This window comes from Gorilla gorilla, chromosome 18, assembly GCF_029281585.2.
Source record: "Gorilla gorilla gorilla isolate KB3781 chromosome 18, NHGRI_mGorGor1-v2.1_pri, whole genome shotgun sequence".
Lineage (NCBI taxonomy): Eukaryota > Metazoa > Chordata > Mammalia > Primates > Hominidae > Gorilla > Gorilla gorilla.
In genome coordinates, this window is record NC_073242.2 from 16,362,092 (window position 1) to 16,650,449 (window position 288,358).

General features: G+C 46.7%; 1 protein-coding gene across 1 annotated transcript; it reads right to left on the reverse strand.

Moving 5' to 3' along the window:
• Positions 1–1,612: 1,612 nt before the first annotated feature.
• LOC115932992 (uncharacterized) lies at positions 1,613–181,275 on the reverse strand. The gene is given in 41 exon segments (XM_063699505.1): positions 1,613–1,742; positions 8,691–8,766; positions 16,841–16,987; positions 29,151–29,354; positions 32,609–32,701; positions 37,119–37,280; positions 39,400–39,577; positions 40,732–40,808; positions 40,810–40,963; positions 48,980–49,111; positions 52,401–52,462; positions 55,126–55,251; positions 57,119–57,256; positions 61,865–61,990; positions 63,755–63,919; positions 66,970–67,107; positions 71,719–71,844; positions 73,609–73,773; positions 76,824–76,961; positions 81,563–81,688; positions 83,453–83,617; positions 86,668–86,805; positions 91,194–91,331; positions 95,706–95,843; positions 100,225–100,362; positions 104,747–104,884; positions 109,272–109,409; positions 113,792–113,929; positions 118,314–118,451; positions 122,838–122,975; positions 127,363–127,500; positions 131,882–132,019; positions 136,409–136,546; positions 140,931–141,068; positions 145,456–145,593; positions 149,981–150,118; positions 154,502–154,639; positions 159,027–159,164; positions 163,767–163,892; positions 165,660–165,824; positions 181,062–181,275. Coding segments are annotated over 40 exon segments (5,334 nt in total). The 5' UTR covers positions 181,110–181,275; the 3' UTR covers positions 1,613–1,742; positions 8,691–8,739.
• Positions 181,276–288,358: the final 107,083 nt, after the last annotated feature.

Below are 288,358 nucleotides of genomic sequence, written 5' to 3' on the forward strand. Positions count from 1 at the left end.
TCCAAGAGGGGACACACCAGACGACCACCACGGGGTGCCAGAGCAAAGTGGCCAGGCAAGCAGCAGGGGAGGCACCCCAGGCCTGGAAGGCTCAGACCAAGGTGTGGAGGTGGGCAGGGGCTGAGGGTTGCTGTGAAGCAGCAGGAAAACCTGGGGGGATGGAGCACAGCAGGAGGGAGGGTCTGCAGTGGTGAGAGGCAGAGAATGGCCCTTTTAGAGATGACAAAATGAGCAGGTAACAACATGGACACAGGAACCATGCTCTCTGCAGCTCTGTGGCTGTGTGGCCTCAGGTAAGTCACTTGGCCTCTCTGTGCCTCCTTTTCCTCAATGATTACCTAGGTATAACAACAAATTCCACCCATGGGCTGGCTGTGAGGAAGAATTACATGTAAAATGTTTAGCATAGTTCCCGACATACAGAAAATACTCAAGTTATGGGCCAGGCGAGGTGGTTAACATCTGTAATCCCAGCATTGTGAGAGGCAGAGGTGGGCAGATCACCTGAGGCCAGGAGTTCAAGATCAGCATGGCCAACACAGCGAAATCCCATCTCTACTAAAAATACAGAAATTAGCCGTGCATGGTGGCAGGGGCCTGTAGTCCCAGCTATTCAAGAGGCTGAGGGAGGAGAATCACTTGAACTCAGGAGGCAGAGGCTGCAATGAGCCAAGAGTGTGCCACTACACTCTAGCCTGGGCGACAGAGAGAGACTCCATTTCAAAAAAAAAAAAAAAAGAACTTGGAGAGGCTGAGGCCAGCCGATCACTTGAGGTCAGGAGTTAGACACCAACCTGGCCAACATGGTGAAACCCTGCCTCGACTAAAAATACAAAAATTAGCCAAGTGTGGTGATATGCACCTGTAATTCCAGCCCCTCAGGAAGCTGAGGCAGGAGAATCACCTGAACCCGGGAGGCAGAGGTTGCAGTGAGCTGAGATCGTGCCACTGCACTCCAGCCTGGGCAAGAGAGCGAGACTCCATCTCAAAAATAAATAAATAAATAAAAAGAAAGAAAGAAAAGAAAGAGAAAATGCTCAGTAAGTGTTAGCTATTGTGCTATTTTCAGTATTATGGCTATCTTGACAGGGACCGTGAACATCTGAATCATCGACTCCCCTCCTCCCAACAGCATGCCCTCTGTCATGTGACTCTGCAGTCATGTGACCACAAAGGTAGCATACACTTCCTTCTTGGTCCCTTGCCTTTGAGCTTGGCCAAGTGACTTGCTTTGTGAGTAGAAGGAACAGTGTACTTTAAGGGACATTGCATGCTTTTTGGGGGGCCTATCTTGGGCCTCTGCTGCCACCATGAGAAGAGCCCCCCTTTGGAAAGCTGTGGACCCCTCACCCCGGTCCCCAGCAAAAGCTCTGTAAGGGAGACCTGAGCCACACCCACAGCCTGGACCCAAGTTCAGCTGGCCTGCAGAGTGCAGCAGAGCCGCCCAGCTGAGCCCTGCCGGGTCAGCTGATAGCAGCAGACTCACAGACCACTGAGACTGTGAGAGCATTTGTTACACAGCAACAGCTGACTGATTCAGGGGCCAACATCCAACCTATACTGACCTTCTCGCCAATCTCTGTCCGATCCCCGCTGGGCAGGATTTCCAGGTCTGGGAGGAGGGCACAGGCCTGTATCACGGACCTGTAATATGGTTCCTCCAGCTGACATCCAAAAAGGATGTTTTCTCGGAGAGAATCATTCTGAATCCAGGCCTGCTGTGGCACATAGGCCACGGAGCCCTAAGTTGCAAATGGAGAACGAGGTGAGACAGACACACAGACAGATCTGATCAACGAGACAACAGCTGGCCCACCCGCCTGCTAGGAGGGCCTCACTTCACAAGTCATTTTCATCACAACTATTGCTTTGGCAAGAGGGAAACTGACTCACAAAGGACAACAGATGCCAGGGCTGGGATCAGAACCCACAGCAGGTGAATCACTGACTCCAATATCAGGAGTCAAAGAGTTGATATCCTCGTTGATAAGATTACAGTTATTTACTTAGTAGCTAGCTATTAACTCAATGCCTACAGTGGTGATCAAAACCCCTGCTTCCAAAGAGTGGAAGTCCCTAACGTGACGGAAAACTACTTGATTACAGTTATGGTGGATGCGAAGATAAAAAGATATATGACATTTTCTAAGAGTCTAACTTGACTAGGCGCGGTGGCTCATACCTGTAATCCCAGCACTTTGGGAGGCCGAGGCAGGCAGACTGCTTGAGGTCAGGAGTTCAAAGCCACCCTGGGCAACATAGAGAAATCCCATCTCTAAAAAAAATAGAAAAATTAGCCAGGCATGGCGCTGTGCATCTGTAGTCCCAGCTACTTGGGAGGCTGAGGTGGGAGGATCACCTGAGCCCAGGAAATGGAGGTACCACGAGCTGAGATTGCACCGTGCCACTGCACTCCAGCCTGGACCACAGAGCAAGATCCTGTCTCAAAAAAATTAAAAGACTGACCTAGTTTGGGACATCCGGGAAGGATCTTTGAGGAAATATCCTTGCTAAAAATTGAAGCAAAGACTCCTATATCAAAGCATCCATTTCAAAGGCTTATTTTTATTTCCATATGTCAGGTATCACAAACAGCATGAGAATAAAGGCTAGAGTAAGGATATTTGTTTTGTGTATTTTGCTAATGAAAATGCTGAGGTAGTTAATTCTCTATATATTTACTATGTTTGTAGAAACAAAATCTTGCCATGTTGCTAAGCCTGGTCTCAAACTCCTGGCCTCAAGCAATCCTCTTGCCTTGGCCTCCTGAAGTGCTGGGATTATAGGCATGAGCCATCATGCTCAGCTCAAACATATGTTTAGACAAGAACCAAAAAGTGAAGAATGAGTCACTTTCATGAGGAGAAGAGGGAAGAGCATTCAAGTCCGAGGGAACAGCACATGCGAAGGCCTGGAAGTGAAAAGTACTTGGCACATTCAAGGAACGGAAAGGCCAGTGTGACAGGAACATCGATCAACCCTGTGAGGGAACAACTGGCAGAAAACACACCAGGGACAGCAAGGGGGCCTATACGTGGTGGGGAGCATGGGCTTTATCAGAAGGGCAAGGGGAACCCCTGAAGATTTTTTTTTTGACACAAAGCCTTGCTGTCGCTCAGGCTGGAATACCGTGGCAAGATCTCAGCTCACTGCAATCTCTGCCTCCGGGCTCAAGGGATTCTCCTTCCTCAGCCTCCTGAGTAGCTGGGACTAAAGGCGCACACCACCAGGCCCACTGATTTTTGTATTTTTAGTAGAGACGGGGTTTCGCTATGCTGGTCAGGCTGGTCTCAAACTCCTGACCTCAGGTGATCAACCTGCCTCAGCCTCCCAAGTGCTGGGATTACAGATGTGAGCCACCGCGCCCAGCCAGAAGATTCTTGAATAAGGGAATTCTAGAGAGGGCAAAGCTGACAGCAAGTCCCAGGTACCCTCATTCTTACTCTAAATTCTCAAATAATTAACCTGCTGACTTGAATATCCTAACTTTTAAAAAGCCAAAATGTCAACAGTGGTGCCTTACCATAGAACCCACAGAAAATTCGGACATAATATACACAAACCACACCGACTAAAACATTTGGGAAAAGATAAATATTTTATATACATTTCTAGCACTCCCCTTACCTAGGCAAAACAACCAATAATAAATAATCATCTGGCCTGAAATGCTAATAGTGCCAGGATAGCAGAAAGCTGGGGTTAAGGAAACAGAAAGCAATGTGGATCCCATCCGGATTTGGAATTTTCTTCCATTAATCTAGCTCTCATGGTTCATTCATCTTATTTTATGTCAAGAACTTGACAGTAATGATAAAACATTTCTTAAAACAACAGTTAAAGGTCATTAATTTGGACCCAATCACAATGTATACTTTCTAAAGGCATTGTATAATCAAAGAAAGGGTTTTGCTCTGAAATAAAATCAATGTCATAAACTAGACCAGGAGCGGTGGCTCACGCCTGTAATCCCAGCACTTTGGGAAGCCGAGATGGGGAGATCACCTGAGGTTAGGAGTTCTAGACTACCCAGGTCAACACGGTAAAATCCCGTCTTTACTGAAAATACAAAAATTAGCTGGATGCAGTAATGGTGGGTGCCTATAATCCCAGCTACTCAAGAGGCTAAGACAGGAGAATCGGTTGAACCCAGGAGGCAGAGGTTGCAGTGAGTCAAGATCACACGACTGCACTCCAGCCTGGGCAACAAAAAAAACTCTGTCTCAAAAAAACCCACAACAACAAACAACGTCATAAACTTGACATTCCCAAAGGCAGATTCCAAGAGACAAATGTGCAGTTGCACAGACACTAAAGAGGTGCGGACAAGTACACCTGGGACACAAAAGGTTAAACAGTTAATAGATTTTTTCTCCTTGCAGGACTTGTCAGAGCCTTTAATTTGCTAATGTTTACTGTAAGTCTCCAAGAGGGAGGGGGCTGGAGTATGCATTATTTCCCACGCTTGTTTGAGCCTGGGGTTCTTTATCGCCCAAATGTCCTGCAAGATGAGCTGCCTGCAGACCACACTCCTGGAAATGCTGGTAGCAAAACTTCCAGGGACGTATTGTTACACTAGGAAAAGGCCTTCATGGGGAGTGAACTAAATGCAAACAAAGGCTGTTGATTTCCAGTGGGGATTATTTGTAAAGGAGCCTCTTAAGCTCACTCCTGGGGAATTTCAACTTACTTCAAAGTACACTGTGTATTTAAAAGCAGTAAAACTGCAGTCTTCTTTTAGCTCCATATTAAGAATTCGACACTAAAAATTTAAACTGTTCCCTTTAAAAAATGTTCTAAGAAAATATTCCAACCGCATAAACATTTTTGTTTTGTTACATTTATAAGAATAGATACTCAGAGATCCATAAAGATAAAGAACAATCCAAAAAGACCCAAACAGACCAAGAGACACTCAGTGACAGGCAGAGACGCAAGGGAAGGAGACACAGGCTGCGTACCAGGGAGTCTTCATGTGTCTACTAAGTATTTATTAAGTGGCCAAATGAGGTGACTCACACCTGTAATCCCAGCACTTTGGGAGACAGAGGTGTGCAGATCACTTGAGGTCAGGAGTTTGAGACCAGCCTGGCCAACATGGTAAAACACCGTCTCTACTAAAAAAATATAAAAATTAGCTGGGCATGGTGGCGCATGCCTGTAATCCTAGCTATTCGGGAGGCTGAGGGAGAATCGCTTGGACCCAGGAGGCAGAGGCTGCAGTGAGCCGAGATCACGCCACTTCACTCCAGCCTGCGGGACAGAGCCTGACCCTGTCTCAAACAAAAATAATAATAATAATAATGATAATAATAATAATAAAATAACAGCTTAATAAGGAGGTAACAAAATAAATATTTATTAAGTGCCTACTATATACTGGGCACTATTTTAAGTGCTGGGAGACAGATGGAAATAAATGATACCAAAATCCTGCCTTCTAGGACAGCACGGAACAGAACAGAAAGAACGAGAGAGAAAGAGACAGTGGAAAGATACAGGAGGAAGAGGAAAAGAGACGTTGCTGCTTTCGCTTCTGGCACAGGGACAGTCAAAAGAAACACCAGCATTTCTGAGCTTTTCCTCAGACCACCAGCTTCCCCACTGCCCCTCCCCGCTGGTCCTCATCCTACCTTGATAGCCACGTGCCCCTCCACTTTGTCCATCTCAGCCAAGAGGGCTGAGAGCAGGGACGACTTTCCGCAGCCCACCTGGCCCACCACGGCCACCAAAGCACCTTCGGGGATGGAGAAGGTGATGCTGAAACGACACAACACACCTGGCTCAGCCACGCTGAATGAGGCCTGCTGGGCTAATGCCCATGGCCACCGAGCCTCAATTTACCCCAAGTAGATAGAGAGAAAGACAGACAAAAGGCAAGACTGTACTAAACACTGAAGGCCTCAACATTCCTTCCACTTCTACTGCTGAGTTCAGTTCAGTGACCTGTCTCACGGGGCCTCCAGGTGGGAGGTAGGTGACAGGTGTCCCTTAGAGAAGAGAGGCACGGAGTAACCTGAGAGATCCTGTCACAGTGGGCTTCTGGAACAGTTTTTGCCCCTCGGAGAGGCAGGAACTTCACTGGGGGCATGATGCAAGGTCTGAAAGGAGAGGACACCTCAAGACAAACTGGGGCCAGGCACGGTAGCTCATGCCAGTGCTGGTAATCCCAGCACTCTGGGAGGCCAACACAGGCGGATCACGAGGTCAGGAGCTCGAGACCAGCCTGGCCAACATGGTGAAACCCCGTTTCTACTGAAAATATAAAAATTAGCCAGGCGCGGTGGCAGGGCCTGTGGTCCCAGCTACTCAGGAGGCTGAGGCACAAGAATCACTTGAACCCAAGACGCAGAGGTTACAGTGAGCTGAGATCGTGCCACTGAACTCCGGTCTGGGCAAGAGCGTGAGACTCTGTCTCAGAAAACAAATAAACCAAAAAACTCTGACAGAAAAGCAGGCGTGTCCCACACACAGAAACATGGGGAGAGCCGGAGAAAGGTGTAAAGGGGTGAAGGCACAGGGTGTAACCAGGGATGCAATGGCACTGAGGTAGGTAGTGGCCAGACCTGGGAGCACCTTGAAATATGCCCTGGAAGGACGCTGTGCTACAACACCTGAACTCTGCCAGCCGGGAGCCACCAAAGGGTTGAAAAGGGAAACGCGTATGAATAAATCTGAGTTGAATTTCAGGAAGATGTCTCTATTGAAATCATCCTTTAACGAACAGCAGAAAGCAAAATAAAATAAGCTCAGCATTCTCCCAGCAAGACCGGCTGTCAATGGGGCAGGTCAACCCCAGGCCACTCCCACTGCTGACGGCACCTCCAGAGCAGGGTTTCCATCCTCCCAGGGAAGGGAGGGCACATCCAAACCTTTGCTGGACTCACTTATATGGAATGTGCTTTTATTTTTTATTTACCTGTATTTAGTTACTTAAGTATTTATTTATTTTTTTTGAGACAAGAGTCTCACTCTGTGGCCCAGGCTGGAGTACAGTGGCTCAATCTTGGCTCACTGAAAACTGTGCCTCCCAGGTTCAAATGATTCTTGTGCCTCAGCCTCCCAAGTAGCTGGGATTACAGGCGAGCGCCACCACATCCAGCTAACTTTTGTGTTTTTAGTACAGATGGGGTTTCCCCACGTTGGCCAGGCTGGTCTCCAACTGCTGACCTCCAGTGATCTGCCCGCCTCAGCCTCCCACAGTGCTGGGATTACAGGCATGCACCACCATGCCCAGCTAATTTTTTTATTTTTAGTAGTGACAGGGTTTCACCATGTTGGCCAGGCTGGTCTCAGACTTCGGACTTCAGGTGATGTGCCCACCTTGGCCTCCCAAAGTGCTGGGATTCTGTGCTTCTTAACTGCCACCTTTCTGATTTCAGAGTATTAGTGGAAATGCTGATAGTCGTTGCTGTCACTGATTGTTTCATTCTTATGACACTGCTGCGTGGTGACACTCATCAGGCTTTTTGTTCCTGTGCTGGGAGGGGAAAGGATTATGGGGCCTGCGTGGGCAGGAAGCCCAGTGAGACAGTACCTGCCACTGTCCACGTGAGACTGAAATATTCTTACAGGCTGATGAGAGAAAAGGGTTAGAGAAAGGTTCTGGGGGCTCATGGGGGGAAGGTAACTGAACAGGAAAACCATTGGGTCACGAAAGGGACACAGATACAGATTAGTTGTGCAGCTCAACAAGACAGAACAGCTACAATTGAAGCAGGCAGGATTTAAGTTAGACATAAGGAAGAACTTCCTAAGCATGCATTACCCCCATGAATTTTCAAGGCAGGCTTCCTACAGATTCTTTTCTCTGGAGAGTTTCTCTCCTTCATGATAAAATACAGCAGTGATTTGGCTACCCAGGCATGAGCTAAACCTCTAAAAGGGTCCCATCACCCTTGTGTTTTGCGGATTCCTTAAGGGGGCCTAAAAAGCTGTTGATCAAGGCCTCTGGTCAGAAAAAAATGAGAGGTGCTTGACAAGTTGCCTGGGGATAAGGTCAATTTCCTAGACTTCATGTGCTTTGGAAAGGTAAGGACTGTAGGGTGTGGGGTGCCAGATAGAAAGCTGGCAAGAAAGGGTGAGCTGGGCAGCTGAGGGGCACTGGAGTTCAGCAGCATCACAGCCTCTGACTGAGACTGGCCAATCAGCACACTCAGTGTCTGAAGGCATAGCGATTGCCTCACAGAGGGCACAGGACCCAATCTGTGTCAATAAGAAGCAGGCAGTTCTCCTAACAGTGGGATACACAGTGGGAGCTGTTGGGACCATTTACCATCACAAGTGGAGAGGATGCATGAGGATAAAGCAGACCAGGAGAAAGTGAAACAAAGAAAATATGAAGAAAGTTCCGATGGCAGAGTCCCTGGATCACACCGCACCTGAAAGTAGAACCTCCTCTCAGTTATGCGAGCCAAGAATCTCCTGTATTGTCTAAGTCTAGCTGTCCAAGGCTGCTGTAACTTACAATCACAGGGAACCCTCTGTGCTAGGCATCTGTGTCTGCTTCTCACGACAGCCTAAGCAGGTGTATCTGCACCCACTGTCCAGATGGGTAAGCTAAGTCTTAGAAAGGCAAAGTGAGTTGTTCAAGGTCACAGAGAGGGAACACGGTGGGAGTTCGAATCCACGTTTGACAAAAGCCCTGTGGCTCTCTCCACGCCATCACGTGTGTCCACGTCCCGGCTCACCCATTCAGTGTGGGTGGGTCGCTCCTGGCCCAGGTGAATGTGGCATTCCTCACGGTGATGCTGTTCGTGCCCCCGCCTACAAAGCACAGAGACATGTCAGGCACAGGCTGAGCTGTGGGACTCCACATCAACAGAACGCTCTCTCTCTCTGCTTGAGTGGTTCAACCCCAGACGCTTGGCACGAATGGCGCTAGGCATTATTATCTGGTGGCATCAGCCACGGGTTCTGAAAGAAGAAACTCAACCTGCAGTTTTGGAGGCAGCCCCAGACCCAGAAAGCAGAAGGAAACTGCAAGAAGCTTTGTCCTTGTAAGATGGGGTTGCGCCATCTGGACGATCATCTCGGGAGATGACTGCAGAGGCGGGGGCCGCATGAGAATTACTCAATGCTCTCGATGCCCTGGCCCTTCTCAGGCAGGTTCGGGGCAGCTCCAGCTGGGAGGGCCGAGCAGTGGCCAAGGTCAGTGGGAAACAGCTGGCGTCCACATGCAAACCTCTCTCCACTGGGGTGGCCAGCATCAGACCGCTGGGCCCTCCTTGAGGTTCAAAGGGAGGTCGTTCACCCTTCTCCCCACGTCCTCTATCTGTCTTCCTCCCCCAGCCACACCACCCTACGACACAGCACATCACAGCAGGTGGATCTTTCTAAAACATCCATCACGATAAACTCAAAAAAAGAGGATACGGAACAGGAAGTGTGGTATGAGGGCACAGGGAAGGGGAGAGTGTTGGAGACAAGACACATGTTAACTGATTCCATGTTTCTGTCTTCTTCTGAGACAGGATCTGGCTTCTGCATCCAGGCTGGAGTGCAGTGGTGCGATCTTGGCTCACTGCAACCTCCATCTCCCAGGCGCAGGCGATTCTCCCACTTCAGCCTCCTGAGCAACTGGGACTACAGGATGTGCACCATCACACCCAGCTAATTTTTTTTTTGTATTTTTTGTAGAGATGGGGTCTTGACATGTTGCTCAGCCTGGTCTCGAACTCTTGGCCTCAAGTGATCTGCTTGCCTCGGCCTTCCGAACTGCGGGGATTACAGGCATGAGACACCATGCCCGGCCAGCTCCACACTTCTAAAGCTCTTAGCACCTCTGTCTTCTTTTACTCTTCTTCCTGTTATTTTCCTTTTACTTCATGTCTCTCACTTAAAACAAAAGCAGGCCAGTCGCAGGGGCTCATGCCTGTAATCCCAACACTTTGGGAGACCGAGGCGGGCAGATCACCTGATGTCAGGAGTTCGAGACCAGCCTGGCCAACATGGTGAAACCCCGTATCTACTAAAAATACAAACATTAGCCAGGTGTGGTAGCGCATGCCTGTAGTCCCAGCTACTTGGGAGTCTGAGACAGGAGAACCGCTTGAAACCAAGGCAGAGGTCGCAGAGAGCCAAGATCGTGCCACTGCACTCCAGCCTGGGCAACAGAGTGAAACTCTGTCTCAAAAGAAAAAAAAAAAAAGAAAAAGAAAAAAACAGAAAAGCAGCTCTCTGAATTATGAGCCACCTTAAGACCATCTAGAGATAATACAGGAGTATTTTTTGTTTAAGTTGTCAAATGAAGAAATAACTTCCTCCATGCACCAAAAAAACAAAAAACCTACAGAGAGAGGAAGGTGCTGGTTAACCTAGATTAACTTTCTCCCTCAGCTCTTCTAAAAGAGTGGACATGGAATGAGGAAACTGGGAGTTGCTATTTAAGCAATTTAAGAAAAGCCACTGGAGAGAGAGAGGTTGCAGAGAACGGTTAGCTTGGGAGCTGGGAGCAGCCAAGGGGGCCCCCACTGGCTAGAGCGTGCTAAACATTCCAGGAAGTCCAACCACCTAGGAGGCCACTATTAGGGCAGGAAGGAGGGGCTGGGGTGCAGGTGGCACCCGGGGGCCTAGGGGTTTCCTGATGCTTGCATTGAGCTGTGAACAACTTCAGTGGCAAGAAACCACCCCCCGCCCACCGCCAGCCACCTCAAATTTCAGACTGTGTTTAGCAGACAAATTTGACCCCAGAGTAGATGGAATCATTGCCTTATGATGTGAGGGGATGTGGGACACTGGGACAGCAGAAACCAGATGACCACAGCCCAGGGGTGTTGGGAGGAAGAGTTCAGCATCCACTTGGGCCACAGTTCTCAACTGGAGGCAACTGTGTCCCTCAAGGCACATCTGGCAATGTCTGGAGCCATTTTTGGTTGCCAAAATTGGGGTGGACACTACTGTATCTAATGGGTAGAGTCCAGGGTTGCTGCTCAACATCCCACAGTGCACAGGACAGTCCCCAACCACAAAGAACAATGTGTCTCCAGATGTCAGTAGTGCCCAGGATAAAAAACCCCACACCAGGGGGCTGAGCTGAAGACGCTGAGACCATCTCACTCAGACCAGAGACGTGACAACTCCCAGGATCTGTTTATCATCTTCTGTGCACCAGGTGCCGTGTCAAACGTGTCAAATGTTTAGGTGCCACTAAAGATACCTGAGCGCCTGCGAGGTGCCAGACACAGCTCACGCGGTATAACCGACGTTTACACACATTTAATCTTCTGACTTTGGACTCTGGAGCCAGACTGTACGGGTTTGAATCCTGGGGCTACCACTTCGTACCTGGGTAGCCACAGGCAAGTTAGTTAACTTCTCTGTGCCTTCGTTTGTTTCTTTTTTGAGACAGGGTCTCACTCTGACACCCAGGCTGGAGTACAGTGGCATGATCATAGCTCACTATAGCCTTGAACTCCCGGGCTCAGCCAATCCTCCTGCCTCAGCCTCTCAAGTAACTAGGACTACAGGTGCACCACCATGCCTGGTGAATTTTTTAATTTTTGTAGAGATGAGGTCTCACTACATTACCCAAGGTGGTCTCAAACTCCTGGCCTCAAGCAATCCTCCAGCCTTGGCCTCCCAAAGTACTAGGATTATAGGTACGAGCCACTGCACCCAGCCTGTGCCTCACTTTTTCATCTGTAAAATACAGCTGACAATCATGCAATCAACTTCAGAGGGCTGTGGTGGGGTGTCTATGAGGCAGTGCACACAGGGCACTTCTCACAATGCTTGGCACATAGCAGGTGCTCAGTAAATCTCAGTGAGGCAACACCCTATGGCCAGGAAGAGCATGGACTCTGCCGATGGGCTGTGGGTGTGAATGCTGGTTCTTCTTTTCATCAGCTGTGCAATCTCCGGCAAGTTTCAGAGACCAGTTTCTTCATCTGGAAAATGGGGGTTTCGATCACCCTCCTCCAGGGGTACCATGGTGAGTAATGGACAAGTTGGGACATTGACATCCTTGGAACGGAATGTGCATGACAGAGGCTTTATAAGTGAACGTGTCACTGCACTTAGTGCCATTAATATTTATTATTATTATTATTATTTTTTTTTTTTGAGATGAAGTCTCACTCTTTGCCCTGGCTGGAGTGCAGTGGCGCGATCTTGGCTCACTGCAACCTCCGCCTCCTGGGTTCAAGTGATTCTCCTGCCTCAGCCTCCTGAGTAGTTGGGATTACAGGTGCCCAACACCATGTCCAGCTAATTTTTGTATTTTCAGTAGAGACGGGGTTTCACCATGTTGGCCAGGCTGATCTCAAACTCCTGACCTCAAGTGATTCACCTGCCTCAGCTCCCCAAAGTGCTGGGATTACAGGCGTGAGCCACTGTGCCCGGCCTAATATTTATTATTAAGTGCCTAGAGAGATGGTTACAAACAACATCCCTGGCTCAGGGGGATGGGCTGGGAAACGATAAATTAACAAGCTACAAAACAAACAAACCTGCCAATAAAAATGCATGGCCACGTGCAGTGGCTCACATCTGTCATCCCAGCACTTTGGGAGGCTGAGACAGAGGGATCCTTGAGCCCAGCAGTTCAAGACCAACTTGAGGAACAAAGCAAGACCTTGTCTCTCCAAATAAAAAAATTTAGTATTGAAAAAAAAAAAAAAAGGCCAGGAGAAGTGGCTCATGCCTATAAGCCCAGCACTTTGGGAGGCTAAGGCAGGTGGATTGCTTGAGCTGAGGAGTTCGAGACCGGCCTGGACAACATGGTGAAACCCTGTCTCTACAAAACATACCAAAATATTATCCAAGTATCCTGCTGTGTGTGCCTGTAGTTCCAGCTACTTGGGAGGCTAAGGTCAGAGGATCACCTGAGCCCGTGAAATCAAGGCTGCAATGACAGCTGTGACTGCGCCACTGCACTCCAGCCTGGGAAATGGAATGAGACCCTGTCTCAAAAAAAAAAAAAAAAAATCCAAATAACACTCAGCCAAAGAAAGGTACTTTTGTTTCCCTGATCTAGATAAAACTGAGGCTCAGACCTAAGTCTACACAGCTTGTGGGTGATGGAGGCTGGCCAGCCTCCAGAGTTCTCATTTAGCCCAGAATAGAATCAAGGTCAAAGCCTTGGAAAGTGACTCCCAGGGGGAAGCCTCAAGCAGCTGCTGCCCCTCAGCAAGAAAACAAAAATGCAAGTGCAAGTTCACCCTCCTGGGAAGTGTGAGACAGGACAGAAGCCCAGGAGGCCAGGCTTCCCTTCCCTTCTGCAGGCTCTGCAGAACCCTTGTCCCACGGGGTCTCGCAGACAAGCGGCTGGGCAGAGTCAAACCTGAGGGCAGCCAAGGGAAAGAAATGCAAGTAGGGAGGACCCAGTGGGAGATGGGAAGGTGGTCACTTCCAGAAGCCAGGACCGAACACACACATACCGTCTTTGACAGGCCGTCGCTCGATGCTGTCAGGTTCCAGCTCCTCATGGGAGAGAAAGATCCTCAGGCGTTTCAGGGAGACACTCGCATATATAGAGAGCAATGGCAGGGGAGAGTTATTTTTAAAAAGCATTTTTGCAAAACCAACCAAGGTTAACTTTCAAGGGTTTCCCCGGGTGTGGAGGGGCACACACCCTCCCTTATTTCTGAAGGTCCCACATTTCTTAGAACCAGTGTATACTTTAGAATTAAACAAAACAAAACAAAACAAAAAAAGAAACAGGTTTTGGTTCTGCTTTGTTTTAAAAGCCCACAAAGGGTATTTCAGAAAAAATGGGCGAATGGCTGGGCGCGGTAGCTCAAACCTGTAATCCCAGCACTTTGGGAGGCCGAGGCAGGCAGATCACTTGAGGTCAGGAGTTTGAGACCAGCCTGGCCAACACGGTGAAACCCCGCCTCAGCTAAAAAAAAAAAAAAAAAATACATAAAATTAGCCTGGTGTGGTGGCACGCATCTGCAATCCCAGCTACTCGGGAGGCTGAGGCAGAAGAATCACTTGAACCTGGGAAGGCAGAGGTCGCAGTGAGCCAAGATCATGTCACTGCACTCCAGCCTGGGCGACAGAGTGAGGCTCCATTTCAAAAAATAAATAAATAAAAATAAAAAGAAAAGAAGAAAAGGGCAGAGGCCTGGTGGAAAAGGGACTCTGGAAACGTAACAGCAAATGCAACAGAGCCAATTCAAACAGCCCAATGGGACAGGCATTTCTGAGATACTCCAGAAAACTTGGATATGGGCTGAGTATTATTGTAAAAACTTATTGTTAGTTTGCTTAGACATGATGATGGTATTACATTATGTAGGAAGAAATGCATGCTGAAATATTTGTGGGTAGAATGTAAGGGGTCTGAGATTTGCTTTAAAATTATTCGGCAAATAAAGGAAAGAATGAAGGGATAGATAGCAGAGTTTAGCATCAAAAACAAATGAAGGGAAAGAGGGACAAGGGAGGGATACTGAAAAAGAATGAGATAAATCAACTGTGGCAAAATGTTTTGGGTTTTTTTGTTTGTTTTTGAGACGGAGTCTCGCTCTGTCACCCAGGCTGGAGTGCAGCGGCGCAATCGCAGCTCACTGGAAGCTCCACCTCCCGGGTTCACAACATTCTCCTGCCTCAGCCTCCCGAGTAGCTGGGATTATAGGCGCCTGCCACCACACCTGGCTAATTTTTTTGTATTTACAGCAGAGACAGGGTTTCACCGTGTTAGCCAGGATGGTCTCAATCTCCTGACCTCGTGATCCACCCACCTCGGCCTCCCAAAGTGCTGGGATTATAGGCATGAGCCACTGTGCCCAGCCTTGGTTTCTTTATTTGAGACAGAGTCTTGCTCTGTCGCCCAGGCTGGAGTGCAGTGGTGCAAACATAACTCACTGCAGCCTCAAACTCCTAGGCTCAAGCGATCCTTCTGCCTCAGCCTCCCATGTAGTCACTGCAGGCGTGCACCCCACACCCATTTTGTTATTTTTTGTAGAGTAGGGGTCTCATTGCCCAGGCTGATTTTGAACTCCTGGGCTGAAGCAATCCTACCACCTCAGCCTCCCACAGTGCTGGGATTACAGGTGTGAGCCACTGTGCCCAGCCAAAAAATGCTGATGTTGAAGCTGAGTGATGTGTACATGGGGTTCATGTTGTATTATTTCCTTTCTTGGAGACTGAGTCTCACTCAGTCGCCCAGGCTGGAGTGCAGTGGTGCAATCTCAGCTCACTGCAACCTCGGCAACCTCCACCTCCCGGGTTCAAGCGATTCTCGTGTCTCAGCCTCCAGATTAGCTGGGATTACAGGCACCCACCAACACATCTGGCTAATTTTTGTATTTTTAGTAGAGACAGGGTTTCCCCATGTTGGCCAAGCTGGTCTCGAACTCCTGACCTCAGCTGATCTGCCCGCCTTGGTCTCCCAAAGTGCTGGGAATGCAGGTGTGAGCCATCATGCCTGGTTTTTTTTTTTCTTTTTCTTCTTTTTCTTTTTTTTAATGCCAGCTTACAAGCTTTAAGCTATTCTACTTCTGTGTACACTTGACATTTTTCATAATAAAATGGATTTTTTTGTTTTGGACAAAGCCTGCAATCAGCGTTGTACTACCAAATTTTAAGGTTGATTTGCCTATGTAGTTAAAATGGAGTTTTCAAAAGGGATGTTCGCAATGCTCGGAAAAAGAATGTGAAAATAGAGCAGAAAAGTGACAGGAGCTTCCAGTAGTGCCCAAGCGTGACATAATAGAAAGCCACCCCTCCTTATACAGTCAATGGCAGGAATTTTAGAGATTCTACAGGGTCTACATTGTTTTTAAAAAATAAAAACAAAAAACAAAAAAATACAGGGTCTTACTCCCTTCACTGAGGCTGGAGTGTAGTGGTGTGACTATGACTCACTGCAGCCTCAACTTCCCAAGATCAGCTGATCCTCCCACCCCAGCCTTCTGAGTAGCTGGGAGTACAGGGGCACACCACCATGCCTGGCTAATTTTCAAATATATATATAGATAGATATATATATATATAGATAGATATAGATAGATAGATAGATAGATAGATAGATAGATAGATTTTTTTTTTTTTTTTTACATACAGGGTTTTACCATATTGCCCAGGCTAGTCTCAAACTCCTGGGCTTAAGAGATCCACCTGCCTTGGCCTCCCAAAGTGCTGGGATTACATGCATGTGCCATCATGCCCGGCCGTAAGGTTGGGGTTTTTCTTTTTTTTTTTTTTAATTTTGAGACGGAGTTTTTGCTGTCACCCCGACTGGAATGCAATGGCACGATCTTGGCTCACTGCAACCTCTTCCTCCTGGGCTAAAGCAATTCTCCTGCCTCAGCCTTCCGAGTAGCTGGGATTACAGGGACCCGCCACCACACCTGGCTAATTTTTGTATTTTTAGTAGAGATGAGGTTGCACTATGTTGGCCAGGCTGGTCTCGAACTCTTGACCTCAGGTGATCTACCCGCCTCAGCCTCCCAAAGTGGTGGGATTACAGGCATGAGCCACCGCGCCCAGCTGTAAGGTTGGGGTTTCTCAAAGCGTGGGTGGTCAAGACCTATCAGTGGGTTGTAAAATCAATCAAGTCAGAAAACAGCTACATTTTTGAAAAAAAGGATAGGAATGGCAGAGAAATAGGCTGAAGAGAACAGAGTATTTTGGAAAGATTCTTCCAGAGCGTGGGAAAGCCCTGCTGCATTAAACTTGATTCATATACTCAAGTGCGAGTTCTCTGTCAAGAAGTCAAATGCGTTTTCTTTCTTTCAGGCATGACCAGACAAAAGCATGGCAGCCTTTGTCCGGGCCTCATGGAGCCCGACCGGGAGTGTGATCTAGAGGCTGCGCTCGGGGGCACTTCCATGCTTTTGTGGCCTAGAACCCCAAGCCCCCTCTCGGAAGTCGCCCCAGCTTCCCCCTGTACCTGCACGATGCTGCTGATGACCATGGGAAGAATGTTCAGGGGAAACCGGAGGATGCTGAACAAGGCCAAAGACACGAAGGCTGTCTGGGCATCCAGGATGTTGTTCTCGTCAATGGTCACGTAGACGGCAAACGTGCACAGGGCCACCTGCAAGCAGAACGCCCAGTGCTGACTGCTGTGCCCTGAGTGAGAGTCATCACCCTAGGAGCAGTGACAGGCCCTAGAGACGTGCTCGGGCCCTCCCCAGGTGGCCACAACTGACCAGCTGCTGGAGCTCATGGAAAAACCTGGGGCAGTATCTGGAACATAGCAGGTGCTCACTAAACACTCCGGGAATGAACTGGATAAATCAACGACCAGGAGCCGAAAGAGCCGGCCCCTCCCATCAACTTTCTCAGCGATGTACTAGAGGGGCATTCTTAGTATTCGTCAAAAGCACCAAGCACAATCCCCAAGCCAGGCCTTTGCCCCTGCCGTTTCCTCTGCCTGAAACCATCTTCCATCTAGGTGGCCACCTGACTCCTCCCTCTCACCATTCAAGGGAGCTGCCTCTCCCACTCTACCCAAATAGCCCTGCCATCTGGCCATCGGCCCATGTATTTTCAGGGTCTCAGCACTGCCATTTCATTGTCACTTCCTGGAAGGTCATACAGCTTAAAAATAAAAACCATACACTTTGCCATATTTCCGCTGTGGGACCCTGGTTGAGTTATTTCACCTCTCCAGGCGAGCCCCTATTTTCTCATCTATAAAATGGAAGTCATGATAGGCTTTTAAGGCCTCTTGGCACTTATGTAGGGTGCTTATTTGCACAGGGCCCAAGCACAGTAAAACTCAACAGATGGCAGCTGTTTTTATTTCTTCTTAGAAGATTTGGTCCAAATTCCCTAGATCATTCTTCCAAGGAATCTATTAATGTGGTCACACAAGCGAGAGCCCGGTCCCACGGGAAGCCAGAGCTGGTTCGTGTTCTGGCTCTGACATTAACAAGACAGATGATGCTGAGCCATGGCACAGAAATTTTCCAGGCTCCGATGTCAAGAGGGAGGCAAGGTGCTCGAAACGACAGGGACACATGATCCCTGGGTGCAGTGGTGCAATCATGCATGGCTCACCACAGCCTCGACCTCCCGGGCCCAAGCATTCCTCCCACCTCAGCCTCCCGAGCAGCTAGGACTACAGGCGCATACCACCATGCCCGGCTAATTTTTTTATTTTTGTAGAGACAGGGTCTCCCTATGCTTCCTAGGCTGTTCTCGAACACCTGGGCTCAGGCCATCTGCCTGCCTCGGCCACCTAAAGTACAGGGATTACAGGCATTAGCCACTGCACCCATCCTGGCTCCCATCTTCTAAGCGGTAACGCAACACTGGCATCTTACCTAAAGATACTTTTTTTTTTTTTGAGACACAGTCTCATTCTTTTGCACAAAATGGAGTGCAGTGGTGCGATCGCAGTTCACCGCAACCTCTGCCTCCCAGGGTCAAACGATTCTCATGCCTCAGTCTCCAAGTAGCTGGGATTATAGGTGCCCACCACCATGCCCAGCTAATCTTTTTGTATTTTTCTTAGTAGAGATGCGGTTTCGCCATGTTGGTCAGGCTGGCCTTGAGCTCCTGGCCTCACGTGATCCGTCTGCCTCGGCCTCCCAAAATGCTGGGATTACAGGTATGAGCCACCATGCCCAGCCCAGAGATATTCCTTACTCAAAAGGGTCTACATGTATCTACATGATAGACTTCTCAACCATAAAAAGGAGTGAAATTCTTATACATGCTAAAACATGGATAAACCTTGAAAACATCACGCTAAGAAACCAGTCAGATGGCCAGGTGGGGTGGCTCACACCTGAAATCCCAGCACTTCGGGAGGCTGAGGCGGGCGGATCACCTGAGGTCGGGAGTTCCAGACCAGCCTGACCAACGTGGAGAAACTCCATCTCTACTAAAAATACACAATTAGCCAGGAGTGGTGGTGCATGCCTATAATCCCAGCTACTCAGTAGGCTGAGGCAGGAGAATCGCTTGAACCTAGGAGGCAAACGTTGTAGTGAGGCAAGGTCATGCCATTGCGCTTCAGGTGGGCAACAAGGGAGAAACTTCGTCTCAAAAAAAAAAAGAAACAGTCAGAAAAGGACACCTGTTGTTTGATTCCATTTATATGAAATGTCCACAGTAGATAAACAGAGACAGACAGAAAGCAGATTACTGGTTGCCTGGGATGGAATGGAAGATTTGGGGAGCAAGTGGTAACAGGTACAGGGCTTCCTTTTGGGGTAATGAAAATGTCCTGGAATTAGTGGTGACTGTCGTATCATTTATACAAAAAACCCACTAGGTGACCTTCACACCACCTACACAAAAACCCACTGGGTGAGCATCACACCACCTACACAAAAGCCCACTGGATGACCTTCACACCACCTACACAAAAACCCACTGGGTGACCCTCACACCACCTACACAAAAACCCACTGGGTGAGCATCACACCACCTACACAAAAAAACCACTGAATTGCACACTTTTAAATGGTGAATTATACCTCCATTAAAAAAATAAATTTCGATCGGCATGGTAGCCCATGCCTGTAATCCAAATGCTTTGCAAGGCCGAGGAGGGAGGATCACTTGAGGCCAGAAGTTCGAGCTGAGCCAGGGCAAAAAAGCAAGGCTGTGTCTCTACAAAATTTTTAAAAAAATAAGCCAGGTGGCTGGGCTCAATGGCTCATGCCTGTAATCCCAGCATGTTGGGAGGCCAAGGCAGGTGGATCACCTGAAGTCAGGAGTTCAAGACCAGCCTGTCTGACAGGGCAAAACCCTGTCTCTACTAAAAATACAAAAATTAGCCAGGTGTGGTGGCACGTGCCTGTAGTCCCAGCTACTAGGGAGGCTGAAGTAGGAGAATCACTTTAACCCGGGAGGTGGAGGTTGCAGTGAGCCAAGATTGCACCATTGCACTCCAGCGTGTGCAACAGAGCAAGACTCCGTCTCAAAACAATAATATTAATAAATAAAGTCAAGCATAGTGGCATGCACCTGTAGTCCTAGCTACTAGGGAGGCTGAAGTAGGAGAATCACTTTAACCCGGGAGGTGGAGGTTGCAGTGAGCCAAGATTGCACCATTGCACTCCAGCGTGTGCAACAGAGCAAGACTCCGTCTCAAAACAATAATATTAATAAATAAAGTCAAGCATAGTGGCATGCACCTGTAGTCCTAGCTACTAGGGAGGCTGAGGCAGGAGAATCATTTGAGCCCTGGAGGTCGAGGCTGCAGTGAGCTATGACTGTACCCCCGCACCAGCCTGGGTAACAGTGTGAGGCCCCCATCTCTAAACAAGTAATTTTTTTAAAAGTACCTCTCCAAAGTCAACCTATTTTTCAGTGTAGAAGTCAAAGTGCTGACTCAGATCCCAAGGCCCAGCTGATTTGTAAAGTCCCTTCCCTGTACCTCATTATTTGGCCTCATCTGTCACTCTCCCCTCACTCCCACTGTTTCAGCCTCCATGGTTATCCCACCTATGAACGGGCACAGTAATGCCCCAGGGCCTTTGCACATGCTCTTGCTACTCCCTGGTTGGCCTCTTTACCTCCATCAAGTCTTTCCTCAAGCGTCACCTTCTCAGTGAGCTTGGACCACCCTACTTAAAACTGCAAGCCGCCCTTATTACAAAGATCTGACTCTTTTCTTTCTATTGCACTTAGGATAGCTTTCTCTAGCACTAGGATTTATTTATTGTGCCTATTTTTCCTTGTCTGTTTCTCTCCGTGAAAAATGAATGTTCCATGACTGGAGATTATTACCTGTAGTATTCACTGCTGTATTGTCAGAGCCTAGGACAGAGCCCAGATCATGGTGCTCAGTGAATGTCTGCTGGGTAGATGATGGATGGGTGGGAGTGGATAAATGGGTGGGGACAGGGTAGGTGAATTTGCCTGAGGGCAGAAGAGCACATCACAGGTGTCTCTTCAGCAGTGAAGCAAACCAGGCCTCAGGCATCTCACCACCAAAACGTACCAGCCCCCTTGGTGAGCCAAGTACCAATCGATGCTGGCTGCTGGCAGCACAGGGCACACACAGAGAGGAGACAGGACAACATCATGCGGCCCCTTTCAGGTCCATGGTCCTGGCTTCTCCAGAAGGAGGAGGTCATCTAGCCATCCACCCCTCGGTTATTAACTGAGCAACCATCATGCGCTGGGGACTGAGGTGGGCTTGGCAACCCTGAGACGCACCGTCTAGTGGAAGCACAAGCTTTAACAGGTTCCCTACAGGCAGTGTTTGGAAATCCGAAGAGGCTGGTAGGACGGGCACAATGACTGGGGCTCCAGGCAGCAGGAGACTGGAGTTCACCTTGTAACAGGCGAGGGTCAAGGGTGCAAAAGTCCTTCATACACAGTGAGGAGCACCTGTCCCCTAGGTGCCTTTTCTGAGAAATGTGGAAAACCAATGAACGGAACCCCTATACTCCAGCCCACCCCCTAAAAATCCTGATGCCCTGTGTGCAGTTATCTGCTCTTCCTGCCTACCTGGCATCTATCACTCTGTTTATGGCAACATGCAATTTTCTCTGGGGGAACTGAACTTCTCCCAGTGTCAACCTATGAGCTTCAGCCACAGATGAACCTCCTCCCCCGCACCCGCTACCTTGGCCCCAAGTCCTGAAAGACATGACCTAGCCCTGGCTGACCCAAGCATCCTATCTCCCTGGCATCAGTGACTGGCTCAGGAAGAAGCGTGTGATCGACCACAACCAATGAGACTCAATCTCATAGCTTTGCAGGAAATATTAGGGGAAAAGAGTAAGATTCTCTGTTCACAGGGGTTGCTGAGGTGACAGGATGATCAGGAAACTGCCAGCTAATAAAGAAACCACCATCAAGAAAGCAGAGTTGAGAGTCAGAGACGTTGTTATTCCCAACATTATCTTGGGAACTCCTAGATCCAGCCATGCCTGGAACCCCATTCATGCTTAAAAGTCTTTTTCTAGACTTTTTAGTTTTGTGACTCAAAAATCCCCCTCTTCTCTTACTCTAGTTGATTTAAGCTAGGTTTCTGTTATTTGCAAGACAGTTCCTAATTAATATGATTTATTTCAACCTCTCAGTCATTCATGTATTTATTCATTTACCTACATACACTTACAGAGCATGAACTATTTGCCAAGGTCCCTATGCTTTGCTGGTACAAGCACAAAATGACAAGGTCTGACTGGGCGTGGTAGCTCACACCTGCAATCCCAGCACTTTGGGAGGCCGAGGTGGGCGGATCACTTGAGGTCAGGAGTTTGAGACCAGCCTGGCCAACATGGTGAAACCCCATCTCTACTAAAAAGACAAAAAATTCGCCGGGTGTGGTGGCGCACACCTGCAATCCCAGCTTTTCGGGAGGCTGAGGCAGGAGAATCAGCTGAACCCGGGAGGTGGAGGTTGCAGTGAGCTGAGATTGTGCCACTGCACTCCAGCCTGGGCGGCAGAATGAGACTCCGTCTCAAAAATACAGAAATGTATAAATATATAAATAAATAAAATGACATGGTCGTGGCCGTGGCTCCATGGACCCTAGGATATGATCAGCAGAGAACTACAGGACAGATCATTACCATAGAGAATGATGAATTATTCTAACAAAGGGAGATTCGGGGTAAACAGAAGGCAAGAAGCTCACAAATCATCCAAGACAGAAAATGTTAAATATTGACGGCTGCCTGGCGATGCTATTTCAGGAAAGTGCATTAGGTGGACGTGGTAAATGCCAGGTTTGCCATTCCAGAAAAACAGTCCCATCAGTCCCTGGATGGCATCCCTGGCCTTCCCCGGCCTCTGTGTTCCATCACACCTCCCGCTGGGTAAACACCTCACCGTCTTTGAAGCACAGGAATGCACACCAGTGGAAAAAACACCCAGGCACCTTCCAGGAGAACTGAAGGCCACGTATTTTATCCTAATGTAGTCAGAGGCTTCGATGCCTCGGCCAGGACAAGGTCTCCCCAGCTGACACCCAGGCCCATCTGTTTCTTGCCAAACAGCTCAACAAACTCTGTCTCTGGAAACTCCGGGAAACTAAATGGCAAGAAAGGTCAAGAAAAGGTTAAGTAAAGCCGGTAGCCGGGTTCAGTATTTCACATCTGTAATCCCAGCTACTCCAGAGGCTGAGGCAGGAGGATCGCTTTAGCTCAGGAGTTGGAGGTTGCAGTGAGCCGTGATCACGCCACTGTACTCCAGCCTGGGCAGCAAAACAAGACCCTGTCTCTTTAAAAAAGAAAGAAAGAAAGAAAAAAGAGAAGAAAAGCCAGTCCTGCTCTTAAGCATCTTCTGCTGTGGTTTTCTAATGGGGAACAGGGCAGGAAGTGATAAGCAAAGTTTGGTGACAGCCTGGAAACTGTGGGTTTTGCCAACGAATCCAATGTGCAGAGCAAAAAGCTGTGAGAACACGCTGCCCATCCCCTCCTAAGCGGGACACAAGGCACAGACCAAACCTCATCACCAGCGCCCTCTGGCTTGTATCTTTTCCTCTAAGACAAGACCTTTCAAAATGCCATCAAGGCCAGGTGCAGTGGCTCATACCTACAATCCCAGCACTTTGGGAGACAGAGGCAGGCGGATTGCTCGAGCTCAGGAGTTTGAAAACATCCTGGGCAACAAAGTGAGACTCTGTCTCTGCAAAAATTACAGAAATTAGCTGGGCATGGTGGTGCATGCTTGTAGCCCCAGCTGCCTGGGAGGCTGAGGTTGGAGGATCACTTGAGCCTGGGAGGCAGAGGTTGCAGTGAGCCAAGATCATGTCACTGCACTCCAGCTTGGGCGGCAGTGTGAGACCCCATCTTAAAAAAAAAAAAAAAAGAAAAAAAGAAAAAAAAAGCCGTTTTGTATGGATTTATGTATGACTCTTACTATCACTTGTATAAAAGTAAAGTAAACAGAATCAAGTAACCATAACTACATGTATGACATGTATCCACCATTACAGTGATACAGACGTGGACTCTGGAAAAACACAAGAAACACGGAGAGAGGGAAGCAAGGTGACTGGTGTTAGGAGGAAGGGCTTGGGCCTTTCACTATGGACTGTGGTTCTCAACTGGCAGAATTCTGTCCCCCAAGGGGACACTTCGCAATGCCTGGAGCCATTTTCTATTGTCACCACTGGGAAGAAGAGGGAGAGGTACGACTTAGCATCTGGCAGGTAGAGGCCACAGATGCTGGGAAACATCCTGCAATGTGCAGTCCAGGCCCTACAACACAGGGACAAAGGATGACCTGTTGGCGAATGTCAGCAGGCTGAGGTGGCCACATGCGGAGAAGTCTGGCTGTATGAATACCATCTGGTGCAGCTTTAATTATGTTTCACCATATGCAAATACATTACTTCCTACTTTATAAAGTAAGACCCACCAGGCATGGCGGCTCACACCTGTAATCCCAGCACTTTAGGAGGCCGAGGTGGGTGGACCACTAGAGGCCAGGAGTTTGAGACCAGCCTGGCCAACATGGCTAAACCCCGTCTCTACTAAAAATACAAAAAATTGGCTTGGCATGGTGGCATGCGCCTGTAATCCCAGCTACTCAGACGCTGAGGCAGGAGAACTGCTTGAACCCTGGTGAAACCCCGTCTCTACTAAAAATACAAAACTTAGCTGGGCATGGTAGTAGGTGCCTGTAATCCCAGCTACTCAGGAGGCTGAGGCAGGAGAATCGCTTGAACCCAAGAGGTGGAGATTGCAGTGAGCTGAGATCGTGCCAATGCACTCCAGCCTGGCGAGAGAGCAAGATTCCTTCTCAAAAAAAAGGAGAGTCTAGGCGCGGTGGCTCACGCCTGTAATCCCAGCACGTTGGGAGGCCAAGGCAGGTAGATCACTTGAGGTCAGGAGTTCGAGACCAGCCTGGCGAACATGACAGAAACCCATCTCTACTACAAATATTAAAATTAACAAGGCATGGTGGTGCATGTTTGTAATCCCAGCTAGTCGGGGGGCTGAGGCAGGAGAATTGCTTGAACTGGGAGATGAAGGTTGCAGTGAGCTGAGATGGCACCACTGCACTTCAGCCTGGGTGACAGAGCGAGACTCGGTCCCAAAAAAACAAAAAAAGAGAGAGTTCATCAATGCACCCTGGTAAAGTCAAGGTACTGGAGTATAAGAAGAATGCAATGTACAAGGCAGAATGCAGGGGCATTGGAGCTGGAAGTGATCTTAGGGAACATGGAGTTACAGAAGGGCAACAAGATGTCATTTCTTGCTCAACTCTAGGCCACTGGCACCAGTCACCTGGAGGGCTGCTTGAACATAACTCAGTGGGAAAGAACCCCATGAGTGACTGTGGGTGTCTGCTGTGGGCATGAGGAAGGAGGACAGGGCCCAGTATTTGACATGCTTGGAATCTAACCCCTTCATTTTCCATGTGACAAAATCTAGAGCCAGCGAGGTGAGATGACCAGCTTTGGGGTCACACTGTGAGCTGGCAGTAGAATGTGGCAGGTGTCCTGATTCTCAGAAGAACATTCCAGTCTTCTAAGCCAGGGGCTGGCCAAGGATGGCTCAGGTCCACATTTGGCCCACACCTGTTTACATACGGCCCATGAGCTCAGCATTGATTTCATTTTTTTAATTTTTTTTGAGACAGAGTCTTGTTCTGTTGCCCAGGCTTAGAGTGCAGTGGCGTGACCTCAGCTCACTGCAATCTCCGCCTCCCGGGTTCAAACGATTCCCGTACCTCAGCCTCCCAAAAAGCTTGGATGACCAGCATGCTCCACCACACCTGGCTAATTTTTTTTTGTGGGGGGCTGGGAGGGGGTGGGGGGCAGCAGCAGGAAAGGGTCTCACTCTGTTGCCCAGCCAGGAGTGTGTGGCATGATCTTGGCTCGCTGCAACTTCTGCCTCCTGGGTTGAAGCGATCCTCCTGCCTCAGCCTCCCGAGTAGCTATGACCACAGGTGCGCACCACCACTTCCAGCTAATTTTTGTATTTTTAGTATAGACGGGGTTTCACCACGTTGGCTAGGCTGGTCTCAATCTGCTAGCCTCAAGCAACCCGCCCGCCTCGGCCTCCCAAAGTGCTGAGATTACAGGCATGATCCCCTGCACCCAGCCAGATTTCATATTTTTTAAAAGTTAAAAAAATCAAAAGAATATTACATGACACATGCAAATTCTATAAAATTCAAATTTTGGTGTCTCTAAATACTTTTTTATAGGAACACAGCCACACCCATCGATTTCCATGTTATCTAAGGCTGTTTTTGCACTACGCTGGAAGAGACTGGTATTTGTGACAGAGACTGTATGGCCCGGAATTCCGAAAGTATTTACAGAAAAAGTTTCTTTACTCCTACTTTCTGCCAGTCTCTCTCGAAATTTAATGTGCATACATACCACCTAGAGGACTAGTTACAAGTCAGATTCCGTTTCAGTGGATCTGGGCTGAGGCCTGAAATTCTGCACCGTTAACAAGCACCAGGTGATGCCACGGCTGCTGGTCCATGGACCATACTTTAGGTAGTGAGGATCCACTCCAGTGTCTCTACATGTCGACCTGAACCAGAAGCAGCAGCACCTAGAGATATGTTAGGAAAGCAAATACTCAGGCCCCAACCAGACCTACTAAAACTGAAAATTTGGGTGGGGCCCCGAAAGCTGAGTTTTATAGTAACAAGCTAGCAGCCAGCACTGTGGTTCATGCCTGTAATCCCAGCACTTTGGGAGGCCAAGGCGGGCGGATCGCCTGAGGTCAGGAGTTCGAGACCAGCCTGGCCAACATGGTGAAACACCATCTCTACTAAAGATATTTTAAAAATTAGCTGAGCATGGTTGCTGCACGCCTGTAATCCCAGCTACTCGGAGGCTGAGGTGGAAGAATCGCTTGAACCCGGGAGGCAGAGATTGCAGTGAGCCAAGATCGTGCCACAGCAATCCAGCCTGGGTGACAGACTGGGACTTCATCTCAATAAATAAATAAATAATAAAATATAATAACAAGCTCTCCAGGTGATTCTGATGCAGGCTTGAATTCGAACACCATCTCTCCTGCAGTTCCAGACCCTGAGAGATGTAAGGCAAGACTAAGAAAATTCAGTGGCAGCATGAACACGCTTTCGCAAATGCTGAAACGGCTGGAGCTTCCTTAGACATTCCACCTGAAACTCAGCTAAGATGAAGCAGGCGGTAGTTTAACAGAAAAGTTCATATTCATAAACATGTTTAACTCTGCTTCACAGAAACTTGCCAGAAAAACATATAATTTGCCAACCTGACCAAGAAGGAATAGTTGTAATGAGCACAACATTACAAAAAGAATGACAGTTAATAAAAAGACAGAAAGAAAAAACAAACATGGGGCATGATCTGAAGTCATCCTTCACCATTAACTGTTTTTAACTGTGCTTAAAAAGGGAATGTCCAAAGTCCATCTCTGTATGCTCTCCTGATTTGCGGCCAACTTTGCAAGATGGTAAGTTGCACTGTTGTCTTTAAACTTTTCAAAGCCAGCTAGGAAGGGATAGACCCATTACCATACCCCAGGACAGGTACCAGAACTTTCAGTGTAGCATGGATCATAATAGCAAAAAAATAGGGAACAACCTGTTTTTGCAAGGAATGGGAGAAAGGGTAATTCCAGCAGGGCGCATCCACACGTCAGACAAGCATCCATCATGAATGCAAATGAAACAAGCTGGGAGTGGTAGCAGTGCACCTGGAGTCCCAGCTACTTAGGAAACTAAAGCAGGAGGATTGCTTGGGCCCAGGAGTTCAAGGCTGCAGTGAGCTATGATCGCACCACAGTACTCCAGCCTGGGGGACAGAGCGAGACCCCATTTCAAAACAAAACAAAACCCCCCAAAAAACTAAAATGAAGTAGACCAGAATGAATGAACCAAGACTATATATTGTTAACCAAAGAAAAGAGAACACTACGTACAGTATCATTCCATTTAAATCTGTCAAAGTATTTTTAAATACCTATATGCTTGTCCATTTTTCTCTAAAAGCATACACGAAACTGTCACTTTGGAAGAGAGGAACTGATGGAAGAGAGGACAATATACTTTTCATTTTATATCTTTCTGTTTTTTGTTTTTTTTTTACAATGGATGACAAATATTTGTTCAGCACCTGCTATGCACTGTTTTATATACTGAGGATACAGCAGTCAACAGAAAAGACAAAAATGCCCATCTGGAGCTGACATCCTAGTGGGGGAAAAGCAGACAATAAAATATTTTATTTTACTTGTTTTTTTTTACTTTTTTGAGACAGGGTCTTGCTCTGTTGCCCAGGCTGGAGTGCCATGGCTCGATCTCGGCTCACTGCAACCTCAGCCTCCCAGGTTCAAGGGATTCTCATGTCTCGGCCTCCTGAGTAGCTGGGAATATAGGCATGCACCACCATGCCCAGCTAATTTTTTTCTTTTTCTTTTTTTTTTTTTAGCAGAAACAGGGCTTCACCAGGTTGGCCAGGCTGGTCTCGAGCTCCTGGCCTCAAGCGATCTACCCACCTTGGACTCCCAAAGGGCTGGGATTACAGGCACAAGCCACCGCACCCAGCCCAAAATAAGTAAATTTTAGAGAGTGTGTTTAGACCATGCCACTTGACATGTGGCCCATGAGACACTGACAATCCACACTTTGTGACCAGTTGGTGAGAAAATAAGGAGGCAGCACCATAATGTAGATCAACTATGGCACCAAGCGTGCCGTTCGACTCAGCTCACACTTTTTGTCTTGCAAGGCTATCTTAATGCAGGAAGCAGGGGGCACTGGTTTACATTCTGGCACAAGCTCCTTATATCACAGTAAATAGATAACGAACGGTTCCTACACAGGTTGGCTAGAAGCTGCTAAGTGTGAATAAAATAAAGGAGACTGGAGAAGATGGCAGATGTTTAAACCAACTGTTCAGGGAAGGCCTTGCTGACATAGTGACTTTTTTGTTTGTTTGTTTGTTTTTGAGACAAGGTCTTGCTCTGTCGCCCAGGCTGGAGTGCACTGGCGTGATCTTGGCCCACTCCAACCGTCGCCTCCCAGGTTGAAGTAATTCTCTTGCCTCAGCCTCCCGAGTAGCTGGGACTACAGGCATGCGCCACCACACCCGGCTTATTTTTTTGTATTTTCAGTAGAGACTGGGTTTCACCATGTTGGCCAGGCTGGTCTTGAACTCCTGACCTCAGGTGATCCACCTGCTTTGGCCTCCCAGAGTACTGGGATTACCAAACATGAGCCACTGCACCTGGGCAACATAGTGACCTTTTAAAAATATTCAGGTACGCAGACAAAAGAAAACATCAAACAATGAGGGCCAGGAAAAATGTGGCTTCACTCACCAGGAAGGGCGTGCAGACCCAGGTGAAGGTGCCCACGGCTGACAGGTAGGCAGACTTCTTCAGCACCTTCAGCTCCTCCTGCCTGATGGCCAGCACCTTGTCCTTGAATGCCAGCTCCCAGGCATAAAGCTTTAGCACTTTGATCCCATTGAGAATTTCGTTCATCAGCTTGATCCGATTGTCTTTGCTCTTCATGTGGGCCACCTTGGAAGAGAAGGGCAGTCAACACATCTGGGGCGACCCTGGGATCAGCCCATCACTCAACATCACCAGCTATTTTTTTCATAAACTTTATTATATACTTTGACATGTAAATGTTTTTTATATTGATTTTTTTTCTCTTTTCAATAGAGATGGGGTTTCACCATGCTGCCCAGGCTGGTCTCAAACTCCTGTGCTGGGATTATAGGTGTGAGCCACCGCACTGGGTCTCAACTTCACCGTCTATTAAAAATGGGCCTCCTGAGGGTGGGAGAGCTGACCCTGTAATCCCTACTAGCCCTACTCTTGAGCCCCAAGACCACACCAAAGGACCCCGCTATCAAGAAAAAAAAAAACCCTTCAAATCATGTTAGGTTAGACATTGGAGAAACATACTCAATTTAGAATCCAGGAACAGAGGCAAGAAAAACCCTTCAGGTGTACAGAAAAGAAGGGATTCAGTCCCTACTCTGCTGACCCAAACACAGAAGACATGGTGGTGGTGTTTTTCTTCTCTGTTTTCTTATTTTTTCTTTTTTTTTTTTTTTTTTTTTGTGACAGAGTCTTGCTCTGTTGCCCAGGCTGGAGTGCAGTAGCACGATCTCGGCTCACTGCAACCTCTGCCTCCCAGGTTAAAGAGATTCTCCTACCTCAGCCTCCTGAGTAGCTGGGACTATAAACGCCTGCCAACACGCCTGGCTAATTTTTCTGTTTTTAGTAGAGACGGGGCTTCACCACGTTGGCCAGGCTGGTTTCGAACTCCTGACTTAAAGTGATCCACCGACCTCGGCCTACCAGAGTGCTGGGATTACAGGCGTGAGCCACCGCACCCAGCCTGTGTTCTTATTTCTTGTCAGCCCAGTTTTCTTTTTCTTTTGGAAACATCATCTCACTCTGGCATCCAGGCTGGAGTGCAGTGGCATGATCATAGCTCACTACAGCCTTGAATTCCTGGGCTCCAGCGATCCTCCCACCTCAGCCTCCTTAGTATCTGGGACCACAGGCACATGCCACCACACCCAGTTCATTTTTGTATTTTTTGTAGAGATGGCACCTTGCTATGTTGCTCAGGCTGGTCTTGCACTCCTGGCCACAAGCCATCCTCCTGCCTCAGCCTCCCAAAGAGCTGGGATTACAGACATGAGCCCCTGTGCCTGGCCCATGGTTGTTAAAATAGTGAAATGTTTCTGTACTGGCTAGCACTGGTTCCCAATAGTGGACACTTGTGCAGTGCAGTTGTGAAATACTTTTACTACCACCCAGGATTTTGTGTATAGCAGCAACTTTTCTAAGCATTTTACATGTATTTAGACACTTAACAATCACAAGAACCCTATCGTTTAGTGCTACAGTCATCCTCGGGTCACAGATGGGAAGAATGTAAGCTACATGATCTGGAGGCCAGGGAGTGAAATGGGTTGAGTCGGGCCACTCAGGGCATCCTACACATCAAGAGACTGAAGGGTGACTCAATCCTAAAGCCCCTGCCTCACCCATCCCACCCAACCCTACCCCGTGAGGCCTCTCCTTCCAACAGGCCCATGTCCTGAAACTCATCTCCCTGTGGTACCGTCAGTGCAGCCAAGTACTCCCATTTGAAATTCCACAGCACACCATAAATATCCATCAACAGAAGAGCAGAGAAATAAACCGCACCATCTCCGTTATAGACCAAAAGGCACCGGGTCGGGAGAATGAATTGAAGCTATACGGCACAGCACAGAGAGGTCCCCAAAGCAGGGCGCTAAAAGACAAAAATCATGCTGCCACGTGGGCCCATTTAGGTAAAAACAGATATGGTAATAATATCACATACACAAAACATATATAATGGCCAGGCATGGTAGCTCATGCCTGTAATCCCAGCAATTTGGGAGGCCGAGGCGGGTGGATCATCTGAGGTCAGGAGTTCAAGACCGGCGTGGCCAATGTGGTGAAGCCTCATCTCTACTAAAAATACAAAAAATAGCTGGGTGTGGTGGTGGGCACCTGTAATCCCAGCTGCTCGGGAGGCTGAGGCAGGAGAACTGCTTGAACCCAGGAGGCAGAGGTTGCAGTGAGCCAAGATCGTACCACTGCACTCTAGCCTGGGCAACAAAGTGAGACTCCATCTCAACAAACAAAAAACCCACATATATAAAAACAAACCAAACTATACCATTAATCAGGTCTGTATATACATACATAGAAAGTTGTAGAAGGATTTGCTTCTATATATTTGCAGTGGTTGAGAGCGTAGGGAAGGGGGTATCCCCTTTTAATTTACGTACTTTTGTACGATTTAAACTTTTTTTTTTTTGAGACAGGGTCTCACTCTGTTGTGCAGTGGCACAATCATGGCTCACTACAGCTTCGACCTCCTGGGTTCAGGTGATCCTCATGCTTCAGCCTCCCAAGTAGCTGGGACTACAGGCACGCATCACCACACGCAGCTAACTTTTCCATTTTTGGTAGAGACAGGTTTCACCATGTTTCCCAGGCTGGTCTTGAACTCCTAAGCTCAGGCCATCCACCCACCTTGGCCTCCCAAAATGCTGAAATTACAGGGGTGAGCCCGGCTTGATTTGAACTTTTTTATAATAAGAAACCTCACTCTATTACTTGGGTATTCAAACTTTTTAAAATACAAAATATCTCCAAAAATAAAAAGCTGAAAGCCAGACATGGTGGCTCACACCTGTAATCCCAACACTTTGAGAGGCTGAGGCAACAGGATCACTTAAGCCCAGGAGTTTGAGACCAGCCTGGGCAACCCAGCAAGGCCCCATTTTAGAAATTAATTATTTTAATTTAAATAAAGAGATTAACAGCATGTATCCTATAAGGTAAGAGTTAATAAGGGGGAAAAAAGTAGGGGGTAATTTGTATTCAACTCTTGAAAGCTGAGTCACACATACACATAACAAACAAGACTCTGGGAAACAAGGACTTTCTCGGAGGCTCACAGACCTTCTGATTCCAGTCACCGGCCTACAAGGTCTAACCATGTGTCAGGAGCTCTCAATCTTGGCTGCCCAATACAATGACCTGGGAGGCTTTAAAACATCTTGATGTCCAGACCCCACCCACAGTAAGTGAATCAGAATCCCAGATATGCGGCCGGGGCATCAGCATTTGTTAAGGCTCCCCAAGTGACTCCAACTGGCAGGCAAGGCTGAGAACCCCAGGGACAGAGCAGAAGGAACTGGACTAGAATCCTCATGGAGAGGCCCCTGCCTAGGGCCCGGCTTGGGGGCCCGCAGAGACACATGCCTTACCTGATACGTCTTGGTCTTCATCGCCATCACAGCATTGACGGGCACCATGAGGACCATCACCGCCACTCCAGCCAGGACGGAGGGGCCCAGGTTCTAAGGAAGGAAAGGAGACTCTTCATCACTCACCAGACAGAAGAAAACAGGGCCCGTAACAGCTTCCCCGGCTGATCCATCCCACGTGGATGCTGCTGACCAAGTTCAGGGCAAGGTGTGTTACTTTTACCCCACAATAGGGTGTTAAGAGCCTGTGGTTTCATTCCTGAGCATGTCTCCAGGTCCTCCCAATCCCTTGAAGAATAAGCAGGTCCATGCTCCTTTCTCTCAAGCCCTTGGGGCCACATGAGGTTTGCAAATTGCAACTTCAGGCTTCTAATTTTTTTTTTTTTCAGAGATGAGGTCTCGCTATGTTGCCCAGGCTGCAGTACAGTGGCTATTTGCATCAGTGATCCTCCTACTTCAGCCTCCAAAGTAGCTGGGACTACAGGTAAGCATTAGGTCTTGCTACATTGCCCAGGCTGGTCTCCAACTCCCGGGCTCCAGCGATCCTCCCAATTCAGCCTCCCAAGTAGCTGTGACTAGTCACATCACCATGCCCAGCTAATTTTTTTGGTTTTTTGTAAGGACAAGGTCTCACTATGTTACTCAAACTGGTCTCGATCTCCTGGGCTCAAGTGATCCTCCCAACTCAGCCTCCCAAGTAGCTGTGACTACAGTCACACCACCATGCTGAGCTATTTTTTTGATTTTTTGTAGAGACAAGGTCTCACTATGTTGCCTAAGCTGGTCTCAAACTCACGGGCTCAAGCGACCTTCCCACCTCTGCCTCCCAAGTAGCTGGGATTACAGGCGCGAGCCATCACACCCAGCTTAGATTTTTAGAAAGGTAATAAGGTAGTAAGCAGAAAAGTGTGAACATGACCACCTGACTGCTTTTCCTGCTTGAAGGCTGCTTACAAGTTTAGCCCTTGGCTAGTGTCTGCATACTTACAGGGTTTCCACCATTAACAGAATTGGGTAGAGTAGCTCAGTGTGCCTCAACTGTTTGTACAAACAATATGGTTTATGCTGAACACCGCTTTCCCTCTGGGAGTCTAGACTTTTGGTATGTGCCAAGCAAAGGCTGCTTATGTGACCTGCCCCTAATATAAACCCAGGAACTGGGCTCCTACCAAGCTTCCCTGGTTGGCAACATTTCACACACATAATCATCATGGTTGCCAGAGAATTAGTGAACCTGTGACTCTGCTGGGGACTCACAGAAGCCTGCACCTGGCTTCTCTTGAACACCGCCCCATGTGTGCCTTAATTCCTTGCTAATTTTGCTGTTATTAACTTATAGCTTTGTGTACAGGTGCAGTGACTGACACCTGTAATCCCATCACTTTGGGAGGCCAAAGTGGTAAGATAGCTTGAGGGTAGAAGTTCAAGACCAGCCTGGGCAACACAGCAAGACCCCCATTTCTACAAAAAAATAAATAACTTAGCCAGGCATGGTGGCGTGCACCTGTAGTCCCCAGCTAGATGAGATGAAAAAGTGGGAAGACTGCTTGAGGCCAGGAATTTAAGGCTGCAGTGAGCTATGATCGCACCACTGCACTCCAGCCTGGGCAATAGAGCAAGATTCTGTCCCTTAAAAAAACAAAAAAAACAATAACAAGAACAAAAAAACAAGACAGCCCCCACAACAAAGAACTGTCTGGCCCCAAGTGTCAACAGTGCTGAGCTCAAGCAACTACCATCTAAAACAAAATGTGATGTTAGACAATTTTCTTAACGGTTCATAAACCAATCCTGAAGGCAGTTCTAGAACAAATGTTCCAAAAATATTTTTCCCATAGTAGCACTTTTACAAAAGTGGACTCCCCAAGACACCTGCTTGAAAAGACAATTTATTTAGATTTTTTTTTCCTTCTAGAGATAGGGTCTTGCCTCGTCACCCAGATAGGAATGCAGTGGTGTGATCCTAGCTCACTGCAGCCTCTGCACTCCTAGGCTCAAGCAATCCTCCTGCCTCAGCCTCCACGGTAGCTGGGACCACAGGTAGGCACCACCACGCCCAGCTAATTTTTTTTTTTTTTTTTTTTTGTACAGACAGGGTCTCACTATGTTGCCCAGGCTGGTCTCAAACTCCTGGCTTCAAGCAATCCTTCCACCTCAGCCTCCCAAAGTGCAGGGATTACAAGCGCATGCCACCTATATCTGTACCCAGCCTATTAGATAATTGAATTCTGGTGTTTTTTCTGAGTTTTATTATTAGAAACACTTTACTCACCTTCTGCTCTACAAATGTACAAAAAAAAAACCAAACTACAGCCAAATAAACCAGTAATTTTTTCTTCTTCCTTTTTCTTTTTTTTTTGAGACAGAGTCTCTCTCTGTTGCCCAAGCTGGTATGCAGTGGTGCAAACTCAGCTCAATGCAACCTCCGCCTCCCGGATTCAGGCCATTCTCCTGCCTCAGCCACCCAAGTAGTTGAGATTATAGGCATACACCACCATGCCCGACTAATGTTTATATTTTTAGTAGAGACGGGGTTTTGCCATGTTGGCCAGGCTGCTCTCCTGGCCTCAGATGATCCACCCACCTTGGCCTCCCAAAGTGTTCAGATCACAGGCATGAGCCATTTCGTCCAGCCCTTCTCTTTCAATAACAGATAATAATTTGAGCTGCGCCCATTATGCATCAGGCCCTGCTGGGGTTGTACCCACGGAAGACACAAAAGTCAGCTGCTATATGTCTGCAAGTAGCTAACATGTTACCCTTCCAAGAGGAGGCAGTACACTCAGCATGCAAAAAAAAAAAAAAAACTATTTCAGGGAGTGGGCTGGGCACGGTGGCTCACGCCTGTAATTCCAACACTTTGGGAGACCACAGAGGGTAGATCACCTGAGGCCAGGAGTTCAAGATCAGCCTAGCCAACATGGTCAAACACTGTCTCTACTGAAAATACAAAAAAAAAAAAACATTTAGTGGGCGTGGTGGCGTAAGCCTGTAGTCCCAGCTACTCGGGAGACTGAGGTAGGAGAACTGCTTGAAACTGGGCGGCAGAGGTTGCAGCGAGCCAAGATGGCACACCGCACTCCAGCCTGGGCAACAGAGCGCGACTCCATGTCAAAACAAAAACAAAACAAAAAAAACTATTTATGAAAGTATTATTAGATGAGTTCCTATACTAAAGTTATTGGGATTCAAAATTCAAAAGAAGTCCATCTAATTGAGAGGGGAGGGTAAATCAATGGAAGTAGTGTTTGTTACAGCCTTGGGGGATGAGCAGGCTTTCATCAATTAGGAAGAAGGAAGGAAAGGTACGTGGCAAAGATCCAGAGGTAGCAAAGCACAAGGCATGTGTTGTGCTATGAGCCTCTTTGCTTATCATTTTATTTTGGGAACTCTCCCTCTCCACATGGAAGGGCTGTCAATCACATCTCTTCTGCCATGGGAGAGGACATGTGACCCAGGCTGGCCAATGAGAACTCTGCCTCCTGGGCCACAGTGATTGGTTCACGGGTGTGAATACGACCAAGCCAGGCCAATCAGAGCACACTCTGAGACTGACTCTGGCTATGCAGAGAAATGCTGCCTTGTCTTTTCTCTGGCACCTTTATCTGTCAGGATGTTATCAGCCCAAAGCTACGGAGCCATGTAGGGAAGTACCATTGAGAATGATGTTAACTCAGAGGACAACAGGGCAGTGGGTGAAACTGAGTACTGACAACATTGCTTGATCTCCTGGATCAATCCACACCTGAAGCTAGTCCCCAGATTTCTGAGATACATGCAGCCCCAAAGTTCCCTTTATTTACTTAAGCTACTTTTTTTTATTTTTATTTTTTTGAATTGGAGTTTCACTCTTGTTGCCCAGGCTGGAGTGCAATGGCCCAATCTCGGCTCACCGCAACCTCCGCCTTCCAGGTTCAAGCAGTTCTCCTGTCTCAGCCTCCCAGGTAGCTGGCATTACAGGCATGCACCACCACGCCCAGCTCATTTTGTATTTTTAGTAGAGACAGGGTTTCTCCACGTTGAGGCTGGTCTCGAACTCCTGATCTCAGGTGATCTGCCCGCCTTGGCCTCCAAAAGTGCTGGGATTACAGGCGTGAGCCTCCGCAACCAGCCACTTAGGCTACTTTAAGATAGATTTATATCCCTTGCAATTGAGAGAATTTTGACCACCATAATTAGGGACAAGTGAATAAGTGAGTCTGGTTAGCGTTTGGGAGGATTCAATGGGAGAAATATGATGTGTCCATTGTAGGGTAGTTAATTACTGACACTGTCAAGGAAAAGAGATAATGAAAACGCCATGCCACCAAGGAGAACATCAACCTGACAATTCAGGAAAGGAACAAAATACTGAGGAATTGGTTAACAGGCTGGAAAATAAAATATGAACGACAGCCGGAACTGCCGGGAGCTCTGCATGCCATTACCATCAACACCCACTCCCTCAGCCCACTGCCCACACGTAGAAGTCCCTCCCTGCATGCAAAGGGAAACGGCGTCAAACACACACCAGCCACAGGAGGTAGAGAGCAAGGATGACTTGCAGGGGGGCTGACCAGATCATGTTAATGTATGTGGCCAAGTCCACGAACCTCTGAGCGTCCACAGACATGAGGTTGACAATCTCCCCGACCGTGGAGGATTTTCTGGCTGAATTGGTGATCACCAGGGCCTGTGGGACAAAGGAGAGGGAAGGGGGGTGAGTGTGGCAGGTGAAGAGGCCTGACTCTCCCTCCAGACCCACCGAGAGGAAGGAGACTCTCAGGGGCAGAAATGCCGCAGATCTCTGCTCCTCCCCTCCCGACCTATCTGTCTTCCCAGGACGCCTGTGTCATCTCAAAGCCCACATTCTCATCCACGGTGCTCAATGCCTCCCAACCTTGAACTCATCAGTTGGCAAGGGACCCTCGGTGTCCTCGAAACCAGGGCTTCGCATGCTTTAATGTGCACACATGCAGCCGGGTTTTTTGGGGGGAGTGGTGGGGGGTGGGGGGAGTTGTTTCGGATTCTGCAAGTCTGGGCTGTGGCCTGGGATTCTGCATTTCTACGCTTCCAGGCTGTGCCAATGCTACTGGTCCCAGGTCCCACTGAAGGACTGAGGGTCTGGGCCAGGGTCTCTAATCCTTGGCATTCTTGACATCTGGAGCCAGATAATTCTTTGGGGGGCTGTCTTGCGCGCTGTAGGAGTTTTAGCAGCAATCCCTGGCTTCGACCCACTACATGCCCTCACCCCCCGTTGGGACAACTAAAAATGCCCCCAGATATTGCCAAACATGCCCTAGTGGGGAAAATCTCCCTAGCCCTCAAACATGATTGCACACTATCACCTGGTGAGTTTTAAAAACACTAAGACATTAGCAGGCGTGGTGATGCATGCCTCTGGGCCCAGCTACGTGGTGGGCTGAGGTGGCAGGATCATTTGAGCCCAGGAGGTGGAGGCTGCAGTGAGCCAAGATCATGCCACTGCACTCTAGCCTGGGTGACAGAGCGAGACCCTATCTCAAAAAATAAAAATAAATAAAAAATAAAAACAGTGACACCTGGGTGCAACCACAGCAATCGCAATTTCACTGGTCTGGTGCAACCTAGGTGTCAGGAAGTTTTTTTGCTTTTTGAGACAGGGTCTCATTCTGTCACACAGGCCGGAATGCAGGGATGCTATCAGGACTCACTGCAGCCTCCAACTCCGGGGCTGAAGTGATTCTTTTAACTCAATGTCCTGAGTAGACGGGACTACAGGTACGCACCACCATACCTGGCTAATTTTTTAAAATTTTCTGCAGAGCCAGGGTCTTGCTATATTGACCAGGCTGGTATTGAACTTCCAGCCTCCAGTGATTCCCCCACCTTGGTCTCCCAAACTGCTGGGATTACAGGCATGAGCTACAGTGCCTGGCCTGCATCAGTTTAAGCTCTCCAGATGAGTCTAATTCACAGACAGGCCTGAGAATCACTCCTCTAGTTCATCAAGTACCTGCAAGACTGTCTCTTCCTAACCTAGAAGCCAAGCAGTTTCCTTGACCTCGAGACAAAAAAAAAATTTATAGAGATCAAGAAGGTAATTTAGGTCCTTTGAAATTGGATGTACACAAATGCCTGCTACATACTCTTATCATGCAAGGAATGTGCCACCTGCTCAGTTCAAATTAAGAGTGACAACAGGCTGGGCGTGGTGGCTCATGCCTGTAATCCCAGCACTTTGGGAGGCTGAGGCAGGCGGATCACCTGAGGTCAGCAGTTCAAGATCAGCCTGGCCAACATGGCAAAACCCTGTCTCTACTAAAAATACAAAAATTAGCCGGTCGTGGTGGCAGGCGCCTGTAGTCCCAGCTACTCAGGAGGCTCAGGCAGAAGAATCGCTTGAACTCAGGAGGTGGAAGTTGCAGTGAGCCAAGATCACGCCACTGCACTCCACTCTAGGGGAGAGAGTGAGACCTGGTCTCAAAAAAATGAAAAAAAAGACTGACAACAAGCTGAAACACAGAATGTTAACAGCAGAATGAGGATCCAAACTTCGATTTCCCCACATCAAGGGCCACTGATCCATCTAAGAAACTCAATTACTCACAGCTGATACACAAAAACATCTACACGCCAACCCCTGAAATCAGCTTTCCTAACGTACAACGCCTGATGCGTACTGTCCCTGCCACCTAAGGTCACGGAAGCTACCCTCATCCTACTGCTCCAGAAGCTGGGCTGGAAATCCCCACGCTGGCCCCAGAGTAACCCAGGGCTGCAGGAGGGGATGTGGAAGTCGGGCCACATGCCAATGGCACAGCGCCCCCTACCTTCCGATAGACAGCCCCAATGACAGCGGTCTTGATCCTCATGCCACTGACAAAGCAGATGTGGAAGTACTGGTGCAGTACGAGGGTCTGCAGGCAGGCAGTGACAAACAGCAGCACGGTGTAGAAGTAGCCCTGCCAGTCTGGGGCCTTCGTGTCGTTCACGAACTTGATGAGCAACCTGCAAAGGAGCAAAGAGAGGGCCTGGAATGACTTGTGACACGTGGGGGCAGGGAAAAGAGCTTCAGTGTTGGCACTGCAACTTTCTCCTGAGCCAGATGAGCTAGACACTATCACTTCAATTTCATAGACGGAAAAACAAGTCCACAGTGGTGATCTGGCTGTGCAGGTGGCCCAAACTGCTCATAAAAGAGGCCTCTGCCTTGGGGTTGTGCACTAATTGCTCTAGCTATATCTCATCACCAGCAAGTCACCCAAAGGAATTGCATAGGGAACAGGTAAAGAGGTAGGGAGGAAAAGCGAAGGGATATGTAGCCCCTGAGTCACAGAGCAGCAGAGAGCCAGGTAGGAGAGAGGCAACTTCCTTTCTGACTCCCCGGTTCCTGGTTGCAGTTTTTGTTATTGTTTGTTTTTTTTATTCTTTGCTTTTTTTTTTTTGAGACAAAGTCTTGCTCTGTCGCCAAGGCTTGAGTTCAGTGATGCAATCAGCTTGCTGTAACCTCTGCCTCCTGGGTTCAAGCAATTTTTATGCCTCAGACTCCTGAGTAGCTGGGATTACAGGCATGCACCACCACGCCCAGCTAATTTTTGGATTTTCAGCAGATGGTTTTACCATGCTGGCCAGGCTGGTCTTGACCTCCTGACCTCAGGTTGATCTTCCCACCTCAGCCTCTCAAAGTGCTGGGATTATAGGCATGAGCCACTGCGCCCAACCCTGGTTGCAGTTTTTTCATGAGATCTGCTGGCATTTCCTTGCTCTTGGTTTCCCAAGACAATGCCATATCCTCCCCATTTGGGTTTCAGGGGAGCCTAGTGGGTTTCTGTTACTTGCAAACGATGTGGTCTTCACTAATATGGTAATTAAGTGAAGCATAAAGTAAAGCTAGGCAGTGACCATGGCTCACATCTGCAATCCCAGCACTTTGGGAGGCCGAGGCAGGAGGATCGCTTGAAGTCAGGAGCTCGAGACCAGCCTGACCAACAAAGCAAGACCCTGTCTCTATTTTTTTCAAAAAAGCTAAAGTAAAAATGGAGACATCTGGCTATGAGCCCACTTCAGGACACAGCATGACCCCAGGGTTATGACTGATGCAACTGAAAGATCAAATCCAAGGAGGGAAAATGGAGCCCACCTGGGAGGGAAGGGGGTCTTACTTTAAGATCTGCGGCCCGGAAAACATCATCAGGTCATGGATGGCCTTAAAGAAGAAGCTCATGAGGAAGTAAGGGCCCAAAGGTCTTGTATAACACCTTAAACAGAGAGGGGTTCCACTCCTTCTGTGGGGACTTGACAATCAAAGCCTCCACCTCCTCATTCGCATCCACCTTGGAACTCTCTTTCGGCTGGGCAGGATCCTTGGAGGAGTACACGACCTTCACCGGCTGCCTGGAACACAAGGAGGTGAAGCCGTCGTGGGGTCTGCCAGAGACAGAGCCCCCTACCACAAGGACATGGCCAGGGAATGTCACCCTTCAGGGAAGGCAGAGTCAAAGACAACAAGCCCAGGGAGAGAGGCAGCTCAGCACAGTGGTTACAAACAAGGGCTCCAGAGCCACCGGCTCAAGGTCTGGCTTGGCCACTGGCCAGCTGCGTGACTTCAGGCAAGGTCCTTAAGCTCTCTGGGCCTCAGTTTCCTCCTCTGTGAAATGAGGATAAAAGTAGGACCTACCTCCAAGGTAGGTAAGATTAAACGAGTTGAATAAGTTAAAGACTTAGAAAACTGACGGCTCCAAACTGATCTAGAGTCAAGGCAATCTCCATCAAAAGCCCAGCTGGCTGCCAGGTAGAAATTATGAGCTAACTCTAAAATTCACATGGAAACTCAAAGATCCAGAACAGTCAAAACAATCATGAAAAATAAGAATCAAGTTGGAGGATTCACACTTCCTGATTTCAAAACAATACAAAATAACAATCATGGCCAGGAGTGGTGGTTCACACCTGTAATCCCAGCACTTTGGGAGGCCAAGGTGGCTGGATCACTTGGGGTCAGGAGTTTGAGACCAGCCTGACCAACATAGTGAAACCCCATCTCTACTAAAAATACAAAAATTAGCCGGGCATGGTGACAGGTGCCTGTAATCCCAGCTACTTGGGAGGCTGAGGCAGGAGAATTACTTGAACCTGGGAGGTGGAGGTTGCTGTGAGTGGAGATCACTCCAGCCTGGGTGACAGAGCAAAACTCCATCTCAAAAAGAAAGAACAACAATAGGCTGGGCGCAGTGGCTCACGCCTGTAATCCCAGCACTATGGGAGGCCGAGGTGGGCAGATCACCTGAGGTCGGCAGGTTCAAGACCAGCCTGACCAAACATGGAGAAACCTCATCTCTACTAAAAATACAAAATCAGCCCGGCATGGTGGCGCATACCTATAATCCCAGCTACTTGGGAGGCTGAGGCAGGAGAATCGCTTGAACCCGGGAGGCAGAGGTTGTGGTGAGCTGAGACCACACCGTTGCACTCCAGCCTGGGCAAAAAGACTCAGTCTTAAAAACAAAAAAACAAAACAAAAAAAAGAACAACAATCATCAAGACAGGTAAAGGGATAGGCATATATAGATCAATGCAAAAAAAAAAAAAAAAAAACAGTCCAGCCAGCCACAGCAACATAGCAAGACCCTATTTCTAAAAAAAAATTTTTTTTTTGACTGGGTGCAGTGGTTCATGCCTGTAATGCCAGCACTTCGGGAGGTCGAGGCGGGTGGATCACCTGAGGTCAGGAGTTTGAGAACAGCCTGACCAACATGGCAAAACCTTGTCTCTACTAAAAATATAAAAAATTAGCCAGGCATGATGGCGGTTGCCTGTAATCCCAGCTACTTGGGAGGGTGAGAAAGGAGAATCACTTGAACTCAGGAGGAGGAGGGGTTTGCAATGAGCCGAGGTTGTGCCACTGCACTCCAGCCTCAGTGCCACAGCAAGACTCTGTCTTAAAAAGCAAATAAATAAAATTGACTGTGATGATGACTGCACAACTCTGTGAACACACTAAAAATCAGTGAATTGTATGTTCTGCATACGTGAATTGTGCGGTGTATCAATATCTCAATAAAGCTGTCACCAAAAAGTAGTCTTTATCTTATAAGGATTTTTGTTTGTTTGTTTGAGATGGAGTCTTGCTCTATCACACAGGCTGGAGTGCAATGGTGCAATCCGGACTCACTGCAACCTCCACCTCCTGGGTTCAAGCGATTCTCCTGCCTCAGCCTCCCGAGTAGCTGGGATTACAGGTGTGCGCCACCACACCCGGCTAATTTTTATGTTTTTAGTACAGACAGGGTTTCACCATGTTAGCCAAGCTGGTCTCGAACTCCTGACCTCAAGTGATCTGCCTGCCTTGGGCCCGCAAAGTGCTGAGATTATGGGCATGAGCCACTGTGCCCGGCTAATAGTTCGTTCTTCTACATCACTTAGTATTCAGTTGTGCAGATGTACATAACTGGTGCATCTGTCTGTTCACTTGCTAATAGATGTCTGGCTTACCGCCAGTTTGGGTTATCACAAAGTAGCTAAGAACATTCCTGTACCAGCCTTTTATGAACATATGTTCTCAGCTCTGTTGGCTGGATGCCTGGGAAGGGGGTGACTGGTGGTATGTTCACTCTGTCTAACTTAAAAAAAAAAAAAAAAAAAAAAAAACTGCCAAACTCTTCCAGAGTCACAGAAGCATTTCACATTCATGCCAGCAGAAACCACAGTCCAAAATGGCCCTAAGCTCTGAGTGGCCATACACAAAAGAGAACATAAAACCACTACACACAAACCAATGAAGCACTGGGTTTTTCAATCCAAACAATTCAAGCAATTCTCATGCTTCAGCCCCCCTGTAGCTGGCTTACAGGTGAGCGCCACCACATCCGGCTAATTTTTGTATTTTTAGCAGAGACAGGGATTCACCATGTTGGCCAGGCTGGTCTCGAACTCATGAACTCAGGTGAGCCTCCCGCCTCAGCCTCCCAAAGTACTACAATTACAGGCATGAGCCACCATGCCCAGCCACACCTGACTTTTGAGAAGGAGTCACTCAGGGGTGAAGAGAGGTGGTAAAAGGATCCCGGAAGCCATGCAGACCCCCCAGCCCTGGCGTCCATCACCTGATCCCCGAGCCTAGGACACCCAGCAGCCCAGAGCTGCACGGGCTGCATTCCTTTCTCTGGTTAACAAAAGGGATCTGAGTGTAAGGGGCCACACCAGGAAATTCCAGCCTAGGACAGGGTTTTCCTTCTCACCCTCTCCAGGTTCACAGGGGTTACAGGTGCCAGATCTGGCTTACGTCTCTGGGAATAAAGCAAGCGATCCGTCTACCAATGTCCCAAGTAAATGATCCCCTGGCTCCACGCTGAGATCTCTAAACACCAAGGTACTCACAGAGCCAGACCCTTCTCAGGTGGCCCGCTTTCAAGCCCCAAGACCCAGCTCTCACCACATCCTCCCTGGCAAGATCAAAGTGTACAGATGAATAAATAAAACTTGTACAATTAAAACCTGCCCAGCATGTACTCAGGGCTAGGGCACAGCTTATCATGACACATATCTCACTGAATTCTCAGAAAATGCTCTGGGTGAAAAATGGAGGCTCCAGTCAGGCACAGTGGCTCATGCCTGTAATCCCAGCACTTTGGGAGGCCAAGGTAGGTGGACTGCTTGAGCTCAGGAGCTTGAGAACAGCCTGGGCAACATGGCGAGATATCATCTCTACAAAAAAAATATACATATATTAGCCAGGTGTGGTGGCACGTGCCTGTAGTCCCAGCTACTAGGGAGGCTGAGGTGGGAGGATCACTCCAGCCTAGGAGATGGAGGTTGCAGTGAGCCGAGATCGTGCCACTGCACTCCAGCCTGGACAAAAGAGTGACACCCTGTCTCAAAAAATAAATAAATAAATAAAATGGAGGCTCCCGGTGAGGCATGAAGGGACTTCATGGACAGCCCTTGAGGTTCCCACCCTGGTCTCCCTGCCTTCACTCTTGTCCCTAAATATCCACCTTCCCCAGGGCAGCCTGGGTTGTTATGAACCAGAACTCAGCTGGGTGTGGTGGCTCACACCTGTAATCCCAGCTATTTGGGAGGCTGAGGCAGGAGGACTGCTTGAAGCCAAGAGTTGGAGACCAGCCTGGGCAACACAGTGAGACCTGTCTCTATACATATGTAACTAACCTGCACATGGTGCACATGTACCCTAAAACTTAAAGTATAATAATAATAAAATAAAATAAATTTTAAAAGGCCAGGCGCAGTGGCTCACACCTGTAATCCCAGCTCTTTGGGAGGCTGAGGCAGGAGGACTGCTTGAAGCCAAGAGTTGGAGACCAGCCTGGGCAACACAGTGAGACCTGTCTCTATACATATGTAACTAACCTGCACATGGTGCACATGTACCCTAAAACTTAAAGTATAATAATAATAAAATAAAATAAATTTTAAAAGGCCAGGCGCAGTGGCTCACACCTGTAATCCCAGCACTTTGGGAGGCCGAGGCAGGCAGATCACCTGAGGTCAGGAGTTTGACACTAGACTGACCAACATGGAGAAACCCCATCTCTACTAAAAATACACAATTAGCCGGGCGTGGTGGTACATTCCTGTAATCCCAGCTACTCGGGAGGCTGAGGCAGGAAAATCGCTTGAACCCGGGGGGCGGAGGCTGCAGTGAGCCAAGACAGCACCACTGCACTCCAGCCTAAGCAACAAGAGCAAAATTCCATCTCAAAAAAATAAATATAAAATATAAAATTAATTAATTAATTAATCAGCCAGGCATGGTGGTGTGCACCTGTAATCCCAGCTACTCCGGAGGATGAGGTGGGAGGACTGCTTGAGCCCGGAATTTCCAGGCTGCAATGAGCTGTGATCATGCCACTGCCATCCAGCCTGGGCAACAGAGCAAGACCCTGTCTCTAAAATACATACATACATACATACATACATACAAACAAACAAACAAACAACAGAACTCACGTCACACCACTGCCCTGCAGAAAACCTGCCCCCCTGTGTTCTCACTGCACCTAGAATCCCACCCTAACTCTGAGGAGACCCCTGCAAATCCTTCTCCTGCTTCATCTCCTCCCTTTCTCCCCCTCGCTCACTTTCCTCAAGCCACACGAGCCCCCTGATGCACCACGAGCGTCCTCAGAGCCTTTGCACTGGCTGCTCCCTCTACCTGGAAAGCCCTTCCTTCCCCAGATACACACAAGGCTCACTCCCTCCGATGCAGGTCTCTGCTCAAATGTGACCTTCTCAAAACAATCATACATGGTCAGCTGGGCATGTTGAACAAAAACACTTCAAAAAGCAGTAACACTCAGGATGCCAGAGGCTCGGAAACAGCCAGAGATAGACTTAGGGAGGGACGGGCACATGCTCACCAAGGGTCATGGCCGCACTGGGTAGAACTTTGACCACTGTATCTAAAACACCTCCCTCAGCTGGACACAGTAGCTCATGCCTGTAATCCCAGCACTTTGGGAGGCCAAGGCAGGAGGATCACTTGAGATTAGAAGTTTAAGACCAGCCTGGCCAACACGGTGAAACCCCGTCTCTACTAAAAATACAAAAATTAGTCAGGCGTGGTGGCATGCACCTGTAATCCCAGCACTTTGGGAGACCGGGGCAGAAGAATTGCTTGAACCCGAGAGGCAGAGGTTGCAGTGAGCCGAGATCACACTACTGTATTCCACGCTGGGTAACAGAGTGAGACTCCATCTCAAAAAAAAAAAAAAAGAAAAAGAAAACACACACACACACACACACACACACACACAAGCTTCCTCGGTTACTCTCACCCTCATTTCCTCATTTTTATCTCACCCCAACACTATCATTCTCCAAAGCTTCTTGTCAATGCATGTTTCACAACCAGCGTCCTGTCTCCCATATAGAATGCCGATGGCACCCAACTAGAGTGTGTCTCTTTTGTTCCACTCCCTGAACCCTCAGGGACTAAACATCGCTAAGCACAAAAGCAGCAGTCAGTTTCATCTGCTCAGTGGATTAAGGGCCAGGCCAGTGGAGGAGCTTCTGGATTCAAACTCTGTCCTCCTCCTAAGGCTGTGATATTGGCCTCTCCCACGGTGTCTCCAGCAACCTGCTCCCCTGACAAGCTCCAGGGGACACAAAGGTGGGCATCCGTCTTCCATGAGAGGAAGCCGAGCCAGGTGATCAGCAGAGGCGTGGATGATGAGGAATGCTGAAGCCCACACTACAAATGTGGCCTGCTTAGCCGGGGGGGGGTGGGGGGGGGGATGCTGCAGGTGAGGCTGAAGGAATCCAGATGAGATGGGTGATGTTAGGGGTCAAGTTGACTGGGTTAAGGGATACCCAGATTGCTTGCTGTTAAAGTGTTATTTCTGGGTGTGTCTGTGAGGGTGTTTCCAGACGAGACTGGCATTTGAATGAGTGGACTGACTAAGGAAGATCCATCCTCGCCCCATGTGGGTGGCACCGCCCCAATCAGCAGAGGGTCCGGACACAACAAAAAGTCAGAGTAATGGCAAGTGCAGGCGCTCTCTCTTCTGCAGCCGGGATGTCATCCTCTCCCACCCTTGAACATCAGAACTCCAGGATTTCTGGCCTCTGGACTCTGGGACTTACCCAATGACTCCAGGTTCTCAGGCCTTTGACTATGGACTGAGAATTCCACCATCACCTTCCCTGGGTCTGAGACTTTTGGACTTGGCCTGAGCCACGCTACCAGCTTCCTGGGTTCTCCAGGTTGCAGATGACCTAGGGTGGGACTTCTCAGCCTCCATAATCACATGATCCAGTTTCCCTAGTAGATCCCCCTCACCCTCCATCCATCCATCCATCCATCATCTATCAATCATCCATCCATCTATCATCTATCCATCTACCTACCATGTATACATCCACCAACTATCTATCCGTCTATCATCTACCTATCATCTATCATCTATCAATCTATCATCCATCTATCTATCATCCATCCATCCATCCATCCTACTAGTTCTGTCTCCATGAAGAACTGTAATAAACAGGGACCCCACCTTTGCCTGCCAAAAACCTTCAACTGGGTCACGGACATGGGCCATTTCCTTACAATGCTCAGTCACAGAGGCCCAAGCTCTATCTGCCTCCCACGAGACAATTTCTCCCATCACCTGGACCACCCAAACAGCCTCCGACCGGAGTCACGAGGTCCACTGCTGATGTCCTAGTGGCTGGCACATGGATGTCCAGATTCCCACCCATCATCTGGGTCTGACTGAAGGCCTGTATCCTGGGCATCCCCAGAACAGAATGAGGAACAGAACCCCAGTCTGGGGTTTTCCCCTGTAAGGCCAATGGGTCTGTGGGGAATCCAATGCACCACACTGGCCCCATCACAGTTTATCGTAATAAACTTACCCCAGAAGAGGCAACAGGAACAAAAACAGCCATTCTACTACCCCCATGGCCGCAATCCACTGCCCCCATGTCACCCGCAATTTCATGTTCCAGCTCGTCCAGGCTCGAGACAAGTCTTATGTCCTTGTTTAATTGGCAGCTGCTTTTCTTTCTTACTGTTACATAGAATAATAACGCATCGTGCAACTAATGGCGTCTCAGATTTGATGAGTTAAGGTATGTGCAGGGGAGGCCCTGGCCTGATTCCCGAAAGAATGACAGAGGTGGTGCAGTGGGGCACGCCTTACATAGGGGGTAGAGCCTAAAATCCAGTACAGCCAAAATCACCCTCAAATGGGGCTTCTTTGGCTAAACAGACTTACATGGTCAGCTGGGCATGTTGCACAGAACATTCAAACAGCAAGAACATGCAGGATGCCAGATGCTCAGAAAGAGACAGAAAAAAGTGAGACTGACTCAAGGAGGGATAGTCACGCGCCATGGCAAACAGCATCAACTGCCTGTTTGGACAACATTTCTCTTCTTTTTTTTTTTTGAGACGGAGTCTCACTCTGTCTCCCAGGCTAGTATGCAGTGGCGCAATCTCAGCTCACTGCAACCTCAGCCTCCTGGGTTCAAGTGATTCTCCTGCCTCAGCCTCCCGAGTAGCTAGGATTACAGGCACCTGCCACCATGCCTAGCTAATTTTTGTATTTTTAGTAGAGACAGGGTTTCGCCATGTTGGCCAGGCTGGTCTCAAACTCCCGACCAAGTGATCCGCCTGCCTTGGCCTCCCAAAGTGCTAGGATTAGACATGAGAGCCACCACACCCAGCTTCTTTCTTCTTTTCTCTGCCCAGTTGCTTTAATGACATGTGAGATCCTACCCCATTTGGCAGAAAAGCAAACTGAGGCCAGGAGGAGAAGTGAGGCATCTTGCCGAGAACCACAAAGCTAGTAACAGGCAGCACTGCCAGGGCCCCATCCTGGATTCAGGCCACAGTAGTGGAAAGGAGGTGACCGGGGCATCCTGGAGGACAAGGAAACTCACACTTACTTCCTAGTCTTGGCGCATTCCTTCTTCCAGTTCTTTACCAAAACAGGCACGACTTGTTCCGACGTGTCCTCCTTGTTTAAGGACCAGAGGTCACTGTCCTCCAGAGGCTGGCGGTAGCCCCGGACAATCAACCTGGGGCCAAGACACAACGGGGTTAGGCAATGAGAGTCAATGAGAGGAGGAGGAGGAGGACGGGGCTCACTCATTCCACACGCCTGCTGATGCTGCTCCCCTCTGCAGCACAGCTGCCTGCTGCAAATGAAGGCAGCCATGCAGCTTGGGAAGTCAGAATGCGGATGGACATTTGCATATATTACAAGCTAATTACAGCTCATTCTGTTGGGTCATGCAGGAAAAATGGCTTTTTTTTTTTAGTGGTGCACACAAAAGACTTAGGAAAAAAAGATGATTTAGGAGCGAAGTATCAGGACAGCTCTTTTTTATTTTTTATTATTCATTCATTCATTTATTTATTTGGAGAGAGGGTCTCGCTGTGTCACCCGGGATGGAGTACAGTGGTGCGATCGCAGCTCCCTGCAGCCTCCAGCTCCCGGTCTAGAGTGGTTCTCCCATCTCAGCCTCCCGAGTAGCTGGGACTTTGGGTGTAAGCCATTATGACTGGGTAATTTTTTTTTTATTTTTTATTTTTGTAGAGACAAGAGTCTCCCTATGTTGCCCAAGGTGGTCTTGAACCTCCGGGCTCAAGCAACCCTCCCACCTTGGCCTCCCAAAGTCTTGGAATTATAGGCATAAGCCACCGTGCCCCGCCAGCTTTTTAAAATTTTAAATTAAAAAGGCTGATATGGGCCTGGCACGGTAGCTCATGTCTATAATCCTAGCACTCTGGGAGGCTGAAGTGGGAGGATTTTGTGAGCCCTGGAGTTCAAGACCAGCCTGGGCAACACAGGGAGACTATCTCTACGAAAAGTAAAAATAAAAAAACTAGCCAGTCGTGATGGCTCGCACCTGTAGTCCCAGCTACTCGGGAGGCTGAGGTGGCAGGATTGCTCAAGGCCAGGAGGTGGAGGCTGCAAAGAGCCGTCATTGTGCCACTGCACTCCAGCCTGGGCAACAGAGTCAGACCCTATAAAAAGAAAAAAAAAAAATAGGCTGAAGGAAAAAATTAAAAAATAAGAAGGCTGACATGACAAAGCATTAGTAAGCATGAAATCTGGGTGATGAGATTATTGAGTTTTATTATATTAATCTTTCTATGTGACTCCATCCAGGCTGGAGTGTAATGGCGCCATCTCAGCGCACTGCAACCTCTGCCTCCTGTATTCTAGCAATTCTCCTGCCTCACCCTCCCAAGTAGCTGGGATTACAGGCGTGTGCTGCCCGGCTAATTTTTGTATTGTTAGTGGAGACAGGGTTTCACCATGTAGGCCAGGCTGGTCTCGAACTCCTGACCTCAGGTGATCCACCCACCTTGGCCTCTGAAAGTGCTAACTAACATTACAGGCATGAGCCACCGTGACCAGCAGACTAAACACTTTTATAATAAAAGGTAAAATACTTTCATCTTTTGTTCTAAAATAATTTCAAACTTATAGAAAAATTACTCAAATCATACTAAGAATTCACTCAACTCACCATTGTTAACACGTTGCCACGTTTGCAGTTATCATTCTGTCTGTATCCATTGACATGCACACACAAACACACACACACATGCAAACACATCATCTTTTTCTGAACCATTTAAACAGTTAAAGGCCTGGCATGGTGGCTCACACCTGTAATCTCAGCACCTTGGGAGGCTGACGTCGGTGGATCACCTGAAGTCAGGAGTTTGAGACCAGCCTGGACAACATAGTGAAACTCCATCTCTTCTAAAAATACAAAAATTAGCTGGATGTGGTGGCAGGTCCCTGTAATCCCAGCTACTCAGGAGGCTGAGACAGGAGAATCTCTTGAACCCAGGAGGCAGAGGTTGCGGAGAGCTGAGATCCTGCCACTGCACTCCACCCTGGACGACAGAGCAAGACTCCATCTCAAAAAAAAAAAAAAAAAAAAAAGTTAACATATACCCTCTACATGCTTTTACCCCAAAAAAACTGGAGGTATTCCCTTCCAATCCAGGACATGCTCTTATGTAACTAGAGCACAATTTTCCAAAACAAGAATGAATGTTATTAGCATGCATCCGGTGTCCTGTAGTCATGAACAAATCATATCAACTGTCCCAGTGATGCTTTTTAATAGGAACTTCAAGAAATTATTTAAAACATCTAATTTTTTAAAACGATGTTTGTCATTAAGACAAGGATGAGACCGGGCATGGTGGTTCACGCCTGTAATCCCAGCACTCTGGAGGCTGAGGCGGGAGAATCACTTGAGCTCAAAAGCTGGAGACCAGCCTGGGCAACATGATGAAACCCCATCTCTACAGAAAGTACAAAAATCTGCTGGGCGTGGGGGAGTGTGCCTGTAGCCCCAGCTACTCAGGAGGCTGAGGCAGGAGCATCACCTAAGCCCAGTAGATTGGGACTGCAGTGAGCTACAAGTGCGCCACTGCACTCCAGCCTCAGCGACAGAGCGAAAGCCTGTCTCAAAAAAAAAAAAAAAAAAAAAGATGATGCTTATTAGGGGCAAAAAAAGATTCTTCAAACAATCCCCACTAAGATGTTAACAATGGGCAGAAAAAGATATACAAAAAGAGGACCAGAAGGTAGCTGGGCATGGTGGCTCACACCTGTAATCCCAGCACTGTGGGAAGTCGATGCGGGTGGATCACCTGAGGTCAGGAGTTTCAAGACAAGCCTGGCCAACATGGCAAAACTCTGTCTCTACTAAAAATACAAAAAGTAGCCGAGCATGGTGGCACAAGCCTGTAATCCCAGCTACCTGGGAGGCTGAGGCAGGAGAATCGCTTGAACCTGGGAGGCGGAGACTTGTAGTGAGCTGAGACTGACAGAGTAAGACTCTGTCTCAAAAAAAAGAAAGACGACCAGAAGAAGGCATACTAAAACGGTGACACTGGTCACCTCTAGATGTCTCCTGCACTGCTGATCCGCACATGTGGTTTTTTAACCCACACTTCCTGTGGTGAGACAGTATTATTTTTCTAAGGCGTGGGGGACAGGAGGGGCACAATGTCAGTAATAACTATACCTAATATTTTAAAAACCCAAATCTGAAGCTAAAGCAAGAGCAGTCCAGCATATGGCTGTCCCAGGCAAAGCCTTCTGCAGAGGTGTCAGCTGCTCACGGCTCATGTGTTTATCACATTCAAGTTCACGGAACTGCCGGACAGAGTTGGTGTCTCTGAGACCACATGGCCAGCACAGGCAGATTCAAGACAACTCTGCAGAAGGGCAAAGGAGGGAGAAGTTGGGGAGGGGGAGCTGAGCATGTTCATTCATTCATTCATTCATTCACTCCCCACCACCTCCCTGAGGTCTGGGGGGCCTGGCCTTACTCTGTGATCCACCAGAAGGTGATCCTCGACAGGAAGGAAGCGCTGGACTCTGGGCAGCGATTCTAGTGGAAAGAAAGCACAGGTTTGGGAGGAAGAGGGAAAGGAACGATTTGACTTTTCATCCAGGTCAGAGCTTAGCAAGTAGTCAGCTGCTCACTCTTCCTTCCAGAGGACTAGCGTCAGCTCCACACCATTCTGCACCCCAAAAGACCCTCTCCTAATCCACAGGAGAAAGAAACTCATGGCAGCTCTTCCAGTTTCAATCAACGGAGTGTCTACCATTTGCAACCACAATACAACATGCTATAGACCTGCCTTGTCTTCTATCCCCGCAACAACCCTAGGAGCTGGTGTTAACATCATCCCTACTTCACTCATTCATTCAACAAATATTTTCTGAGCACCTACTATGTGCTAGGCATTCTACAAGGTACTACAGGGTTGCCTTATATCCCCACGACAACCTCATGAGCGGGTATTACTTTGTCCCCACTTTACTCATTCAGTCACTGAATATTTATTGACCACCTACTATGTGCTAGACACTCTACCAAGAGCTTATATACTTGCATTATTTTATATCCTCATGGAATTCTATAAACATGGTATTACTATTATCTCCACTTCATTCATTCGTTCATCCAACAAGTATTTCCTGAGCACAACCCTTGTGCCAAGCACCCTGCATACAAATCTAAACAAACAGAAATGACCCCTGCCTGTATGGAGCTTGTGGTCTACTGCAGTAATCGTCAGTAATACCTGCCAAGATTCTCTACTATTAGTAGCTAGCTCTTTTCTAAGTGCTTTACACAAACTACCTTATTTAATCTTCATCCTCACCTCACAAGATAAATAAAAAGTATTATATCATCCCTGTTTTGCAGTTAAAAGAAACTGGGCCTGTAATCCCAGCACTTTCGGAGGCCGAGGCAGGCAGATCATGAGGTCAAGAGATCGAGACCATCCTAGCCAACATGGTGAAACCCTGTCTCTCCTAAAAATACAAAAATTAGTTGGATGTGATGGCGGGCGCCTGTAGTTCCAGCTACTTGGGAGGCTGAGGCAAGAGAATCGCTTGAACCCGGGAGGCGGAGGTTGCAGTGAGCCATGATCGAACGACTGCACTACAGCCTGGCAACAGAGCAAGACTGTCTCAAAATAAAAATAAAATAAAATTTAATTTAATTTAAAAACTGGGGACCAGAGATGAAAAGATTTGTTCAAGGTCCCACAGCTAAAAGCGGTGGAGTCAGGATGTGAGCCCCAAAGAGTCAGGCTCCAGAGAGAGATGTGCATCAAATGATCACATGAACAAATGCAAAACTACAACTTCTGGGCCTTGATGTGTGTCCTGAAGGGAGAGAAATATTACCAATGAGACAAAGTAAGTGCATGGGGGCTGATCTGGTGCACGAAGGTCAGAGAAGGCTCCCCCAAGGAAGGCAGTCAAGCTGGCACCTGAAGGGTGAGTAGAGGAGAACTAAGTAACAAGGAAAGGCAACGCATTCCCAACAGACAGCAGTGTGTGCAAAGGCCCGGTGGTAGAAGAAAGCATGGTAGACTCCAGGAACCAAGAAGGGGCCTGAGCAGTCTACACTGGAGGCTGTGCACAGTCTACACTGCAGGCCACACATTTTGGTCTTCATTCTAAGGGCAATGGGAAGTACTGAGAGATTCTAAGCAAGCTATCAAAGAACTTATTTCCCAGAGAAATGAAGATGAGCCTCAAGTCAACAACATGCAGGCAAGGAAAGGGACCGACACAGAGCTCCTGGGATGACAGACAAAGCCTGGCTTTCAACATGGATGCATCCAGGTCTAAATTCTGAAACACAAGCTTTAGCAGCAGAGGGAAGAGAGGTCACCATGCAGTAATGAAAGCTTTGCACATCCTGTACCTATACCCTGGAACTTAAAATAAAAGTTGAAGAAAGAAAAAAAATTAGCCAGGCATGGTGGTGAGTGCCTGTAATTCCAGCTACTCAGAAAGCTGAGGTAGGAAGATTGCTTGAGCCCAGGAGGTCAAGACTACAGTGAGCCGAGATCACACCACTGCACTCCAGCCTAGGCAACAGAGCAAAACCCTGTCTCAAAAAAAAGAAGAAAAGAATTAAGGGAAATTAATAACGTGTTCCCTTTTGTTCTACTAGCAGAAACGGTGGCCATCTCTACACTCCTCACTGATAAGTTTCCATATTTACAGAATTTCTCTGAAACTGACAAAACAGACCAAGGGTCTCAAACTCAAATCCCTCAGGGGCCAGGCATTTGCCACAAGTGAGGAAAGCATGCCAGTATAATACAATAGGGAGTGCCGGGGACTCCAGCAACTCCTCAGCTCTGCCCTGTAGGATTATAGGCCTAATCTGTCAGAACTTTACTTTTCCAGAACATCTGGACAGCTAGAATTCATAAAAAATACCTGATTTGTAATTATCTGCTCACATTTTCCAAAATCACCATGCCAAGTGAGAAACCTACAGGCCTGCAAGATAGCAGTTCATCAACGACAAAGCAGATTCTCTCCTTCAGCTCCCCCAGCCACATCTAAGCCTCAGTTTTTCCATCTGTAAAGTAGGTGGGATGATATTCCCTGTATCAGGGGTTGAGGGAGGCTGGAACGAAATCCTGGATGGATCTAAGAAATGTTAGGGGGTACTGTGTCACGCATCTCTCTCTCACACACACACACACACACACACTTGTCTGTGGTCACACTTACAGGGTCGTGGATGGTTTCCGAGAACAGGGGTGAGCGATCTGAGAAACAGGACAAGACGAGCTGAATGAGTAAGAGGGAAAAGTAGACGTAGAAAGTGATGTCACGAAACAGGTCCACCTGGGCATCCTGCATGGTGGGGAAGGAAGGAAGAAAAAGATCACATTCTGGGGCTGGGTGTGGTGGCTCACGCCTGTAATCCTAGCACTTTTGGAGGCCGAGACAGACGGAACACCTGAGGTCAAGAGTTGCAGACCATCCTGGTCAACATGGTGAAACCCCGTCTTTACTAAAAATACAAAAATTGGCCAGACGTGGTGGCGGGCAACTGTAATCCCAGCTACTCGGGAGGCTGAGACAGGAGAATCACTTGAACCCAGGAGGCGGAGGCTGCAGTGAGCCGAGATCACGCCACTGCATTCCAGCCTGTGTGACAGAGCAAAACTCCATCTCAAAAAAAAAAAAAAACAAAAAACCAAGGTCACATTCTGAGAGCAGGTGGCAGAAACCCACTCAGCCACAGGGACATCGCAGGCTCCCCAGGGGCTGCCAGCTCCCCCCGGGACATAATGGCAGAAAGCCGGCTCCATCACGGGTAGTCTCACTGCTCACCGCTGCCTGATGGGAGGAAGACAGGGCTTGGGAGTGAAACAGAGCTGTATCAAGGCCTGGCTCTCTCACACTGGCTGTGGGATCTTGTCAACTTATTTAACCTTTCTGTGCCTCAGATTCCCCACCTATAAACCACCGGTGGTTCTTAACCAGGGGTGATTCTGCCTCCCAGGAAACATCTGGCAGTGTCTGGGGACATCTTCTTTGTCGTAACTTGGGAGTCTTATGGCACCCAGTCAGGGGAAGCCAGGGACGCCCCTAAATGTCTACAAAGCACAGGACAGCCCCTACAACCAAAGAGTCTCCAATCCAAAATGTCGATTAGTGCTGAGGCTGAGAAATTCTGTCCAAGTCACTGCAAGAGGTCAGGCAGATTATTCGTGACACATACACAGTCCCCTGCGAGGCACTTTGAAAACATGAACTCAATCAGCATCAGCTGCTATCACTCATGATAATACGTAGGCACTCAATAGTCAAATGTTCAGCTTCTTTTCCTTCCTTTGCCTCATGCCAGTCTCTAATTAGCTCCAAGATGGCAGGAACAGCAGGTTATTCCAAAAGCACACACTCCAGGTCAGGCGTGGTGGCTCACGCCTGTAATCCCAACACTTTGGGAGGCCAAGGCGGGTGGATCACGAGGTCAAGTGATCCAGACCATCCTGGCCAACATGGTGAAACCCCGTCTCTACTAAAAATACAAAAATCAGCTGGGCATCGTGGCGCGTGCCTGTGGTCCCAGCTACTCGGGAGGCTGAGGCAGGAGAATCGCTTGAACACAGGAGGTAGAAGTTACAGTGAGCCTAGATCGTGCCACTGCACTCCAGCCTGGCGACAGAGCGAGACTCCGCCTCAACAACAGCCAAAAAAAAAAAAAAAAAGTGCACACTCCTCAAAATTCCTAGGAGCAGCACATGGCAGCCAATGTAAACAACTTCCCCAGCCAGAGCAGCAACTGATGGGACAAAGGTAACGTGAGGACAAGCCTAGGGTCCCCCAGGGGAACAGTCACTCTGCAAACACTGTTCCCGGCTCGGCTCCATCCCAGCCTGGCAAAATTTGGAGCCGCCTCTCTTGCTGTTTCCTGCTGATGGGGCCAGCCTGGCATCGGCCCACAGCTCCTGCCCTTGGAGGTCCCATGGGAGCCCCTTGGAGCAACACAGACAAATCAGGCCCTGGGGAAAGGAGGTGCTAGAAAAAAGGCTGAGGCTGACTTAGTGAGGATTTGGTGGGGTAGGAAAGTCACCGAGGGAGAAGCTAGCTGCATGTGGTACCCATCCCCTGGTTCCCATGGCAATGCATGACTTCTACACAAGCCAGAGAGACCCAGCATCTCTCCCCTAGGGTCCACTGAAGGAAGATGAGGAAGGAGACTGCCACTTACCTCTTTTAATGCTGTCATAATTTTGGATCTCAGGATGGCGAGGGCACACACTAGGGCTACCAGCCAGAAAGTGAGCATGATCCCTGAAGACTGAACTCCCTTCCTCCTCTCCAGATGAATTAAAAAGGTAGCAAGCAGCTGAGGAGAGAAGCACAAGACAGGAGTTGTTGGGTTTTTTTTGAGATAGAGTTTCACTCTTGTCGCCCAGGCTGGAGCGCAGTGGCACAATCTCAGCTCACTTGCAACCTCCGCCTCCCAGGTTCAAGTGATTCTCCTGCCTCAGCTTCCCAAGTAGCTGGGACTACAGGTGTCCGCCACCATGCCTAGCTAATTTTTGTATTTTTAGTAAAGACGGGGTTTCACCACGTTGGCCAGGCTGGTCTCAAACTCCTGACCTCAGGTGATCCCCTTGCCTTGGCCTCCCAAGGTGCTGGGATTACAGGTGTGAGCCACTGCTCCCAGCCACACTATTTCTTAATGGACCACGTAATAAATATTTTGGACTTCATGGGCCATAGACTACATCAAAACTACTCCGCTTTGCCACTGCAGTGTGAAAGTGGCCATAGACAAGATGTAAATGAATGGACATGCCTTCATGCCAATAAAACTTTATTTAAAAGAACAGGCAGAGTACCCAGTACAGAAAACAAAACCCACTTGCCCTGATGCTCAACGTTCCCGGGGTCAGCCTCTGCCCCATCGCCCCTGCTCTCCGCCTCGGCCATCTCTGCTCCAGCCACACACAACTCTCAAGTTTTCCCTGTGACCCCCAGGACTTTACATGTGCTTTTCTCCCCAGCTGGGCCTCTGCCCTCAGCCCCTTCAGCTTTTTAACAACTTGCTCATTCTCAGGCTTCAGCTGCACCATCCCTCCCTCAGAGAAGCCTGGCTATGCCCCAGACCAAACCAAGCTCCCCTACCTTCACCCTCACACAGCACTCTGCAGACGTTTAAACACTTTGTGCCTTTTGAGGAATCATTTGTATAACGTCTGTTTGCACAGCTAGACTATATGGTTGTGTCTCCAATGCTTGATACAGAGTAGGGATAAAAAAAAAATCAGCCGAGCGCAGTGGCTCATGCCTGTAATGCCAGCACTTTGGGAGGCCAAGGCGGGCAGGTCAGGAGTTTGAGACCAGCCTGGCCAACATGCTGAAACCCTATCTCTACTAAAAATACAAAAATTAGCCAGGCGTAGTGGCGTGCGCCTTTAGTCTCAGCTAGCTGGGAAGCTGAGGCAGGAGAATCACTTGAACCTGGGAGGCGGAGGCTACATTGAGCTGAGATCACGCCACTGCATTCCAGCCTGGTCGACAGAGTGAGACGCTATCTCAAAGAAAAAAAAAAAAAAACATGTGCTGGCTGCATCCTGTCCCATATTCCCAGTGCCTGCATATCCTGGTTCCCTGGGATATAGTCAGAATGTTTCTGACGCCATTCACAGCTGAGCTGGCCCTCCATTCCATCCCAGAGATCTCAGGTGGATAAAGAGAGGCTGAGGATCTCATAGGCGGGTTCACCTCTTGGCCAGCCCAGCTCAGAGTCCCCTGAGGAGTCAAAAGCCCCAACCCTCAGACTATCACGCCCGTTTCCCCCAGGGTGACAGAGGCATAAATGAACGATCAAAAGACCAGGAACGGCCAGGCACAGTGGCTCACGCCTGTAATACCAGCACTTTGGGAGGCCGAGGCACGTGGATCACCTGAGGTCAGGAGTTTGAGACCAGCCTGGCCAACATGGTGAAACCCCGTCTCTACTAAAAATACAAAAATTAGCCAGGTGTGGTGGCGCGTGCCTGTAATCCCAGTTATTGGGGAAGCTGAGGCAGGAGAATCACTTGAACCCGGGAGGCAGAGGTTGCAGTGAGCCAAGATCACGCCATTGAGCCTGGGAAAAAAGAGCGAAACTCTGCCTCAAAGGAAAAAAAAAAAAAGACCAGGAACAAGGAATGTTAAGGGAGGATGACCTACTCAAGTCAAAAACAGCTGACCACCTATGGTGGCTCATGCCTGTAATCCCACCACTTTAGGAGGCCAAGGCAGGGGGATCACCTGGGCTCGGGAGTTTAAGACTAGCCTGGGCAACATGGAAAGACCCTGTCTCTATTATAGTGAAATTGAGGGGAAAAAAAAAAAAATCCACTCTAATACCCCACTGCCAGAACGCAGAGCCCAAGACCCGAATTCAGGACAAAGCAAAGCCCTTTACTCTCTCATTCCCTCCATGCATTTATGGAACGCTTACTGCATGCCAGGCACAGGGCCAGGCTCTGAGGACACAAAGGGGAATCAAACCCAGCAGGAGAGCCAGGCATAAAGCAGGTGCCAGGCTACACGCTGGGGCCTAGACTGGAAGCTGGCCCTACCACTTACTGACCAGGTGACCTTGGGCCAGTCCTTCTTCTCTCTGTACCACAGTTTGCTTATCTTATTTACAACGTAAAAGGGTTAATAAGTAAAGGGATTAGGACAGTTCTTGGCAGAGAGTGGACAGCACATATGTGTGCTATATAGAACCATGGTCTGGGCAGGGCATGGTGGCTCACACCTATAATCCTAGCACTTTAGGAGGCCCAGGCAGGAGGATCACTTGAGACAAGGAGTTTGAGGCCAGCCTGGGCAACATAGGGAGACCCTGTCTCTACAAAAATAACAAACTGGCCGGGGGTGGTGGCTCATGCCTGTAATCCCAGCACTTTGGGGGGCCTAGGTGGGTGGATCACCTGAGGTCCGGAGTTCGAGACCAGCCTGGCCAACATGGTGAAATCCCATCTCTACTAAAAATACAAAATCAGCCGGGCGTGGTGGCGCATGCCTGTAATCCCAGCTTCTCGGGAGGCTGAGGCAGGAGAATCGCTTGAATCCAGGAGGCGGAGGTTGCGGCAACTCAAGATCACGCCATTACATTTCAGCCTGGGCAACAAAGCGAAACTCCATCTCGGGGGGGGGGGAAATAAATAAATAAATAAATAAATAAATAAATAAATAAATAATAAATTTAGATGGGCATGTTGGTGCATGTCTACACTCCCAGCTACTTGGGAGGCTGAGGCAGAAGGATCATTTGAGCCCAGGAGTTCAAGCCTGCAGTGAGCTGTGATCTCACGCCAGTGAAGTCCAGCCTGGGCAACAGAGTATGACTCTGACTCTAAAATTTAAAAAATGAAAAATTAATTTAGAAAAATAAAGATTCATGGTCCTTGGCAACCTGGCTCCGCGTTGTCTTTCCTGACCCCTCTGTCACATCCACTCTATCCCCCCAACCTTCACACCGTGTTCCTTCACCGAACACCTCGTCCTCCCTGCCTGCATCCTCCCCTTAACCTTCCACCCCTCCCTGGACACACTGTTCACCCTGCTCAGAATGTCCTGCCTTAAACTTGTTCTCTCCTTTTTTTTTTTTTTTCTTTTTTGAGATGAGGTCTCGCTCTGTCCCCCAGACTGGAGCACAGTGGTGCGATCTCGGCTTACTGCAGCCTCCACTTCCCGGGTTCAAGCAATTCTCCTGCCTCAGCCTCTTGAGTAGCTAGGACTACAGGCGTGTGCCACCACGCCGGCTAATTTTTTTATTTTTAGTAGAGACGGGGTTTTGCCATGTTGGCTACGCTGGTCTCAAATTCCCGACCTCAAGTGATTCTCCCGCCTCAGCCTCCCAAAGTGCTGGGATTACAGGCATGAGCCACGATGCCCAGCCTCCCTCCTCTTTTTACAATACTCAAGGGCTACACTCTCCGAGAACTCTCTGATCAGGGCTCAGAAGCTGCAGCTTGCAGGGGCTAAAAGCATGGCATCTGGGGTCCCACCCCTGACTCAGCTGCACATTAGTGGTGTGATCTTGAGCAGGACACTTAACCTCTCTGTGCCTTGTTTCCTCACCTGTAAGATGGGAACAAAGCAGGACCCATCTCACAGGGTTGTTGTGAAAATTCAATGAATTTCAAGACACGTGAAACACCAAGAATACTGCCAGGTACATACATAGTAAGTGCTCAATACACATCAGCTGTAATTAATAAAGTTGTTTCCTTGTCTCTGTCACTCACTAAGTTGTGTATCCCCCGGGACAGAGCAGTTTCCTATTTAGCTTAGCAACCCACCCCCTATGCCAGATAGTGAAAACTCAAGGCCATTAGACCCCAGGCAGTTAGTATATAAGTGACCAAAGTAGCCAATGCAAGAGCAAAGTCTGGCAAACGCAACAAAAGGGGGCATCTGCCACTCAGAATCAGTGGCAGGGAAGACAATAGGGCATGGCGGGGACTGTGGCAAACTGGACAACACATGCCCCATCCAAAGACTGCAGCTGGGGCTGGGAACAGTGGCTCATGCTTATAATGCCAGTGCTCTGGAAGGATCACTTGAGGCCAGGAGTTTAAGACCAGCCTAGACAACACAGTGAGATCCCATTTCTACAGAAAATTTTAAAATTAGCCAAAAATAAGCTGGGCGTGGTGACACACACCTGTAGTCCCAACTACTCAGAAGTCTGAGGTAGGAGGATTGCTTGAGGCCAGAAGTTTGAGGCTGCAGTGAACTATGATGGTACCACAGCACTCCAGCCTGGATGAAAGCGAGATCTCATCTCTTAAAAAAAAAAAAAAAAAAAAAAAAAAGGCTACATTTATATCCCAGCTCCAGCTGATCATTGCCTTAAAAAACTAGGATTCTAGTCTTACGGGTTATTACTTTTGGTCTCCACTGAGCCCAGCAGATGGCCCAGGGGTCACAGCCAGCTCCTACTTACCATGGTGATGCCCAAGAGAGTTGGGCTGACCAGAAACACTGGGGCCAGGAATATGCCCCGACTTCTTTCCCAGAAAGAGTAGAAGAGGCCTGCCCAGCACACGATCCACAGCAAAAACCCCAAGGCCTGGAAGAGAAGCACATACATATCCTACAACAGACAGCCCTGGAACCTCCCCCAGGGCCTGCACAAAGAGCTCAGCCCCAGGGATAGGGGAACCAGCCAGCCTTCAAATGATCAGCCACAGTCCTAGGACATGGCACATATCCTCTGGAATAAGGACAAGTCCTCGGTAGGGTGAGCTGGCATCCAGGCCGGCACGTGATGCTCTGTAACCAGCTTGCTACGCCCCACTACCTCCAACAGGACTGTTTGTCTGGTCACCATGCTCCCCAGTGCCTGAACGCTCAAGAGCTCAGCTCACAGCTCATCTCTAGCTGCAACTCCAGCGCACTGCACAAGAAAGCCCTCCACGACAACCATTCATTCAACCAGTATTTACTGAGGGCCCTCTACAGGTGGGATATGTTTCAAGGTGCATCCATTCTCAAATGATTCAGAAAAAATAAATTATAGCATGCATACAGAGAGAGAGAGAACAAAAGCTCATGATAAAACAAATGTAGCAAAAGATTAAAAAATCAGTGAATACGGGCCAGATTCATGCCTGTAATACCAGCACTTTGGGAGGCCGAGGCAGGAGGATCACTGGAAGCCAGGAGTTTAAAAACAGCCTGGGCAACAAGGCGAGACCCTGTCTCTACAAAAAATTGTTTTAAATTAGCCAGGCATGGTGGTGTATGCCTGCAGTCCCAGCTACCAGCTACTCAAAAAGCTGAGGCAGGAGGATGGCTTGAGCCAGGAGTTCAAGGTTGCAGTATGCTGTGATCATACCACTGCACTCCAGCCTGGGCAAAAGAGCAAGACCTTGTGTCAAAAAAAAAAAAAACAAAAAAACAGGAAACAGTGACTATGAGTGATGGATAGAGAAAATCAGGCAGCAGTTCCTGGTATCATTATCGCAACTTTTTTTTTTTTTTTTGAGAAGGAGTCTCGCTGTTGCACAGGCTAGAGTGCAGTGGCACGATCTCAGTTCGCTGCAACCTCTGCCTCCTGGGTTCAAGGGATCCTCCCACCTCAGCCTCCCAAGTAGCTAAGATTACAGGCACATGCCACCACACCCAGCTCATTTTTGTATTTTTAGTAGAGACAGGTTCACCATGTTGGTCAGGCTGGTCTCAAACTCCTGACCTGCCTGCCTTGGCCTCCCAAAGTGCTGGGATTACAGGCGTGAAACACCACACCTGGCCCATTATTGCAATTTTCCTGTAGCTTTAAATTATTTCAAAATAAAAGCCAACTTAAAAAAAAAATTAGGGGCCAGGCATGGTGGTTCACACTGAGCATCCCAGTACTTTGGGAGACCAAGGCAGGAGGACTGCTTGAGGCCAGGTGTTCAAGACCAGCCTGGGCAACACAGCAAGTCCCCCCTCTCTACAAAAAATAAATTAAAAATTGGCCAGAAAAAATCTATATAAATATATTTAATTAAATACAAAGGAGATCGCCTCAGTAAGAGGGGAAGAGCTGATAATCTCCCAGTAATGCCTTGAGAACAAGCCTATCATTCCTATTGCATAAACAGGGAAACTGAGGCTTGGGGAGGTTAAAAAATTTGCTCGAGGCCAAATACTAAGCGGCAGAGCAAAGATTTGTACCCATGCTTGTCTCCAGAGATCCAGTTTTCACCTCCCACATTATTCTTCTGCCTTCTAGAAGAAGGAACTTAGGGTCAACTAAGTAGAAGACAAATGTCAGTTATCACCAACCACCACTCCCCATCCAGGTGCACCTTCCCACCCCCCACAACGAAACCCCCCGGTGACTTACAGTTTTGGTTTTGTTGAGAGGTGTCATCTGAATGTAGCCTCCGTCATGTCGGGAGAGATAGAGGAAGTAGAAGGGGAAACAGGCCCAGAGGTAAAAACAAGGCACCCACACGAGGAAGCACTTGGTGAAGTCCGGGTTGCTGGTATTCCACGTGACATTCCAGTCCTGCGAACACAAACACAGGCGAGGGGTCAGCAGGACACACCCCAGAGGACAGGAGCTCGCCTGGAGCATGAAACCAGCTGCCATGGGGTTTGAAGAAACAGACAAGGCTCCTATATATCCAAGGACCTCTCAGGATGAACACGCAAACTCAAAAGATCAGTAGCCAGAAAGACTGAGAAATGAGGAATAAGGGATAAAGGTACGTGGTGTCTTCTGCACTCCCACCTGAGCAACAGAGACCCTGTCTCAAAATAAATAAATAAAAATAAAGCTGTCTTAACAGGAGCATACAGGTCAGGTGCAGTGGCTCATGCCTGTAATCCCAGCACTTTGGGAGGCCAAGTGGGCAGACCACTTTAGGCCAGGAGTTCGAGACCAGCCTAGGCAAGATAGTGAGATGTTGCCTCTATGAAAAACACCAAAAATGGCTGAGCATGGAGCGTGCCTGTATTCCCAGCCACTCAGGAGGCTGAAGTGGGAGGACTGCCTGAGCCTGGAAGGCAGAAGTTGCAACGAGCTGAGATCATGCCACTGTACTACACCCTGGGCAACACAGCGAGACCCTCTCTCTCTCTCTCTCTCTCACACACACACACACACACACACACACACACACACACACACACCAGTGCATACACACAAAAAAACCCACCAACAACAAAAAGGTATGTAGCATCTCATCTCACATTAACAGTCCCCAGAACCTGTGGCATGTCCCACTGTAGTATAAAAGATGGAGAGAGCCATTTAAAGGAACCCTGAAGGATATTCTCTTATAACCAAAGAACCCTGTGTCATCTAGATCACTCTGACCTTGTGAACTGAGGACTTTCTAACCATCTTCATTCATCATCATCACCTTCCCCACTATGACCATCACCACCACCAATATCACTGCCAACACCATCACCGCCATCACCATCACCACCATCATCATCACCATCGCCACCATCACCGCCACCATCACCGCCGCCGCCACCACCACCACCACCACCACCACCACCACCACCACCACCACCACCACCACCACCACCACCACGGATAACAACCAAACTGCAGTTCTGTGTGCCAGGCTTTATTCTAAGTACCTCATGTGTATTATCTCCTTTCATTCTGTAATTATTTTTATCATCTCCTTTTTCAGATGTGAAACTCAGGCACAGAAGGGTTAAATACTGTGTCCAGTATCACACAGCTGGTAAGCTCTGGAGCTGAATTCAAACTCAGGCAATGTTGTTCAAGTCTGCATTTTGCCACTGAGCTGTCCAGCCTTGGAAACAAATTTTGTTTCAATTACTTTTACTTAAAAAAAAAAAAAAAGCCTGTATTTTGTTAAAGAGCCATGCCAAATAGACAAATTCATAGATACATACATAAATAGATCAGACGTACCTGCCCAAGAATAAACCTCCACCATCAGCTGTTCTGTAATGAAGAATTTAAATTTTTTTTTTTTCTTTTTTTGAAATGAGGTCTTGCTCTGTTGCCCAGGCTGAAGTGTGGTGGTAAGATCACAGCTTCCTGTGCCTTGAACTTTGGGGCTCAAGCAGTCCTCCCACCTCTGCCTCCCAAGCAGCTATACTACAGGTGTGCACCACCATGCCCAGCTGAAGAATTTAAATTTAATTCAAGCCATAATCTGGCAACTGACTAAACAACTTTGGGAAGACTTACTACTCTTTTTGGGGTCTCAATTTCCTATCTCCACCACAATTCAATCGGATAAAATAAGAAGTACAAAATAGGTTTCCCCACCCACAGCTTGGCCCATAGATGGCTGCTTGTTATTGCTGTTGTTTTAGGCATACTTTTTGTTTTTAAAAAAATTAGATTAGATCCCAACATTTAAAATTTGATTTCCAGCTTTTTATTTTTATTTATTTTTTTTTCTTGACAGAGTCTTGCTTTGTCACCCAGACTGGAATGCAGTGGCATGATCTCAGCTCACTGCAATCTCTGCTTCTCGGGTTCAAGCGATTTCGGCTCACTGCAATCTCTGCTTCCCGGGTTCAAGTGATTCTCCTGCCTCAACCTCCTAAGTAGCTGGGACTGCGGTCACCCCGCCTAGCTAATTTTTTTGAATTTTTAGTAGAGACAAGGTTTTACCATATTGGCCAGTCTAGTCTCAAAGTCCTAAACCTCAGGTGATCTGCCAACCTCAGTCTCCCAAAGTGTTGGAATTACAGGCGTGAGCCACCACACCCGGTCTCTGGCATAACTTAAAAATCAGAAAATCTTCTGGGCGCAGTGGCTCACGCCTGTCATCCCAGCACTTTGGGAGGCCGAGGCAGGAGGATCACGAGGTCAGGAGATCAAGACCATCCTGGCCAACATGGTAAAACCTCATCTCTACTAAAGTACAAAAAACTAGCCAGGCATGGTGGCGCATGCCTGTGGTCTCAGCTACTCGGGAGGCTGAGGCAGGTGAATCGCTTGAACATAGGAGGTAGAAGTTACAGTGAGCCTAGATCGTGCCACTGCACTCCAGCCTAGTGACAGAGCGAGACTCCGCCTCAACAACAGCAAAAAAAAAAAAAAAAAAAGAAAGTGCACACTCCCCAAAATTCCTAGGAGCAGCACATGGCAGCCAATGTAAACAACTTCCCCAGCCAGAGCAGCAACTGATGGGACAAAGGTAACGTGAGGACAAGCCTAGGGTCCCCCAGGGGAACAGTCACTCTGCAAACACCGTTCCCGGCTCGGCTCCATCCCAGCCTGGCAAAATTTGGAGCCGCCTCTCTTGCTGTTTCCTGCTGATGGGGCCAGCCTGGCATCGGCCCACAGCTCCTGCCCTTGGAGGTCCCATGGGAGCCCCTTGGAGCAACACAGACAAATCAGGCCCTGGGGAAAGGAGGTGCTAGAAAAAAGGCTGAGGCTGACTTAGTGAGGATTTGGTGGGGTAGGAAAGTCACCAAGGGAGAAGCTAGGTGCATGTGGTACCCATCCCCTGGTTCCCATGGCAACGCAGGACTTCTACACAAGCCAGAGGGAGCCAGCATCTCTCCCTCTGGGTCCACTGAAGGAAGATGAGGAAGGAGACTGCCACTTACCTCTTTTAAGGCTGTCATAATTTTGGATCTCAGGATGGCTAGGGCACACACTAGGGCTACCAGCCAGAAAGTGAGCATGATCCCTGAAGACTGAACTCCCTTCCTCCTCTCCAGCTGAATTAAAAAGGTAGCAAGCAGCTGAGGAGAGAAGCACAAGACAGGAGTTGTTGGGTTTTTTCTGAGACAGAGTTTCACTCTTGTTGCCCAGGATGGAGCACAGCGGCGCAATCTCAGCTCACTTGCAACCTCTGCCTCCCAGCTTCAAATGATTCTCCTGCCTCAGCTTCCCAAGTAGCTGGGACTACAGGTGCCCGCCACCATGCCTAGCTAATTTTTGTATTTTTAGTAAAGACGGGGTTTCACCACGTTGGCCAGGCTGGTTTCAAACTCCTGACCTCAGGTGATCCCCTTGCCTTGGCCTCCCAAGGTGCTGGGATTACAGGTGTGAGCCACTGCTCCCAGCCACACTATTTCTTAATGGACCACGTAATAAATATTTTGGACTTCATGGGCCATAGACTACATCAAAACTACTCCGCTTTGCCACTGCAGTGTGAAAGTGGCCATAGACAAGATGTAAATGAATGGACATGCCTTCATGCCAATAAAACTTTATTTAAAAGAACAGGCAGAGTACCCAGTACAGAAAACAAAACCCACTTGCCCTGATGCTCAACGTTCCCGGGGTCAGCCTCTGCCCCATCGCCCCTGCTCTCCGCCTCGGCCATCTCTGCTCCAGCCACACACAACTCTCAAGTTTTCCCTGTGACCCCCAGGACTTTACATGTGCTTTTCTCCCCAGCTGGGCCTCTGCCCTCAGCCCCTTCAGCTTTTTAACAACTTGCTCATTCTCAGGCTTCAGCTGCACCATCCCTCCCTCAGAGAAGCCTGGCTATGCCCCAGACCAAACCAAGCTCCCCTACCTTCACCCTCACACAGCACTCTGCAGACGTTTAAACACTTTGTGCCTTTTGAGGAATCATTTGTATAACGTCTGTTTGCACAGCTAGACTATATGGTTGTGTCTCCAATGCTTGATACAGAGTAGGGATAAAAAAAAAATCAGCCGGGCGCAGTGGCTCATGCCTGTAATGCCAGCACTTTGGGAGGCCAAGGCGGGCAGGTCAGGAGTTTGAGACCAGCCTGGCCGACATGGTGAAACCCTATCTCTACTAAAAATACAAAAATTAGCCAGGCGTAGTGGCGTGCGCCTTTAGTCACAGCTAGCTGGGAAGCTGAGGCAGGAGAATCACTTGAACCTGGGAGGCGGAGGCTACATTGAGCTGAGATCACGCCACAGCATTCCAGCCTGGGCGACAGAGTGAGACGCCATCTCAAAGAAAAAAAAAAAAAAAAAACATGTGCTGGCTGCATCCTGTCCCATATTCCCAGTGCCTGCATATCCTGGTTCCCTGGGATATAGTCAGAATGTTTCTGACGCCATTCACAGCTGAGCTGGTCCTCCATTCCATCCCAGAAATCTCAGGTGGATAAAGAGAGGCTGAGGATCTCATAGGCCAGTTCACCTCTTGGCCAGCCCAGCTCAGAGTCCCCTGAGGAGTCAAAAGCCCCAACCCTCAGACTATCACCCCCGTTTCCCCCAGGGTGACAGAGGCATAAATGAACGATCATAAGACCAGGAACGGCCAGGCACAGTGGCTCACGCCTGTAATACCAGCACTTTGGGAGGCCGAGGCACGTGGATCACCTGAGGTCAGGAGTTTGAGACCAGCCTGGCCAACATGGTGAAACCCCGTCTCTACTAAAAATACAAAAATTAGCCAGGTGTGGTGGCGCGTGCCTGTAATCCCAGTTATTGGGGAAGCTGAGGCAGGAGAATCACTTGAACCCGGGAGGCAGAGGTTGCAGTGAGCCAAGATCACGCCATTGAGCCTGGGAAAAAAGAGCGAAACTCTGCCTCAAAGGAAAAAAAAAAAAAGACCAGGAACAAGGAATGTTAAGGGAGGATGACCTACTCAAGTCAAAAACAGCTGACCACCTATGGTGGCTCATGCCTGTAATCCCACCACTTTAGGAGGCCAAGGCAGGGGGATCACCTGGGCTCGGGAGTTTAAGACTAGCCTGGGCAACATGGAAAGACCCTGTCTCTATTATAGTGAAATTGAGGGGAAAAAAAAAAAAATCCACTCTAATACCCCACTGCCAGAACGCAGAGCCCAAGACCCGAATTCAGGACAAAGCAAAGCCCTTTACTCTCTCATTCCCTCCATGCATTTATGGAACGCTTACTGCATGCCAGGCACAGGGCCAGGCTCTGAGGACACAAAGGGGAATCAAACCCAGCAGGAGAGCCAGGCATAAAGCAGGTGCCAGGCTACACGCTGGGGCCTAGACTGGAAGCTGGCCCTACCACTTACTGACCAGGTGACCTTGGGCCAGTCCTTCTTCTCTCTGTACCACAGTTTGCTTATCTTATTTACAACGTAAAAGGGTTAATAAGTAAAGGGATTAGGACAGTTCTTGGCAGAGAGTGGACAGCACATATGTGTGCTATATAGAACCATGGTCTGGGCAGGGCATGGTGGCTCACACCTATAATCCTAGCACTTTAGGAGGCCCAGGCAGGAGGATCACTTGAGACAAGGAGTTTGAGGCCAGCCTGGGCAACATAGGGAGACCCTGTCTCTACAAAAATAACAAACTGGCCGGGGGTGGTGGCTCATGCCTGTAATCCCAGCACTTTGGGGGGCCTAGGTGGGTGGATCACCTGAGGTCCGGAGTTCGAGACCAGCCTGGCCAACATGGTGAAATCCCATCTCTACTAAAAATACAAAATCAGCCGGGCGTGGTGGCGCATGCCTGTAATCCCAGCTTCTCGGGAGGCTGAGGCAGGAGAATCGCTTGAATCCAGGAGGCGGAGGTTGCGGCAACTCAAGATCACGCCATTACATTTCAGCCTGGGCAACAAAGCGAAACTCCATCTCGGGGGGGGGGGAAATAAATAAATAAATAAATAAATAAATAAATAAATAAATAATAAATTTAGATGGGCATGTTGGTGCATGTCTACACTCCCAGCTACTTGGGAGGCTGAGGCAGAAGGATCATTTGAGCCCAGGAGTTCAAGCCTGCAGTGAGCTGTGATCTCACGCCAGTGAAGTCCAGCCTGGGCAACAGAGTATGACTCTGACTCTAAAATTTAAAAAATGAAAAATTAATTTAGAAAAATAAAGATTCATGGTCCTTGGCAACCTGGCTCCGCGTTGTCTTTCCTGACCCCTCTGTCACATCCACTCTATCCCCCCAACCTTCACACCGTGTTCCTTCACCGAACACCTCGTCCTCCCTGCCTGCATCCTCCCCTTAACCTTCCACCCCTCCCTGGACACACTGTTCACCCTGCTCAGAATGTCCTGCCTTAAACTTGTTCTCTCCTTTTTTTTTTTTTTTCTTTTTTGAGATGAGGTCTCGCTCTGTCCCCCAGACTGGAGCACAGTGGTGCGATCTCGGCTTACTGCAGCCTCCACTTCCCGGGTTCAAGCAATTCTCCTGCCTCAGCCTCTTGAGTAGCTAGGACTACAGGCGTGTGCCACCACGCCGGCTAATTTTTTTATTTTTAGTAGAGACGGGGTTTTGCCATGTTGGCTACGCTGGTCTCAAATTCCCGACCTCAAGTGATTCTCCCGCCTCAGCCTCCCAAAGTGCTGGGATTACAGGCATGAGCCACGATGCCCAGCCTCCCTCCTCTTTTTACAATACTCAAGGGCTACACTCTCCGAGAACTCTCTGATCAGGGCTCAGAAGCTGCAGCTTGCAGGGGCTAAAAGCATGGCATCTGGGGTCCCACCCCTGACTCAGCTGCACATTAGTGGTGTGATCTTGAGCAGGACACTTAACCTCTCTGTGCCTTGTTTCCTCACCTGTAAGATGGGAACAAAGCAGGACCCATCTCACAGGGTTGTTGTGAAAATTCAATGAATTTCAAGACACGTGAAACACCAAGAATACTGCCAGGTACATACATAGTAAGTGCTCAATACACATCAGCTGTAATTAATAAAGTTGTTTCCTTGTCTCTGTCACTCACTAAGTTGTGTATCCCCCGGGACAGAGCAGTTTCCTATTTAGCTTAGCAACCCACCCCCTATGCCAGATAGTGAAAACTCAAGGCCATTAGACCCCAGGCAGTTAGTATATAAGTGACCAAAGTAGCCAATGCAAGAGCAAAGTCTGGCAAACGCAACAAAAGGGGGCATCTGCCACTCAGAATCAGTGGCAGGGAAGACAATAGGGCATGGCGGGGACTGTGGCAAACTGGACAACACATGCCCCATCCAAAGACTGCAGCTGGGGCTGGGAACAGTGGCTCATGCTTATAATGCCAGTGCTCTGGAAGGATCACTTGAGGCCAGGAGTTTAAGACCAGCCTAGACAACACAGTGAGATCCCATTTCTACAGAAAATTTTAAAATTAGCCAAAAATAAGCTGGGCGTGGTGACACACACCTGTAGTCCCAACTACTCAGAAGTCTGAGGTAGGAGGATTGCTTGAGGCCAGAAGTTTGAGGCTGCAGTGAACTATGATGGTACCACAGCACTCCAGCCTGGATGAAAGCGAGATCTCATCTCTTAAAAAAAAAAAAAAAAAAAAAAAAAAGGCTACATTTATATCCCAGCTCCAGCTGATCATTGCCTTAAAAAACTAGGATTCTAGTCTTACGGGTTATTACTTTTGGTCTCCACTGAGCCCAGCAGATGGCCCAGGGGTCACAGCCAGCTCCTACTTACCATGGTGATGCCCAAGAGAGTTGGGCTGACCAGAAACACTGGGGCCAGGAATATGCCCCGACTTCTTTCCCAGAAAGAGTAGAAGAGGCCTGCCCAGCACACGATCCACAGCAAAAACCCCAAGGCCTGGAAGAGAAGCACATACATATCCTACAACAGACAGCCCTGGAACCTCCCCCAGGGCCTGCACAAAGAGCTCAGCCCCAGGGATAGGGGAACCAGCCAGCCTTCAAATGATCAGCCACAGTCCTAGGACATGGCACATATCCTCTGGAATAAGGACAAGTCCTCGGTAGGGTGAGCTGGCATCCAGGCCGGCACGTGATGCTCTGTAACCAGCTTGCTACGCCCCACTACCTCCAACAGGACTGTTTGTCTGGTCACCATGCTCCCCAGTGCCTGAACGCTCAAGAGCTCAGCTCACAGCTCATCTCTAGCTGCAACTCCAGCGCACTGCACAAGAAAGCCCTCCACGACAACCATTCATTCAACCAGTATTTACTGAGGGCCCTCTACAGGTGGGATATGTTTCAAGGTGCATCCATTCTCAAATGATTCAGAAAAAATAAATTATAGCATGCATACAGAGAGAGAGAGAACAAAAGCTCATGATAAAACAAATGTAGCAAAAGATTAAAAAATCAGTGAATACGGGCCAGATTCATGCCTGTAATACCAGCACTTTGGGAGGCCGAGGCAGGAGGATCACTGGAAGCCAGGAGTTTAAAAACAGCCTGGGCAACAAGGCGAGACCCTGTCTCTACAAAAAATTGTTTTAAATTAGCCAGGCATGGTGGTGTATGCCTGCAGTCCCAGCTACCAGCTACTCAAAAAGCTGAGGCAGGAGGATGGCTTGAGCCAGGAGTTCAAGGTTGCAGTATGCTGTGATCATACCACTGCACTCCAGCCTGGGCAAAAGAGCAAGACCTTGTGTCAAAAAAAAAAAAAACAAAAAAACAGGAAACAGTGACTATGAGTGATGGATAGAGAAAATCAGGCAGCAGTTCCTGGTATCATTATCGCAACTTTTTTTTTTTTTTTTGAGAAGGAGTCTCGCTGTTGCACAGGCTAGAGTGCAGTGGCACGATCTCAGTTCGCTGCAACCTCTGCCTCCTGGGTTCAAGGGATCCTCCCACCTCAGCCTCCCAAGTAGCTAAGATTACAGGCACATGCCACCACACCCAGCTCATTTTTGTATTTTTAGTAGAGACAGGTTCACCATGTTGGTCAGGCTGGTCTCAAACTCCTGACCTGCCTGCCTTGGCCTCCCAAAGTGCTGGGATTACAGGCGTGAAACACCACACCTGGCCCATTATTGCAATTTTCCTGTAGCTTTAAATTATTTCAAAATAAAAGCCAACTTAAAAAAAAAATTAGGGGCCAGGCATGGTGGTTCACACTGAGCATCCCAGTACTTTGGGAGACCAAGGCAGGAGGACTGCTTGAGGCCAGGTGTTCAAGACCAGCCTGGGCAACACAGCAAGTCCCCCCTCTCTACAAAAAATAAATTAAAAATTGGCCAGAAAAAATCTATATAAATATATTTAATTAAATACAAAGGAGATCGCCTCAGTAAGAGGGGAAGAGCTGATAATCTCCCAGTAATGCCTTGAGAACAAGCCTATCATTCCTATTGCATAAACAGGGAAACTGAGGCTTGGGGAGGTTAAAAAATTTGCTCGAGGCCAAATACTAAGCGGCAGAGCAAAGATTTGTACCCATGCTTGTCTCCAGAGATCCAGTTTTCACCTCCCACATTATTCTTCTGCCTTCTAGAAGAAGGAACTTAGGGTCAACTAAGTAGAAGACAAATGTCAGTTATCACCAACCACCACTCCCCATCCAGGTGCACCTTCCCACCCCCCACAACGAAACCCCCCGGTGACTTACAGTTTTGGTTTTGTTGAGAGGTGTCATCTGAATGTAGCCTCCGTCATGTCGGGAGAGATAGAGGAAGTAGAAGGGGAAACAGGCCCAGAGGTAAAAACAAGGCACCCACACGAGGAAGCACTTGGTGAAGTCCGGGTTGCTGGTATTCCACGTGACATTCCAGTCCTGCGAACACAAACACAGGCGAGGGGTCAGCAGGACACACCCCAGAGGACAGGAGCTCGCCTGGAGCATGAAACCAGCTGCCATGGGGTTTGAAGAAACAGACAAGGCTCCTATATATCCAAGGACCTCTCAGGATGAACACGCAAACTCAAAAGATCAGTAGCCAGAAAGACTGAGAAATGAGGAATAAGGGATAAAGGTACGTGGTGTCTTCTGCACTCCCACCTGAGCAACAGAGACCCTGTCTCAAAATAAATAAATAAAAATAAAGCTGTCTTAACAGGAGCATACAGGTCAGGTGCAGTGGCTCATGCCTGTAATCCCAGCACTTTGGGAGGCCAAGTGGGCAGACCACTTTAGGCCAGGAGTTCGAGACCAGCCTAGGCAAGATAGTGAGATGTTGCCTCTATGAAAAACACCAAAAATGGCTGAGCATGGAGCGTGCCTGTATTCCCAGCCACTCAGGAGGCTGAAGTGGGAGGACTGCCTGAGCCTGGAAGGCAGAAGTTGCAACGAGCTGAGATCATGCCACTGTACTACACCCTGGGCAACACAGCGAGACCCTCTCTCTCTCTCTCTCTCTCACACACACACACACACACACACACACACACACACACACACACCAGTGCATACACACAAAAAAACCCACCAACAACAAAAAGGTATGTAGCATCTCATCTCACATTAACAGTCCCCAGAACCTGTGGCATGTCCCACTGTAGTATAAAAGATGGAGAGAGCCATTTAAAGGAACCCTGAAGGATATTCTCTTATAACCAAAGAACCCTGTGTCATCTAGATCACTCTGACCTTGTGAACTGAGGACTTTCTAACCATCTTCATTCATCATCATCACCTTCCCCACTATGACCATCACCACCACCAATATCACTGCCAACACCATCACCGCCATCACCATCACCACCATCATCATCACCATCGCCACCATCACCGCCACCATCACCGCCGCCGCCACCACCACCACCACCACCACCACCACCACCACCACCACCACCACCACCACCACCACCACCACGGATAACAACCAAACTGCAGTTCTGTGTGCCAGGCTTTATTCTAAGTACCTCATGTGTATTATCTCCTTTCATTCTGTAATTATTTTTATCATCTCCTTTTTCAGATGTGAAACTCAGGCACAGAAGGGTTAAATACTGTGTCCAGTATCACACAGCTGGTAAGCTCTGGAGCTGAATTCAAACTCAGGCAATGTTGTTCAAGTCTGCATTTTGCCACTGAGCTGTCCAGCCTTGGAAACAAATTTTGTTTCAATTACTTTTACTTAAAAAAAAAAAAAAAGCCTGTATTTTGTTAAAGAGCCATGCCAAATAGACAAATTCATAGATACATACATAAATAGATCAGACGTACCTGCCCAAGAATAAACCTCCACCATCAGCTGTTCTGTAATGAAGAATTTAAATTTTTTTTTTTTCTTTTTTTGAAATGAGGTCTTGCTCTGTTGCCCAGGCTGAAGTGTGGTGGTAAGATCACAGCTTCCTGTGCCTTGAACTTTGGGGCTCAAGCAGTCCTCCCACCTCTGCCTCCCAAGCAGCTATACTACAGGTGTGCACCACCATGCCCAGCTGAAGAATTTAAATTTAATTCAAGCCATAATCTGGCAACTGACTAAACAACTTTGGGAAGACTTACTACTCTTTTTGGGGTCTCAATTTCCTATCTCCACCACAATTCAATCGGATAAAATAAGAAGTACAAAATAGGTTTCCCCACCCACAGCTTGGCCCATAGATGGCTGCTTGTTATTGCTGTTGTTTTAGGCATACTTTTTGTTTTTAAAAAAATTAGATTAGATCCCAACATTTAAAATTTGATTTCCAGCTTTTTATTTTTATTTATTTTTTTTTCTTGACAGAGTCTTGCTTTGTCACCCAGACTGGAATGCAGTGGCATGATCTCAGCTCACTGCAATCTCTGCTTCTCGGGTTCAAGCGATTTCGGCTCACTGCAATCTCTGCTTCCCGGGTTCAAGTGATTCTCCTGCCTCAACCTCCTAAGTAGCTGGGACTGCGGTCACCCCGCCTAGCTAATTTTTTTGAATTTTTAGTAGAGACAAGGTTTTACCATATTGGCCAGTCTAGTCTCAAAGTCCTAAACCTCAGGTGATCTGCCAACCTCAGTCTCCCAAAGTGTTGGAATTACAGGCGTGAGCCACCACACCCGGTCTCTGGCATAACTTAAAAATCAGAAAATCTTCTGGGCGCAGTGGCTCACGCCTGTCATCCCAGCACTTTGGGAGGCCGAGGCAGGAGGATCACGAGGTCAGGAGATCAAGACCATCCTGGCCAACATGGTAAAACCTCATCTCTACTAAAGTACAAAAAACTAGCCAGGCATGGTGGCGCATGCCTGTGGTCTCAGCTACTCGGGAGGCTGAGGCAGGTGAATCGCTTGAACATAGGAGGTAGAAGTTACAGTGAGCCTAGATCGTGCCACTGCACTCCAGCCTAGTGACAGAGCGAGACTCCGCCTCAACAACAGCAAAAAAAAAAAAAAAAAAAGAAAGTGCACACTCCCCAAAATTCCTAGGAGCAGCACATGGCAGCCAATGTAAACAACTTCCCCAGCCAGAGCAGCAACTGATGGGACAAAGGTAACGTGAGGACAAGCCTAGGGTCCCCCAGGGGAACAGTCACTCTGCAAACACCGTTCCCGGCTCGGCTCCATCCCAGCCTGGCAAAATTTGGAGCCGCCTCTCTTGCTGTTTCCTGCTGATGGGGCCAGCCTGGCATCGGCCCACAGCTCCTGCCCTTGGAGGTCCCATGGGAGCCCCTTGGAGCAACACAGACAAATCAGGCCCTGGGGAAAGGAGGTGCTAGAAAAAAGGCTGAGGCTGACTTAGTGAGGATTTGGTGGGGTAGGAAAGTCACCAAGGGAGAAGCTAGGTGCATGTGGTACCCATCCCCTGGTTCCCATGGCAACGCAGGACTTCTACACAAGCCAGAGGGAGCCAGCATCTCTCCCTCTGGGTCCACTGAAGGAAGATGAGGAAGGAGACTGCCACTTACCTCTTTTAAGGCTGTCATAATTTTGGATCTCAGGATGGCTAGGGCACACACTAGGGCTACCAGCCAGAAAGTGAGCATGATCCCTGAAGACTGAACTCCCTTCCTCCTCTCCAGCTGAATTAAAAAGGTAGCAAGCAGCTGAGGAGAGAAGCACAAGACAGGAGTTGTTGGGTTTTTTCTGAGACAGAGTTTCACTCTTGTTGCCCAGGATGGAGCACAGCGGCGCAATCTCAGCTCACTTGCAACCTCTGCCTCCCAGCTTCAAATGATTCTCCTGCCTCAGCTTCCCAAGTAGCTGGGACTACAGGTGCCCGCCACCATGCCTAGCTAATTTTTGTATTTTTAGTAAAGACGGGGTTTCACCACGTTGGCCAGGCTGGTTTCAAACTCCTGACCTCAGGTGATCCCCTTGCCTTGGCCTCCCAAGGTGCTGGGATTACAGGTGTGAGCCACTGCTCCCAGCCACACTATTTCTTAATGGACCACGTAATAAATATTTTGGACTTCATGGGCCATAGACTACATCAAAACTACTCCGCTTTGCCACTGCAGTGTGAAAGTGGCCATAGACAAGATGTAAATGAATGGACATGCCTTCATGCCAATAAAACTTTATTTAAAAGAACAGGCAGAGTACCCAGTACAGAAAACAAAACCCACTTGCCCTGATGCTCAACGTTCCCGGGGTCAGCCTCTGCCCCATCGCCCCTGCTCTCCGCCTCGGCCATCTCTGCTCCAGCCACACACAACTCTCAAGTTTTCCCTGTGACCCCCAGGACTTTACATGTGCTTTTCTCCCCAGCTGGGCCTCTGCCCTCAGCCCCTTCAGCTTTTTAACAACTTGCTCATTCTCAGGCTTCAGCTGCACCATCCCTCCCTCAGAGAAGCCTGGCTATGCCCCAGACCAAACCAAGCTCCCCTACCTTCACCCTCACACAGCACTCTGCAGACGTTTAAACACTTTGTGCCTTTTGAGGAATCATTTGTATAACGTCTGTTTGCACAGCTAGACTATATGGTTGTGTCTCCAATGCTTGATACAGAGTAGGGATAAAAAAAAAATCAGCCGGGCGCAGTGGCTCATGCCTGTAATGCCAGCACTTTGGGAGGCCAAGGCGGGCAGGTCAGGAGTTTGAGACCAGCCTGGCCGACATGGTGAAACCCTATCTCTACTAAAAATACAAAAATTAGCCAGGCGTAGTGGCGTGCGCCTTTAGTCACAGCTAGCTGGGAAGCTGAGGCAGGAGAATCACTTGAACCTGGGAGGCGGAGGCTACATTGAGCTGAGATCACGCCACAGCATTCCAGCCTGGGCGACAGAGTGAGACGCCATCTCAAAGAAAAAAAAAAAAAAAAAACATGTGCTGGCTGCATCCTGTCCCATATTCCCAGTGCCTGCATATCCTGGTTCCCTGGGATATAGTCAGAATGTTTCTGACGCCATTCACAGCTGAGCTGGTCCTCCATTCCATCCCAGAAATCTCAGGTGGATAAAGAGAGGCTGAGGATCTCATAGGCCAGTTCACCTCTTGGCCAGCCCAGCTCAGAGTCCCCTGAGGAGTCAAAAGCCCCAACCCTCAGACTATCACCCCCGTTTCCCCCAGGGTGACAGAGGCATAAATGAACGATCATAAGACCAGGAACGGCCAGGCACAGTGGCTCACGCCTGTAATACCAGCACTTTGGGAGGCCGAGGCACGTGGATCACCTGAGGTCAGGAGTTTGAGACCAGCCTGGCCAACATGGTGAAACCCCGTCTCTACTAAAAATACAAAAATTAGCCAGGTGTGGTGGCGCGTGCCTGTAATCCCAGTTATTGGGGAAGCTGAGGCAGGAGAATCACTTGAACCCGGGAGGCAGAGGTTGCAGTGAGCCAAGATCACGCCATTGAGCCTGGGAAAAAAGAGCGAAACTCTGCCTCAAAGGAAAAAAAAAAAAAGACCAGGAACAAGGAATGTTAAGGGAGGATGACCTACTCAAGTCAAAAACAGCTGACCACCTATGGTGGCTCATGCCTGTAATCCCACCACTTTAGGAGGCCAAGGCAGGGGGATCACCTGGGCTCGGGAGTTTAAGACTAGCCTGGGCAACATGGAAAGACCCTGTCTCTATTATAGTGAAATTGAGGGGGAAAAAAAAAAAATCCACTCTAATACCCCACTGCCAGAACGCAGAGCCCAAGACCCGAATTCAGGACAAAGCAAAGCCCTTTACTCTCTCATTCCCTCCATGCATTTATGGAACGCTTACTGCATGCCAGGCACAGGGCCAGGCTCTGAGGACACAAAGGGGAATCAAACCCAGCAGGAGAGCCAGGCATAAAGCAGGTGCCAGGCTACACGCTGGGGCCTAGACTGGAAGCTGGCCCTACCACTTACTGACCAGGTGACCTTGGGCCAGTCCTTCTTCTCTCTGTACCACAGTTTGCTTATCTTATTTACAACGTAAAAGGGTTAATAAGTAAAGGGATTAGGACAGTTCTTGGCAGAGAGTGGACAGCACATATGTGTGCTATATAGAACCATGGTCTGGGCAGGGCATGGTGGCTCACACCTATAATCCTAGCACTTTAGGAGGCCCAGGCAGGAGGATCACTTGAGACAAGGAGTTTGAGGCCAGCCTGGGCAACATAGGGAGACCCTGTCTCTACAAAAATAACAAACTGGCCGGGGGTGGTGGCTCATGCCTGTAATCCCAGCACTTTGGGGGGCCTAGGTGGGTGGATCACCTGAGGTCCGGAGTTCGAGACCAGCCTGGCCAACATGGTGAAATCCCATCTCTACTAAAAATACAAAATCAGCCGGGCGTGGTGGCGCATGCCTGTAATCCCAGCTTCTCGGGAGGCTGAGGCAGGAGAATCGCTTGAATCCAGGAGGCGGAGGTTGCGGCAACTCAAGATCACGCCATTACATTTCAGCCTGGGCAACAAAGCGAAACTCCATCTCGGGGGGGAAAATAAATAAATAAATAAATAAATAAATAAATAAATAAATAATAAATTTAGATGGGCATGTTGGTGCATGTCTACACTCCCAGCTACTTGGGAGGCTGAGGCAGAAGGATCATTTGAGCCCAGGAGTTCAAGCCTGCAGTGAGCTGTGATCTCACGCCAGTGAAGTCCAGCCTGGGCAACAGAGTATGACTCTGACTCTAAAATTTAAAAAATGAAAAATTAATTTAGAAAAATAAAGATTCATGGTCCTTGGCAACCTGGCTCCGCGTTGTCTTTCCTGACCCCTCTGTCACATCCACTCTATCCCCCCAACCTTCACACCGTGTTCCTTCACCGAACACCTTGTCCTCCCTGCCTGCATCCTCCCCTTAACACCTTCCACCCCTCCCTGGACACACTGTTCACCCTGCTCAGAATGTCCTGCCTTAAACTTGTTCTCTCCTTTTTTTTTTTTTGAGATGAGGTCTCGCTCTGTCCCCCAGACTGGAGCACAGTGGTGCGATCTCGGCTTACTGCAGCCTCCACTTCCCGGGTTCAAGCAATTCTCCTGCCTCAGCCTCTTGAGTAGCTAGGACTACAGGCGTGTGCCACCACGCCGGCTAATTTTTTTATTTTTAGTAGAGACGGGGTTTTGCCATGTTGGCTACGCTGGTCTCAAATTCCCGACCTCAAGTGATTCTCCCGCCTCAGCCTCCCAAAGTGCTGGGATTACAGGCATGAGCCACGATGCCCAGCCTCCCTCCTCTTTTTACAATACTCAAGGGCTACACTCTCCGAGAACTCTCTGATCAGGGCTCAGAAGCTGCAGGTTGCAGGGGCTAAAAGCATGGCATCTGGGGTCCCACCCCTGACTCAGCTGCACATTAGTGGTGTGATCTTGAGCAGGACACTTAACCTCTCTGTGCCTTGTTTCCTCACCTGTAAGATGGGAACAAAGCAGGACCCATCTCACAGGGTTGTTGTGAAAATTCAATGAATTTCAAGACACGTGAAACACCAAGAATACTGCCAGGTACATACATAGTAAGTGCTCAATACACATCAGCTGTAATTAATAAAGTTGTTTCCTTGTCTCTGTCACTCACTAAGTTGTGTATCCCCCGGGACAGAGCAGTTTCCTATTTAGCTTAGCAACCCACCCCCTATGCCAGATAGTGAAAACTCAAGGCCATTAGACCCCAGGCAGTTAGTATATAAGTGACCAAAGTAGCCAATGCAAGAGCAAAGTCTGGCAAACGCAACAAAAGGGGGCATCTGCCACTCAGAGTCAGTGGCAGGGAAGACAATAGGGCATGGCGGGGACTGTGGCAAACTGGACAACACATGCCCCATCCAAAGACTGCAGCTGGGGCTGGGAACAGTGGCTCATGCTTATAATGCCAGTGCTCTGGAAGGATCACTTGAGGCCAGGAGTTTAAGACCAGCCTAGACAACACAGTGAGATCCCATTTCTACAGAAAATTTTAAAATTAGCCAAAAATAAGCTGGGCGTGGTGACACACACCTGTAGTCCCAACTACTCAGAAGTCTGAGGTAGGAGGATTGCTTGAGGCCAGAAGTTTGAGGCTGCAGTGAACTATGATGGTACCACAGCACTCCAGCCTGGATGAAAGCGAGATCTCATCTCTTAAAAAAAAAAAAAAAAAAAAAAAAAAGGCTACATTTATATCCCAGCTCCAGCTGATCATTGCCTTAAAAAACTAGGATTCTAGTCTTACGGGTTATTACTTTTGGTCTCCACTGAGCCCAGCAGATGGCCCAGGGGTCACAGCCAGCTCCTACTTACCATGGTGATGCCCAAGAGAGTTGGGCTGACCAGAAACACTGGGGCCAGGAATATGCCCCGACTTCTTTCCCAGAAAGAGTAGAAGAGGCCTGCCCAGCACACGATCCACAGCAAAAACCCCAAGGCCTGGAAGAGAAGCACATACATATCCTACAACAGACAGCCCTGGAACCTCCCCCAGGGCCTGCACAAAGAGCTCAGCCCCAGGGATAGGGGAACCAGCCAGCCTTCAAATGATCAGCCACAGTCCTAGGACATGGCACATATCCTCTGGAATAAGGACAAGTCCTCGGTAGGGTGAGCTGGCATCCAGGCCGGCACGTGATGCTCTGTAACCAGCTTGCTACGCCCCACTACCTCCAACAGGACTGTTTGTCTGGTCACCATGCTCCCCAGTGCCTGAACGCTCAAGAGCTCAGCTCACAGCTCATCTCTAGCTGCAACTCCAGCGCACTGCACAAGAAAGCCCTCCACGACAACCATTCATTCAACCAGTATTTACTGAGGGCCCTCTACAGGTGGGATATGTTTCAAGGTGCATCCATTCTCAAATGATTCAGAAAAAATAAATTATAGCATGCATACAGAGAGAGAGAGAACAAAAGCTCATGATAAAACAAATGTAGCAAAAGATTAAAAAATCAGTGAATACGGGCCAGATTCATGCCTGTAATACCAGCACTTTGGGAGGCCGAGGCAGGAGGATCACTGGAAGCCAGGAGTTTAAAAACAGCCTGGGCAACAAGGCGAGACCCTGTCTCTACAAAAAATTGTTTTAAATTAGCCAGGCATGGTGGTGTATGCCTGCAGTCCCAGCTACCAGCTACTCAAAAAGCTGAGGCAGGAGGATGGCTTGAGCCAGGAGTTCAAGGTTGCAGTATGCTGTGATCATACCACTGCACTCCAGCCTGGGCAAAAGAGCAAGACCTTGTGTCAAAAAAAAAAAAAACAAAAAAACAGGAAACAGTGACTATGAGTGATGGATAGAGAAAATCAGGCAGCAGTTCCTGGTATCATTATCGCAACTTTTTTTTTTTTTTTTGAGAAGGAGTCTCGCTGTTGCACAGGCTAGAGTGCAGTGGCACGATCTCAGTTCGCTGCAACCTCTGCCTCCTGGGTTCAAGGGATCCTCCCACCTCAGCCTCCCAAGTAGCTAAGATTACAGGCACATGCCACCACACCCAGCTCATTTTTGTATTTTTAGTAGAGACAGGTTCACCATGTTGGTCAGGCTGGTCTCAAACTCCTGACCTGCCTGCCTTGGCCTCCCAAAGTGCTGGGATTACAGGCGTGAAACACCACACCTGGCCCATTATTGCAATTTTCCTGTAGCTTTAAATTATTTCAAAATAAAAGCCAACTTAAAAAAAAAATTAGGGGCCAGGCATGGTGGTTCACACTGAGCATCCCAGTACTTTGGGAGACCAAGGCAGGAGGACTGCTTGAGGCCAGGTGTTCAAGACCAGCCTGGGCAACACAGCAAGTCCCCCCTCTCTACAAAAAATAAATTAAAAATTGGCCAGAAAAAATCTATATAAATATATTTAATTAAATACAAAGGAGATCGCCTCAGTAAGAGGGGAAGAGCTGATAATCTCCCAGTAATGCCTTGAGAACAAGCCTATCATTCCTATTGCATAAACAGGGAAACTGAGGCTTGGGGAGGTTAAAAAATTTGCTCGAGGCCAAATACTAAGCGGCAGAGCAAAGATTTGTACCCATGCTTGTCTCCAGAGATCCAGTTTTCACCTCCCACATTATTCTTCTGCCTTCTAGAAGAAGGAACTTAGGGTCAACTAAGTAGAAGACAAATGTCAGTTATCACCAACCACCACTCCCCATCCAGGTGCACCTTCCCACCCCCCACAACGAAACCCCCCGGTGACTTACAGTTTTGGTTTTGTTGAGAGGTGTCATCTGAATGTAGCCTCCGTCATGTCGGGAGAGATAGAGGAAGTAGAAGGGGAAACAGGCCCAGAGGTAAAAACAAGGCACCCACACGAGGAAGCACTTGGTGAAGTCCGGGTTGCTGGTATTCCACGTGACATTCCAGTCCTGCGAACACAAACACAGGCGAGGGGTCAGCAGGACACACCCCAGAGGACAGGAGCTCGCCTGGAGCATGAAACCAGCTGCCATGGGGTTTGAAGAAACAGACAAGGCTCCTATATATCCAAGGACCTCTCAGGATGAACACGCAAACTCAAAAGATCAGTAGCCAGAAAGACTGAGAAATGAGGAATAAGGGATAAAGGTACGTGGTGTCTTCTGCACTCCCACCTGAGCAACAGAGACCCTGTCTCAAAATAAATAAATAAAAATAAAGCTGTCTTAACAGGAGCATACAGGTCAGGTGCAGTGGCTCATGCCTGTAATCCCAGCACTTTGGGAGGCCAAGTGGGCAGACCACTTTAGGCCAGGAGTTCGAGACCAGCCTAGGCAAGATAGTGAGATGTTGCCTCTATGAAAAACACCAAAAATGGCTGAGCATGGAGCGTGCCTGTATTCCCAGCCACTCAGGAGGCTGAAGTGGGAGGACTGCCTGAGCCTGGAAGGCAGAAGTTGCAACGAGCTGAGATCATGCCACTGTACTACACCCTGGGCAACACAGCGAGACCCTCTCTCTCTCTCTCTCTCTCACACACACACACACACACACACACACACACACACACACACACCAGTGCATACACACAAAAAAACCCACCAACAACAAAAAGGTATGTAGCATCTCATCTCACATTAACAGTCCCCAGAACCTGTGGCATGTCCCACTGTAGTATAAAAGATGGAGAGAGCCATTTAAAGGAACCCTGAAGGATATTCTCTTATAACCAAAGAACCCTGTGTCATCTAGATCACTCTGACCTTGTGAACTGAGGACTTTCTAACCATCTTCATTCATCATCATCACCTTCCCCACTATGACCATCACCACCACCAATATCACTGCCAACACCATCACCGCCATCACCATCACCACCATCATCATCACCATCGCCACCATCACCGCCACCATCACCGCCGCCGCCACCACCACCACCACCACCACCACCACCACCACCACCACCACCACCACCACCACCACCACCACGGATAACAACCAAACTGCAGTTCTGTGTGCCAGGCTTTATTCTAAGTACCTCATGTGTATTATCTCCTTTCATTCTGTAATTATTTTTATCATCTCCTTTTTCAGATGTGAAACTCAGGCACAGAAGGGTTAAATACTGTGTCCAGTATCACACAGCTGGTAAGCTCTGGAGCTGAATTCAAACTCAGGCAATGTTGTTCAAGTCTGCATTTTGCCACTGAGCTGTCCAGCCTTGGAAACAAATTTTGTTTCAATTACTTTTACTTAAAAAAAAAAAAAAAGCCTGTATTTTGTTAAAGAGCCATGCCAAATAGACAAATTCATAGATACATACATAAATAGATCAGACGTACCTGCCCAAGAATAAACCTCCACCATCAGCTGTTCTGTAATGAAGAATTTAAATTTTTTTTTTTTCTTTTTTTGAAATGAGGTCTTGCTCTGTTGCCCAGGCTGAAGTGTGGTGGTAAGATCACAGCTTCCTGTGCCTTGAACTTTGGGGCTCAAGCAGTCCTCCCACCTCTGCCTCCCAAGCAGCTATACTACAGGTGTGCACCACCATGCCCAGCTGAAGAATTTAAATTTAATTCAAGCCATAATCTGGCAACTGACTAAACAACTTTGGGAAGACTTACTACTCTTTTTGGGGTCTCAATTTCCTATCTCCACCACAATTCAATCGGATAAAATAAGAAGTACAAAATAGGTTTCCCCACCCACAGCTTGGCCCATAGATGGCTGCTTGTTATTGCTGTTGTTTTAGGCATACTTTTTGTTTTTAAAAAAATTAGATTAGATCCCAACATTTAAAATTTGATTTCCAGCTTTTTATTTTTATTTATTTTTTTTTCTTGACAGAGTCTTGCTTTGTCACCCAGACTGGAATGCAGTGGCATGATCTCAGCTCACTGCAATCTCTGCTTCTCGGGTTCAAGCGATTTCGGCTCACTGCAATCTCTGCTTCCCGGGTTCAAGTGATTCTCCTGCCTCAACCTCCTAAGTAGCTGGGACTGCGGTCACCCCGCCTAGCTAATTTTTTTGAATTTTTAGTAGAGACAAGGTTTTACCATATTGGCCAGTCTAGTCTCAAAGTCCTAAACCTCAGGTGATCTGCCAACCTCAGTCTCCCAAAGTGTTGGAATTACAGGCGTGAGCCACCACACCCGGTCTCTGGCATAACTTAAAAATCAGAAAATCTTCTGGGCGCAGTGGCTCACGCCTGTCATCCCAGCACTTTGGGAGGCCGAGGCAGGAGGATCACGAGGTCAGGAGATCAAGACCATCCTGGCCAACATGGTAAAACCTCATCTCTACTAAAGTACAAAAAACTAGCCAGGCATGGTGGCGCATGCCTGTGGTCTCAGCTACTCGGGAGGCTGAGGCAGGTGAATCGCTTGAACATAGGAGGTAGAAGTTACAGTGAGCCTAGATCGTGCCACTGCACTCCAGCCTAGTGACAGAGCGAGACTCCGCCTCAACAACAGCAAAAAAAAAAAAAAAAAAAGAAAGTGCACACTCCCCAAAATTCCTAGGAGCAGCACATGGCAGCCAATGTAAACAACTTCCCCAGCCAGAGCAGCAACTGATGGGACAAAGGTAACGTGAGGACAAGCCTAGGGTCCCCCAGGGGAACAGTCACTCTGCAAACACCGTTCCCGGCTCGGCTCCATCCCAGCCTGGCAAAATTTGGAGCCGCCTCTCTTGCTGTTTCCTGCTGATGGGGCCAGCCTGGCATCGGCCCACAGCTCCTGCCCTTGGAGGTCCCATGGGAGCCCCTTGGAGCAACACAGACAAATCAGGCCCTGGGGAAAGGAGGTGCTAGAAAAAAGGCTGAGGCTGACTTAGTGAGGATTTGGTGGGGTAGGAAAGTCACCAAGGGAGAAGCTAGGTGCATGTGGTACCCATCCCCTGGTTCCCATGGCAACGCAGGACTTCTACACAAGCCAGAGGGAGCCAGCATCTCTCCCTCTGGGTCCACTGAAGGAAGATGAGGAAGGAGACTGCCACTTACCTCTTTTAAGGCTGTCATAATTTTGGATCTCAGGATGGCTAGGGCACACACTAGGGCTACCAGCCAGAAAGTGAGCATGATCCCTGAAGACTGAACTCCCTTCCTCCTCTCCAGCTGAATTAAAAAGGTAGCAAGCAGCTGAGGAGAGAAGCACAAGACAGGAGTTGTTGGGTTTTTTCTGAGACAGAGTTTCACTCTTGTTGCCCAGGATGGAGCACAGCGGCGCAATCTCAGCTCACTTGCAACCTCTGCCTCCCAGCTTCAAATGATTCTCCTGCCTCAGCTTCCCAAGTAGCTGGGACTACAGGTGCCCGCCACCATGCCTAGCTAATTTTTGTATTTTTAGTAAAGACGGGGTTTCACCACGTTGGCCAGGCTGGTTTCAAACTCCTGACCTCAGGTGATCCCCTTGCCTTGGCCTCCCAAGGTGCTGGGATTACAGGTGTGAGCCACTGCTCCCAGCCACACTATTTCTTAATGGACCACGTAATAAATATTTTGGACTTCATGGGCCATAGACTACATCAAAACTACTCCGCTTTGCCACTGCAGTGTGAAAGTGGCCATAGACAAGATGTAAATGAATGGACATGCCTTCATGCCAATAAAACTTTATTTAAAAGAACAGGCAGAGTACCCAGTACAGAAAACAAAACCCACTTGCCCTGATGCTCAACGTTCCCGGGGTCAGCCTCTGCCCCATCGCCCCTGCTCTCCGCCTCGGCCATCTCTGCTCCAGCCACACACAACTCTCAAGTTTTCCCTGTGACCCCCAGGACTTTACATGTGCTTTTCTCCCCAGCTGGGCCTCTGCCCTCAGCCCCTTCAGCTTTTTAACAACTTGCTCATTCTCAGGCTTCAGCTGCACCATCCCTCCCTCAGAGAAGCCTGGCTATGCCCCAGACCAAACCAAGCTCCCCTACCTTCACCCTCACACAGCACTCTGCAGACGTTTAAACACTTTGTGCCTTTTGAGGAATCATTTGTATAACGTCTGTTTGCACAGCTAGACTATATGGTTGTGTCTCCAATGCTTGATACAGAGTAGGGATAAAAAAAAAATCAGCCGGGCGCAGTGGCTCATGCCTGTAATGCCAGCACTTTGGGAGGCCAAGGCGGGCAGGTCAGGAGTTTGAGACCAGCCTGGCCGACATGGTGAAACCCTATCTCTACTAAAAATACAAAAATTAGCCAGGCGTAGTGGCGTGCGCCTTTAGTCACAGCTAGCTGGGAAGCTGAGGCAGGAGAATCACTTGAACCTGGGAGGCGGAGGCTACATTGAGCTGAGATCACGCCACAGCATTCCAGCCTGGGCGACAGAGTGAGACGCCATCTCAAAGAAAAAAAAAAAAAAAAAACATGTGCTGGCTGCATCCTGTCCCATATTCCCAGTGCCTGCATATCCTGGTTCCCTGGGATATAGTCAGAATGTTTCTGACGCCATTCACAGCTGAGCTGGTCCTCCATTCCATCCCAGAAATCTCAGGTGGATAAAGAGAGGCTGAGGATCTCATAGGCCAGTTCACCTCTTGGCCAGCCCAGCTCAGAGTCCCCTGAGGAGTCAAAAGCCCCAACCCTCAGACTATCACCCCCGTTTCCCCCAGGGTGACAGAGGCATAAATGAACGATCATAAGACCAGGAACGGCCAGGCACAGTGGCTCACGCCTGTAATACCAGCACTTTGGGAGGCCGAGGCACGTGGATCACCTGAGGTCAGGAGTTTGAGACCAGCCTGGCCAACATGGTGAAACCCCGTCTCTACTAAAAATACAAAAATTAGCCAGGTGTGGTGGCGCGTGCCTGTAATCCCAGTTATTGGGGAAGCTGAGGCAGGAGAATCACTTGAACCCGGGAGGCAGAGGTTGCAGTGAGCCAAGATCACGCCATTGAGCCTGGGAAAAAAGAGCGAAACTCTGCCTCAAAGGAAAAAAAAAAAAAGACCAGGAACAAGGAATGTTAAGGGAGGATGACCTACTCAAGTCAAAAACAGCTGACCACCTATGGTGGCTCATGCCTGTAATCCCACCACTTTAGGAGGCCAAGGCAGGGGGATCACCTGGGCTCGGGAGTTTAAGACTAGCCTGGGCAACATGGAAAGACCCTGTCTCTATTATAGTGAAATTGAGGGGGAAAAAAAAAAAATCCACTCTAATACCCCACTGCCAGAACGCAGAGCCCAAGACCCGAATTCAGGACAAAGCAAAGCCCTTTACTCTCTCATTCCCTCCATGCATTTATGGAACGCTTACTGCATGCCAGGCACAGGGCCAGGCTCTGAGGACACAAAGGGGAATCAAACCCAGCAGGAGAGCCAGGCATAAAGCAGGTGCCAGGCTACACGCTGGGGCCTAGACTGGAAGCTGGCCCTACCACTTACTGACCAGGTGACCTTGGGCCAGTCCTTCTTCTCTCTGTACCACAGTTTGCTTATCTTATTTACAACGTAAAAGGGTTAATAAGTAAAGGGATTAGGACAGTTCTTGGCAGAGAGTGGACAGCACATATGTGTGCTATATAGAACCATGGTCTGGGCAGGGCATGGTGGCTCACACCTATAATCCTAGCACTTTAGGAGGCCCAGGCAGGAGGATCACTTGAGACAAGGAGTTTGAGGCCAGCCTGGGCAACATAGGGAGACCCTGTCTCTACAAAAATAACAAACTGGCCGGGGGTGGTGGCTCATGCCTGTAATCCCAGCACTTTGGGGGGCCTAGGTGGGTGGATCACCTGAGGTCCGGAGTTCGAGACCAGCCTGGCCAACATGGTGAAATCCCATCTCTACTAAAAATACAAAATCAGCCGGGCGTGGTGGCGCATGCCTGTAATCCCAGCTTCTCGGGAGGCTGAGGCAGGAGAATCGCTTGAATCCAGGAGGCGGAGGTTGCGGCAACTCAAGATCACGCCATTACATTTCAGCCTGGGCAACAAAGCGAAACTCCATCTCGGGGGGGAAAATAAATAAATAAATAAATAAATAAATAAATAAATAAATAAATAATAAATTTAGATGGGCATGTTGGTGCATGTCTACACTCCCAGCTACTTGGGAGGCTGAGGCAGAAGGATCATTTGAGCCCAGGAGTTCAAGCCTGCAGTGAGCTGTGATCTCACGCCAGTGAAGTCCAGCCTGGGCAACAGAGTATGACTCTGACTCTAAAATTTAAAAAATGAAAAATTAATTTAGAAAAATAAAGATTCATGGTCCTTGGCAACCTGGCTCCGCGTTGTCTTTCCTGACCCCTCTGTCACATCCACTCTATCCCCCCAACCTTCACACCGTGTTCCTTCACCGAACACCTTGTCCTCCCTGCCTGCATCCTCCCCTTAACACCTTCCACCCCTCCCTGGACACACTGTTCACCCTGCTCAGAATGTCCTGCCTTAAACTTGTTCTCTCCTTTTTTTTTTTTTGAGATGAGGTCTCGCTCTGTCCCCCAGACTGGAGCACAGTGGTGCGATCTCGGCTTACTGCAGCCTCCACTTCCCGGGTTCAAGCAATTCTCCTGCCTCAGCCTCTTGAGTAGCTAGGACTACAGGCGTGTGCCACCACGCCGGCTAATTTTTTTATTTTTAGTAGAGACGGGGTTTTGCCATGTTGGCTACGCTGGTCTCAAATTCCCGACCTCAAGTGATTCTCCCGCCTCAGCCTCCCAAAGTGCTGGGATTACAGGCATGAGCCACGATGCCCAGCCTCCCTCCTCTTTTTACAATACTCAAGGGCTACACTCTCCGAGAACTCTCTGATCAGGGCTCAGAAGCTGCAGGTTGCAGGGGCTAAAAGCATGGCATCTGGGGTCCCACCCCTGACTCAGCTGCACATTAGTGGTGTGATCTTGAGCAGGACACTTAACCTCTCTGTGCCTTGTTTCCTCACCTGTAAGATGGGAACAAAGCAGGACCCATCTCACAGGGTTGTTGTGAAAATTCAATGAATTTCAAGACACGTGAAACACCAAGAATACTGCCAGGTACATACATAGTAAGTGCTCAATACACATCAGCTGTAATTAATAAAGTTGTTTCCTTGTCTCTGTCACTCACTAAGTTGTGTATCCCCCGGGACAGAGCAGTTTCCTATTTAGCTTAGCAACCCACCCCCTATGCCAGATAGTGAAAACTCAAGGCCATTAGACCCCAGGCAGTTAGTATATAAGTGACCAAAGTAGCCAATGCAAGAGCAAAGTCTGGCAAACGCAACAAAAGGGGGCATCTGCCACTCAGAGTCAGTGGCAGGGAAGACAATAGGGCATGGCGGGGACTGTGGCAAACTGGACAACACATGCCCCATCCAAAGACTGCAGCTGGGGCTGGGAACAGTGGCTCATGCTTATAATGCCAGTGCTCTGGAAGGATCACTTGAGGCCAGGAGTTTAAGACCAGCCTAGACAACACAGTGAGATCCCATTTCTACAGAAAATTTTAAAATTAGCCAAACATAAGCTGGACTTCTACACAAGCCAGAGGGAGCCAGCATCTCTCCCTCTGGGTCCACTGAAGGAAGATGAGGAAGGAGACTGCCACTTACCTGTTTTAAGGCTGTCATAATTTTGGATCTCAGGATGGCGAGGGCACACACTAGGGCTACCAGCCAGAAAGTGAGCATGATCCCTGAAGACTGAACTCCCTTCTTCCTCTCCAGCTGAATTAAAAAGGTAGCAAGCAGCTGAGGAGAGAAGCACAAGACAGGAGTTGTTGGGTTTTTTCTGAGACAGAGTTTCACTCTTGTCGCCCAGGATGGAGCACAGCGGCGCAATCTCAGCTCACTTGCAACCTCTGCCTCCCAGCTTCAAATGATTCTCCTGCCTCAGCTTCCCAAGTAGCTGGGACTACAGGTGCCCGCCACCATGCCTAGCTAATTTTTGTATTTTTAGTAAAGACGGGGTTTCACCACGTTGGCCAGGCTGGTTTCAAACTCCTGACCTCAGGTGATCCCCTTGCCTTGGCCTCCCAAGGTGCTGGGATTACAGGTGTGAGCCACTGCTCCCAGCCACACTATTTCTTAATGGACCACGTAATAAATATTTTGGACTTCATGGGCCATAGACTACATCAAAACTACTCCGCTTTGCCACCGCAGTGTGAAAGTGGCCATAGACAAGATGTAAATGAATGGACATGCCTTCATGCCAATAAAACTTTATTTAAAAGAACAGGCAGAGTACCCAGTACAGAAAACAAAACCCACTTGCCCTGATGCTCAACGTTCCCGGGGTCAGCCTCTGCCCCATCGCCCCTGCTCTCCGCCTCGGCCATCTCTGCTCCAGCCACACACAACTCTCAAGTTTTCCCTGTGACCCCCAGGACTTTACATGTGCTTTTCTCCCCAGCTGGTCCTCTGCCCTCAGCCCCTTCAGCTTTTTAACAACTTGGTCATTCTCAGGCTTCAGCTGCACCATCCCTCCCTCAGAGAAGCCTGGCTATGCCCCAGACCAAACCAAGCTCCCCTACCTTCACCCTCACACAGCACTCTGCAGACGTTTAAACACTTTGTGCCTTTTGAGGAATCATTTGTATAACGTCTGTTTGCACAGCTAGACTATATGGTTGTGTCTCCAATGCTTGATACAGAGTAGGGATAAAAAAAAAATCAGCCGGGCGCAGTGGCTCATGCCTGTAATCCCAGCACTTTGGGAGGCCAAGGCGGGCAGGTCAGGAGTTTGAGACCAGCCTGGCCGACATGCTGAAACCCTATCTCTACTAAAAATACAAAAATTAGCCAGGCGTAGTGGCGTGCGCCTTTAGTCACAGCTAGCTGGGAAGCTGAGGCAGGAGAATCACTTGAACCTGGGAGGCGGAGGCTACATTGAGCTGAGATCACGCCACAGCATTCCAGCCTGGGCGACAGAGTGAGACGCCATCTCAAAGAAAAAAAAAAAAAAAAAACATGTGCTGGCTGCATCCTGTCCCATATTCCCAGTGCCTGCATATCCTGGTTCCCTGGGATATAGTCAGAATGTTTCTGACGCCATTCACAGCTGAGCTGGTCCTCCATTCCATCCCAGAGATCTCAGGTGGATAAAGAGAGGCTGAGGATCTCATAGGCCAGTTCACCTCTTGGCCAGCCCAGCTCAGAGTCCCCTGAGGAGTCAAAAGCCCCAACCCTCAGACTATCACCCCCGTTTCCCCCAGGGTGACAGAGGCATAAATGAACGATCATAAGACCAGGAACGGCCAGGCACAGTGGCTCACGCCTGTAATACCAGCACTTTGGGAGGCCGAGGCACGTGGATCACCTGAGGTCAGGAGTTTGAGACCAGCCTGGCCAACATGGTGAAACCCCGTCTCTACTAAAAATACAAAAATTAGCCAGGTGTGGTGGCGCGTGCCTGTAATCCCAGTTATTGGGGAAGCTGAGGCAGGAGAATCACTTGAACCCGGGAGGCAGAGGTTGCAGTGAGCCAAGATCACGCCATTGAGCCTGGGAAAAAAGAGCGAAACTCTGCCTCAAAGGAAAAAAAAAAAAAGACCAGGAACAAGGAATGTTAAGGGAGGATGACCTACTCAAGTCAAAAACAGCTGACCACCTATGGTGGCTCATGCCTGTAATCCCACCACTTCAGGAGGCCAAGGCAGGGGGATCACCTGGGCTCGGGAGTTTAAGACTAGCCTGGGCAACATGGAAAGACCCTGTCTCTATTATAGTGAAATTGAGGGGAAAAAAAAAAAAATCCACTCTTAATACCCCACTGCCAGAACGCAGAGCCCAAGACCCGAATTCAGGACAAAGCAAAGCCCTTTACTCTCTCATTCCCTCCATGCATTTATGGAACGCTTACTGCATGCCAGGCACAGGGCCAGGCTCTGAGGACACAAAGGGGGATCAAACCCAGCAGGAGAGCCAGGCATAAAGCAGGTGCCAGGCTACACGCTGGGGCCTAGACTGGAAGCTGGCCCTACCACTTACTGACCAGGTGACCTTGGGCCAGTCCTTCTCCTCTCTGTACCACAGTTTGCTTATCTTATTTACAACGTAAAAGGGTTAATAAGTAAAGGGATTAGGACGGTTCTTGGCAGAGAGTGGACAGCACATATGTGTGCTATATAGAACCACGGTCTGGGCAGGGCATGGTGGCTCACACCTATAATCCTAGCACTTTAGGAGGCCCAGGCAGGAGGATCACTTGAGACAAGGAGTTTGAGGCCAGCCTGGGCAACATAGGGAGACCCTGTCTCTACAAAAATAACAAACTGGCCGGGGGTGGTGGCTCATGCCTGTAATCCCAGCACTTTGGGGGGCCTAGGTGGGTGGATCACCTGAGGTCCGGAGTTCGAGACCAGCCTGGCCAACATGGTGAAATCCCATCTCTACTAAAAATACAAAATCAGCCGGGCGTGGTGGCGCATGCCTGTAATCCCAGCTTCTCGGGAGGCTGAGGCAGGAGAATCGCTTGAATCCAGGAGGCGGAGGTTGCGGCAACTCAAGATCACGCCATTACATTTCAGCCTGGGCAACAAAGCGAAACTCCATCTCGGGGGGGGAAAATAAATAAATAAATAATTAATTAATTAATTAATAAATTTAGATGGGCATGTTGGTGCATGTCTACACTCCCAGCTACTTGGGAGGCTGAGGCAGAAGGATCATTTGAGCCCAGGAGTTCAAGCCTGCAGTGAGCTGTGATCTCACGCCAGTGAAGTCCAGCCTGGGCAAGAGTATGACTCTGACTCTAAAATTTAAAAAATGAAAAATTAATTTAGAAAAATAAAGATTCATGGTCCTTGGCAACCTGGCTCCGCGTTGTCTTTCCTGACCCCTCTGTCACATCCACTCTATCCCCCCAACCTTCACACCGTGTTCCTTCACCGAACACCTTGTCCTCCCTGCCTGCATCCTCCCCTTAACCTTCCACCCCTCCCTGGACACACTGTTCACCCTGCTCAGAATGTCCTGCCTTAAACTTGTTCTCTCCTTTTTTTTTTTTTGAGATGAGGTCTCGCTCTGTCCCCCAGACTGGAGCACAGTGGTGCGATCTCGGCTTACTGCAGCCTCCACTTCCCGGGTTCAAGCAATTCTCCTGCCTCAGCCTCTTGAGTAGCTAGGACTACAGGCGTGTGCCACCACGCCGGCTAATTTTTTTATTTTTAGTAGAGACGGGGTTTTGCCATGTTGGCTACGCTGGTCTCAAATTCCCGACCTCAAGTGATTCTCCCGCCTCAGCCTCCCAAAGTGCTGGGATTACAGGCATGAGCCACGATGCCCAGCCTCCCTCCTCTTTTTACAATACTCAAGGGCTACACTCTCCGAGAACTCTCTGATCAGGGCTCAGAAGCTGCAGGTTGCAGGGGCTAAAAGCATGGCATCTGGGGTCCCACCCCTGACTCAGCTGCACATTAGTGGTGTGATCTTGAGCAGGACACTTAACCTCTCTGTGCCTTGTTTCCTCACCTGTAAGATGGGAACAAAGCAGGACCCATCTCACAGGGTTGTTGTGAAAATTCAATGAATTTCAAGACACGTGAAACACCAAGAATACTGCCAGGTACATACATAGTAAGTGCTCAATACACATCAGCTGTAATTAATAAAGTTGTTTCCTTGTCTCTGTCACTCACTAAGTTGTGTATCCCCCGGGACAGAGCAGTTTCCTATTTAGCTTAGCAACCCACCCCCTATGCCAGATAGTGAAAACTCAAGGCCATTAGACCCCAGGCAGTTAGTATATAAGTGACCAAAGTAGCCAATGCAAGAGCAAAGTCTGGCAAACGCAACAAAAGGGGGCATCTGCCACTCAGAGTCAGTGGCAGGGAAGACAATAGGGCATGGCGGGGACTGTGGCAAACTGGACAACACATGCCCCATCCAAAGACTGCAGCTGGGGCTGGGAACAGTGGCTCATGCTTATAATGCCAGTGCTCTGGAAGGATCACTTGAGGCCAGGAGTTTAAGACCAGCCTAGACAACACAGTGAGATCCCATTTCTACAGAAAATTTTAAAATTAGCCAAACATAAGCTGGACTTCTACACAAGCCAGAGGGAGCCAGCATCTCTCCCTCTGGGTCCACTGAAGGAAGATGAGGAAGGAGACTGCCACTTACCTGTTTTAAGGCTGTCATAATTTTGGATCTCAGGATGGCGAGGGCACACACTAGGGCTACCAGCCAGAAAGTGAGCATGATCCCTGAAGACTGAACTCCCTTCTTCCTCTCCAGCTGAATTAAAAAGGTAGCAAGCAGCTGAGGAGAGAAGCACAAGACAGGAGTTGTTGGGTTTTTTCTGAGACAGAGTTTCACTCTTGTCGCCCAGGATGGAGCACAGCGGCGCAATCTCAGCTCACTTGCAACCTCTGCCTCCCAGCTTCAAATGATTCTCCTGCCTCAGCTTCCCAAGTAGCTGGGACTACAGGTGCCCGCCACCATGCCTAGCTAATTTTTGTATTTTTAGTAAAGACGGGGTTTCACCACGTTGGCCAGGCTGGTTTCAAACTCCTGACCTCAGGTGATCCCCTTGCCTTGGCCTCCCAAGGTGCTGGGATTACAGGTGTGAGCCACTGCTCCCAGCCACACTATTTCTTAATGGACCACGTAATAAATATTTTGGACTTCATGGGCCATAGACTACATCAAAACTACTCCGCTTTGCCACCGCAGTGTGAAAGTGGCCATAGACAAGATGTAAATGAATGGACATGCCTTCATGCCAATAAAACTTTATTTAAAAGAACAGGCAGAGTACCCAGTACAGAAAACAAAACCCACTTGCCCTGATGCTCAACGTTCCCGGGGTCAGCCTCTGCCCCATCGCCCCTGCTCTCCGCCTCGGCCATCTCTGCTCCAGCCACACACAACTCTCAAGTTTTCCCTGTGACCCCCAGGACTTTACATGTGCTTTTCTCCCCAGCTGGTCCTCTGCCCTCAGCCCCTTCAGCTTTTTAACAACTTGCTCATTCTCAGGCTTCAGCTGCACCATCCCTCCCTCAGAGAAGCCTGGCTATGCCCCAGACCAAACCAAGCTCCCCTACCTTCACCCTCACACAGCACTCTGCAGACGTTTAAACACTTTGTGCCTTTTGAGGAATCATTTGTATAACGTCTGTTTGCACAGCTAGACTATATGGTTGTGTCTCCAATGCTTGATACAGAGTAGGGATAAAAAAAAAATCAGCCGGGCGCAGTGGCTCATGCCTGTAATCCCAGCACTTTGGGAGGCCAAGGCGGGCAGGTCAGGAGTTTGACACCAGCCTGGCCGACATGCTGAAACCCTATCTCTACTAAAAATACAAAAATTAGCCAGGCGTAGTGGCGTGCGCCTTTAGTCACAGCTAGCTGGGAAGCTGAGGCAGGAGAATCACTTGAACCTGGGAGGCGGAGGCTACATTGAGCTGAGATCACGCCACAGCATTCCAGCCTGGGCGACAGAGTGAGACGCCATCTCAAAGAAAAAAAAAAAAAAAAAACATGTGCTGGCTGCATCCTGTCCCATATTCCCAGTGCCTGCATATCCTGGTTCCCTGGGATATAGTCAGAATGTTTCTGACGCCATTCACAGCTGAGCTGGTCCTCCATTCCATCCCAGAGATCTCAGGTGGATAAAGAGAGGCTGAGGATCTCATAGGCCAGTTCACCTCTTGGCCAGCCCAGCTCAGAGTCCCCTGAGGAGTCAAAAGCCCCAACCCTCAGACTATCACCCCCGTTTCCCCCAGGGTGACAGAGGCATAAATGAACGATCATAAAACCAGGAACGGCCAGGCACAGTGGCTCACGCCTGTAATACCAGCACTTTGGGAGGCCGAGGCACGTGGATCACCTGAGGTCAGGAGTTTGAGACCAGCCTGGCCAACATGGTGAAACCCCGTCTCTACTAAAAATACAAAAATTAGCCAGGTGTGGTGGCGCGTGCCTGTAATCCCAGTTATTGGGGAAGCTGAGGCAGGAGAATCACTTGAACCCGGGAGGCAGAGGTTGCAGTGAGCCAAGATCACGCCATTGAGCCTGGGAAAAAAGAGCGAAACTCTGCCTCAAAGGAAAAAAAAAAAAAGACCAGGAACAAGGAATGTTAAGGGAGGATGACCTACTCAAGTCAAAAACAGCTGACCACCTATGGTGGCTCATGCCTGTAATCCCACCACTTCAGGAGGCCAAGGCAGGGGGATCACCTGGGCTCGGGAGTTTAAGACTAGCCTGGGCAACATGGAAAGACCCTGTCTCTATTATAGTGAAATTGAGGGAAAAAAAAAAAAAATCCACTCTTAATACCCCACTGCCAGAACGCAGAGCCCAAGACCCGAATTCAGGACAAAGCAAAGCCCTTTACTCTCTCATTCCCTCCATGCATTTATGGAACGCTTACTGCATGCCAGGCACAGGGCCAGGCTCTGAGGACACAAAGGGGAATCAAACCCAGCAGGAGAGCCAGGCATAAAGCAGGTGCCAGGCTACACGCTGGGGCCTAGACTGGAAGCTGGCCCTACCACTTACTGACCAGGTGACCTTGGGCCAGTCCTTCTTCTCTCTGTACCACAGTTTGCTTATCTTATTTACAACGTAAAAGGGTTAATAAGTAAAGGGATTAGGACGGTTCTTGGCAGAGAGTGGACAGCACATATGTGTGCTATATAGAACCACGGTCTGGGCAGGGCATGGTGGCTCACACCTATAATCCTAGCACTTTAGGAGGCCCAGGCAGGAGGATCACTTGAGACAAGGAGTTTGAGGCCAGCCTGGGCAACATAGGGAGACCCTGTCTCTACAAAAATAACAAACTGGCCGGGGGTGGTGGCTCATGCCTGTAATCCCAGCACTTTGGGGGGCCTAGGTGGGTGGATCACCTGAGGTCCGGAGTTCGAGACCAGCCTGGCCAACATGGTGAAATCCCATCTCTACTAAAAATACAAAATCAGCCGGGCGTGGTGGCGCATGCCTGTAATCCCAGCTTCTCGGGAGGCTGAGGCAGGAGAATCGCTTGAATCCAGGAGGCGGAGGTTGCGGCAACTCAAGATCACGCCATTACATTTCAGCCTGGGCAACAAAGCGAAACTCCATCTCGGGGGGGAAAATAAATAAATAAATAAATAAATAAATAAATAAATAATAAATTTAGATGGGCATGTTGGTGCATGTCTACACTCCCAGCTACTTGGGAGGCTGAGGCAGAAGGATCATTTGAGCCCAGGAGTTCAAGCCTGCAGTGAGCTGTGATCTCACGCCAGTGAAGTCCAGCCTGGGCAACAGAGTATGACTCTGACTCTAAAATTTAAAAAATGAAAAATTAATTTAGAAAAATAAAGATTCATGGTCCTTGGCAACCTGGCTCCGCGTTGTCTTTCCTGACCCCTCTGTCACATCCACTCTATCCCCCCAACCTTCACACCGTGTTCCTTCACCGAACACCTTGTCCTCCCTGCCTGCATCCTCCCCTTAACACCTTCCACCCCTCCCTGGACACACTGTTCACCCTGCTCAGAATGTCCTGCCTTAAACTTGTTCTCTCCTTTTTTTTTTTTTGAGATGAGGTCTCGCTCTGTCCCCCAGACTGGAGCACAGTGGTGCGATCTCGGCTTACTGCAGCCTCCACTTCCCGGGTTCAAGCAATTCTCCTGCCTCAGCCTCTTGAGTAGCTAGGACTACAGGCGTGTGCCACCACGCCGGCTAATTTTTTTATTTTTAGTAGAGACGGGGTTTTGCCATGTTGGCTACGCTGGTCTCAAATTCCCGACCTCAAGTGATTCTCCCGCCTCAGCCTCCCAAAGTGCTGGGATTACAGGCATGAGCCACGATGCCCAGCCTCCCTCCTCTTTTTACAATACTCAAGGGCTACACTCTCCGAGAACTCTCTGATCAGGGCTCAGAAGCTGCAGGTTGCAGGGGCTAAAAGCATGGCATCTGGGGTCCCACCCCTGACTCAGCTGCACATTAGTGGTGTGATCTTGAGCAGGACACTTAACCTCTCTGTGCCTTGTTTCCTCACCTGTAAGATGGGAACAAAGCAGGACCCATCTCACAGGGTTGTTGTGAAAATTCAATGAATTTCAAGACACGTGAAACACCAAGAATACTGCCAGGTACATACATAGTAAGTGCTCAATACACATCAGCTGTAATTAATAAAGTTGTTTCCTTGTCTCTGTCACTCACTAAGTTGTGTATCCCCCGGGACAGAGCAGTTTCCTATTTAGCTTAGCAACCCACCCCCTATGCCAGATAGTGAAAACTCAAGGCCATTAGACCCCAGGCAGTTAGTATATAAGTGACCAAAGTAGCCAATGCAAGAGCAAAGTCTGGCAAACGCAACAAAAGGGGGCATCTGCCACTCAGAGTCAGTGGCAGGGAAGACAATAGGGCATGGCGGGGACTGTGGCAAACTGGACAACACATGCCCCATCCAAAGACTGCAGCTGGGGCTGGGAACAGTGGCTCATGCTTATAATGCCAGTGCTCTGGAAGGATCACTTGAGGCCAGGAGTTTAAGACCAGCCTAGACAACACAGTGAGATCCCATTTCTACAGAAAATTTTAAAATTAGCCAAACATAAGCTGGACTTCTACACAAGCCAGAGGGAGCCAGCATCTCTCCCTCTGGGTCCACTGAAGGAAGATGAGGAAGGAGACTGCCACTTACCTGTTTTAAGGCTGTCATAATTTTGGATCTCAGGATGGCGAGGGCACACACTAGGGCTACCAGCCAGAAAGTGAGCATGATCCCTGAAGACTGAACTCCCTTCTTCCTCTCCAGCTGAATTAAAAAGGTAGCAAGCAGCTGAGGAGAGAAGCACAAGACAGGAGTTGTTGGGTTTTTTCTGAGACAGAGTTTCACTCTTGTCGCCCAGGATGGAGCACAGCGGCGCAATCTCAGCTCACTTGCAACCTCTGCCTCCCAGCTTCAAATGATTCTCCTGCCTCAGCTTCCCAAGTAGCTGGGACTACAGGTGCCCGCCACCATGCCTAGCTAATTTTTGTATTTTTAGTAAAGACGGGGTTTCACCACGTTGGCCAGGCTGGTTTCAAACTCCTGACCTCAGGTGATCCCCTTGCCTTGGCCTCCCAAGGTGCTGGGATTACAGGTGTGAGCCACTGCTCCCAGCCACACTATTTCTTAATGGACCACGTAATAAATATTTTGGACTTCATGGGCCATAGACTACATCAAAACTACTCCGCTTTGCCACCGCAGTGTGAAAGTGGCCATAGACAAGATGTAAATGAATGGACATGCCTTCATGCCAATAAAACTTTATTTAAAAGAACAGGCAGAGTACCCAGTACAGAAAACAAAACCCACTTGCCCTGATGCTCAACGTTCCCGGGGTCAGCCTCTGCCCCATCGCCCCTGCTCTCCGCCTCGGCCATCTCTGCTCCAGCCACACACAACTCTCAAGTTTTCCCTGTGACCCCCAGGACTTTACATGTGCTTTTCTCCCCAGCTGGTCCTCTGCCCTCAGCCCCTTCAGCTTTTTAACAACTTGGTCATTCTCAGGCTTCAGCTGCACCATCCCTCCCTCAGAGAAGCCTGGCTATGCCCCAGACCAAACCAAGCTCCCCTACCTTCACCCTCACACAGCACTCTGCAGACGTTTAAACACTTTGTGCCTTTTGAGGAATCATTTGTATAACGTCTGTTTGCACAGCTAGACTATATGGTTGTGTCTCCAATGCTTGATACAGAGTAGGGATAAAAAAAAAATCAGCCGGGCGCAGTGGCTCATGCCTGTAATCCCAGCACTTTGGGAGGCCAAGGCGGGCAGGTCAGGAGTTTGAGACCAGCCTGGCCGACATGCTGAAACCCTATCTCTACTAAAAATACAAAAATTAGCCAGGCGTAGTGGCGTGCGCCTTTAGTCACAGCTAGCTGGGAAGCTGAGGCAGGAGAATCACTTGAACCTGGGAGGCGGAGGCTACATTGAGCTGAGATCACGCCACAGCATTCCAGCCTGGGCGACAGAGTGAGACGCCATCTCAAAGAAAAAAAAAAAAAAAAAACATGTGCTGGCTGCATCCTGTCCCATATTCCCAGTGCCTGCATATCCTGGTTCCCTGGGATATAGTCAGAATGTTTCTGACGCCATTCACAGCTGAGCTGGTCCTCCATTCCATCCCAGAGATCTCAGGTGGATAAAGAGAGGCTGAGGATCTCATAGGCCAGTTCACCTCTTGGCCAGCCCAGCTCAGAGTCCCCTGAGGAGTCAAAAGCCCCAACCCTCAGACTATCACCCCCGTTTCCCCCAGGGTGACAGAGGCATAAATGAACGATCATAAGACCAGGAACGGCCAGGCACAGTGGCTCACGCCTGTAATACCAGCACTTTGGGAGGCCGAGGCACGTGGATCACCTGAGGTCAGGAGTTTGAGACCAGCCTGGCCAACATGGTGAAACCCCGTCTCTACTAAAAATACAAAAATTAGCCAGGTGTGGTGGCGCGTGCCTGTAATCCCAGTTATTGGGGAAGCTGAGGCAGGAGAATCACTTGAACCCGGGAGGCAGAGGTTGCAGTGAGCCAAGATCACGCCATTGAGCCTGGGAAAAAAGAGCGAAACTCTGCCTCAAAGGAAAAAAAAAAAAAGACCAGGAACAAGGAATGTTAAGGGAGGATGACCTACTCAAGTCAAAAACAGCTGACCACCTATGGTGGCTCATGCCTGTAATCCCACCACTTCAGGAGGCCAAGGCAGGGGGATCACCTGGGCTCGGGAGTTTAAGACTAGCCTGGGCAACATGGAAAGACCCTGTCTCTATTATAGTGAAATTGAGGGGAAAAAAAAAAAAATCCACTCTTAATACCCCACTGCCAGAACGCAGAGCCCAAGACCCGAATTCAGGACAAAGCAAAGCCCTTTACTCTCTCATTCCCTCCATGCATTTATGGAACGCTTACTGCATGCCAGGCACAGGGCCAGGCTCTGAGGACACAAAGGGGGATCAAACCCAGCAGGAGAGCCAGGCATAAAGCAGGTGCCAGGCTACACGCTGGGGCCTAGACTGGAAGCTGGCCCTACCACTTACTGACCAGGTGACCTTGGGCCAGTCCTTCTCCTCTCTGTACCACAGTTTGCTTATCTTATTTACAACGTAAAAGGGTTAATAAGTAAAGGGATTAGGACGGTTCTTGGCAGAGAGTGGACAGCACATATGTGTGCTATATAGAACCACGGTCTGGGCAGGGCATGGTGGCTCACACCTATAATCCTAGCACTTTAGGAGGCCCAGGCAGGAGGATCACTTGAGACAAGGAGTTTGAGGCCAGCCTGGGCAACATAGGGAGACCCTGTCTCTACAAAAATAACAAACTGGCCGGGGGTGGTGGCTCATGCCTGTAATCCCAGCACTTTGGGGGGCCTAGGTGGGTGGATCACCTGAGGTCCGGAGTTCGAGACCAGCCTGGCCAACATGGTGAAATCCCATCTCTACTAAAAATACAAAATCAGCCGGGCGTGGTGGCGCATGCCTGTAATCCCAGCTTCTCGGGAGGCTGAGGCAGGAGAATCGCTTGAATCCAGGAGGCGGAGGTTGCGGCAACTCAAGATCACGCCATTACATTTCAGCCTGGGCAACAAAGCGAAACTCCATCTCGGGGGGGGAAAATAAATAAATAAATAATTAATTAATTAATTAATAAATTTAGATGGGCATGTTGGTGCATGTCTACACTCCCAGCTACTTGGGAGGCTGAGGCAGAAGGATCATTTGAGCCCAGGAGTTCAAGCCTGCAGTGAGCTGTGATCTCACGCCAGTGAAGTCCAGCCTGGGCAAGAGTATGACTCTGACTCTAAAATTTAAAAAATGAAAAATTAATTTAGAAAAATAAAGATTCATGGTCCTTGGCAACCTGGCTCCGCGTTGTCTTTCCTGACCCCTCTGTCACATCCACTCTATCCCCCCAACCTTCACACCGTGTTCCTTCACCGAACACCTTGTCCTCCCTGCCTGCATCCTCCCCTTAACCTTCCACCCCTCCCTGGACACACTGTTCACCCTGCTCAGAATGTCCTGCCTTAAACTTGTTCTCTCCTTTTTTTTTTTTTTTTCTTTTTTGAGATGAGGTCTCGCTCTGTCCCCCAGACTGGAGCACAGTGGTGCGATCTCGGCTTACTGCAGCCTCCACTTCCCGGGTTCAAGCAATTCTCCTGCCTCAGCCTCTTGAGTAGCTAGGACTACAGGCGTGTGCCACCACGCCGGCTAATTTTTTTATTTTTAGTGGAGACGGGGTTTTGCCATGTTGGCTACGCTGGTCTCAAATTCCCGACCTCAAGTGATTCTCCCGCCTCAGCCTCCCAAAGTGCTGGGATTACAGGCATGAGCCACGATGCCCAGCCTCCCTCCTCTTTTTACAATACTCAAGGGCTACACTCTCCGAGAACTCTCTGATCAGGGCTCAGAAGCTGCAGGTTGCAGGGGCTAAAAGCATGGCATCTGGGGTCCCACCCCTGACTCAGCTGCACATTAGTGGTGTGATCTTGAGCAGGACACTTAACCTCTCTGTGCCTTGTTTCCTCACCTGTAAGATGGGAACAAAGCAGGACCCATCTCACAGGGTTGTTGTGAAAATTCAATGAATTTCAAGACACGTGAAACACCAAGAATACTGCCAGGTACATACATAGTAAGTGCTCAATACACATCAGCTGTAATTAATAAAGTTGTTTCCTTGTCTCTGTCACTCACTAAGTTGTGTATCCCCCGGGACAGAGCAGTTTCCTATTTAGCTTAGCAACCCACCCCCTATGCCAGATAGTGAAAACTCAAGGCCATTAGACCCCAGGCAGTTAGTATATAAGTGACCAAAGTAGCCAATGCAAGAGCAAAGTCTGGCAAACGCAACAAAAGGGGGCATCTGCCACTCAGAATCAGTGGCAGGGAAGACAATAGGGCATGGCGGGGACTGTGGCAAACTGGACAACACATGCCCCATCCAAAGACTGCAGCTGGGGCTGGGAACAGTGGCTCATGCTTATAATGCCAGTGCTCTGGAAGGATCACTTGAGGCCAGGAGTTTAAGACCAGCCTAGACAACACAGTGAGATCCCATTTCTACAGAAAATTTTAAAATTAGCCAAACATAAGCTGGACTTCTACACAAGCCAGAGGGAGCCAGCATCTCTCCCTCTGGGTCCACTGAAGGAAGATGAGGAAGGAGACTGCCACTTACCTGTTTTAAGGCTGTCATAATTTTGGATCTCAGGATGGCGAGGGCACACACTAGGGCTACCAGCCAGAAAGTGAGCATGATCCCTGAAGACTGAACTCCCTTCTTCCTCTCCAGCTGAATTAAAAAGGTAGCAAGCAGCTGAGGAGAGAAGCACAAGACAGGAGTTGTTGGGTTTTTTCTGAGACAGAGTTTCACTCTTGTCGCCCAGGATGGAGCACAGCGGCGCAATCTCAGCTCACTTGCAACCTCTGCCTCCCAGCTTCAAATGATTCTCCTGCCTCAGCTTCCCAAGTAGCTGGGACTACAGGTGCCCGCCACCATGCCTAGCTAATTTTTGTATTTTTAGTAAAGACGGGGTTTCACCACGTTGGCCAGGCTGGTTTCAAACTCCTGACCTCAGGTGATCCCCTTGCCTTGGCCTCCCAAGGTGCTGGGATTACAGGTGTGAGCCACTGCTCCCAGCCACACTATTTCTTAATGGACCACGTAATAAATATTTTGGACTTCATGGGCCATAGACTACATCAAAACTACTCCGCTTTGCCACTGCAGTGTGAAAGTGGCCATAGACAAGATGTAAATGAATGGACATGCCTTCATGCCAATAAAACTTTATTTAAAAGAACAGGCAGAGTACCCAGTACAGAAAACAAAACCCACTTGCCCTGATGCTCAACGTTCCCGGGGTCAGCCTCTGCCCCATCGCCCCTGCTCTCCGCCTCGGCCATCTCTGCTCCAGCCACACACAACTCTCAAGTTTTCCCTGTGACCCCCAGGACTTTACATGTGCTTTTCTCCCCAGCTGGTCCTCTGCCCTCAGCCCCTTCAGCTTTTTAACAACTTGCTCATTCTCAGGCTTCAGCTGCACCATCCCTCCCTCAGAGAAGCCTGGCTATGCCCCAGACCAAACCAAGCTCCCCTACCTTCACCCTCACACAGCACTCTGCAGACGTTTAAACACTTTGTGCCTTTTGAGGAATCATTTGTATAACGTCTGTTTGCACAGCTAGACTATATGGTTGTGTCTCCAATGCTTGATACAGAGTAGGGATAAAAAAAAAATCAGCCGGGCGCAGTGGCTCATGCCTGTAATCCCAGCACTTTGGGAGGCCAAGGCGGGCAGATCAGGAGTTTGAGACCAGCCTGGCCGACATGCTGAAACCCTATCTCTACTAAAAATACAAAAATTAGCCAGGCGTAGTGGCGTGCGCCTTTAGTCACAGCTAGCTGGGAAGCTGAGGCAGGAGAATCACTTGAACCTGGGAGGCGGAGGCTACACTGAGCTGAGATCACGCCACAGCATTCCAGCCTGGGCGACAGAGTGAGACGCCATCTCAAAGAAAAAAAAAAAAAAAACATGTGCTGGCTGCATCCTGTCCCATATTCCCAGTGCCTGCATATCCTGGTTCCCTGGGATATAGTCAGAATGTTTCTGACGCCATTCACAGCTGAGCTGGTCCTCCATTCCATCCCAGAGATCTCAGGTGGATAAAGAGAGGCTGAGGATCTCATAGGCCAGTTCACCTCTTGGCCAGCCCAGCTCAGAGTCCCCTGAGGAGTCAAAAGCCCCAACCCTCAGACTATCACCCCCGTTTCCCCCAGGGTGACAGAGGCATAAATGAACGATCATAAGACCAGGAACGGCCAGGCACAGTGGCTCACGCCTGTAATACCAGCACTTTGGGAGGCCGAGGCACGTGGATCACCTGAGGTCAGGAGTTTGAGACCAGCCTGGCCAACATGGTGAAACCCCGTCTCTACTAAAAATACAAAAATTAGCCAGGTGTGGTGGCGCGTGCCTGTAATCCCAGTTATTGGGGAAGCTGAGGCAGGAGAATCACTTGAACCCGGGAGGCAGAGGTTGCAGTGAGCCAAGATCACGCCATTGAGCCTGGGAAAAAAGAGCGAAACTCTGCCTCAAAGGAAAAAAAAAAAAAGACCAGGAACAAGGAATGTTAAGGGAGGATGACCTACTCAAGTCAAAAACAGCTGACCACCTATGGTGGCTCATGCCTGTAATCCCACCACTTCAGGAGGCCAAGGCAGGGGGATCACCTGGGCTCGGGAGTTTAAGACTAGCCTGGGCAACATGGAAAGACCCTGTCTCTATTATAGTGAAATTGAGGGGAAAAAAAAAAAAATCCACTCTTAATACCCCACTGCCAGAACGCAGAGCCCAAGACCCGAATTCAGGACAAAGCAAAGCCCTTTACTCTCTCATTCCCTCCATGCATTTATGGAACGCTTACTGCATGCCAGGCACAGGGCCAGGCTCTGAGGACACAAAGGGGGATCAAACCCAGCAGGAGAGCCAGGCATAAAGCAGGTGCCAGGCTACACGCTGGGGCCTAGACTGGAAGCTGGCCCTACCACTTACTGACCAGGTGACCTTGGGCCAGTCCTTCTCCTCTCTGTACCACAGTTTGCTTATCTTATTTACAACGTAAAAGGGTTAATAAGTAAAGGGATTAGGACAGTTCTTGGCAGAGAGTGGACAGCACATATGTGTGCTATATAGAACCACGGTCTGGGCAGGGCATGGTGGCTCACACCTATAATCCTAGCACTTTAGGAGGCCCAGGCAGGAGGATCACTTGAGACAAGGAGTTTGAGGCCAGCCTGGGCAACATAGGGAGACCCTGTCTCTACAAAAATAACAAACTGGCCGGGGGTGGTGGCTCATGCCTGTAATCCCAGCACTTTGGGGGGCCTAGGTGGGTGGATCACCTGAGGTCCGGAGTTCGAGACCAGCCTGGCCAACACGGTGAAATCCCATCTCTACTAAAAATACAAAATCAGCCGGGCGTGGTGGCGCATGCCTGTAATCCCAGCTTCTCGGGAGGCTGAGGCAGGAGAATCGCTTGAATCCAGGAGGCGGAGGTTGCGGCAACTCAAGATCATGCCATTACATTTCAGCCTGGGCAACAAAGCGAAACTCCATCTCGTGGGGGGAAAATAAATAAATAAATAAATAAATAATTAATTAATTAATAAATTTAGATGGGCATGTTGGTGCATGTCTACACTCCCAGCTACTTGGGAGGCTGAGGCAGAAGGATCATTTGAGCCCAGGAGTTCAAGCCTGCAGTGAGCTGTGATCTCACGCCAGTGAAGTCCAGCCTGGGCAACAGAGTATGACTCTGACTCTAAAATTTAAAAAATGAAAAATTAATTTAGAAAAATAAAGATTCATGGTCCTTGGCAACCTGGCTCCGCGTTGTCTTTCCTGACCCCTCTGTCACATCCACTCTATCCCCCCAACCTTCACACCGTGTTCCTTCACCGAACACCTTGTCCTCCCTGCCTGCATCCTCCCCTTAACCTTCCACCCCTCCCTGGACACACTGTTCACCCTGCTCAGAATGTCCTGCCTTAAACTTGTTCTCTCCTTTTTTTTTTTTTTTCTTTTTTGAGATGAGGTCTCGCTCTGTCCCCCAGACTGGAGCACAGTGGTGCGATCTCGGCTTACTGCAGCCTCCACTTCCCGGGTTCAAGCAATTCTCCTGCCTCAGCCTCTTGAGTAGCTAGGACTACAGGCGTGTGCCACCACGCCGGCTAATTTTTTTATTTTTAGTAGAGACGGGGTTTTGCCATGTTGGCTACGCTGGTCTCAAATTCCTGACCTCAAGTGATTCTCCCGCCTCAGCCTCCCAAAGTGCTGGGATTACAGGCATGAGCCACGATGCCCAGCCTCCCTCCTCTTTTTACAATACTCAAGGGCTACACTCTCCGAGAACTCTCTGATCAGGGCTCAGAAGCTGCAGGTTGCAGGGGCTAAAAGCATGGCATCTGGGGTCCCACCCCTGACTCAGCTGCACATTAGTGGTGTGATCTTGAGCAGGACACTTAACCTCTCTGTGCCTTGTTTCCTCACCTGTAAGATGGGAACAAAGCAGGACCCATCTCACAGGGTTGTTGTGAAAATTCAATGAATTTCAAGACACGTGAAACACCAAGAATACTGCCAGGTACATACATAGTAAGTGCTCAATACACATCAGCTGTAATTAATAAAGTTGTTTCCTTGTCTCTGTCACTCACTAAGTTGTGTATCCCCCGGGACAGAGCAGTTTCCTATTTAGCTTAGCAACCCACCCCCTATGCCAGATAGTGAAAACTCAAGGCCATTAGACCCCAGGCAGTTAGTATATAAGTGACCAAAGTAGCCAATGCAAGAGCAAAGTCTGGCAAACGCAACAAAAGGGGGCATCTGCCACTCAGAATCAGTGGCAGGGAAGACAATAGGGCATGGCGGGGACTGTGGCAAACTGGACAACACATGCCCCATCCAAAGACTGCAGCTGGGGCTGGGAACAGTGGCTCATGCTTATAATGCCAGTGCTCTGGAAGGATCACTTGAGGCCAGGAGTTTAAGACCAGCCTAGACAACACAGTGAGATCCCATTTCTACAGAAAATTTTAAAATTAGCCAAACATAAGCTGGACTTCTACACAAGCCAGAGGGAGCCAGCATCTCTCCCTCTGGGTCCACTGAAGGAAGATGAGGAAGGAGACTGCCACTTACCTGTTTTAAGGCTGTCATAATTTTGGATCTCAGGATGGCGAGGGCACACACTAGGGCTACCAGCCAGAAAGTGAGCATGATCCCTGAAGACTGAACTCCCTTCTTCCTCTCCAGCTGAATTAAAAAGGTAGCAAGCAGCTGAGGAGAGAAGCACAAGACAGGAGTTGTTGGGTTTTTTCTGAGACAGAGTTTCACTCTTGTCGCCCAGGATGGAGCACAGCGGCGCAATCTCAGCTCACTTGCAACCTCTGCCTCCCAGCTTCAAATGATTCTCCTGCCTCAGCTTCCCAAGTAGCTGGGACTACAGGTGCCCGCCACCATGCCTAGCTAATTTTTGTATTTTTAGTAAAGACGGGGTTTCACCACGTTGGCCAGGCTGGTTTCAAACTCCTGACCTCAGGTGATCCCCTTGCCTTGGCCTCCCAAGGTGCTGGGATTACAGGTGTGAGCCACTGCTCCCAGCCACACTATTTCTTAATGGACCACGTAATAAATATTTTGGACTTCATGGGCCATAGACTACATCAAAACTACTCCGCTTTGCCACCGCAGTGTGAAAGTGGCCATAGACAAGATGTAAATGAATGGACATGCCTTCATGCCAATAAAACTTTATTTAAAAGAACAGGCAGAGTACCCAGTACAGAAAACAAAACCCACTTGCCCTGATGCTCAACGTTCCCGGGGTCAGCCTCTGCCCCATCGCCCCTGCTCTCCGCCTCGGCCATCTCTGCTCCAGCCACACACAACTCTCAAGTTTTCCCTGTGACCCCCAGGACTTTACATGTGCTTTTCTCCCCAGCTGGTCCTCTGCCCTCAGCCCCTTCAGCTTTTTAACAACTTGCTCATTCTCAGGCTTCAGCTGCACCATCCCTCCCTCAGAGAAGCCTGGCTATGCCCCAGACCAAACCAAGCTCCCCTACCTTCACCCTCACACAGCACTCTGCAGACGTTTAAACACTTTGTGCCTTTTGAGGAATCATTTGTATAACGTCAGTTTGCACAGCTAGACTATATGGTTGTGTCTCCAATGCTTGATACAGAGTAGGGATAAAAAAAAAATCAGCCGGGCGCAGTGGCTCATGCCTGTAATCCCAGCACTTTGGGAGGCCAAGGCGGGCAGGTCAGGAGTTTGAGACCAGCCTGGCCAACATGCTGAAACCCTATCTCTACTAAAAATACAAAAATTAGCCAGGCGTGGTGGCGTGCGCCTTTAGTCTCAGCTAGCTGGGAAGCTGAGGCAGGAGAATCACTTGAACCTGGGAGGCGGAGGCTACATTGAGCTGAGATCACGCCACTGCATTCCAGCCTGGGCGACAGAGTGAGACGCCATCTCAAAGAAAAAAAAAAAAAAACATGTGCTGGCTGCATCCTGTCCCATATTCCCAGTGCCTGCATATCCTGGTTCCCTGGGATATAGTCAGAATGTTTCTGACGCCATTCACAGCTGAGCTGGCCCTCCATTCCATCCCAGAGATCTCAGGCGGATAAAGAGAGGCTGAGGATCTCATAGGCCAGTTCACCTCTTGGCCAGCCCAGCTCAGAGTCCCCTGAGGAGTCAAAAGCCCCAACCCTCAGACTATCACCCCCGTTTCCCCCAGGGTGACAGAGGCATAAATGAACGATCAAAAGACCAGGAACGGCCAGGCACAGTGGCTCACGCCTGTAATACCAGCACTTTGGGAGGCCGAGGCACGTGGATCACCTGAGGTCAGGAGTTTGAGACCAGCCTGGCCAACATGGTGAAACCCCGTCTCTACTAAAAATACAAAAATTAGCCAGGTGTGGTGGCGCGTGCCTGTAATCCCAGTTATTGGGGAAGCTGAGGCAGGAGAATCACTTGAACCCGGGAGGCAGAGGTTGCAGTGAGCCAAGATCACGCCATTGAGCCTGGGAAAAAAGAGCGAAACTCTGCCTCAAAGGAAAAAAAAAAAAAAGACCAGGAACAAGGAATGTTAAGGGAGGATGACCTACTCAAGTCAAAAACAGCTGACCACCTATGGTGGCTCATGCCTGTAATCCCACCACTTCAGGAGGCCAAGGCAGGGGGATCACCTGGGCTCGGGAGTTTAAGACTAGCCTGGGCAACATGGAAAGACCCTGTCTCTATTATAGTGAAATTGAGGGAAAAAAAAAAAAAATCCACTCTTAATACCCCACTGCCAGAACGCAGAGCCCAAGACCCGAATTCAGGACAAAGCAAAGCCCTTTACTCTCTCATTCCCTCCATGCATTTATGGAACGCTTACTGCATGCCAGGCACAGGGCCAGGCTCTGAGGACACAAAGGGGAATCAAACCCAGCAGGAGAGCCAGGCATAAAGCAGGTGCCAGGCTACACGCTGGGGCCTAGACTGGAAGCTGGCCCTACCACTTACTGACCAGGTGACCTTGGGCCAGTCCTTCTTCTCTCTGTACCACAGTTTGCTTATCTTATTTACAACGTAAAAGGGTTAATAAGTAAAGGGATTAGGACGGTTCTTGGCAGAGAGTGGACAGCACATATGTGTGCTATATAGAACCACGGTCTGGGCAGGGCATGGTGGCTCACACCTATAATCCTAGCACTTTAGGAGGCCCAGGCAGGAGGATCACTTGAGACAAGGAGTTTGAGGCCAGCCTGGGCAACATAGGGAGACCCTGTCTCTACAAAAATAACAAACTGGCCGGGGGTGGTGGCTCATGCCTGTAATCCCAGCACTTTGGGGGGCCTAGGTGGGTGGATCACCTGAGGTCCGGAGTTCGAGACCAGCCTGGCCAACATGGTGAAATCCCATCTCTACTAAAAATACAAAATCAGCCGGGCGTGGTGGCGCATGCCTGTAATCCCAGCTTCTCGGGAGGCTGAGGCAGGAGAATCGCTTGAATCCAGGAGGCGGAGGTTGCGGCAACTCAAGATCACGCCATTACATTTCAGCCTGGGCAACAAAGCGAAACTCCATCTCGGGGGGGAAAATAAATAAATAAATAAATAAATAAATAAATAATAAATTTAGATGGGCATGTTGGTGCATGTCTACACTCCCAGCTACTTGGGAGGCTGAGGCAGAAGGATCATTTGAGCCCAGGAGTTCAAGCCTGCAGTGAGCTGTGATCTCACGCCAGTGAAGTCCAGCCTGGGCAACAGAGTATGACTCTGACTCTAAAATTTAAAAAATGAAAAATTAATTTAGAAAAATAAAGATTCATGGTCCTTGGCAACCTGGCTCCGCGTTGTCTTTCCTGACCCCTCTGTCACATCCACTCTATCCCCCCAACCTTCACACCGTGTTCCTTCACCGAACACCTTGTCCTCCCTGCCTGCATCCTCCCCTTAACCTTCCACCCCTCCCTGGACACACTGTTCACCCTGCTCAGAATGTCCTGCCTTAAACTTGTTCTCTCCTTTTTTTTTTTTTTTCTTTTTTGAGATGAGGTCTCGCTCTGTCCCCCAGACTGGAGCACAGTGGTGCGATCTCGGCTTACTGCAGCCTCCACTTCCCGGGTTCAAGCAATTCTCCTGCCTCAGCCTCTTGAGTAGCTAGGACTACAGGCGTGTGCCACCACGCCGGCTAATTTTTTTATTTTTAGTAGAGACGGGGTTTTGCCATGTTGGCTACGCTGGTCTCAAATTCCCGACCTCAAGTGATTCTCCCGCCTCAGCCTCCCAAAGTGCTGGGATTACAGGCATGAGCCACGATGCCCAGCCTCCCTCCTCTTTTTACAATACTCAAGGGCTACACTCTCCGAGAACTCTCTGATCAGGGCTCAGAAGCTGCAGGTTGCAGGGGCTAAAAGCATGGCATCTGGGGTCCCACCCCTGACTCAGCTGCACATTAGTGGTGTGATCTTGAGCAGGACACTTAACCTCTCTGTGCCTTGTTTCCTCACCTGTAAGATGGGAACAAAGCAGGACCCATCTCACAGGGTTGTTGTGAAAATTCAATGAATTTCAAGACACGTGAAACACCAAGAATACTGCCAGGTACATACATAGTAAGTGCTCAATACACATCAGCTGTAATTAATAAAGTTGTTTCCTTGTCTCTGTCACTCACTAAGTTGTGTATCCCCCGGGACAGAGCAGTTTCCTATTTAGCTTAGCAACCCACCCCCTATGCCAGATAGTGAAAACTCAAGGCCATTAGACCCCAGGCAGTTAGTATATAAGTGACCAAAGTAGCCAATGCAAGAGCAAAGTCTGGCAAACGCAACAAAAGGGGGCATCTGCCACTCAGAATCAGTGGCAGGGAAGACAATAGGGCATGGCGGGGACTGTGGCAAACTGGACAACACATGCCCCATCCAAAGACTGCAGCTGGGGCTGGGAACAGTGGCTCATGCTTATAATGCCAGTGCTCTGGAAGGATCACTTGAGGCCAGGAGTTTAAGACCAGCCTAGACAACACAGTGAGATCCCATTTCTACAGAAAATTTTAAAATTAGCCAAAAATAAGCTGGACTTCTACACAAGCCAGAGGGAGCCAGCATCTCTCCCTCTGGGTCCACTGAAGGAAGATGAGGAAGGAGACTGCCACTTACCTGTTTTAAGGCTGTCATAATTTTGGATCTCAGGATGGCGAGGGCACACACTAGGGCTACCAGCCAGAAAGTGAGCATGATCCCTGAAGACTGAACTCCCTTCTTCCTCTCCAGCTGAATTAAAAAGGTAGCAAGCAGCTGAGGAGAGAAGCACAAGACAGGAGTTGTTGGGTTTTTTCTGAGACAGAGTTTCACTCTTGTCGCCCAGGATGGAGCACAGCGGCGCAATCTCAGCTCACTTGCAACCTCTGCCTCCCAGCTTCAAATGATTCTCCTGCCTCAGCTTCCCAAGTAGCTGGGACTACAGGTGCCCGCCACCATGCCTAGCTAATTTTTGTATTTTTAGTAAAGACGGGGTTTCACCACGTTGGCCAGGCTGGTTTCAAACTCCTGACCTCAGGTGATCCCCTTGCCTTGGCCTCCCAAGGTGCTGGGATTACAGGTGTGAGCCACTGCTCCCAGCCACACTATTTCTTAATGGACCACGTAATAAATATTTTGGACTTCATGGGCCATAGACTACATCAAAACTACTCCGCTTTGCCACCGCAGTGTGAAAGTGGCCATAGACAAGATGTAAATGAATGGACATGCCTTCATGCCAATAAAACTTTATTTAAAAGAACAGGCAGAGTACCCAGTACAGAAAACAAAACCCACTTGCCCTGATGCTCAACGTTCCCGGGGTCAGCCTCTGCCCCATCGCCCCTGCTCTCCGCCTCGGCCATCTCTGCTCCAGCCACACACAACTCTCAAGTTTTCCCTGTGACCCCCAGGACTTTACATGTGCTTTTCTCCCCAGCTGGTCCTCTGCCCTCAGCCCCTTCAGCTTTTTAACAACTTGCTCATTCTCAGGCTTCAGCTGCACCATCCCTCCCTCAGAGAAGCCTGGCTATGCCCCAGACCAAACCAAGCTCCCCTACCTTCACCCTCACACAGCACTCTGCAGACGTTTAAACACTTTGTGCCTTTTGAGGAATCATTTGTATAACGTCTGTTTGCACAGCTAGACTATATGGTTGTGTCTCCAATGCTTGATACAGAGTAGGGATAAAAAAAAAATCACCCGGGCGCAGTGGCTCATGCCTGTAATCCCAGCACTTTGGGAGGCCAAGGCGGGCAGGTCAGGAGTTTGAGACCAGCCTGGCCGACATGCTGAAACCCTATCTCTACTAAAAATACAAAAATTAGCCAGGCGTAGTGGCGTGCGCCTTTAGTCACAGCTAGCTGGGAAGCTGAGGCAGGAGAATCACTTGAACCTGGGAGGCGGAGGCTACATTGAGCTGAGATCACGCCACAGCATTCCAGCCTGGGCGACAGAGTGAGACGCCATCTCAAAGAAAAAAAAAAAAAAAAAACATGTGCTGGCTGCATCCTGTCCCATATTCCCAGTGCCTGCATATCCTGGTTCCCTGGGATATAGTCAGAATGTTTCTGACGCCATTCACAGCTGAGCTGGTCCTCCATTCCATCCCAGAGATCTCAGGTGGATAAAGAGAGGCTGAGGATCTCATAGGCCAGTTCACCTCTTGGCCAGCCCAGCTCAGAGTCCCCTGAGGAGTCAAAAGCCCCAACCCTCAGACTATCACCCCCGTTTCCCCCAGGGTGACAGAGGCATAAATGAACGATCATAAAACCAGGAACGGCCAGGCACAGTGGCTCACGCCTGTAATACCAGCACTTTGGGAGGCCGAGGCACGTGGATCACCTGAGGTCAGGAGTTTGAGACCAGCCTGGCCAACATGGTGAAACCCCGTCTCTACTAAAAATACAAAAATTAGCCAGGTGTGGTGGCGCGTGCCTGTAATCCCAGTTATTGGGGAAGCTGAGGCAGGAGAATCACTTGAACCCGGGAGGCAGAGGTTGCAGTGAGCCAAGATCACGCCATTGAGCCTGGGAAAAAAGAGCGAAACTCTGCCTCAAAGGAAAAAAAAAAAAAGACCAGGAACAAGGAATGTTAAGGGAGGATGACCTACTCAAGTCAAAAACAGCTGACCACCTATGGTGGCTCATGCCTGTAATCCCACCACTTCAGGAGGCCAAGGCAGGGGGATCACCTGGGCTCGGGAGTTTAAGACTAGCCTGGGCAACATGGAAAGACCCTGTCTCTATTATAGTGAAATTGAGGGAAAAAAAAAAAAATCCACTCTTAATACCCCACTGCCAGAACGCAGAGCCCAAGACCCGAATTCAGGACAAAGCAAAGCCCTTTACTCTCTCATTCCCTCCATGCATTTATGGAACGCTTACTGCATGCCAGGCACAGGGCCAGGCTCTGAGGACACAAAGGGGAATCAAACCCAGCAGGAGAGCCAGGCATAAAGCAGGTGCCAGGCTACACGCTGGGGCCTAGACTGGAAGCTGGCCCTACCACTTACTGACCAGGTGACCTTGGGCCAGTCCTTCTTCTCTCTGTACCACAGTTTGCTTATCTTATTTACAACGTAAAAGGGTTAATAAGTAAAGGGATTAGGACGGTTCTTGGCAGAGAGTGGACAGCACATATGTGTGCTATATAGAACCACGGTCTGGGCAGGGCATGGTGGCTCACACCTATAATCCTAGCACTTTAGGAGGCCCAGGCAGGAGGATCACTTGAGACAAGGAGTTTGAGGCCAGCCTGGGCAACATAGGGAGACCCTGTCTCTACAAAAATAACAAACTGGCCGGGGGTGGTGGCTCATGCCTGTAATCCCAGCACTTTGGGGGGCCTAGGTGGGTGGATCACCTGAGGTCCGGAGTTCGAGACCAGCCTGGCCAACATGGTGAAATCCCATCTCTACTAAAAATACAAAATCAGCCGGGCGTGGTGGCGCATGCCTGTAATCCCAGCTTCTCGGGAGGCTGAGGCAGGAGAATCGCTTGAATCCAGGAGGCGGAGGTTGCGGCAACTCAAGATCACGCCATTACATTTCAGCCTGGGCAACAAAGCGAAACTCCATCTCGGGGGGGAAAATAAATAAATAAATAAATAAATAAATAAATAATAAATTTAGATGGGCATGTTGGTGCATGTCTACACTCCCAGCTACTTGGGAGGCTGAGGCAGAAGGATCATTTGAGCCCAGGAGTTCAAGCCTGCAGTGAGCTGTGATCTCACGCCAGTGAAGTCCAGCCTGGGCAACAGAGTATGACTCTGACTCTAAAATTTAAAAAATGAAAAATTAATTTAGAAAAATAAAGATTCATGGTCCTTGGCAACCTGGCTCCGCGTTGTCTTTCCTGACCCCTCTGTCACATCCACTCTATCCCCCCAACCTTCACACCGTGTTCCTTCACCGAACACCTTGTCCTCCCTGCCTGCATCCTCCCCTTAACCTTCCACCCCTCCCTGGACACACTGTTCACCCTGCTCAGAATGTCCTGCCTTAAACTTGTTCTCTCCTTTTTTTTTTTTTTTTCTTTTTTGAGATGAGGTCTCGCTCTGTCCCCCAGACTGGAGCACAGTGGTGCGATCTCGGCTTACTGCAGCCTCCACTTCCCGGGTTCAAGCAATTCTCCTGCCTCAGCCTCTTGAGTAGCTAGGACTACAGGCGTGTGCCACCACGCCGGCTAATTTTTTTATTTTTAGTAGAGACGGGGTTTTGCCATGTTGGCTACGCTGGTCTCAAATTCCCGACCTCAAGTGATTCTCCCGCCTCAGCCTCCCAAAGTGCTGGGATTACAGGCATGAGCCACGATGCCCAGCCTCCCTCCTCTTTTTACAATACTCAAGGGCTACACTCTCCGAGAACTCTCTGATCAGGGCTCAGAAGCTGCAGGTTGCAGGGGCTAAAAGCATGGCATCTGGGGTCCCACCCCTGACTCAGCTGCACATTAGTGGTGTGATCTTGAGCAGGACACTTAACCTCTCTGTGCCTTGTTTCCTCACCTGTAAGATGGGAACAAAGCAGGACCCATCTCACAGGGTTGTTGTGAAAATTCAATGAATTTCAAGACACGTGAAACACCAAGAATACTGCCAGGTACATACATAGTAAGTGCTCAATACACATCAGCTGTAATTAATAAAGTTGTTTCCTTGTCTCTGTCACTCACTAAGTTGTGTATCCCCCGGGACAGAGCAGTTTCCTATTTAGCTTAGCAACCCACCCCCTATGCCAGATAGTGAAAACTCAAGGCCATTAGACCCCAGGCAGTTAGTATATAAGTGACCAAAGTAGCCAATGCAAGAGCAAAGTCTGGCAAACGCAACAAAAGGGGGCATCTGCCACTCAGAGTCAGTGGCAGGGAAGACAATAGGGCATGGCGGGGACTGTGGCAAACTGGACAACACATGCCCCATCCAAAGACTGCAGCTGGGGCTGGGAACAGTGGCTCATGCTTATAATGCCAGTGCTCTGGAAGGATCACTTGAGGCCAGGAGTTTAAGACCAGCCTAGACAACACAGTGAGATCCCATTTCTACAGAAAATTTTAAAATTAGCCAAAAATAAGCTGGACTTCTACACAAGCCAGAGGGAGCCAGCATCTCTCCCTCTGGGTCCACTGAAGGAAGATGAGGAAGGAGACTGCCACTTACCTGTTTTAAGGCTGTCATAATTTTGGATCTCAGGATGGCGAGGGCACACACTAGGGCTACCAGCCAGAAAGTGAGCATGATCCCTGAAGACTGAACTCCCTTCTTCCTCTCCAGCTGAATTAAAAAGGTAGCAAGCAGCTGAGGAGAGAAGCACAAGACAGGAGTTGTTGGGTTTTTTCTGAGACAGAGTTTCACTCTTGTCGCCCAGGATGGAGCACAGCGGCGCAATCTCAGCTCACTTGCAACCTCTGCCTCCCAGCTTCAAATGATTCTCCTGCCTCAGCTTCCCAAGTAGCTGGGACTACAGGTGCCCGCCACCATGCCTAGCTAATTTTTGTATTTTTAGTAAAGACGGGGTTTCACCACGTTGGCCAGGCTGGTTTCAAACTCCTGACCTCAGGTGATCCCCTTGCCTTGGCCTCCCAAGGTGCTGGGATTACAGGTGTGAGCCACTGCTCCCAGCCACACTATTTCTTAATGGACCACGTAATAAATATTTTGGACTTCATGGGCCATAGACTACATCAAAACTACTCCGCTTTGCCACCGCAGTGTGAAAGTGGCCATAGACAAGATGTAAATGAATGGACATGCCTTCATGCCAATAAAACTTTATTTAAAAGAACAGGCAGAGTACCCAGTACAGAAAACAAAACCCACTTGCCCTGATGCTCAACGTTCCCGGGGTCAGCCTCTGCCCCATCGCCCCTGCTCTCCGCCTCGGCCATCTCTGCTCCAGCCACACACAACTCTCAAGTTTTCCCTGTGACCCCCAGGACTTTACATGTGCTTTTCTCCCCAGCTGGTCCTCTGCCCTCAGCCCCTTCAGCTTTTTAACAACTTGCTCATTCTCAGGCTTCAGCTGCACCATCCCTCCCTCAGAGAAGCCTGGCTATGCCCCAGACCAAACCAAGCTCCCCTACCTTCACCCTCACACAGCACTCTGCAGACGTTTAAACACTTTGTGCCTTTTGAGGAATCATTTGTATAACGTCTGTTTGCACAGCTAGACTATATGGTTGTGTCTCCAATGCTTGATACAGAGTAGGGATAAAAAAAAAATCAGCCGGGCGCAGTGGCTCATGCCTGTAATCCCAGCACTTTGGGAGGCCAAGGCGGGCAGGTCAGGAGTTTGACACCAGCCTGGCCGACATGCTGAAACCCTATCTCTACTAAAAATACAAAAATTAGCCAGGCGTAGTGGCGTGCGCCTTTAGTCACAGCTAGCTGGGAAGCTGAGGCAGGAGAATCACTTGAACCTGGGAGGCGGAGGCTACATTGAGCTGAGATCACGCCACAGCATTCCAGCCTGGGCGACAGAGTGAGACGCCATCTCAAAGAAAAAAAAAAAAAAAAAAACATGTGCTGGCTGCATCCTGTCCCATATTCCCAGTGCCTGCATATCCTGGTTCCCTGGGATATAGTCAGAATGTTTCTGACGCCATTCACAGCTGAGCTGGTCCTCCATTCCATCCCAGAGATCTCAGGTGGATAAAGAGAGGCTGAGGATCTCATAGGCCAGTTCACCTCTTGGCCAGCCCAGCTCAGAGTCCCCTGAGGAGTCAAAAGCCCCAACCCTCAGACTATCACCCCCGTTTCCCCCAGGGTGACAGAGGCATAAATGAACGATCATAAAACCAGGAACGGCCAGGCACAGTGGCTCACGCCTGTAATACCAGCACTTTGGGAGGCCGAGGCACGTGGATCACCTGAGGTCAGGAGTTTGAGACCAGCCTGGCCAACATGGTGAAACCCCGTCTCTACTAAAAATACAAAAATTAGCCAGGTGTGGTGGCGCGTGCCTGTAATCCCAGTTATTGGGGAAGCTGAGGCAGGAGAATCACTTGAACCCGGGAGGCAGAGGTTGCAGTGAGCCAAGATCACGCCATTGAGCCTGGGAAAAAAGAGCGAAACTCTGCCTCAAAGGAAAAAAAAAAAAAGACCAGGAACAAGGAATGTTAAGGGAGGATGACCTACTCAAGTCAAAAACAGCTGACCACCTATGGTGGCTCATGCCTGTAATCCCACCACTTCAGGAGGCCAAGGCAGGGGGATCACCTGGGCTCGGGAGTTTAAGACTAGCCTGGGCAACATGGAAAGACCCTGTCTCTATTATAGTGAAATTGAGGGAAAAAAAAAAAAAATCCACTCTTAATACCCCACTGCCAGAACGCAGAGCCCAAGACCCGAATTCAGGACAAAGCAAAGCCCTTTACTCTCTCATTCCCTCCATGCATTTATGGAACGCTTACTGCATGCCAGGCACAGGGCCAGGCTCTGAGGACACAAAGGGGAATCAAACCCAGCAGGAGAGCCAGGCATAAAGCAGGTGCCAGGCTACACGCTGGGGCCTAGACTGGAAGCTGGCCCTACCACTTACTGACCAGGTGACCTTGGGCCAGTCCTTCTTCTCTCTGTACCACAGTTTGCTTATCTTATTTACAACGTAAAAGGGTTAATAAGTAAAGGGATTAGGACGGTTCTTGGCAGAGAGTGGACAGCACATATGTGTGCTATATAGAACCACGGTCTGGGCAGGGCATGGTGGCTCACACCTATAATCCTAGCACTTTAGGAGGCCCAGGCAGGAGGATCACTTGAGACAAGGAGTTTGAGGCCAGCCTGGGCAACATAGGGAGACCCTGTCTCTACAAAAATAACAAACTGGCCGGGGGTGGTGGCTCATGCCTGTAATCCCAGCACTTTGGGGGGCCTAGGTGGGTGGATCACCTGAGGTCCGGAGTTCGAGACCAGCCTGGCCAACATGGTGAAATCCCATCTCTACTAAAAATACAAAATCAGCCGGGCGTGGTGGCGCATGCCTGTAATCCCAGCTTCTCGGGAGGCTGAGGCAGGAGAATCGCTTGAATCCAGGAGGCGGAGGTTGCGGCAACTCAAGATCACGCCATTACATTTCAGCCTGGGCAACAAAGCGAAACTCCATCTCGGGGGGGAAAATAAATAAATAAATAAATAAATAAATAAATAATAAATTTAGATGGGCATGTTGGTGCATGTCTACACTCCCAGCTACTTGGGAGGCTGAGGCAGAAGGATCATTTGAGCCCAGGAGTTCAAGCCTGCAGTGAGCTGTGATCTCACGCCAGTGAAGTCCAGCCTGGGCAACAGAGTATGACTCTGACTCTAAAATTTAAAAAATGAAAAATTAATTTAGAAAAATAAAGATTCATGGTCCTTGGCAACCTGGCTCCGCGTTGTCTTTCCTGACCCCTCTGTCACATCCACTCTATCCCCCCAACCTTCACACCGTGTTCCTTCACCGAACACCTTGTCCTCCCTGCCTGCATCCTCCCCTTAACCTTCCACCCCTCCCTGGACACACTGTTCACCCTGCTCAGAATGTCCTGCCTTAAACTTGTTCTCTCCTTTTTTTTTTTTTTTTCTTTTTTGAGATGAGGTCTCGCTCTGTCCCCCAGACTGGAGCACAGTGGTGCGATCTCGGCTTACTGCAGCCTCCACTTCCCGGGTTCAAGCAATTCTCCTGCCTCAGCCTCTTGAGTAGCTAGGACTACAGGCGTGTGCCACCACGCCGGCTAATTTTTTTATTTTTAGTAGAGACGGGGTTTTGCCATGTTGGCTACGCTGGTCTCAAATTCCCGACCTCAAGTGATTCTCCCGCCTCAGCCTCCCAAAGTGCTGGGATTACAGGCATGAGCCACGATGCCCAGCCTCCCTCCTCTTTTTACAATACTCAAGGGCTACACTCTCCGAGAACTCTCTGATCAGGGCTCAGAAGCTGCAGGTTGCAGGGGCTAAAAGCATGGCATCTGGGGTCCCACCCCTGACTCAGCTGCACATTAGTGGTGTGATCTTGAGCAGGACACTTAACCTCTCTGTGCCTTGTTTCCTCACCTGTAAGATGGGAACAAAGCAGGACCCATCTCACAGGGTTGTTGTGAAAATTCAATGAATTTCAAGACACGTGAAACACCAAGAATACTGCCAGGTACATACATAGTAAGTGCTCAATACACATCAGCTGTAATTAATAAAGTTGTTTCCTTGTCTCTGTCACTCACTAAGTTGTGTATCCCCCGGGACAGAGCAGTTTCCTATTTAGCTTAGCAACCCACCCCCTATGCCAGATAGTGAAAACTCAAGGCCATTAGACCCCAGGCAGTTAGTATATAAGTGACCAAAGTAGCCAATGCAAGAGCAAAGTCTGGCAAACGCAACAAAAGGGGGCATCTGCCACTCAGAGTCAGTGGCAGGGAAGACAATAGGGCATGGCGGGGACTGTGGCAAACTGGACAACACATGCCCCATCCAAAGACTGCAGCTGGGGCTGGGAACAGTGGCTCATGCTTATAATGCCAGTGCTCTGGAAGGATCACTTGAGGCCAGGAGTTTAAGACCAGCCTAGACAACACAGTGAGATCCCATTTCTACAGAAAATTTTAAAATTAGCCAAAAATAAGCTGGACTTCTACACAAGCCAGAGGGAGCCAGCATCTCTCCCTCTGGGTCCACTGAAGGAAGATGAGGAAGGAGACTGCCACTTACCTGTTTTAAGGCTGTCATAATTTTGGATCTCAGGATGGCGAGGGCACACACTAGGGCTACCAGCCAGAAAGTGAGCATGATCCCTGAAGACTGAACTCCCTTCTTCCTCTCCAGCTGAATTAAAAAGGTAGCAAGCAGCTGAGGAGAGAAGCACAAGACAGGAGTTGTTGGGTTTTTTCTGAGACAGAGTTTCACTCTTGTCGCCCAGGATGGAGCACAGCGGCGCAATCTCAGCTCACTTGCAACCTCTGCCTCCCAGCTTCAAATGATTCTCCTGCCTCAGCTTCCCAAGTAGCTGGGACTACAGGTGCCCGCCACCATGCCTAGCTAATTTTTGTATTTTTAGTAAAGACGGGGTTTCACCACGTTGGCCAGGCTGGTTTCAAACTCCTGACCTCAGGTGATCCCCTTGCCTTGGCCTCCCAAGGTGCTGGGATTACAGGTGTGAGCCACTGCTCCCAGCCACACTATTTCTTAATGGACCACGTAATAAATATTTTGGACTTCATGGGCCATAGACTACATCAAAACTACTCCGCTTTGCCACCGCAGTGTGAAAGTGGCCATAGACAAGATGTAAATGAATGGACATGCCTTCATGCCAATAAAACTTTATTTAAAAGAACAGGCAGAGTACCCAGTACAGAAAACAAAACCCACTTGCCCTGATGCTCAACGTTCCCGGGGTCAGCCTCTGCCCCATCGCCCCTGCTCTCCGCCTCGGCCATCTCTGCTCCAGCCACACACAACTCTCAAGTTTTCCCTGTGACCCCCAGGACTTTACATGTGCTTTTCTCCCCAGCTGGTCCTCTGCCCTCAGCCCCTTCAGCTTTTTAACAACTTGCTCATTCTCAGGCTTCAGCTGCACCATCCCTCCCTCAGAGAAGCCTGGCTATGCCCCAGACCAAACCAAGCTCCCCTACCTTCACCCTCACACAGCACTCTGCAGACGTTTAAACACTTTGTGCCTTTTGAGGAATCATTTGTATAACGTCTGTTTGCACAGCTAGACTATATGGTTGTGTCTCCAATGCTTGATACAGAGTAGGGATAAAAAAAAAATCAGCCGGGCGCAGTGGCTCATGCCTGTAATCCCAGCACTTTGGGAGGCCAAGGCGGGCAGGTCAGGAGTTTGACACCAGCCTGGCCGACATGCTGAAACCCTATCTCTACTAAAAATACAAAAATTAGCCAGGCGTAGTGGCGTGCGCCTTTAGTCACAGCTAGCTGGGAAGCTGAGGCAGGAGAATCACTTGAACCTGGGAGGCGGAGGCTACATTGAGCTGAGATCACGCCACAGCATTCCAGCCTGGGCGACAGAGTGAGACGCCATCTCAAAGAAAAAAAAAAAAAAAAAAACATGTGCTGGCTGCATCCTGTCCCATATTCCCAGTGCCTGCATATCCTGGTTCCCTGGGATATAGTCAGAATGTTTCTGACGCCATTCACAGCTGAGCTGGTCCTCCATTCCATCCCAGAGATCTCAGGTGGATAAAGAGAGGCTGAGGATCTCATAGGCCAGTTCACCTCTTGGCCAGCCCAGCTCAGAGTCCCCTGAGGAGTCAAAAGCCCCAACCCTCAGACTATCACCCCCGTTTCCCCCAGGGTGACAGAGGCATAAATGAACGATCATAAAACCAGGAACGGCCAGGCACAGTGGCTCACGCCTGTAATACCAGCACTTTGGGAGGCCGAGGCACGTGGATCACCTGAGGTCAGGAGTTTGAGACCAGCCTGGCCAACATGGTGAAACCCCGTCTCTACTAAAAATACAAAAATTAGCCAGGTGTGGTGGCGCGTGCCTGTAATCCCAGTTATTGGGGAAGCTGAGGCAGGAGAATCACTTGAACCCGGGAGGCAGAGGTTGCAGTGAGCCAAGATCACGCCATTGAGCCTGGGAAAAAAGAGCGAAACTCTGCCTCAAAGGAAAAAAAAAAAAAGACCAGGAACAAGGAATGTTAAGGGAGGATGACCTACTCAAGTCAAAAACAGCTGACCACCTATGGTGGCTCATGCCTGTAATCCCACCACTTCAGGAGGCCAAGGCAGGGGGATCACCTGGGCTCGGGAGTTTAAGACTAGCCTGGGCAACATGGAAAGACCCTGTCTCTATTATAGTGAAATTGAGGGAAAAAAAAAAAAAAATCCACTCTTAATACCCCACTGCCAGAACGCAGAGCCCAAGACCCGAATTCAGGACAAAGCAAAGCCCTTTACTCTCTCATTCCCTCCATGCATTTATGGAACGCTTACTGCATGCCAGGCACAGGGCCAGGCTCTGAGGACACAAAGGGGAATCAAACCCAGCAGGAGAGCCAGGCATAAAGCAGGTGCCAGGCTACACGCTGGGGCCTAGACTGGAAGCTGGCCCTACCACTTACTGACCAGGTGACCTTGGGCCAGTCCTTCTTCTCTCTGTACCACAGTTTGCTTATCTTATTTACAACGTAAAAGGGTTAATAAGTAAAGGGATTAGGACGGTTCTTGGCAGAGAGTGGACAGCACATATGTGTGCTATATAGAACCACGGTCTGGGCAGGGCATGGTGGCTCACACCTATAATCCTAGCACTTTAGGAGGCCCAGGCAGGAGGATCACTTGAGACAAGGAGTTTGAGGCCAGCCTGGGCAACATAGGGAGACCCTGTCTCTACAAAAATAACAAACTGGCCGGGGGTGGTGGCTCATGCCTGTAATCCCAGCACTTTGGGGGGCCTAGGTGGGTGGATCACCTGAGGTCCGGAGTTCGAGACCAGCCTGGCCAACATGGTGAAATCCCATCTCTACTAAAAATACAAAATCAGCCGGGCGTGGTGGCGCATGCCTGTAATCCCAGCTTCTCGGGAGGCTGAGGCAGGAGAATCGCTTGAATCCAGGAGGCGGAGGTTGCGGCAACTCAAGATCACGCCATTACATTTCAGCCTGGGCAACAAAGCGAAACTCCATCTCGGGGGGGAAAATAAATAAATAAATAAATAAATAAATAAATAATAAATTTAGATGGGCATGTTGGTGCATGTCTACACTCCCAGCTACTTGGGAGGCTGAGGCAGAAGGATCATTTGAGCCCAGGAGTTCAAGCCTGCAGTGAGCTGTGATCTCACGCCAGTGAAGTCCAGCCTGGGCAACAGAGTATGACTCTGACTCTAAAATTTAAAAAATGAAAAATTAATTTAGAAAAATAAAGATTCATGGTCCTTGGCAACCTGGCTCCGCGTTGTCTTTCCTGACCCCTCTGTCACATCCACTCTATCCCCCCAACCTTCACACCGTGTTCCTTCACCGAACACCTTGTCCTCCCTGCCTGCATCCTCCCCTTAACCTTCCACCCCTCCCTGGACACACTGTTCACCCTGCTCAGAATGTCCTGCCTTAAACTTGTTCTCTCCTTTTTTTTTTTTTTTTCTTTTTTGAGATGAGGTCTCGCTCTGTCCCCCAGACTGGAGCACAGTGGTGCGATCTCGGCTTACTGCAGCCTCCACTTCCCGGGTTCAAGCAATTCTCCTGCCTCAGCCTCTTGAGTAGCTAGGACTACAGGCGTGTGCCACCACGCCGGCTAATTTTTTTATTTTTAGTAGAGACGGGGTTTTGCCATGTTGGCTACGCTGGTCTCAAATTCCCGACCTCAAGTGATTCTCCCGCCTCAGCCTCCCAAAGTGCTGGGATTACAGGCATGAGCCACGATGCCCAGCCTCCCTCCTCTTTTTACAATACTCAAGGGCTACACTCTCCGAGAACTCTCTGATCAGGGCTCAGAAGCTGCAGGTTGCAGGGGCTAAAAGCATGGCATCTGGGGTCCCACCCCTGACTCAGCTGCACATTAGTGGTGTGATCTTGAGCAGGACACTTAACCTCTCTGTGCCTTGTTTCCTCACCTGTAAGATGGGAACAAAGCAGGACCCATCTCACAGGGTTGTTGTGAAAATTCAATGAATTTCAAGACACGTGAAACACCAAGAATACTGCCAGGTACATACATAGTAAGTGCTCAATACACATCAGCTGTAATTAATAAAGTTGTTTCCTTGTCTCTGTCACTCACTAAGTTGTGTATCCCCCGGGACAGAGCAGTTTCCTATTTAGCTTAGCAACCCACCCCCTATGCCAGATAGTGAAAACTCAAGGCCATTAGACCCCAGGCAGTTAGTATATAAGTGACCAAAGTAGCCAATGCAAGAGCAAAGTCTGGCAAACGCAACAAAAGGGGGCATCTGCCACTCAGAGTCAGTGGCAGGGAAGACAATAGGGCATGGCGGGGACTGTGGCAAACTGGACAACACATGCCCCATCCAAAGACTGCAGCTGGGGCTGGGAACAGTGGCTCATGCTTATAATGCCAGTGCTCTGGAAGGATCACTTGAGGCCAGGAGTTTAAGACCAGCCTAGACAACACAGTGAGATCCCATTTCTACAGAAAATTTTAAAATTAGCCAAACATAAGCTGGACTTCTACACAAGCCAGAGGGAGCCAGCATCTCTCCCTCTGGGTCCACTGAAGGAAGATGAGGAAGGAGACTGCCACTTACCTGTTTTAAGGCTGTCATAATTTTGGATCTCAGGATGGCGAGGGCACACACTAGGGCTACCAGCCAGAAAGTGAGCATGATCCCTGAAGACTGAATTCCCTTCTTCCTCTCCAGCTGAATTAAAAAGGTAGCAAGCAGCTGAGGAGAGAAGCACAAGACAGGAGTTGTTGGGTTTTTTCTGAGACAGAGTTTCACTCTTGTCGCCCAGGATGGAGCACAGCGGCACAATCTCAGCTCACTTGCAACCTCTGCCTCCCAGCTTCAAATGATTCTCCTGCCTCAGCTTCCCAAGTAGCTGGGACTACAGGTGCCCGCCACCATGCCTAGCTAATTTTTGTATTTTTAGTAAAGACGGGGTTTCACCACGTTGGCCAGGCTGGTTTCAAACTCCTGACCTCAGGTGATCCCCTTGCCTTGGCCTCCCAAGGTGCTGGGATTACAGGTGTGAGCCACTGCTCCCAGCCACACTATTTCTTAATGGACCACGTAATAAATATTTTGGACTTCATGGGCCATAGACTACATCAAAACTACTCCGCTTTGCCACCGCAGTGTGAAAGTGGCCATAGACAAGATGTAAATGAATGGACATGCCTTCATGCCAATAAAACTTTATTTAAAAGAACAGGCAGAGTACCCAGTACAGAAAACAAAACCCACTTGCCCTGATGCTCAACGTTCCCGGGGTCAGCCTCTGCCCCATCGCCCCTGCTCTCCGCCTCGGCCATCTCTGCTCCAGCCACACACAACTCTCAAGTTTTCCCTGTGACCCCCAGGACTTTACATGTGCTTTTCTCCCCAGCTGGTCCTCTGCCCTCAGCCCCTTCAGCTTTTTAACAACTTGCTCATTCTCAGGCTTCAGCTGCACCATCCCTCCCTCAGAGAAGCCTGGCTATGCCCCAGACCAAACCAAGCTCCCCTACCTTCACCCTCACACAGCACTCTGCAGACGTTTAAACACTTTGTGCCTTTTGAGGAATCATTTGTATAACGTCTGTTTGCACAGCTAGACTATATGGTTGTGTCTCCAATGCTTGATACAGAGTAGGGATAAAAAAAAAATCACCCGGGCGCAGTGGCTCATGCCTGTAATCCCAGCACTTTGGGAGGCCAAGGCGGGCAGGTCAGGAGTTTGAGACCAGCCTGGCCGACATGCTGAAACCCTATCTCTACTAAAAATACAAAAATTAGCCAGGCGTAGTGGCGTGCGCCTTTAGTCACAGCTAGCTGGGAAGCTGAGGCAGGAGAATCACTTGAACCTGGGAGGCGGAGGCTACATTGAGCTGAGATCACGCCACAGCATTCCAGCCTGGGCGACAGAGTGAGACGCCATCTCAAAGAAAAAAAAAAAAAAAAAAATGTGCTGGCTGCATCCTGTCCCATATTCCCAGTGCCTGCATATCCTGGTTCCCTGGGATATAGTCAGAATGTTTCTGACGCCATTCACAGCTGAGCTGGTCCTCCATTCCATCCCAGAGATCTCAGGTGGATAAAGAGAGGCTGAGGATCTCATAGGCCAGTTCACCTCTTGGCCAGCCCAGCTCAGAGTCCCCTGAGGAGTCAAAAGCCCCAACCCTCAGACTATCACCCCCGTTTCCCCCAGGGTGACAGAGGCATAAATGAACGATCATAAAACCAGGAACGGCCAGGCACAGTGGCTCACGCCTGTAATACCAGCACTTTGGGAGGCCGAGGCACGTGGATCACCTGAGGTCAGGAGTTTGAGACCAGCCTGGCCAACATGGTGAAACCCCGTCTCTACTAAAAATACAAAAATTAGCCAGGTGTGGTGGCGCGTGCCTGTAATCCCAGTTATTGGGGAAGCTGAGGCAGGAGAATCACTTGAACCCGGGAGGCAGAGGTTGCAGTGAGCCAAGATCACGCCATTGAGCCTGGGAAAAAAGAGCGAAACTCTGCCTCAAAGGAAAAAAAAAAAAAGACCAGGAACAAGGAATGTTAAGGGAGGATGACCTACTCAAGTCAAAAACAGCTGACCACCTATGGTGGCTCATGCCTGTAATCCCACCACTTCAGGAGGCCAAGGCAGGGGGATCACCTGGGCTCGGGAGTTTAAGACTAGCCTGGGCAACATGGAAAGACCCTGTCTCTATTATAGTGAAATTGAGGGAAAAAAAAAAAAAATCCACTCTTAATACCCCACTGCCAAACGCAGAGCCCAAGACCCGAATTCAGGACAAAGCAAAGCCCTTTACTCTCTCATTCCCTCCATGCATTTATGGAACGCTTACTGCATGCCAGGCACAGGGCCAGGCTCTGAGGACACAAAGGGGAATCAAACCCAGCAGGAGAGCCAGGCATAAAGCAGGTGCCAGGCTACACGCTGGGGCCTAGACTGGAAGCTGGCCCTACCACTTACTGACCAGGTGACCTTGGGCCAGTCCTTCTTCTCTCTGTACCACAGTTTGCTTATCTTATTTACAACGTAAAAGGGTTAATAAGTAAAGGGATTAGGACGGTTCTTGGCAGAGAGTGGACAGCACATATGTGTGCTATATAGAACCACGGTCTGGGCAGGGCATGGTGGCTCACACCTATAATCCTAGCACTTTAGGAGGCCCAGGCAGGAGGATCACTTGAGACAAGGAGTTTGAGGCCAGCCTGGGCAACATAGGGAGACCCTGTCTCTACAAAAATAACAAACTGGCCGGGGGTGGTGGCTCATGCCTGTAATCCCAGCACTTTGGGGGGCCTAGGTGGGTGGATCACCTGAGGTCCGGAGTTCGAGACCAGCCTGGCCAACATGGTGAAATCCCATCTCTACTAAAAATACAAAATCAGCCGGGCGTGGTGGCGCATGCCTGTAATCCCAGCTTCTCGGGAGGCTGAGGCAGGAGAATCGCTTGAATCCAGGAGGCGGAGGTTGCGGCAACTCAAGATCACGCCATTACATTTCAGCCTGGGCAACAAAGCGAAACTCCATCTCGGGGGGGAAAATAAATAAATAAATAAATAAATAAATAAATAAATAAATAAAAAATTTAGATGGGCATGTTGGTGCATGTCTACACTCCCAGCTACTTGGGAGGCTGAGGCAGAAGGATCATTTGAGCCCAGGAGTTCAAGCCTGCAGTGAGCTGTGATCTCACGCCAGTGAAGTCCAGCCTGGGCAACAGAGTATGACTCTGACTCTAAAATTTAAAAAATGAAAAATTAATTTAGAAAAATAAAGATTCATGGTCCTTGGCAACCTGGCTCCGCGTTGTCTTTCCTGACCCCTCTGTCACATCCACTCTATCCCCCCAACCTTCACACCGTGTTCCTTCACCGAACACCTTGTCCTCCCTGCCTGCATCCTCCCCTTAACCTTCCACCCCTCCCTGGACACACTGTTCACCCTGCTCAGAATGTCCTGCCTTAAACTTGTTCTCTCCTTTTTTTTTTTTTGAGATGAGGTCTCGCTCTGTCCCCCAGACTGGAGCACAGTGGTGCGATCTCGGCTTACTGCAGCCTCCACTTCCCGGGTTCAAGCAATTCTCCTGCCTCAGCCTCTTGAGTAGCTAGGACTACAGGCGTGTGCCACCACGCCGGCTAATTTTTTTATTTTTAGTAGAGACGGGGTTTTGCCATGTTGGCTACGCTGGTCTCAAATTCCCGACCTCAAGTGATTCTCCCGCCTCAGCCTCCCAAAGTGCTGGGATTACAGGCATGAGCCACGATGCCCAGCCTCCCTCCTCTTTTTACAATACTCAAGGGCTACACTCTCCGAGAACTCTCTGATCAGGGCTCAGAAGCTGCAGGTTGCAGGGGCTAAAAGCATGGCATCTGGGGTCCCACCCCTGACTCAGCTGCACATTAGTGGTGTGATCTTGAGCAGGACACTTAACCTCTCTGTGCCTTGTTTCCTCACCTGTAAGATGGGAACAAAGCAGGACCCATCTCACAGGGTTGTTGTGAAAATTCAATGAATTTCAAGACACGTGAAACACCAAGAATACTGCCAGGTACATACATAGTAAGTGCTCAATACACATCAGCTGTAATTAATAAAGTTGTTTCCTTGTCTCTGTCACTCACTAAGTTGTGTATCCCCCGGGACAGAGCAGTTTCCTATTTAGCTTAGCAACCCACCCCCTATGCCAGATAGTGAAAACTCAAGGCCATTAGACCCCAGGCAGTTAGTATATAAGTGACCAAAGTAGCCAATGCAAGAGCAAAGTCTGGCAAACGCAACAAAAGGGGGCATCTGCCACTCAGAGTCAGTGGCAGGGAAGACAATAGGGCATGGCGGGGACTGTGGCAAACTGGACAACACATGCCCCATCCAAAGACTGCAGCTGGGGCTGGGAACAGTGGCTCATGCTTATAATGCCAGTGCTCTGGAAGGATCACTTGAGGCCAGGAGTTTAAGACCAGCCTAGACAACACAGTGAGATCCCATTTCTACAGAAAATTTTAAAATTAGCCAAACATAAGCTGGACTTCTACACAAGCCAGAGGGAGCCAGCATCTCTCCCTCTGGGTCCACTGAAGGAAGATGAGGAAGGAGACTGCCACTTACCTGTTTTAAGGCTGTCATAATTTTGGATCTCAGGATGGCGAGGGCACACACTAGGGCTACCAGCCAGAAAGTGAGCATGATCCCTGAAGACTGAACTCCCTTCTTCCTCTCCAGCTGAATTAAAAAGGTAGCAAGCAGCTGAGGAGAGAAGCACAAGACAGGAGTTGTTGGGTTTTTTCTGAGACAGAGTTTCACTCTTGTCGCCCAGGATGGAGCACAGCGGCGCAATCTCAGCTCACTTGCAACCTCTGCCTCCCAGCTTCAAATGATTCTCCTGCCTCAGCTTCCCAAGTAGCTGGGACTACAGGTGCCCGCCACCATGCCTAGCTAATTTTTGTATTTTTAGTAAAGACGGGGTTTCACCACGTTGGCCAGGCTGGTTTCAAACTCCTGACCTCAGGTGATCCCCTTGCCTTGGCCTCCCAAGGTGCTGGGATTACAGGTGTGAGCCACTGCTCCCAGCCACACTATTTCTTAATGGACCACGTAATAAATATTTTGGACTTCATGGGCCATAGACTACATCAAAACTACTCCGCTTTGCCACCGCAGTGTGAAAGTGGCCATAGACAAGATGTAAATGAATGGACATGCCTTCATGCCAATAAAACTTTATTTAAAAGAACAGGCAGAGTACCCAGTACAGAAAACAAAACCCACTTGCCCTGATGCTCAACGTTCCCGGGGTCAGCCTCTGCCCCATCGCCCCTGCTCTCCGCCTCGGCCATCTCTGCTCCAGCCACACACAACTCTCAAGTTTTCCCTGTGACCCCCAGGACTTTACATGTGCTTTTCTCCCCAGCTGGTCCTCTGCCCTCAGCCCCTTCAGCTTTTTAACAACTTGCTCATTCTCAGGCTTCAGCTGCACCATCCCTCCCTCAGAGAAGCCTGGCTATGCCCCAGACCAAACCAAGCTCCCCTACCTTCACCCTCACACAGCACTCTGCAGACGTTTAAACACTTTGTGCCTTTTGAGGAATCATTTGTATAACGTCTGTTTGCACAGCTAGACTATATGGTTGTGTCTCCAATGCTTGATACAGAGTAGGGATAAAAAAAAAATCAGCCGGGCGCAGTGGCTCATGCCTGTAATCCCAGCACTTTGGGAGGCCAAGGCGGGCAGGTCAGGAGTTTGACACCAGCCTGGCCGACATGCTGAAACCCTATCTCTACTAAAAATACAAAAATTAGCCAGGCGTAGTGGCGTGCGCCTTTAGTCACAGCTAGCTGGGAAGCTGAGGCAGGAGAATCACTTGAACCTGGGAGGCGGAGGCTACATTGAGCTGAGATCACGCCACAGCATTCCAGCCTGGGCGACAGAGTGAGACGCCATCTCAAAGAAAAAAAAAAAAAAAAAACATGTGCTGGCTGCATCCTGTCCCATATTCCCAGTGCCTGCATATCCTGGTTCCCTGGGATATAGTCAGAATGTTTCTGACGCCATTCACAGCTGAGCTGGTCCTCCATTCCATCCCAGAGATCTCAGGTGGATAAAGAGAGGCTGAGGATCTCATAGGCCAGTTCACCTCTTGGCCAGCCCAGCTCAGAGTCCCCTGAGGAGTCAAAAGCCCCAACCCTCAGACTATCACCCCCGTTTCCCCCAGGGTGACAGAGGCATAAATGAACGATCATAAAACCAGGAACGGCCAGGCACAGTGGCTCACGCCTGTAATACCAGCACTTTGGGAGGCCGAGGCACGTGGATCACCTGAGGTCAGGAGTTTGAGACCAGCCTGGCCAACATGGTGAAACCCCGTCTCTACTAAAAATACAAAAATTAGCCAGGTGTGGTGGCGCGTGCCTGTAATCCCAGTTATTGGGGAAGCTGAGGCAGGAGAATCACTTGAACCCGGGAGGCAGAGGTTGCAGTGAGCCAAGATCACGCCATTGAGCCTGGGAAAAAAGAGCGAAACTCTGCCTCAAAGGAAAAAAAAAAAAAGACCAGGAACAAGGAATGTTAAGGGAGGATGACCTACTCAAGTCAAAAACAGCTGACCACCTATGGTGGCTCATGCCTGTAATCCCACCACTTCAGGAGGCCAAGGCAGGGGGATCACCTGGGCTCGGGAGTTTAAGACTAGCCTGGGCAACATGGAAAGACCCTGTCTCTATTATAGTGAAATTGAGGGAAAAAAAAAAAAAATCCACTCTTAATACCCCACTGCCAGAACGCAGAGCCCAAGACCCGAATTCAGGACAAAGCAAAGCCCTTTACTCTCTCATTCCCTCCATGCATTTATGGAACGCTTACTGCATGCCAGGCACAGGGCCAGGCTCTGAGGACACAAAGGGGAATCAAACCCAGCAGGAGAGCCAGGCATAAAGCAGGTGCCAGGCTACACGCTGGGGCCTAGACTGGAAGCTGGCCCTACCACTTACTGACCAGGTGACCTTGGGCCAGTCCTTCTTCTCTCTGTACCACAGTTTGCTTATCTTATTTACAACGTAAAAGGGTTAATAAGTAAAGGGATTAGGACGGTTCTTGGCAGAGAGTGGACAGCACATATGTGTGCTATATAGAACCACGGTCTGGGCAGGGCATGGTGGCTCACACCTATAATCCTAGCACTTTAGGAGGCCCAGGCAGGAGGATCACTTGAGACAAGGAGTTTGAGGCCAGCCTGGGCAACATAGGGAGACCCTGTCTCTACAAAAATAACAAACTGGCCGGGGGTGGTGGCTCATGCCTGTAATCCCAGCACTTTGGGGGGCCTAGGTGGGTGGATCACCTGAGGTCCGGAGTTCGAGACCAGCCTGGCCAACATGGTGAAATCCCATCTCTACTAAAAATACAAAATCAGCCGGGCGTGGTGGCGCATGCCTGTAATCCCAGCTTCTCGGGAGGCTGAGGCAGGAGAATCGCTTGAATCCAGGAGGCGGAGGTTGCGGCAACTCAAGATCACGCCATTACATTTCAGCCTGGGCAACAAAGCGAAACTCCATCTCGGGGGGGAAAATAAATAAATAAATAAATAAATAAATAAATAAATAAATAAATAATAAATTTAGATGGGCATGTTGGTGCATGTCTACACTCCCAGCTACTTGGGAGGCTGAGGCAGAAGGATCATTTGAGCCCAGGAGTTCAAGCCTGCAGTGAGCTGTGATCTCACGCCAGTGAAGTCCAGCCTGGGCAACAGAGTATGACTCTGACTCTAAAATTTAAAAAATGAAAAATTAATTTAGAAAAATAAAGATTCATGGTCCTTGGCAACCTGGCTCCGCGTTGTCTTTCCTGACCCCTCTGTCACATCCACTCTATCCCCCCAACCTTCACACCGTGTTCCTTCACCGAACACCTTGTCCTCCCTGCCTGCATCCTCCCCTTAACACCTTCCACCCCTCCCTGGACACACTGTTCACCCTGCTCAGAATGTCCTGCCTTAAACTTGTTCTCTCCTTTTTTTTTTTTTGAGATGAGGTCTCGCTCTGTCCCCCAGACTGGAGCACAGTGGTGCGATCTCGGCTTACTGCAGCCTCCACTTCCCGGGTTCAAGCAATTCTCCTGCCTCAGCCTCTTGAGTAGCTAGGACTACAGGCGTGTGCCACCACGCCGGCTAATTTTTTTATTTTTAGTAGAGACGGGGTTTTGCCATGTTGGCTACGCTGGTCTCAAATTCCCGACCTCAAGTGATTCTCCCGCCTCAGCCTCCCAAAGTGCTGGGATTACAGGCATGAGCCACGATGCCCAGCCTCCCTCCTCTTTTTACAATACTCAAGGGCTACACTCTCCGAGAACTCTCTGATCAGGGCTCAGAAGCTGCAGGTTGCAGGGGCTAAAAGCATGGCATCTGGGGTCCCACCCCTGACTCAGCTGCACATTAGTGGTGTGATCTTGAGCAGGACACTTAACCTCTCTGTGCCTTGTTTCCTCACCTGTAAGATGGGAACAAAGCAGGACCCATCTCACAGGGTTGTTGTGAAAATTCAATGAATTTCAAGACACGTGAAACACCAAGAATACTGCCAGGTACATACATAGTAAGTGCTCAATACACATCAGCTGTAATTAATAAAGTTGTTTCCTTGTCTCTGTCACTCACTAAGTTGTGTATCCCCCGGGACAGAGCAGTTTCCTATTTAGCTTAGCAACCCACCCCCTATGCCAGATAGTGAAAACTCAAGGCCATTAGACCCCAGGCAGTTAGTATATAAGTGACCAAAGTAGCCAATGCAAGAGCAAAGTCTGGCAAACGCAACAAAAGGGGGCATCTGCCACTCAGAGTCAGTGGCAGGGAAGACAATAGGGCATGGCGGGGACTGTGGCAAACTGGACAACACATGCCCCATCCAAAGACTGCAGCTGGGGCTGGGAACAGTGGCTCATGCTTATAATGCCAGTGCTCTGGAAGGATCACTTGAGGCCAGGAGTTTAAGACCAGCCTAGACAACACAGTGAGATCCCATTTCTACAGAAAATTTTAAAATTAGCCAAACATAAGCTGGACTTCTACACAAGCCAGAGGGAGCCAGCATCTCTCCCTCTGGGTCCACTGAAGGAAGATGAGGAAGGAGACTGCCACTTACCTGTTTTAAGGCTGTCATAATTTTGGATCTCAGGATGGCGAGGGCACACACTAGGGCTACCAGCCAGAAAGTGAGCATGATCCCTGAAGACTGAACTCCCTTCTTCCTCTCCAGCTGAATTAAAAAGGTAGCAAGCAGCTGAGGAGAGAAGCACAAGACAGGAGTTGTTGGGTTTTTTCTGAGACAGAGTTTCACTCTTGTCGCCCAGGATGGAGCACAGCGGCGCAATCTCAGCTCACTTGCAACCTCTGCCTCCCAGCTTCAAATGATTCTCCTGCCTCAGCTTCCCAAGTAGCTGGGACTACAGGTGCCCGCCACCATGCCTAGCTAATTTTTGTATTTTTAGTAAAGACGGGGTTTCACCACGTTGGCCAGGCTGGTTTCAAACTCCTGACCTCAGGTGATCCCCTTGCCTTGGCCTCCCAAGGTGCTGGGATTACAGGTGTGAGCCACTGCTCCCAGCCACACTATTTCTTAATGGACCACGTAATAAATATTTTGGACTTCATGGGCCATAGACTACATCAAAACTACTCCGCTTTGCCACCGCAGTGTGAAAGTGGCCATAGACAAGATGTAAATGAATGGACATGCCTTCATGCCAATAAAACTTTATTTAAAAGAACAGGCAGAGTACCCAGTACAGAAAACAAAACCCACTTGCCCTGATGCTCAACGTTCCCGGGGTCAGCCTCTGCCCCATCGCCCCTGCTCTCCGCCTCGGCCATCTCTGCTCCAGCCACACACAACTCTCAAGTTTTCCCTGTGACCCCCAGGACTTTACATGTGCTTTTCTCCCCAGCTGGTCCTCTGCCCTCAGCCCCTTCAGCTTTTTAACAACTTGGTCATTCTCAGGCTTCAGCTGCACCATCCCTCCCTCAGAGAAGCCTGGCTATGCCCCAGACCAAACCAAGCTCCCCTACCTTCACCCTCACACAGCACTCTGCAGACGTTTAAACACTTTGTGCCTTTTGAGGAATCATTTGTATAACGTCTGTTTGCACAGCTAGACTATATGGTTGTGTCTCCAATGCTTGATACAGAGTAGGGATAAAAAAAAAATCAGCCGGGCGCAGTGGCTCATGCCTGTAATCCCAGCACTTTGGGAGGCCAAGGCGGGCAGGTCAGGAGTTTGAGACCAGCCTGGCCGACATGCTGAAACCCTATCTCTACTAAAAATACAAAAATTAGCCAGGCGTAGTGGCGTGCGCCTTTAGTCACAGCTAGCTGGGAAGCTGAGGCAGGAGAATCACTTGAACCTGGGAGGCGGAGGCTACATTGAGCTGAGATCACGCCACAGCATTCCAGCCTGGGCGACAGAGTGAGACGCCATCTCAAAGAAAAAAAAAAAAAAAAAACATGTGCTGGCTGCATCCTGTCCCATATTCCCAGTGCCTGCATATCCTGGTTCCCTGGGATATAGTCAGAATGTTTCTGACGCCATTCACAGCTGAGCTGGTCCTCCATTCCATCCCAGAGATCTCAGGTGGATAAAGAGAGGCTGAGGATCTCATAGGCCAGTTCACCTCTTGGCCAGCCCAGCTCAGAGTCCCCTGAGGAGTCAAAAGCCCCAACCCTCAGACTATCACCCCCGTTTCCCCCAGGGTGACAGAGGCATAAATGAACGATCATAAGACCAGGAACGGCCAGGCACAGTGGCTCACGCCTGTAATACCAGCACTTTGGGAGGCCGAGGCACGTGGATCACCTGAGGTCAGGAGTTTGAGACCAGCCTGGCCAACATGGTGAAACCCCGTCTCTACTAAAAATACAAAAATTAGCCAGGTGTGGTGGCGCGTGCCTGTAATCCCAGTTATTGGGGAAGCTGAGGCAGGAGAATCACTTGAACCCGGGAGGCAGAGGTTGCAGTGAGCCAAGATCACGCCATTGAGCCTGGGAAAAAAGAGCGAAACTCTGCCTCAAAGGAAAAAAAAAAAAAGACCAGGAACAAGGAATGTTAAGGGAGGATGACCTACTCAAGTCAAAAACAGCTGACCACCTATGGTGGCTCATGCCTGTAATCCCACCACTTCAGGAGGCCAAGGCAGGGGGATCACCTGGGCTCGGGAGTTTAAGACTAGCCTGGGCAACATGGAAAGACCCTGTCTCTATTATAGTGAAATTGAGGGGAAAAAAAAAAAAATCCACTCTTAATACCCCACTGCCAGAACGCAGAGCCCAAGACCCGAATTCAGGACAAAGCAAAGCCCTTTACTCTCTCATTCCCTCCATGCATTTATGGAACGCTTACTGCATGCCAGGCACAGGGCCAGGCTCTGAGGACACAAAGGGGGATCAAACCCAGCAGGAGAGCCAGGCATAAAGCAGGTGCCAGGCTACACGCTGGGGCCTAGACTGGAAGCTGGCCCTACCACTTACTGACCAGGTGACCTTGGGCCAGTCCTTCTCCTCTCTGTACCACAGTTTGCTTATCTTATTTACAACGTAAAAGGGTTAATAAGTAAAGGGATTAGGACGGTTCTTGGCAGAGAGTGGACAGCACATATGTGTGCTATATAGAACCACGGTCTGGGCAGGGCATGGTGGCTCACACCTATAATCCTAGCACTTTAGGAGGCCCAGGCAGGAGGATCACTTGAGACAAGGAGTTTGAGGCCAGCCTGGGCAACATAGGGAGACCCTGTCTCTACAAAAATAACAAACTGGCCGGGGGTGGTGGCTCATGCCTGTAATCCCAGCACTTTGGGGGGCCTAGGTGGGTGGATCACCTGAGGTCCGGAGTTCGAGACCAGCCTGGCCAACATGGTGAAATCCCATCTCTACTAAAAATACAAAATCAGCCGGGCGTGGTGGCGCATGCCTGTAATCCCAGCTTCTCGGGAGGCTGAGGCAGGAGAATCGCTTGAATCCAGGAGGCGGAGGTTGCGGCAACTCAAGATCACGCCATTACATTTCAGCCTGGGCAACAAAGCGAAACTCCATCTCGGGGGGGGAAAATAAATAAATAAATAATTAATTAATTAATTAATAAATTTAGATGGGCATGTTGGTGCATGTCTACACTCCCAGCTACTTGGGAGGCTGAGGCAGAAGGATCATTTGAGCCCAGGAGTTCAAGCCTGCAGTGAGCTGTGATCTCACGCCAGTGAAGTCCAGCCTGGGCAAGAGTATGACTCTGACTCTAAAATTTAAAAAATGAAAAATTAATTTAGAAAAATAAAGATTCATGGTCCTTGGCAACCTGGCTCCGCGTTGTCTTTCCTGACCCCTCTGTCACATCCACTCTATCCCCCCAACCTTCACACCGTGTTCCTTCACCGAACACCTTGTCCTCCCTGCCTGCATCCTCCCCTTAACCTTCCACCCCTCCCTGGACACACTGTTCACCCTGCTCAGAATGTCCTGCCTTAAACTTGTTCTCTCCTTTTTTTTTTTTTTTTCTTTTTTGAGATGAGGTCTCGCTCTGTCCCCCAGACTGGAGCACAGTGGTGCGATCTCGGCTTACTGCAGCCTCCACTTCCCGGGTTCAAGCAATTCTCCTGCCTCAGCCTCTTGAGTAGCTAGGACTACAGGCGTGTGCCACCACGCCGGCTAATTTTTTTATTTTTAGTGGAGACGGGGTTTTGCCATGTTGGCTACGCTGGTCTCAAATTCCCGACCTCAAGTGATTCTCCCGCCTCAGCCTCCCAAAGTGCTGGGATTACAGGCATGAGCCACGATGCCCAGCCTCCCTCCTCTTTTTACAATACTCAAGGGCTACACTCTCCGAGAACTCTCTGATCAGGGCTCAGAAGCTGCAGGTTGCAGGGGCTAAAAGCATGGCATCTGGGGTCCCACCCCTGACTCAGCTGCACATTAGTGGTGTGATCTTGAGCAGGACACTTAACCTCTCTGTGCCTTGTTTCCTCACCTGTAAGATGGGAACAAAGCAGGACCCATCTCACAGGGTTGTTGTGAAAATTCAATGAATTTCAAGACACGTGAAACACCAAGAATACTGCCAGGTACATACATAGTAAGTGCTCAATACACATCAGCTGTAATTAATAAAGTTGTTTCCTTGTCTCTGTCACTCACTAAGTTGTGTATCCCCCGGGACAGAGCAGTTTCCTATTTAGCTTAGCAACCCACCCCCTATGCCAGATAGTGAAAACTCAAGGCCATTAGACCCCAGGCAGTTAGTATATAAGTGACCAAAGTAGCCAATGCAAGAGCAAAGTCTGGCAAACGCAACAAAAGGGGGCATCTGCCACTCAGAATCAGTGGCAGGGAAGACAATAGGGCATGGCGGGGACTGTGGCAAACTGGACAACACATGCCCCATCCAAAGACTGCAGCTGGGGCTGGGAACAGTGGCTCATGCTTATAATGCCAGTGCTCTGGAAGGATCACTTGAGGCCAGGAGTTTAAGACCAGCCTAGACAACACAGTGAGATCCCATTTCTACAGAAAATTTTAAAATTAGCCAAACATAAGCTGGACTTCTACACAAGCCAGAGGGAGCCAGCATCTCTCCCTCTGGGTCCACTGAAGGAAGATGAGGAAGGAGACTGCCACTTACCTGTTTTAAGGCTGTCATAATTTTGGATCTCAGGATGGCGAGGGCACACACTAGGGCTACCAGCCAGAAAGTGAGCATGATCCCTGAAGACTGAACTCCCTTCTTCCTCTCCAGCTGAATTAAAAAGGTAGCAAGCAGCTGAGGAGAGAAGCACAAGACAGGAGTTGTTGGGTTTTTTCTGAGACAGAGTTTCACTCTTGTCGCCCAGGATGGAGCACAGCGGCGCAATCTCAGCTCACTTGCAACCTCTGCCTCCCAGCTTCAAATGATTCTCCTGCCTCAGCTTCCCAAGTAGCTGGGACTACAGGTGCCCGCCACCATGCCTAGCTAATTTTTGTATTTTTAGTAAAGACGGGGTTTCACCACGTTGGCCAGGCTGGTTTCAAACTCCTGACCTCAGGTGATCCCCTTGCCTTGGCCTCCCAAGGTGCTGGGATTACAGGTGTGAGCCACTGCTCCCAGCCACACTATTTCTTAATGGACCACGTAATAAATATTTTGGACTTCATGGGCCATAGACTACATCAAAACTACTCCGCTTTGCCACTGCAGTGTGAAAGTGGCCATAGACAAGATGTAAATGAATGGACATGCCTTCATGCCAATAAAACTTTATTTAAAAGAACAGGCAGAGTACCCAGTACAGAAAACAAAACCCACTTGCCCTGATGCTCAACGTTCCCGGGGTCAGCCTCTGCCCCATCGCCCCTGCTCTCCGCCTCGGCCATCTCTGCTCCAGCCACACACAACTCTCAAGTTTTCCCTGTGACCCCCAGGACTTTACATGTGCTTTTCTCCCCAGCTGGTCCTCTGCCCTCAGCCCCTTCAGCTTTTTAACAACTTGCTCATTCTCAGGCTTCAGCTGCACCATCCCTCCCTCAGAGAAGCCTGGCTATGCCCCAGACCAAACCAAGCTCCCCTACCTTCACCCTCACACAGCACTCTGCAGACGTTTAAACACTTTGTGCCTTTTGAGGAATCATTTGTATAACGTCTGTTTGCACAGCTAGACTATATGGTTGTGTCTCCAATGCTTGATACAGAGTAGGGATAAAAAAAAAATCAGCCGGGCGCAGTGGCTCATGCCTGTAATCCCAGCACTTTGGGAGGCCAAGGCGGGCAGATCAGGAGTTTGAGACCAGCCTGGCCGACATGCTGAAACCCTATCTCTACTAAAAATACAAAAATTAGCCAGGCGTAGTGGCGTGCGCCTTTAGTCACAGCTAGCTGGGAAGCTGAGGCAGGAGAATCACTTGAACCTGGGAGGCGGAGGCTACACTGAGCTGAGATCACGCCACAGCATTCCAGCCTGGGCGACAGAGTGAGACGCCATCTCAAAGAAAAAAAAAAAAAAAACATGTGCTGGCTGCATCCTGTCCCATATTCCCAGTGCCTGCATATCCTGGTTCCCTGGGATATAGTCAGAATGTTTCTGACGCCATTCACAGCTGAGCTGGTCCTCCATTCCATCCCAGAGATCTCAGGTGGATAAAGAGAGGCTGAGGATCTCATAGGCCAGTTCACCTCTTGGCCAGCCCAGCTCAGAGTCCCCTGAGGAGTCAAAAGCCCCAACCCTCAGACTATCACCCCCGTTTCCCCCAGGGTGACAGAGGCATAAATGAACGATCATAAGACCAGGAACGGCCAGGCACAGTGGCTCACGCCTGTAATACCAGCACTTTGGGAGGCCGAGGCACGTGGATCACCTGAGGTCAGGAGTTTGAGACCAGCCTGGCCAACATGGTGAAACCCCGTCTCTACTAAAAATACAAAAATTAGCCAGGTGTGGTGGCGCGTGCCTGTAATCCCAGTTATTGGGGAAGCTGAGGCAGGAGAATCACTTGAACCCGGGAGGCAGAGGTTGCAGTGAGCCAAGATCACGCCATTGAGCCTGGGAAAAAAGAGCGAAACTCTGCCTCAAAGGAAAAAAAAAAAAAGACCAGGAACAAGGAATGTTAAGGGAGGATGACCTACTCAAGTCAAAAACAGCTGACCACCTATGGTGGCTCATGCCTGTAATCCCACCACTTCAGGAGGCCAAGGCAGGGGGATCACCTGGGCTCGGGAGTTTAAGACTAGCCTGGGCAACATGGAAAGACCCTGTCTCTATTATAGTGAAATTGAGGGGAAAAAAAAAAAAATCCACTCTTAATACCCCACTGCCAGAACGCAGAGCCCAAGACCCGAATTCAGGACAAAGCAAAGCCCTTTACTCTCTCATTCCCTCCATGCATTTATGGAACGCTTACTGCATGCCAGGCACAGGGCCAGGCTCTGAGGACACAAAGGGGGATCAAACCCAGCAGGAGAGCCAGGCATAAAGCAGGTGCCAGGCTACACGCTGGGGCCTAGACTGGAAGCTGGCCCTACCACTTACTGACCAGGTGACCTTGGGCCAGTCCTTCTCCTCTCTGTACCACAGTTTGCTTATCTTATTTACAACGTAAAAGGGTTAATAAGTAAAGGGATTAGGACAGTTCTTGGCAGAGAGTGGACAGCACATATGTGTGCTATATAGAACCACGGTCTGGGCAGGGCATGGTGGCTCACACCTATAATCCTAGCACTTTAGGAGGCCCAGGCAGGAGGATCACTTGAGACAAGGAGTTTGAGGCCAGCCTGGGCAACATAGGGAGACCCTGTCTCTACAAAAATAACAAACTGGCCGGGGGTGGTGGCTCATGCCTGTAATCCCAGCACTTTGGGGGGCCTAGGTGGGTGGATCACCTGAGGTCCGGAGTTCGAGACCAGCCTGGCCAACATGGTGAAATCCCATCTCTACTAAAAATACAAAATCAGCCGGGCGTGGTGGCGCATGCCTGTAATCCCAGCTTCTCGGGAGGCTGAGGCAGGAGAATCGCTTGAATCCAGGAGGCGGAGGTTGCGGCAACTCAAGATCATGCCATTACATTTCAGCCTGGGCAACAAAGCGAAACTCCATCTCGTGGGGGGAAAATAAATAAATAAATAAATAAATAATTAATTAATTAATAAATTTAGATGGGCATGTTGGTGCATGTCTACACTCCCAGCTACTTGGGAGGCTGAGGCAGAAGGATCATTTGAGCCCAGGAGTTCAAGCCTGCAGTGAGCTGTGATCTCACGCCAGTGAAGTCCAGCCTGGGCAACAGAGTATGACTCTGACTCTAAAATTTAAAAAATGAAAAATTAATTTAGAAAAATAAAGATTCATGGTCCTTGGCAACCTGGCTCCGCGTTGTCTTTCCTGACCCCTCTGTCACATCCACTCTATCCCCCCAACCTTCACACCGTGTTCCTTCACCGAACACCTTGTCCTCCCTGCCTGCATCCTCCCCTTAACCTTCCACCCCTCCCTGGACACACTGTTCACCCTGCTCAGAATGTCCTGCCTTAAACTTGTTCTCTCCTTTTTTTTTTTTTTTCTTTTTTGAGATGAGGTCTCGCTCTGTCCCCCAGACTGGAGCACAGTGGTGCGATCTCGGCTTACTGCAGCCTCCACTTCCCGGGTTCAAGCAATTCTCCTGCCTCAGCCTCTTGAGTAGCTAGGACTACAGGCGTGTGCCACCACGCCGGCTAATTTTTTTATTTTTAGTAGAGACGGGGTTTTGCCATGTTGGCTACGCTGGTCTCAAATTCCTGACCTCAAGTGATTCTCCCGCCTCAGCCTCCCAAAGTGCTGGGATTACAGGCATGAGCCACGATGCCCAGCCTCCCTCCTCTTTTTACAATACTCAAGGGCTACACTCTCCGAGAACTCTCTGATCAGGGCTCAGAAGCTGCAGGTTGCAGGGGCTAAAAGCATGGCATCTGGGGTCCCACCCCTGACTCAGCTGCACATTAGTGGTGTGATCTTGAGCAGGACACTTAACCTCTCTGTGCCTTGTTTCCTCACCTGTAAGATGGGAACAAAGCAGGACCCATCTCACAGGGTTGTTGTGAAAATTCAATGAATTTCAAGACACGTGAAACACCAAGAATACTGCCAGGTACATACATAGTAAGTGCTCAATACACATCAGCTGTAATTAATAAAGTTGTTTCCTTGTCTCTGTCACTCACTAAGTTGTGTATCCCCCGGGACAGAGCAGTTTCCTATTTAGCTTAGCAACCCACCCCCTATGCCAGATAGTGAAAACTCAAGGCCATTAGACCCCAGGCAGTTAGTATATAAGTGACCAAAGTAGCCAATGCAAGAGCAAAGTCTGGCAAACGCAACAAAAGGGGGCATCTGCCACTCAGAATCAGTGGCAGGGAAGACAATAGGGCATGGCGGGGACTGTGGCAAACTGGACAACACATGCCCCATCCAAAGACTGCAGCTGGGGCTGGGAACAGTGGCTCATGCTTATAATGCCAGTGCTCTGGAAGGATCACTTGAGGCCAGGAGTTTAAGACCAGCCTAGACAACACAGTGAGATCCCATTTCTACAGAAAATTTTAAAATTAGCCAAACATAAGCTGGACTTCTACACAAGCCAGAGGGAGCCAGCATCTCTCCCTCTGGGTCCACTGAAGGAAGATGAGGAAGGAGACTGCCACTTACCTGTTTTAAGGCTGTCATAATTTTGGATCTCAGGATGGCGAGGGCACACACTAGGGCTACCAGCCAGAAAGTGAGCATGATCCCTGAAGACTGAACTCCCTTCTTCCTCTCCAGCTGAATTAAAAAGGTAGCAAGCAGCTGAGGAGAGAAGCACAAGACAGGAGTTGTTGGGTTTTTTCTGAGACAGAGTTTCACTCTTGTCGCCCAGGATGGAGCACAGCGGCGCAATCTCAGCTCACTTGCAACCTCTGCCTCCCAGCTTCAAATGATTCTCCTGCCTCAGCTTCCCAAGTAGCTGGGACTACAGGTGCCCGCCACCATGCCTAGCTAATTTTTGTATTTTTAGTAAAGACGGGGTTTCACCACGTTGGCCAGGCTGGTTTCAAACTCCTGACCTCAGGTGATCCCCTTGCCTTGGCCTCCCAAGGTGCTGGGATTACAGGTGTGAGCCACTGCTCCCAGCCACACTATTTCTTAATGGACCACGTAATAAATATTTTGGACTTCATGGGCCATAGACTACATCAAAACTACTCCGCTTTGCCACCGCAGTGTGAAAGTGGCCATAGACAAGATGTAAATGAATGGACATGCCTTCATGCCAATAAAACTTTATTTAAAAGAACAGGCAGAGTACCCAGTACAGAAAACAAAACCCACTTGCCCTGATGCTCAACGTTCCCGGGGTCAGCCTCTGCCCCATCGCCCCTGCTCTCCGCCTCGGCCATCTCTGCTCCAGCCACACACAACTCTCAAGTTTTCCCTGTGACCCCCAGGACTTTACATGTGCTTTTCTCCCCAGCTGGTCCTCTGCCCTCAGCCCCTTCAGCTTTTTAACAACTTGCTCATTCTCAGGCTTCAGCTGCACCATCCCTCCCTCAGAGAAGCCTGGCTATGCCCCAGACCAAACCAAGCTCCCCTACCTTCACCCTCACACAGCACTCTGCAGACGTTTAAACACTTTGTGCCTTTTGAGGAATCATTTGTATAACGTCTGTTTGCACAGCTAGACTATATGGTTGTGTCTCCAATGCTTGATACAGAGTAGGGATAAAAAAAAAAATCAGCCGGGCGCAGTGGCTCATGCCTGTAATGCCAGCACTTTGGGAGGCCAAGGCGGGCAGGTCAGGAGTTTGAGACCAGCCTGGCCGACATGGTGAAACCCTATCTCTACTAAAAATACAAAAATTAGCCAGGCGTAGTGGCGTGCGCCTTTAGTCACAGCTAGCTGGGAAGCTGAGGCAGGAGAATCACTTGAACCTGGGAGGCGGAGGCTACACTGAGCTGAGATCACGCCACAGCATTCCAGCCTGGGCGACAGAGTGAGACGCCATCTCAAAGAAAAAAAAAAAAAAAAACATGTGCTGGCTGCATCCTGTCCCATATTCCCAGTGCCTGCATATCCTGGTTCCCTGGGATATAGTCAGAATGTTTCTGACGCCATTCACAGCTGAGCTGGTCCTCCATTCCATCCCAGAGATCTCAGGTGGATAAAGAGAGGCTGAGGATCTCATAGGCCAGTTCACCTCTTGGCCAGCCCAGCTCAGAGTCCCCTGAGGAGTCAAAAGCCCCAACCCTCAGACTATCACCCCCGTTTCCCCCAGGGTGACAGAGGCATAAATGAACGATCATAAGACCAGGAACGGCCAGGCACAGTGGCTCACGCCTGTAATACCAGCACTTTGGGAGGCCGAGGCACGTGGATCACCTGAGGTCAGGAGTTTGAGACCAGCCTGGCCAACATGGTGAAACCCCGTCTCTACTAAAAATACAAAAATTAGCCAGGTGTGGTGGCGCGTGCCTGTAATCCCAGTTATTGGGGAAGCTGAGGCAGGAGAATCACTTGAACCCGGGAGGCAGAGGTTGCAGTGAGCCAAGATCACGCCATTGAGCCTGGGAAAAAAGAGCGAAACTCTGCCTCAAAGGAAAAAAAAAAAAAGACCAGGAACAAGGAATGTTAAGGGAGGATGACCTACTCAAGTCAAAAACAGCTGACCACCTATGGTGGCTCATGCCTGTAATCCCACCACTTCAGGAGGCCAAGGCAGGGGGATCACCTGGGCTCGGGAGTTTAAGACTAGCCTGGGCAACATGGAAAGACCCTGTCTCTATTATAGTGAAATTGAGGGGAAAAAAAAAAAAATCCACTCTTAATACCCCACTGCCAGAACGCAGAGCCCAAGACCCGAATTCAGGACAAAGCAAAGCCCTTTACTCTCTCATTCCCTCCATGCATTTATGGAACGCTTACTGCATGCCAGGCACAGGGCCAGGCTCTGAGGACACAAAGGGGGATCAAACCCAGCAGGAGAGCCAGGCATAAAGCAGGTGCCAGGCTACACGCTGGGGCCTAGACTGGAAGCTGGCCCTACCACTTACTGACCAGGTGACCTTGGGCCAGTCCTTCTCCTCTCTGTACCACAGTTTGCTTATCTTATTTACAACGTAAAAGGGTTAATAAGTAAAGGGATTAGGACGGTTCTTGGCAGAGAGTGGACAGCACATATGTGTGCTATATAGAACCACGGTCTGGGCAGGGCATGGTGGCTCACACCTATAATCCTAGCACTTTAGGAGGCCCAGGCAGGAGGATCACTTGAGACAAGGAGTTTGAGGCCAGCCTGGGCAACATAGGGAGACCCTGTCTCTACAAAAATAACAAACTGGCCGGGGGTGGTGGCTCATGCCTGTAATCCCAGCACTTTGGGGGGCCTAGGTGGGTGGATCACCTGAGGTCCGGAGTTCGAGACCAGCCTGGCCAACATGGTGAAATCCCATCTCTACTAAAAATACAAAATCAGCCGGGCGTGGTGGCGCATGCCTGTAATCCCAGCTTCTCGGGAGGCTGAGGCAGGAGAATCGCTTGAATCCAGGAGGCGGAGGTTGCGGCAACTCAAGATCACGCCATTACATTTCAGCCTGGGCAACAAAGCGAAACTCCATCTCGTGGGGGGAAAATAAATAAATAAATAAATAAATAAATAATTAATTAATAAATTTAGATGGGCATGTTGGTGCATGTCTACACTCCCAGCTACTTGGGAGGCTGAGGCAGAAGGATCATTTGAGCCCAGGAGTTCAAGCCTGCAGTGAGCTGTGATCTCACGCCAGTGAAGTCCAGCCTGGGCAAGAGTATGACTCTGACTCTAAAATTTAAAAAATGAAAAATTAATTTAGAAAAATAAAGATTCATGGTCCTTGGCAACCTGGCTCCGCGTTGTCTTTCCTGACCCCTCTGTCACATCCACTCTATCCCCCCAACCTTCACACCGTGTTCCTTCACCGAACACCTTGTCCTCCCTGCCTGCATCCTCCCCTTAACCTTCCACCCCTCCCTGGACACACTGTTCACCCTGCTCAGAATGTCCTGCCTTAAACTTGTTCTCTCCTTTTTTTTTTTTTTTCTTTTTTGAGATGAGGTCTCGCTCTGTCCCCCAGACTGGAGCACAGTGGTGCGATCTCGGCTTACTGCAGCCTCCACTTCCCGGGTTCAAGCAATTCTCCTGCCTCAGCCTCTTGAGTAGCTAGGACTACAGGCGTGTGCCACCACGCCGGCTAATTTTTTTATTTTTAGTAGAGACGGGGTTTTGCCATGTTGGCTACGCTGGTCTCAAATTCCCGACCTCAAGTGATTCTCCCGCCTCAGCCTCCCAAAGTGCTGGGATTACAGGCATGAGCCACGATGCCCAGCCTCCCTCCTCTTTTTGCAATACTCAAGGGCTACACTCTCCGAGAACTCTCTGATCAGGGCTCAGAAGCTGCAGGTTGCAGGGGCTAAAAGCATGGCATCTGGGGTCCCACCCCTGACTCAGCTGCACATTAGTGGTGTGATCTTGAGCAGGACACTTAACCTCTCTGTGCCTTGTTTCCTCACCTGTAAGATGGGAACAAAGCAGGACCCATCTCACAGGGTTGTTGTGAAAATTCAATGAATTTCAAGACACGTGAAACACCAAGAATACTGCCAGGTACATACATAGTAAGTGCTCAATACACATCAGCTGTAATTAATAAAGTTGTTTCCTTGTCTCTGTCACTCACTAAGTTGTGTATCCCCCGGGACAGAGCAGTTTCCTATTTAGCTTAGCAACCCACCCCCTATGCCAGATAGTGAAAACTCAAGGCCATTAGACCCCAGGCAGTTAGTATATAAGTGACCAAAGTAGCCAATGCAAGAGCAAAGTCTGGCAAACGCAACAAAAGGGGGCATCTGCCACTCAGAATCAGTGGCAGGGAAGACAATAGGGCATGGCGGGGACTGTGGCAAACTGGACAACACATGCCCCATCCAAAGACTGCAGCTGGGGCTGGGAACAGTGGCTCATGCTTATAATGCCAGTGCTCTGGAAGGATCACTTGAGGCCAGGAGTTTAAGACCAGCCTAGACAACACAGTGAGATCCCATTTCTACAGAAAATTTTAAAATTAGCCAAACATAAGCTGGACTTCTACACAAGCCAGAGGGAGCCAGCATCTCTCCCTCTGGGTCCACTGAAGGAAGATGAGGAAGGAGACTGCCACTTACCTGTTTTAAGGCTGTCATAATTTTGGATCTCAGGATGGCGAGGGCACACACTAGGGCTACCAGCCAGAAAGTGAGCATGATCCCTGAAGACTGAACTCCCTTCTTCCTCTCCAGCTGAATTAAAAAGGTAGCAAGCAGCTGAGGAGAGAAGCACAAGACAGGAGTTGTTGGGTTTTTTCTGAGACAGAGTTTCACTCTTGTCGCCCAGGATGGAGCACAGCGGCGCAATCTCAGCTCACTTGCAACCTCTGCCTCCCAGCTTCAAATGATTCTCCTGCCTCAGCTTCCCAAGTAGCTGGGACTACAGGTGCCCGCCACCATGCCTAGCTAATTTTTGTATTTTTAGTAAAGACGGGGTTTCACCACGTTGGCCAGGCTGGTTTCAAACTCCTGACCTCAGGTGATCCCCTTGCCTTGGCCTCCCAAGGTGCTGGGATTACAGGTGTGAGCCACTGCTCCCAGCCACACTATTTCTTAATGGACCACGTAATAAATATTTTGGACTTCATGGGCCATAGACTACATCAAAACTACTCCGCTTTGCCACTGCAGTGTGAAAGTGGCCATAGACAAGATGTAAATGAATGGACATGCCTTCATGCCAATAAAACTTTATTTAAAAGAACAGGCAGAGTACCCAGTACAGAAAACAAAACCCACTTGCCCTGATGCTCAACGTTCCCGGGGTCAGCCTCTGCCCCATCGCCCCTGCTCTCCGCCTCGGCCATCTCTGCTCCAGCCACACACAACTCTCAAGTTTTCCCTGTGACCCCCAGGACTTTACATGTGCTTTTCTCCCCAGCTGGTCCTCTGCCCTCAGCCCCTTCAGCTTTTTAACAACTTGCTCATTCTCAGGCTTCAGCTGCACCATCCCTCCCTCAGAGAAGCCTGGCTATGCCCCAGACCAAACCAAGCTCCCCTACCTTCACCCTCACACAGCACTCTGCAGACGTTTAAACACTTTGTGCCTTTTGAGGAATCATTTGTATAACGTCTGTTTGCACAGCTAGACTATATGGTTGTGTCTCCAATGCTTGATACAGAGTAGGGATAAAAAAAAAATCAGCCGGGCGCAGTGGCTCATGCCTGTAATGCCAGCACTTTGGGAGGCCAAGGCGGGCAGGTCAGGAGTTTGAGACCAGCCTGGCCGACATGGTGAAACCCTATCTCTACTAAAAATACAAAAATTAGCCAGGCGTAGTGGCGTGCGCCTTTAGTCACAGCTAGCTGGGAAGCTGAGGCAGGAGAATCACTTGAACCTGGGAGGCGGAGGCTACACTGAGCTGAGATCACGCCACAGCATTCCAGCCTGGGCGACAGAGTGAGACGCCATCTCAAAGAAAAAAAAAAAAAAAAACATGTGCTGGCTGCATCCTGTCCCATATTCCCAGTGCCTGCATATCCTGGTTCCCTGGGATATAGTCAGAATGTTTCTGACGCCATTCACAGCTGAGCTGGTCCTCCATTCCATCCCAGAGATCTCAGGTGGATAAAGAGAGGCTGAGGATCTCATAGGCCAGTTCACCTCTTGGCCAGCCCAGCTCAGAGTCCCCTGAGGAGTCAAAAGCCCCAACCCTCAGACTATCACCCCCGTTTCCCCCAGGGTGACAGAGGCATAAATGAACGATCATAAGACCAGGAACGGCCAGGCACAGTGGCTCACGCCTGTAATACCAGCACTTTGGGAGGCCGAGGCACGTGGATCACCTGAGGTCAGGAGTTTGAGACCAGCCTGGCCAACATGGTGAAACCCCGTCTCTACTAAAAATACAAAAATTAGCCAGGTGTGGTGGCGCGTGCCTGTAATCCCAGTTATTGGGGAAGCTGAGGCAGGAGAATCACTTGAACCCGGGAGGCAGAGGTTGCAGTGAGCCAAGATCACGCCATTGAGCCTGGGAAAAAAGAGCGAAACTCTGCCTCAAAGGAAAAAAAAAAAAAGACCAGGAACAAGGAATGTTAAGGGAGGATGACCTACTCAAGTCAAAAACAGCTGACCACCTATGGTGGCTCATGCCTGTAATCCCACCACTTCAGGAGGCCAAGGCAGGGGGATCACCTGGGCTCGGGAGTTTAAGACTAGCCTGGGCAACATGGAAAGACCCTGTCTCTATTATAGTGAAATTGAGGGGAAAAAAAAAAAAATCCACTCTTAATACCCCACTGCCAGAACGCAGAGCCCAAGACCCGAATTCAGGACAAAGCAAAGCCCTTTACTCTCTCATTCCCTCCATGCATTTATGGAACGCTTACTGCATGCCAGGCACAGGGCCAGGCTCTGAGGACACAAAGGGGGATCAAACCCAGCAGGAGAGCCAGGCATAAAGCAGGTGCCAGGCTACACGCTGGGGCCTAGACTGGAAGCTGGCCCTACCACTTACTGACCAGGTGACCTTGGGCCAGTCCTTCTCCTCTCTGTACCACAGTTTGCTTATCTTATTTACAACGTAAAAGGGTTAATAAGTAAAGGGATTAGGACGGTTCTTGGCAGAGAGTGGACAGCACATATGTGTGCTATATAGAACCACGGTCTGGGCAGGGCATGGTGGCTCACACCTATAATCCTAGCACTTTAGGAGGCCCAGGCAGGAGGATCACTTGAGACAAGGAGTTTGAGGCCAGCCTGGGCAACATAGGGAGACCCTGTCTCTACAAAAATAACAAACTGGCCGGGGGTGGTGGCTCATGCCTGTAATCCCAGCACTTTGGGGGGCCTAGGTGGGTGGATCACCTGAGGTCCGGAGTTCGAGACCAGCCTGGCCAACATGGTGAAATCCCATCTCTACTAAAAATACAAAATCAGCCGGGCGTGGTGGCGCATGCCTGTAATCCCAGCTTCTCGGGAGGCTGAGGCAGGAGAATCGCTTGAATCCAGGAGGCGGAGGTTGCGGCAACTCAAGATCACGCCATTACATTTCAGCCTGGGCAACAAAGCGAAACTCCATCTCGTGGGGGGAAAATAAATAAATAAATAATTAATTAATTAATTAATTAATTTAGATGGGCATGTTGGTGCATGTCTACACTCCCAGCTACTTGGGAGGCTGAGGCAGAAGGATCATTTGAGCCCAGGAGTTCAAGCCTGCAGTGAGCTGTGATCTCACGCCAGTGAAGTCCAGCCTGGGCAAGAGTATGACTCTGACTCTAAAATTTAAAAAATGAAAAATTAATTTAGAAAAATAAAGATTCATGGTCCTTGGCAACCTGGCTCCGCGTTGTCTTTCCTGACCCCTCTGTCACATCCACTCTATCCCCCCAACCTTCACACCGTGTTCCTTCACCGAACACCTTGTCCTCCCTGCCTGCATCCTCCCCTTAACCTTCCACCCCTCCCTGGACACACTGTTCACCCTGCTCAGAATGTCCTGCCTTAAACTTGTTCTCTCCTTTTTTTTTTTTTTTTCTTTTTTGAGATGAGGTCTCGCTCTGTCCCCCAGACTGGAGCACAGTGGTGCGATCTCGGCTTACTGCAGCCTCCACTTCCCGGGTTCAAGCAATTCTCCTGCCTCAGCCTCTTGAGTAGCTAGGACTACAGGCGTGTGCCACCACGCCGGCTAATTTTTTTATTTTTAGTGGAGACGGGGTTTTGCCATGTTGGCTACGCTGGTCTCAAATTCCCGACCTCAAGTGATTCTCCCGCCTCAGCCTCCCAAAGTGCTGGGATTACAGGCATGAGCCACGATGCCCAGCCTCCCTCCTCTTTTTACAATACTCAAGGGCTACACTCTCCGAGAACTCTCTGATCAGGGCTCAGAAGCTGCAGGTTGCAGGGGCTAAAAGCATGGCATCTGGGGTCCCACCCCTGACTCAGCTGCACATTAGTGGTGTGATCTTGAGCAGGACACTTAACCTCTCTGTGCCTTGTTTCCTCACCTGTAAGATGGGAACAAAGCAGGACCCATCTCACAGGGTTGTTGTGAAAATTCAATGAATTTCAAGACACGTGAAACACCAAGAATACTGCCAGGTACATACATAGTAAGTGCTCAATACACATCAGCTGTAATTAATAAAGTTGTTTCCTTGTCTCTGTCACTCACTAAGTTGTGTATCCCCCGGGACAGAGCAGTTTCCTATTTAGCTTAGCAACCCACCCCCTATGCCAGATAGTGAAAACTCAAGGCCATTAGACCCCAGGCAGTTAGTATATAAGTGACCAAAGTAGCCAATGCAAGAGCAAAGTCTGGCAAACGCAACAAAAGGGGGCATCTGCCACTCAGAATCAGTGGCAGGGAAGACAATAGGGCATGGCGGGGACTGTGGCAAACTGGACAACACATGCCCCATCCAAAGACTGCAGCTGGGGCTGGGAACAGTGGCTCATGCTTATAATGCCAGTGCTCTGGAAGGATCACTTGAGGCCAGGAGTTTAAGACCAGCCTAGACAACACAGTGAGATCCCATTTCTACAGAAAATTTTAAAATTAGCCAAACATAAGCTGGACTTCTACACAAGCCAGAGGGAGCCAGCATCTCTCCCTCTGGGTCCACTGAAGGAAGATGAGGAAGGAGACTGCCACTTACCTGTTTTAAGGCTGTCATAATTTTGGATCTCAGGATGGCGAGGGCACACACTAGGGCTACCAGCCAGAAAGTGAGCATGATCCCTGAAGACTGAACTCCCTTCTTCCTCTCCAGCTGAATTAAAAAGGTAGCAAGCAGCTGAGGAGAGAAGCACAAGACAGGAGTTGTTGGGTTTTTTCTGAGACAGAGTTTCACTCTTGTCGCCCAGGATGGAGCACAGCGGCGCAATCTCAGCTCACTTGCAACCTCTGCCTCCCAGCTTCAAATGATTCTCCTGCCTCAGCTTCCCAAGTAGCTGGGACTACAGGTGCCCGCCACCATGCCTAGCTAATTTTTGTATTTTTAGTAAAGACGGGGTTTCACCACGTTGGCCAGGCTGGTTTCAAACTCCTGACCTCAGGTGATCCCCTTGCCTTGGCCTCCCAAGGTGCTGGGATTACAGGTGTGAGCCACTGCTCCCAGCCACACTATTTCTTAATGGACCACGTAATAAATATTTTGGACTTCATGGGCCATAGACTACATCAAAACTACTCCGCTTTGCCACTGCAGTGTGAAAGTGGCCATAGACAAGATGTAAATGAATGGACATGCCTTCATGCCAATAAAACTTTATTTAAAAGAACAGGCAGAGTACCCAGTACAGAAAACAAAACCCACTTGCCCTGATGCTCAACGTTCCCGGGGTCAGCCTCTGCCCCATCGCCCCTGCTCTCCGCCTCGGCCATCTCTGCTCCAGCCACACACAACTCTCAAGTTTTCCCTGTGACCCCCAGGACTTTACATGTGCTTTTCTCCCCAGCTGGTCCTCTGCCCTCAGCCCCTTCAGCTTTTTAACAACTTGCTCATTCTCAGGCTTCAGCTGCACCATCCCTCCCTCAGAGAAGCCTGGCTATGCCCCAGACCAAACCAAGCTCCCCTACCTTCACCCTCACACAGCACTCTGCAGACGTTTAAACACTTTGTGCCTTTTGAGGAATCATTTGTATAACGTCTGTTTGCACAGCTAGACTATATGGTTGTGTCTCCAATGCTTGATACAGAGTAGGGATAAAAAAAAAATCAGCCGGGCGCAGTGGCTCATGCCTGTAATGCCAGCACTTTGGGAGGCCAAGGCGGGCAGGTCAGGAGTTTGAGACCAGCCTGGCCGACATGGTGAAACCCTATCTCTACTAAAAATACAAAAATTAGCCAGGCGTAGTGGCGTGCGCCTTTAGTCACAGCTAGCTGGGAAGCTGAGGCAGGAGAATCACTTGAACCTGGGAGGCGGAGGCTACATTGAGCTGAGATCACGCCACAGCATTCCAGCCTGGGCGACAGAGTGAGACGCCATCTCAAAGAAAAAAAAAAAAAAAACATGTGCTGGCTGCATCCTGTCCCATATTCCCAGTGCCTGCATATCCTGGTTCCCTGGGATATAGTCAGAATGTTTCTGACGCCATTCACAGCTGAGCTGGTCCTCCATTCCATCCCAGAGATCTCAGGTGGATAAAGAGAGGCTGAGGATCTCATAGGCCAGTTCACCTCTTGGCCAGCCCAGCTCAGAGTCCCCTGAGGAGTCAAAAGCCCCAACCCTCAGACTATCACCCCCGTTTCCCCCAGGGTGACAGAGGCATAAATGAACGATCATAAGACCAGGAACGGCCAGGCACAGTGGCTCACGCCTGTAATACCAGCACTTTGGGAGGCCGAGGCACGTGGATCACCTGAGGTCAGGAGTTTGAGACCAGCCTGGCCAACATGGTGAAACCCCGTCTCTACTAAAAATACAAAAATTAGCCAGGTGTGGTGGCGCGTGCCTGTAATCCCAGTTATTGGGGAAGCTGAGGCAGGAGAATCACTTGAACCCGGGAGGCAGAGGTTGCAGTGAGCCAAGATCACGCCATTGAGCCTGGGAAAAAAGAGCGAAACTCTGCCTCAAAGGAAAAAAAAAAAAAGACCAGGAACAAGGAATGTTAAGGGAGGATGACCTACTCAAGTCAAAAACAGCTGACCACCTATGGTGGCTCATGCCTGTAATCCCACCACTTCAGGAGGCCAAGGCAGGGGGATCACCTGGGCTCGGGAGTTTAAGACTAGCCTGGGCAACATGGAAAGACCCTGTCTCTATTATAGTGAAATTGAGGGGAAAAAAAAAAAAATCCACTCTTAATACCCCACTGCCAGAACGCAGAGCCCAAGACCCGAATTCAGGACAAAGCAAAGCCCTTTACTCTCTCATTCCCTCCATGCATTTATGGAACGCTTACTGCATGCCAGGCACAGGGCCAGGCTCTGAGGACACAAAGGGGGATCAAACCCAGCAGGAGAGCCAGGCATAAAGCAGGTGCCAGGCTACACGCTGGGGCCTAGACTGGAAGCTGGCCCTACCACTTACTGACCAGGTGACCTTGGGCCAGTCCTTCTCCTCTCTGTACCACAGTTTGCTTATCTTATTTACAACGTAAAAGGGTTAATAAGTAAAGGGATTAGGACAGTTCTTGGCAGAGAGTGGACAGCACATATGTGTGCTATATAGAACCACGGTCTGGGCAGGGCATGGTGGCTCACACCTATAATCCTAGCACTTTAGGAGGCCCAGGCAGGAGGATCACTTGAGACAAGGAGTTTGAGGCCAGCCTGGGCAACATAGGGAGACCCTGTCTCTACAAAAATAACAAACTGGCCGGGGGTGGTGGCTCATGCCTGTAATCCCAGCACTTTGGGGGGCCTAGGTGGGTGGATCACCTGAGGTCCGGAGTTCGAGACCAGCCTGGCCAACATGGTGAAATCCCATCTCTACTAAAAATACAAAATCAGCCGGGCGTGGTGGCGCATGCCTGTAATCCCAGCTTCTCGGGAGGCTGAGGCAGGAGAATCGCTTGAATCCAGGAGGCGGAGGTTGCGGCAACTCAAGATCACGCCATTACATTTCAGCCTGGGCAACAAAGCGAAACTCCATCTCGTGGGGGGAAAATAAATAAATAAATAAATAAATAATTAATTAATTAATAAATTTAGATGGGCATGTTGGTGCATGTCTACACTCCCAGCTACTTGGGAGGCTGAGGCAGAAGGATCATTTGAGCCCAGGAGTTCAAGCCTGCAGTGAGCTGTGATCTCACGCCAGTGAAGTCCAGCCTGGGCAACAGAGTATGACTCTGACTCTAAAATTTAAAAAATGAAAAATTAATTTAGAAAAATAAAGATTCATGGTCCTTGGCAACCTGGCTCCGCGTTGTCTTTCCTGACCCCTCTGTCACATCCACTCTATCCCCCCAACCTTCACACCGTGTTCCTTCACCGAACACCTTGTCCTCCCTGCCTGCATCCTCCCCTTAACCTTCCACCCCTCCCTGGACACACTGTTCACCCTGCTCAGAATGTCCTGCCTTAAACTTGTTCTCTCCTTTTTTTTTTTTTTTCTTTTTTGAGATGAGGTCTCGCTCTGTCCCCCAGACTGGAGCACAGTGGTGCGATCTCGGCTTACTGCAGCCTCCACTTCCCGGGTTCAAGCAATTCTCCTGCCTCAGCCTCTTGAGTAGCTAGGACTACAGGCGTGTGCCACCACGCCGGCTAATTTTTTTATTTTTAGTGGAGACGGGGTTTTGCCATGTTGGCTACGCTGGTCTCAAATTCCCGACCTCAAGTGATTCTCCCGCCTCAGCCTCCCAAAGTGCTGGGATTACAGGCATGAGCCACGATGCCCAGCCTCCCTCCTCTTTTTACAATACTCAAGGGCTACACTCTCCGAGAACTCTCTGATCAGGGCTCAGAAGCTGCAGGTTGCAGGGGCTAAAAGCATGGCATCTGGGGTCCCACCCCTGACTCAGCTGCACATTAGTGGTGTGATCTTGAGCAGGACACTTAACCTCTCTGTGCCTTGTTTCCTCACCTGTAAGATGGGAACAAAGCAGGACCCATCTCACAGGGTTGTTGTGAAAATTCAATGAATTTCAAGACACGTGAAACACCAAGAATACTGCCAGGTACATACATAGTAAGTGCTCAATACACATCAGCTGTAATTAATAAAGTTGTTTCCTTGTCTCTGTCACTCACTAAGTTGTGTATCCCCCGGGACAGAGCAGTTTCCTATTTAGCTTAGCAACCCACCCCCTATGCCAGATAGTGAAAACTCAAGGCCATTAGACCCCAGGCAGTTAGTATATAAGTGACCAAAGTAGCCAATGCAAGAGCAAAGTCTGGCAAACGCAACAAAAGGGGGCATCTGCCACTCAGAATCAGTGGCAGGGAAGACAATAGGGCATGGCGGGGACTGTGGCAAACTGGACAACACATGCCCCATCCAAAGACTGCAGCTGGGGCTGGGAACAGTGGCTCATGCTTATAATGCCAGTGCTCTGGAAGGATCACTTGAGGCCAGGAGTTTAAGACCAGCCTAGACAACACAGTGAGATCCCATTTCTACAGAAAATTTTAAAATTAGCCAAACATAAGCTGGACTTCTACACAAGCCAGAGGGAGCCAGCATCTCTCCCTCTGGGTCCACTGAAGGAAGATGAGGAAGGAGACTGCCACTTACCTGTTTTAAGGCTGTCATAATTTTGGATCTCAGGATGGCGAGGGCACACACTAGGGCTACCAGCCAGAAAGTGAGCATGATCCCTGAAGACTGAACTCCCTTCTTCCTCTCCAGCTGAATTAAAAAGGTAGCAAGCAGCTGAGGAGAGAAGCACAAGACAGGAGTTGTTGGGTTTTTTCTGAGACAGAGTTTCACTCTTGTCGCCCAGGATGGAGCACAGCGGCGCAATCTCAGCTCACTTGCAACCTCTGCCTCCCAGCTTCAAATGATTCTCCTGCCTCAGCTTCCCAAGTAGCTGGGACTACAGGTGCCCGCCACCATGCCTAGCTAATTTTTGTATTTTTAGTAAAGACGGGGTTTCACCACGTTGGCCAGGCTGGTTTCAAACTCCTGACCTCAGGTGATCCCCTTGCCTTGGCCTCCCAAGGTGCTGGGATTACAGGTGTGAGCCACTGCTCCCAGCCACACTATTTCTTAATGGACCACGTAATAAATATTTTGGACTTCATGGGCCATAGACTACATCAAAACTACTCCGCTTTGCCACTGCAGTGTGAAAGTGGCCATAGACAAGATGTAAATGAATGGACATGCCTTCATGCCAATAAAACTTTATTTAAAAGAACAGGCAGAGTACCCAGTACAGAAAACAAAACCCACTTGCCCTGATGCTCAACGTTCCCGGGGTCAGCCTCTGCCCCATCGCCCCTGCTCTCCGCCTCGGCCATCTCTGCTCCAGCCACACACAACTCTCAAGTTTTCCCTGTGACCCCCAGGACTTTACATGTGCTTTTCTCCCCAGCTGGTCCTCTGCCCTCAGCCCCTTCAGCTTTTTAACAACTTGCTCATTCTCAGGCTTCAGCTGCACCATCCCTCCCTCAGAGAAGCCTGGCTATGCCCCAGACCAAACCAAGCTCCCCTACCTTCACCCTCACACAGCACTCTGCAGACGTTTAAACACTTTGTGCCTTTTGAGGAATCATTTGTATAACGTCTGTTTGCACAGCTAGACTATATGGTTGTGTCTCCAATGCTTGATACAGAGTAGGGATAAAAAAAAAATCAGCCGGGCGCAGTGGCTCATGCCTGTAATGCCAGCACTTTGGGAGGCCAAGGCGGGCAGGTCAGGAGTTTGAGACCAGCCTGGCCGACATGGTGAAACCCTATCTCTACTAAAAATACAAAAATTAGCCAGGCGTAGTGGCGTGCGCCTTTAGTCACAGCTAGCTGGGAAGCTGAGGCAGGAGAATCACTTGAACCTGGGAGGCGGAGGCTACACTGAGCTGAGATCACGCCACAGCATTCCAGCCTGGGCGACAGAGTGAGACGCCATCTCAAAGAAAAAAAAAAAAAAAAACATGTGCTGGCTGCATCCTGTCCCATATTCCCAGTGCCTGCATATCCTGGTTCCCTGGGATATAGTCAGAATGTTTCTGACGCCATTCACAGCTGAGCTGGTCCTCCATTCCATCCCAGAGATCTCAGGTGGATAAAGAGAGGCTGAGGATCTCATAGGCCAGTTCACCTCTTGGCCAGCCCAGCTCAGAGTCCCCTGAGGAGTCAAAAGCCCCAACCCTCAGACTATCACCCCCGTTTCCCCCAGGGTGACAGAGGCATAAATGAACGATCATAAGACCAGGAACGGCCAGGCACAGTGGCTCACGCCTGTAATACCAGCACTTTGGGAGGCCGAGGCACGTGGATCACCTGAGGTCAGGAGTTTGAGACCAGCCTGGCCAACATGGTGAAACCCCGTCTCTACTAAAAATACAAAAATTAGCCAGGTGTGGTGGCGCGTGCCTGTAATCCCAGTTATTGGGGAAGCTGAGGCAGGAGAATCACTTGAACCCGGGAGGCAGAGGTTGCAGTGAGCCAAGATCACGCCATTGAGCCTGGGAAAAAAGAGCGAAACTCTGCCTCAAAGGAAAAAAAAAAAAAGACCAGGAACAAGGAATGTTAAGGGAGGATGACCTACTCAAGTCAAAAACAGCTGACCACCTATGGTGGCTCATGCCTGTAATCCCACCACTTCAGGAGGCCAAGGCAGGGGGATCACCTGGGCTCGGGAGTTTAAGACTAGCCTGGGCAACATGGAAAGACCCTGTCTCTATTATAGTGAAATTGAGGGGAAAAAAAAAAAAATCCACTCTTAATACCCCACTGCCAGAACGCAGAGCCCAAGACCCGAATTCAGGACAAAGCAAAGCCCTTTACTCTCTCATTCCCTCCATGCATTTATGGAACGCTTACTGCATGCCAGGCACAGGGCCAGGCTCTGAGGACACAAAGGGGGATCAAACCCAGCAGGAGAGCCAGGCATAAAGCAGGTGCCAGGCTACACGCTGGGGCCTAGACTGGAAGCTGGCCCTACCACTTACTGACCAGGTGACCTTGGGCCAGTCCTTCTCCTCTCTGTACCACAGTTTGCTTATCTTATTTACAACGTAAAAGGGTTAATAAGTAAAGGGATTAGGACGGTTCTTGGCAGAGAGTGGACAGCACATATGTGTGCTATATAGAACCACGGTCTGGGCAGGGCATGGTGGCTCACACCTATAATCCTAGCACTTTAGGAGGCCCAGGCAGGAGGATCACTTGAGACAAGGAGTTTGAGGCCAGCCTGGGCAACATAGGGAGACCCTGTCTCTACAAAAATAACAAACTGGCCGGGGGTGGTGGCTCATGCCTGTAATCCCAGCACTTTGGGGGGCCTAGGTGGGTGGATCACCTGAGGTCCGGAGTTCGAGACCAGCCTGGCCAACATGGTGAAATCCCATCTCTACTAAAAATACAAAATCAGCCGGGCGTGGTGGCGCATGCCTGTAATCCCAGCTTCTCGGGAGGCTGAGGCAGGAGAATCGCTTGAATCCAGGAGGCGGAGGTTGCGGCAACTCAAGATCACGCCATTACATTTCAGCCTGGGCAACAAAGCGAAACTCCATCTCGTGGGGGGAAAATAAATAAATAAATAATTAATTAATTAATTAATTAATTTAGATGGGCATGTTGGTGCATGTCTACACTCCCAGCTACTTGGGAGGCTGAGGCAGAAGGATCATTTGAGCCCAGGAGTTCAAGCCTGCAGTGAGCTGTGATCTCACGCCAGTGAAGTCCAGCCTGGGCAAGAGTATGACTCTGACTCTAAAATTTAAAAAATGAAAAATTAATTTAGAAAAATAAAGATTCATGGTCCTTGGCAACCTGGCTCCGCGTTGTCTTTCCTGACCCCTCTGTCACATCCACTCTATCCCCCCAACCTTCACACCGTGTTCCTTCACCGAACACCTTGTCCTCCCTGCCTGCATCCTCCCCTTAACCTTCCACCCCTCCCTGGACACACTGTTCACCCTGCTCAGAATGTCCTGCCTTAAACTTGTTCTCTCCTTTTTTTTTTTTTTTTCTTTTTTGAGATGAGGTCTCGCTCTGTCCCCCAGACTGGAGCACAGTGGTGCGATCTCGGCTTACTGCAGCCTCCACTTCCCGGGTTCAAGCAATTCTCCTGCCTCAGCCTCTTGAGTAGCTAGGACTACAGGCGTGTGCCACCACGCCGGCTAATTTTTTTATTTTTAGTGGAGACGGGGTTTTGCCATGTTGGCTACGCTGGTCTCAAATTCCCGACCTCAAGTGATTCTCCCGCCTCAGCCTCCCAAAGTGCTGGGATTACAGGCATGAGCCACGATGCCCAGCCTCCCTCCTCTTTTTACAATACTCAAGGGCTACACTCTCCGAGAACTCTCTGATCAGGGCTCAGAAGCTGCAGGTTGCAGGGGCTAAAAGCATGGCATCTGGGGTCCCACCCCTGACTCAGCTGCACATTAGTGGTGTGATCTTGAGCAGGACACTTAACCTCTCTGTGCCTTGTTTCCTCACCTGTAAGATGGGAACAAAGCAGGACCCATCTCACAGGGTTGTTGTGAAAATTCAATGAATTTCAAGACACGTGAAACACCAAGAATACTGCCAGGTACATACATAGTAAGTGCTCAATACACATCAGCTGTAATTAATAAAGTTGTTTCCTTGTCTCTGTCACTCACTAAGTTGTGTATCCCCCGGGACAGAGCAGTTTCCTATTTAGCTTAGCAACCCACCCCCTATGCCAGATAGTGAAAACTCAAGGCCATTAGACCCCAGGCAGTTAGTATATAAGTGACCAAAGTAGCCAATGCAAGAGCAAAGTCTGGCAAACGCAACAAAAGGGGGCATCTGCCACTCAGAGTCAGTGGCAGGGAAGACAATAGGGCATGGCGGGGACTGTGGCAAACTGGACAACACATGCCCCATCCAAAGACTGCAGCTGGGGCTGGGAACAGTGGCTCATGCTTATAATGCCAGTGCTCTGGAAGGATCACTTGAGGCCAGGAGTTTAAGACCAGCCTAGACAACACAGTGAGATCCCATTTCTACAGAAAATTTTAAAATTAGCCAAAAATAAGCTGGGCGTGGTGACACACACCTGTAGTCCCAACTACTCAGAAGTCTGAGGTAGGAGGATTGCTTGAGGCCAGAAGTTTGAGGCTGCAGTGAACTATGATGGTACCACAGCACTCCAGCCTGGATGAAAGCGAGATCTCATCTCTTAAAAAAAAAAAAAAAAAAAAAAAAAAAAGGCTACATTTATATCCCAGCTCCAGCTGATCATTGCCTTAAAAAACTATGATTCTAGTCTTACGGGTTATTACTTTTGGTCTCCACTGAGCCCAGCAGATGGCCCAGGGGTCACAGCCAGCTCCTACTTACCATGGTGATGCCCAAGAGAGTTGGGCTGACCAGAAACACTGGGGCCAGGAATATGCCCCGACTTCTTTCCCAGAAAGAGTAGAAGAGGCCTGCCCAGCACACGATCCACAGCAAAAATCCCAAGGCCTGGAAGAGAAGCACATACATATCCTACAACAGACAGCCCTGGAACCTCCCCCAGGGCCTGCACAAACAGCTCAGCCCCAGGGATAGGAGAACCAGCCAGCCTTCAAATGATCAGCCACAGTCCTAGGACATGGCACATATCCTCTGGAATAAGGACAAGTCCTCGGTAGGGTGAGCTGGCATCCAGGCCGGCACGTGATGGTCTGTAACCAGCTTGCTACGCCCCACTACCTCCAACAGGACTGTTTGTCTGGTCACCATGCTCCCCAGTGCCTGAACGCTCAAGAGCTCAGCTCACAGCTCATCTCTAGCTGCAACTCCAGCGCACTGCACAAGAAAGCCCTCCACGACAACCATTCATTCAACCAGTATTTACTGAGGGCCCTCTACAGGTGGGATATGTTTCAAGGTGCATCCATTCTCAAATGATTCAGAAAAAATAAATTATAGCATGCATACAGAGAGAGAGAGAACAAAAGCTCATGATAAAACAAATGTAGCAAAAGATTAAAAAATCAGTGAATACGGGCCAGATTCATGCCTGTAATACCAGCACTTTGGGAGGCCGAGGCAGGAGGATCACTGGAAGCCAGGAGTTTAAAAACAGCCTGGGCAACAAGGCGAGACCCTGTCTCTACAAAAAATTGTTTTAAATTAGCCAGGCATGGTGGTGTATGCCTGCAGTCCCAGCTACCAGCTACTCAAAAAGCTGAGGCAGGAGGATGGCTTGAGCCAGGAGTTCAAGGTTGCAGTATGCTGTGATCATACCACTGCACTCCAGCCTGGGCAAAAGAGCAAGACCTTGTGTCAAAAAAAAAAAAAACAAAAAACAGGAAACAGTGACTATGAGTGATGGATAGAGAAAATCAGGCAGCAGTTCCTGGTATCATTATCGCAACTTTTTTTTTTTTTTTTTTTTGAGAAGGAGTCTCGCTGTTGCACAGGCTAGAGTGCAGTGGCACGATCTCAGTTCGCTGCAACCTCTGCCTCCTGGGTTCAAGGGATCCTCCCACCTCAGCCTCCCAAGTAGCTAAGATTACAGGCACATGCCACCACACCCAGCTCATTTTTGTATTTTTAGTAGAGACAGGTTCACCATGTTGGTCAGGCTGGTCTCAAACTCCTGACCTGCCCGCCTTGGCCTCCCAAAGTGCTGGGATTACAGGCGTGAAACACCACACCTGGCCCATTATTGCAATTTTCCTGTAGCTTTAAATTATTTCAAAATAAAAGCCAACTTAAAAAAAAAATTAGGGGCCAGGCATGGTGGTTCACACTGAGCATCCCAGTACTTTGGGAGACCAAGGCAGGAGGACTGCTTGAGGCCAGGTGTTCAAGACCAGCCTGGGCAACACAGCAAGTCCCCCCTCTCTACAAAAAATAAATTAAAAATTGGCCAGAAAAAATCTATATAAATATATTTAATTAAATACAAAGGAGATCGCCTCAGTAAGAGGGGAAGAGCTGATAATCTCCCAGTAATGCCTTGAGAACAAGCCTATCATTCCTATTGCATAAACAGGGAAACTGAGGCTTGGGGAGGTTAAAAAATTTGCTCGAGGCCAAATACTAAGCGGCAGAGCAAAGATTTGTACCCATGCTTGTCTCCAGAGATCCAGTTTTCACCTCCCACATTATTCTTCTGCCTTCTAGAAGAAGGAACTTAGGGTCAACTAAGTAGAAGACAAATGTCAGTTATCACCAACCACCACTCCCCATCCAGGTGCACCTTCCCACCCCCCACAACGAAACCCCCCGGTGACTTACAGTTTTGGTTTTGTTGAGAGGTGTCATCTGAATGTAGCCTCGGTCATGTCGGGAGAGATAGAGGAAGTAGAAGGGGAAACAGGCCCAGAGGTAAAAACAAGGCACCCACACGAGGAAGCACTTGGTGAAGTCCGGGTTGCTGGTATTCCACGTGACATTCCAGTCCTGCGAACACAAACACAGGCGAGGGGTCAGCAGGACACACCCCAGAGGACAGGAGCTCACCTGGAGCATGAAACCAGCTGCCACGGGGTTTGAAGAAACAGACAAGGCTCCTATATATCCAAGGACCTCTCAGGATGAACACGCAAACTCAAAAGATCAGTAGCCAGAAAGACTGAGAAATGAGGAATAAGGGATAAAGGTACGTGGTGTCTTCTGCACGCCCACCTGAGCAACAGAGACCCTGTCTCGAAATAAATAAATAAAAATAAAGCTCTCTTAACAGGAGCATACAGGTCAGGTGCAGTGGCTCATGCCTGTAATCCCAGCACTTTGGGAGGCCAAGTGGGCAGACCACTTTAGGCCGGGAGTTCGAGACCAGCCTAGGCAAGATAGTGAGATGCTGCCTCTATGAAAAACACAAAAAGTGGCTGAGCATGGAGCGTGCCTGTATTCCCAGCCACTCAGGAGGCTGAAGTGGGAGGACTGCCTGAGCCTGGAAGGCAGAAGTTGCAACGAGCTGAGATCATGCCACTGTACTACACCCTGGGCAACAGAGCAAGACCCTATCTCACTCACACACACACACACACACACACACACACACACACACCAGTGCATACACACAAAAAACCCACCACCAACAAAAAGGTATGTAGCATCTCATCTCACATTAACAGTCCCCAGAACCTGTGGCATGTCCCACTGTAGTATGAAAGATGGAGAGAGCCATTTAAAGGAACCCTGAAGGATATTCCCTTATAACCAAAGAACCCTGTGTCATCTAGATCACTCTGACCTTGTGAACTGAGGACTTTCTAACCATCTTCATTCATCATCATCACCTTCCCCACTATGACCATCACCACCACCAATATCACTGCCAACACCATCACCGCCATCACCATCACCACCACCACCATCACCATCACCACCATCATCATCACCATCGCCACCATCACCACCACCACCACCACCACCACGGATAACAACCAAACTTCAGTTCTGTGTGCCAGGCTTTATTCTAAGTACCTCATGTGTATTATCTCCTTTCATTCTGTAATTATTTTTATCATCTCCTTTTTCAGATGTGAAACTCAGGCACAGAAGGGTTAAATACTGTGTCCAGTATCACACAGCTGGTAAGCTCTGGAGCTGAATTCAAACTCAGGCAATGTTGTTCAAGTCTGCATTTTGCCACTGAGCTGTCCAGCCTTGGAAACAAATTTTGTTTCAATTACTTTTACTTAAAAAAAAAAGCCTGTATTTTGTTAAAGAGCCATGCCAAATAGACAAATTCATAGATACATACATAAATAGATCAGACGTACCTGCCCAAGAATAAACCTCCACCATCAGCTGTTCTGTAATGAAGAATTTAAATTTTTTTTTTTTCTTTTTTTGAAATGAGGTCTTGCTCTGTTGCCCAGGCTGAAGTGTGGTGGTAAGATCACAGCTTCCTGTGCCTTGAACTTTGGGGCTCAAGCAGTCCTCCCACCTCTGCCTCCCAAGCAGCTATACTACAGGTGTGCACCACCATGCCCAACTGAAGAATTTAAATTTAATTCAAGCCATAATCTGGCAACTGACTAAACAACTTTGGGAAGACTTACTACCCTTTTTGGGGTCTCAATTTCCTACCTCCACCACAATTCAATCGGATAAAATAAGAAGTACAAAATAGGTTTCCCCACCCACAGTTTGGCCCATAGATGGCTGCTTGTTATTGCTGTTGTTTTAGGCATACTTTTTGTTTTTAAAAAAATTAGATTAGATCCCAACATTTAAAATTTGATTTCCGGCTTTTTATTTTTATTTATTTATTTTTCTTGACAGAGTCTTGCTTTGTCACCCAGACTGGAATGCAGTGGCATGATCTCAGCTCACTGCAATCTCTGCTTCTCGGGTTCAAGCGATCTCAGCTCACTGCACTCTCTGCTTCCCGGGTTCAAGTGATTTTCCTGCCTCAGCCTCCTAAGTAGCTGGGACTGCGGTCACCCCGCCTGGCTAATTTTTTTGAATTTTTAGTAGAGACAAGGTTTTACCATATTGGCCAGTCTAGTCTCAAAGTCCTAAACCTCAGGTGATCTGCCAACCTCAGTCTCCCAAAGTGCTGGAATTACAGGCGTGAGCCACCACGCCCGGTCTCTGGCATAATTTTAAAAATCAGAAAATCTTCTGGGCGCAGTGGCTCACGCCTGTCATCCCAGCACTTTGGGAGGCCGAGGCAGGAGGATCACGAGGTCAGGAGATCAAGACCATCCTGGCCAACATGGTAAAACCTCATCTCTACTAAAGTACAAAAAACCAGCCAGGCATGGTGGCGCATGCCTGTAGTCTCAGCTACTTGGGAGGCTGAGGCAGGTGAATCGCTTGAACCCGGGAGGCAGAGGTTACAGTGAGCCAATATCATGCCACTGCACTCCAGCCTGGCAACAGAGCAATACTGTGTCTCAAAAAAAAAAAAAAAAAATCAGAAAATCTGGTGGTGCTGGGCCCCATTCCTGTTACATGACCATCGGTAGGAGCTGGGAGGGGCCAGTCTTTAGATTAGGCCCAGTTGTCCATTTGGCTGCGGTCCCCAAAAAGCCCACTTCTCCCACAGCCTTCCCATCCTACCGGCCTATGCACCCTCCAAATAGCTCTGATTCCAACAGCCCTCCCACGATCACCTGAGACCCCCATGGAATGTCAAGGAACCCAGACCCTTACAGCTCCACACAGCTTTAAAGCCATATCCAAAAAAAAAAAAAAGTTAAAAATGAGAAATGAGGGAAATAAGATCACTTCACTTAAAAAAAAAGTGTCAATCTGATCAAAATATACATGTTCCAATAATTAAAGAGATCTAGTTATTAGGATGGGCGCGGTGGCTCATGTCTGTAATCCCAGCACTTTGGGAGGCCTAGGCAGGCAGTCAGGAGTCTGAGACAAGCCCGGCCAACATGGCAAGACCCCCCCATAAAAACATAATTTTTATATTTTACTAAAAACATAAAAATTAGCCGGGCAGGGTAGTGCACGTCCGTAATCCCAGCTACTAGGGAGGCTCAGGCAGGAGAATCACCTGAACCCGGGAGGCAAAGGTTGCAGTGAGCTGAGATTGCACCACTGCACTCCAGCCTGGGCAACACAGTCTCCATCTCAAAAAAAAAAAAAAAAAAAAAGTAAACCTTACAAGGCCAACACATACAAAGAGATTTAGCTAGGAAACATCAAGACACAAACCCTAAAAAGGACAAAGTTCACATCTTTTTGGCCTGGCACATTTGGAACACAGCCTTGTAAAGAAGAAGTTGATCGTGGAGAAGGCATGACATCTCAAAGACTGATTATTTTAATTAATTTCATACTACTGTTAATTCCTCAGGTGATGGCTGAAAAAAGGATTAAACTGTTGGTGGTCATTATATACAGAACAGCTTCTGAGCAGTTGCCAGTAAAAGCTCATTCCAAAGGAATGTGCCCTGCTAGAAAGAAAACAATACCAAGACTTGACATATGCAGCTATGTATACAAGAGACGTAGTTCCAATGTTAAACATTTAATTGACCTGATCCTAGCCCCAAATTATTCCTTGCCAGGACTATTGCAATTGCTTCCTAAGTCTTCACTGCCTCCAGCCTCTCCTTGTCCTACTGAGTCGTCCCCGCTACAGCCAGTGCTCCCCACCACAGTCAGTGTTCCCCACCACAGCCAGTCCTCCCCATCATAGCCACAGAATTATCTATGTACACATCCATATGTATACCCATGGATATATTTATCACCCAACCATGAACCCATCCATCCATCCACCCACCCACTCACCAATTCATCCATCCACCTACCCATCCACCAATTCATCCATCCACCCTACCCACCTACCAATTCATTCACCCATCCATCCATCCACCCACCCACCAGTTCATCCATCCATCCACCCACCCACCAATTCACCCATCCACCCTACCCACCTACCAATTCATTCACCCATCAATCCATCCATCCACCCACCTACCAATTCATCCACCCATCCACCAACCCACCAGTTCATTCATCCATCCACCTACCCATCCACCAATTCATCCATCCACCCTACCCACCTACCAATTCATTCACCCATCAATCCATCTACCCACCCAACAGTTCATCCATCCATCCACCAACCAATCCATCCACCTGTCTATGTATCCATCTACCCAACCAACTATCCATCCATGCATCCACCCATGTCTCCCTCTCTTTGTAATTATTTTTAATAGGTAATATATTTGTGTGCTAAAACTCTTTCAAATTACTCAAAAAGGTATACAGCGAAAAACATGTCTTTCTCCCCAAATTAACAGCCCCCCACCATTCCTACCCTACAGGCAAGCTACCATTGCTAACATCTTACATTCTTCCAGATATATTCCAAATACGACCTATTTTGTTGCCGCAAAAGGCACTACGATACTCCATTCTATACCTTGCTTTTTTTTACTTAGCTAATATTAAAAACTGGACTTTTTTTTTTTTTTTTTTTGAGACAAGGTCTCACTCTGTTGCCCAGGCTGGAATGCAGTGGTGCAATCACAGCTCACTGCAGCCTCAACCTCTCAGGCTCCAGCAATCCTCCCACCTCAGCCTCCTGAGCAGCTAGGACCACAGGAACATACCACCATGCCCAGCTAATTTTGTATTTTTAGTAGAAATGCGGTTTTGCCATGTTGCTCAGGCTGGTCTCAAAGTCCTGAGCTCAAGTGATCCACTCGCCTTGGCCACCCAAAATGCTGGCATCACAGGTGTGAACCACCACACACAGCCTTTGGAAACTGATCTTTATCACTAACATAGATGTGTTTTATTCTTCATATTTCTTTTGAACAAAGAGGTAAAAGGGACAAGTCTTCTCATTCCATTCCCTATGCCCCTCCCCTCAGTTCCTCTCTCTAGAGGCAATGATCATGGGTTGCTTATGTCTTCTTTCAGAAAATATTTTATACAAAAATAACTAAATATATATCTTCTGTTATCAAATGGAAGGAAGCATAGATTACATAGTGTTCTGTACTTTGCTTTTTTCTCTTAATCACAGATTTTAAAGATCATCCCGCAGTATACATGAACAGTTTCCTCACTCTTTGTTACGGCTGCTTTGTATTCTATTGTAGGGATGAACTTGACTTCCATCGGTCTCCTGGGGACTTGGCATTGGTGTTGCTCTTACAAACAATGCAGCATTGAATAAACAGCTTGGTAGGAGCCTTATTTCACACTCAAGCAAGAGTGTTGATAAGATCACTTTCTCTGCCAGGTGTGGTGGCTCCCATCTGTAACTCCAGCATTTTGGGAGGCCCAGGTGGGAGGATGCCATGAGCCCAGGAGTTTGAAACCACCCTGGGCAACATAATGAGACTCTGTCTCACATATATATAAACTTTCAAAAAAGGAACCTGCCAGGTCAAAGGGTGCCTACAGTAACATTTAGACAGACACTGCCCTCCAAATGGGGAACATCAATTCATACTCCAGCTGGTAAGGTACAAAGGCAATTACTTCACAAAGCACAGCAGATAACAAGTTTCTGACCTCTGCCAGTCTGAGGTGAAAAATATCTCTCTGTAGTTTAAGTTCCTTTTCTCTTTATCATGAGTAAAACTGAGGGTCTTTCCATATGGATTTAAAAGCAATCACGCTTTCCTGCTCAGAGGAAGATTCATAGACTTAGATATTTGCATTAATAAATAGGGCAGATCTAATGGCCTTCTCTCTTCTGCTGGGAAACAACTTCCCATGGCTCCCTATTGGCTTTTAAGAACCAACCCTGGCTGGGCGCCGTGGCTCACGCTTGTAATCCCAGCACTTTGGGAGGCTGAGGCGGGTGGATCACGAGGTCAGCAGATCAAGACCACAGTGAAACCCCGTCTCTACTAAAAATACAAAAAATTAGCCAGGCGTGGTGGCGGGCGCCTGTAGTCCCAGCTACTTGGAGAGGCTGGGGCAGGAGAATGGCGTGCACCCGGGAGGCAGAGCTTACAGTGAGCCGAGATCGCGCCACTGCACTCCAGCCTGGGCGACAAAGCGAGACTCCATCTCAAAAAAATAAAAAATAAAAAAAAATAACCAACCCTTGCAGTGATCCATGAGGCCTTCCTTCTACATTCAAGTCCCATCTACTTCTCCTACAATTTCTCCCACCGTGTTCCCCAGATGTGCCAACTCAGGCATTTACTTAAAGAAGTATTTACCAAGCTTGTTGTCAGATAATGTTCTAGACACTGTTGCAGGCACTGGAGATTCTGAAAGGCTGTGGTTCCCGCCTTCAAGGCATTCCCCAACTGCTGGTCAAATAAATGGTTTCTTCAGTCACCTCTTGCTAGATCCTCTCTCTGCAATGTCTTTCTGTCCTAACAAACGCCCATTCATCCTTCAAAATCCAACTCAGGCACCTCATTTAAAAAGCTTCCTCCACACTCCCCAAACAACCTGCCCCCAACCTGTGCAATGATCTTCTTACTTGTCCACCGTCAATTTCCTCCTTTGTTTTGGTTTTGTTACTGTTGTTTTGGTTATTAAGTAATAATCTGGCTAGACACAGTAGTTTGCACTTATAACCTCGGCATTTTGGGAGGCCAAGGCAGGAGGATCACTTGAGCCCAGGAGTTCAAGACCAGCCTGGGAAACATAATGACACCCTCTTTTTTAATACAATAATTTAAAATTATTTTGAAAAAATTTAACAATTAAACAACAATCCATCCAGGTAGAGACTAGCTATGACCACTCACTTCCTAATTGAGCAGATGTAGATTCAAATTCAGGCCTTAACCCCATGTGAACTTCGGCAACTCAATTTCTCCAAGCTTCACTCTCCTGATAAGTAAAAAGAGTCAGAAAAGCTGGACACGGTGGCTCACGTCTGTAATCCCGGCACTTTGGGAGGCCGACACGGGTGGATCGCTTGAGCCCAGGAGTTCAAAACCAGCCTGGACAACATGGCGAAACCCGTCTCTACTAAAAACACAAAAATTAGCCAGGCATGGTGAACTCGCCTATAATCCCAGCTACTCAGTGGGCTGAAGCAGGAGATCACCTGAGCCTTGGAAGGTAGACACTGCAGTGAGATATAATCACACCATTGCACTCCAACCTGGGCAACGGAGTGAGAACCTGCTTCAAAAAAAAGGAAGGCCAGGCGCGGTGGCTCACGCCTGTAATCCCAGCACTTTGGGAGGCCGAGGAAGGCGGATCACGAGGTCAAGAGATCGAGGCCATGCTGGCCAACATACTGGAAACCCCGTTTCTATCAAAAACACAAAAATGAGCTGGATGTGGTGGCGTGCCCCTGTAGTCCCAGCTACTGGGGAGGCTGAGGCAGGAGAATTGCTTGAACCCAGGAGGCAGAGGTTGCAGTGAGCCAAGATCGTGCCACTGCACTCCAGCCTGGCAACAGAGCAAGACTCCGCCTCAAATAAATAAATAAATAAAATTGGAAATCACAGTCATTCCTACAATTAAAATCAAGCCAAACCAGCACAGTGGTGAGCTATATCTAACCCCTAGCTTGGAACTCATACCTCAAACACTCAAATTCTAATGTTGATTGAGCCCCCACTGTGTGTGAGACACTGAGTCCTGGGAAAAGAGGGGTGGACAAAACCCTGTTCTGACCTTTCCAAGATGAAATAGAAGCTGTTTTGCCAAGCACGGTGGCTCACATCTATAATCCCAGCACTTTGGGAGGCCAAGGCAGGCAGATCGCCTGAGTTCAGGAGTTCACCACCAACCTGAGCAACATGGCAAAACCCTATCTCTACGAAAAATACAAAAATTAGCTGGGCATGGTGGCGTGTGCCTGCAGTCCCAGCTACCTGGGGAGCTGAAGTGGGAGAATTGCTTGAGCTCAGGAGGTTGAGGCTGCAGTGAGCTGAGGTCACGCCATTGCACTCCAGCCTGGGTGACAGAGCAAGACCCTGTCTCAAAAAAATAAAATTAAAATAAAAAAAATAAGCCATCTGATGAGAAAGCTGGAGGACTCAGTTTATCTGAGTGTTCATTCCAGACAGTTAAGTGATTATTTCATCCTTAAAATCCTCACAAAGAAGTTTCGACACCGCCCAAAAGCCACTGTAATACTTCATGTCATTCATTTATTCAACAAACAGCTGACCCTTCAACAACACACATTTAAACTGCACGGGTCCACTTATACTGAGATTATGCTTCTGCCTCTGCCACCCCTGAGACAGCAAGACCAACCCCTCCCCTTCCTCCTCCTCCTCCGCCTCCTCAACGTGAAGACAATGAAGATGAAGACCTTTATGATGATCCACTTTCACTTAATAGTAAAAATCTCTCTTATGAATTAATCTTAACATTTTCTTTTCTCTACCTTGCTTCACTGTAAAAACACAGTATATAATATATATACAAGATATGAGTTAGGCCAAGTGCAGTGGCTCACGCCTATAATCCCAGCACTTTAGGAGGCCGAGGCAGGTGAATAGCTTGAGGGCAGGAGTTTGAGACCAGCCTGGGCAACACAGCAAGATCCCCATCTCTATCAAAAAACAACAACAAAATTAGTGTTATCAACTGCTTATGTTCTTGGTAAGGCTTCCAGTCAACAGTAAGCTGTTAGTAGTTAAACTTTTAGGGAGTTGAAAGTTAGACCTGAATTTTCTTTCCTTTTTTTTTTTTTTTTTTTTTTAAGACAGAGTCTTACTCTGTCACCCAAGCTGGAGTGCAATGGCGCGATCTCGGCTCACTGCAGCGTCCGCCTACCAGGTTCAAGCAATTCTCATGCCTCAGCTTCTCAAGTAGCTGGGATTACAGGCACCCGCCACCACACCCAGCTAATTTTTGTACAGACAGGGTTTTACCATGTTGGGCAGGCTGGTCTCAAACTCCTGACCTCAAGTGATCTGCCTGCCTTGGCCTCCCAAAGTGCTGAGATTACAGGCATGAGCCACCACACCTGGCTAAATTTTTGTAGAGATGGGCTTTCACCATGTTGGCCAGACTAGTCTCGAACTCCTGACCTCAGGTGATCCACCTGCCTCGGCCTCCCAAAGTGCTGAGATTACAGGTGTAAGCCACCGCGCTGCATCCTAAATTTTCAACTACATGGGGCATCAGCACTCCTAACCCCTGAACTGTTCCAAGGTCAACTGTTATTTACTAAGCCCCAGGCACAGTTCTAGGTGCTGGCATTACAGCCATAAACAAACACAGGCCAAAATCCCTGCCCCTATGGAGCTGATCTTTTGGTAGGAGTTTACAGAGTAGGCACAATACTTAAGCAAAATATTACATGTATTAGAAGGCAGTAAGTGCTACTGGGGGTGTAGATGGGGGACAGAGATTTGCTAGTGGAGGGAAAGAACGGGATGCCTGAGGTGACACCTGAACAAAGTTTGAAGGTGAGGGACATAGCAGGTAGGAGAAACAGCAAGTGCAAAGGCCCTGAGGCAAGGGCAGGCCTGGCCACAAGTGTGGCTGGAGGAGAGTGAGACAGAAAGCAGCCGGAGAAGAAGTCAGGGAGGCCAAGGGGACAGATGCTGCCCAGCCCTCGAGGCCACTGTAAGCCCTTTGGCTTGTACCCTCAAGGACATGGGGAACTACTGCAGGGTTTTAGTAGAAGAGGGACAGCTGGGCCAAGACTAGACTGTAGGGGTCAAGGGCAGAGTAGGCACAGCAGCGAAGAGGTGACTGTTTTCTTTTTTTTTTTTTTGAGACAGAGTCTCACTGTCACCCAGGCTGGAGTGCAGTGGCGAACTCTCGGCTCACTGCAACCTCCAACCCCACTGGGCTCAAGCGATTCTCCTGCCTCAGCCTCCCAAGTAGCTGGGATTACAGGCGCCCACCACCAGGCTCAGCTAATTTTTGTATTTTTAGTTGAGACAGGTTTTCACCATTCTGCCCAGACTGGTCTCAAACTCCTGGCCTCAAATGATCCGTCTGCCTTGGCCTCCCAAAGTGCCAGGATTACAGGCATGAGCCACGGCGCCCGGACTGAGGTGACTGTTCAAATCCAGAAATTGGCCAACGATGACTCGAGCCAGAGTGGAAGTCGGGGAAGCCATGAAAAGCAGCCCGTTTGAGGCAACGGGCAACACGATTTGCTGACAGATGTGATAGGAATGGGAGGAGAAAAAGAGAAGTCAAAGCTGGAGACTGACATGGGAAGAGGAAGCTCACGTTCTTCAGGAACATGGTCAGTGGGAGACACCCACATAGAGAGATCAGTTCCTAAAAGTTGTGTCCACAAACAGAAAAGGTTTTTTCCGTCCCCCATCTACCACCAGGTCCCAAAGGCGAGGCAGCCCCTCCAGGCTATCACAAACGGAGCTTGTCCTCAGAGAAAGAGAACACGACCCTTCAGGAGAGTCTTGGCCAAAGGGACCGGCTGCAGCTGCCTTCTGCAAGGCCCCTCGTGGCTGCAGTGGCTCCATTTGGCCAAGGAACCCTGAATCCGCTCCTGATTGGCCTGAATCATGAACCCATTTGGACCAGGAACCCTGAGTCCACTCCTGCCCAGGCCTCCCCCGGGTCACCCTCATCTCCTCCCAAAGCCATTCACCTTGCCACCCTGCACCCTGTCATGTCACCATCCTGGACCTCAGTGTCCACATCCATTAAATGGGATGGGTGGAGGGGATGGCCCCCCAAGATCTGACATCCCTTTCCACTCTAACACTTCATAAGGAAGGGAGAGAGGAAGGGTCTGGAAGGAGGGACAGCCAAAAAGGGGGAAAACAGGCTGAGCATGGTGGCTCACGCCTGTAATCCCAACACCTTGGGAGGCTGAGGCAGGTTGACCACCTGAAGTCAGGAGTTCAAGACCAGCCTGGCCAACATGATGAAACCCCGTCTCTACGGGGGTTTTGTAAAGTTTTGTAAAAATACAAAACTTAGCCAGGCGTGGTGGCTGTGCGCCTGTAATCCCAGCTACTCGGAAGCCTGAGGCAGGGGAATCATGTGAACGCAGCAGGCAGAGGTTGTAGTGAACCGAGATCACACCACTGCACCCTAGCCTGGGCGACACAGCAAGACACCATCTCAAAAAAAAAAAAACAAGGGTGGGGAGGGGAAAACAGAGGAAGTAGGAGAAGGCTAAGGGATGGATTTGAAAAGCAAAGCCACACTTGGAGGAGGAGAAAAAATTGGCTCTTCGTAGACTGCTGTTGAGCCAAGGGGAAGAATTAAACCAGGGATCAGACTGACTCCAAGGCCCAGACCTAGCCCCAAGAGGAATTCCTAATAGCTTCTAAGATATTCTTCCTCGGCGGCTAAGTCAGATATTCAGGGGGTTACTGAGTTGGTGGATGCCACAGAGCATCTCAGAGGTGCACATCAACCCTGGGACCAGCTCACTCCATCGACGGTGACACACAGCTGCAGCTTCCTTCTGGTCTTCTCCAGTGGCAGTCGGTGCAACAGCAAAAATTAACTGGAGAATTCAGGTGGCGACGACCACTGATCTTTACTGAGCGCTGTGTGCCAAGCAGCAACATTTTAAGTCCTTGCTAAGGATTCACTCACTTATTCCTCAAGTCACCGCTATTCACTAGGTACTACGTTATCCCACATAGGGAAACTGAGGCACGGAGCGACGAAGTAACCTGCCTCAGCAGCAGAGGTGAATTTGCTCTGAGCCACCACACTATACTGCTTAATACTAAGTTGTTTTCTCTGCTTTTCCATAATTTCCAATTTTTCTACACAGGGCCTGAAACACAATTTTTTTTTTCTTTTGAGACAGTCTCTCTGTCGCCCAGGTTGGAGTGCAGTGATGTGATCTCAGCTCACTGCAACCTCTTCCCAGGTTCAAGCAATTCTCCCGCCTCAGCCTCCCAAGTAGCTGGAATTACAGGCGTCAATCACCAGGCCCAGCTAATTTTTGTATTTTGAGTAGAGATGGGGTTTTGCCATGTTGGTCAGGCTGGTCTTGAACCCCTGACCTCAAGTGATCCGCCTGCCTTGGCCTTCCAAAGTGCTGGGATTACAGGCATGAGCTACTACACCTGGCCCTCTTTTTTTTGAGACAGGGTCTCAGTCTGTGGCCCAGACTGGAGTGCAGTGACCGTGATCTCAGCTCATTGCAACCTCCACCCCCACAGCCTTCAAGTGATTCTAGTGCCTCAGCCTCCCTAGTAGCTGGGACCACAGGTGCCACACCACCATGCCCAGCTTTTTTTTTTTTTTTTTTTTTTTTGGTATTATTAGTAGAGACGGGGTCAATCCATGTTGCCTAGGCTGGTCTCGAACTCCTGACCTCAAGCAATCCGCCTGCCTCAGCCTCCCAAAGTGCTGGGATTACAGGCATGAGCCACTGCACCCGGCCTGCTTTTTTTTTTTTTTTTTTTTTTTTTTAATGAACTCACAAAAAGTCCCAGGCCCATTTTTCCAACCATCATTCCAACATCAACCACAAAGCAGCGCCTCCTACCAGTCCCACCCCCATGAGAAAAGAAAGCCAAGGGCTGCTGTGACCTGTCCTCAGGCCCCATTTTCCGTTTTGATAGCAAAGTTCTCCTTTTCTCTTCCCAGAGCATCTGTCTGAGTAAAGGTCAACAGAACCCTTATCATGGGCCATTTCCATCTTCTGGGTTTTCTGGACATTTCCTGTGGCTCAGAGGCAGACAGTAGCCCAGAAACAAAGCTCTGACAGAGTCACGCGAGGCCCACTAACCTTGACTTTTCTAAGCACATGACCTTGGTCACAACAGGAGCCAGGCACGAGTGCCTCACTGCCTTTTCACAGCCCAATCCCATCTCCACCAGCTGAAGAAAAGGGGAATCCAAAGGAAGAACAAGGAGCTTAAAACACACAACTTCATCTTTGGAAAAAATAATATTTAATACTAACCATTGTTTATCTCCGTGCAGGGCACAAGCTGAGCCACTTACAAGATTAACTCATTGACCCTTCACAACAACCCAAGAAGGCTGCCACATTTTTGGCTCCTGTCCAATTTTAGAGATGAGGAAAGTGAGGCACACAGAGGGAAAGTGGCTTGCTCAAGGTCACACAGTTATCCGACTGCCTGGGAGGCCAGTCGCTCCTGGCCTTGGACACGCTACCTTGAAAAACACAAAAACAGCCGGGCACAGAGGCCCATGCCTGTAATCTCAACACTTTTGGAGGCCAAGGCAGGAGGATCACTTGAGCCCAGGAGTATGAGACCAGCCTGGGCAATATAGTGTGAATCTGTCTCTATAAAAAATACAAAAATTAGCTGGGCGTGGTGGCACACGCCTATAGTCCCAGGTACTTGGGAGGCTGAGTTAGGAGGACCACTTGAGCCGGGGAGGCAGAGATTGCAGTAAGCTGAGATCGTGCCACTGCACTCCAGCCTGGGTGACAGAGCAAGACTCTGTCTCAAAAAAGAAAAAAGCAACAACTACCTACTTTCTAGCTTTCAGTTAATTATATTTCAATTTTCCCACTCAGGCCCCAGTTGCCTCCTCTCAAATTCTGGTTCCAAGGCACCTCCAACAAGTCTTGGAATCCAGACAGCAGAAATACGCAAGGTCAAACACGGGGATGGGGTACCTACCAGAGGCAGAGATCAGCTACAATTACCCCCAAGCAAAACCCAACCGCCTGGCAATTTCTGTGGCAGAAAGTCCTTAACGAAGGAAAAAATAAAAATAAAGAAAATAAACATTAAAAAAAAAATTACAACTGGACTTCGGGAATGAGTTTCTTAAGATAAACAAAGCGCACCCCAAACATACTCATTAGCCATCAACTACCAATTGCCATCAATAAAATACGTCCTGATACAAAACCTCATGGATGTTCACCCTGTTTTGCCCCCTCCTCAATTCAGGAGAAGAAAATAAACAAGAGAATATTCTGGAATTCACAGCAACACGAACCCAGATCACCATGTGAATCTTTGCAAAAAATAATCTTGCTGTTACTACACCTGGCAACAAGGGAGCCACAGGTTTTCCCCTGCTAAAGAAAGGCCATCTGCAAAGAGGCTCCAATCACTCCCAGACCCTCAAGGCAAAGTCTGTGTTCTATTTCCACCCCTGGGGTCACTCTCCAACCCCACTGGCTTAAAATGGGAGACATATCAAAGTGTGGTAGGTTATTAAACACAATAATACCCTATAAAAAAACAAACAAACAAAACCAAACCCTCCAATGGGGCCCTGGAGGATGACTTTTCAACACTCCAAATGCAACCCTCAAGGAAAGGCCGGCAAAACAGGACAAGAAAGTATTTTTGGAAGCTGATCACCACCTCCTAAGAACCAAGGCTGTTTCTCCTGATTTCTAAACAAAAGAGGAGAGAGAAACAGTCGTGTCCAGATTTGCCTACTGCGTTCACCAACAATCAAGACAGCACGAGACAGAAGTGCCTTCCTTCCTGGAACAAAGAGGCAAATCGCATTACGGAGAAGCTGAAGCCCAAAAGACTGGGGCTTAAACCACAGCAAGTGGACTCCAGACACCCAGTCAGGCTCCGCAGGCCACGTTACAGAAGAAAACTTGCCGGGGTTAAATCTAAGGGGCATCCCCACAGAGAAGCTCCACGTGTTGCAGGGAAGGGAGGGCAGGATCACAGCTACCAGGGTCCTGGGCGTCCTCAGCTGCACCCCAAGTCTGCCCCGAGCCGAGGCTCAGGTAGGGCACATCAAGGGTGAACATCCCCCTTCTTCCCTGGTTCCCCCAAACTTCCCCCACAGTATTTAAGTAGAAAGAACAAAAAAAAAAACAAAGCTAGGTAACCACAGAAGAGTAACGTGGCTTGTACGACAACTTTGGGGAGACAATGAAAGTCCCCGTCTACAATCTAAGCCCCTCCCCAGCTCACCCCGTTGGTCACGGAGTATTTTTCGTGAAAAGGGGGGACCCTAACCACAAAAAAGATGGGAAAACAGAAGCAGAGACACCCCTCTTCCCGCCCCCCATCTCTAGCGTCCCCTTCCTTGGAAAGTTGTTTTTACAGACGGGAAGCCCAAAACAGGAAGGCCTCCTCACCGCGGCTCTGACCCGACCCGACCCGACCCTCCAAAACCCCAGGGCTGGGCACGCGGCCCCCCACGCTCTGCTCCGCAGGAACCGAGCCACCCAAGTTTCCCCCATGCCTTGCACCCCCGAAAGGGGCTGGGCCGCGGGCGACGTGAGGGTCCCGGGCCCCCCAGGCCGGCAGCAGAGCGGGGAGCGGGGTGCCCCGGGCGGCTGCGGGCCCGGTGCTTTCCCTCCCCGCCGGCCTCCCTCCGTCCCGCCGGCCTCACGCGGCCCCCGGCACGTACCGAGAGCGGGTCGGAGCCATCGGCGCTGCAGAAGCCCCGGAACGCCATGCCGGTGGCGCAGGCGGCGGCGGGCACCGGGCGGCGGGTGATCGGGCGGCGGGTGATCGGGCCCGGCTGCTGGCGCTGGCGCTGGCGGCTGCGGCGGCGCAGGGAGCCGGACTGGGGCCGCAACGCCGCCTGGTTGGCCCGCGCGTCACGGGGATGCGGCGGCCCCGCCCCGCCCCACCCCGCCCCGGCGCTCGCTCACCTCGCGCGTCTCGGCGTGGGCAGCCGGACCAGCCACCTCTCGGCGCCCCGGGCCTGGACCCCGCGCCTGGACCCCGCGCCACCCCCACCCCAGATCCTCCAAGGCCTAGGCCCACCCGCTCGCGGACGGGCCTGGGGAGCGTTGGCTCGCCTTCCGGAAGCGCCTGGGATCTTTGGGGCCACACACCCTGCGACCACTTTTCAAATAGTTTAAGGACAGTAACCGTCACCAGGGGAAAGTAACGTGAACGGAGCCCCCTACCTGCCTGGAGTGTACCGGGCGCCTTAACTGTGCCCTGATTTCATCCTGTAAACTATCCACTTTAATGAAGGAAGAAACCCAGGTGCAGAGAGGTTGAGTGATTCCCTCTGCCCAGGGTCACCTGGCTAATCACTTGTAGGGCTGGGATTTGAACCCGGTCCGCTGACTCCAAAGCTGAGTCACAGAGAAGGAGGACATTTAAAGTTGCTGTACTTTGCTCTATGAAAGTTAAACTCAAAACAATTTTTTTGAGCTATGATCTTGTTCTTGCTCTGTTGCTCAGGCTAGAGAGCAGTGGTGCTCACTGTAGCCTCAAACTCTTGGACTCAAGCAATCTTCCTGCGTTAGCCCCCCAAGTAGCTGTGACTATGGGACACACCACCACGCCTAACATTTTTTGTAATATTTTTGTAAAATTGGATCTCACTACGTTACCCAAGTCGGTCTTGAACTCCTGGCCACAGGCGACCCTCCTGCCTTAGCCTCCCAAAGCGCTGGGATTACAGGCATGAGCCACCGTGCACAGCCTCAATTAAAATTTTTAAAATAGAAAATAAATAAACGTGAGTCGGGCACGGTGGCTCACGCCTGTAATCCCAACACTCTGGGAGGCCGAAGCGGGTGGATCACCTGAGGTCAGGAGTTCAAGACCAGCCTGACCAATATGGTGAAACACCGTCTCTACTAAAAATACAAAAATTAGCCAGGCATGGTGGCGCATGCCTGTAATCCAAGCTACTCAGGAGGTGGACGCAGGAGAATCACTTGAACCCACGAGGCAGAGGTTGAGGTGAGCCAAGATGGCGCCACTGCACTCCAGTCTCAGAGACAGAGTGAGACTCCATCAAGAAAGGAAAGAAAGAGAGAGAGAGAAAGAAAAGAGAGAGAAAGAAAGAGAAAGAGCGAGAAAGACAGCGAGAAAGAAAGAAGGGAGGGAGGGAAGGAGGGAAAGAAAAGCAAAGAAAGAAAAGCAAGAAAGAAATTTATTGCGAGTCTCCTGTGTGCCGGATACTTTATCAGGTGCTGTAAACACAGGAGTGAGCAAAACAAAGAAGGAAGTAATTATAGAACAAACAAATTAGTCTACCATTTTCCAAAAGCGGAAACTGGGTTTAGAGGGAAGAAGTAATTTGTTGCAGATCCAGCAGCTGGGATGTGGCAGAGATAAGGCCCAGCTCTGCTCCTAACCACCAAGCCTCTCTGTGCAACTCTTTTCAGCCACAGGCTCACACCACCCCCTTTGCCTTCTTTCTAAGCCCCTTCCTCCCCATTAGGGGCTCTCACAATGTAACAAACCCTTAGACCAACAGACTCGGCCCTGCATCAAACCCACTCAACTGGCAGCAAAGTGATTCATGATTAAAATGCAAGATTTGAATTTTGGATTTCAAGCATCACTAAACTGATAGGTAGCGCAGAGAATGCCAGAGTTCCTCTTTTTATTTCCTGTAATCACAGCACTCTGTTCTTGTTCGTTTATTTAGGAGTACTTTTCACTATTTGTAATCATTCGTTTATTTATTTGCTCCATATGGCCTCCCCAGCCAGACGGAGAGCATTTATTTTATTTTATTTTATTTTTTTTTAAGATAGAGTCTCGCTCTGTCACCCAGGCTGGAGTGCAGTGGTAGGATCTTGGCTCGCTGCAACCTCCATCTCCCAGGTTCAAGCGATTCTCCTGCCTCAGTCTCTTAAGTAGCTGGGACTACAGGCACACACCACCACGCCCAGCCAATTTTTGTATTTTTGGTAGAGACGGGGTTTCACCATGTTGGCCAGTCTGGTCTTGAACTCCTGACATCAAGTGATCTGCCCGCCTTGGCCTCCCAAAGTGCTAGGATTACAGGCGTGAGCGCCTGGCCCAGATTGGGACCTTGAAGCTGCTGCTACCTGTGACCTGAACTTCTGTACCTACCTCCTCCTTGGTCTCCCCACTTCCTTTCTTTCCCCACTACAATCAGAACGCCTCACAGCAGCCCCAGGGGACCTAGTAAAGCACCCTGCATGCAGGTTCCCATGGCCTCCCTTTGTCCTTGGTATAAAATCCTGTTGGAAAAAAATACGACAATTCTACTTCTAGGTATATAACCAAAATAAGTGAGGCCGGGCGCAGTGGCTCACGTCTGTAATCCCAGCACTTTGGGATCCCGAAGCAGGTGCGTTACTTGAAGTCATGAGTTCGAGACCAACCTGACCAACAAGGAGAAATCCTCTCTCTACTGAAAATATAAAATTAGCCGGGCACAGTGGCGCGTGCCTGTAATCCCAGGTACTCGGGAGGCTGAGGCAGGAGAATCGCTTGAACCAAGGAGGCAGAGGGTGTGGTGAGCCGAGATTGCACCATTGCACTCCAGCCTGGGCATCAAGAGTGAAACTCCATCTCAAAAAAAAAAAAAAAAAAGTAATGAAAGCAGGGGTTCGAACAGATATTTGTACACCCATGTTCACAACAGCATTATTCACAGTAGCCAAAAAGTGGAAGCAGGCCGGGCATGGTGCTTCCTCCCACCTTAGCTTCCCGAGCAGCTGGGATTACAGGTTGGCACCACCACGCCCAGCTAATTTTTGTATTTTTAGTAGAGATAGGGTTTTGCCATGTTGGCCAGGCTGGTCTTGAACTCCTGGCCTCAGGTGACCCGCCCACCTCGGCCCCCCAAAGTGCTGGGATTACAGGTGTGAGCCACCATGCCCGGCCACTTCTTTTCTTACCATTTAATTACCCTAAGTTATATACAAGTCATATACTAGATGTGTTTATGGTGTCTTGTAAGTATGTAAATCTTTCTCTTTTTCCCACTAGAATTTCAGCTCCATGATGGAGGGATTTAGCTATGTTTTGCTCACTTATGTACTCAGAACGTTTAGACCAGGGGTCAGCAAAGTTTTTCTGTAAAGAGCCAGATTGTAAATTTTTCAGGCTTTGCAGGCCCTGCAGTCTCTGCCACCATTTCTCACATCTATCATGGGAGTGCAAAGGCAGCCATAACAAATACATAAATGAGGCTGAGCGTGATGGCTCACACATATAATCCCAGCACTTTGAGAGGCCGAGGTGGGAGGATTGCTTGAGCCCAGGAGTTCGAGACCAGCCTGGCCACCAGGGACTAACCTTTACTGAGAAAGTCAGGTTTATTCAGTTACTGAAAACAAGGAAAGGCTGGATGGTGGCTCACGCCTATAATCCCAGCGCTTTGGGAGGCCGAGGCTGGGGGATCACTTGAAGCTAGGAGTTCAAGACCAGCTGGGGCAACATGGCAAAACCCCATCTCCACAAACAATACAAAAATTAGCCAAGCATGGTGGTACATGCCTGTATTCCCAGCTACTCGGGAGGCTGAGGTGGGAGGATTGCTTGAGCCCAGGAGGTAGAGGTTCTACTGAGCTGTGATTGCACCACTGCACTGCAGCCTGGGCAACAGAGTGAGACCCTATGTCAAAAAAAAAAAAAAAAGGAGGGAGAGGGACACCAGAGCAACTGAGCAGCTATGGGTTGCTTCACCAAACAAAGGCAAAAATTAACTTCTAAAGTTTAGTAAATGTGGACCATTTTGTTCAGGGAACCCTTATCTGAATTGCTGTGCCTGGGTATCCAACTGCCCAGATCCTCCAAGCAAGAGGAAAAAATTTCATTTGTGCTGACATATTTTCTTTTCTTTTCTTTTTTCTTTTTTTGAGACAGAGTTTTGGTCTTGTCGCCCAGACTGAAGTACAACGGCACGATCTCAGTTCACTGCAACCTCTACCTCCCAGGGTCAAGCAGTTCTGCCTCAGCCTCCCAAGTAGCTGCAATTACAGGCACCCGCCACCAATAGTGTTTTTAGTAGAGACAGGGTTTCACCATGTTGATCAGGCTGGTCTCGAACTCCTGACCTCAGGTGATCCACCTGCCTTGGCCTCCCAAAGTGCTGGGATTACAGGCGTGAGCCACTGCACCCGGCCTGTACTGATATATTTTCAAACTACAAATTATCTATCTATGATTTCATGAAACAAAGTTTCTCAGCAAGTCAGAAAGCAGTGGTTCACAGTAGGAAGTCACCATGGCACTTTACAGCTGCAGTGTCCTTGGGAGAAATATTATTTCCTGTTATCTTTGCAGATATCTTTATCTGGTTTTGAGGGGTTTTATTTTTTTCTGGAGAAGGTCTTGCTCTGTTGTTCATGCTGGAGTGCAGAGTGCAGTGGTGTGATCATAGCTCACTGCAGCCTCGAACTCCTGGGCTCAAGCAATCCTCCTGGCTCAAGCGATCTGCCTGCCTCAGGCTCCCAAAGTGCTGCGATTACAGGTCTGAGCCACCATGCTTGGCCTGTTTGTTTGTTTGTTTGTTTGAGACAGTGTTTCCCTCTGTCACCCAGGCTGGAGTGGCATGGCATGATCAGAGCTCACGACAGCCTCATACTCCTGGGATCAAGGGATCTTCTTGCCTCAACCTTCCTAGTAGCTGGGACCACAGGCACGTGCGACCATGCCTAGCTAATTTTTGTATTTTTCTTTGTAGATATGGTGTTTTGTCATTTTGCCCAGGCTGGTGTCAAACTCCTGGGCTCAAGCAATCCTCCTGCCGCGGCTTCACAAAGCTCCGGAATTACAGGTTTGAGCCAACATACCTGACCCATTGCAGGATGTTTTAGCCTCATTCCTGGCCCCTACCCACCAAATGCCAGGAATGTACCTGCACACACACCCTGACGTTGTGACAACCAAAAATGCCTCCCTACGTTGCCAAATGTCCCCTGGGAGGGCAAACTCGACCTGATTGAGAATCATTGCTGGAGAGGACCTCAGACTGGAAAGGGACATGATTTGATGTACAGTTTTGAAAGGCCATTCCCTGTGCCCAAAATGTGTTCCCAACCTTAGACAATGAGTGCATTGCATTCATCTGGACACAGTGATTGGTTCAAAGAGAGCATGTGACCTAGTCACAGCCCAAGAGTCACAATGTAATTTGGGCTAAGAATCTGGGGAAAGAAGCCAGGTGCGGTGGCTCACACCTGTAATCCCAGCACTTTGGGAGGCCAAGGCGAGCAGATCACGAGGTCAGGAGTTTGAGACCAACCTGACCAACATGGTGAAACCCCGTTTATACTAAAAATACAAAATTTAGCTGGGCGTGTTGGTGGGTGCCTGTAATCCCAGCTACTTGGGAGGCTGAGTCAGGAGAGCCGCTTGAAACCGGAAGGGGGAGGTTACAGTGAGCCGAGATTGTGCCACTGTGCTCCTGCCTGGGCAACAAAAGTGAAATTCCGTGTCAAAAAAAAAAAAAAAAAAAACAACAACGGATTTTTGTGCCTATGTTCGTGAGGGATTAGGCTGTTATTTTTTTACTTGTAATAGCTTTGTTGTATTTTGGGGTCAGGGTGATGCTGGCCTTCTATATTAAACTGGGAAGTGATACCTCTTCCTCTATGTTCCGAATTTGTGCATTATTGATATTTCTCCCTTACATGTTTTGTAGAATTTACTAATGAACCATATATGTGGAAAATTTTCTTTTTAGAAAGGTTTTACAAATTTAATTTCTTTAATAGCTATGGGGTTATTGATTTTCTGTGTCTTCAGTTGTTAGTAATTTGTGATTTGGATTAATTAATATAAGTTGTTGAATTGTTAGAATGTTTTAATATTTATCACTTTTAACATTTTTAGAATATGTAGTGACGTTTCATTTTTATTTATGTGGGCAATTTGTGCTTTCCCTCTTTTTTTTGTCCATTGTTGTTAAGACTTTGTATTGCCACTTTACTATTAGTATTTCCTTTCTTTTACTTGCTTTAGATTTACCTTATTCTTCTTTTTCTAGCTTCTTAAGATGGAAGGTTGTATATACCTTTCTTCTCCAGTGTAAGTATTTAAAGTCATAAATTTTCTTCTGAGCACTGCGTTAGCTTTATTTCACAAATTTTGATATATTTTCATATTATTCAGTTCAAAATATTTTACAGTTTCCTTTATGATTTCTTTTTTGATCTATGGGTTATTTAGGAGAGGGTTGTTTTATTGCCCAATACATAGGGGATTTGCTAGATGTCTTATTGTGAATGATTTTATTCTATCGTGTTACTCTGTATGATTTCATTCTTTGATATTCATTAATACTTTTATATGATCCAGAATATGGTCTATTTTACTGAATGTTCCATGACAACTTTAAAAGAATGAGTTTTCTGCAGCTGTTGGATGTAGTAGTTTAAAATATTATGTCAGTTTGGTTTACAGAGTTGTTCAAATAGTGTTTACTGAATCTTTGATCTGCTTGTTCTATCAGTTATAAGTTGAGCATCCCTAATTTGAAAATCTGAAATCTGGAATGCTTCAAAATCTAAAACTTTTTGAGTGCTCAGAGTAAATGCTCATTGGATTTGGAGTTTCATATTAGGAATGCTCAACCAGTAAGTATAATGCAAATATTCCAAAATCCGGAAAAATCCAAAATCCTTCTGGTCTCAAGCATTCTGGATAAGGGATGTTCAACCTGCACCAAGAGGGTTTACATTCTCCAACTATGATTGTGAATTTTTTTTAATTTCTCCTTTCAGTTCTGTCAGTTTTTCCTTCATGAGTTTTGGAAATGTGTTGTTAGGTACATCTATATTCATGATTGTTTTCTTCTCAATTATCCTTTTTTTATTATTTTGAGGTATTCTTCTTAATATCCAGTCATACTCTTTGTTTAAATGCTACATTGTCTGATATTAACATAGTCATACCAGATTTCTTATTTTTGGTGTTTTCATACTATATCTTTTTCTATCCTTTTACTTTCTATTGGCCTGTATCTTTATAATAAAATTGTGCTTCTCAAAAACAACCTATAGTTGGGTGTTGCCTTTCATATCCAATTTACTAAGCTCTGACTTTTTATTAGAGGAGTTAGTCCATTTACATTTAAGGTAATTATTGATATGATTCGACTTATGTCTCCCATCTTGGTATTTGTTTTATATTTATGGTATTTATTCTTTATTCCTTTGTTCATCTTTGTCTTTTCAGGGGAAAATTAAGTATTCTTAATATTACTTTTATATCCTCTGTGGCTAGTTAGATTATATTTCCTTTTTTAAAAATTTAGTGGTTACTATAGAAACTACATGTAAATGTTCACAGTATACCTTCAAACAATGTTTAACCTAATTCACAGTATAAAAATCATGCTGCAGTATAATTCCACTTATGTCCAATCCTGCCTTTTGTGCTCTTGTTATATTCTGTGTTATAGTAACATATATGGTATTAATCCTATCATACATTGTTATTATTTCCAGTCTACACTGTAAATAGTCACTTAAATATTTGAGAAATTATAAATGTAAAAATAAAAGTCAAAAAAAGGTCTTTTCCATTTATACAAATATTTACCTTTTCTGGTGTTTTTAATTCCTTTCTGCACATCTGGGGTTCCATCTGATATAATTTCCCTCAGCCTGAAGTATCAGCAAGTATCTCAGATTTTGTCTCTCTAAGGATATCTTTATTTCATCTTCATTTTGAAGGATATTTTTTGCTAGACATAGAATTCTCTGCTTCCATTTCTTTTTTCTTGTTGTACTCAATGATGTCATTTAATTGTTTTCTGGCTTTATTCTAGATTCTGATGAAAAGTTAGCCATCATAAATTTTTTTCTAATGTATTTAATGTGTCATTTTATTCCTATTGCTTTTTAGATTTGCTGTTTATTGTTTTATGTGATTTTTGGTTGTTACATAGCTAGGTAAGGTTTTCTTTATATTTATCTTGCTTAAGGTTCACTGAGCTTCTTGGCTCTACAGGTTTATGTCTTTCATCCATTTTGGAATGTTCTGAGATGGTTATTATTATATCAAATATATTATCTATCCAGTTTTTCTCTTCTCTTTCTGGAACTTCTATTACATCACTTGATATCATGTTAGATTCATTTATACTGTCCAACAGATCTTGAATATTCTGTTGTATTTTTTCCACTATTTTTGCATTTTGTGTTTCAGTTTGGATACTTTCTATCGATCTGCCTTTTGTCCCTGATGCTTTCATCTGTTTTTTTTTCCAGTGTGCTGTTAAGCACATCTGATGTTATTGATTTCTAATATTGTATTTTTCATTGCTACTTATCCCATTTGATTTTCTTCTAACATTTCCTGGTGAACATGTCTTTAGGAAATTTTGCATTTCTTCATGCATGTTGTCTATATTTTTTGTTAGGCTTTTGGCATTTTTATTATAGTTATTTTAAATTCCCTGTCTAATAATTCCAACATCTGAGTCATTTGTGGATCTGTTTTTCTTGATTGTTTCTACTCTTAACTATAGGCCACTTTTTTGTTGTTCTTTAAAAAAATATTAATATGTCTTCTAATGTTTGATTGTATACTGAAAATTCTGTATAAAAGAACAGTAGAGACTAAAGTAAAAAATATTTACATCCAAAAGAGCATGCTTTTGATAAGACCTGTAGTAAATCTCTCCTCTCCTCTAAAATGATCTTCACTTTGTGGAATTTAGTTCATTTGGATTTTTCTGTGTCCTTAGTTCACTGAAGGTTTTTTTTTTTTCCAAATAGCTTCGTAGCTCATCTAATTTGTTTTGATTATTTGCATGAGAATGGCATTTTCTGGTGACTTTCTATTTCTGAATTCAAAGTAGTATGCAACCAAATATGCTTCAACAAAGATGTGCATTCACAAAATATTTTTTAAAAAATTTACAATAATTTCCTTAACATAAATTCTAGAAGGTAGACATTGATCAAAATATCTAAAGATTTTTTATGGTTCTTAATAAAATATGGTCATATTACATCTCAAAAAAACAAGGAAGTTATACCTATTTTTAATGAGTGCAAATAACCATTTTGCTTCATAAGCTTTAAGTGTTATAATTAATTTGACTTTGCTAATTTATTCAAAAAATATTATTTCATATTACATACCTTTAACTTCAAGCACTGTACAGGATCAAAATCTTATGTTCATTTTTTAGCAGGACTGACTTTACCTGGAGAATAAGTGAAACCATTAAACATCAGAATTGTTTAAGTAGATAGATGGTAATGACTGATATTTATTGAGTGCTTTTTATGAAAAAAGTGGTGTTTTAATTCTCACAGTGACCTGTGAAGAAGGTTATCATTTCATCACTCCAGAAGGAGGGTTTATTCCCTACAGAGGAGAAAAAGGAGGCTCTGATATAATGGGACAGGATTAAATTCAGGAGAATCTGAGCCCCAAACCTCAGTCTTCCAACTTTGATGTGATTTAAATCATATCTGAATGCAACCAATATTGCTATCTGTATTAGTCAGCTGTTGCTACAATAATGCCATATAACAAACAACCCCTAAACTCACACTTAAAACAATAGTTTTGTATTCTCATTGAGCTGCAGTTTGGCAGTAGAAGTTTTGCTTTAAAACTCCCCTCTTAGTCATTTATTGAAGAAAAACATAATGAATATCTCTTATTTTCCAAGCACTCTTCTGGGCTCTGGAGAAACAACAATGAATAAAATACACATAAATGCTGCCCTTAGGAAACTTACTTTCTTGAGGGAAGAGACATACAGTAAATAAGTAGACTATATAGTAAGTAAGATGCTGATAATTTCTTTATTTTGTTTATTTTTCTTTTTCTAAATTGGTTTCCTCAGATTGAAGATAATTTATTTCTTTTGTTTTTTTTTTTGAGACGGAGTCTCGCTCTGTCGCTAGACTGGAGTGCAGTAGCGCAATCTCGGCTCACTGTGACCTCTGCCTCTTGGGTTCAAGCGATTCTCCTGCCTCAGCCTCCTGAGTAGCTGGGACTACAGGTGCACACACCACTACACCCAGCTAATTTTTCTATTTTTAGTAGAGACAAGGTTTCATCATGTTGACCAGGATGGTCTTGATCTCTTGACCTTGTCATCTGCCCGCCTTGGCCTCCCAAAGTGCTGGGACTACAGGTGAGAGCCACAGTGCTCGGCCAGATTAATTTCTCATGACAGCTATAAAGCAGTGGAAGAGGAGAGGACGGGCTGTCAGGTGAAGAACAGCAACAGGGATTGCTGTTGCAATGTGCTTTCTCTTATCACTGCGCCTCCTAGCATACCGCCAAACCCTGGCATCTCTGTTCATTTTTACAACGCAGAGCTATTTCACTACTTCTTTGTTTCACTGTCTTCTTCTAAACTGTGCCCTGGGGGGCCTCACATTTCATAACCAAAGCTGCCTATCAAAGTATTTTGCTAAAGAAAATATATTTAGTCTGGAGAGAAATAATGTCTCTCCCTTAGGGACAGAAGCAGCTGCAGTCAGTAGTAGTTTTAGATAGCATTTTTCTCCTCTGTCATGCAGCATTGCAATCTCTTCTTTATTTAAAAGTTGAAGGTCAGAGGTGAAGATGTGTGGAAACTTACTGAGGAAAGGAGACATTTGCAGAGCACCCACTATGTGCTAGATCTGGTGCAAGCAGATGTCTTCCAAATAATCCTTGAATTAGACATTATGATTCCCATTTTCCTAATGCAAAAACTGAGCTGTATGCAGGCAAAATAATCCACTCTCAGACACAAAACCAGCAGTTGCAGATCTAAGTTTTAATTCTTGAGTGTGTCCTTCCAGCCTCCTCCCAACCACCTTCTTGTTGCTTTGGATTGGATGTAGAGAGCTGCTTATTTTATAATCTTTGTGGCTAGACCTGGAATGCTGGCTTTGTGTTTCTGGGCCTCTCTCCCGCTTCATGGCTAGTCTGTGTGCTATAGCCCAACTGCTGCCCCAGTAATAGGAGGAGGCAGTCAGGTCTGGGGGGAAATGAAAGAATTCCCAGGGCACCCGGCAAATGAATGAATTCCACTGATCTTGTTTGGCTCCTTATGGGATCATCCATCATGATTTAACAACTTGCAGCCCAGGGTAACTACAGGCATGCTTCTTGCCCAAAGCCACAGACACAGTGTAATTCATGGCTGAAAAACAGATTTGTTTTTCTGTCATTATTACCTGTATCATGCCCATTATACTATATTATATGCTGTGTTATCATGTAATTTAGTCCTCTGTCTGCCACGTTGACATTTGCTTTTGAGAAGACTCGGCTTTTCTCATTCTTTTGTAATGCACTAAAGTAAACAAATTCCCTGGCTGTAATGTAAGCAGATATTTGTTGAGGGCCCACTGTGTGTACAATAGATGGGATACAGAAAAGCTCTGGTTTTGCTCTTGTCCTCAGGAAACTTACTCTCCTATTGTTTTCTGCATTTAATTTTATTTTTAATATTTTTTTGAGGCAGAGTCTCACTCTGTTGCCCAGGCTGGAGTGCCTTGGCGTGATCTCGGCTCACTGCAACCTCTGCTGCCTGGGTTCAGGCCATTCTCCTGCCTCAGCCTCCTGAGGAGCTGGGATTACGGGCACCGGCCATCACACCTGGCTAATTTTTTTTATTTTTTATTTTTTTTATTTTTAGTAAAGACGGAGTTTCGCCATGTTGGCCAGCCTGGTCTTGAACTCCTGACCTCAGGCCATCTACCTGCCTCGGCCTCCCAAAGTACTGGGATTACAGGCATGAGCCACCATGCCTGGCCTATTTTTAAATATTTTTAATGCAATATTTGAAACACACAAATAATATATATATAACATGTAAGTTATCAAACATATCAACAGAATGAAGACCCATAAAATCATTGCTGTCTTAGCCCATTTGTGTTGCTATAAAGGAATACTTGAGACTGGGCACTTTATTTTAAAAAGAGGTTTATTTGGTGTATGGTTCTGCAGTCTGTACAAGAAGCCTGACACTGCGTCTGCTTCTGGTGGGGCCTCAAGCTGTTTCCACTTAGGGCAGAAGGGGAAGTGGAGGGACTGTGCACAGATGACATGGTGAGAGAGGAAGCGAGAGAGAGAGGAGGAGATGCCAGGCTCTTTTCAGCAACTAGTTCTCCTGGGACTAAGAATGAGAACTTTTTTTTTTTGAGACAGGATATCCCTTTGTTGCCCAGGCTGGAGGGCAGTGGCATGATCTTGGCTCACTGCAGTCTCCATCTCCCAGGTTCAAGTGATTCTTGTGCCTCAGTCTCCTGAGTAGCCGGGACTATAGGCGTCTACCACCACACCCTGCTAATTTTTGTATTTTTAGTGGAGGCAGAGGTTCTTCATGTTGGCCAGCCTGGTCTGGAACTCCTGGTCTCATGTGATCCTCCTGCCTCTGCCTGCCAAAGTGCTGGGATTACAGGCATGATCCACTGCACCCAGCCCAAAATGAAAACTCACTTCTTTGAGAATGGCATCAAGTCATTCATGAGCAATCAACTCCCATGCCCCAAACACCTCCCAATAGGTCCCACCTCCAACATGGGGAGAGATTTCAACATGATGTTTGGAGGCTCAAATATCCAAACTACATTAAGTGCCTGACTGACTGACTAAAATGACTAGTTCTACTGGATCCATCTGAGTGGAAAGTGCCTCTTGCATCCCCCATCCTATCCCCATGTGGAAATCTACAATCCTGTTTTGTGTTTATCATCCCCTTTCTTTGCTTTATTAGCTTTACCACAAAGCTTTATCAGTTTTGCTTGCTTTTGAGCTTTATGAAGATGGTCTCATACCTTAAATAATTTTTTTTTTTTTTGAGACAGAGTCTTGTTCTGTTGCCCAGGCTAGAGTGCAGTGGCACGATCTTGGCTCACTGCAACCTCCACCTCCCAGGTCCAAGTGATTCTCCTGCCTCAGCCTCCTGAGTAGCTGGGATTATAGGCATGTGCCACCATGCCTGGCTGATTTTTGTATTTTTAGTAGAGACGAGGTTTCACCATGTTGGTCAGGCTGGTCTTGAACTCCTGACCTTGTGAGCTGCCTGCCTTGGCCACCCAAAGTGCTGGGATTATAGGTGCGAGTCACTGTGCCTGGCCTTAAAAAATATTTTAAGACTTGCTTTGTTCACACTATATGGTTTCTAAGATTTATTCCATTTTTCTTCATGCTTCTTTTCTTTTCTTTAAATTGAGGTTTTTTGTTTGTTTTTGTTTTGTTTTCAAACTCTGCTTTTCCCTTTACTTGTTGGAATTTTAAAATTCCAAATTCAAATATTAAGATTCTAAAAATTCTAAAATTCCAAAAATTTAAAACCTCTTTTCTATCATCTCTCCCTTGAAATTTTATTGTGTGTATCAAGTAAAATTGAAAGCCCATAAATATCTTAACTTCCCCTTCCAAATACTATAAGGACTTTATGATACTTTAATGTCAATGACTTCCCCATTACTTAAATGTCAATGTTGTCAGTAGTTTCAATCTCATCTTAAATTCTCACAAATCAGATTGTTACTATTAATATTTTATACAGATAATATTTTAGATTTATCTCTCAGTTTGTAAGCTTACTTGCTAACTATTCTTCTTACACTCGAAATTTTTTTTTCTGGGCTTTTTTTTTTTTTTTTTAGTATTCTTTTAGTGGGAATTTATCAGTGGTAAAAATCTCTCAGTTTTTGTTTATATGGAAGTGTCGTCATTTCACACTCATTCTTAAAAGACACATTTGCCTGAAGCGCAATTCTAGAATGATGGTTGTTTTCTTTTAGAATTTTGGATATATTATTCCAGAGTCTTTTGGCTTCTATTGCTTTGCCTGAAAACTCAGGTGATGATCTAAATGTAGTGTTTTTGAAGGTTATCTGCCCCTTTCCCCTGTGAGATTTTAAGTCTTCTCTGCCTTTGATGTTCTGTGGTTTCACTGCAATATGTCTAGCTATGAATTTCTTTGCATTCATCTTGCTTATATATGCTGTGCTTGGACCTGAAGATTTTATGTGTGTGTTTGTGTATATGATGATCTATCTATCTATCTATCTCATCATGTCTCACTTAACAATCGGGATATGTTCTGAGAAATGAGTCATTAGGTGATTTCATCATTGTGTGCATATCATAGTGTCCTTACACAAACCTAGATAGTGTAGCCTCCTACACACCTAGGCTATTTGGTATAGCCTATGGCTCCTAGGCTACATGACTGTACAGCATGTTACTCTACTGAATACTATAGGCAGTTGGAACACAATGGTAAACCTTTGTCTGCCTAAACATATCTAAACATAGAAAAGGTCCAATAAAAATACAGTATTACAATTTTGTGGAGCCACTGATGTATGCAGTCTGTTGACCAAAATGTTATGTGGTACGTGACTGTATTTTACTATTTTTACAACATTTCTTTCCCCCTCCCCTCCCTTCTCTTCCCCTCCTCTCCTTTCTCTCTCGGACAGAGTCTTACTCTGTCGTCCAGGCTGGAGTCCAATGGCACAGTCTTGGCTCACTGCAACCTCCACCTCCTGGGTTCAAGCGATTCTCCTGCCTCAGCCTCCTGAGTAGCTGGGACTACAGGCATGTGCCACCGTGGCCGGCTAATTTTTGTATTTTTAGTAGAGACAGGGTTTCACCATGTTGGCCAGGCTGGTCTCAAACTTCTGACCTCAGGTGATCCACCCACTTCTGCCTCCCAAAGTGCTGGGATTACAGGCATGAGCCACCCTGCCCAGCCTTTGCAAAATTTCTATTATCACTTTTAATATTGCCTCTTATCCAGTCTCTCTATTCTCTCCCAATATTATGTCTAATATATTAGACATACATTAGTCTGTTTCTTTCTGTCCTCTGTATCTCCTAACTTCTCTTTAATAGTTTTTTTATTTTTTATTTATTTATTTATTTTTATTTTTTATTTTATTTTATTTTTTTATCTTTTTTATTTTTTATTTTTTTTAGAGACGGAGTCTCGCTCTTTCTCCCAGGCCGGACTGCAGTGGCGCTATCTCGGCTCACTGCAAGCTCCACCTCCCGGGTTCACGCCATTCTCCTGCCTCAGCCTCCCGAGTAGCTGGGATTACAGGCGCCCGCCACCGCGCCCGGCTAATTTTTTGTATTTTTAGTAGAGACGGGGTTTCACCGTGTTAGCTAAGAGGGTCTCGATCTCCTGACCTCGTGATCCGCCCGCCTCGGCCTCCCAAAGTGCTGGGATTACAGGAGTGAGCCACCGTGCCCGGCCTCTTTAATAGTTTTAATCACCTAGTCTATTTGTGTTGTTGCACCCTAGATAATTTCTTTAGACATATCTTCAAGTTCTAATTCTCTTTCCTGCTATTTTTAATCTGAATTGAGTTTTTATTTTATTTTTCATTTTTTTGTTATATATATATTTTTGAGACAGATTCTCACTCTGTCACCCAAGCTAGAGTGCAGTGGCACGATCTTGGCTCACTGCAACCTCCACCTCCTGGGTTCAAGCGATTCTTGTGCCTCAGCCTCCTCAGTAGCTGGGATTATAGGCCTGCGTCACCAGGCCCGGCTAATTGAATTGAGTTTTTTACTTCAACAGTTATATATTTGATTTCCAGAATTTTTATTTGATCATTTTTCAACTATACCTCATAATTTTTTTATAAACGTTGATTATTTTCCCATTTTTCTAATTCCATATTTTATTCGTTTAAATATTTTAATCAGAATTATTTTATATTATGTATCTGATTATTTCAATGGTTCCAATATCTGAAGTTTGTGGGAGTAAAAATTTGTTGTTTATTAATTCTGCTGATTCTCACTCATGGTGGCTTATTTCCTAATGAGTTTGGTGGCCTTTGATTATAAGGTCACAGAGGCTTGATCTTAATCTATGGAAATTCTTATGACCCAAATAGAAAATGCTTTCACACAGAGAGAATTTTCATTTGCCTCCATTAGGAGCCTGGGACACCACCAGCATTGTCTTCCTTCAAAATAACTACCCTTACATGGGAGTCTCAGATTCCCAAACCTTGTCACAGTCAGTGACTAGTTGTTAATTTAATCATAATCACTTGATTTATTTTTTTAATGTCATACACTGTCCTGTGTGTTCCACAAATATTATTTCTAACTTGCAAAATAATCTTGTAACCCACTTCACTGTTGAGGAGATAAAAGCTGGGGGAGGCCTTCCACACAATCTACTTCCCACAATTCTGCTACACTTCTACACCATCTCTGCCCATCAAAATCCCTCCCCTCCTTCTACACCCTCCTCAAATGCTGCCTCCTCAGGGACACTATTCTTGAGCCACAAAGCTGAGCTTAGGCTTTTGCTCCTGTTTATTTGTTTGTTTTTTGAGACAGAGTCTCACTCTGTCACCCAGGCTGGAGTGCAGTGGCATGATCTCAGGTCACTGCAACCTCTGCCTCCCGGGTTCAAGTGATTCTCCTACCTCAACCTCCCTCCCAAGTAGCTGGGATTACAGGTGCCTGCCACCACACCTGGCTAACTTTTTTTGTATTTTCAGTAGAGATGGGGTTTCACTATGTTGGCCAGGCTGGTCTCAAACCCCTGACCTCAGGTGATCCGTCTGCCTTGGCCTCCCAAAGTGCTGGGATTACAGGCGTGAGCCACCGTTTGTTCCTAGAACACATAATTTATATCAGTGATTCAAGTAATCATCCCATTTCACAGATGAAGCATTTGAGGCCCTAGAGTTTCATTTGTAGGCATTTGTGCGGATCTACCTAAAATGTCATCTGGCTGCAAGGCCATCGCTTCAGTGTTATTTTTGCATTTATCCTTCTCCATCCCTCCTAGGCAACCCCTAGTTCCTCACCTTCCTCATATACATACAGAATGCAAGACTAAGAGGAAGGATTCCAAAAAGTTGGATACATTAAATTTAGGTGGAGAGATGAGGAACATATGGAGAACAGGCCATCAGCTTAGTGATTGTCAGGCGATTCCTGTCATCAATATGTACCCCCGTGGCCCATGTTAAGTCCCTTACTCATTGGGACTGCCCTGGTCCTCCACTGACCTCAGGTAAACAATCATTTAAGTGGGATTTTATTCAAAAATTGCACTTAGAGTGGTTTTAGTGGGTCACATTGGCTCTTCCATGAATTCTTTGCATCTTTTTAAGCCAGATCTTTGGCATTTTATCAATCTTTGCTTTGGCATCCCGTTTGAGGATATATTCAGGGGATTTTTTTATTTTTAAAAAAATCTCTTTTGTTTATTGACAGAAATAGCATTTCTACTAATACCTCAAGAGCAAGTACTATCATGAGTTTAAATTATTTTTCCCCAAATTTAATCAAGAGTACTTGAGTTACCAGCTTCCAGGTTGGCCAGAAGTCCTGAATTACCTTATTGAGACTTTCTGCTCCAGTTCCAGGGTTCTTGTATAATTAGGAGTCCTCACAACTTGTACTCCCAATTAGGGAAAAGCGCTGGTATTTGTCAGCCTGTTTGGGTTTCCTACCGAGAGAAGATGGCACTGTTGAACACGGAGCCAGCGCTGCTGGGCTACATTGCAGTGCAGGCTGGTAACTCTCACGGTAACCCCTCTTAAAGGTCCTGTTCTGGATGAGGTTTGTTTATCCACTCACCATAGTCCCCACAACTCCAATGCCTTTTCTAATGACAGCAGGTGAATGAGACCTACCCAGGATCAGGCCATTTTTACTTTCAGCCCCTGAGAAAGAAAATAAATTAATTTGGTTCTCTTTTCTGAACAATAGAGATTTATTCGTTCTAAAAATTCTACAAACCATATCCAGCGGGCAAAGAATGCCTGGACTTTAGATAAACCAAAAGGGCAGCCATCCTTTGTGGCAGAGTGCTAATTTTTCTCCAGTATTTATTTTCTCTTTCATTTTGTTAGCAGTAGAACTTCTCAAGCTTTCACTCTGTATGTGACTATCTAGGTAGAGACTACCTTTCTTAGCTTCTCTTGCAACTGTGTGTGGACACGCAACTAAATTACTGCCTCCAGGGTGTGAGCAGAACGGATGCATGCAGCTTCAAGTCACAGCACTGGAAAGGAAAACACTTGCCTTTCATTCTCTATTTCCTCTTTCTACACGTTGGAATTTGATGGAGTTCTGGCAAGTCTACTTCAACCATGTGGTTGAGGACAATACTTCAGAGGAAAGAAGAACATTAAAATGCAAGGAACCAGATCCCTAGATGACTGATTACAAGGGGCAAAGAAACTATGGCAGCCCTAGACTATGTACCTCTGGACTAATCTGTGAAAGAGAAGTAGATTCCTACTTGGCCTGAGTCACTGTGTTTTTGGATCTCTTGTACCAGCAACTCAGCCAGTGTCCTAAATAACATGCATCCTCCCTAGTGGGACTGGAGAGCTTATAGGTTCAGTCTCACTGATGATCCAACCTCTTTAGAGCAGGCAAGAGGAATTTCATGTACCTCTTGATAAAGCAGTAAGCAAAACACAAATTCAGTGGGACACTCCACTGCAGGTGATTTTGAGGTTCTGCAGTCTGTCTATCAAGTTAAATGAGAAAAAAGAAGATAGAGGATCCTGGCTGCATAATCACACATGCACGGAAGGCAAAATCATTTGGACAGGAGCCTTGAGTGGTGGAGAAAGCAAGGGCTCTGAGCCAGATATTTCAGAATTCACATCAGTGTGTCTTTATAATTTAGTTGTTTAAGTCACTACTTTCTCATCTGCAAAATGGGAATTGCAATGCATATTTCATGTACTTGTTCCAGGAACTAAATGAGATAATCTATTTAAAGGTCCTGGCACAGGGTCTGGTAAAAATTAGGTGTTAAGTGAAAGTAAGTTCCCTTCCAATGTCTGGGCTTTTGATCATTGCACCAAGCTGCCTCTGCAAAGCACACAAGACTCTAGGTGATCTGATTCCTCCCTTTTTCACCCCTTCAGCTTCATCTGGGGCCACTTTTCCCTTGCCCATGACTCTCTGACTCCTAAGCCCATGACTAGTTTCCCTTCAGTACCAAGGCCATTCTAAATTCTCTCCTGCCTCTGGATCTTCATACTTCCTTTTCCTTCTGCTTGCAACCCTTTCTCATGATCACATTTCAGAGAAGCCCTCCTGAGGACCACTCTGTCTAAAGTAGTTTCTTGTCCACTGTGTTCAGCAGAATAATGACACCCTGCAAAGATGTGGTTTTTATGAAGACAGAAACATCTGTCTTATTTACCAGCTCACCTGCTACAGTACGGATTATGTAGCACATACTCAATATTTATTGAATGCATATATGAATGAAAAATTGAATGGCAACTTTGAAATTCATCCTCATCCCTGGAACCCATGAGTATGTTAAGTGACATGGCAAAGGGCAATTAAGGCAGCAGGTGAAATTAAGTTTAGTAATCAGCTGATCTTAGGGAGATTTTCCTGGAATATCTGGTTGGACCCAATGGAATCATAAAGATCTTTAAAAGTGGAAGGGGGAGGCAGAATCGAAGAGTCAAAGGTAGGAGTGTGATGATGGAAACAGGTATGTTACTGCCTTTGAAGATGGAGGAAGGGGCCACAAGCCAAGGAAAGCAGGCAGCCTTTAGAAGCTGGAAAAAGCAAGAAAATGGATTTTCTCCTAGAGCTTCCAGAAGGAACAGCCCTGCTGACATCTTGATCTTTGCCCAGTGCCTTGATTTTAGCTCAGTAATTTTAGCCCATGTTGGAATTCTGAATTACAGAACTGTAAGATAATACGTTTATATTGTTTTAAGCCACTAAATTTGTGGTAACTTGTTCCAGCAACAATAAGAAACTAATATACCTATATGCCAGCCCAGTATCTAATATATATATCACCCTCTTTATTTGCTGCCTAACACTCAGCACGATCTGCAATTATCTTATCCATTTATGTGTCCTCTTGACTTAGTCAAATGGGGCTTTTATGAAGACACAAATGTCTATCTTATTTACCAGCTCACCTGCTAGAGTATGGGTTATGTAGCACATACTCCTTCCTTATTCATTTATTAATTATACTTTAAGTTCTGGGGTACGTGTGCAGAACGTGAAGGTTTGTTACATAGGTATATACGTGCCATGGTGGTTTGCTGCACCTATCAACCACACTAAGTATTTCTCCTAATGCTATCCCTCACCTAGCCCCCCACCCCACCAACAGGCCCTAGTGTGTGCTGTTCCCCTCCCTGTGTCCATGTGTTCTCATTGTTCAGTTCCCACTTGTGAGTGAGAACATGTGGTATTTGGTCTTCTGTTCTGGTGTGTGTTTGTTGAGAATGATGGTTTCCAGCTTCATCCACGTCCCTGCAAAGGACATGAATTCCTCCATTTTTATAGCTGCATAGTATTCCATAGTGTATATGTGTCACATTTCTTTATCCAGTCTATCACTGATGGGCATTTGGGTTGGTTCCAAGTCTTTACTGTTGTGAACAGTGCCGCAATAAACATACGTGGGCGTGTGTCTTTATAGTAGAATGACTCCATGTTTTTTTAATGCATGCATGAATGAAAAATTGAAGGGAAACTTTGACATTCATTTTCTTCATCTGCAGGGCTTCTTGTTTCTGAGAGTGTGCACGGAGATTGAAGGGCAGGGGCTCATGTGACAGTGTGAAGCAGGAATTCTGACTGTTGGCCAAACCAAGCGCTGAAACTCAAGTTCTTTTTGGGAGTGAGAGGCAGGTTAGAGGAGATAAACACCCAGCCTTTTAATTTTTTTTTTTCCAGCCTACTTTAAATCACCTGTAAATCTTTAGTGGCCACCAGGCGGTGAATGACTCATGCTACCTTTTCTCAGCGAAGGCTCTTCAGGATGGGACACTCCAAGTTTTTAACTCCCAGCAACAGTTCGGCTCACAGCGAGACCCGGCCCTCTGCTGTCACTGAAGTGTGTATTTGTTTAATTAGGGCGCCGAGTAGAGCCTCATCCTGGTGGCAGATGTTGCCATGTGTAGTATAATAAATAAAAGTCTTTATAGGACCCAGCAGGCAGTAGAGCCTTCAGTTAGCAGATGGCAAAATATTAAACTGGCAGAGCAATAACTTAACTGCCTGAATCAGCTGGTCCCTGCCCGGATTTGCTCCAACATGAATCAACTTCATATAGGAGGTGTCACTCAGCCTCAGATGTGTACCCTCACCTGCCCTCGCTCCTGGTCCCTGCTAGGACCATGTTTGCCTTGGCATACCACTATTAAAGTCAGATTACTGGGTTTAATACCATTATTAAAGTCAGATACCTAAGTTTTTTTATAACCTCATCAGCTGGTCAAAGAGAGGTGTTTGCTGGGCTGGACCGTAGGGTTCTTTCACAGGGGAAGGAAATGCAGTAAGCCTGTGGATGTCCTCCGTGCCAGTTTCTGCTTGGCTCCAGATTAGCCAGACGGTATGTTACCTGGCCCCTGGGCCCTCGTGGTGCAGGAGAAGGATCCCACTTGGCTCCAGGAATCCTCCTGTTTAAGACCAGGAGGATGGTTCAGTTAGCCCAGGGAGACCCCACTGGAGGAGAGAACAGGGCTTTTTGTTCTGAAAAGACCCAAAAAAGGGATTGACTGACATCTATTACATTGCTCAGGGGGTGGAATGAGGGGCATTGGACTTGTTTACTAAATTCCAGATTATACGACTGATATTTACAGAGGGCTTGCTACGTGTTGAGACTTTGGATAAGGGCTTTGTAGACAAACAAAAACCCACCCCATCTTTACCATAACCCTGTGAGGCAGTAACAACGAACCCTTCTAGCGCTGTGTGCCAGGCCCCGTTCCAAGAGCTTAATGTACATTGACTCACTCAACTCCCCAACATGAAACATTAAACCCATTTCTCACATGGGGAAGCTGAGGCTCTGAGAGGTGTGATGATTTGTTCAAAAACACACAGCTAGAAGATACCAGAGCTAAGATGCAACCCAATTGTGTCTAAACTCAGAGGCAGCAGTTGCCTTTGACTCCAGGAGGCATAAAAGTAAACTTGGACCGAAGATGGTGAACCCGTAGGCAAAATGCCACCTAGAAAATGAAGTGGGGAACTGATACTAGGAAAGAGGATATAAAATTTATATTTGTTGCCATTTATTGCCATAAATTCGGCTACTTTTTAACAGATATCTGAAATAATTTTCTCCTTTAATTCTTACAGCAAGCCTTGGAGGCAGCTTCAATTAGAAGCTAATTTTACTAATTAGAAAATTGGTATCAGAAGGACGATTGAATGTGTCCAAGGTCACACAGCCAGTAAGGAGAGGGGCCTGGACTGGAGCAGACCCTGTCTGATCCAAGCCCTTGCTTTATTCACTCAATAGTTTTTTCCAAAGGCTTTTTAAGAAGAGGACTTTGGAGTTGTAAAGAATTTAGATACGTGGAAATGAGAGAAAGGACTTCCAGGCAGAGGAAACAGGATGAACAAAGTCTTGGCAGGTATGGACAACTCTGTGTGTGTGTGTGTGTGTGTGTGTGTAGGTAGGTAGGTAGGTAGGTTGTTGGAGACAGACCCAGGGAAGCCTTGAATGGCATGCTGAAAGAATTGGTCTTTCTGCCCGGGCTTGGTGGCTCATGCCTGTAATCCTAGCACTTTGGGAGGCCAAGGCAGGCAGATCACTTGAGGTCAGGAGTTCAAGACCAGCCTGGCCAACATGGTGAAATCCTGTCTGTACTAAAATTACAAAAAAATTAGCCCGGCGTGGTGGTGCATGGTTGCATTCTCAGCTACTTGTGAGGCTGAGGCAGGAGAATTGCTTGAACCCCGGAGGCAGAGGTTGCAGTGAGCAGAGATCATGCCACTGCACTCCAGCCTGGGCAATAGAGGGAGACTCCATTTCCAAAAAAAAAAAAAAAGGTGTTTCTTTCTCTGGCAAAGGAAGATGCTCAAGTTTTCTAAGTCAATAATTAAGCTCATGCAAACAAAGGGCCCTGTCTGATCACCATGGTGGGTTTCCACTGCCTGCTTCTCTGCTAACTTCTATAACGAAAATGATACTCAAGACTTTTCTTGCCATCATGGTCAATAATGTGAGGGTTTGAGTACATCCTCAGAGTTAGGCTTTGGAATTTCTTGAATTCCTGCTGTGTAGCGCGTGTTGGGGAGTCTTTGGTCTGAGGGCTGACTGCTGCTCGCTTTGGCCCTTTGATCTCCCAATGTCTGGGATCTTTCAGTCTAGCTTTTTCTGTGTCCTGCATTGCCAGTCCCCCCACCCTCTGGATCTGTCCCCTTTTTGTTGTCTCTGAGCTAATGGGACAGATTCCGTGGATGCTGGCCTGGACCTCTCTTTCCTCAGCCTGTCTCATGACCTCTAAGGCCTGGCCTGAGGAGGAGGCATAACTCTAGGAGGTCGAGGTGAGCCTGGCGCTGCAAGTATGCCCCTAATTTGTGAAACCACAGTCGTAGATATCACAGTTGGTTAATACACTCGTCCTTGGATTCTTTCAAATTCATTGCTCCTATTCAAAAAACATTTTTTTTCTTATTGCAGTAGTAATACATGCTTATTGTATGTTATGAAGAAGATTCAGAAAAATATAAGTGATGAAATGACAGCCCATAATAATCCCACAACCCCAAGACAATCATTATTAACCTTGGGTATATTTTCTTATGGTCATTCATACAGACGTATACAAAACACACATCTGTCTATATGAAATACTTACGTGCTTAAACTCATGCCAGTTATATGATTTTGCATTCCATGTTTCCACTCTTATAAAATCAGTGCAATTTTTTTACATTGCTAAACTTCTTTGTAAAAATTTATATAGAAAAACACTGTAGGCCAGGCACGGTGGCTCATGCCTGTAATCCTAGCACTTTGGGAGGCTGAGGCGGGTGGATCACCTGAGGTCAGGAGATCGAGACCATCTTGGCCAACATGGTGAAACCCTGTCTCTACTAAAATATGAAAAATTAGCCAGGCGTGGTGGCACTTGCCTATAATTCTAGCTACTTGGGAGGCTGAGGCAGGGGAATTGCTTGAACCTGGGAGGCGAAGGTTGCAGTGAGCTGAGATCACACCACTGCACTCCAGTCTGGTGACAGAGCAAGACTCCATCTCAAAACAAACAAAACACCATAAAACAATATTAAAGGGAAAAAAGCAGAATTTGAATTATATGTTTAATATAATTTCAATTATGTTAGCTAAAAACACATGGGTACACAATGCCCGTGCACTACAAAAGTACCACACAGGATGGAAGCAGAGACTACAAAATATTAATAGAGGTTATCTCTAGGGGATGTGTTTTATTTTATTCTTGCATCTTTCCATGTTTTCCACGTTTTTCCCACATATTAATAATGAATTTTTCTAATGAGAAAATTTTGCATAGCTACGTAATAGTCCAAGATATGAATATACCATTGTTTATTTAATTATTGGCCTACTAAAGGCCTTTGGGTACTTTCAAAGTTTTTACAATTATAAATAATGTTGTGTTAAATGTTCCTTTATCTGTTCAACAAATATTTGAGAGTCTATGGCATGCCTTGTATCTTGGTGCATATATCTGCATATGTTATATAAATAATATTTTATTTTTGTGGAAACTGAAGAGCAAAGAAATCACCGAGTTAGTTGGGGACACGGATGGGTCTGTGCTTTTAAGTCTTTCAGTTCTGAGGATTTATCTTTGCCAGACTACTTTCCTCAAACCTCTAGCCTCCCTTTGGCAGAATGGCGGCAAATTGGAGGTTCTCTTGGGTATACTGAGTCACAGATCTCCTTGAATAGTGTGTGACACTACTCAAGAAGTACCTACCTGGCCCCCAGCCTATTGCCTGGTGGCCTCCTTCTTGCAGATGCACCCATTTTGCAGGTGGGTCAAAGCATGTAGTCTTACAGCACAAATACTTGTCTTTGTGGAAAGTCATCCTCCCTCTGCTTGGCTGCTAGACTTTCCTGTGTGTCCATCATAGGTGTGGCTTTGTGGCACCCAGTCAATCTGATTAAGATGGTTCTTGCTTATCAGCTTGGTGCTATTTGAGATGACACATTGGAAGTCCACCTCAAATATCACCTCCTCCCTGAAATTATCCAGATACTCTCAGACAAAGTTCACAGCTCTTTTTTGGATTTTTTTTTTTTTTTTTTAGTATTTTGTGTATGGCCTTATTTTAAAAACATATCTCTCCAAACCATGGCTGTGTCTGTACATCTTTTTCTCATCAAGTAGGTTATTAGCTCTTTAAGGTCAGGGACCACATGTTATCCACTTTGGTACCCTGTCCATTTGCTTCTGTTTCTCAGTCTAGCACTTGCCTTCATCTCCATTGCCACTATTCAAGTGCACACCTTCTGTCACCACCCACCTAGAACACTGAACCAGTGTCCTACCTGCTGGGACTCCCTGCATCTGCTCTCGTGCCACTTACAATCCAGTTTTCCCATAGCAGTGAAAGGGATTATTTGAAATCACAAATCAAATGTGCCATTTCTTTCCATAGCTCAGCAAGATCTGGCCCTCGCCTGCCTCTCTGACATCATCCCGGTGAACTCATCCCCATTCCTCACAGCACTTCTCTCTGATCCCTTTTATCACATCATTCTGCATAACAGTTTGGATTATTGCCCAGCAAGTATTCATGGCCTCCCCGCTCCAATTGTGGATGGTATTTACTTCCCTACCACATGATTTTGGGCTTGGCCATATGACTCGTTTTGGCCAACAGGATATTAGTGGGTAGAAGTGAACAGAGATTTGAAATGTGATAGAGTGGTTGGGCTCACCTACTTTAGTTCTTCCATGGCCATGAGGGTAACATGCCCTGGGTAACCTGTTGGTCCCAGAAGAGTGAGAGATGCAAGGAACAGACATGAACTAAACATACGGCCTGGAGCCAAGCCCAGCCTAGATCAGCCAAACCCAGGACAAACCATAGTTGCATAAATGAGGTACAAATGCTTGCTGTTGTGAGTTACTGGCTGTATGCTACCCAGCACTGCTGTGGCATAGTTGACTAACACACCCTATTTTATGCACTTCATAATTATTATTTTGAACTTTCCATCTTTTCTAATCAGGACATAGTTTCTATGATAAAAGAGACATTGCCTATTTTGCTCTATAATTCCAGCTATATATATGAAATCACCAATAAATATGCATGTATGTATGTATGTATGTATGTATTTTTGAGACGGAGTCTTGCTCTGTCGCCCAGTGACGCAATCTCGGCTCACTGCAACCTCTGCCTCCTGAGTTCAAGTGATTCTCCTGCTTCAGCCTCCCAAGTAGCTGGGACTATAGGCACGTGCACCTTTTTGTATTTTTGTATGCCCGGCTACTTTTTGTGTTTTTAGTAGAAATGGGGTTTCACCGTGTTAGCCAGGTTGGTCTTGGTCTCCTGACCATGTGATCTGCCAGCCTTGGCCTCCCAAAGTGCTGGGATTACAGGTGTGAGCCACTGTGCCTGGCCTGCCAATAAATATTTATTAAATGACTGAATACCCCCGGCATGCCTAGCACAATACCTGTGCCCTATCAATATTTGCTGAATGCAGTTGGTGAACCATCCAAAGCAGCCTGTATTGTGTCCTAACATGTATATCTTTAAACTCAACTTGGCACGTGGGTGACACCTCTATCCCCTCTCTTCCTCTCTCTGATCACATAAAAGATCGTCCTTGTAAGAATACACACACTGAAAACAGATGATGTGTCAATGCCGTAATTTAAACCATGAATCTGTACTTGCTTAAAGATGAACTTGTTTGGAAGAAAAATGAGGAAAATGCTTGTGCCCGTCCAACAGAGTCCCTGGATAAGTACATCAATTTTGGTTCTTAGCAGATCCAGCACATAATAAAAGAAAACTGCTGAGGTCAGCAGCAGCAGAGAAGCCACACTTCTTATTTTCACAAACAGAATTTTGGGGATGCTAATCATATCTATTAACAAGGGTGACACCACTGTGGGCCTGGCAGAAAAATGAGCTCTCCCGCATTGCAAAATGAGCAAAGTGGAGATCGATAAATCATAAAATTAGTTGAGACATCACCTATCTTTTATGGCTTTCCCTTTGTTCCCGCCACGGTCCCTCAGGACACTCATTCATTTACTGCATTTTATTGTTGGGAAAACACGTCAAGGTTTGGAGGTTGCATTCAGTTAGGGGAGCAGGGGCCATAATGTGTGTCATTAATTAGGCAGGTTTGGGAGGTTCAATCCAAAGTCTGGTCTCAACTGACTTCCATAAATTGAATTTTAGGACTGCTTCTGCATCTTGTGTGACTTCATCAAAAAGAGAATGTTATTGAAATATGCCCTGAGAGGGAGAGAGAGAGAAAGAGGGACATGTCTGCTCACTCTGTAGAAATGATAAATTTAGGGACAAACCAGGTGATAAGCCAGATGCAATCTGAGTTGTCTAAAGATTCTTGCTGTTATCTACATGTGATTGAAATAAATGTGAGACACAGAGCTTGGAGTGCATAGATACGTCATCTGGTACCTATATTCTTCATGTCAAGGCATATAGTAAACAGATTTTTTTTCAAAAAATTATTGTGATAACACTTAACATGAGATGTACCCTCTTAACAAATTTTAAGTGCACAATACCTTGTTGACTCTAGGTACGTAATGTGCAGCAGAGCTCTAGGACGCATTCATCTTGCCTGACTGAAACTTCATGCCCACTGATGAGTAACTCCTCATTTTCTCCTCCCCACAGCCCTGGCAACCACCATTACACTCTTCTGTTCCATGCGTTTGACTATTTCACATGACCCCTGTAAGTGGAAATAAGAAATATTTGTCTTTGTTTGACAGATATTTAATTTACCATAAATTCCTCAAGATTTAATTCTTGTTCTCACATCTTGCAGAATTTTCTCCTCCTGCTCCTCCTCCCCCTCCCCTCCCTCTCCCCTCCCCCTCCCACCTCCCCCCTCTCCCCCTTCCCCCCCCTTCTCCTCCTCCTCCTCCTCCTCCTTCTCCTTCTTCCTCTTCTTCTGATGGAGTTTCACTCTTGTTGCCCAGGCTGTAGGGCAACGGTGCGATCTCTGCTCACCGCAACCTCCGCCTCCTGTGTTCAAGCAATTCTCCTGCCTCAGCCTCCCGAGTAGCTGGGATTACAGGCATGTGCCACCATGCCTGACTAATTTTGTATTTTTAGTAGAGATGGGATTTCTCCATGTTGGTCAGGCTGGTCTTGAACTCCTGACCTCAGGTGATCCACCCACCTTGGCCTCCCAAAGTGCTGGGATTATAGGTGTGAGCCACTGTGCCCATCCCAAATTTTCTTCTTTTTGAAGGCTGAATAATATTCCATTGCGTGTATATACCACATTTTCTTTACTCGTTAATCTGTCATCTAGGTTTTTTCCCCATTTTGGCTGTTGTGAACAGTGCTGCAATGAACATGTTAGTGCTAATATTTCTTCCACATTCTGATTTTAATTTTTATGGGTAAAAATCCAGAAGTAGGATTGCTGGATCATATGCTAGTTCTATTTTCAATTTTTTGAGAAACCTTCATACTGTTTTTCTTAGTGGTTGTACCATTTTGCATTGCCAATAATAGTGTGCAAAGGTTTCAATTTTTCTACATCTTCACTAACATTTGTTGTCTTTTGTCTTTTTGACACTAGCCAATCTGACAGGTGTGAGGTGATTTCTCATTGTGGTTTTGATTTGCAATTAGTGATACTGATTATTTGTGGTATTGGACATTTTTTCGTCAACTTGTTGGCTTAACTAAGGAGGTGAAAGACTTGTATACTAAAAATTATAAAACCTTGAAAGAAATGAAAGAAGGTGGCCGGGTATGGTGGCTCATGCCTGTAATCCCAGCACTTTGGGAGGCTGAGGTGGGTGGATCATGAGGTCAGGAGTTTGAGACCATTCTGGCTAACATGGTGAAAACCCATCTGTACTAAAATAAAAAATTAGCCAGGCGTCGTGCGTGCATGTAGTCCTAGCTACTTGGGAGGCTGAGGCAGAGGAATCGCTTGAATCTGGGAGGCGGAGGTTGCAGTGAGCTGAGATCACACCACTGTATTCCAGCCTGGTGACAGAGTGAGCCTTTGTCTCAAAAAGAAAAAAAAAAAAAAAGAAGTGAAAGAAGATATAAACAAATGGAAAGACATTCCAAATTCATGGATTGGAAGACTTCATATTGTTCAAGTGTCCATACTACGCAAACCAACATACAGATTCAGTGCAATCCCTATTAAAATCCCAAAGGCGTTTTTCACAGAAATAGAAAAAATGAGTCTAAAATTTGTATAGAACCACAAAAGGCCACAAATAGCCAAATCAACCTTGAGAAAGAAGAACAGTGTTGGAAGCATCACACTTCCTGATTTCAAAATATATTACAAGGCCACAGTAATTAAAACTGGTATGAAATAAAATATGGTACTGGCATAAAGACAGACATACAGGCCAAAGGAATACAATAGAAAGTCCAGAAGTAAATCTACACATATGTGATCAAACGATCTTCAACAATGGTGCCAAGAATATGTAATAGGGGAATGATTGTCTCTTTAATAAGTGATGCTGGGAAAACTGGATAACCACATGCAAAAGAATGAAATAGGATCCTTATCTAACACCATACATGAAAATCAACTAAAAAAGGATTAAAGACTTACAAGTAAAACCTGAAACTGTAAAACTCCTAGAAGAAAACATAGGGGAAACACTTCATGATGTTGGTCTTGCCAATGATTTCATGAATATGACACCAAAAGCACAGACAACAACAACAAAAATAAATGATGAGAACTATGTAAAATGAAAAAGTGTCTGCACAGCAAATGAAACAATCGAGTTAAAAGACAACCCACAAAATGGGAAAAATTATTTGTAGACCATCTATATAATAAAGAGTTAATTTCTAAAATATATAAGGAATTTCTACAACTCAATAGCAAAAAAAAACTCTAACAATCTGATTAAAAAGTGGGCTAAGGACTTTAATAGACATTTCTCTAAAGAAGATATTAAGTAGGTTTCTAAAATCGTGATGTGTTTTTCATTTGATGTGTGCATTTAATTGACGCTCATTACTCCATCAAAAGCATCCTGAAATCAAGGAAACAGTACTTATTAGAGAGAATGTTTCAGTGATCGATTTCTGCCTATTAAACCACCCCAAAACTTAATGCATTAAGACTAATTTATTATTGCTGTGATTCTGGGACAAAACATAACTAACTTTTTATTCCCCTTTCAAGGTGTATTTTCTGCAGAACCCCTATCTCAGTAAATGCCACTATCATCCACTTCCTTGCTCAGCTCCTTAAACTTGGAGTCATCCTTGACATTTTTCTTTCTCTCATGCCCCTCATCTAGTTTATCCACAAATTACCAAGAAACACCCACAAGCCTCCTCTCTTCAGCACTACCCCCGTAATCCAAGCCACCATCCCATCTCCCTTGGGCTATTCTGGTAGCCTTTATAATCGGTCCTCTGCTTTACCTCTTGCCTTATTCAGTCTATTCTTCATATAGAAACCAGAATGATCTTTAAAATAAATATAATCAGAGGATGTCAACCTCCCCACCACCCGGACCCCACAGCTTATGACTATCCAGCAGCTACCTGTTGTATTCAGAATAAGACCCTTATAAAACCACTTGCTGTAGTCTACAAAGGCCCTGCCCTCCTCTCCTCCCTTAGCTCATCTCTGGCCACACTGGCCTTCCTTCTCCCCTTTAGCATGCATGGACGTTTGCACCCCAGGGCCTTTGCACCTAATGTATGTATATATATATATTTGTTGTTGAGACGAAGTCTCGCTCTGTCACCCAGGCTGGTGTGCAGTGGCGGGATCTCGGCTCACTGCAAGCTCCGCCTCCCAGGTTCACACCATTCTCCTGCCTCAGCCTCCCGAGTAGCTGGGACTACAGGCGCCCGCCCCCATGCCCGGCTAATTTTTTTGTATTTTTTTTAGTAGAGATGGGGTTTCACCGTGTTAGCCAAGATCGTCTCAATCTCCTGACCTCGTGATCTGCCCACCTCGGCCTCCCAAAGTGCTGGGATTACAGGCGTGAGCCACCTACTGTTTACACCGAAAAAAAATAGTAGGCTCTGGAGATGCAACAGACCCTGCTTTTATGGAGCTTTCAGAGAGGGAAGACAAACAAGTCAACACATGAATAAATGTTAAGAGTTAGTGAGCATTAAGGAGATAAAGTAGTTATAGAGAATGGAGAGAGATGGGAGGTGTGACCCGGTTTTGATAGGGTGGTGAGTGAAGGCCTCTCTGAAAAGGTGGCTTTGAGCAAACGCCCGAATAAATGGAGGGGCTGAGCCGTGCAGATATCTGGAAGCAAATGGGGCAGGGGAAGGAGCTGTTTCAAAGGATCCAAGATGGGCAAATACCTGCAGGGCTTAGAAATGGTGGCTATAATCAGAAAGCATGTAGCAATAGAAGCCTTGCAGCTGAATACATGCGTTTGAGGCAGCAATGACTTCTTTCTAGGGGGTTTATGTGAGGAGGGATTTTTCTTTTTGGGAAAAACCCTGAGGTACACGTACTCAAAGGAAATATTTGTTGACTTGGATGGAAAGGGCCTGTCTTCAGCTTTTGTTCTCCTCTGCCCGGCTGCCTCTCAGTGTTAGGTTCAATGCTTGAGGCTGGGCCAAGTTGATTTCCCTGTGAGAGCAGACGCCTGATAGAAGGGCACAGTGCCAGTCCCGTTGATAATGAAATCTTTGCATCCCTGTTGACACTTCTATAAAGGACAGAAGAGGAACTGCAAGTTCCCATTCTGATCTTTTATTTCTGTTTTGTCACCCTCAAGAAGATCTGTCAGAAAGCTTTTGCGATCTGGACTCAGATGGACCTGAATTTGAAGCCCACTGTGAATTTTACTGCAGTGGGATTGTGGTGAGAGCTGCTCAAACCTGAACTTGAGGCCAGGCCTGGCGGTTCATGCCTGTAATCTCAGCACTTTGGGAGGCCGAGACAGGAGGATCATTTGAACTCAGGAGTTCAAGGCCAGGCTGGGCAACATAGGGAGATCTTGTCTCCAATAAAGAATAAAAAATTAAAACCCTGAATTTGAGAGGAGCACGTGGTGACAGTGCTCAGATTTGGGTTATTCATGCCCAATATTGTGGCTCTTTCTGTTTTTGTTTTCAAATTTTGTTTTATATTTGTCTTTATAGAACATTAACGTTGTTCCAAACTAATAACTAAATAAAAAAGCCATCCTCAGAGTAGGTACAGAGTGGTTAGTTGCCCTGGTTGGAGGAGGGGGAGAGTTCTATCACCAATATTGTTTAGAATTGCCAGTAGTAATAAAAATGGATGACCTTTAATTGCTTTTTGTTCATGTCATAATACTCGTGTATGAAATTCATATATTTTTAGAAATAACCACGTTGTTTTGGAATAATTTTAGATTTGCAGAAGTTGCAAAAATAGCACAGATGATTCTTGTAGTTACCCTTCATCCAGTTCCCCCTAATGTTAGCATCTTACATCACCATGGTACATTTGTCAAAAGAAATTAATATTAATATAATGCTATTAACTGTAGACTTTACTCAATTTCATCGTTTTTCTACCAATGTCCTTTTTTCCTGGATCCAAAATTTGATTTAGATACCAAATTGCATTTAATAGTTGCTTGTATTACTGTCTTTTAAATTCTCTACAGACAAGGCACCTATTGACTGCACCTGGCAGAACAAAGCACTCCCACACTCCTCTTTCTTGGTTCTCCCCTCTTCTCAGCCTTAGAGAAGTCCCATTTTCATTCCTATTACCCTTCTTCTTCTCTCTCCACCAAAGGAAACTTTTTTTTTGTGGTTTTAGCCTTCTATTATTTTATTTCGCTAATATAAGCAAATATATATTCTAATCCCTTTCACTTCCTTATACAAAACAACATACTCTTTTCTGAAACCTTGCTAATTTCATTTGAATGAACTGGAAACTCCTCCATACTGGGGATGTAGAGGTCCTTCTCATTCTTTTAGTATGTTTCATAGTACTCTGCTGGGTGGCTATATCATGCTTTATTCAACCATTCCCCTATTGATGGACATTTGGGTTGTTTCTACTCATTGGGTGTTATAATACTGCAACAAATCAGTCGTGGTTTTCTTAGGGAGAAAGATGAGGGTGGGAGGGAGAAAAGTGACATTAATCTGTAAATTATGAAGAGTTCCATAAAGAATAGAATGGAACTGGAGTGTCTTTTCTTTTTCTTTCTTTCTTTTCTTTCTTTCTTTTTTTTTTTTTTTCTTTTGAGATGGGGTCTCACTCTGCCCAGGCTGGAGTGCCATGGCGTGATCTCAGTTCACTGCAGCCTCAGCTTTCCTGGCTCAAGTTATCCTCCCACCTCAGTCTCCTGAATAGCTGAGATTACAGGTGTGTGCCACTGTGCTTACGAATTTTGTTTTGTATTATTTGCAGAGATGGGATCTCACCATATTGCCCACACTGGTCTCGAACTCCCAGGTTGAAACCATCCTCCTGACTCAGCCTCCCAAACTGCTGCGACTGTAGGCATGAGTCATGGCACCTGGCCTGGAGTGCCTTTTCTATGGAAACCGGGGGACCCCTAAAACTCATCTTTCTTTTTGCCTGAGGGATTATCCCTTTGTGATGACCTTGACTTTGAAGGTAGGTAGGCTTGGAAGCCCATATACTTGGTGATAATCAAGAGATTCTACAGTTGAGGCTTCAAGACTTGCACTTGCTTTATAACAATTGCTGGAGAAAAAAAATTATGCCAACTCAGGCAATGGACTCCAGTCAATAAGGCCTTCAGTGCAAATATTCTCTTGGAATAATTTATTAACTCCCTGCAGACCTTGCGGTCAGGCACAATTAGAGTCTTCTCCCACAGTGGCTGCGTGCCATTTAGCAGCCTGGGGCTACAGCCTGCAACATGGTATTGAGGAGGCCCAGGGGATATCTGAGAATTGGGGCTGGTGAAGATGAAATTGAGGAGACAGCTCAATAAGGCAAACAAGCAAGGGATGTGCAGGTGGACAGGCCTGGGTTCAAATCCCTACTCTGCTAAATGTTTTAGCTGGGGTTCTTTGGGTGAGTTTCTTTACCTCTTTGAGTCTCCATTTCTACCTCTGTTAGATGGGGATAAGGATTGTTGTGAGGTTTACATGAGCTGAATTTCTGCCCTTACAGGGAATACAAGTTGGCAAAGCCTCAAGCATTGAACTTATCACTGACAGACAGCAGGACAGGGCAAAACAAAAGCTGAGGATGGGCCTTTTCCATCCAAGTCAACAAATATTTCCCCTGAGCCCATGTATCTCAGAGTTTTCCCTAAAAGGAAAATATGTAAAGCACTCAGCACCAAGTGTCTATTAAACGACAGTAATTAGTTTGGGGAGAAGTTTCAACTCCATGGGGTACAAGCAAGAACTAGTTTTGTTTTTTTCTTAAATCTTATTATTAGTTGTGTGTTCAGTCTTTCTACCCCAGTGGGTGCTAGGTCCCTTAACTTTCTGGCCACTTTCAGCTATTAAAAAACTTAGTTCAGTCTGACTTAAATCTCTAATTTCAGATCCAATTAAAAGTTCTCTTCTGGCCAGATGTGGTGGCTCATGCTTGTAATTCCCGCATTTTGGGAGGCTGAGGCAGGCGGATCATCTGAGGTCAGGAGTTCAAGACCAGCCTGGCCAACATAGTGAAACCCCATCGCTACTAAAAATACAAAATTAGCTGGGCGTGGTGGCGGGCACCTGTAATCCCAGCTACTTGGGAGGCTGAGGCAGGAGAATCACTTGAACCTAGGAGGCAGAGGTTGCAGTGAGCCAAGATCGGGCCATTGCACTCCAGCCTGGGCAAAAAGAACGAAACTGCATCTAAAAAACAAACAAACAAACAAACAAACAACGTTATCTCTCTTCCCCATGGCAGGGACCTGAAGAGGCGCGTGCAAAGGGCATGTTTAGCTCTTTATGCATCTCCCATTCCTCTCTTTGTGTGTGGAGATGGGGAGGAAAGTGGGTCGGGGAGTTTAGGCTTATTTCTACTTAACTTGGCAAGGTCGTAGTTATGGGTGGCATTTCTGATCTTGTTCTGTGCAACACTGGTTTTGCTGCTCAAAACCTTTGCAAATGAGATGGTTCTGGTGTAGATTGTGTGCTTGGTTTCAATGTCATATGTGCCCCATCTGTCACTGAGACCCTTAGGGGAAGGCCAGCCTTGCCTCCCTTTGGCCCCTTTCAATCATCTGTGGCCCCAAGCCCCTCACTTAGTGGCTCCTTGGATAGGCTCTCATCTATATCTCTGGCTTCCTCTTCTACCATGAAATCACAGGCATCTGTGACGCACTCTTAGGGCACAGGGAATGAGAGGGAATGCCTGCCCCTGTCCTTTTCCTACATTAAGCTTTGCTTAGAGTCAGCTTTTCCAAGAGTGTCCTCACTCCATCTTACTCAGATGATCGCACTAGAGGGGCTCATGGCTCTGCAGCTCAGGGATAGAGATGCTAGCCCCTCCTTCTTGCAATCAGCCCCCATGGCTCCATGGCAGGTGACCGTATAATTGGCTGGTGACCATGACAGGTGACCATATAATTTGTTGCTCAGATTTGGACTGTTCTGAGTATGAAAGGGAATGAGAAGTTATTAATAGATATGTTAAGACAACAGGTATAAATTGGGGTCATGCAGGGCAAACTGGGGATGTGTGATCACCCTCTTTTGGAGCAATTTCTCTTGGGGATCTCTCACCCTGAACTAGGTACCAACTGTCTGCTGTAGTCATTGATCCAGAACAACTGGAGAATTCCTACTTGATGTCCTGTTATAGAAGCAATGGCGACAAAGTAGGTGGTGGTGAGGATTAAATGAGAGAGTGTATTGAAAGTGCTTAGCACAGCTGCTAGCACACAGTAGGTGCTCACAGTGGGTCCTGTTACCTCTGTTACCTCCCCTTTCCACCCCACTGTAGCTCTGCTGTGATGGGTCTACTCTCTGAATTCAAAATCAAGTGATAAGAGCATTAATTAAGCACCAACTATGTGCCAGGGGCCGTGCTAAGTACTTTATAAACCTTACCTTTCTCAGTCCTAAGAACAGTCTTAAAGTAGGTAAATATTATGTCCATTGTATAGTTAGAACAACCGAGGCTCAGAGAGGCTAAGTGCTTTCCCAAGGTCACACAGCATATAAGTGGCAGAGCTGTGATAGAAACCAGGACTGCTTGACTCCATGGTTCACTCCTGACATGGTTTGGATTTGTGTCCCTGCCTAAATCTCATGTCGAATTGTAATTCCCAGTGTTGAAAGAGGGGCCAGGTGGGAGGTGATTGGATCATGGGGGCAGATTTCTCCCTTGCTGTTCTTGTGATAGTGAGTGAGTTCTCATGAGATCTGCTTGTTTAAAAGTGTGTAGCACCTTCCCCTTCTCTCTCTTCCTCCTGCTGTGGTGATGTAAGACATGCCTGCTTCTCCTTTGCCTTCTGCCATGATTGTAAGTTTCCTGAGGCCTCCCCAGCCATGCTTCCTGTACAGCCTGTGGAATCGTGAGCCTATTAAACCTCTTTTCTTTGTAAATTTCCCAGCTTCAGATATTTCTTCATAGCAGTGCAAGAACTAATACAACACCTTTAGCACCTCAGCCACATGAGGAGTTGAGAGTATGCAACTCTCAACTCTAACTCAAGTGTAGATGGGGCTGAGTCTTTTTTATTTCTGAGCAGACAAGGTAGGGATCCCAGGCTTGTAATTTCATAAAAGGAAGTATGGGAAGGGTTTCTTCGAATTGAAGTTGAGCCTTGCGCAAGCATGAGAGATAAAAAAAATCCATTCTGGAGGGGTCTAAGATGACCAGAAAGAACTCAACCATCTGGGGGAGAGTGGATGCTGCGTGGGAGATGAGACCAGGAAATTTGCCACTGCATCATTGGGTTTTGGACCTTTGGTAGATCTGATATAATGGAAGGCATTTAGAGCATCTGAATCTATTGACTGTCCAATTCAATCGATTGATTGTTCAGTGTTGCCAACATTTTGACTTTAGTTCACAGCATTTCTCTTGAAATGGGTTGGCTATATTCCCAATCAAATACTGATTGACACATTGGCATCAAGCATTCTTATGTGCCCAGCTCAGTGGTGGTCACTTGGTGGAAGAATATGATCTATCACCAAGGAGTTACTACTTAGTTTGGGAGGAATCTTAAGTAACATGGAATAATTTGGTCTATCTTAGCCCCCAAAAGATTGCTTTCATTTATTTATTTAGCCGCGCTTTGGCGTAATTCTTTAACTTGCTATTGGGAGATATTTTGGTTACCCATTGTCAATAATGGGGCATAGCGAATCTTCCCCAAACTCTGTGGCATGCAACAGTGAACATATATTTAGCTCATGCATCTGCGATTGGGGGGTGGCTGAACCCAGCTGGGCTTGCTTATGCAACTGCAGGTCAGCGGGGGATGTGCTGAGGTAGGCTGGGCTCAGCTGTGTGGTTCTGCTGTAGGCTACAGGTCTGTGGGTTAAGTTGAATGAGCTTGACTCCAGATATTTTTTTACCGTCTTTGAACCAGAGGGCTAGCCAGGGCATGCTCTTCTCATGGTAATGGGAGAGATTCAGGAATTCACATCCAGCTGCACAAACACATCTACAGCTCCTACTTGTATCATGTCTATCATCATTTCATTCACCAAAACAAGTCATGTGGCCAAGCTCAAACTTAAGAGGTAGAAAGAAACTATCAAGTTACATGGGAAAGAGAAAAAGAATGAGTTCTGGAAGAGGAAAAGAACTCAGAGGAAGTTATAACAACTAGTTGTGAAAGACTCCTGGTGTATTGGTGCTGTTGAAAGGGTTGTCCAGATGGGTGCGGTGGTTCATGCCTGTAATCCCAGCACTTTGGGAAGCTGAGGCAGGTGGATCATTTGAGGTCAGGAGTTCAAGACTAGCCTGACCAACATGGTGAAACCCCTTCTCTACTAAAAATATAAAAATTAGCCGGGCGTGGTGGCACACGCCTGTGGTCCCAGCTACTTGGGAGGCTGAGGCAGGAGAATCACTTGAACCAGGGAGGTGGAGGTTGCAGTGAGCCGAGACTGCGCCACTGCACTCCAGCCTGGGCAACAGAGTGAGACTCCATCTCAAAAAGAAAAAAAAAAAAAAAAGAAAGAAAGAAAGGGTTGTCCACTTCACTCTCACCATGGCCCAGTGCCCCACACCTCTCAACTTTAGAGAGAGCTGTGCTTCCCTTGAGCAACTGGGATATTTTTATTGCATGGATGCCATGAGTCTCATGTTTCTCTCCTTGCTATGGCCAACCAGAAGCCCAGACTCAAATTTCAGCTTATCTCTACCTTGTGGCTATAAAAATCATCCTAATACCTGCTCTCAACCCATCTATAGCTTCATCATAGCTGCTGCTTCTACGATACCTTCACTGATTTTATCCTGTTGCATTGCATAAGTTTTTTTTAGTATCTACACGTCTTTTCTGGAATAAAATAGGGCAGAAATGAACACACCTGAATGCCAGATGCAAGGTACAGGTAATTCATTCCACTAATATTTACCAAATACTGTGTGTCAGGCTCTGTATGTGGTATCTGAGGTTATGCAGGTGAGTCTTACACATTATCTGCCTTCGAGGAACTCACATGACAATAGACTATAGCAGAGTTTTTCAAGTTCAGCTACATTGATATTTTGGGCCAGATAGTTCTTGTTGGGGGCGGTGGGGGCTGTCTTGCGCATTGTAGGATGTTTAAGCATTCCTAGCCTCCACCCAGTCGGTGGCAGTAGTGACCCCCAATATGACAATTAAAATCCCCAGAATTGCCACATGTCCCTTGAAAAGCATAATCATCCCTGGTTAAGTGCAACTGTAGGAGGCTTGGGAGCTCAGAATAGACACGGAACCCAGAAAAGCTTGCCACTTTGATACCTGAGTGAAGGTTGGGAGGCTGGTTGCAGAAGCCAAGAGAAGGAGCAGGGAAAGGCCATTTCTGCTATGTGGAGTAGTTGGGGTTGGTGGACCTGCACAGGGTGGGGGCATGAATGTTGAGAGATGAAGCCAGAGATGCAGGCAGAGCCAGGCCTTGTGCCACAGACCTTGCATGAATCTGACTCTGTAGATCCCTACCTTCAGCGTGTCTGAGAAAGGACACTTGTTCAACACGTGAATTCTTGGGACCCCTTCCAGGGGATTAAATCCAGGAATCTCAATTTAATTTCCTGGAGGGAGTCCCAAGAATCTGCATGTGGAATGAACCTGAATTCATTAATTCCCTGGAAGGGGTCTGCAAAAATCTGAATGTCTCCAACGGGGTCCAGGAATCTGATTTTTTGAGGCATCTGTGACGATTCTGATACAGAAAGTCCCAGACTCACCTGAGTCCTTCATCTGGGTTATTTAACTTGAATTTAGAATGTCTGTAGAGGTAATGGTGAGCTACTGAAGCCTCATCTGCAGGGGTGACACAGGGTTAGGGTTATAGATGACACCTGCTGTGGATCAGGGCTCTCCGTCTTGGTTTGTACAATGGTATCACCCGAGGAGTCTTGAGCCAGACCTATGTGAGGCTCTCCCTCAGATCAACTGCGTCTGAATCTCTGGGGGTGGGGCCCTGGAAACAGTATTTTATTTTTGCTGATTCTTACAGGTACTCATATATTCACACACTGGCACTTACTTATTCAGTAGCCTTTTGTGCCATGCTCAAAGCACTGGGGATATAGAAGTGAATGAGCCACAGGCTGTGCTCTCATTGAAATTTCCTTTACTGTTGTGGTAGACAATAAGCAAATAAACACGTATTAAATCAATATATTTATTTATGAAGAAATATATGAAGCCATATTGAACAATGAGGAAGTGATAGGAATGGGAGGTTTATTTTTTAAAAAATATAACAGTTTTATTCAGATACATAATTCACATTCCATACAAATCACCCATTTAAAGTACACAATTTAATAGTTTGTCGTATATTCACAGAATTGTGCAACCATCACCACAATCGACTTTTTTTATTTTTTAGAGACAGGGTCTCACATTGTCACCCAGGCTGGAGTGCAGTGATGAGATCATGGCTCACTGCCGCCTCGAATTCCTAGGCTCAAAGGATCCTCCTGCCTCAGCCTCCTGAGTAGTTGGGACCACAGGCATGCACCATCACACCCAGCTAATTAAAAAAAATTTTTTTTGTAGAAATGGGATCTAGCTACATTGCCCAGGCTGGTCTTGAACTCCTGGGCTCAAGTGACCCTCCCACCTAAGCCTCTCAAAGTGCTGAGATTACAGGCATGAGCCACCACACTCAGCCTACAGTCTGAACATTTTCATTTCCTCGAAAAGAAACCCTGTAGTCACTACCAGAAACTCCCCATTTCCTCCCATTTCCCCTCCCCCAATCCCTGGCAACCATTAATCTACTTTACGTGTCTATGGATTTGCCTAGTCTGGACATTTCATATAAATGGAATGAAATAACGCATGGTTCTTTGTGACTGGCTTCTTTCACTTACATAGCTTTTAAAGACCCATCTGTGTTGCAGTGTGGATCAGCACGTCATTCCTAGACCACATTTTGTTCATCCATTGATCAGCTGATAGACACTTCGGTGGTTTCCACTTTTTGGATATCCATGAATACTGCTATTATGAATATTTGTATATAAGTTTTTGTGTGGATACAGAAACTATCAATTCTCTTACATATATATACCTAGGAGTGGAGTTGCTGGGTCATATGATAACTCTTTTTAAACCTTTGAGGAACTAACTGCCAGCCTTGTTTCCCAAGTGACTGTACCATTTTTCATTTCTACCAGCGGTATTATAAGGTTCCAATTTCTCCATATTTTCATCAACACTTGTTGTTGTTCATCTTTTTAATTATAGCTATCCTTGTGGGTGTGGAGTGGTCTCTCATTGTTGATTGAATTTGCATTTCCCTGATGGCTAATGACATCGAGCATCTTTTTGTGTGCTTGTTGGTGAACAGTGTGGTATGAAGCTTCTTCAGGTTATTCTAACAGGTAGGCAGAGTTGCGAATTCTACTTGTGTTTGAGGAAAGCAGAGATTCTTGTGGGTCAGTGGTTGTTGGGAGAAGCTTCCCGAAGGAAGGTATGTCACCTAGAGGGGTTATACTTGTAGGTGGACCTGCTGAAAGGGTGAGATCCCTCAGGGGCTCATGCAGGGTGGATTGGAGGGAGCAGAGCTGGACAGTGGAGAGCACAGTTAGAAGGCTTCTTCAGGCATCCAGGGGTCATAACTGGAGAGAGGAGAGTGCAATTGAAGAGGGCTGGATGGGACAGACATGAAGTTGGGATCAAGCCGACCTCAGGAGGATGAAGTACTGGGGGAGGCGGTGGGCAGAGGAGAGACAGGGAAAGGAAAAATCAGATGTTGAATTTGTTCAACTTCAGTGGAAGAAATGAGAAAACCATTTTGGGAAAAAAAAAGATGAGGATGGACTAGGATCTGAGAAGAAGCAGGGTCACAGACAGCGTAAGCCCAAAGGACATTCCCTGCTGTTTCTGAACCCGCCTTGGCTGGCCCGTAAATTGGGCAGGGGTGACAGTCCTGTGTTGTAAAGGGCGTAGAGAGCTTAAGTGAGGTAATTGATATAGCCTGGAAGCTACACTGATTTGAACTTTGTTCATACATCTAATTAATTACCTGATATTATTATTTACATTTGGCTCTCTTGTCTTACTTATCTTTATAACTGTCTCTCTATTTGCTTAACCTCAGGACCTATAACAGAGCCAGATTTACAGTTTCTTTTCCTTCTCTTTATTAACAGCTGAGCACTCACTGTGTGCCAGTTGTTGTATATATGGGTTATGCAATGTCGGCTTCCAGCAGCCCTGTTTTACAGATGAGCCAAACAAACCCCCTCCCCGAGTTACTCATCTGTAGACTGAGTTATGGCGCTGTGACGGAAGGGGATAAGTTTACTGACTGCATGCTATAAGCCCATTTATGTCACTTTTCTTTTTTAATCTTCCAGTCTCCCAATAAGGTGGGTGTGATTGTCCTCATGTTGCCGAAAGGAAATGTATTGCCCAAGACCCCACAGCTAGTGAAGTGTCAGGGTCTGATTGCAAAACCCATAACTCCCCATTGTAGCACGTCCCCTCTTCTGAGACCTTCGGGCAACGGGAGAAGAGATGGATCATAAAGGGGAAAGTCTGCAAGGACCTGGAGGCGAAGCTCCAGGGCGGGAGACTGCAGTGCCGCCCTCTGCTCCCAGATAGCGCTCAAGGCTCAGCTTCCAGAACACACTTAAGGCTCCAGGCTGCCTTTGGTAGACAGGCTACTGGTTTAACGCAAAATGTATTTTAAGGAAAGGAAGAGGTGCTTTGTTTTATTTTGTTGGTTTTGCGGGGGTTTTTTTGGTCATTGTTTTGTTTTTGTTTCTGCTTGCAAAGCCAATCACTACCTCTAAGCTTGCAGTTCGTCCGTGTACCTTACATCCGGCTAACATCCTAGCAAAACCCTAGAGAGGAAAGGGATAGGTAAGGGGCGAGGGAGGGGACCAGTCGGGTAAGCATTTCAAGAAGAAATTAGAGTGAAATGGCCCCATTATGGAGACCCGCCTCTTTCTTGACCGTTTAAGCCAAGTTGGCATGGTTCGTAGATACCAACAAAATCCCCTACCCTGGAAAGTGGGACCTCCGTCAGTCAAAAGAAAGAACATTGTCAGAGGTGCAAAGAATCGTCATTCAGTGTCGGACCCCTCATTTGGTGGATTCGGAAAATGTACGGCCAAGTCATGGGTCCAAGTTCAGGTCTTTTGGTGCCATTTTACTCACCCCGTTAAGTTTTCTGTTAAAAAAATTGAAAAGTTAGGCCAGGGGTTGTGGCTCACGCCTGTCATCCCAGCACTTTTGGAAGCCTACGTGGGAGGATGGCTTGAGGAGAGGAGTTCGAGATCAGCCTGGCTAATATGACGAAACCCCGTTTCTACTAAAAAAAAAAATAATAAAAACAAAAAATTTAAGTATTTGTTGCCTAGCTGGGGTTTGCATGGGCATGAGTCAGGAAAGTGGGCTGGGCGCACAAAATGGGAGGTACCTTTTCTCCTCCAAGGAGGCCCCAGCTCCAGCTATGGGGAGATGTTATGTTGCCTATTTTTCTTTTCCACTTGTTTTTTTAAAAAGTGAGAGATCAGGATTTTTTATGTACAATTTCCCAACGTTTAACAGTTGCCAACTAAGTTTTTTTGTTTTTGTTTTTTTTTAAGAAGGTCACTATGAGCCTTAGTCCTGTGGGAGCATCTTGGCGCCTGCTTTTTGTCTGGTTTGGGCAGCACCCTGAGGAGGGGGAAGTGGGTGGGGTGCCAAGATTGGGTATGGCGGGGTGTCAGGTCAGTTTGGAAGAGTCTTGGCCTGCTGGTTGGAGAGGGGGCCTGGCTGGATTTTATGCTGTTCAAATGAGAAACAGACCCATTCTGAGAAATTGAAAGTTGTGCCATCTTTATTTCCTATTTTCCACTCTGCGATTTTTTTTTTTTAAGACAGAGTCTCACTCTCCTTGCCCAGGCTGGAGTGCAGTGGTGCGATCTCAGCTCACTGCAACCTCTGCTTCCCAGGTTCAAGCGATTCTCCTGCCACAGTCTCCCAAGTAGCTGGGATTACAGGCATGCACCACCATGCCTGGCTAATTTTTTTTGGTTTTTAATTTAGTAGAGACAGGGTTTCATCACGTTGGTCAGGCTGGTCTCAAACTCCTGACCTCAGGTGATTCACCCGCCTCAGCCTCCCAAAGTGTTGGGATTACAGGCGTAAGCCATCATGCCCAGCCTCTGTGATTAAAGTCAAAATATGGGAATTATTTTCATGCACATTGTAGATTTGGATACTAAATGTAATTCCGTCTCCCGAACCTTCTACCCGCCTTTTTTTGTTGCTGTTGTTGGAGTCCAAACGCCTAAAAATTGTGCAGAGCTTAATGCCTCATATAGGTTTCTTTCTCCTCAGTCTTTCTTTCTTCTTCTTCTTTTTTTTTTTTTCTAACTTTTATTTTTAGTTCAGGAGTGCATGTGAAGGTTTGTTCCATAGGTAAACTTGTGTCACGGGGGTTTGTTGTACAGATTATTTCCTCATCCAGGTGTTAAACCTACTACCCATTAGTTATTTTTCTTGAGTCTTCCTCCTCCCACCCTCCACCCTTTGATAGGCCCCAGTGTGTGTTGTTCCCCTCTATGTATTCTCATCGTTTAGCTCCCGCTTCTAAGTGAGAACATGCAGTATTTGGTTTTCTGTTCCTGTGTTAGTTTGCTAAGGATAATGGTCTCCAGCTCCATCTATGTCCCCGCAAAGGATGTGAGCTCGTTCTTTCTTATGGCTGCACAGTATTCCATGGTGTATATGTAACACTTTTTTTTTTTTTAAATCCAGTCTATCATTGGTAGGCATTTAGGTTGGGTCTTTATATCTTGTCTCATATATATTTTTCATTTTTCTCGCTTTGTCTGTTAACTGCACTTTCCAATTTTGTTATGTTGTGTGCATTTTTGGAAGCTGCCTCAAGAACATCCTGGAACGAATAAAAATGCTTGTGTAGCAGGACATTCTGGCTGACTGATCTGGAGGTCGAGATGCTTTGACTGTGGACAATACTTCCCTCTCCTCTGCCTGCTTGCATGCTCCGAGGCTTTTATTTTTAATGGAAACAGGGAGATAAAGGGAATGGAATAGGATCTGCTTGCTATTTGGCTCTCTGTGCTGGGTTTGAGGTCCTATGATTAGAGGGACAGACTGACAGCTGTTTTTCAGGGGACACTTGGTGACATCCTAAGCAAGGCATGATGGCCAGGAGTTCACATTGCCCTAGAGACAAGCAGAGTGGCTTCAAGATCTGGGTGGCAATTGATGGCCAAACTCTGACTCCAGGTCTCTGCAGGGAAGTTGCTGCTTGCCATTTTCAGGTAGCTCAACAGACTGGAAGCTTTGCGGGGATCTGGAATAATCTGCTTTTTAGAAGCAGCAATGAAGCTTCCCTCAGCTTCTTTGTGAACAAATGTGTGCCAAGCAGACTGGAAAGTGCTCTGTGAACTCTGATTGCTAAATGCAAGTGGGCACATCACAGAGACCCGTCATGTTGACCAGAGACCACTTTGAGGGGGCTCATTTCTGCAAACCATCCAGATAAATGGGGGCACATGTCACCATCATTTTTGTATGAGAGAAAGCAGGAATAGTTTGTCAAGATCTGCCAAAATTAAAAACACACAACAATTCCACTTCTTGGAATCCATCCTATGGAAATATTCACATATGTGCAGAATAATATATGTTCAAGGTGTTCATTGCAGCATGTTTTGTGATAGAGAAAATGTGAGATAACCTAAATATTCATCAACTAGGGCGTGGCTAAATTATGGTATATCCGCACTACTGGGCGCCATGTAGCTGGTAAAAAGATAAGATAAATTGACAAGTGGCAACATGGAAATATCTCCCAAACACACCAACTTTACATAAACTATGTGTGTGCATCTATATACGTGTGTGTATCTATCTATCTATCTATCTATCTATCTATCTATCTGCCTATCTATCTATCTATATTTGACTCTTGAACAGTACAGGTTTGAACTGCTTCAAAACCCCTGTGTAGATGAAGGGTGACTTTTCCTATCCTCGAGTTCTGCAAGGTTAACTGCAGGTCTCGGGTAGGCACAGATTTTGGTACACCTGGGGGTCCTGGAACCAGTCCCCTGTGTATAGCGAGGGATGGCTGTGTATAGTATATATATATATAGTTTATATTCTATATATACTCTATATAACTACATATATACTATGTACTATATGTAACTATATATTTATATATTTAATATATATATTTGTATATTTACATGTGTTTACATATAGTACATGTTCATTTATATATTTACTAAATATATAAATACAGTATATATTTAGTACTAAATATGTACTATATGTAACTATAAATATTTATATATGCTAAATATACTAAATATGTATTTAGTAAATTTAGTATATACTAAATATGTATTTAGTAAATTTAGTATATACTAAATATGTATTTAGTAAATTTAGTATATACTAAATATATATTTAGTAAATTTAGTATATACTAAATACAGTATCTATAGTATATATAGTATTATTATATATAGTATATAATATATACACATATATAGTATATATTATATATACACATACTATCTATACATATATAGTATATTTATTGCCAAATATATATTATATGTAACTATATCAATATTTATATATTTAGTATATATAAATATTTATATATGGTATATATAGTATTTATGTATACTAGATATGTAAATACTTAGTATATATAGTATATTTAGTACTAAATATGTACTATATGTAACTATAGTTACATACATATAGTACATATTTAGTTTTAGTCCTAAATGTTTAGTACTTTAAATATTAAGTGTATAAAACTATATATAGTATATATACATGTTTAATATATAGTTAATGGAATATAATATGAAATATAAATATTTCCGTATTTTATATGGTTATATATAACTGTATATATACATAACTACATACATATACATGCAGTTGTGTATTTATATAGTGTGTGTATGTGTGTGAGACATTGTGTATGTACAATCAACATCCCCCTCCCCACAGGAAGGCATCTGGGTTTGTAGACTGGCTGGTGACTAACGGATTATGGAAAGTTATTGCCTGTGGTCAGGGTCGTACTCAAAATGTTTGAGCACCGGGAGGGCATGAGCACAGATTCACCAGAGTGGATGCTGGAGCGGGCCCCGCAGGCCCTTGCTCGGCCAGGTGTTAAGCCTGGATAATGAGAGGGAGGGGCATGTGAGGTAGCAGGAGAGGTTGCTGAGCGACTGGCGTGGGAGAGTGTCCCTGTTTTGAACAACTGGTGTGGCCGTACTGAAAGCCCTAGTGAAATATCCGTCTTGCCGTTGGCAGTCATATTTTAAAATTCCAATAAAAATGTGGTGGGCTGTCTATACCCTGATTTGCAAGTGGCAAACTGGGAAGTGGGCTCCGTAAATAAAAGGTCTTTGGGAGTTTATCCTGAACCTTGGACTTCCTGCTCCGGGGGTTAGATCCCAGACCCGGCTCCGACAGTGCCAACCAGTTCTGCTGTATCGTAATCTTGAAGGGAACTAACCCATTTCGGCAGAAAACTTGGTATAATTAGCGGTTAATAAGCAGGGCCCAGGTTCCCCATGGCCCAAATGGTTTCTGTATTGATCTCCGCCTGTGCACTGTCAGCACTCTGGAAGGATTGAACTTTAAGTGCTTAAGTCAGCCCCATTCAACAGATAATTTTGGTTTTGTCCTTCAAACAAAAGCACCCTTGTTTATTCTTCTTTTTTTCCACCCACAAATAATAAAGTCAATCCATTTCTCCCCCTTCTCCTGCCCAAAGCTAGTCTGCCCCTGTAATCAATACATCTGGAAATGTCAATGTATTCCTGAGTGAGGAGCTGGGGGTGCGTGAGGACGGGAAAGGGGGCCTTGATGGGGAAGGTGGCTCCAGAATCTCCTGGAAAACAGATGGCTGCTTAAATGCTATCACGGCAAATTCCTGCCTACGTCAAGTCTCTGAGCTTCCGCACCTGGGCACGTGGTGTTGCACACGGCCTTCAGGTGTGGTTGACAGAAATACACATCGAACACTTTCACATTTGCATTACAACCTCAAAACCAAACTGCTAAGCTTTCAGCTTTTTCGAAGTTATCAAGTAAACTGCATGGCAGTCATGCTCATTCTAACCTCGTCCCAGGTCACACTCCCTGAGCCTCACCTTATCCGTGAGGCTAGAGTTGTGTGGGTGGGAGACATGGGTGGAGACAGACCCAGAGCTAGTCTATTAGGTAAGCTGGAGCCGAGTGATACTGACATGCCTGAATCTCAGCCAGTCAGCCGACTAGTTACCCGGTGTAAGACATTAATACTATTCCTGAAGCATACAGGTCTGGGTAAGTGTTTGGAGAAAGAGACAATATCATTGAGTACCTACTATGTGTCAATTTAATTTTATTTTTTTAAACTTTATTTTTTTTATGAGACAGTTTCATGATGTTGCTCAGGCAGGATTCAAACTCCTGGGCTCAGGCAATCCTCCTGCCTTAGCCTCCAGAGTAGCTGGGACTACAAGTGCATGCCACTGCTCCCGGTTCAATACTTTTGTAAATAGTCTTTTTAAATTACCACAACAAGTCTTTTCTTATTCCAGAGATGAGGAAACAAATGGAGATTAAGTGAATTGCCTTCAGGTCACATAGATGATAAATGACAGAGCCACTTTAGAAACTGTGCCTTTCTGAATCCCAAACCCATTGTGTGTGTGTGTGTGTGTGTGTGTGTGTGTGTGTGTGTGTGTGTGAGAGAGAGAGAGAGAGAGAGAGAGAGAGAGAGAGAGAGAGAGATCTGTGCTTCATTTACCCCATCCAAAAAACAAGAGAGCAAAAATAATACTTCTTCCTGGGGTGGTTAGAAGGATTAAACGAGCTATGCCTATAAAATGTTTAGTCATATTTAGCACTTAAAATAGATGATATTGTTATTATCGTTATAATTATCCCCATGGTATGCATTAAACAGTCATTTTCAGAAATTTCTGGCTTTAGCACAGTTGCCAAAACTTTATTTTTTCTTGATTTTTATCCTTAAAACCTGCATGGCATTGAAAATAAATAAGACAGGATCTCTCTATTCTCAAAGGAATGACCATCTGGTTATGCGGAGGAGGGACAGAGAAAGAGGGAAAGAACAAGTTACAATAGACTGTGTCATATTTATTATCGTGGGAATATATTGGAACAGAGAGGAAAGTAGTAGCCTTATACAGCCTGGGAAGGGGGCTCAGTAATGGCCCATGGGGGGATTTGAACCTATGAAAGATGAGGATAAAGTATAGGATCAGCAGTCAAGGAATGGAGAGGGGGTTGGAGCAGAAGGAACAGCACCTGCAAAGGCGTGGAGGTTTGAAAGCACCTGGACCATTTGGGGATATTGCAATTAGGTTGAGGAATCTAAAGTGAAGGGGGCTTGTTGAGAAATGGCTGGGTGGGTGCCAGGGCTCAGTTGTGGTAGGATTTCCCAGCTGAGGAGCAGAGACTATATCCTGGAGGTTTTGTGAATTCTTGAAGGGTTTTAAGCAGAAAAGGGGCAGATTCAGCATTGTGTTTCAGAAAATGGCTTTTCGGCAGGGACTCTACTGGGGAATAGTGAAAGTAAGAAGACCGCCTTGAAGACTGCTGGAGGATTTAGAGGGGACACCATGAGCCCTGAGGATGAGTAGAAATCAGTCATGAATGGAGAAAAAGGTCTGTTTATAAAGATGGAAGAGCTTCTTATTTTAATTTTTTTTCAAATCTAGAACCCACAAATAAGAGTTGGGGACTGACTGGATATTAGAGCGAGGGAGGGAAAGTCTCAAATGATTTCAATTTGGGTTGATCGGTGGAGCCGGTAACCAAGAAAGGAGACAGGGGAGAAGCATGTTTTAAGATGAAGTTGGAAACCAAGTGTTTTAGTTCTGGCTGCTTTAACAAAATACCATGGATCAAATGGCTTAAACAGCAAGCATTTATTTCTCACAGTTCTAGAGACTGGGAAGTCTGAGATCACGGTGCCAGCTGATACGGTTCTTGGGGAGGGCGCTCTTCCTGGATTGCAGATGATAGGTTTCTCCTGTGTCCTCACGTGGTGAAGAGAGAGTGAGCAAGCTGTCTAGTGCCTTCTTATAAGGGCACTAATCCCGTCATAAGGATCCCATCCTGATGGCCTCATCTTAAACCTACGTACCTCCCAAAAGCCCTGTCTCCAAATACCATCACATTCTCCGATGTGTTAGTGCTTCAACATATGAATTTTTAGAGATACAGTTTAGCCCATGGCATCAAGCTTTGGACAGTTTGAGTTTCCAGTATCTTGGCCACCAAAGTGGAGATGAGCTGGATATGCAGTGCCCAGCTCTGTGTACAGAGCACAGTAATTGGTAATTAATAGATGATTAATACATATTTATTGAGGGAATGATTCAATGGCTAAAACCATGATGTGGATGAGATTTTCCAGGCTCATCCTGATTATATTTCTAGAAGCAACATAAGCGGGGTGCAATGCAGGTAGTCTTGGGGGAACATTAACTCTCCCAAGGGACTCCCCAATAAGGACTTAAGCTTAAAATTCAGAAATTACAAGCGCACAGATCAAGAGAAGATTCAGAGTATGGTGAAGAGTTATTTTCAGTACTGATGTTGACCTATAAAATTTATAGACTAGCTAACTTTTTTCCTTTTTAGAATAAATAACCAACATTTATTGAGTACTTGCTGTGTGCTGAGCCCCATGTCAAAGGCTTTACCTGTAATTTCTTCACTTCACAGCCACAACCTAATGAAAGGGAGATACTATGTTTGTATTCCCTTTCTAGAGATGAAGAAACCGAGGCTTAGAGATATCACTAATTGCTCAAGGTTTTGCAGCTGTTGTGCTGTGGATCTGGGATTCAAACCCAGGTCCAGCTGACTTTTGAGCTAAGACTATCGCTCTTTTGCCTCCTGAATTTCTAGCCGTTTAAAAATCAAGGCTGAGGATATCAAGCTGCGCAAAAGCTGTTTTGGCTTATAAAACAATCAGGTTGGGAGATTGAGACTACTTGGGAGGAAAAAGGGGGAAATACAAGTCGCAAGTGTGCAAGTTGCTACACTGGCCCTGTGTATCTTTGAGTTTTTGCAGGTACTCTATTCGCCATCTGCCTTTCCTCATCTCTTGTGAAATGGAGTTGGTGGCCTTTAAAAAGCTGCCAGCTTTGAGAAAGAGGGGCTCAGTTTCCCAATCTTGGCCCAGAGGACTTCTCTCCATCTGGATGAGCATTGAGATCAAGGGTGAGCTAGTCCCAAGGTTAATTGGATGAACCGATCTTTTCTTTTGTTGGCTTGTGGAGGCCAATTAGAAATGTGGATGATTGGATTCAGTTAAATGCCTTCAATGAACTTGGTCTATAGGGGACAGTGATTGGTTCCCAAATGGGGTGAGGGACCCATTTGGACTAAACGTTTCACCTTGCCCTGGCTTTGGTGGCTTCAAAACCAAATGAATGGCTCCTTTAAGCCGTTAAGCAGTCGCAAAGAAGCAGGTCTACCAGCACTCCTGTTCATTGGTTTGTTTTTATTTATTTGAGCATTTTATTTTTATTTATTTATTTATTTATTTATTTTTGAGATGGAGAAAGACTCCGTCTCAAAAAAAAACAACAACAACAAAATAAAAAAAAACCCACAAAGAAGGCGTTCCCTGTTGCCAAAATATAAAATTATTTATTTATTTGTATTTTTTTATTTGAGCATTTTATTCATTTGAGCAGTTTATTTTCCCCAATTTCATCCCTTGTAGTGGAAAAAGCACAGTCTAGAGTCAGGAAGACATAGCTATGACTTCTAACCCTGTCTTTTGCTATATGCATGAAGTTGGGCAATGATATTAGTGTTTCTGAGCCTTAATTTCCTTGTCTGAAAAATGGAGCCTCCGGGCACAGTGACTCACGCCTGTAATCTTAGCACTTTGGGAGGCCGAGGCGGGAGGACTGCTTGAGCCCAGGAGTTCTAGAGCAGACTGGGCAACATGGTGAAACCCTGTCTCTACAAAAAATACAAAGATTAGCCGGGTGTGGTGGCATGGACCTGTCATCCCAGCTACTCGGGAGGCTGAGAGGTGGGAGGATGGCTTGAGCCTGGGAGGTTGAGGCTGTGGTGAGTTGTGATTGCACTACTACATTCCAGCCTGGGCAATTAAAAATAAAATGGAGCCAATAGAATTTACCTTGCCATAGTGCTTATTGTGGATATGAAATGGAATAACATTAATATTTAAGGTGTTTATTGCTGGGCCTGGTACTATGAATGTGAATCTCTTTTCCTGTAGAGAATGGAGGCTGTACCCTCTAGATAATTTGTAGCTGGTTATTTATTTCATTGCCCTAGCGATCTGGTATTTTCAGACAAATAAGATCTGATATTGAAATGATGCCCACATTGTGTCTCTGTGTTCTAAAAATAATCGGAAGTTGTCCCAGGAATTCAGGTGTTATAACTACTTGCAAACCATTGCATCTTAACTGAGTCCAAGCAAATTTCGCTAGAGCTCCATACATGTACTTCCATATTCTTTATGATACAGAATCACATGAGCTGGGTCCTGGTTTTGACCTCAACCTCATTTCCCTGAAAACAAACAAACAAACAAACAAACCATAAGCAGTACAAAATGAGTATTGATGAGAGTGACATTCACAGCCACACCTTGATCCTGCAGTTGAGGAAATACAGTCGTTACAGGAGCTTATGCTGAGTCTTCTGTGAGTCTCAGATATTTTGGATGCTGGCGACTTCTCACAGGTTGATGTCCAAGCCACTGCAAGGCTCATGTAATGGGCAGCTCCAAGACTGAAGTAAGAACAAGTTTCAGTAAGATAGTATGGGAAGAGTAGGTTGCCCTTTCAGCATGAACCCTTCAGGATGTTTTGCTAGGAACTTGCAATGCCAGAGTAAAAGGTGTAGAAGGAGTATATAGAAATAAGACATGCCCTAGGCCCGGCACGGTGGCTCAAACCTGTAATCCCAGCACTTTGGGAGACCGAGGCAGGCAGATCATGATGTCAGGAGATCGAGACCATCCTGGCTAACACAGTGAAACCCCATCTCTACTAAAAATACAAAAAATTAGCCAGGAGTGGTGGCGGGCACCTGTAATCCCAGCTACTCAGGAGGCTGAGGCAGGAGAATGGCTGAACCCGGAAGGCGGAGCTTGCAATGAGCCGAGATTGTACCACTGCACTCCAGCCTGGGCGACAGAGGAAGAGTCCGTCTCAAAAACAAACAAACAAACAAACAAAAAAACAAACAACAGAAGAACAAACAACAAAATAAAAAAACCTCCACAAAGAAATAAGGCATTCCCTGTTGCTAAAGTATAAAATTAAAATGTAATGGATCAGAGTAGAGAAATGCAGGGTTGCTCTAACAACAACAACAAAAACAATGCGTAGTGAGAAATGCGTACTATGTGTCAGATGCTTTTCTTGGCTGGAGAATTCATCTAAGTTTCAGAATATATTCTAATGAAGGGGGGATAGACAATAAAAAAGTGTATATGATTTTGTATATTAGGAAATGATAATTGCCAATGTGAAAATATAGGAAGGAAAGAGGATAGAGAGTGTGAGGAGTGGAGTGGATGCTATAATTTCAAGTAGGTAATTATGGAAGGTTTCAATGAGTAAATATAATAGCACTTGAACAAGACATTCTCTCATTTTCTGAGAAGTGTTCTAGGAAGAGAGAACCCCAAAGTACCTAGGCACTAAGGTATGAGCATTCCTGGATTGATCAAATAAGAACAAAAAGGGTCGGCCAGGTGTGGTGGCTCACGCCTGTAATTCCAGCACTTTGGGAGGCTAAGGCGGGCGGATCACGAGGTCAGGAGATCGCGACCATCCTGGCTAACACGGTGAAACCCTGTCTCTACTAAAAAGATACAAAAAATTAGCTGGGCATGGTGGCGGGCGCCTGTAGTCCCAGCTACTTGGGAGGCTGAGGCAGAAGAATGGCGTGAACCCGGGAGGCGGAACTTGCAGTGAGCCGAGATTGTGCCACTGCACTCCAGCCTGGGTGACAGAGTGACTCCGTCTCAAAAAAAAAAAAAAAAAAAAAAAGAACAAAAAAGATCAATGCAGCAAATTCAGGCAAGAATAGGGTGGTGGGAAATGAAGTCAGAGAGTTACAAGACAGATGGTTCCTGAGACAACCAACTTGAATTTATCCAATTGGAGAGTTTATTGTCATGCTTATCCTTCTTACGATTGTTTTCCTTGTTCTAACATCTTGCTGGGCACTTTGATGTGTATATTACCTGCAGGATCTTCTCAATCCTCACAACTACCTTTTGAGGCAGATAGTATATTATTCCCATTGCACATAGAGGCAAACCAAGGCTCAGAGAGGTTAAGTAACTTTATAAAGCCACAGAGGACAGTGGCAAAGGCCCAGTGCCTTTTCTATCAGGCTATCTTGCTTCCATTTTCAAAGCAGTTTTGTGTCCCACCTTCTATCCTTTGCTCACAGCCTTGTCAATAAGAGCCTCCAGACAGCTCTTATTAGTCCTATTAATTGCTTCTTCCTAATTCCCGGGAATGGAATTGAATGGTAAAAATTGAATGGGTAGACATAATTTCTGAGACTCTTTTCTATGGAGCTATGTTTGTGTCCCCCACACAAATTCATGTGTTGAAACCCTAACCTCCAATGGGATGATATCTCATTGGGATGATATTAGGTAGGGCCTTTGGGAGGTAATTAAATCACAAGGGTGGAGCCCTTATGAATGGGATTAGCGTCCCTATAAGAAGAGAAAGAGTCTCCTGCTCTCTCCCTCTCTGCCAAGTGAGGACACAGCAAGAAAGTTGCTGTCTACAAACCATAAAATGAACCCTCACTGGAACCAACCATGCTGGCACCCTGATCTTGGACTTCCAGCTTCCAAAGCTCCAAGAAAGAAACTTCTGTTGTTTAAGTCCCAGGCTATGGTATTTTGTTATAGGAGCCTGAGCTGATGAAGGCACTCCAATCTATTTTGCACAATATTTCCTTCTTGGGTTGTGTCCGGGGACCTTGTTCATGGCACTGACCTTCCACATGTGCTTGGTGATTCTTGTGAAATCCTTTTCCATAACCCAGTTCTCCCATCAACATCACTCCCTTTGTCTCTCTCTTTTTGATCATTGCCATCTAGATATTAATTTTTGTTTTCATGTTTCTCCTCTCTCCCCTGGTAGTACACAGAGGCCGGGCTTGGCCAGTGTTCATTGCTGCATATGGAAGCTTTCTTTCTCATCTTTAAAAAAGCTACTGTGGTTGGAATTTTCATTGCACAACCATTTCTGGCTTGTTTTCCTTCTGGGTGGAGAATTGCACTTCTCTGCCCCTTGGCCTTGAGTTGTGCCACACGAGTGGAAGTGGCATATGTGACTTCTGGGTGGCAGCATTTAATTACTGGGGTGAGATCCTCCGGGGCTTTTTTTCCCCCCCCCCCTGAATGAGGCAAGCTCTGAAGCATCTGTTGAGATGGAGCCTCATGAGGTGGAAGCAAACTGGAGAACTGAGCCAGCACACAAAGGAGGGTGGCTGCCTGTCCTAGAAAGCTGCCAAGGCTGGAAGAAATAGCTTGATCGTGTCACATGACCGTGATTTGGATTTCAGTGTGTGTGTGTGTGTATATGTGTGTGTGTGTGTTTTGTTACTGTAGCATTACCTAGCCTATACAGATTGACGCTGCCTTATTCGTCAACTCTAGGTTTGAAGTCAGGCAATGCCTTGCTTTTTTTGCTCAGCAGCCTGGTGTGAGGTTAGAACTGGGGGTTTGCAGGCAGATAGACTTGCCTTTTATGACCTTGGGCAAGTTACTTTCTCCATTTTCTGGCTTTCTTTTCTGTAAATGGAAGTGACCGAAACCCACCTCCCAGGGTTGTTGTGAGAATTAAATGTAGTAACACACGTAAAGTAGGCGGCACACTGTAGGTTTTTAATGGGTGCTTATTTTCTTTCTTCCTTTCTTGCACCATCATTAACTCTAGGATTATGTGCCCATTTTTTTTTTCTCCTAAGGATTCCACTTTTCTCATTAACCAGTGTTTCCTCGTTGCCAGGATTTAGTGGCAAGTAACCGTTTCCTCTGTCGCTTCCTCTGTCTTCTGAAAGATGAGATCGTCAGCAGGGCAAGGCGAGGATTTATCAGAAGAGATGCCCAACAGATGTCCAGAGAGCATAAATCCCCACTGCTGCTCCGTCTTGCCTCTGTGCCAGCTTTGTAATCTGTATTAGGGAAACATGGTCTGGTTGATTGCTCTGCAATAGACTCTTACAACATTAACACTTGTTTCCCTATATTCTAGTTCTCCAAGATATTTGTTTTCATTTTCAATTTTGATTCAATTCAATTCTATGCTTGTTTTGACTTGGGCACAGGGCTGGGCATAGAGGATACAAAGGTGGATTCAGGCATAGCCCCTGCCTATAGGAAAGCCAGTCGGGTGAGGGAGACTGATATATCAGCCAAACCAATCAACTAACCCAGAGACCCAAATCCCAGACGTTGCAATAATTATAAAAATGTAAGCATGTACATGCTATGGAGAGAAGACTAAGAGGAACACATGAATTCCATTGAGTCTAGAAGTGGGAGAGGGATGAAGAAGACTTCTTTTTTTTTCTTTTCTTTCTTTTTTTTTAATACTATATATATATATTTTTATTATACTTTAAGTTTTAGGGTACATGTGCACATTGTGCAGGTTAGTTACATATGTATACATGTGCCATGCTGGTGCACTGCACCAGTAAACTATCGCAAGAACAAAAAACCAAACACCGCATATTCTCACTCATAGGTGGGAATTGAACAATGAGATCACATGGACACAGGAAGGGGAATATCACACTCTTTTCTTTCTTTTTTAAAAATTATTATTATACTTTAAGTTCTAGGGTACATGTGCACAACGTGCAGGTTTGTTACATAGGTATACATGTGCCATGTTGGTGTGCTGCATCCGTTAACTCATCATTTACATGAGGTATATCTCCTAATGCTATCCCACCCCCCTTCCCCCACCCCACAACAGGCCCTGGTGTGTGATGTTCCCCACCCTGTGTCCAAGCGATCTCATTGTTCATTTCCCACCTATGAGTGAGAACATGCGGTGTTTGGTTTTCTGAGAAGACTTCTTTTAAAAGGTTATGTTTCATCAGGGTTTTGATGGATGAACGGGAGTTCACTAAGTGGATTGTGGAGGAACAGCATTTGGGAAAAAGGCACAGCATTGCAGAGGCACAGTTGCATGGAACCTGAGACATAGTTCTGGGCAACAGAAGCGGTTTGATGTTTAACAGAGCAGAAAATGCGAAGTGGGAAGCAGCAAGAGATAAAGAAGAAGGTTTTATCCAGGCAGGCAAGGGGGAAAGGACATATTCTATTTTTTAAAAAATAAAAGAGTCGAGACCTCACTGTGCTGCCCAGGCCAGTCTCGAACTCCTGGGCTCAAGTGATCCTCCTTCCTTGGCCTCCCAAAGTGCTAGGATTACGGGCATGAGGCACTGCTCCCAGCCAGAAAAGGACATATTCTTGAGGTTGTAGGTATTTCTTTGACCTACTTCTCTTTGAGATTTACTCTATATTGCTTTATATTAGCCACAAACTCCAGTTGACACGGGTATGTTTGTTGTCTTGCCTGATAATGTTGAGTGTTCAGCACTCCTAGATCTGGGTGGGGTGAAGAACTCACTGGAAAGAGCATGGAGTCAGGATAAGGACACTTGGGCTTCAATCCTGACTTTCTGCTTTATTATCCCCATGTTTTTAGGCAAGTACCTGAGGGTCTCCATTACCTCCCCTACAGAATGAGGAATATCATTCCTGCCTCACTGAGCACTTATGAGGATTAATAATTAAATAAATATTTAAAATACTCAGCCCGGAACTTGGCATCCATTGGGTGCGCTTCGCATCTTCCAGTTGGAGAAATCAGTTATCAGTGTTTGGGAATTGCATTAAGCTCATAAAGTAATGGCTGGAAGTTATTAAGATTGATTTTTAAAAATACAATCATGCTTTTATTTTCTTTTGGAAAACAGAACTTTATTGCTTCTCACAACAAAACTTTCAGTGCCCTCCAAGGAGAAAAATAAACTTACAAAAGAAAAAAAAAGAAACTTAAAAACAATATGTCACTTCCATGGTATCAAGCCTCAAAGGTCTTACCTCGAGATTGTTTTGGTAAATCCCTTTACATTTTTTTAGTCTCCCCTCCCCTCCAATGTCATGTGTAAGAACACATAGATATTTTGACATCTCCATTGTGATATTTATTTTAAGCCATCAGTAGAGTTTTAAATATCTTAGAAGTGAACTCTGGCCTCTGTGGAAGGCAAACTAATTATTTCCCAAACTGTTCCATAAAGCCAGAACCTGGCATTTATTCCTGGCAGCTTAGAAAGGAAACGTGAAGCTGCTGGCTTTTTAAGGAAGGGGATGTGCAGTCAAACAAGAGCTCAGAAACTTGGGGGCCCAAAGCCATCTTGGCTGCTATATTTTGAAAGGAAGCCCTGGTGTCCCTGGAGAGCAGCTGGGACCAGAGTTTCACACAAGCGGTTTTGCAGATGACCCCAGCGAAACAAAAGCAGTGGCGATGAGTGGAACAAAGATTTATCGTTACAGATATGTCAAGGACTGACAAAGGTCTCGTATGATTATGTCACCATACAACATCTCCACGAGGTAGAGATTCTTTAGTCCCCTTTTATTAGGTGTGGAAACTGAGTCTTGGAGAAGTTAAGTCTCTTGTCCAAGGTCACATGGCCAGGTGGTTGAGAGCTGTAGGCCTGACACCAGAAAGTCTGATCTTAACCATTCTGCTGCCTTAGTGTCTTCATGCTGTGTGTCCTTGGACAGCTCACCTAACCTCTCTGAGCATCTCAGTTTCTCCTTCCACTAAATGGGAATGATAATACCTACTACCAACCTCACAGTTGTGCTGATCAGAAATGCTTCCAGAGGTGGAAGCACTTAGAAAAAATAAGTGAAAGCAGAACATCATAATTAACTTGGCTTTGAGTAATGATATCTTCTGTTTCTTACTGTGACAACATCCCTAGCTCTATACAGTCCCTTACCTGGCTGTCAGTTTTCTGTTGTAGATGATACCACCTTGGGCCACATACACATTCCTTCCTCTCTCTTGTCTTTAGCCATTTCCCCATCTCAGGCTTTTTTTTTTCTCCCCAGTCATCTCACTTACAGGGTTCCCTAACTTCTGAAGCTCTCACTGATTTTTTTTTCCAGAGAGTTTTATGGTGGAGAGGAGCACCAGGGTCCATGGAATTCATAGAAGAAAGTCCACCAACTAGCCTGTGGGTTTAGAGGGGCTTTCTGGATGATCTAACTCTTGCAAGATGAAGATGATGTAGGTTGAAGCAGAGAGGAGAGAGGAAAGGGCATTGCAGACTTGTGCAAAGGCATGGCACGTTTTGGGATCCACAAGTATTTGTGTAAGATAGGGTGAATGTGGGTGGAGTGTTGGTATGGTTCGTTAAATATTGAATGAATGCTTTTCCCTTTGTTTCCTTAGCTAACTTAGTCTCAGGAGAACAAAGACTGTACCTTAATTTCATACCCCTCACAGTGCCCAGTCTAGGGATAGACACAGAGCCAGCCCCAGGAAGTACTCAGGTTATTGATTTATTAACACTCTCATGCTGATGGGTTGGACTTTATTGGGTGAAATAGGCAACACAACAATGCAGAAAGGCTATAGAACTTGGAGTCAGACAGATCTTATGCAAGCCACTTAGTCTCTCTGAGCCTCAGTTTCTTCATCTGTGAGATGGGGCTAATACATACATACCTCATAGAATTGTTGTGAAAGTGAAATGAGACATGATATATGTGAAAGGATGAATCAAGCAGACTCAACACATGCTAGTTCTTGTTTTTGCTGACTGCCTGCTATCGTCTCAGTATTTGTCCCCCTAAAGCTCATGTTGAAGTTTGATCCCAGTGTTGGAGGTGGCAGACTCATGGGAGGGGTTGGGGTCATGGAGGCAGATCCCTCATGAATGGCTTGGTGCCATCCTCATGTTTATAAGTGAGTTACTGCTGTATTAGTTCCTGTGAGAGCTGATTGTTAAAAAGGCTTGATACCTCCCCCTCTTTCTCTTGCTTCCCCTATCACCATGTGATCTCTGCATATGCCAGCTCCTCTTCACCTTCCACCATGAGTGGAAGCAGCCTGAGGCCCTCACCAGATGCAGATACTGGCACCGTGCTTCATGGACAGCCTGCAGAACCGGGAGCTAAATCAACCTTTTTTTGTTTATAAATTACCCAACCTCAGGTATTTGTTTATAGCAATGCAAGATGGACTAAGACACCACCCTCTGATCATGCAGGAGATCGAGACCATCCTGGCTAACATGATGAAACCCTGTCTCTACTAAAAAATACAACAAAAATTAGCCGGGCGTGGTGGTGTGCGCCTGTAGTCCCAGCTACTCGGGAGGCTGAGGCAGGAGAATGGCGTGAACCCGGCAGGCGGAGCTTGCAGTGAGCCGAGATTGCGCCACTGCACTCCAGCCTGAGGGACAGAGCGAGACTCCGTCTCAAAAAAAAAAAAAAAAAAAAAAAAAAGACCGTCCTCTGTGTTAATATGTTAATCCTAACTGCTTCTTGGAGGCTCCAACTTTGTTGATGGCAGCCAGGAATAGGTGAATAGGTGAGTTATCTAAGTAGACAGTTGCCCACATTGGCTTCAGCTCAAGCTAACTCACCACAGCTACCACACCAGAAGTTGCTCTACCCTCTGCTGTCCTGGAGATGGAAGTTTGCTCCCATAACAAATAAAATAGAGGAGGGCATTTGAGTGCAGGAAACATTTTGTTTATTTACACTCACCTCTACCAAAGGCAGGAGGAGGCTTGTAGGACATGGGAAATGTCCAGGCTCAATGCAATCCCTTTCATCTGTAGTCACTGACCTTCCTCTGATATGTCACTCTTCACCTGTTACAGTGTATACCCCACAACTGCAGGGATCTTTGTTTGTATTCCAAGCCTAGAACAGTACCAGACAAAGAGTAAGGGCTCTATAATTTCTGGAAAGAATAAATGCACTAATCCCACCAAGCCTCCATCCTTTATTTGCCTTCTAGATGGAATTGTCTAGATCATGTGTCATCCTATCATATCACTACTTTCTTCCTTTGCATTTGCTTGTTTTTGTGATAAAATTATCAGTGTGGAAGGTGGAATGTAGCTTAGGCAACAAGAGCGGAGTTCCTACAGGGAGGTCTTATTTACTGTCTGCTTTGGTCAAACTTGAAGTGGGTTCTTGGCTCATCTTGGTCTTGAGGGCTCAAGACTGTTCATGCTGGTTGATGTTTGGTCAGCTTGTTCCCAATGTGCCTTTGATTCCCTGACTTGGCACACTTTGAAGCTACTCTCCCAAATAAATAGATTTCTCTCCCTCTCATAAAGGATCAATATAGCTATACTGTTAATATTATTGATAGTCCCTTCCTCCTTTCCATGCCAAAAAACTGGGCCGAACTGAAACTGGCCCAGTTGTCCCATAGAACTGATGTTTATGGTTTCTTTTAAATACACATAGAAATTGGCCATCCCAGTCTTGAAACTTGCAAAAGTTACATTTGTCTTATCTGAGTTCCTTTCTCAGGCCTCCAACCATCAGCCTTCCCAGATAGAATCAAGGAACTGAAACTCACCAGATCTCTGAATCTGGACAGTGAAAGCACCCGACCCTTCACCCATCATGACTGCCTAAGCAACCACCTGCTTCTTGTTGACAAACTCCTCTTCCTTTCCTCTCCCTAATTCCTGTTTTCTCACGAATGGTTACATTTCTTCCCTGCTATAAAAATACCTAATTTTAGTCAGCTAGGGGAATGGATTTGAGGCTGATCTCCCATCTTCTTGGCTGCAGGATCCAATTGAAGCCTTCTTCCCTGGCAGTACTCATTGTCTCAGTGGTTGGCTTTCTGTGCAGCGAGCATTAGAACCTAGACTGAACCTCTGGTGTTTCAGTAACAAGATCACCAGCTGTTACGAAGCACCTGTATGCATTGGGAAGTCCTTGCTCATTTCCTTCCCTCTTAGGCATCATGGATGTCTTCAGATACACAAGTGCAATCTACGAAACAGATCCACATATCTAACTGTGCCTGCGTCTTGAAAGTTCACCCAGCTGATGTTTCAAAAGGCAATTGAAAAGATGGTAGCTAGACTCCTCTTGAAGCTTCATTTCCATTTTGATTTTCTTATTCAACACAATGTGATATTTTCTTGAAAGGGAGACTCCAATTGAGGGGCCAAGAGGTGGGTCAGCTTCACCAAGATAAGAGTAATTACTGGCCAAAAAAAGAAAAAAAAGAAAAAGAAAAGAATTTCAGATAGAATAAGTGGAAGCAGCCTGTCTGCTTGAGCTTTGCTGCTAATTACCAGACTGCTATCCCTCATTCAGAGGGAAGAACTCTATTCCAGCTGAGTTTCAATTTAAAATATGAGGTTGGTGATCAAACACAAGCTTCACCCAAAACAATGACATTGGAAGCGATGGCTCCGATGAGTGAAGGTAGCTGTGATGGAGCTTAATAAAATGAGGGTTTCAAGGATGTGGTATTTCTGTTTTCATTTCACAATAATAAAGTCATGAATGAGAGAAAAATATGCTGGTTACATTACTTTAAAATACCTTGGCAAAAATATAATTTCTTATTGATTAGTTTCCCATTGAAGGGAAGGCCTGTAGATAAAAGAAAATTGACTGCTGAGAATTCTAAAATAAAGAAAGTAAATGAGGGAAGATGTTTAAATTTTTAAGAGGAAGAAAAAGTATAATCAATGTTCCCAAATAGGTCACTTGTACAAGTACTGCTGGGACTGAGAGCTAAGCTGTTCTTGATCTGATTGACTTACTTTCATTGACACCAATATTTAAAAAATGTAAAATCAACAGACTGGCTTTGGAAAGCAAAGCCCATAGAAAGATGTTCCAGGTACCACGGAAAGTAAAAGCATGTAGGAGTGAGAATTATTCCTGGAAATTGGGTAGGGAATTATTTGATAGGTTACTGTATGCTCGTGACTTTTGGTTGCAAGCAATAGAAACCTGAAAACTGGTTTAAACCAGTGGTTCTCAATAGGAGGTGATTTTGCCCCTTGGGACAGTTGGCAATGATTGCAGCTGTTTTTGGTGGCCATGACTCGGGGGTGAGAATGGCTCTAGAAGCCAGGAACATTGCTAAATATCCTGCAATGTACAAGCCAGCCCCCATCCAGCCAAACACTATCAATAGTGTTGAGGTTCAGGAACTCAAGCTTAAACAGAAAAAGTAGAATTTATTGACTCACAACTGAAAAATCCAGGATGAATCTATTTGGATCCAGATGTTCAAACTGACATCAGAAGTGGCTTTTTCTCTCAGGCCTGCTACTTTCCTTGTAAGATTTATTTTTGGGGAGTTTTTTTCCCCTTGTAGTCCCAAGACAGGCTTCAGCAGCTCAGCTCAAGGCTGCTGCCAGGTTAGGGGTTCTAGTGACAGAAGAGCTTATCTTTCTCCTTCCTTCTCCCTAGGAATTCTGAGATATACTCTTATCTTTTTTTTTTTCACCTTTTAAGTTCAGGGGTACATGTGCAGGATGTGTAGGTTTGTTACATAGGTAAACATGTGCCATGGTGGTTTGCTGCACAGGTTATCCCATCACCTAAGTATTAAGCCCAACATCCCTTAGCTATTCTTCTTGATGCTCTCTGTCCCCCACCACTCTGACTGACAGGCCCCAGTGTGCGTTGTTCCCCCCAGGTATCCTTGTGTTCTCATTTTTCAGCTCTTGCTTGTAAGTGAGAAAATGCAGTGTTTGATATTCTGTTCTTACATTAGTTTGCTGAGTATAGTGACTTTCAACTCCATTCATGTCCCTGCAAAGAACACGATCTCATCCATTTTTATGGCTGCATAGTATTCCATGGTGTATATGTACCACATTTTCTTTATCCAGTCTATCGTTGATGGGCATTTAGATGGATTCCATGTCTTTGCTATTGTGAATAGTGCTGCAGTGAACATACAAGTGCCTGTATCTTTATAATAGAATGATTTATATTCCTTTGGGATATATACCCGGTAATGGGATTGCTGGGTCTAATGGCATTTCTGCCTCTAGGTCTTTGAGGAATCACTACACTGTCTTCCACAGTAGCTGAACTAATTTACACTCCCAGATTGACTCTCATTTAACTAAACTGTCACATGATCATCCCTGAACCACTCCTTGTGAGGATGGAATATTCTGATTGACTAGGCTTGGGACACACATCCATCCTTGACTCTGGGGACAGAGGGGTTGAATTGATACCAGTTACACCAGTGTGCTGGTGGGCTGAGAGGGCAGGAAGGTGCTTTTCCAAAAGGAAAAATGAAGTGCTATATTCAGAATTAGAGAGTACATGCTGAGCAGCCAACAATCAGATGCTCACTACATTTGTTTTCTGCAACAATTCTGAGGAGTGATGGTATGGGGGCCACTAGGACCCTCTACTCCATCTCTCTCTCTTCCCCTGTCATCCAAGAAACCTTCAAACATACACCTATTGTAGTCTCTCTCTCTCCTAACACTCATGTTGTTACATTGTCATAAACGTATTTATCTACCTATCCACCTGTTCCCTTAGGCTTTTCAAGACCTAAACACAGGGATTATGTCTAATTCATCTTTGTGTTTCCAACACCTTGCATAGAGTAGAGCACCTAGTAGGTTAAAGTGAAACTCTTCTTTTTCAGTAGAATGTCAATTTGATCCTTTTAGACTATCGATCATGCATTAATCAAATGTTTATTGTGCAGCTACTATGTGTCCCCCACTCAAACCCTGGGGAATAAGCAAGAAACAGGATGCAAGTGTGGAATGTCACATATGGTGGGGTGGCAGCCATCATACGAGTGATCCAAAGTGAGTTACACAATGCAAAGGGAAGTCCTGAGAGCTATGGAAACCACAGCAGGGGTCCACTTTGGAGTGGGAGTCTTTAGAAGTGATGCTCAAAGGGGGCAGCCTGGAAGATAAGTGAGATTTAGTTTTGCAAAAGGAGCGGGTGGAAGAGCTTTCTATGCAAAGGGAATAGCCTGTGTGAAGGCCTTGAGATGGTGGTGGGGTCCTCAGTTCTGGTATTATGTCCTGTTAGCAAGATAGGGTTACATTTTAGGTCTGATTTAAGGAAGGGTGGGCTCAGCTCTCCACTTTGATGGGCCTCTGAGACAGTGATAATTCAATTGCAAGGAATAGAAACCCATTCAAAGAGATTAAAGTGGATATGAAGTTTTACTGTCTGGACACACAAGGCTCTCTGGAAATCCGACGTATGCAGCTGGACCTCATGGGACTTGGAATGTTGTTAATCAGCTGCTTTCTCCATTTCACTCTCTGGAGCTTACCTCTGTGCATCTGCTCCATTCTCTTCTCTGCAGACTGGCGCCTGCCATTGGAATCTCAGGGTTTGCTGTTTCCCAGTTTCTACTTGCCCAGGGCCCTGGGACTTCTTCTTCATGACCTTACAGCTCCAGCTTCTAATGCACTCTGATCAATTGCGCCTCTATCTGAATGTAAGAGTTTCCCAGGTGTAGGAATATGATAGGTCCGGGTAGTAGGAGGTGTACACTCTGGTCCAATCAGATGTGGCCAGGTGAAGGTGTCAGGTGGGTGCCTCTGCTGTGTGTGGGCTAGAGAGCATCTCAGAGAAGTCATGCAGGTAGGGAAGCACCTCTCTGGTTCTTGGTGGAGCAGTCTGGAGTGGTATGGCTAAACACTGAAGAAGACGATGAGGATGTCACTGCTGTGCTCAAAAGGGCCCAGCCTTCTTGTCATAATTGTGTACTTGTTATCCTATTTAACACTCATGATCATCCAGCGAAGGGTTAACACTATTCTACAGAGGAGACAACTGAGATACAGAAAGGTGGACAAACATTGCTTCAAAAGTTATTTTTATGAAATGTTAATTGTCTCACATATCTGGATTCCAACCTGAGGGAAAACGTCACCCCAGATAATAGCCTGGAGTTCCATAGCCAAAGTAATTATCACTTCTCTCTCCTTCTCACTTAACATACTCCAGCCACACAGGTATTCTTCTGGTTTCCTAAATACACAGCCTTTGCATGTGCTGTATTCTCTGCCAGAAATTCTCTTCCCTCCCACTCTTTACTAGGTTAACTTTTCCTTATCCTTCAGGTTTTAGTGTAGACATTACTTCCTCAGGGAGATTTTTCCTGACTCCCTGAGTAGAATCAGTTTCACCCTCTTTATTCTGGCTTATGGCACTCTGATCTCTTCTCTTAATGTTTTATCAGAATTTTAGTCTTACAAGTTTTGCACAATTACCCTGCCTAGACTGTTAACTCCTTGAAGGAGAGGAATCACATCTGCCAGGCAACTAGTAGGTGCCCAGTAAATAATGATTAGATTGGCCAGGTGCAGTGGCTCACACCTGTAATTTCAGGAGGCTGAGGTGCATGGATTGTTTGAGGTCAGGAGTTCGAGACCAGCCTGGGCAAATGGACAAACCCTGTCTCTACCAAAAATACAAAAAGTTAACCAAATGTGGTGTTGCATGCCTGTGGCCCCAGCTACTCAGGAGGCTGAGGCAGGAGGATTATTTGAGCCAGGGAGGTGGAGGCTGCAGTGAGCTGATATCACACTACTGCACTCCAGTTCCGGGCAACAGAATGAGACCCCATCTCAGAAAAAGAAAAATAGTGGTTAGATAAATAATGTTAATGTAATTATCCAGGGAGAGGATCTTTTGCCAATTTTGTTTGGATAGAGTAAAAGCTTAAACTACTGCTTAAAATGATTCATTCTTTCTGTGGAGGTAGGGGAATGCCTTAAATAGAGATAACTGATGTTTGATAAGGTTGCTAAATGAAAGATGCCCAAAAAACCCTCACATTTAAGTTAGGAAGGTCATTTGGCTGCTTCCAGGTTTTTTCTTCTGTTCTTTTAGGATGATTCAGAGGGCCAAGCTGCAGCAAAATTTTGGGAAAGTGAAGGAAAACTAGTGCTTATTGAGAAGCTACTAATGATCAGGCAGCATATTAGATGCTTTGTAAACACCATCTCATTTGATTCTCTTGAAAGCCCTGAATCATGTGGGTGGTGCCTTTTGTGCATGGGCTCCTTCAGTTTTCAGCTCTGTCAAGTGTGTCATTCTACTGCAGAGGCTGGGTTGCTAAAAGGTCAATATACTGGACTCCCTTGCAGCTAGGATTCTGACTATGACTCAGGTTCTGCAAATCAGATACTCTTGTGCGTCTTGAATTTATAACTGAGTTAAGAAGGGAAAATGGCATAATGCCATTCACTTTGCTCCTGTGGATCTCTGCAGAGTCTGGGTAGTTCTGCAGCCATTAGCTTCTTGATGTGGTGATTTCTCATAGTGCAGGTAGCAGTTTTCACCATCATAGCAGAGGCAGAGTGATTTGGGGGACCAGGGAATTGTTCTTGGAAGCTCCAACTCTTTAGGTCCTTCCAATGGTTTTCTAAGTCAGCTTACATCTGGTAATCACTTCCCTTCTGCATAAAGTAGCTGGAGTGGTTTCCGTTGTCTGCAACTGAACACTCATTTAAAAAGTAGGCTTTCAGGTATATTTTCCCCTCACCTTGAGAATCTGAGGTGAGAGGATCAGAGAGTTCAGATCAACTTGACACAGGCTTCACAGCAGGGAAGTGATGGAGAATTTGAAATCAGAACGGACTTTTTCCATTTGTCTATCTTCAGCACTGCCACGAACTTCTCTTTTCTGTGGCCCCTTTCTCTCTTTCTTTCCTCCAAGATCCTTCCTCCATGACATATGTTGTTTCAAACAGTTAGGATCTGACAGTCAAATTCAATCCAAGGGCTCAGGGGCTTGGTGTAACCCTACCTGGGCATATGTCTTTAAGAGGACTGTGGTGAAGGGAAGATGGTGAGCTGTAAGGCATGAGTTCCAGGTACCGTGACATCTGCTTGAAGAGGACGTTAAGAGGTTCATGGAGAAAGCTGGGATGGGATAGAGTGGAAGGTAGGTCAGGAAAAATAACTTGGGTTCTCAATTTGTAATTGTCCTGACCTGATTTCTTGTGCTAATCTTGCCAATTTGCTAAGAGAGGCTTGCTCCAGGTGGTAAGCCTCCTAAAGCTTTGGATCCAGGTTTTTAAGCTGGTTGGAGCTCACTCCTCTTCTGACCCATCCCCAAGAGCTCTCCTGTCAGATTTTAGACATGCCAGCTAATTCCTTTCTATAGATTCACCTGGCTTTATTAGGAGTAATGGTATCGAGGGTATTTTTCTTTATAGACGTTATAATTAGTAATTGTTTTGAAGGGCAATTGCCATTAAACTACATATTTTTTCTTTTCCTGGAGGACAGGACAATTTCCAAGACTGATTATTTCACAATTGAAATTCCATGTCTCCCAGAGGTAAATTTTTATAGCAGTTGGTGGAAGTCAAATCCTCTCTTTTTATTTTTTTCCCCATTGCACATTCATATGCAGACACACAAAAAAACATTTCTGGGAAAGGAAGCGGAAAGACGAAGCCTCCACTGAGTGTTCAACAGCTTTTATAGACAGTTCCCTGGCTCTCTGGCTAATGGGATAGATGATAAATGCTCCCGAGATACCATTTCAGTCAGTTAATTAGTTAATGTTTAAAGATGGAAAGTGTCATGTAGATAAGGAACATTATGACTCTCTTAATAAAAATGGCTTAAACCAAGAAAAAATAGGGATGAGGAGATAGTATATGTTTTGCCTTTGAACTATAATTTCTCTCTTTGATTCTTGTAGCCACCCACGGGGTTGTAAGCACCTCCATATCGTTGGGTCACCTCCATAAAGCTTTTTCTTCTGGTTGGAAATTTTCAGCACAGTAAATGTGGTGAGCTAATAGATTATTTTCTTTTAAATAGAATGGGGGTAGTGTCTTAGTCCATTTGGACTGCTGTAACAAAATACCATAAACTGGGTAGCTTATAAACAACAGGAATTTATTTCTCACTGTTTTGAGGTCTGGGAAGTTCAAGATCAAGGTGTCTACCATTCAGTGTCTGCTGAGGACCTGCTTCCTGGTTCTTACATGGCTGACTTTTCACTATAATCTGACCTGATAGGAGGGACAAAGATCTCTCTGGGATCTCTTATAAAGTCACTAATCCCATTCATGAGAGCTCCTGTCTTATGACCCAATCACCTCCTAAAGGCCTCACCTCCTAATACCATCACCTTGGGGATTAGGATTTTAACAGATGAATTTTGGGGAGGGACACAAACACTCAAACCATAGCAGGTAGGCATGTCCAGAGCTAGCTTGTTGTTTGGGGCTTTGAAACTGTGTTGAGCAATTCCCTACATCAGCCATGCTCAGAGATGACTGGAAGATGGGGAGTGGATATAGTAGATATAGACTTTTTTAGGGGGTTTCCCCAAGGATCAAGATCCAAAAAGTAAAACCCAGTTCTTTATGGTGAGGCTTTTGAGCTTTGAACTGAAGACAAGAATTACAGCAACGAATGAGATGCCCAACGGGAATGAAGATGGGAGTACTCCCAAAGGTATCAGTAAAAGAAGAGGGTCCCAGAAAAATGGCCACCAGCACAGTTGCAGGGCCCAGTTCTCACAATGTTGTAACACTGGCTTCCATGCTGGCGGGAGGTCACCTTGGTGAGAAGGTTCGGGGTGAGGACAGACATCCCTCACCAAATATAGGGCTTATCAAATTCATGCATTCCAACCATCCTAATAGACAGATGCGTGCCTCACCCATTCTATTGCTGGGATCTTCTCTGCCCATTGAGAGGATCCCAAAGAAACAGCTGCATCAGAAATAGTGGCTTCCTAAAATTCAATTCTATTCTGATATTTGACAAACTGGCAATGTTTGATGCAGAAGATATATCCCTGCTCTGTCACACTCACAACTGTGGGCTGATAAAAGACTTTTTTCCTTGTCACAGCTGCCCAGACATTTTTCATGAACAGAAGTTAGAAAACAATTGATTAAGCTATAATCTCCTGTCTTCCCACACAGCGTCTAGGAGTGATGGAGAATGCACGCACTGGAGTTAGACAGTTCCGTGGTTGTAAGATTTGCTCTAGCACCTTCTAGCTGTGCAAACTTGTGAGATTTCCTAATCTGCTTGGAACCTCAACTTCCTTATCTGCTAACGGGGATAATAACAATATTTATCTTGGCAGGATTCAGAGAGAAACTTATTTATTCATCCACTCCAGAAATGTTTTTAGATTCTATTACGTGGCAGGCATGTGCTAGCATGTTGGTTTCACAATAGTGAGTAAGTCAGGAACACCCTTGGCTTTCATGAAGCTTGTATATTCATGGGGAGGCAGGCAATAACTAAGTTAATTTAAAATGGTGATGTGTTATGGAAAAAATACAATAAAGGAACAAGATAAAGAATGACTTAGCATGGGAGGTGGGCAGCTTAGTTCGGGATTACCTTCTGGAGGTGGCCTTGAATTAGGGAATGAGGAATGACAAGGAGTGAGCCACGCACATATCTGGGGAAAAGCATTCTCAGCAGAGAGACCAGCAAGTGCAAAGGCCCTGGGGTAGGAAGAGCTTGGCATGCTCTAGAAAATAAAAAGGGCCAGTGTGGGTATAGCATATTAAGTGATGTGGGGGCATGGTCAGAGGTGTAGTCAAAAAGGCAGGCAGGGACCAGATCGTGCAGGGCCTCAGGCTATGATTAGGAGTAAAAAATGCATTCTCAATTCAGTGCCTGGCATAGTCAGTGCTCAATAATCGAATGTTTCCTTTCTTTGCAATTCCTTTCCCTTAAAACAGAGTTGAAACTTGGCTAAGTTATTGAGTGACCATTCTGGTGGCTCCTTCCTCCCCTGGAACTGAAAGGATCTGTTAGTTGCATAACAAGAAAGGTTTTTCTTTTTGCACAATGCCATAGACCTTGAAAAGTTTCCAAGTAGGAGTTTCATGTCTCAGAGGGAGGAGGAAGATGATGAGATGCTTAGGAGACTATGAGAACCCATTGAGTAGATAGAATAGGAAACTTCAGTTTAATAAGCTTGAGCTTAGATGCCTGTGACAGTCTCTGTCATATAAATAAGAATATGCTACAATTTATATGAACTGGACTTTAGGAATCTGGAACACTTGAAAAATGAGAACACACACTTTTTATACTTTGCTTCTGGGAGAAGGGCAAAGACGGGAATATAAGTGATAGCAAATAGTGTTTTAAATAAAAATTCCACATGCCAAAGATCTCTGCTGATTCAGTCTAATTTCTAACACTATCTTTAGTCCGAGAATACACAAGAATGCTCATCTTTCCAAGAGATACTCAATTTCTTTGGGGAAATTTATTGACAGTGGGTAGCAATGTGGGCTTACCTATTGATTCTTTTTTTCTGTTAATAAGGGAGGAAATAAATGGGATTTTCAGTTTCATCCCTCTGCTATCTGGGGGGAAAAAGCCCTCTGCCCATGTGCACTGAGTCCTGGTTAATCAAGTTTTTGCTGTGGTTGGCAGACAAAAGCTGAGCAGATTTTTTTCCAAGTGTGGTGCAAAGTAGGGCTGGATTTTGCTGTAATTTTGTCATTAGACCCAAAAGAAGAAATGACATTAATCAGAGATAATTTTCCTGGGCTTCCCAGAGGGGTATGAAAGGCAGAGTGAACTCCCCATTGCTCTGAAGTGGCAGAGAGTGACCGTCCAACAGATGAATTGAACAGATGGGAGGAAGTGTCAATGTACAATTGATAAGCACCCTGGTGATGGAAAGGAAGAAACTGCTTAGAAAATGATGTGGGGGATGCATGGAGTAGAGATTTTGCCGAATATTGAAGGCCTCCCTCACCCTTGATTTGGCATCTGGAGAATAATGGTATATAGGGAGGCACTTGGCCAAAATCTCATGTGGAAAACAATTAACAAATCAATTACTTTAATAGACATTTATTAAGCATCTCCTATATGATACTATGCTTAGATGATGAATAAAGAAATATATCAGACCTTTTCTCTCTGAAAGCTCTGCCTTCAAGGTGATCAGTAGGGGAGAAAAAGATGGGGAGGCAGGGTATATTAATTATTAAATTCAGGATGATAAAGACCATGACAGAGGTGACAAAAATGCCCTGGTCTGGGAGCTCAGGAATGGCTTTCAGGAGGAGATATCTAGGATGGAATATTTTCTAATTATAGAAATATTACACATTGTCTTATGTTGGGATCTGGTATTAGTTATCTATTGCTACATACCAGGTGACACCATGACTTAAGCAGCTTGACTGACCCACATTTATTATCTTATAGTTGTGGGCCAGGAATCTGGATGTGAGTTAGCTAGGTCCTCTGCTTCATAGTTTTGCACAAGGCTGTAATCAAATGTTGGTGCAAGGTTGTGGTCTCACGTGAAGGTCTGACTGGGGAAGTATCCATTTCCAAGCTCACTCAGTAGTTATTGGCAGCATTGAGCTCTTTGTTGGCTGTTGACTAGAGATGACCTTCATTTCTTTGCCATGTGGGTCTCTTCAATGTGGCAGCTTGCATTATCAAAGCACACAAGGAGAGAAGACAATCTAGAGAGTCTGGTGGCAAGATGGAAGTCAATCTCTTCTATCCCAATCATGGAAGTAACACTCATCACTTTTGGATTTAGAAACATGGCACACTCATGGTGAGGGGATTGTATAAGGGCGTTAACAGAAGGTGCTGGAGATCATTGGAGAACATGTCAAAAGCTGTCTATCAAAGGTCCTAGAAGCAGATCCTGAAATGAGGGCTCATTTAAAACCAGTTTAATAGGAAGTGTTTCCAGGAAAAACCCAAGCAGGTGTGTGATAGCAAACAAAGTCTAGCAGAAGATAACTGTGGCTCAATCTGCAGGGGAGATCTGGAGGCAGCATATTTTGAAGTAATTCCCGTTAAGAAGCAAGGGAGGTGAAGTATTTAAACTCCTCCACCTGTCAATCATTGGCTAAGGGCTGCTCTTGGGCAACATAAATTCCCAGGTGCTTCTAGCTCTCCGTGCATTCAGAGAAAGTGGATTCCAATATTCTGAGGCTGTTGGGAGTGAAAGCACATGGGAAACTGGTGTGCACAAAATCATCAAGGGAGCTGAGGGGATGTGGGAGGGCACTGACAGCATCTGCTGCTCAGGTTGATTGTAAAACATTGTGACAATATGGAAGAGTAAAAAGAAATAGGTAATTCTGCAGGAATGACTGCAACCAGAAGCTAGTCTTAAAGGTTGGGCTGGAATAAATCCAGGAAAGGAGACGGAGAGGAGTAACCTAGAGAGAGGAAACATCGGGGAGGGATATTTGAAGGGGTGCGAGCATAGCACCTTTTAGTAAATCTAAGTAATTAAAAAATAGAGTCTAAGTAAAGCATAGAGATCTGAGCCACAGATGGGCATTTTTCACAAAGTGTTTAAGCATTTTTAAGCTAACATTGAAAAATGGCAGGTTCTACAAAAAAAATCTTAATTTCCTGATTCTTTCAAAAACTCAGAAGAGCTTGCAATGCTGAGTCTGCATTTCTGCTGGGCAAAGGGGCTGGACCTGTGAAGTTGCTCAGTTGTTGAGTTGGGGCATGCCCTTGTGGTTTTGTCCTGGCCCAGCACACTCCACTGAGTCCCTATATGCCCTTGAGATTGAAACCTCTGGTCTGAGTGTGTCTGGCGTTGTGTAAGGTACAGCTGGCAAGAGCTATATTATTAAAAGCCTCAAACATCAAGCTGAGGACTAGGAATGTGTTGTAGGGAAATGGGGAGCCATTGAAGGTTTTAAGTATCTGTATGACATCCGGAGATTTGCTCTCTACGAAACCCATGTCACTTGGCCCCATTGATGCCCCAGATCAGATCTGGGGATGGGCGATTGTTTAAATCAAACTTTAAAAATGATTCTCAGCCAGACACAGTGGCTCACACCTGTAATCCCAGCACTTCGGGAATCTGGGGCAGGAGAATGGCCTGAGCCCAGGAGTTTGAGGCCAGTGTGGGCAACATGGTGAGACCCCCATCTCTACAAAAAACAAAAAAAATCCTCGGATGTTTAGAATTAGGTTAGTTATAATCCTTGCTCATGACATACTGTCATTATTTCTCTGAGAATGCATCTTTTAGTTTAATTGATTAAAAATTTAATAATCTAATAAATACCCCTGATCTCATCATTCAACCAAGAGCAATCACATTGACAATAACACACATCTATTCCTATTTCACTGTGTAGTGGGTTTCTGCTGTCTTTGCTTACTCATCAACGATTCTCCATTGTAGTAACCTAGTGAAAATTAGATGAGCTTAGACATCATCTAGGACAGCCATTTTTAAAAGAATCTCCCTTTTAAAGAATTTCTCTAACCAGCGATGGGAAATTCACAGCTCCAGCAAGCAGCCAGTTTTATGATAGCTGTTAGAAAGCTGGGCCTGCCTGTAATGCCTGCCCACTGTTTTCAGCTGGGCTGTCTTTTAATTTCCTTCCATTTACCTGGAACCTGGTAAACATAATCTTCATTCAACCTGTATCAAGCACCTGCCTTGTATAAGGTGCTGCAGGGAATACAAACGTGGTTAAGACAAGGTTTTTTCTGCCCCTGTGGAGTTCATAGTTTAGCAGAGGAGATAAGACAAATACACAAATAATTATAATACAATGTCAAGAGTACTGTGTACTATAAGAGAGAAACAAGCAAAGTGTTATTGAAATTCAGAGAGAGAGAGAAAGAGACAGAGATTAATTCCAGGTAGAGGAAGTTGGAAAAGCTGCATGCAAGAAGTAGCATTGGGGCTGTGCCTTGATGGGAGGTGAAGGTGATGGTTTTACAGACTGGGGAGAGGGAACCGGAGAGTGCTATCCATACAGAGGAAAAAACATGGACAAAGATGTGGAGGTGGGAGAGTGCAGGGCTGATGACCCCAAGGGACTGTGGACATAGATCCTCACTGGCCAGGAGTCTCACTGTAGAAGTCAAAGTCTAAAGCAGATGCGAGGGTACTGGGGCCACAGCCTCTCACAGTATGAATTGTTTACCTGCCAGTATTCAACATTACTAATTCTTCCTCATCCTCCTCCTCCAGGAAGCCTTTGATACTTCCCCAGGTTGGCTTAGGCGCCTCCCTGTATACTCCTTAATTTCCCTGGGCTTATGTTTGTCATAGGCTTTAGCTCTGTCCTGTCCTGGTCATGGCTCTAATGTGATTGTGTCTTGGCCTCCTCCCTAAGACCATGAGCAATTGAGGGCTGGGATAATGACTTCTACACCACCGCCTCCCCAGTGCTTAGCACGGTGCCCGGTGTAAGGTAGGTCTTCATTGTACAGTTACTAAGTGAATGAATGCTATTTTGGTCCTATTGCTGCCTACCTCTGTCCCTCATTATCCTGCCCATTAGACTTGGAATATGTATTTAGCTCTCTCTACTTTCTTCTCAGCTATCATTCAAGGTCTTGACTTTGCCTTTTTATAGTATATATTTTCATTTTATGCATTACCTATGGAATCAGATTCAAACTCTCATTCTGGTCCAACCTGCAAAGTCACAATCTGGATAAAGCCCATTTCTTCAGCCGACCTGGTCTGCTTTGAGCCCCAATATACCCCTCCTTAGGCATTTTTCAATTCAACGATTATTTATGGAGTGCCTACCCCATGCTGGGAACACACAATGAGGGCAGTGTTAAGATGTCCCTGGGTTAACTCACATTTGGCTGTATCTCTGAATCTCACTAGAAAAACTCAGAGGCTGGAGAAAATGGCAAGTTCCCACGGAGGAGAGAGGTCTGATATATCAGCCAGATTAATTCTTCCAGTGCCACTATTAGATGAGTGCTTGGGTCCATCAAGCAAGTCCTGATGGCAGCTACCTCTTCCGATACTCATCTGGGAATCTATCTGGGGTCTGTCAGGGGGAACAGGAGATTGTAATTCTGAAGTGGAACAGAAAGAAATGTAATTGGATCAATGGGCTGTTAATGATGCTATTGAAGAGTGCTCTGCCAGAGCTGCGTTGTGAATGGGGCTGGCCACAGAGAACCCGGCCATGGCCACGTGCGAGCTCGACTTTGACACAAAGCCTTCTGCACGCTGTGAAGGTTTTTTTTTTTTTTTTGTATGTGTGATCTCATATAATTCTTTATAATTTTCCCTGGCCAGAAAGACTATTTTAGTGGGGTCAGGTAAGGCCTGCTAGGCATTTGGCTATGTGTCTGGGGATGGGAAGAAAGATTCACATGGATATTTGTGCTGTATAGGGTGGTTGCAGGCATCAGATGACCTCCTGTTTGTGGCTGAGTTGTTTCTGATGGGCAGAAATGGGAAGCAAAGTGAGTGCTCATCCAAGGGGGAAAGGCTGACTAAGCAGTGGTGCTTCCACCTATGGACTGGTACGTGCCCAATAAGGACAGTGAAGGTGAGTGATATCAGGTGAATTGGGGGCTTTCTTTTCTTTTTCTTTTTTCTTTTAGTTTAATGGGGTACACCTGCAGGTTTATTACATGGGTATCTTGCATGATGCTGAGGTTTGGGCTTCTGATGATCTCGTTGCCCAAGTAGCAAACTTGGTACTCAATAGGTAATATTTCAGCCCTTGCCCCCTCCTTCACTTCCCCCTTTTGGAATCCTCAGTGTCTCTTGTTCCCGTCTTTCTGTCTTTGTGTACCCAGTGTTTAGTTCCCGCGTATAAGTGAGAATGTGCAGTATTTGGTTTTCTGTTTCTGCATTAATTTGCTTAGGATAACAGCCTCCAGCTGCATCCATGGTGCTATAGAGAACATAATTTTATTCTTTTTTTGTGGCTGTCTAGTATTCTGTGGTATATATGTACCATATTTTCTTTATCCAGTCCACCACTGGTGGACAGCTGGGTTGATTCCATGTCTTGGCTATTGTGAATAGCACTGCTATAAAGATATGAGCGCGAGTGTCTTTTCGATAGAATGACTTATTTTCCTTTGGGTACATATCAACGATGGGATTGCTGGGTCCAGTGAAAGTTCCATTTTTAGTTCTTTGAGAAATCAACTTGGAGGGCTTACAACAAGGAATTGTTGAATACATGGGAACGGTTGGTAGAATATGATCCCATTTCTATAAAACAATGATTGCCCACACTCATGTGTGTCTGTATGTCTGTCTAGAATTAAATGAGGATGGGCACTATATAGAAGACCACTGACTGGACTGTCAGTACCGGTTTTCTGGTGGGGCAGGTGTTGGAGCAGGTGGGGAGATGGCAATGGGGGTGAGAATAGAGGGGCAGGGCAAATGAGCCAAAATTGGTAGCAAAAAAAGTTTGCCGTCTCTCTCTCTCTCTGTCTCCTCCTCTCTCTCTGTTTCTGCCTCTCTCTCTCTGCTTGTCTCTGTCTCTTTTTCTCATACACACACACACACACACACACACACACACACACACAAAGGAATGCTCACTTTTTATGCATTTATGTGAAATTTATATATACATGGATATATATGTAAGGCTAAATAATTGGGAAAAGGTACAAACAAGAATCAAGGGACATATTAACATTTCATTTATAATTGACACATATAATTATACATGTTTATAAGTATAGTGTAATATTTTGATACATATATACATTGTGTAATGATCAAACAGGGTAGCCAGTGTGTGTCCATCACTTCAAACCTTTACCGTTTCTTTGTGGTGATCATTTTCAAGCTCCTCTTCTCTGACTATCTTGAAATATGCAATGTGTGGTCATTAGCTCCAGTCGCCCTACTGTGTAATACAACACAGGAACTTATTCTTCCTGATTAACTTTGTACCCCTTGGCTGACCTATCCCCACTGCTCCTTCTATCTCCCTTCTCCTGCCTCTAGTAAGTATCAAGTGACATTATTTATTTTTATGCACAAAACATGTATCAGTGGCACACTCTGTGCCAGGCATTTTGGTTGGTATGAACAATACGGTGATAAGACCCAGGATCTATCCTTTAGAAAGTATTTTGTAATCTCTCTCTCTCTATATAAAACAACTAGCAGGGTGCAGTGGCTCATGCCTCTAATCCCAGCACTTTGGGAGGCCGAGGCAGGTGGATCCCTTGAGGCCAGGAGTTCGAGACCAGCCTGGCCAACATGGCTAAACCCTGTCTCTACTAAAAATGCAAAAAAATTAGCCAGGCATGGTGGCACATGCCTGTAATCCTAGCTACTGGGGAGGCTGAGGCAAGAGCATCACTTGAATCTGGGAGGCAGAGGCTGCAATGAGCTGAGATCATGCCACTGCGTTCTACCCTGGGTGACAGAGTGAGACCCTGTTTCCAAAAATAAAAATAAAAAAAAAAAAACAAATTAGAGTGGTTTCCAATTCTGGCTGCACGTTGGAGTCACCACTGAGGGCTGCAGCTTTAAAAAAATACTAAAGGCCAGGGTCCCACCCTAGACTAATTAAATCAGAATCTAGATTGTAGGGACCTGAAGTTTCAAAAATCTACCCTAATGTGAAGATTGACAATGGTTGAGGGTGATTGTCTTAGAACCTGAATTCTAATACTGTAAGATGTATTATCTTAGACTCAAATATCTATTAGTAACTTTAGGCTAGGCTTTTGCACAGGTTGCTTTTATTTAATAAAATGCAAATGCAATTTCAGCGATGTGGAAGCAGTACCTAAATGGCTGTGTGGACCCATCATTCCCAGGGTGCTGAGCTAAAGGGGCAACCAGGGAGGATGCTAAAGGTTGATGGCTAAGGGTGGTTTGATCTCATGACCCCTCCCTGTGGTTTCTCAAGGCCGCTCCCTGCCATCTGCTGAAGGTTGGTTGTTTGGCTTGGTGGCATTCAGATAAAAGCAGCACCCCCTTGGACCGCTGTCTTATGTGGCTGAAGCAGTGTGGTTCTGAAATTAACTGGAGGATTTACCTCCTCTGAGATGTTGGCACTTCCTAATGAATTGTTTTCCCACTTAAAAATACACACTCATGTCATTTAAGGAAACTCAACAGGTGAAACCCAGTAATTAAGGATCTCTGCAGGAAGGGGAAACTGAAAGCAGCAGCTGGATCTCTTCTTAACAGCACCATTAATCAGCACCACCTGCACAGGGAAAGCCAGACATCAATTGCTATGCAAGCCCAGAGGGCCGGGCTAGTGTCCCAGTCAGGATGGTCACTGTCCAGCATGCATTTCAGGGTTGTGGAAGAGAAGGTACAGGGCCCCAGCTGTGGTGAGGCAAGCGAGGTGCTTAGGATGCAAATTAAAGCTGCATTCACCCTGCACTTGCCTGAACTCGGATTCTAGGTACCCTGCTCTTAAGGAAGCACCCATTCTTAGGGTCATGCTTGTGCAGAGTCAGCCCCTGAGAGTGAGTGCCACCTTAAGTGTTGCACTTTCTTGCCTGATCATAGTTCAAGCACTGGAAAGGCGTGTTGGTTTGGGGACTGTTTGAATCTTCACTTTTCCACTTTCTAGCTCAGTGATTTAAAGCTAGTGATAATGTTTCTCTCTGAGCCTCAGTTTCTTCATTTGGAAGATGAAGAAATGAATGTAGCATATCATATGCCAAGGTGCAGGTTTAATAGTTGACATTACTATTATTTAATAGAAAAATTTTATTTCAAAAGTTGGCTGCTATTTGAATTAGTTGACCTCGGAGTATCATGAGGAATCCTTCTGAGACAACTGCATATTTTCTTTTCCCAGAAAAAATACTTTAATTGGTGTGGTTTGCTTATTTGCAGGGAGGTTTCCTCTGGAGTACAGTAGAGATGAGAAAAGCTTAGATTAAGAAGAGTTGCACTGGTATGCATGACAAAAAATAGTAATTTGAGGTCTTTTCCCAGCTCAGGGAAAGAGGGTCTTGGGTGTACTGACCATTGCAAAAAATTACAAGGAAATAGAGAAGAGACTTGGTAGAGGACCCCCCCACCCCCCACCAAAATGACAGCAGTTGGGCTTTAAGGAAAGGTTGGGGAATGTAGGATTCAAGAGACTTAGTAGAGGATCCCCCCAAAATGACAGCAGTTGGACTCTGAGGAAAGGCTAGGGAATGTGGAATTCAAGAGACTTGGTAGAGGATCCCCCAAAAATGACAGCAGCTGGGCTCTGAGGAAAGGCTAGGGAAGTGAAATTTCCTACGGCAGGGGTGAGTGAAGAACTTCAAGACAGAGATAAGTAACTTTGTGGAAGTCACGGCTTATTGCATGCTGTAATCCCCCTCCATATCCTGAGAGCTTCAGTAAAGTCAGCTGCATGAGACAGCTCTGTCTTAGAGATCATTGGGAGAAATGAAGGAAGAGACAGGTTCCATTGTGAGTTATAGCAGGATGGAGAGAGGCCATCAACAGAGCTCACTACAGAGAGGTAAGAAATCTTCAGGAGTGGGAATTCAGGCTGAGGTGTGAGTTTGAGCAGGAAACCCTTGAAAACTGGGCCAAACCAAGTTGGAATGAGCAATTTCATACGTGTATCCCAAGCACTTAGGATAATGTCTGGTGCCTAGTAGGTGCTTTGTAATTATCGGTGGAATTATTGATGTTAACAGAGGGCCAAGAGGGATCAGTGAGCAGGAATTTCAGGCAGGCAATTTTCAGCCTAACGTAATGTAAGTTGCTTGGAGAAGTAATGACTTCCCTGTCACTAAATAGGTGAGGTGCATGAAAGGCTGGACTAGTTGAGTTCAAGCTTGTCTGGACTAGATAGCTTCTAAACTCATCTGTCAGTTGGATGTACACTGGTTCAGTCCATGTTTTTAAGACTGGATGGGCCTGAGTTAAAAGACTGACTCCTGCAACTAGCTGTGTGACATGGACCCAATTCCTCTGAGCCTCAGACTACCATTTGTAAAATCAGGAAGGTGGGAGTGCCTACCCCGTGGAGATGCCTGATGCCTGGAGGGTTAAAAGAGAAGAGGTCGGTAATGTATGTAAATGGCTTAGAGCATTTCCTCCCTGCCAGTAAGTGTATCCTGAAGAATACATAACACCTCAGAGATTGTACAGCTCTGTTACTCTCATTTCTAAGGCTGGGGCTGGTGAAGTATCTTCCCACAAGTCTGAGAATGCACAAATGGAACCTAAGTTTTCTGACTCCCATCCTACTCCTCAGCCACTTCACTGGCGTGACTCCACCACACAAAGAGGAATGGGTTGGCCTGCTAGGGCTGGGTGAGGGGCAGGCATTTCTCAGAAGACCCAACCTCCTGAAGGCCTGATGACAATAGAGGTGCTATCCAGTGAAGTCATAAACAACCAATAGTCTAGATTTTCTGAGTTATTGGAAGGGCACCAGAGGAGAAACAGTGGTCACGAGGAGTTGCATTTGTCCTCACTGGAAGGAGAATCTTTAGTTAAGGGACATTAGTTTGTTTCTTAAACAAGTATGGATACACAAGGGCAGACCATCACCTTATGCTATGGTGGAGGAATACTTTTGTCTGGAAATATTTCATCAAGCAGTGGCTGTAAAGGTTGCTTATTGTGAGCCACTAGGCTGTGTGTGCATAGAGTAGGAGCTCCATAAGTACTTGTTTAATGAATGGATAGTTTCCACTACGAATTGCTTCACCTGTCTTCTTGACAACCATAGGCATAGGAAGAGACTTGTAGCTACCATCTGTATTAGTTATTTATTCCCGCATAACAAATTATCCAAAACTTAATGGCTTAACACAACCACCTTGTTGGTTTACTTACAATTCTGTGAGTCAACAATTTGGGCTGAGCTCAGGTGAGTGGTTCTTCTGTTGGTCTTTCCTGGGGCTATTCCTATTCTGCACACATCTGGGGACTCCATTAGAGACAGATTGTCTATGATGACTTCACTACCAATTCTGGCATTTGGGGCTGTCTATTGGCCAGACCTTGCTTCACATAGTTTCTCACCCTCGAGGAGTCTAGCCCAGACTCCCCATATGTCAGTCTCAGGGTAGCATTTCAAGAGGGATAAGGTAGACGTTTCTGGCCTGTTGTGGTGTAGTCTGTGAATTACCATAACATCACTGCTTTGAGATTTTCTTGGTCAAGGCAAATCACATGACAAGGACTCAAGAGGGTAGACAAATAGGTTCTACTATTTAGTGGAAAGGACAGCAAAGTGACATCACAAAGAGGAATGCATATAGAGATGGGAGGAATATGTGACCAACTTTAGTAATCACTGTAATTCTGAATTGACTCACAAACACTATCAAGACAGATCATTGTCATACCCTAGTTCAAAAAGCAGTCCTTGCAGCAATATAGAACAGATAGAAGTGAAGAGAATGTGATTTTGCTAAAAATGACATATTTACATGACCAGTGATGGGTGAGACCTATGAAAAATCCCCAGAGATTCTCAAGAACTCATAAAGTGCATTTCCATATTTATGTAGAATATCAATCTCCTGCTGTCTTTGACTTCACCTAGTATATTCCTAGGTATGTGTATCTAAGCCCAAGTTGGTCTCACGTTTTTGCCTACTTCTGAGTCAATATGTGACATGCCATCCCATCTTTTTGTGTTACCACATTATTGTAACATAAGAGGTGGTTATGTTTCCTGGTTATCTTGAGCTCGAGCAGGTCCTTCTTGGTGATAGCCCATTGGTTTCTTCCAAGTGTGCCCATGTCATGCTATTTTTCTCCAATCTAAATCTTGCCAGGAACTAAGCATTATGTCATCATCTCCTTTACATACCTGTTGGTGTTAAATCAACTTTTATAATTTTCCCTTGTCCTAGTATTTTTGGGATATGCCTGTTTTTTTCTCAGGTAGTTAAGTCTGTCTATTTAAAAAGTAATATTGAACATGAACAGTCTCATCTCTTTTAGGTCTTCATTCAAAAGTCACTTTTCTGGTGAGTCCTTTCCTGACCCTATTCTTTAAGAACTGGAACTCTTCCCAGCCGGTCCCAAGCCCCTTTACTTGATGTTTCTCTCCCCATAGCACTTAACACCATCTATAATTCTATATATTATTTTTATTTTTTATAGTCTCTCTCTAAGCTCCGGGAAGGTAGTGGATGTTTGTTTGTTTTGGTTACTGTTATAACAAACAGTTATAAGCTGGAGCAGTGCCTGACCTAAAGTAGATAATAAATACTTGTTGCAAAAATAAATAATTACCTCTCTCTCTCTCTTTAACGATGTCTCTATTTGTCTGTATCTAGTTCTGTCTATATCTATCTCCATCTATACATCCATCCATTTTTCCATCCATCCATCCATCCATCCATCCATCCATCCATCCATCCACCCACCCATCCATCCATTCATCTGTCCATCCATCTGTCCACCCATCCATCCATCCATCCATCCATCCATCCATCCATCCATCTGTCCATTTGTTCATCTGTCCATCCATTCATCCATCAACCTACCCACCCACTCACTCATCCATCCATCATGCTAGTGAGCCTGCCTGGTTAACACTGTCGCATGTTTTAAAAAATAGAATAACTGAAAACTAGGAGCAGATCAATTAATATCAGAGAGTTTCTATGGATCCTCAGGCTCCTTGCTCTGACTGAGCATGTGTCTTTGAGGCAAGGGAAGTCTGTGGTGAAAATGAAGGCAATTCTTCAGTGAAAGAGAGACCAGGTCTTGCTACATCTGAGGGACATCATTAGGGAGCAAAAGCTCTTTCATGCCTGAAACTTTAAAAAATTGAAACTGCATATATTAAATAATTTCTCTTTTTAATCTCAGAAACTTTGGTGGCAGTGGGCTGGGAGAGTCATTGCAGTAGGATGAGAATCTTCCATCTTTATTTTATTCTTGAGATTTGTGAGTTGTTCTCTGCCCCTGTGTACTTTGGGGGTCTTCTCTGTTTTTAAGCATTTGCTGAGAAAAATTTTTTTTTTCTGGTGACTTTTGGTTATTAGACAGTCAGGCCAAAAGTGAGAGAAAAAATACATTCAGGTCAGTTTTCTGGGACTAGTTTTGTTTTAATAACAATGACATTTGAGGAATCCACTTTGTTTCCCTGTCACTGGTGGCCAGTTTCTGCCTCATGGGGTGGAGGTGAGGGCAGAGTTTCCTTGTGGCTGCATTCCTGAGAGCATCATTAGAAACAGAATGCTCAAGCCATTGTTTTGCTTGGCTCATACAGTATTGATTTTATTTTGCTTCTATCCATCCATGTGTCCATTCATCCATCCGTCCATTCATCTATCCATCCATTCATCCATCGGCCTACCCACCCACTTATTTATCCATCCATCATGCTAGTGAGCCTGCCTGGTTAACACTGTTGCATGACTTAAATAATAGAAGAATTGAAAACTAGAAGCAGATCCTAGTTTTAAAAAAATTATTTTATTTTATTTTTTTGGATCACAGGCTCGTGGCACATCCACATGGGTCTCTGCAAGGACCCAGGGCAAGGGAGAATTAACATAGTCGGCATGAGGTTGCCATCTTTAGAAAGGCTTGCTTTCAGGCTTGGCTCTTCACTGGCATCTGGGAACTTGGCTTTTGCATTGTTATCTAACTATGTAAAACACTGTTTTGCCCGCTTAGCGCCCAGAATACCTGCTTCGCGCCCAGAATACCTGCTTCCTTTCCAGGAGCCTGGAATTTCAATAGTTGTTTCTAGTTTTTGTGCTTATGTGACCAGCTCTCAATAAAACACCCAAACTTTGAGCCTAAACGTGGGCTTCTCTAGGCAGAAACACTGCAGAGGTGTTGCTAAAAGAACATATTCACCGTGATCCCTAGGGCTAGAGAGAGGTGGGGAGAACACTGGGAGTCTGTGCATGGATTCTTCCAGATTCTACCTGCTGTGTGTCCCTTGCCCCTTGCCGATCCTGTAATAAACCATAGCTGTGAGTACAATCGCTTCTCAGTCCTGTAAGTCTTCCTAGTTGCATTATCAAATGTGTCTCTCACTGATTTGTCTCTGGGTTCATTTCCTTTCATCCCCACCACCTCACTCTAGTTACTTACATTTCCTACCCTTAATAGGCCATCGTGTGTGCTTAATGTATATCTTTTGTTTGTGTATATTCTTGAAGAATATATATTTTGTGTGCATATTTGTTTATTCCTAATATAGTTATTAATTGTGGAATATGACTCTGAATCAATATCTCATTTATTTTATACTTTAAGTACATATAGTAAAGTTGACTCTTTTTTTGATGCATGGTTCTATGAATTTTAACACATATATAGATTAATGTAACCACTTTGAGCACAACTAAGATACCGAACACTTTCATCATTCCAAAGAAGTCCTTCATGTTATTCCTTATAGTTGCACGCTTCCTCCACCCATAGTCCCTGGCAACCACTGATCTGTTTCCATCATTATGCTTTTGTCTTTTCAAGAAAGTCATGTTGTGGGCTGAATGTTTGTGTCCTCCTGCAAATTCCCATGCTGAAATATAATCCCCAATATGATGCTATTTAGAAGTGAGGCTTTTGGGAGATAATTAGATGATGAGGGTGGAGCCCTCATGAATGGGATTAGTGCCCTTATAAAAGGGACCCCAGAGAAGTCTCTCATACTCTTTCTACCACTTGAAGATATAATGGGAAGTTGGCCATTTGCAACCTGGAGGAGGGCCCTCAATCTGGAGGAAGGCCCTCACCATGCTGGCCCTGACCATGCTGGCCCCCTGGATCTTAAACTTTTAGCCTCCACAACTGTGTGAAATAAATTTCTTTTGCTTATAAGCCACCAAGTTTATGGTATTTTGTTATATAGCAACCTGAATGGACTAAGATAATAACCTTTTGAGGCTGACTTATTTCACTCAGGATAATGCCTGTGAGATTCATTCTGGTTATTATGTATCAGGAGTTTGTTTGTTGTTTAATTGCCGAATAGTATTCCAGGGTGTGGATGTTTGTTTATCCACTTCCTCTTTGGAGGCTATTTAGATTTTCTCCAGGTTTTGCTAACTATGAATAGAGCGTCTATAAATTTGTGTATCTGTGTATAGGTTTTCCTTCCTTCCTTCCTTCCTCCCTCCCTCTCTTTCCTTTTCCTTTTCCTTTTCTTTCCCTTCCCTTCCTTTTCTTTTCTTTTTCTTTTTTCTCTTTCCTTTTCTTTTCTTTCTCCTTTTCTTTTCTTTTGATGGATTCGGCTCAGTGGCACCATCTTGGCTCACTGCAACCTCCACCTCCCAAGTTCAAGCAATTCTCCTGCCTCAGCCTCCCGAGTAGATGGGATTACAGACACCTGCCACCACGCTCGGCTAATTTTTGTAATTTTAGTACAGATGGGGTTTCACCATGTTGGCTAGACTGGTCTCGAGCTCCTGACCTCAGGTGATCTGCCTGCCTTAGCCTCCCAAAGTTCTAGGACTACAGGTTTGAGCCACCCGTACCCAGCCCTGCGGATGGGTTTTTGTACAAACGTGTTTTTCTTTCTTTAGGGCACCCGGGGGTGAGATTACAGGGTCACATTATAAGTGTATATTTAACTTTATAAAAAAACACCAAACTGTTTTCCAGAAGGGCTATGTCATTTTGCTTTCCTACTGGCAGTATATGAAAATTCCTAATTACTCTGCATGCTTGCCAGTGCTTGGTATTGTCAGTTGAATCCATATCTTTTGAAAGTCCTCCATTCTAAGTTTTATTTGTAGTTAAGGTATAATTAACATAAAGAGCACAGACCTTATGTGGACTGCATGATATTTTCTTACATACGTATAGATCTTGTGTAATCACCACCTAGATGAACATATAGAATATTTCTAACACTGCAGGAATCTCCCTGTCAATCCTTAAAGTCTATCCTTTCCAGCCGGGCGTGGTGGCGGGCGCCTGTAGTCCCAGCTACTCGGGAGGCTGAGGCAGGAGAATGGTGTGAACCCGGGAGGCGGAGCTTGCAGTGAGCCGAGATCACACCATTGCACTCCAGCCTGGGCGACAGAGCGAGACTCCGTCTCAAAAAAAAAAAAAAAAAAAAAAAGTCTATCCTTTCCAAAGGAAACTAGTGTAATGACCTCTAACACAGTTGATTAGTTTTGCCTGGTTTTGAACTTCATGAAAGGAAGCATTCTGTGTCTATTCTTTGTGCCTGGCTTATTTTGCTTAATGGGATGTCTATGAGATGCATCCGTATTTTCATTGTTGTATTGTATTCTATTGTATGGATATACCTCAATTTCTTTATTAACAACTGGCTGTTTCTGGTTTGGGGCTATTATGGATTAAATGTGTACATGTCTTTTGGTGGACACAAACACTCATATCTCTTGAGTATCATTCCAGGAGTGGAATTTGCTGGTTTAAAGTATTTATATTGAGCTTTAGTAAATACTATCAAATAAATTTCCAAAGTACATGTGCCAATTTACTCTCCCAATGTGTACACTTTGAAAAAGATTGATGCATGTGGAATTGTATTAATCATCTCATGCTGTTTTTTTTTTTTTTAACTCCTCCTCCTCACTCTCATTAAAGCTGTAAGGTCCATCTCTATTGCTATTTGTACATCTAAAATGTCACTTCTGGCCAAGCACGGTGGCTCACGCCTGTAATCCCAGCACTTTGGGAGGCCGAGGCAGGTGGGTCACCTGAGGTCAGGAGTTCAAGACCAGCCTGGCCAACATGGTGAAACCCCCCTCTACTAAAATACAAAAAATTAGCTGGGCGTGGTGGCAGGCACCTGTAATTCCAGCTATTCAGCAGGCTGAAGCAGGAGAATCACTTGAACCCGGGAGATGGAGGTTGCAGTGAGCTGAAATCACGCCACTGCACTCCAGCCTGGGCTGGAGTGAAACGCCGTCTCAAAAAAAAAAAAAAAAAAAAAGAAAAAGAAAAAGAAAAATTAAAAAAAAAGGTCACTTCTAATGCCCCACGGTATTTGCTCATCCACTTTTATCTGCCTAGTTCCCCAATGATAGACAACCTCGTTACCTCCACCTTCCACAAATAACCTTGCAATGATTATTTCTGTATGTGTCTTTCTAAGGAGCTTTGTAAGACTTTCTTATAGAACTGCTGGTCCTTGCATCTGTGAATCTTCCTTTGACTAAATAGTAACAGGTCACACCAGCATACCCTCCACCAGCTGTGCCTGAGGGTTCCTATGTCCCCACTTTTCTGCCAATATTTGTCCTTTTTGAACTTTGTCTGTTTGCGAGGCGTGAAATATCTCATTAATGTTTTAATTTGCATTTATCTGCATACAAATACATTTTAACATCTCTTTATATATATGTTTAATGTTTATGCAGGGTGAGCTGTGTTTCTTAAAAGCAGCATTTTTCAACCTTGGCACTGTTGGCATTTGGGGCAGGAAAATTTGTTGTTGGGGACAGGGGCAGGCTGTCCTGTGCACTGCTGTATGTTTTGCAGCATCCCTGGCCTCTACCCACCAAATGCCAGTAGCACCCTCCACCCCAGTTGTGACAACCAAAAGTGTCTCCCGATATTGCCAAATGTCCCTTAGGGAGCAAAATTGCCCCTGGTTGAGAATCAGTACTGTAAAGGGACCAGATGGAGCAGACACTGATTAAGAATAAAATGGCATTGGTATAAGCCATTGAATTTAGCATTGGAGAGTGGAGTTAGACGGGGATGGAAATTTGGGTTCCTAGGATGTCAAATTATTATCTTCTCTGACCTAACTAATACCAGTAGCATCAAGATCTGGAGTTCTAGTCCTTCACATTTTCTTATTCTCATTACCCATTGACTTCTGTCTAAGAGATTTGCTGCTTGAGAGCCAGGCAAACCTGGCTGACAGTATCACTTAAGGGGATGGTAGGGCACAGAAGTGGGGGATTGAGAAGGTTAGGCTAGGGGACATACCCAGGGGAGCCAATCAGAGAAAGATTCCAATTGCAGTTGAGGCAAAATGAGGCAGATGTGGCTGGAGAAGCTGTGCTCCTTTTCAGAGCTAGAGGTGAACCTTGGGGTCTGGAGTTGGGTAGATCAGGAGCCGAGAGGTGCAGGGAAAGTGGCCCTGTGTACCTTCGTGGTATTGGAGGCTTGCTTTTGGGGATGCCAGAGGCACCACTGGCCTTCTTCTTTTTTTTTTTTTTTGAGACAGAGTTTTGCTCTTGTTGCCCAGGCTGAAGTGCAATGGCGCGATCTCAGCTCACTGCAACCTCTGCCTCCTGGGTTTAAGTGATTCTCCTGCCTTAGCCTCCTGAGTAGCTGGGATTACAGGCATGTGCCACCATGCCTGGCTGATTTTGTGTTTTTTTAAATAGAGACAGGGTTTCTTTATATTGGTCAGGCTGGTCTTGAACTCCTGACCTCAGGTGATCCATCTGCCTCGGCCTCCCAAAGTGCTGGGATTAAAGGTGTGAGCCACCGTGCCCGGCGGCCTGGCCTTCTTTTATCTTTCCTGAACACTATGAGGTTGTTCCTGCCTCAACACCTTCAGGCATGGTATTCCCTCTGCCTTGAAGGTTCTTCCTTTTAGGCTCAAGGTGGCGAAATCCTTCTCACCATTTGGGTTTTGGCTCGAATATCACTTTGGGCCAATCTACTGTTTACTGCCATATTCCTAGCCTTGAGAACGGTGTTGAATGAATTATAAATTTACCATGATCATCATTTTATAAATGAGAAAAAGATTTAGAGAGCTGAAATAACTTGTTTAAGGTCACACAGCCATTAAGTGGAAGAGATGGGATTTGAACTCATGGTCTTCAAAGCTGTGGTCTTACCACTATACTATATTTAACCTCTGTGATGAAGGAAGAAGTATATATTTAGTCTTTGTCCTGGTTCCTGACACAGGACTTCTAAAACCCTTGGAATTTCCTGAATGATGGGTTTAGGGGAGCATCTTTTGTTGTTCATAACAAGTCCCTTTCAACGATTCCTGAGTTTCTGCAAATGAGGGGACTCTTGGTGAGCTCTAGATAGATTCAGGATGGGGCTGGCTATAGAGAAACCAACCTCATGATTAAAAGGTTGGAGGAGCTATTAGGCTCACTGCCCACCCCAACTCTGACTTCCCGCCTCAAGGAGAGGAGAGAGGCTGAAGTCAACAACCATTGACCTAATCACCAAATACCCAATGGTTTAATCATACCTATGTAGTGGAACCTCCATAATACTAAAGGATGGGGTTCAGAGAGCTTCTGAGTTGGTGAGCACATGGAGCTGGGAGGCTGGTGTACATGGGGCCCTTCTCCCATCCTTCCCCTATGCTTCCCTTCCATTGGGCTGTTATTGACTTTCATCCTTTATAATAAACCAGTAGTAGTAATTAAAACACTTTTCTGAGTTCTGGGAGTCTTTTTAACAAATTATCAAACCTGAGAGTAGGTTGCAGGAACCCCCAATTTATAGCTGGTTGCTTAGGAGTACAGGTAGCAACCTGGGATTTGCAACTGGCCTCAGAAGTTGGGGGCCTTCTTGTGGGTTGGAACCCTTAACTCATAGGGTCTGACGGTAACACCAGCTAGGCAGTGCCAAAGTTTAATTTAATTATAGAATACCCAATTGGTATCCACAGAGAATTGGAGGATTGTTTAGTGTGAAAATTCCCATACATTAGGTGTGTAAAAAGTTCATAACTTCCATCTGTGAAATAAGATGATAACTCCTATCCAAATTAGCAAATCTTCAAGCATGAGTCTGGCAATGCCCTAGACACTGGGATACCATGGGGAAGAAGAAGGCAAGGGCTCTCACTTCGTGGAACCCACAGTCTGGTGATTCACTGCAAGAAGAGTGTGGTGAGTGCAGACAGGGGACACCTGGGGAGCAGGCGCTGGCCAGGGTTGAAGACTATGGCATGATGGAAAGGACTGTTCTAGGAAGAGACGTCATATGTGACAAGAACCTGGTGACTTTGAGGAGCTGACAAAAGTTCTAGTTCACTGGAGGGTAGATGAGCAGTTCAGGGGTGAAAGATGGAGTTCCTCAAGGTAAGAACCAAAGGGACAGAGAACTTGAACTTTATCCCAAGGACACCAACCTATAACAGAGACTTAGGTCTCAGAATATTGAAGACATCTGGCGTCAGGGCATTTCTAGGTAGCTCTTATTTGCCTTCGTAACCAAAATACCCAGCCCCGGGTTTGATGGCGTTTCTTAGCTAGGTGGCCATATGGGGGCCCAGCCTCAGGAGGTAAATTAATTAACCATTTAATTAACCACCCAATCAATCAATCAATCAATCAATCAGATAACTAGCCAACAAATTAACTCAGCAGTTAGGTACTGAGTGCCTGATGTATGCTACATACTGTTCTAGATGATTGGTGAGGGAACATTGAATGAAAAAGCACAAGTCCTGCCTTCATGGGGTTTCTCAGGGGAAGAAAGAGTAAATGGATAAGTACAATGTGCAGTGTGTCAGGTGGGATAAGAGTGATGGGAAGGGATAAAGCAGGGAAGGGAATAGCAGGTGACAAGGAGGAGAGAGGCTTACCGAAATAAATAGAGTGAGAGAGAGGTGACATTTGAGCAAAGTCCAGAGGGAGCTCAGGGAGAGAGCAGGTGCAAATGACCTTGAAGTGGAAGCGTCCTTGACATGTTTGAGAAGTGGCAAGGAGGTTGGTGGGGCTGGAGCGCAGGGAGCCTGGGGGTCAGTAGTTGAGATCAGATGGAAAGAAGCAAAGCCCACCATCTCTGGAACTTGAGAACAAGCATCCCCAAAGCCCTCCTGGAAATTGTAACAAGGTTTTCCAGGCTGTGGACCTGTCAGCTGAAGCACTTGGTGCTGACTGGCTGGTGTTAATTACATGTCTCCAGCTCTAGTTCCTCATCCAGGGTGGCTTAACTTGGATTAAGTCTTTGATTTAATGCAAGGTTTGTGTCCCATGTGCTTAAGAATGTGGCTTGATTTAACTGTGGAATCTATAAATTGACCTTCCAGCTGGGGATCTTCTTTTTAGTCTTTCAATTAGATCTAAAGATGCTCACTCTGTTTGCAGAGGGATAGATACCATTGCATGTCAAGGACTTTCACATCTGTATAGGAGTCCCAAGGGAGATTCAGTTGACTTGGGCTATTCTTAGAAGAAGCCCTAGCTGTTCTGGGGATAACCTTCTCCCTTGCAATGTACCCTACGTACCTATCAGGAGGCAAAATAAGAAAACCCCAAGCAAGAACTTAAAGGGAGAGAAGCACTAACACGGAGGCTCAGTTTTCTTGGCATGAAAAAATATCCTATTGTTTTTTGCTTAAAAAAATAAGAGGAAGAGGGGTTGGGAAGAGATACCTCCAGGTTTGGCCATTCAGTCATTCAGACTATTTATTCAATAACTTTCATGTGGCAGTCACTCTCCTGGGTGTTGATACGACAGTGAGCAAAATAGACAAAAGTTCTTGACCTCATAGATCTACATTCTAGTGGGATGGTGGGAAGGGAGAGACATTTTAGAAATAGGAATAATGCTACATGTTAGAGGTCAGAAAATGCTACAAACAAAAATCAGAGCCAGGGCCCAGGGCATGTTGAGAGGGGTGGAGTCCCAATTGTAAATAGGGTGGTGATAAGGTTTGACTCTGTGTCCCTACCCAAATCTCATCTCTAACTGTAATCTCCACATGTCAAGGGAGGGACCTGGTGGGAGGTGACTGGATCATGGGGGCTCTTTCCTCCATGCTGTTCTTGTGATAGTGAGTGGGTTTTCAAGAAAGCCGATGGTTTTATAAGTGGCTGTTTCCCCTGCTCTCCTCTCTCGCCTGCCGCCATGTAAGACATGCCTGTTTCTCCTTCTGCCATGATTGTAAATTCCCTGAGACCTCCCCAGCCATGCAGAACTGTGGGCCAATTAAATCTCTTTTTTTAAATAAATCACCCAGTCTCAGGCAGCTCTTTATAGCAGTGTGAAAATGGACTAATACAGGTGGTCAACATTTTCTTTTTGTTACTATAAAAGAAATTATTGGGAAAACTGGTGACATATTAATAAGGTTTGTGGATTAGATAATGGGATTAAGTCAATGTCAATTTCCTGACTTTATATGGTAGTTATCTAAGAAAATGACCATGGTCTTAGGAAATACACACTGAAGTGTTTAGGGGTAAAGGAATATCATGACCCCAACTCATTCTCAAACAATTCATAAAAAAATACAGATGCAATATGTATGTATCAAGAAAAGACGATAAAGCAAGTGTGGTAAAATATTGACGATTTTAGGAAGACTAGGTAAAACGGGTTTATGAGAATTTTTTTAAGACAGTGTCTCACTCTATTGCCCAGGCTGGAGTGCAGTGGCACAGTCACAGCTCACTGCAGCCTTGACCTCCTGGACTCAAGCCATCCTCCCACTTCAGCCTCCCAAGTTACTGGGACTGCAGGTGAGCACCACCATGCTTGGCTAATTCTTTCATTATTATTATTATTTTTGTAGAGATGGGGTCTTGATATGTTGCCCAGGCTGGTCTTGACCTCCTGGCCTCAAGCAATGCTCTTAGCTCAGCCTCCCAAAATGCTGGCATTACAGGCATAAGCCACCACACCCAGCCTGTATATGAGCGCTCTTTATACCAAGCTTACAACTTTCCTGTTAGGATCAAATTATTTCAAAGTCTAAAAAAAAAAAATTACAAAAATAAGCAAGGTGTCAAGGAACCATCACAACTTCTTATGCTCATCTCCCACCCCTCGGCTGTTCCATGCTCAACACAATCACTTTACTGAATTATGTGTTACCCTCTTCTTCCCTCTCCACAGCTCCTGTCAAATATTCAGTTTCAGAATTTTCTGCTTTGGTTGGCTCTGCCAGAAATGACCTTTTCTGCTTTTCTCCCTGGAAAACTCCTATTCATCCTTTAAAGCCCTTCTCTGTAGAAATGTATCTTTGTTGTTTCCTATTCTCTCAGAAGAGAAGAAATAACCCCTTCCTCTGTGTCTTGTTTATTATTATATTATTGGATGTGAAACATTATTGTTTTTGTTTTGGTGTATGTCATCTGCTCTCTCCTCCTCACTGTGAGTATCATGTGTCTCATAAGGCATGGGTCTCATTCATCTTTCTGTCCCCAGCCTAGCCCGGTACCCAACCCAGAGTGGAAGCTCAATAGAACTTTGCTGAAATGAATGGAAAGTTCTGATTGTCTGATTGGAGCACAGGAGCTTTGGGGACAGTTTGCACAGTGAAAGAAGGGGTCCTGATGGAACAAGCTAGCATCAGTTCAGTTCGGTCTGCAGAAAGACCTTTCTATGGTGGCGGACATTGACATATCTGTAGTCAAGGTAAAGCTGTCTAGGGAATCTTGCAGGGCAGAGACACATCTGCAGAATATTTGCATCACAGAGCTGAGGACAGTAACTGGGGGCAGGGCAGGAGAGTCATGGGAGTGAGGTCATGGATAGAAGTATGACTTAACTTGGTCTAAAAATAAATTGCTGGTGGTAGGTTGTCCAGTTACCCTTTGTCATTAAATGACCGAGACTTCTTTTGACCAGGATTCTTGTTAAGTTTTCTTGCCAGGCTGAACTCTAAAAATGACACGCGTTCAGGGCTGAACAGAGGCTCACAGATCATTAATCCAAACTCCATGGAATGCTCGCACTCCCTCATTACTTTGATACCCCTGGTTTTTAAGGCTCAAAAGAAGGGTGACCCTGAATGTTAACCCTCCAAGTGGAATGTAAAACACACGACTGTTAACGGACCTATTTCAATCTCTCTGGGTACCTTGGGAACAGAGATTCTATGTGATACGTGACACAATTTTCAGTCATTGTAGCTATCGATATAGTTCAAGCGAGGCTTTTGCCCAAAGTGGGGAGACTCAGGCAAAAATAAATTGGGGCAGGAACAGTAGAGTCATGTGGGTTCTGTAGGAATCTGCTAATGAGGGAGAAAAAGAGAATACCATGAAATGGAATAGCATGCTGGTTTTAAAAAAGAGTCTTTAAGAGTCTTGGAGACAAACAGCTCTTGGCTTGAGTCACAGCCCAGTCATTCACCAGCCGTGAGACCTCGGGCAAGGCACTCATCTTCTTTGAGCTTTAGTGTCTGCATCTATGAGGCGGGAATAATCATCAGTTACCTCAAACGGTCCTTAAAAGGATGAAATTACTTAATGCTTGTAAAGTACTTAGTATAGTGTATGACATCTAGGAAGGGATCAATAAATTTTGTTAGTAACAACAACATAATAAAAATTATTATTTTTTAATTTATCATCATCATTATTACTTAGAGACAGGATCTTGCTGTGTCACCCAGGTTGGAGTGCAGTGGCATGACAATCGGCCACTGCAGCCTCAAACTCCTGGGTTCCAATCATAGGTCACTGCAGCCTCAAACTCCTGGGCTCAAGTGATCCTCCTGCCTCAGCCCTGAGTAGCTGGGGCTACAGGTGTGCACCACTGTACCTGGCTATTTTTAAATTTAATTTTTTTAAAAATTAAACTTCTGTGTTGCCCAGGCTGGTCTTGAACTTCTGACCTCATGTGGTCCTCCTGCCTTGGCTTACCAAAGTACTTAGGGGTTACAGTGCAAAGGGATTAAAGACGTGAGTGAGCCACTGCAGCTGGCCTGATTTTATGTTATTATTTATTTATTTTATTTTATTAGTTTTTTTAATTTAATTTTTTTTTTTTGAGGCAGAGTTTTGCTTTTGTTGCCCAGGCTGGAGTGCAATGGTGTCATCTCAACTCATCACAACCTCCGCCTCCTGGGTTCAAGAAATTCTCCTGCCTCAGCCTCCCGAGTAGCTGGGATTACAGGCACGTGCCACCACATCCGGCTAATTTTTTGTATTTTTAGTAGAGATGGGGTTTCTCCATGTTGGTCAGGTTGGTCTTGATCCGCCCACCTCAGCCTCCCAAAGTGCTGGGATTAAAGACTTGAGCCACTGCGCCCGGCCTTATTTATTTATTTTTAAAATTATACTTTAAGTTCTGGGGTACATGTGCAGAATGTGCAGGTTTGTAACATAGGTGTACACGTGCCATGGTGGTTTGCTGCACCCATCAACCCATCATCTACATTAGGTATTTCTCATAATGCTATCCCTCCCCTAGCCCCCCACCCCCTGACAGGCCCCAGTATGTGATGTTCCCCTCCCTGTGTCCATGTGTTCTTATTGTTCAATTCCCACTTATGAGTGAAAACATGCAATGTCTAGTTTTCTGTCCATGTGATAGTTTGCTGAGAATGATGGTTTCCAGCTTCATCCATGTCCCTGCAAAGGACATGAACTAATCCTTTTTTATGGCTACATAGTATTCCATGGTGTATATGTACCACATTTTCTTTATCCAGTCTGTCATTGATGGGTATTGGGTTGGTTCCAAGTCTTTGCTATTGTGAACAGTGCGCCTGGCCTAATTTTAAAACACAAATAATGGACCTCATTTTCTAGCCTGTCTTCTCTATTATTCCATGAGCATTTCAGAGCAGTGCTGTGTCTGATCCATCTGTGACATCGCCTCACCCGCTGCATAAGCTGGCACAGAGAAGGTGCTTGGTGAATGCGTTTCTTGAAGTGAGTTAAAGCCACCATTCTTGCAGCCTAGATTTTGTTTCTAGGAAGGGCACCACGTCTACCTGGTTCACAGCCGTGTTCTGAGCACGGAGCATGGCACCTCGCACATGGTGGGCAGTTAGACATTTGTGGACTGGTAGAGGAAGGAATGATAGGAGCAGCAACAAGCTTTCTGAGAACCATGCACAATCATGCCACATGCATGCACCAGAGACTGGCTTCTTAGGTGTATATTTCAGCACTTCTATATAACTTGTAACATTGTATTAAGTCTGATTTACTGATGTGCACACAGTAAACACTGTGGAAGGATAGGTACCAAACTGTCCCCAGCAGTTTCCTGGGGGTTGGACCTCTTGCTTTTTATTATACACTTGTCTATTGCTTGATGCTTTTATAGTAAGCATGAATTACTTTGGCAATGAAAACACCAAATAAGATAAAGAAATAAAATATTAAAAAAGGAGAGGGGGAAGATGAAGAAGAAAGAACAGAAATGAGCAGATTTTTTAGAAAGAAAAATGTCAGGCACAGGTGGGAGGGAGTAACTCTTGGTTGTGAATTTTGTCTCTCCCAGACCTCAGATATTATCCTCCAGCCCTGCAGGGAGCACTGTCTCCTCTTGGTGTGCCTTTAAATGTCAGGGTCCCACTGCAGAGAAGGGGTGAACTGAGGACATTTTCACACTTTTAGGGCAGTGTTTTGTTTGGAATAATGCTAACAACTCATGAGAGGAAAGATTTTTGCAGCTGGACAGATCTGGGTCAGGATGCCAGCTCCATTATTTGCTAGCTGGACAAGTTATTTCACGTCTTGAGATCAGTGCTTTAATCTCTAAAAGGGGACTAATAAATATCTATCTGCTAGCACTTCAGCCTTAGAGGACTAAGTAAGGTAGTAAAAACCTTCAAATACCTATGGTGATGATGATGGTGATGATGATGATGGCATTTAGTTGGTATGGATAGACAATCAGCTACTAATTCACACCCATGTTTCTTCTACCTGTCTTTATCTTCAGAACACAAACATGGATGTTTTCAAATTTTCAAATGCTTTTCTGAAAATAGCATATGCTTTTTTTTCTTCTTCTTTTCTTTAAGTGACAAGGTCTCACTCAGGCTGGAGTGCAGTGGTGGGATCATGGCTCACTGCAGCTGTGACCTCCTGGGCTGAAACGATCCTCCTGCTTCAGCCTCCTGAGTAGCTGGGACTACAGGTGTACACCACTGTATCTGGCTAATTTTTGTATTTTTCGTAGAGACAAAGTCTCACTATGTTGCCCAGGCTGGTATTGAATTCCCGGTCTCCAGCGATCTTCCCACCTCAGCCTTCTGAAGTGCTGAGATTATAGGCATGAGCCATCTCACCTGGCCAACAGATTGTTTAAGTATTTTTTTCCTTAAAAACATTTTTAGATTCGGGGGGTATATGTGCAGATTTGTTACCTAGGTATATTCTCTGATGTTGAGGTTTGGGGCTCTACTGATCCCATCACCCAGATACTAAGCTTAGTACCCAATAGTTCGTTAATTTTTGTGCTATTTTAAAATTGGGTTTTATCGGGCTTCCCTAGAGCTCCCAATCTCGTAATCCTATGGAGTGTGTTTTGGTACCACACGATCTTGGTAAGTTTACAGTAGGTTTTATTGATCAATCTTCTCTAAGCCTTCATAGATCTGCTATTTTAGAATTTGTTCAGTAATTTCCTCAGATAATCAGTTCAAGAGATCTGTGGTTCAACATGGTGACTATAGTTTACAACAATGTATTCTTGAAATTTGCTAAGAGAGTAATGTGTGAGGTCATGCATGTTAATTAGCTTGATTTGGCATTTTAAAATGTATATATATTTCAAAATATGTTGCACACAATAAATACAATATACACAATTTTTATTTGTCAATTATAAAACTGATTAATAAAAAAGTTTCCTCAGAAGTCAATGCCTGTATCTGGTTCTCGGATGTCAACTTCCAACCCATCCCCTTTGTGAAAAGAGAGACCCCAGCGGCCTCTCTCCGGTTTGGTTTCTCTGAAAGGCATCACAGTTCAGGTCTTTGGAGGTAGCTCCATGGATGTGAACATGGGTTCTGAGACTTGTGCATGTGGCCTAGAAATTTGAGTTCATTTAAAGCAATGTTCTCTTACTTGCTGTCCATCTATTTCAGATTTCATGTTCTTCTTAATGATATACATATATATTTTTTCATTTTGCTTATTTATTCATTTTACTGGAAGAGATGGGCACACATGAATTTGCAATTTTCTCTGCTGCCTGCTGTTTTGCTGCTGAACGCTCAGTCTGTTTTTCTGGTACCTGCTTTTCCTCTAGAATAGTGCGCTTCCGATGGTGTTGGTTCCACCCCGCCACTCAGGGCATTGCATTCTCAGGTCTCTAGGGATTGTTTCAGAAATGAGCAGGTGACTCAGTTGGTATGCAATGCATAGTGTTGCCTCTGCTGGGGAAGAGGCACCTTTGGCTCTTTTCTTCTAGAACTGCTTAAAAAAAAAAACCTACAGTGAACATGGCCTTCTAGGAGCCACTACCTAGGGCCTGATATTTAGAATGCCCCAATATGGTGCCCCAGGTAGAAAGCTGAGTCAAGAGGAAAAAAGTCAAGATGTAAGTGAGGCTAGGCCCATTGGCTCATGCCTCTAATCACAACACTCTGGGAGGCTGACATGGGAGTATTGCTTGAGGCTAGGAGTTCAAGACCAGCCTGGGCGATACGGTGAGACCCTGCCTGTAGACCAAAAAAAAAAAAAAAAAAATTAGCTGGGCTTGGTAGCACATGTCTGTAGTCCCAGCTACTTGGAAGGCTGGGGTAAAAAGATTGCTTCAGCCCAGGGTTCAAGGCTGCAGTGAGCTATGATCATGCCTCTGGACCCCAGTCTGGGTGACAGAGCAAGACCCCATCTCTAAGAAAAAAAAAAAGAAAAGAAAAAATATGAGTGAATAGGACCAAGGTACTCTAAAGCCAGTCTTTTCTTTCCCCTGAACTTTTTGATTATTTTAGCCAATAAATTCCTTCTTTTGCTTAACCCAGTTTGATTTGAGGTTCTTGTTAATTGCAGCAAAGTCCTAACCAAACACTTAAAACAGCAAACCTCTGAAAGATGCTTTAAGGCTTGATTTTGAGAGCCCATTGGCTTTTTGGGTTTTGGCAAATTAGTCTAGGGTTTATGCCTTCCTGACCACATCTTTGACATTTTTGTCATTCTTTGATGTCCTTTTGTGATCACGAGTCCCTTTTTATATGCGTTCTAGGATTTTAAATATCTAAGCAAACCCCTAGCCTGGATCCAGGATTTCTTTCATTTTAAAATGTCTTTTTTTCATGATAAAAGTATTTTATTGTACCACACATCTAAATTTAGAAATAGAGAAAAATGGGAGGAAAGAATTACCCAGTGTTCTTCTACCCAAACAAAACTAGTGAACATTTCCCAAAAATTCTTTCCCAAACTTTCTTATTCCCACATAGATCATTGGATTCTACTCTATAAATAGTTTGACATATTGCTTTTAAATTTTTAAAAAGTTAATACATCCATATGCCATAAAATTTAAAAGATAGCACACATTCTTCTGCATCTTACATTTAAAAACATTTTCAATCGGCAAAGAAGTATATATATTTATGGGGTACAATGGGATGTTATGATATGTGCATACATTGTGGAATAATTAAATCAGGTCAATTAACATACTCATCCCCTCACATACTTAACATTTCTTTGTGGTGAGAACATTTAAAATCTACTTTTAGCAGTGGTGGTGATCAGAGGGTGAGGATGTAGTAGATTGGGAAAGAAAGATGTTGGCCAAAGGGTACAGAAGGAATAAGTTTTAGTGATCTATTGCACACTATGGTGACTATAGTTAATAATAATGTATATTTCAAAATTGTACCTTGCATTATTCACTTAACGGTTAATCTTGGAAATGGTTCTATGTCGGTAGAGAGTGTCCTCATTCTTCTTTTATATGTACGTACGAGAGGTTATTTAAGCAAACCCCTACTATTGGAACACAGTTTCCTTCCAGGTTTTAGGTCATTATAACCAGTGCTGCACAGCTTTTTGCAGGAAGCTTTGGTGCTAGTTCCAAAGGATTCTCTGAAAACAAAGAATATAGTCAAATGGCAGGGATATTTTGGAGGCCATTGATACCGTTCTGAAATCATCTCTCCATAGGGCTGCTGTTTTTGCTACTTCCTCCAGGAGAAAATGAAAGGGCTCTGTTTGTTTGTTTATTTTTATTTTTTATTTTTTCTGAAATCATTCTTTTATTCTTTTCATGAAATTTCAGAAAAATTCCAGGAGAGCTAACAACAAGGACTAAGGTTAAAACCAAAATTTAATTTTTGGTACCACTGATTAACAAAACCATTTTGTTGAATCTTAATGGAGTGACTGAGTAACTTAGTATTAATAACTACTGATTCTGTTTAAGTTTTATTTGAAAGTTTAAACATGTTGCTTTAAATAATTTGATCTATTTACTATACCTTCATATCCGCTTCATATTTAAAACTCCATGTGTAGAAAATATCAAACTTGTACGTTACTTTACAATTATTTTCTAGTAAGAGAACTCAGTTACTTGTTTGTTTATTCTTATTCAGCACTGAGATCAGTGCTCGGCACATAGTAAGTGTTTAATGTGTTAGGTTTTACAACTGCTGCTATTATTATTTTTTCCTTTCGACTCTCCTCACTCTTTTCTCAGTATCACTGGAGAACACACCAAGCTGTATCTCAATTATGCAGACCTCTCTTCCAAGCCTAGGGACTGGAATCATGGATGCATAATCTTTTCTGAGAACTGTAGGAAACACTCCTCTCCCCTGTCAGGGAGTAGTATAGGACGTCGTTCTGAAAAAGAAAAAAGAAGAAGGAAACAGTGATGCCTCCCTTGGTTAGGCTGAAATCAAAGATAAGACTTTCTTCCTTTTCTTGTTGCTTCCCATTTTTAAAGGCCTAGTCAAAATCCTGCTTCCATAGCACAGAACCTGTCATATAGGAGGCACTTAAGTTTTGAATGAAGGAATGATTGATTGTTGTACTCTTTGACTGATCTCTCCAGTAGCCAACCGGAAACTTGATGAGGAACATGACCATCTTTTCTTCTTATTTCTTGCTCACCAAAAATGTCATAAATACATAACAGATGCTTGTTAAACAAATGAATGTATGCATCCAGATATCTGAATTGCTACAAAACTAATTATAATCTTCAAACAGTCCAAAACTTGGCTGCTTGTTCAGCAACATCATCTAAGATTTAGAAAAGAAAATAGAAAAAAAGCTAATGAGCCAGATGTGGTGGTTCATGCCAGTGATCCCAGCATTTTGAGAGGCCAAGGTGAGAGGATTGCTTGAGCCCAGGAGTTTGAGACCTGCCTGGACCACATAGCAAGACCCTATCTCTACTTAAAAAAAATTAGCCAGTCGTGGTGGCATGCCTGTAGTCCCAGATACTTGGGGGACTAAAGCAGGAGGATGGCTTGAGCCTGGGAGGTCAAGGCTGCAGTGAGCTATGATTGTGCCATTGCACTACAGCCTGGATGACAGAGCGAGACGCTGTCTTAAAAAAAAACTTGCTAATGGATTCCCAGGCAACACCTTAGACTTACTGGACTATAAACTCTAGGGATGGGTTCTAGATTCTCTATTTTAACCCCCAATCCTTCACCCCTGGCCAGTGATTCTGATGTAACCACCCTTACAGAAGATTATGGTACAGAACTTGAGGACCACTGATTTTCCTACCCTATCGCAGGATCTCACTGCATTTTGTTTGTTTGTTTGTTTCTGAAGTGGCCTCTTGGCTGCTCTGGGGGTGATCTTATCTGTGAGTATACACTATTTCACACTGATAAGTCACCCTGACTCTCCAGCAGCTACCCCTGGCTTTAATCCTATTAATAAACCTGTCCCCTGGCCTCCGAAGATGTGCCCTTTATCTTGCCCATTAAGGCTGCAGCAAGCGGCTTTTCCTTGCTTTCTACCACAACTCAGTTTTATTACAAAGTTCTGCTCTCTTTTGGAGAAATAGACTTGATGCTCACACTTTCAATCACCAGGTCCTTGCTGGCCAAATGGCTCATCCCGTGTTTTTATGGGGCTCTAGAGAGTCTGCCATATTGTAGAAGTAGCAACTGGAGAAGGAATTAGCATTGGATCATCCCCTTTGATGGAAGACTCTGTGGTAGGCATGCTACAGGCATTTAATTTTTATGCCAGTGAGTGGGTATTGTTATCCCACTTTTCAGGTGAAAAAACTGAGGTCAGCAAGATTAAGTAAATACCCTGAATATCAGGATTTAAACCCAAGTTTTTAAAATTCCTGAGTCCCAGTGTGGAGCCTGGGAGGGCTTGGGATGCAGAGGTGTTTGAACCCCAGACCATGGGAGACTGGGGAGCATCAGGATTGGGGTTCTAGGCAGGCCCAGTCAGTAGGGTGGGATGACTAGCAGCTATCAAATGCCAAAGAAAGAAAAATTCAGTTTCAGAAGGTAGAAGCAGGCATTGTAGGAATGGCTCAAAACATCAAGTTCAAAGGGAGCTGGACAAGATGCTGGAACTACAGCTGATGTTGGGGGATGGACCCTTGGCCAGGAGGGGCTGAGAGGATGAGCTGGGAGGGGCTGGCTGAGAATTGAAAGAAACTTATAAAAGGGCTCCTGAGCCTCTGCCTGTGGGAAGGAAAGAGTAGCCTAGGGCACTTGGGCAGTGGGTCTGCAAGCTGATCTGGATCATAATTTGTCACCAGCTAAGCTTGCCATTTAATGCAATCATTCAACAAACATTGATTGAGTCCTTCCTGTGTGCTGGAGATGCCGGGTGCTGAGAAAACAAGGCAGCACAGGTCCCCGCTATTTTGGAACATATGTAATACTCTATTAATAATCATTATCATAGCAACCAACAGTCATTCAGCACTTAAGTGCTAGGCACTGTTTTAATTACTTTACATATATTAATACATTCAATCTTAACAACTACCCTATGAGGCAAGTACTATTATTATCGCTACTTCACAGTTGAGAATGCTTTGGTTTGGAGAAGTCGTGCCGCATGCACGACAGAGAGAGGCTGGGTAGGGATTGGGCGCTGGTGGCCGTTGGTTTCTGATCCACTGGGCTGTATAGCCTCCCATGTGGAGGTCACTTGCCATTTCTCTCAGCTGCCTTCAATAGCTTTTGATAACTTCCAGTTTCATTTACCACATTTTGTACTCTTAATTGTTCTCAGAGGCATTTCTCAAACAGTCTGCTTTTTAAAATGTAAGAGCACTTAATTGGCCTCTGTGGTGAAAAGGCAGGCACCTGCATTTTCTAGAATGTCATCTGTATGCAAATTTCCAAATAGCCGAGTAGTCATTCCGCTGCATGAAAACCAGGGGTCCAGGGAGACCCACTCCTAGCTTCAGCGCTGACCCGCCCCTGCTCCTGTGACCTGAGATGTTGATTTGGCATCTGTTCAGCGGTTCAGTTCAATATGACATGCTTTTCTTTTCTTTCTTCCTAAGTGCCCAACACAGTGTGGGTGCCCAAAGGATAAGAAGCAAGGAATCTGCCTTTGAGAAGTCTGCAGTCTAGCCATGGAGACAAGACGTACCCAGGATGAAATACGGGTGAAATACAGCAATGCATAATTAAGTACTAAATCTATGGTGAGCTATGGGATTGCCAGATGCTGCGCAGGTTCAAAGACGGGAAGTGATAGCATGGATTTCTCGAAGGAGAGAGGTGAGCTAGGTGTTGAAAGATATGGACAGGTGGAAGTAAAATGGAGGACATTTCAGGCAAGAAACCTGCAAGGGCAAAAGCATAGTGGTCAGGGAATGGCTTGACTTCTAAAAATCAAGAAGGAGATTGGATTTCCTGGAGTGAAGGTTTTCAGTGGTGTATAGATGGTAAAAAGCCTTCAACACTACTCCAACAGTAACAATAGCTAATATTCAAGGGCTTGAAATGTGCAAAGCACCATTTCAACTCTCCATTTTGATCCTCAAGACACTTAATAAAGTTTGTGGTGTCTTCATTGTACTTTGTGGAAACTGAGTTTTAGAAAGCTGATGTAACTTGCCTCAAGCAACAGTGTAATGCCAGAGGTGGAATTTGAACCTACTCAGTCCAATGTTACCCTCCAAGCTATGTTATATTCCTAATATTGCTTCACATTTTCCAGATGAGGAAAAATGACTCAGGGATGAAGTTAGTTAGCTCTTCTTGGTTGCAGACAACAGAACCCACTCAAGCTAGTTTAAACAGAAAGAAATTTATTCAGTGCTACAAGGGAACGTGCAGACTCTCTCAAAGGGCTAAAGGTTGGTCTTGCCAGAAACCCCACTGCAGGGCTGGTCTTTGCAGATCCCACTCTTGCCGCCTCTGGGCAGGGGCACCAAGCTCTTGTTACTGACTCTAAATACAGTTCTGATGCCCTGAGAGCCACCTGCCTCCATTGCCACCATTGCCAGACAGATGGGCACTACATGGTGCTATCTTCCTCACATGTTGGGCTTCTGAATTGATATTTCACATAAGCACACCTGATGCTCAGAGAATTACATGAGTGAGTTTTGGGGCTGCCCTTTTGGGGAGGCAGGACTCATCAGTGGGAAATGCCCCTGACATAGGAAAGCTATTGTCCAAGAAGTGCCATGCAGCTGGGAAACATGACATTTTTTCCATAGTGTTAATAAATACTCGAGCTGGCCTCCAGGCCTGGGCCACTCTGGCTCCAGGGACCATGCTTATAATGACTATACCATGACTTGCAAATAATAGACCCTGGTCTGAGGCTGGGCTGCCTAAAAGAGAATCACCTGGGAAGTTTATTAAAAACACAGGGTCCCAGGTCTCTCCTCCAGAGATTCTGATTCAGTGAGTCCAATCAAGGTCTGGGGATTTGCATTTCCCAAAACCCTTCCAACCATTCTAATGTGTAGCCAGGCTTAGGAGTCAAGACATTGCATGATATTCTCAGTGACACTTTTCTTAAATATGCTTCATGTATTAAGGCTGTAGTTCTCAACTGGGGACAATTTTCACCCCCCTCCTTAGGGGGACACTTGCTGGAGTACAGTGGCACGATCTCGGCTCACTGCAACCTCTGCCTCCTGGGTTCAAGTAATTCTCCTGCCTCAGCCTCCCAAGCAGTTGGGACTACAGGGGCGCACCACCACGCCCAGCTAATTTTTTTATTTTTAGTAGAGACAGGGTTTTGCCCTATTGGCCAGGCTGGTCTCGAACTCCTGACCTCGTGATCCACCCACCTTGGCCTCCCAAAGTGCTCAGATTATAGGCGTAAGCCACCACGCCCGGCCCAGAGATACTCTTAAACATCCTACAGTGCACAGAGACATACTGCCAAAACACAGAATTATTCAACTCCACATATCAATAGAGTGAAGGCTGAGAAACCCTGTATTACGGGGTGCTCAATTTTGCTGAGACCTCACAGCATCATTCTCTCCGGAGGTGTTATGCTCCCGTTAAGACAGAATGGCTTGTAAGAGCTTTGGAGATGCCAGTCCCTTTATATCTTGACCATTTGAAACATAACCCCAGTGTTCCTGTGCCATTTCATGGAGAGAAAAGTTTTCAGAGCAAGGTCACTGTGACCACTTGGTGTCCTCTGTTCTCTGGCTCTTAAATTCCACCTGCTCTCACTATGACTCGGTATCTGATAAAAGCCCTGGAAAAGTCTCTGCCGTTGCAGTCCTCAGCCCTCTTGATAATAAAGTTTCAGGGAGGTGGCATAGGGTAGTGGTTTTAAGCTTGGGCTTTAAAGGAAGATCTGAGTTAGAAACCCAGGTGTGCCACTTATCACTCTTGGGCAAGTTATTTAACCTCCCCAAGACTGTTTCCTCCTCTATAAAATGGAAATAGTGACAGTGCTTACTTACCTGGACTGTGGTGCGGATGCAAGGAGAGAATCACATGTCTCAGTCAGCTCTTGCTGCAATAGCACCATGTAATGAACATCCTCAGAATTTCAGTGGCATACCACAATAACTATCTATTTCCTGTGCATGTATTGGCAGGTTGGCTATAGTTTGGCTGACCTAGGCTGGGCTTGCCTCTAACCCTGTGGATTGGTGAAGTCTTGTTCTACATATCTCTCATGTTTCTTGGACCAGCCACTACCCATCACTTATTCTTTATAGAGCGAAAGGAAGAAGCTCAAGAGGGCAAGCCCAAGCAAACCAGCACATGTCAAACTTTCATTCACAACAACATTTGCTTTTATCCCACTGGCCAGAGCAAGTCACACGGCCAAAACTTGGATTGATGGGACTAGGAAGTATACCTTGCCTACAGTAAGAAGCAGAGAGGAACAATAATCTAAATTACTCATGTATAGCGAGGGTTCTAGAAATGTTTTCTGTTGACCTTAATGCTGGGAGTCATTATTTGAGCTAGCTTAGTCTTTGTTCTTCCCTAACCTGGTGCTCTAACCTCTATCTTGATCCATGTATGCATTAGCTTCAACCTCTTCCTTGTGAACCAGTCTCAGATCTGTTCCTCTTGTCCTTCCAGGGATCTCAGTTTCTTCTTCTGAGCCTTCTTGTTGAGTTGTGTAAATAAGCATCTCATCCTCTGCTGCTTCCTGGTACCCTATCACCAGTGGGTGCAGTTGATTTGAATTCACTCTGGACTTGGTTTATTGAAACTTCTCCACAGTCACTTCCTCTCCTTTTTACTTATCTTAAGTTCTTCCTGTCTTTGTAGGAACTGGTCAACCAGAAAACCTTTCTATTTATTTTCTTAAATTTTTAAAATTTTTAATTATTGTGAACACGTAGCGGGTGTATATATATTTATGGAGTACATGAGATGTTTTGATGCAGGCATGCAGTGTGAAATAAGCACCTCATGGAGAATGGGGTATGTATCCTCTCAAGCACTTATCCTTTGAGTTACAAACAATCCAATTATACTCTTTAAGTTATTGTATAATGTACAATTAAGTTATTGTTGACTATAGTCACCCTATTGTGTTATCAAATAGTAGGTCTTGTTCATTCTTTCTGGTTATTTCTTTTTGTACCCATTAACCATCCCCACTTCCCCCCAGACCCTCGATACCCTTCCCAGCCTCTGATAACTATGCTTCTACTCTCTATGTCCATGA